The sequence below is a fragment of the Jaculus jaculus genome, chromosome 4 (assembly GCF_020740685.1).
Source record: "Jaculus jaculus isolate mJacJac1 chromosome 4, mJacJac1.mat.Y.cur, whole genome shotgun sequence".
Taxonomy (NCBI): domain Eukaryota; kingdom Metazoa; phylum Chordata; class Mammalia; order Rodentia; family Dipodidae; genus Jaculus; species Jaculus jaculus.
In genome coordinates, this window is record NC_059105.1 from 15,141,971 (window position 1) to 15,424,571 (window position 282,601).

The following is a 282,601-nucleotide window of genomic DNA, read 5'->3' on the forward strand; positions in this document are numbered from 1 at the left end:
CCCTAGGCCTTTCTACCCCTCCGATGCTCTCACTGCTCCAGTTTATTTATTTATGTTTTAGTTTTTAGTTTTTTTTCGAGGTAGGGTCTTCCTCTAGCCCAGGCTGACCTGAAATTCACTACATAGTCTCAGGCTGGTCTCGACCTCATGACGATCCTCCTACCTCTGCCTCCCAAGTGCTGAGATTAAAGGTGTGCACCACCAGTTTGTTTATTTTATTTATTTAAGAAGAAAGAAAGAAAGGGGGGGGGGGAGAATGGGTGTGCCAGGGCCTCTAGCCATTGCAAATGAATTCCAGATGCATATACCACCTTGTATATCTGGCTTACTAGGGAATCAAACCCTGGGTCCTCAGGTTTCACAGGCAAGTGCTTTTATTATTATTTTATCATTATTTATTATTATTATTATTATTTGCTTTTTCGAGGTAGGATCTCATCTCTAGCTCAGACTGACCTGGAATTCACTATGTAGTCTCAGGGTGGCCTTGAACTCATGGTGATCCTCCTACCTCTGCCTCCCGAGTACTGGGATTAAAGGCATGTGACACCACACCTGGCTTATTTTTTTTTGTTGTCATATATATATATATATATATATATATATATATATATATGTATATGTATATGTATATATATGTAAATGAATTATTTTGTTGCCATATATATATGTATGTATATATATATATGTAAATGAATTATTTGAGACGCTTCTTAGCTTCTTCCCTTTCCCATCTTGGGTCTCTCTAAGGGGCCATTTCCTCCCTCTTGTCCTCCTGCCTGCCTTGCAGCCAACTGAGTTCTGTCTAGATGACCCGGCTTCCCTGTCCACTGTTCCCAAACTTTTGCAGAGCTCATATACTAAGGCAGAAGGGGGAGCAGGGGGTCCCTGAGGTCCTACTTCCAAGACCCCCTTCCTCACACTGCAGGAACATGGTCTGGAAGTGATGAGGTGAGCGGGCTGCAGACGTGTGAGCAGGGAAGTGGGGCAGGAGAGGGGTCGTGGGTGGCTGGACTCAAAGTCCTCTGTGTCTGCACTCGTCTGTGCCTCCTGGTACATCAACCCTCGGCCAGTGCTTCCTGCTGCCTTTGCCTTTCTGGGTTCCTGGGCTGGTTGGGGGGCCAAGCTGCCAGCTGCCGGTTTCCCAGGAGGGGAGCGGCTGTGGAGGTGGAGTGGGGTGCACTTCGATTGAAGCAGCTTTCCCAGATGGATTCTCCCTGGCCTTCCTCTGCCTCCCATCCTTTCTCTCCTCTGCACCCTCCTTTCATCTCCCTCCCTCTCCCAGTTCCATCAGAATCAATGGGCAGCCCCCATTGCAATCTCATTTTAGGGCTCCCACTCCCGCCAGCCAGCTGGGCTTGTAGGCATGTCGTCTCCATGCTGAGCCCTGCCGGGCTAACCCCATGGGCAGAGGGGTGACCAGGGTGACCTCAGAGCTCTTCGTCCTCCCTTCCCCACCCCTGGGGTCCCCGGTAGATCGATAGCCACCATCCTGCTAGGCCTGTCCCCACTCCTCCCCCACCCAACATTTGTCAGGCCCCTGGCAGCCGAGTGGTGATGGAAATCACTTGGAAAGGGGCCCAGAGGACCTGGATTCTCAGCCTAGAGAACAGAGAGGAATGGGGGTAGGGAGAAGAGGGGGCTTGAATAACATGCCGCCGGCGTCTGAAGGCATTTGATTGTGCAGGCGAGTGTGGCAGGTCTCTTCTTCCCCAGTAAGGCAGGCCAGGAGGAAACAGTCTGGAATTTGAGAGTAGGAATGGAGGTTAGCTATCAAGACGAACTTCCTGCCCAGCAGAGAACAGAAACCTGGGTTCGTGGTGAAGGGAGAAAGGGATGCACCAGCCTCCTTGAGTTACCCCTAGGGGGACAGACATTGTCCTCTCCGTTCTGTTGTGCAGTGTGAAAGTAAGGGACAGGAACAGAGGCCTCTGCCACTTACCGGCTGATGAGCCCCAGCAAGTCATTTTACTGCTGAAGGCCTCGTGTTCCATGGAAAGCAGGGATAAAGGAGAAGTTTTTATTCTTTTCATGTTTAACTGAAAATCAGTATTGGGCTGTTTCAAAACAGGGTCATGGGGTCCCTGTCAGGGTAGATGGAGTGGAGACGAGACATATAGGGATCTTCTTGGGCTGATTGCAGTAGAGGCAGAATCCTGAACATGACAGAAGCCAAGCAATGGAGGGATCTAGTAGATCTGGAAACAGGAAAGAAAAAACAGGAAAAAACAAAACAGACAAACTGGAAACAGGTCCCGTTCCCTTTCTCACTACAATTAACCAGACAATTTACCAAGGAGTTCATCTGCCCACATGCCAGACCCTGTGCTGGGTACTAGCGAGCGGCCTGGGCGCCTCTGGCAGGCCCCTAGAGCTGCCCGTGTGGCAGGACAGATGGTGAGACTGTGAAGAAGTGAGCTAATATATCAACCAGGGGTGGTGAAATGGGCATGCTAGTGACACATGGGAGGGCCGGGGGGAATGGGAAGACTTCAGAGGGGTGGGCAGAGGAGACTCCGCTGACAGCCATCACCATTGGAACGCACCTGGGGTCAGGCCAGCTCTATGAGGTCGCCCTCTTCTGTAGAGGGCACAGTGCCCCTGCCGAGTGTGGGCGCTGTACCTTGGCCCTTTTTACTGGGTAGTTCACCTTTTCAGAATGGCTGGGAAGACTCATCCTGGTGTGGAGAGCCCAGTCTGTGATGTGGCACTCAAGGGGGAGCCGCCAGGATGCCGAGGGACCACAGCTAGCTCTCTGGGTGCGAGCGGGTGGCAGGTGGGGACAGAGGGGGGCTCGCAGGTCCCAGGGGAGCTGTGTCTGCGCATCTTTCTCTGGGTGTGAAAGTGAGACCTGGAGCCTGGGATCAGGTGCCCTGGGGATTCTCCCCTAACAGGAGCTGCCTTTGTCCCTGCAGACAAAACCAGCCAAGGGCGCTGCAGCCCTGATGTTGCTGGCACAGAGGAGGCTCTGTCCTTCACTGGCCTGCGGCCCCTCCTCCCGCCGCTGGCCCCGGGGTGCCTGGGCCCTGACCCGCTCTCTTGTTTCCCAACACCTGTGCTGGCCCCTATGGGAAACGTCTCCTTTGCTTGCTACTCTGTGGGAAAAAGGGGGACTTTCCTGGCCCTGACCCTGGAAATATGTGCGGGAGGGCAGGACACACATGGCCCTCAGCCCACCTGGCTTAGAACTGGGTCCTGTTCCCTGACCTGGGGCCAGAACCCAGGCCTCAGCCACACAGACATGAGTAGGGAGTGCGGGCATATGAGGTGCTTTTGTTGTTGTTGCTATGATCAAATACCTGACCCAAACACCTTGTGGTAGGAAGGGGCTGATTCTGACTCCAGTTCAAGGGGATACAGTCCCATCATGGTGGGGAAAGTGAGGCCAGCAGATGGGTGAGGCAGCTTGCGTGTGGCATTACATCCACAGTCAGGAAGCAAGGTAGAGCTGCCCATTCTCCTTTTCTTCAGGCCAGAACCCCAACTGATGGAATGGTGCTGCCCTTGCTCAGGGTGTGTCTTTCCACCCCAACCAAATCTAGAAACTCCCTGTCAGACATGCCAGAGATTCGTATATATTCTGGGTGATTCTTTCAAGTTAGCAATATTAACCATCACAGTGGGCGAAGAAGTTTCTGTCCATTCCAGTCCCAGCTGGACCCATGGCGTGGTGCCCCATCCTGTGTCTGTAGGTTGGGGAGATGGAGAGGAGAAGCAGAGGGTGTTCGAGCTGGAAGATGGTGTCCTGGGTGTACAGGAGCCTGAGGAAGGTCATATCACTTGCACAGTGGAACGAGGAATCTTCAGTCACTCTCTGTATGGTGACTAGTTCTTTGAAAGTATCACTGGGCAGGGAGAGGTGAGGAACTGGTGAGTGTGTGTTGGGGGAACGGTTGAGTCCCCAGATGGGGCAATAGAGAGACCTTGATATGAGGGTTGATGTGAGGTCCCTCTGACAGACAGGACCTACCCCGGAAACTCCAGGCCCTCCCTAACATCATGCTTTGACCTCTAATCCTGGGTCTGTACATCTAGTCCTTTAATGAGGAAGCTAATCTGTGAGGCTCAGAGACCTGGAAGGAAAGTGGGAGGGATGAACAGAGTGAGGACAGGAGGGAGGAGAGAAGGAGGGAAGGAGGAGAGAAGAAAGGAGGGAGGAGAGAAGGAGGGAGGGAGGGAGGAAGGGAGGAAAGTGTACCATATAGCTTTGGTGGACTGGATGCAGTTTATGGTACACTGTCCTGAGGGAACAAGGGAATTCTGACTGGGAGGAAATCTTTAAGAATGGGAAGCCCCCCAGTTTCCCTCCACAACTTTTGGCAAAAGAAGAGGGTCCTTGCTAGAACCTTTCAGGAGGTTCTGGAATGGCTTCCAGAGGGTGTGGACAGTTTATAGCTATTATCCTTAGGATTCTGTCTCTCCCTAGAGGTGGAATTACAACACAGATATTTTATTTTATTTTTTATTGACAACTTCCATAATTGTAGACAATATCTCATGCTAATTCCCCCCCCTTCCCCACTTTCCCCTTTGAAATTCTACTCTCCCTCATATTGCCCCACCATTTTGAGAACACAAAAATTTTTTAAATTTATTTATTTATTTGAGAGAGGAACAGAGAGAGGGAGGGAGGGAGGGAGGGAGGGAAGAAGGGAGAAAGAGAGGGAGGGAGGGAGAGAGAAAGAAACAGGCACACCAGAGCCTCTAGCCACTGTAAGCAAACTCCAGCTGCATGCACCACCTTGTGCATCTGCCCATGGAACCAAACCTGGGTCCTTAGGCTCTGCAGGCAAGTGCCTTAACCACTATGCCATCTCTGCAGCCCTAGAATGGAGGTTTTGCAGAGGATTTTCTTGACCTCCAGGAGTTGAGGCACCTGGCATGAACCTCCTTGAGGCATTACAGTGGCAGGAGGGACGACTGTCCAGGCAGCAACAGGCCTTGCTTTGCATCCGGTGGGCCACACTCTTCTCTCTTGGGATGGTCACTGGCCTAAGGCGCCTTCTGCTGGTACAGGCTGGAAATGAAGGGCTGTCCAGCAGGGTCCCAAACTCCAGAGGGCTGGGTTCCGCCATCCCTCCTGGAGTGTTTCATCCTGTTAAGTGCTGAGATCCTTTGAAGAAAAAGACACTTTGCTTGGGCTAGACAGGGCCACATGTTAGCCAGTCCCAACTGAGGAACCCCCATCTTTAAGAATTCAACAAGTGGGCTGGAGAGATGGCTTGGCCGTTTTGCATTTGCCTGCAAAGCCTAAGGATCCCGGTTTTACTGCCCAGGACCCATGTAAGCCAGGTGCACAAGTGGGTACATGTATCTGGAGTTCGTTTGCAGTAGCAGGAGGCCCTGGCGTGCTCATTCTCTCTCTTTTTCCCTCTCAAATAAATAAAAATAAAAAAGAAAACAATCCTTAAAAAAAAAAACGAATTGAGGAAGTGATTCCTTTCATCCCATTCACAATGGATTAAGCTCCATTCCCTCCCTTCTCATGCCAGATCTGCTTCCTGTGGTTTCCAGGGGCTGAGGCTGTGGAGGGTGAGGGCTTCCCACCAGGCCTGTCTGAAATGGGATGAGACACCTCACTGGGAACAGTGGAACCGAAAAGGCTAGCCAGCTCTTTTCTCTCTGGCCGTATTTCGTGAGGTCACATCACGTCTCCCTCCAGGTTTCATCATATGTGTGGGGGATCCCTCTTTTCTTTTGAATTGTACGGGCTGAGGGTCTGTAACGTCTGCCTATCCATACACCAATAGTGTCTTCTCCGTTCTCTCTGGCCAGCCTCCTGTGGTTCTTCCCTCTTGGCCCCCTGCCTTGTCTGGTGTGGGCAGCACCCCTCCCCAGAAGTCTGCAGTGGGTGGGTGGGGGGCGACTAGGAATCTGGGGTTAGGGCTCGCTAGCAAGATGCTCTCAGGCCCTCAGCCCCCAAGTTGGGGAAAGAGAGACCTCGGGTGGATCAGGGAAGGAGGAAGACAGGGGAACGCATCACCAGGAAAGATGGCCCTGAGGTGGGGCTAGGGGAAGCCCGGGATTGCGGCAGCGGGAGTGGGGGCAGGGGTCTGGCCGGGCCCCTGTGGCCTGTTGCTGCGGAAGCCGCCGCAGCTCCCGCCCCTTTTCTCTCCAGGCCTGGCCGCCTGCCCTGCGGGCTTCTCAGCAGACGCAGGCTCGGGTGAAGCTCGCGGAGGGCTGCGGCCACTCCCCCGCTCTGCTTGCGGGATCTCCGCCTGGCGCGCTGCCTTTGTCTGCCTGTCCCTCTGCCCCTCTCCTGGGAGCTCAGTGCCTCCGCGTCCCCGCCCGCTCCCCTCTCTTTTCCTCCTTTCCCCCACTCCATGGTCCTAGTGTGGCAACCCCAAGCACTCTTTCCAGAGGACCCCTACACATGGATGTCTTGCGTCGGGCCGAGGCAGGGAAGGTCTCTGAATCCGGCGGCGACTAGTGCACCCGGGGAGGAGAGGCGCGCTGCGTCCCAGCCGGAGGGAAGCGCGCGGTCCTTCCAACCTGTTGGGATGCTTGGCATCCTCCGGGCGCGCTCACCGCCCGCGTGCGTTGGAGAGAGATCCCCGCCGAGGAGGGTGTGGCCGGGCCCCGGGGGTAGCGCTCGGGAAGGGACCGTGGCTCCGGCGTCCCCGTGTGCACGCCCGGCGGCGCGAGGACGTTTCCGTGGGACGGTGGGAGCCGGCGGCCATCCGTTGAAGAGAATTGCATTACGCTCCGGGCAGCGACGTGGGGGAATCGGAGAGAGGACCGGAGGGCGTCCGCGCGCGCACACACCCGCGAGCTCCCCCGCAGCGCCGAGCCCGGGGTCCGCGCCTGTCCTCCGCGTCGGCGGACGGAGAAGCCAGGCAGCGCCGAGGAAGTCCCCCCCTCTCCCGCTCCGGGGGTGCAGCCGCTCCGCCCGCACGGGGTCCCGGGGACTTGCAGCCAGACTAGCGCCGAGCTGAAGGGTCCGTCGTCCGGTTCCTCACGCTAGAGGGGGCTGGACACTCCTCCGGCTGCTTCTTTGGGGCCGGAGGCGAGGTGGGGGGGGGGGGTTTGGAATCAAAACCCCGGGAGACCTCAGGTTCCCCCAACTGCACGCCCAGACGCAGCCAGTCCTCTCGCGACTCGTGTGCTCTGGGTGGCCCCGGGGGTTTGGCATCAACTGTCCCGGGCAAACATGACTCGGCTGAGCTGGTGCTTCTCGTGCGTGATCCGCTGGGGCAAGTACCTCTTCTCGTGCCTCCTGCCCCTGCGCCTCTGCCTCCGCAGCCAGGTAATGCCACCCGCCACCCCTGGCCCCCGGTAGCCCTCTCGCCGACTCCTCCTCTCTCCTCCCTCTCCCTCCACCCCAGCTCCCCTAGGTTTGTTTGATCATCTCCCTTCCTCGGGGACACGCAGTCTTGGCCGTCTTCAGTTAGGCTCGCACCCGGCTGGGGACTCCCTGGAAGCCATGGCCCATGGCTGGCGACTCCAGGAGGGGGCGGCGGGGGGCGGGAGAGTAGCTGTGATCCACACGCTCAACGTCGTGGATTTGGGGCAGAAGTCAGAAGGGATAACGTGGAATCTTTAAGAGTGACGGGGAGATTTGGGAGTTTAAACACCCCTCTCAGATTTCTGTGGAAAGGGAATTTCCGTTCCTGGAAATGCACACCCACTCGGATCCCAGAGGCCCCTGGAGTCAAGGCTGGGTGGTAACGAAGTGAGCTGCGCACAGGCATCGGGAATGGCATCAGATGGCTTTCAGGGAGGACTTCCCACCTGTGCAGGGGGGTTGAGGGACCTGGCAACTGGATGCGGGAAAGGATGGGGTTCCAGGGAGGGTGCAACAGCCGGGTTCTTGGGGAGGGGGTCTGGCAGACTTGCTGTGCGGAAGGTGGGTGTTCTGGTGGAGCGTCTAGTCTCTGAAATGCCCCCAGAGACTCTTGCCAGTGGCGTCAAAATGGGTGAGGATGGGACGTGGTCCAAGTAGGGAGTGTGCAACAGTGCCAGCAGCCACAATGTCTTTTCTGGAGGGGCAGAAGGACCCCACAGCCTGACTAGACCCTCTAGTGAGCCGACAGCTTCCAGGGGCTCAGGGTCCTGGCTTTCTGAGTCACTTCCTTGGGGTGTCAGATCAACCCTCAAATGGTGGGCACGGTAGACCATTCCGGTTAAGGGTGCCAGTGATGGAGCCAGCCTGCCTGGCCTTGAATTCTGTCTCTCCCTGTTACCAGTTAAAGATCTAGGCCAGTTCTATAACCTTGCCTGTATTAGTTTTCTCATCTGTAAAATGGGGTTAATAAAAATAATCGCATTATTAGATCACTGTGTTAAGTAAGGTAATTTATGTAAGGTGTTTAACAATGTGCCCACTCCATATGAGGTGTTCAATGAAATGTAGGGATGTTTTCATTGTTATTAACTGTCCCTTTTTCAGTAGGACTTTCCTCTTGCCTTCTTAAGGCAGGCTAAACATGGAAAGATGTCTCCCAGTATCAATTTTTCCCTTCTTCCTCCTCCCTTGGGAACTTGAACTTCCTCTCGCAGGTGCTGCCTCTGAGCCTCAGTTTCCCTCTCTGCCATTCTGCAGTGAGGAAAGGTGCCAGCAGGCTTCTGCTCCAGTCACCCGAGATATGCTTTGAAATCTTCCAGCAAAATGCATCCTCCTCAGGGATTGGCTGGGAGGCAGGCGCTGCAGCTGGGAGTGCAGGCTGGAGTCCCAGCCGCTTTCCCGTGGGCTCTGAGTTCAGATGCTACGGAGACTGGATTTCAGATTTGGAAACAGGCACTCCGCAGTGAGAAATGGCCAGCCAGGACAAGGTCAGTGCTCCCCAGGTTGCCCAGCCATTTCCCAATTCTGAGCTGCGGAGTAGGAAAGGATCCATCCACCTTGTCCCACTCACCACCTCTTCCTGGGCTGGTACTGAGCTGGGGGCTAGGGATGAGGCTAGATAAGCAGCCGCAGCTGTCTCCTGCAGCCTTTGAGGGCTCGAGTCAGGCAGGAAATTAGAACTGGGGAAGAGATCAAGATCGCCGAGCTGAGCTCCAGGAAGGAGCTTATTAAAAATGACCAGGATTGGGCCCAGACACTGTCCTCACCCAGGGCACCGGTGGAGGGGAGGTGGGGGAAGGGCAGTGAGGGATGATTTGTGTTCCTTCCTGTGTCAGCTGGGGAAACTGAGGCTTCGACAAAGCTGGGTTGTAACTCTTCCTTCCCTTCCAGGGAGCATCTAGATTTTTGCAGTGCAAGGCAGCAACCTTCATCTCAGAAGGGTGGTGGATAGAGGGGCATGACAGGGCCTCTCCTAGTGCACGAAGAGCATGGGTGGGCATCAGGATGGGGTGCCCGATGCTCCAGGCTGGTGCCTCAAGCCGGAGTTTCATGAATGGGACATGGGGACGTGGGTGGGACTTGAGCCCCCATTGCCCGCGCATGCACTTTTGTGCCACGCATGCTCTGTATGACGGTGTGTGGCGGCTCTGCCTGAGGTTCCAGCGCCTCAGACTTCAAAGACTGAAGATATGTGGGTGAGGGAAGCACAGCTTGGCTGAAAGGGAGAGCCTAGGAGCGGCAGGGCCCAGACTCTATCTGCACCCAGCTCTCTTCTCTTCAGCAGCCCGCCTATGTGGTAGGAGCACTGGCATAGGCTTTCTTCTATATGCCCACTGAGTCCGACTTGAAGCTGAACTGCTGAGCCCCTTCCTGGAGCTGCAAGCAGCCCTTGGATGAGGAGTGGAGAGGACAGCTAACATCACCATGATATGGGAACATGACTCCCATCCCTTGGTGACTGACTGCAAGGCTACAAGACAACTCTCCATCCCCAGAGATGGGGAATCAGGCACCTGGGGCTCCATCATAGCTGACATCCTTGGCTCACACCCTACAGTCATGTGACTCCTTTAGCTTCTTACCCACGTAAGGCAAGCATTGTTGGGAGGCTTCAAGAGGACACACAGGCGCTGTTGGTTACTGCTGATCTTTCCGGGGGCAGAGGGCAAGTGGCAGACAGAGAGTGTGGATCCGGCAGCTGAGGGCGTGGTGTGCCATGGGAATCCACATCTGGGTGACCCTCAACATCTTCCCCCAGCTAGGAGAGAGGTGGCAGAGTGTGTGGCTCCAGAGGGAAAGGCATGGGCCGAGGTCCTCAGAAGTCTTAGGGTCACCTTTGGCCTATTGTGTCTGTTGAGCATGGTATTAGGATAACCTGGAGACGGGGAGTTATCCGCCTAATGTGGCCCCTGAGAAGCTGCACCACCCTCCTGGAGCTCAGTGTAGTTATATCTGTCCAATAGGGGCTGGGATGAGGTGAGAGGTGTTATAAAAACCAGGCTCTCCTGACAGATGCTTACGTTGTTCTTGAGAGTTAAAGACAAAAAGCCAACCCTTTAAAATGAGCAATTCCCATACTTTGTAAACAGTTTTTATGTCAGAGTGTAGACCTGGAGCGTCTCTCTATCCAAAGAGCTGATGATGGGTGCACATCAGGGTGGCTGGAGCTCAGGTCTACCTGTCCAGGTCCCCGAAGTCCCTTCCTTGCTTTTCCGTCTCACATCCTGAAGGCTCTTGCTGTGACTCTCAGACAAGCGCTGTCTTTGTGACCTTCAGACTCTTTGATGAGTGAGTGGGGGCAGGGATGGCTCAGTGCCGTAATGAGAACTGGGCGAGACACCGGCAAAGACCTAATGGATGTGTTTCGGGGCGGGGGGGGGGGGGACTTGAGGATGGGTTGGGTGAAGCTCTTTTGCCCTGGGAAGCTCAGCAGAAGGTGGAGATGGGAGAGACCTTGGAGGTTATCTACCTGGCCATTTTACAGGTGAGGAAACTGAGGAGTAGAGAGAAGGAGAGCCGAGACAGTCTACCAAGGCCGTTAGCTCCCCCTTGCACTTGTGGACCCTCCTTGGGTCTCAGGCACCTTTTGCTGGCCCAGTGCCTGCACAGATGGAGGCGCTGCAGAGAGGGGCTGAGAGATCTCTATTGCAGAAGGGAGGCCGAAATGAAGCCTGCTGCCCAGCTGTAAGGAAGGGGACTGGGGGGTTGGCGCAGGGTGGCCACTGGACTCCCACGCTCCCGCAGTCACCCTCAGGACACTTGGCCAACGCACCAGTGTGTACTCGGTGCCTGCTGTGCGTACTCCACACAGGGCCCAGGCAGAGGATGACGCTCCCAAGGTGAGCAAAATCTCTGGGGCGCCTGCTCCCCAGTAGAGCAGAGGCTGGGGCTGGCAGCAGTGAGAGTCAGGTAGCTGCAGATGGGTGGAAATTTCAGGCTTGGGCAAAGGTTGCAGGCAGGGCTGCTCAGGCCTCGTGGAAGAGACAGAAGAAAGGTCTGGGAGACAATGGTAGATGCTAACCGTAGAAACAAATATGTTAGGACCTGTTGACTGATTGGCTGATTCATCCATTTTTCAATTGGGCCCTGGCACCTGCTATCTACCAGGTTCAGGTGAAACAAACCCAGGGCACGTTCCTGTCCAAGGAGCTCTCCTATGTGTGAGTCACGGAGCAGATATCTGACTGGGAAGGAGGAATCATGAGCACCAAGCCAGGAGTAAGGGCATCACATAGAGCGTGTCCTGCAGAGTTTAACGCATTCAATAAAGATGAGGGTTAGGTAGCAGGAGGGACTTCCTGACAGGGAGGGGTTAAATATAGGAGAGACCCCCCATGGGGTCTTGAAAAAGTGGGATGGGGATATTTGGAAGTAGGGTTCTTCAAAGTGGTCCCCCAGCACTAGAGTTCTCGGTTTGCATTTTCGGTCCCAGGGGAAGGGATGGTGTAGGGCCCCTCAGGGTGCATGGAAGGTCAGACAAGTTGGTGTCTCTGTGACCAGGTGCTTGGCTTGATTTTTTTCCAGCCTTTCTGAGAGGCTCCAAGGTGATTTCTCAGAACTCCTAAGATCACAGCTGGGAGGATCCTCTTGGGTGAAGGCAGCGGTTGTGGGCTGCTTCCATGGGTCCAGCTCCCATGGGTGCGGTATACAGTACACCTGAGCATCTGCATGCGTTCACCATCTCTCTTCCTTTTTGGAGAGAGTGTCTTTCTCTGGACTGTGGGTTGGATATCAGCACACCTGGCTGGCCAGGTCCCCGTGACGGGAGAGCTGAGGCGTGCATTCACCCCAGGGTGCTGCTGTATGTAGGGCTGACAGAAGGGAGCGAGGGATGGGCCTGGGTGGGTGGGAGGCAGCAGGGGCCCTGGGACCCTCTGTCTGTGGAGCTCAGGCATGCGGCGCACTCATATGCGTCCAGAGGAACCCAGGCCAGAGGACTTTCTCGCTGAGTGACTCAGTCCAGACAAATGGCCTCCAAGTGCCTACCCTGGGCGGGGCCCTGCCCTTGGCCTGTGTGTGTTTGTGAGTTGGGCTGTGTTCTGCTGTAGTTGTGTCCACAGAGGGTGTGGGCTAAGCCCCTGTCCTTCTCTGGACAGCTCCAAGGCAGAGCGGTGATTCACAGCCCCCACCCACCCTGACTTGGTCTAGCCAGGCCAGAGCTCAGGGGGAAAAGAGGTTTATTATTTTTGGGGGGAAGGGAGGTGGGTCTAGTCAGTGGGGGGCTGGGAGAGATTTTTGCTGGATTCTTGTGCGGGGCTCCAGGGGAATACATTTGGATTCTGTGCCCTGTCTTTTCCCCACCTCTTTGCCCCCCTCCCTTCCTCCTGGGCAGAGGTGGGGGAGCAGGAAGGGATAGGGTGGGGGGCAGTGTGGGGAATGGTGGGAAGGCGAGAGAGTTGGGCCCAGGAGGGGTGGAGGGAGGAGGAGGAAGTGGGGAAATGCAAACCAAATGTTGGCCCAGCGTACAGTCAAGAAAAACAGACTCTAGCGGGAGCCTACAGCGCGCTCCCTTTCAGAAGGGCAGGAAGGGCTGGGACAGATGTTTGGAGGAAAGAAAGAAAGAGGAAAAAAACTGGGATGAAATCCACAGCCTGGGGGCAGGGCCATGCCTGCCCATCACCAGTTTCTTTGGTGTCAAGGCCTGTCCTGTCCTGGGCCTGGAGCTTGCCCGTGGCAAGGGGTCTGTCCTAGCTGTGTGCATGCAAATGAGTGTGTATTACAAGGCCAGCCTGCTCAGAGCCAGGAGAGGAGCACCCGGTGTGCAGACTGAGCTCCTCTGGATGGGTCTGTCTGCCCAGTGATGTTCAGAAAGGTCCCGAAGCGGTGGCCCTGCAGTGATCTGCAATGTACAGTGAAGACCCAGGATCAGGAGGAGGCCAAAGGGCTACAGAGGCTCCCAGAGGTGCCTATGTCTGGGGAGGGTGTGGCTTTGCAGGGTCCTTTCTCGGGGACACACTCCTTGGCCCTGTCTTCTTCATACCCCCTGCCAAGCTGAGCTTCTGACCCCCGGGCCACCAGTGGAGCCTGGGAGGAGAGAAGAGCGGGGAGGCCGGGACGAGGGGGAGGAGTGGGGGGGAAGAGGAGGAGGAACGGAGGCGGAGGCTCTGATGCTGGCTGAGCCAGCCACAGAGGACTTCGCTGAGCTCCCTTCTGCCTGCTTGGTGGGCACGGGCGAGCTCAAGGGGGCCCTTGGCAGGCCCCCTCCCATCCCGCATAGCCCGAGGCTCAGGACCCTCCGAAGATGACGTGGGTCTGTCTGTCCTGCATGCTCTGGGTAGGTTCTAGAGCTCCTGGCTCTGAGCTCGGCACCCCTGTACTTCATCTGAGAGCCTGCAGTTTGGGGGTGGGCTGGGGTGGAGGGAGTACTCACAGAAGGACAGACTGACTGAGCAGCAGGACCCAGGCTCTTGTTCTAGGGGTCCCTCAGGTCCCCATTCTTCCAGGCCTCCGTGGAGTCCAGGGCTGTGTGAGGAGAGGAAGCCGTGGCGAAGTTTGTTTTCTTTCTAGAGCCTCTCCTGTCCCCCGCTCCGAGGTGATCGTCTTCACTCTCCTCAGTGACAGGAGCATGAGGAGAGGTCAGCCATGGTGGCCTGGTGGACACAGAATAGTCACCTGGAATATTAAACCCGGAGAAGCTGCGCGGGGGTGGGTGGGGGGAAGGGAACCTCTATTTCTGTCACTTTTGTCCCTTCTGGATTTATCTTCCGTTCTGCCTTCCATCCCTTCCTTTTTCCATAGTCTCCCATCCTCACGGAGACTTCCCTGTCCCAGGGGACAAGACTGTGGCCTGCTCTTGCCCTGGCTCTCTTTTGGGAAGGCGTGTGCAGGGCCAGGGGCTCCTGAGGTCTGCCGACGGATGGATCTGGGGACCACGTGGACAGGGCTAAGGCTCGAGGTGGCCATGGGCTGAGGCTCCTCAGGAAGGGGGATGGGAGAGGGCCCGCTGCTGCAGAGGCTGCGGGTGGAGGCGGGAAGGGACCCTTCCTCAGAGGGGCTCTGTCGGGGCTGCCGAAGGCTCGCACAGGGGTCAGGAGGGTGAAGAAGTCATCCCTGGCTGGGGGTTCTCTGGCCTCAGAGAGCCGTGGTTGGCATGGGGGAGGGGGCTTTAGGCTAGCATCCAGATGTGGCCCTGCCTGCCCCCTCAATCTTCCAGCCAGGCTGTCTTTGGGAGGCTCTGCAAGCCAGGGCTGAGGACAACTGCAGGAGGGACTGGATGGCCAAGGGCACTCGGTGGAAAAGGGCTGAAGTCAAGGGGTTTGGGTGGCCTGTGGCTAGCTAGGCACAGTGAGGGCCCTGAGTTTTAGACTGGGGAGGTTGGAGTATCCCATAAGGATTGGCTGGGCTGCTGCCATCTGTACTATAGGACCCTTGGCCAAGTTCATGTCTAGGCTGAGGGTGCTGATAGGTAAGGAAGGAGTTCTGAAGTAAGGGCGCAGTTTGGTTCCCAGATATGACATGGAGAGGACTTATAGACACTTCCGCCGAGGTTTGGGAGAAAGGACCTATCCCAGCAGGCCTCAGTTTCTCCATGGGCAGAGAAAGGGACTTGCAGAGAGGGCAGCAGGAGATGGTGGCCCGGGGCTCCAGGTAGCACCTGGCACATGGCTAGGCCCAGTGAGTGTGGGTGCCCTCCTTGGGAGTGGGGCCTGATAACCAGGGCAGGAGTGGATGATGCTCCTTGGATTTTTTTAATTTATAGTTTTGGTTTTTCGAGGTAGTGTTTCACTCTTGCTCAGGCTGACCTGGAATTCACTACAGAGTAGTCTCAGGGTGGCCTTGAACTCACTGCGATCCTCCTACCTCTACCTCCCGAGTGCTGGGATTAAAGGTGTGCACTACCGTGCCCGGCTTTCCTTGGACATTTTTTGAGATGAGCTGAGCCTTTGTCTTTTCCTCCATCTCTTTCCTCAGGATCCCAGCACCCCCCCCCCCCCCCCCCCGTCTCCACTGCTGGCCCGTGTGCCCTTCACCAGGGGAGGGCGCGCTCAGGCAGAGGAAACATTCTGGCATGTTGAGGTTCTGCCTGAGGCAGCTGTCCTGGCACCCTTACTTGTCCTGGCTGGGACTTGGCCAGGCTGAGGTGTGTTGGTAGCAAGGGATGAAGGATTTAGTGGCACCCGTCATAGAGGAGAGGCCTGGAGGTCATGGAGCCCTTCCAATGACTCTGCTTGGTGGTGGGAAGTGCATGGATGCCAGGCCAGGCCGGCTCACATCCTAGCTCTGTCGTTTACCGGATGGGCACTGTGAGGTAAGGCAACTCTGACCCCAAGCCTCAGTTTCCTTATTGGTGAAGTGGGGGAGAATAACACCCATTTTTTTTTTTTTCATGAGAGATGAGAGAATGCCATCAAAGGGTTGTGGGACCTGGCAACTCTGTAGGTATTGACTTAAATGATGGCCCCTCCTTGACTTCACACCTCCTGCCTGGCTCAGGGGATTCTGTAAACTAGTCATGATGAGGCTGGATATCCCTGGGAAGGGCATGGTGGGACAAGACTGTGTTGGCGGTGTCTCTCTTGACTGTCCAGGGACTCCACCCAGCTCTTCTGGGGCCAACAACTGGCTGGCTCTGTAGCCTCGGGGAGGCCAGTCGAGGCAGGGTCCTGAGGAGACAGGTCTTGTGCGTGCGGGCGTGTACGTTCCCATGTTCCCTTTTGGGAGAGCTGCAGATGTTGTGTCCGCGAAGCTGCGCATCTGCAGCACGGCATTCTAGCAAGCCCTAGGACTCAGCATCGCTTTATTTGCTGAGGAGCATAGCTATGTATTATGCATAAGTGGATTTTCTCATCAAATGCTTCCACTTGCTCTTACATAGTCAAGTAGGGTTTATTTAGCCAATAGTTACATGACTATTAATTGAACATGTAGGTGTGGGGTGGTGGAGGTAGACTGCAGCCTTTCCTTCTAGATGCCCACTGTCTCTCAGCATGGAGAGGGGCGCAGGCTCCGGGCAAGGATTGGGAGTTAGCACTGGCCTGGCCTTGCCCTGAGAAGGCTGTGTGGTTGAGGACTGATCTCTTGCCTTTTCTGGACCTCAAAGAAACTTGGACACCATTCTCGTTCCCTAAGGCCACCTTCAGTCATAGACAGTGATGGGTCATGCTTTCCGGAGCTGGTGTCCTGCCCGGTGCTAAACATACGTTTTGGTCAGAAGGCTCCCTGTGAACCCCGGAGTCCCTTGAGCAATTCCAGCAAGCATCTCCTAAGCCGACCTTCTGCTCCAAGCACTCTTTCTTTACTGTGCCTCCTTTGCCTGACGGAGAGGGTGGGACCAGGCTGCAGGACCCTAACCAGTGCCTAGAAGTGAATGCTCTCCTCTTGTAAAAGTTCTTAAAAATGGCATGTGAGGCACACAGCTGGGGAGAAATAATACGCTGTCTTTCTGAGGGGCCAAGTAGAAGAAAGTGCTGCATGCTGGCTGAGAGGAGTCGCCAGGTTTAATCGTGATCCTATCATGTGGCCACGCTTAAGTGAAATACATCTTTATGCCTTGGGGTTTTTTTTTCTTTTCATTTTACTTATTATTATTATTATTATTGGTTTTCTTGAGGTATGGTTTCACTCTAGCCCAGGCTGACCTAGAATTCACTATGTAGTCTCAGGCTGGTCTTGAACTCATGGTGATCTTCCTACCTCTGCCTCCAAGTGCTGGGATTAAAGGTGTGTGCCACCATTCTTTTTGTTTGTTTTTATTTATTTATTTGAGAGTGACAGATAGACACAGAGAGAAAGAGGCAGATAAATAGAGAGAGAATGGGCACTCCAGGGCCTCTAGCCACTGCAGACAAATTCCTGATGCATGCGCCCCTTTGTGCCTCTGGCTTATGTGGGCCCTGGGGAATCGAGCCTCGAACCGGGGTCCTTAGGCTTCACAGGCAAGTGCTTAACTGCTAAGCCATCTCTTCAGCCTCCATTCTTTTCTTTTTAAATATTTTATTTATTTACTTGAGAGAAATGGAAAGGCACAAATTTTATATATATATATACATATATATGTGTATATATATATATATATATAATATATGTGTGCATATACATATATACATGTATATATATAAGGTAGAGAGAGTCAGAGACAGAGATAGATGGATAATGGGTATGTCAGGACCTCCAGCCACTGTAAATGAACTCCAGACACATGTGCCACCTTGTGCAGCTGGCTTACATGAGTACTGGGGAATTGAACCTGGGTTCTTAGGCTTTACAGGCAAGTGCCTTAGCCGCTAAGCCATCTCTCCAGCCCTGCCTTTGGTTTTTCTACCTTACCTATAGGGCTGTCAATTAAAAAAAAAATATTTTGTACCGCTGATGATAGAACTCAGGGCCTCATACAAGCCAGGCCAGAGTTCTGAGCCATGGCCCCCAGCCCTGATGGCTGGGGCACAGTACATCGTCAAAGGCATCTAGAAAGTGAGTTGGGATTGAATCTGATCTCATGTCTCTATCCAGGGCTCTTGATGATCTGGGAGTTCTTCTGGGTAGAACCTTCAAGGTCAATGTGAACAGGGTCATACGAAAGATACAAAGGCTCCCAAACGTGCAGGCCTTCTGCAGTGGTCACAGTATGACCTGCCTGGGCGCAAGTGTGGGCCCTGCTGCTGACTAGCCTGGGACGCGGGGAAGAGCGTCTCAGTAGCCCTCTTGGCCTCTCTGGACCTCACCATGTATGTTTCCTTGAGTGGCCCAATTTCCTTTGAGCCTCACTGTGATTCTGTGAGGTAGAAAGGGATGACAAGTCTAGAGTGGGGAGAGAGGGACTTGTCCAAGAACACCTGGCCAGTGGGCCCAGTGTCCCTGAAAAGCAGAGGGGTGGAATGGGGAAGGGGATCTTGAGCTCCTGTCCATCCACTGCTCCATAGTTAGGGGAGACTTACTTGCTACTTGCAGCTTGTAGCTAGTGACCAGCTGGTAACACACGTGATGGAGAATGGGGGGGCGGGGGTAACCTGAACCAGGGAGGGGAGGGACTAAGAAAGACCTCTAGGAGATATGTTTTTGCATTATTTTTTGTTTTTGTGAGGTAAGGTCTCACTCTAGCCCTGGCTGACCTGGAATTCACTATGCAGTCTCAGGGTGACCTTGAACTCATGGTGATCCTCCTATGTCTGCCTCCCAAGTTCTGGGATTAAAGGTGTGTGCCACCATGCCCAGTAAGTTTTTGCTTTTTAAAAAATTCTAGTTATTTATTCTTTTGTGCATGCAGACATGTGTGTGGATGTCAGGGTCTCTAGCCATTGCAAACAAATGTCATATTCATGCACAGCTTTTTGCATCTGTCTTTACATGGGTACTGGGGGGATTGAATCTGGGCTAGTGGGCTTTGCAAGCAAGTGCCTTTAACTGCTGAGCCATCTCCTCAGCTCCTAGATGATGTCTTTCCATGTAGCCCAGGCTACCCTCTCTAACTGACTGTGTAGCCCAGGTTTGCCTTGACCATGCTGTCGCCTTTTGCCTCTTCCTGCTTCCTGAACCCTGGAATTGCAGGTGTATATCACCACACCTCAGAGATGAAGCTGATCTCTCAGAATCCACATGAAAAGACTGGAGGATAGGAAAGACCAGGTGATGGGCCAGTAGGTAGGTAACTCTTGAGCCAGGGCTGCTGGCATGATGGAATGCCAGGTCCCCCTGTGATTCTCACCACAGGCAGTTGGAGATTCCAAGGTCAGAGGTCATGTTGAGTGTAGGGCTTGGGGACTTCAGACCTGCCTTCAACAGACTTGGAATCCAGTCTTTGTTGCTATTTGCCCCACTGGCATAGCCTAGGGCCGGTTCCTCAGCATGTCCCTTTGAGGGTTAAAGGAGGACACTGTGCCAACCCTGCCCCCCCACATTCCTGGCTCTGTTTGTGGGCCTCAGACTGTCCACATCACTGTGCTTCGTTCAGGTCCAGCAACTGAGTTCACTCAGGGCAGAAGAGGGTTTTGTTGCAGAAATGCCAGGGACCGAGTTATGAAAAACTCGACGGGGGAGGGTAGAGAGCACAGGAAACCAGGAGAAGAGAGAGAAGAGAGGAAGAGGATGGAGACGGGAGACAAGAGATTGGAGGGAGGAGGAGGAAAGGAGGGGCAGAGGAAGAGAAAGAGAAAAGGAAAGAGAAAAGAGAAGGGGAGAGGAGAATGAGAAAGATGAGGGAGAATCAAGAAAGGGAAGGGGAGAGCGGAAAAAGGGAAGAGAGGGAAAGAGAGAGAGGGAAGGGACATGAGAGAAAGAAGAGAGGAGGAGAGGCAGGAAGAGCAAAAGAAAACAGGAAGGAGAAAGAGGCTGATGGAAAGATATCAGTGGCAGAGGGCCTCCAGCTTGGGTCTTGAGCCTCACACTGCTCTTCTGTGAAAAGGAGGGATCTCAGGAAATGCCAGTGCCTGCCCTCCACTTCTGTGGAGATCCAGGGCTATTGGCAGTCAGAGGGTTCCTCTTCAATGATGCCAGCACCTGCTGTGTGAGGCTGGTAAGGAAAGGGACCCATGTTCTGTCCCCTCAAGACGGCCCTGGAAATGGTATGTGGGGCGTATGGATGCTTGCAGGGACTCTTGAAAGCCACTTGGGGCTCATACTGCCCTGGTTAGAGGACCGAGCAGGAGACAGGCAGGCTCCGCTTCCCCAGACTACTTACTTTGTGCGGGGACAGTTGTGTCACTTGCTCCTTACTGCCACCTATGGGCCGTTCCTGTTACTAGCTCACCGAACAGATGACCGGGGCTGAGCAGCTCGTGGGACGCATCCGGCTAGTGGCAGAAGAGCAGTTAGATTGTACAAGCACCACACTGGGGAATCTTTTAAATTTAGGGTCTTAAATACCAAAAGCATCCCTTCAGTGATTGGGAGAGACATAAGAGGGCAATAAACGTGTTGATTACTTTTGGGGCCGAAGGGACTTAGGATGCACTCAGGGCCACACAGAAGCGATATCTTTCCATCAGGAGCACAGGCAAGGAGGGGAACAGTGGGCCTGTGGGCAAGGCTTTTGCTGGGACCCTGGCCCTGTCCAAACAGGCTCCCCGGGGAGGGTTCTAGTTAGAGAGTTTAAAGCAAGCAGGTATGGGTTACAGGAGGTCATAGTCTGGTGGCTTGGTGGCTCCTGGGCATGTCTGTCAGGCCCATGTGGGACCACATGGGAGGGTCAGCAGGGTCAGTCGCATGGAAGAGTGTCGCTGTCTCACAGGGAGGTGGCTATCAGGAGGATGCTGGACAGGACGGTCATCTGGGTAGACCACACTGAGGAACTAGGGTTGGCGGTTGGACCGGAACTAGTGTCCCAGGGCACTGAACTTTGCTATGGTATGAGAAAGCTAAACTTGTGCTTAAATTGACGCTAAGGAGAATGTAGCTTCGTGGTAGGGCACTTGGTTAGAATGCACAAGGGTGCGGGTCGTTAGGAAAAGGACAGGCGGCTGTTCAGGGCTAGTCTGCAAAACTGCCGTCTTGGAACCTTTCAAGCTCTCGATGTTAGGAAAGGCAAAAGCCAAGCACAAGTCTACAGTCTGTAATCCCAGCACCTGGGAGGTTGAGGCAGGAGTATCATCAGTTCTAGACTAACCTGGGCTCTATAGCGAAACCTTGCCTCAGATAACAAAGCTAACCAAAAGACAAATAAAAATATGGGCGATGGGGCTGGGGAAATGGCTTAGCGGTTAAAGCGTTTGCCTGTGAAGCCAAAGGACCCAGGTTCGATTCCCCAGGACCCACGTTAGCCAGCTGCACGAGGGGGCGCATGCATCTGGAGTTCGTTTGCAGTGGCTGGAGGCCCTGGTGCACTCATTCTCTCTCTCTCTGTCTGTCTGTCTCTCAAATAAATAAAATATTTTTAAAATATGGATGATGTATTCAGGTTAGAGGGTGACGGAGAACCAGTCGCTGAGCATGGTGCAGCTGCCCTCGGTGGACAGCAGCGAAGGGATTGTATGAGTTGAGCTGTGTACTGGACATTAGGTTGTGCCCATGCTGGACTTCTCACAGTGGGCCGTGGTCATGTGCTATGTGGTGGTGGGCATGGGAGAGGGGTGGGGGAGGGCAGCACGCCATGTGGCTGGTTGGGCATTTCAGGACAAGGGCATATGCAAGGCAGTGGGGGACTCAAGGGGAAGACTAAATCTGAAAGTGGTCCAGGAAGGGGGTCTAGGAGAAACCTCCGAGGGAAAGAGCTTTAAAAACTGCCTAGCCATGGGACGGGCAGAGAAGGAGGAAGGGTGTTTCAGGAGGAGCAAAGAGCCTGACAGGGACAATGGGTGGGCTGTGTCTGGGGTGTGTGTGTGTGTGTGACAATTGGCATGCATTTAGGGCAGGAATTTGGGAGTGGGTCTGGGACATGGAGCTGGCCAGGAGAGATGGGTAGGGATGAAAACTGCTGCTTCTGCTGCTTCTAGCAAGCACACAGTTTAACCAGTCAAGGGGTGAGTGGGCTGGCATGGACCCCGCAGAGCTAACGTGTTGCTCCCGAGGCTATTGCAATAGCCCTAGGAAGAAGTGACAAGGACAGGAATGGGCACAGACGGTGGGATTAAAGAGTACAGGAGGGACATGGAGAGAATTAGGAGGCAAAAGTCACAGGATCTGGCGACTTGCTGCTGGGAGGCGCCGAGAGTGACTCAGAGTTTTCCAGCAGGGATGACCAAGAACACGGGCAGGCCGAGGGCCCGGAGGGCAGGGATTCTGTGCCGCGCAGGCGAGAGGCGCCTGGTGGGACTCTCAGCCTAAGGGCAAGGGACCTCGAGGACTGGGTGGCCAGGAAGCAGAGGGAGGGAGGCAATAGTCTTACGTTTTAGTCACTCCTCCCTCCCACGCTCCTTGATTGGCAGCTTTCTACCCTCTCCCCATCAACCAGGGGCTGCTCGGCCACAAGGAGTCTGCCCCCCCGGGGCAGAGATGGGGGAGTTTCTTGTGAGGAGCTCATGGGTCCAGGAATCCCAGACTCCTTTCACACACCATGCTCTGACACACTGTCCCGTGGGACAGGGAGGAACCCACAAGCAACTTTTCCCACCCAGGGCCAGAGCTGCTCGGCCAGCCTTGCCACACCCCTCTAGCTGGCTGCATGGGATGACCTGGGCCCCTGAGAGCTCCCTGCTGCTGGGGTCTCACCAGCTTCTGGCTGGGCCTCTTCCCCTCCCCTGGCTCTGGTTCATGAGGGAGATAGGACTGGAGCCACCAGGTCCTGCTGCCTTATCCAGCCCCTGAGTTTACCCACTGATCCGGGGAGGGAAGGGCCTGGACGTGCTCCATGTGGCTGTTTGCCACCAGTCAGGAAAACAGTGATCTTTGTCGTAACAAGCCATTGCCCTTGGATGGCATTGTGCATTTCATTGACTTTGTGGGGTTCACTTTCCTCTGTCTGCACCCAAAGAACAGCCCTGAATAGGGGGAGTAAGGCAGGGTGGCAGCCACACTCGAATATAGGAGAGCTGAGATGGCCTTTGTCTTGGCAACCAGCTCTGCCTCTACCCTGATGGTCAGCATAGGTCGTATTGGGTTCTTTCTCCAGTGACAGCTCCTTTAGGTGTCCTAGACAGGGGGCTAACCCACCGTGGAATATCTCCTTTATCCAAGCACCCGTTTCCTCACGAGGAAAGCTGAGCTTAGTAAAGTTGTCTGTTCTTCCCACAGGCTTTTCAGGCCGTCCTCAGAGGCCTGATGTGTCTGTCCTTAGACATTCTGCTCCCTGCCACTATCAGCATGCCCTTTCATCCCAGGGGAACTGTCCTGTTCTTTCCCCTCTGTGTACATCAAAGTGTCTGGGACTTTGAGGCCCAGAGAATGCAATGGATGCTGTCAAGGCCACACAATTAGGAAACAGGTCTGCAGATCCCTGACTCAGTGCAGAGCCTGGCAGGGAGGAGATATGCAGGGGGTGGGGTGCCCAGAGCTGCTTAGATTCCCCCTGAGGAAGGTCACAGTGTTGGGACCGGCAGGGCCAGAGTGGAGAGTTTATACACTCAGGTTTCATGAGGCTGGGCAGGCCAGATGGGCAAAGCCTGGTGCTAACTTAACAGTCCAGAAGGCCCCACCCATTCCTGTCTGCTCCCTGGTTTAGCAAGGACTCTTTTGGGGGATGCTACTGCCTAACTGTTTCCTTGGGTGAAGACTTTTTTCCCTGGACTTTGGGTGAAGCATTGGCTTGGGGTCGCGGAGAGCTAGAATGAGAAGATCTATCACTGAATGGGATGAGAGAGAGGAAGGCGTTGGGGCTCTTTTGGGTTTCTTTTCTGTTTTCCCTGGATGGCTGGCTCGGAGTTCTATTTCTGATCCACCCCAGGCTAGGGTTGAGGTCCCTCCCTGGAATGTCTGTGACAGAAATTGCCTAGGAAGTATCAAAGATGGGAAAATAGGGGCGGGGAAACAGCAGAAGGAGGGACTTGTCTTCTCCTCTGTGTGGGGTGGAGGACTCTGAGACAGTCCCAGAAATTGGGCAGTGAGCTGCCCTCACCAGATGACAGCTATCTGGAACAACAGATTGTGTGTGTGTGTGTGGGGGGGGGGTGGGGAGGGCAGTGAAGGAGGGGATACCAGGTTCTTCTGCTCATCCTGACCACCAGGTGGTGTTGCTGGGCTCTGGATCAAAGTCGTGGCTTACAATACCTCTTTAGACTTCTCGTCTCTGCTTCCCCTTTTCAGTCTTTAAAAAAATATGTATTTTATTTGTTTGAGGGAAAGAGGGAGAGAAAGAAAGAGAGATAGAGATAGAGAGAGAGAGAGAGAGAGAGAGAGAGAGAGAGAGAGAGGATGGGCACGCCAGAGCCTCTAGTTACTGCACATGAACTCCAAACACATATGCCACCTTGTACAGCTGGCTTATGTGAGTACTGGGGAATCTAACCTGGGACCTTAGGCTTTTCAGGCAAGAGATATAACCACTAAGCTGTCTCTCCAGCCCCAGGATGACCTGGAATTCACTATGTAGTCTTAGGGGGGCTTCAAACTCATGGTGATCCTCCTACCTCTGTCTCCCAAGTGCTGCAATTAAGAGCATGCACCACCACTTGCAGCCCATTTCGGTCTTTTTGAGCTTTCTTTGTGTGTGTGTGTATCTCTCTCTCTCTTCTTCCTCTCTCCCTCCTCTCTTACTTCCTTCTTTCTTTTCTTTTTCCTTCCCTCCCTCTCTTCCTTAGTTCCTGTGTATGTGTGTGTTCAGTGTACATGGATGCAAGGCTAGAGGAAGAAACGGAGTGTCTGCTTCTGCTCTTTCACCCTATTTTATTGACAGCTTTTGTGCATATAGACAATATATCGTGATCATCGTCTCCTTCTACCACCCTCCTTTTTCTTCCTCCTGAGTCCCTCCTCCACAGAATCCCTTCTTTCCAACAAGTTTCTCTTCTATTTCGATATCATAATTTTTTCCCCTCCTATTATGCAGCTCTGGTGAAGGTAGTGCCAGTCACCGGGAGTCCATGAGTACCATGGCCACTTTGTGTCTGGAAGACAGTATTGTAAGCGCTCCTGTCCTTCCTTTGGCCCTTACATTGTGTGGCGGTTTGATTCCAGTGTCCCCCATAAACTTATGTGTTTGGAAAGCTAGGTCCCCAGTTGGTGGCACTTTGGGAATTGGAGCCTCCTGGAGGCAGTGTATTATTGTTGGGGGAGGGCTTATGGATGTTAAAGCCAGCTTCCCCTTGCCAGTGTTTGGCACACTCTCCTGCTGCTGTTGTCCACCTGATGCTGGCCCAGGAGGTGATGTCCACCCTCTGCTCATGCCATTGTTTTCCCTGCCATTGTGGAGCTTCCCCTTGAGCCTGTAAGCCAAAATACCCCCCCCCCCCCCAACAAGCTGCTCTTGGTTGAGTGTTTTCTGCCAGCAATATGAAGCTGATTGTAACACATTCCTTCTGTCACGGTCTCTGAGACCCGGAGAGTATGATAGAGGCACCGAGATAGAGTCTCTTACTAAACTTGGAGCTCATAGTTTTTCAGTTAGGTTGACTGGCCAGTGAGTCCCACAATCTTGTCTCCATCCCCTCCCCCAGCACTGGGGTTACAGGCTTGCACAGCCATGCTTGGCTTTTTCCATGGGTGCTGGGTATCAATCTTCAGTAGTCTTGCACAGCCCTCAGAGCCATCTCCTCCAGCTCTGTCTTTTTGTATTTCTGAAACTTTAGAAAGGTTGCAAATACATACTGCCTGAATTTTATGAAAGCTCCTGGCATGATGGTCCACCCCAAATACTTTCCTGGCCGTCCCACAAACATTTACCTCATAGGAGACAAACATCAACATCAGAAATTGGCATTATTCTCTAATACTCAGAGCCATGGAGTCTCATTGGGAGTCCCCACGAGTACCAAAACGATCCAGTTCAAAATCAGCCAGCGTGTTTATCTGCCATGTCTTCAGCCTGGAAATCTCCATCTTCCCTTAACTTTCATGACCTTGTCACTTGTGAAGAAGATTCCAGGCCATTTAATTTTTAGACTGTGCCTCAGTTTGGGTGGACTTGATGTTTCCTCTTGATTAGATTCAGGTTGTGGCTCTTGTCAGGAATACCACAAAGTTACATTTTGTCCTCAGTCACCGCCTCCCAGGTGCGCGACCTCCACTCATCCCAGTGCGGGTGCTGGAAACTTTGATCGCTTGATTGAAGTGGAGCCCGTCAGGAAAGGCCACTCCCCGCACTTGGGACAGCCACCCCTGCTGCATGTTCAGTTTGGGACAGTGTCCTTCTCTGTAGCCCAGGCTGGCCTTGAACTTGAGGCAGTTTTCCTGCCTCAGCTTCCCGAGTGCTGAGACGACAGATGTGAGCCAGCACGGCTCTCTTCGTCCTTTGTCACTCCTAAGCATGGTGTGGGGAGGTGCTTTGAGGTTGTGAATATTCTATTTTCATCCACCTTTCAGTTTGTACTTGTTATCTCTCCCACAGGAGACTCTCAGAAGCCATTGCTATCACACCGTATTCTGATGTTTGGATCTTCCCCAGTGTGGCCTTTGGGAGCCCCTGGTCCTAATGTCTCTCTGTTCCTCTTGGGTCTTGGGTCTCCTTTTGCTCTGCCCGTCTCTCTTCTCACGCTCGTTCTCTGCGTGTTTGCGCCTTGCTGTTCCCTCCTTGCCGTCACCTGTTCTTCCCTTCCACTCTGCCTACCTCGCTGTGCCTTTTCTTCTTCTGTTTACTTCCTTTCCCTCTCCTCTGCCTTTCTGTCGCTCCTTGCCTCTTCCTCTCTATGGCTTGCTGTCTCTGACCCAGGTGTCTGCATCTCTCAGTGTTTTGTGGTGGCTGCTCCACCTATAATCAGAAGTACATCCCCGACTTGCCCTCTCTGTGGCCACTCTCCCTCCTCAAAACACATAAAATCATCCCCTGTGGCTCTATCTCAGAGCTGGGAGGCTTTGGGAAAAGATGCATGGTGGTGGTGGTTGGGGGGGGGATCCTTGAGAAACCAGACACTTCCAGTACCGCAGGGTCTCTGACCCTGTCTCCGTGAGTGTTTACATGTGCTCAGAAGGGGCATCAGCCACAGCTGTGCCCGGGACAGGGAAAAGTCCGGCTACTGGGTCATTGGTCTGGTTGTGGAGAGACCAGAGTAGAAGGGAGCAGGGAACGCCTCCTATGAGAGATCCCAGTGTGTTTCTTGGCTGGGCTGTGTCTGTGAAGCTTCTAGTATGTTCCCACGTGTGGTTACCAAGGACACACTGTGGGGCTGGGAGAAGGCTCCGTGGTTAAAGGCGCTTGTTTGTAAAGCCTGTGGGCCTGGATTTCATTCCTGAATGCCATGTATTCTAGACACAAAAGTTGTGCACACATCTGGTTTTCAATAGCAGGAAACCCTGACATATGCATATATGCCCACACACACAAATAAATAAATGAAATTTTAAAAAAGGACAAAATGTCAGAGCTGCAGGATTGTAGTGCTTTGCAGAGGGTAAACTGAGGCCTGTGTAAGAGTGGAGCTGTGACTGTCCCTGGGGCTACCAGCAAGTAAGACACAAAGGATGGCTTGGAGGGCTGCAGCTTGCTTCTCATGGGCAAGGATGTACCATTTAAAATAGGGATTTTGGCTGGGTGTGGTAGCACATGCTTTTAATCCCAGCACTTGGGAGACAGAGGTAGGAGGATTACCATGAGTTCAAGGCCACCCTGAGACTACATAGTGAATTCCAGGTCAACCTGGGCTAGAGCAAGACCCTACCTCAAAAAAACCAAAATAAATAAATAAATAAATAAATAAAAATAAAATAGGAATTTTGCTGCAGAGTGGTGGCATAATTCTTATAGTCCCAGCACTTGTGAGGTGGATACATGAAGATCATGAATTCCAGGCCATTTTGGGCTATATAGTAAGATCCTGGCTCAAAGAAATAAAATCAAAAAGGACATTTTTACCATACCTTATTTCCACAGGATAGCAGGTAGCTTTTTGACAGAGCACAAGCTTAGTGTGCACAGGCCCTGGGTTTGACTGCCGGCATATATTTTATAATGTAAAAAATAGAAAACAGGGGCTGGGGAGGTGGCTCAGCAGTTTCAGGCACTTGCTCGCAAAGCTGGCCAGCCTGGGTTTGATTCCCCAGCAGTGATGTAAAGCCAGACACAGAAAGTGGAGCAAGCGTCTGGCATTCAGTTGCAGTGGCCAGAGATCTTGGTGTGCATACATATGCGCGTGCACACATGCAAATAAATAAAAATGTATTTTAAAAATCATTCCGTGTCTATGCAGCTTAAGAGCCTGGCAGAATTCCTTTGCGAGAGAAATCCCGGTCGTGCTTCCCTGAGGCCGGTGTTGACTGGGAAGGGTCTGGGAGGGCCTTTGGGTTATGGTTACATGGGGTTAGGCTGTACTGAGCTTGCTGGAACCTGGGGCCTTTCACATGCTAGACAGGTGTTCCATCCTGGCCCAGTAAAGCCACACATTTGAACTTTGTGTGCTGACTGCATTTTTTGACACCCTTAAAATGAAGCAAACAGAAAGAAAATGATGGATGGAAGCTATACAAGGGCCCGTAATCCCTTGGTGTTGGGAAATGCAGTCACTCTTTTGGGTTCTATCCAGTGGCGCTGCTTGCCTTGGAGTTTGGCATGGGTTCTGTCTCCCCCTGCACCGTTTTCAGACCCTGGGTCCTCTTCCCTTTTCAGCCTCATGAAGAGATCTTCCCTCTGTGCGTCCTGCCTACTCCCCCTCTGCCCTACCTGGTCTGACCTCTGCGCCTTTCTTCCCACAGCCAGAGGATCTGGAGGCCCCAAAGACCCACCACTTCAAGGTGAAGACCTTCAAGAAGGTGAAACCCTGTGGCATCTGCCGCCAGGCCATCACCCGGGAGGGCTGCACCTGCAAAGGTGAGGAACCCACGAACTACGGCCAAGGGAAGGGGCGAGTTGGGCCCAGGGCAAGTGGGACCCCCGTGGGGCACATCCTCGGTCTTCTGACCTGCGTCTGGCTCTCTCATCTATTGGATGATGCTGAGCACCCTGGATGGCAATGTGTGGTGGCATGAGATGGCATGTGGCAGGTGGTGGATGGCAGGGAAACGGGGGAGATTGCAAAGGGGGCGAGGGGCCCAAGGTGTGGATGACGTGCAGGTAGCTTGTGGAGAGCGTGTGGAAGATAGGTGCATGGGATGGGGTGGCATGTAGAAGGCATGCGGTTGGTGTGTGGCAGCCGTGAGGAGCCTTTGTGACAGGTGGGTGAGGGTCACATGGGTGCCGTGGAGATTGTGTGGCGGGGGAAGCATGACAACGTGTGGAAGGTACATGGTTGGTGTCGCAGGGGTACTCGCTGGGACAAAACCCCCAGCCAGAAAAAGCGTGTAGAAGGAAAGGGTTTATTTTGGCTTATGGTATCAAGGGGACACTTACTCAGGCCGGGGAAAGCATGGCAGGAGAAGACAGCTGGGCGTCGCTTCTCCTCATCAGCAGGAGGGAAAGTAAACCAGCTGGGACTGGGGAGTGGGGCTCGGTCATAAAACCAACAAAGCCCCACCCCAGTGACGCAGCCCCTCCAGCAAAGGCTCCATGAGCTGGGGAATCCGGTCTAAGGCTTGATCACCAGCGCGTGAAGCTCCCGAGGACATTTCACATTCAGATCACCACAGTGGGTGTGGAGAAGGCATGTGAAAGACATGTGGAAGTCACATAGTTAACGTGTGGAAGGTGTGTAGTAGCATGTGGAAGGCATGCAGGTAGCATGTGCCTGGTAGCACTTGGGACTACTGCCAAGAAGCCAGGCGCTCCTCTTGGGGTAATCTGAGGTACTTTGAGAGTCCCCACATTGGCTGGCTGCTCAGCTTTTCCAGTCAGTCTCGTCATGTGCTTTGGAAGGGCCTGAGGTCTGGCCCTCCCTGTACCAGAGACCCAGCTGAGCTGTCACAGGTCACGGGGGGGGGGGGGGAACCGGCTCTGTAGCAGTCATGGTGACCCCACTGAATGTGGAGGTGGGAGTGTTTGGCTGGAAGTGGTCAGTGAAGTTTGTTCCAGGTGAGGCCTGAGTGGTGAAGGTCAGGTCTGTACAGTCTGCGGGTGTTTGCAATACCAAAATCAGCCACGTGGTGTCAGCCTCCTCCCAAAAGGTTCCTGGTGGGCATCAGGGAAGCTAAGGACTAGGATTGCTGAAGGCAATGGTTCGCAGTTTTAAAATTTTTATTTATTTATTTGCAAGGAGAGAGTGAGGGAGAAAGAGAGAGAATGGGCATGCCAGGGTCTCTTGCTTCTGAAAATGAACGCCAGACAAGTGCAAGCCACTCTGTGCGTCTGGCTTTACGTGGGTGCTGGGGGATCGGAGCCTTTGCAAGCAAGCGCCTTAACCACTGAGCTGTCTTTCCAGCCCGGTTTGCATTTTGGTAATATAATAAATAGCGTCCATCCTGCCCTGTACCTCCAGGTCTCATAATTTAGTTTCTGTCTCCCTCCATCTCCAGTTCCTTCCTTCTGGTGTCTGTGTCTTCCCTCACTCAGCAAGCATCCAGAGGTTCTGTGATCGGAGGACGCGGGAGGCAGGGGTCAAGGGAGTCCTGGGATTCCTTGTGTGACCTTGGGAACATCTCTGACTTGACTTAACTTGAGTGTTCTGATTGACAAGACACCAGGTTTCTACGAGCAAGCTTCTAGGTTCACCCGGATTCCAGGCTAGCCCTGCCAGTGTGCGGTGGAGGCAGTGGGAGGCGTCTGTGAGAGGAAGGCTATGGCTATGCTCTAGCAACACCACTAGGTGTCAGCACTGGGCCATGGAAGGCCAGCGAGCAGGCCTAGCAAGGGAGGAGGGAAAAGCACTCCTGCCTCTGAGGCCCCAGGTCCACCTCCAGCAGGAGGACTGGGCTCAGGCCTGGGGCCATTGGGCTCACTGGTTGGAGATGCAGGAAAGAACAGACTCACAGACTCTGTGTGGAAGCAGGAGGTTGTGGTGGCTTGAGGAAGGTAGACCTTTTACCCATCGCATTCTTCCTTCATTTACCCATCCCATACCTCTATTCATCCATCCATCTATCCACCCACCCACCCATTCACTCTCAGCTCCCACCAGCTCCAAGCTTCTATCAATCCATTCCCCTATCCCGACCATCGCCCATCCATTCACCGCTCTCCCGTCACTCTCATATATCCATTCATTCTCCCCACACACTCATTCAGCCACCTAGCCACCATCTGTCTCAAGCACCTATCCATCCACCCACCCATGCCATCTGTCCATCCACCCGACCACTCACACTATCCGTCGCATCCATCTAGGTCACTAGATATGGCTGTACAAGTTGTCCCCTGGTAGAGGGGCTGTGGTGGAATAAACTCCAGCCTACATCTTATTCACCGAGCTCAACACAGAAGGTTCCCTGGGCTGCCTGTTTCCTACCGGTCTTTGAGTCTTGCCTCTTAACATAGTGAGCACTTGGATCAGTGGCTGGGCAGCTGTCTGTGGACTGGGGCGTGGAACAGCAAGGCCCAGAACTCATTCTCCACAGGGCACTTCTGCCATAGGCAGCCGCCGCGAGGAACCTTGGGTTTGAACACAGGGCATTAGCCATCTGCTTCCCTGGGCCTTAGGATCCACTGTCTCTCTCCCCCCTTCTTCCTCTGTTTCCTACTTGTCAGACAGCTGCATGAGCTGGAAAGGAGTCATAGGGGACACAGAGTGGAACCCTGGTTGTAAGAGACTCAAAGATGGACGAGGGGGTTGGGGAGCCACAACAGACATCTTTGTGGCACTTCCCAGCTTTAGCCTTAGTTTCCCGTTCTGCAAATCTGGAGGCTGGCTAAGGGCGCCCTGGGGAGGGCCTGCAAGATTTGCTCTTTGGGAGTCTAGTCTGTGCAGGCTGGTGTGTCAACCTCTGTGTGCCCATGTGTCTTCCGGTGCTCTGTAGGCCTGACCTGGTGCTGAGTGCTGGCGCTGACCCCTCGCTGCCCTGGGAGGACACAGTCAGGTGGTCACGGAACCTGGGACGAAGCAGGATCTCTTTGGCTCAGCAAAGATCTTGTTAGGCTTCAGCAGCGAGGGAAGGGGTGTGCTGGAGAGGTCTGGAGGGATGTACAGGGTTTCCCACGGGTCCTGGGAGCAGTGCTGTAGGGGAGACCCATGAATATTGGGGGCAGGTGGCTTAGAGGGAGGCAGGATAGACTCGGAGCTCTGTTCAAGAGTTCTCTCAACTGGAGCAGAATGCCCACGTAGGAGCCCAAAGGCTTCCACGTGGGTCTGGTATGGGGTTCAGCCTTAGGCTACTTCCTCTCTCATGCCTTCTGCTCAGCTTGGAAGCAGGAAGCAGTCACGTCACCTGTGGATGCTCGGTCAAGCCTGTCTAGAAGCCCTCACTGGCTGGATTTGGGGAACCTTGTTCCAGGGAACCCTTCCCCATGACCTTCCTGGGGACCCCAGCTTCCTTCTTGTACCCGAGGACCTCTTAGAGTCATCATGGGCTTCCTGTTACAAGGCTGGAAGACCCAGCTTGTCCCTGTCCGGCTGTGTGACCTTGGTGGAAATACTTCACCTCTCTGGGTCTGATGTTCCCTCTCTATGTGAGAGGTTGGAGTAGATCTGAAGCTCCGAACAGGTCTCCCAACAAACTATGCTGTTGCTGGGGGTGCTTTAGGGACCCAGAAGGGCAGGAGAGAAGTGAAATCTAAGGGAAGGCTAAGGGCCACGGTGGTGGAGCCCCATCCTCTTCAATCAGACCAGCTCTTGCTTTAGGAGTTAGATGCAAGTCAGTAGACGGGTGTAATATTATTTTAAAAAATATATTTTTTAAAATTTTTTATTTATTTGAGAGCGACAGACACAGAGAGAAAGACAGATAGAGGGAGAGAGAGAGAATGGGTGCGCCAGGGCTTCCAGCCTCTGCAAACGAACTCCAGACGCGTGCGCCCCCTTGTGCATCTGGCTAACGTGGGACCTGGGGAACCGAGCCTTGAACTGGGGTCCTTAGGCTTCACAGGCAAGCGCTTAACCGCTAAGCCATCTCTCCAGCCCAAAAATATTTTTATTATTTGCAAGGAGAGAGATAGAAGAGAGAGAGGGAGAATATGAGCATACCAGGGCTTCCAGCCATTGCAAATGAACTCCAGATGCATGCTCCACTTTGTGCATCTGGCTTTATATGGGTACATTGAACTTGGGTCATTATAGTTTGCAGGCAAGTGCCCTAACTGCAAGGCCAGTTCTCCAGCCCAGTGTAACATGTTCTGCTCTTGGTGGGGTGTCATGCATTCAAACCCCAGCTGAGCCTGGCTGGCAAGAACTTGGGCAGCTGCTTTATTTCTCTGAGCCTTAGCTTTCCCACCTTTAAAAATCTTTAAAATGAGCCAAACAGCAAGACACTAGGGTGCTGGGGGATGAAAGGAGGTACTATATAGAACCCTCAGATCAGAGCCTGCCCATACTGTCAGCCTGTCCACACCTGCCTCACACAAGCCCATGGCAAGCACTTGAGCAGTTCAGCTGTAACAAAGAGTTTGGGAGCTGTCTATGGTAGTGCACGCCTGTAATTCCAGCACTCGGGAGGCTGAAACAGGAGGATTGCCATGAGTTTGAGGCCGGTCTGTATCATAGAGTGTTACCTATCTCAAATAGTCAAAAATCCAAACCAAAACAAGAAAAAGGAAACTTCTGGGAGCAAGCCCAGTACCTGGTGCTCAGTGCCAGTAATCTTAGCCCTTGGCCAAGTCAGTAAGAAGGAGCTTTCGTGTGTGTGTGTGTGTGTGTGTGTGTGTGTGTGTGTGTGTAGACTTTGTTTAAAAAAAATAAAATCAACTGGATTATCTGGAAAGATTCTTCTTTTTAAAATAGTTTATTTATTTAAGAGAGAGTGACAGAAAGAGAGTGAGAGAGAGAGAATGAATGGGCATGCCAGAGCCTCCAGCCATTGCAAACGAACTCCAGACGCATGCGCCACCCTGTGAATTTGGCTTTATGTGGATACTGGGGAATCAAACTCGGGTCCCTAGACTTCACAGACAAGCGCCTTAACTGCTGAGCCATCTCTCCGGCCCCATAGAAGGCTTCTTCTTGCTGATTCTTTGGAGGCACGGTGTCCTAAGAACTTTCCTGCCCCGAGATAGCTGTACTCTTCAGTGGTCCCAGAGAAACAGGACCAGAGGGATGTGTGTAATTAGAGATGGAAGGAACGGAAGGGAAGGTGGATGGATCGGTGGCAGGAAGGATAGAAGGGTGAGTGGAAGGGTAGATAGAAGGATGAATAGTTGGATGGAAGGATAAAAGAAAGTATAGATGAAAGGGTGGATGAATGGTCAAAAGAAAGGAGGGAGAGATGGAAGGAAGGAAGGATGGATGGTGGGTGGATGGATAGGTAGGTAGATTGATTCGATTTTAGGGACTAGCTCATGTGGCTGGCGGCATGGCAAGTTGTGACTGGCGGGTGGGCTGCAGAGAAGTCCAGACACAGTGACCGGGCAGCATTCTCTCAGCCTTAAGCTGACTGGGCGAGGCTCACCCACACTGTGGAGGTTGCCCGCTTCTGTTCAGAGTACACTGATTTGTACTTCAAAAACATGTACCTTGGCGGGCTGGAGAGATGGCTTAGCGGTTAAGCTCTTGCCTGTGAAGCCTAAGCACCCTGGTTCGAGGCTCAATTCTCCAGGACCCACGTTAGCCAGATGCACAAGACGGCGCACACGTTCGTTTTCAGTGGCTGGGGGCCCTGGCACACCCATTCGCTCTCTTTCTATCTGCCCCTTTCTCTCTCTGTCGGTCGCTCTCAAGTAAATACATAAAAATAAAAATAAAATCATGTACCTTTAACTGTTGAGACATTTAACCGCTGAGACATCTCTCCAGGTCATTGAGGTCATCTTAAAAAAATACATTTGAGGGCTGGAGAGATGGCTTAGCGGTTAAAGCGCTTGCCTGTGGAGTCTAAGGACCCTGGTTCGAGGCTCGTTTCCCCAGGACCCACGTTAGCCAGATGCACAAGGGGGCGCCCGCATCTGGAGTTCGTTTGCAGTGGCTGGAAGCCCTGGCGCGCCCATTCCCTCTCTATCTGTCTCTTTCTCTCCCTCTCTCTGTCACTTTCAAATAAATAAATAAAAATGAACAAAAAAAAACTAAAAAAAAATACATTTGTGCTTAACCACTAACAAAAAAATTTGAAAAAAAAAAAAAACATTTGCAAGCCGGGCGTGGTAGCGCACACCTTTAATCCCAGTACTCGGGAGGATCGACGTGAATTCGAGGCCACCCTGAGACTACATAGTGAATACCAGGTCAGCCTGGGCTAAAGTGAGACCCTACCTTGAAAAACAAAAAACAAAAAACAAAACAAAAAAAAAATTGCAGAAACTTCTAGAATAAAGTTTGACTAAATAATTTGGGTAACAGGATCTAGCCAGGCTGACACACAACACTAGCCATTGCATACCTGCCGCCCAGGCTGTGAGCAGGGCCCACTGAAGTCTGCAGCAGACAAGGGATCTAGGAGGCGCTGAGGCCTGGCCAGGCCTGGGGATGATGGCTGGGTCAGGTGCATACACTGAGGCTCTGCGCTCATTTTCTGCCCAGGAGGAAAAGGCCATTTAGATCCCAACAATGTGGGCTTCCTGTGTTCCCGGGGCCAGAAGCCACCCCAGCCCAGAGCCCTACAGCCCAGCTGAGGATGGAGTGAGCCAAGGGTGGGGTTGGGACTAGCTCGCCATCCTGCTGGTCACTAATGGCCCTCCCACAGAGGCTCCATAGGGCCACACTGGCCCTGCTGGGCAGAGAAGGGTGACCACCTGTGGGCACAGTCTGCCTGTCCAGGGCCTCACCTCACAGGAGGGTGCTGTGGGTGGTTTTGTGCTTTCAGAGCCCTCCAAGGAGTGGGGAGGCCATAGTCTGCCCAGGTGGGGTGGACCTTGACATGTGCTGTGTCTGTGGTTTCCAGGCAGTGGAAAGGACCTCAGGAGACAGATGTCAGGGTCCTGTTTCTCCCTGCACCTCTAAGCCTGCAAAGAGAATGTGTCTTAGAAGAGAAAGTTTCCACCAGCCCCAGGCCAGCTTTTCCACAGCTGGAATGAGTCTTCCGCTCTTCCATGGGAGGGAGAGGGCGGCGGTGACTGAGGGGTGCTTTGTCTGTCCGTGCTGCAGTAACAGTTGCTCAGGCTGGTAATTTACAAACTACAGACATCTGTACCCACAGCTCTGGAGGCCCGAGATCAAGTCACTAGCGGACTTGATAGATAATCCTGAGGGAGGGCTTGCTCCCAGGTGCTGTGTGCACCTGAGGGGACAGTAAGGGACTGGCTTCCTCCGTGTGGCGAGAGTGGAAGGGCCTGGGACCTCTTAGCAGTTACAGAGAGCTTAGGTCCCAGCACAGGGTTCAGGAAGGAGACACATTCCAATCACAGCAGGGAGGAGGGGGTGTGTGGTGCAGGCTCTCCTGCCTGTGAGATCGCTGGGACCCCTCTGATCCAGGTGTCTAGAACCCTGAGGCGAGGCAGACAGATGGGTGATACCACAGGGCATGGCTGTGGTGGGGGTCAGGCCACTGGAGTGATCCAGCCACAGCTGCTGGGGCCAGAGCGAGCGTTCCAAGAATTTCTTCATGTTTGTAAACATTATGCCATCTCATGACTGCAAGGATGCCAAGTCAGAGCAGGAATCTGACCAGAGAGGAGGAGTTGACTTGCTCTAGGTCACACAGCAACAGCATCGTGTCAGCATGGGAACTCAGGTCTTCTGAGTAATAACTGTGGCCACCGGTAACGGACACACTGCTGACCATAGTTAGCCAGCAAGCAGAGAACTCCTATTTACTTCCATCTCACCACCCAAGGTTCCCGTTAGCCACAACCAACAGCGGATCCAAAAATGTTAGATGAACGTCCCAGGAACTAGCGTTTGAACTAGCTAGTGAAATAGTGTTTGGGGATGACGTATTGTTTCGATTGCTCTGTTACTGTTACCCAGGATGCCCAGGGGACTACGCTACCGCGCCCCACTCTATAGTAACCGACCCCTGTGAGGTAGATGCTAATATCAGTCCCACTGTGCAGGTGAGGAAGCAGAAGGTCACAGCGGGGAGGTCACTTGTCTCAGATCACATAGCTGGGCGAGCCAGCTCGGCTGCAGAAAGGACCAAGTCACTGCTACTCTGGGACCCTGCTCGTCCACCCATAGGCTTGGTTGCTGCTGATGGTATGGGCGCTGACCAGCTCCCAGTGTCCTGACTGTCCCCTCAGCAGGACCTGGAGCCCAGGGAGGGCTTGTCTCACCCACGGTGTCTTCTCTGCAGCCCCAGAACTCCAACTTTGTCTAGGAGTTTCAGCTGGGCACAATCCTGACAGTTTAAAGGACACTGTGCCACATTGACTAAGGTTGTACTTCTGGCGGGGGGCGGGGGGACAGGCAGGGGATAATAAGTTGCCACGGGGAAGCATATGGGAGTTGGGGGGGGCGGAGGTGGGAGCAAGCCATAAAGAAATTCCAAGGAGCTGAGGATTCTGGGAGTGCAGGGAAGGAGGGACCATCTCTGAATGCCTGATTAGATAGGGAGGGACGATTTGAACTGGACCACAAAGGACATATTTGAGTCCTCCATTGCAGACTCGAAAAGCCTATCTGGGGACGTTGATGTGGCAGGAGCACGGGCTGGGGATAAGAGTGAGACCAGGCTGTGCTGAGAAACTGAAGGGCGTTATAAGCAAGGGTGTGGTGTGCTGTGCTTGGCAGTGGCCTGTAGATGGATGGGGCAGGAGGCTAACAGGGAGAATGGGCACAAAAAAGGGTGTTGGCATGAACTGGTGTATGGTGGGACCTGGCATTCCATAATGTCTTTGGAGTTTCTTTCTGAGACAAGACGATGGAGTGCTTGACAAGATGAGAAAAGGAAAGGAGTTAGGAGAGGCACATGTGGAGGTGGGACCCAGGAGATGGCTAGTGGTATTGGGTCCCAGCACCAGCCAGCACTGGCCCTGCTTTCTGAAGGATCCTGGGCTCTAGCTTGTATTCTATTCATCTTACTGCTACTGGACCTGGAGGTTTAAATTCAATACAGAATGGCTCTTCCACAGTATGAGGGCCAGGAGTGTGTGAGTGACTTGGTGGGGTGCTTCTGGCTCAGGGTCCCTAGGGGCTAAATCAAGGTGGCTGCATGATCTTGTAGACCCGACGGGGGCACGGCCCACCAGCCTGGCTCCCTCATAGACCAGGGGAGCTGGCTGGCTGCTAGAGTGTCCTTAGGATAGAGCGATTGGCTTCCTTCAGTGACTGGGACTTGAAGTCACACTGTCTATTATGGCTTTACCTCAGAAGTCACACGCCATCAATAGAACTCTATTGGATCATGCTGAATTTCCATCATTGTGACAGAAAACCTGAGATAACCAACTTACAGGCAGATAAGCTAATTTTGGCTCAATTTCAGTCTCTGATGGCTCGGGATTGTGGTTACACAGACATGGCAGCAGCTCATGCTGGAGGAGGCCTGCTCACCTGTAGTCAGAAGCAAAGAGAATCAGGAAGGGGCCAGGCTCCCAGTATCCCCCTCTGGTGACCTAACTTCCTCCTTATGCCTGGGTTCATCCAACTTTCTTCCCTATGTCAAACAAAATACAGCAGAAAAGCACACACTTATCTTGCTCACACTGCAGGGGCATCCGTCATTCATGGCGGGAGGGCGTGGCTGGATAGGGTGGACCACCATAAGGTGACCAGAAGCAGAGGAGAATGCCTGTGGTGTGTGGTTTTCTCTTTCTCCTCTTATTCTACCTGGTCCCCAGTCTCTGGGATGGACTGCCCACATAACCCCTTGGTTAATCCTCTCTGGAAATACAGACAGACCTACCCAGAGGTGTGCTTGATTAATCTCCAGGGGCTTCTCCAGCCAATCAAATTGACATCAGCCCTAACTCCTAAAGGGTCCACCACCTCCCCATCGCATGGGGAGAGGAAGGGTTTGATGATCTGCTGATCCACCGAACCTGAACACACTGACCTGCTTTTGGTCATCAGCCCTAGGCATGAGTTCTCGGAGGCTGGCTGCCGCAGTTTCCCTTCTTGTCCCATCCTCAATCTTGCATTGGTCCGGCACACCCGCCTGGCTGTGGGTCACAGGCCAGTCTGCACAGGCAGTGGGCCTTCCTCTGAACTGCACGGATGATGTCAGGCTCTGGGGTCTGCGGATGCGGCCCTAGCTGAAGAGGCGATGGTGTGAGTGAGACAGGCAAGCTCCACTCTTGAAGTCCGGAGAGTCTAGCGTGGGCAGGTAACGTGGCTGGAAGCTACCCAAAATGACTTCAGACTGTGAACTGCGCAGACAAGGAGCTGGTGAGGGTGCTGAGAAAGACTAATGGATGGATACCCACTTTGATGTGGGTGGTCAGAAAAAGCCTTATGAATAGGAGCCAGCCTTGAGTGGATTCCTGGGGGATAAGAGGAGCTCAGTCCAGTGCCGAGTGAAGGTGAGGATGGAGGTCCCAGGGGTGGGAAATGTAAAGGCCCCGTGGTAGAAAAGAGCTTGTGTTCTGGGAACCATCAGCAGTGTGGAGGGCAGACCCTGGAGCAGGACACGTTTCTGATGATTCTCATTGGGCCCTAGTGTCTAGACTGAGGTGGGAGGTCTGCAGTGGACAGTTAGGGAGTTCTTTTGGTTGAATATGAGGTGAGGTGGTGGTGGGGGGAGGGGACTGAATTAAGAATGGCTGAGAGAGAGTGAGGTGGGGGTGGTTAAATGGTGGGGTGCACATAAGGCTCCAGGGGAGACAGTTGGGTCCAATTCAGTGACTATTTTTTAAAAACATTTATTTATTTGAGAGAGAGAGGGAGAGGGAGGGAGGGAGGCAGGCAGGCAAACACAGAGATGCTATGGGTGCACTAGGGCCTCTTGCCATTGCAAATGCATGGGCATCTGGCTTTATATGGGTACTGGAGAATTGAACCCAGGCTGTCAGGTTTGGCAAGCAAGCACTTTTAACAGCTGAGCCTTCGCTCCAGCCCTCAGTGCATACTTTTAAGTCCCTACTCAGAAAGAGAGATGTACAGAGGGAGTGAGAGACAGGTCCCCCACGCCTTGAAAAAGCTCCCAGAAGACAGTGGGAGTCAGGGCTTTCCCAGTTCTCTCTTCAGAGATCCATGACCCCAAAGAGGACATGGGGGCGGGGCAGGAAGGCTCTGATGTGATAGGAACACCTGGAAGGGAGGGAGCTCTCACCTGGATGGGGGTGAGTAAGCGGTCTGTGGGGGTGCCTGTCATGTGTGGCAGGGGGTGAGGTGGTATTCTGTCCCTGAGCTGTGCTGGGGGCAGCCAGGGTCAGCTCAGCCTTGCTAGGACCTGGTTGAGTCACAGGCCTGAGCTGGGGCCAGGACCAGTTGTGAAATGGTGAGACCAAGGTGACATCCCAAGCTTCACTGGCTGGCTTGTGGGGCGCCCTGGAGCCTCTAGATGGGCTGGGGTTTCTGGACCTCAGACCCCCTGTGGAGACCCGTGGCTGGAAGCCGGACCAGGTGAAGTATGGTAGATCAAATAGCAGGGGTACTGGAGGTAGGGGCTGGTGAGGATTTGGGGTGCAGCCTCTTTCCTCTACCTGTCTTTAACAAGGGTTATGCAGCAGGACCAGGGTTAGGGAAGGGAGTTTGAGGGGGTCGGACAGGAGCGCTCGAGTCAGTGCAGAACCCAGCTGGAAGAACCTCACCCACCCGTGGGACCGGCTCCTGAACCCTCCAAGGAGTGCCAAGGCCCTGGGGGGTGGGGCGGCATGGCTGGGGACATTCCAGGCTTTGGGAACCTGATAGGAAATTTGATTCCAGCTTCTGGTGGTGGGAGGAGAGCAAGTTCTGTGTGTGTGTGTGTGTGTGTGTGTGTGTGTGTGTGTGTGTGTACTTTTACTTACACGCAGGAACTTTTTGAGTGTCTACCCACGTGTCTGTGTCACCGATCCGGGGGGGCTCCGTGGCCTCAGTGTGAGTGAGGCTGTTTGCACGCGGGTCCTGGGCCCTGGGGAGCGTGCGTGGGGGCCGAGACTGGCGGTGCCCTCGGCCCCGCTTGCTCGCCGCCGGGTGTAAGGCGAGAGGCAACCCCCCCCCCCTCCGCCCCGCTAGCTCCAAGGCGGGCCTGGCACAGGGCCTGGGTCCCGGGCCACCTCGGCCCTGGCGGGGCTCCAGCGGGGTCCGCGCACGCCCCCACCCCCGGCTCCCGCCGCGCACCCCTCCCCCTCGCCGCTCCCCCTCCGCGCGCGCGGGGGGCCGGGGTGGGAGGAGATTGCGCCCGAGTTTCCATTTCATACCTCGCGGCTAAAACTTTCTTTCTGTCTCCCTCCCGCAGTCTGCAGCTTCTCCTGTCATCGGAAATGCCAGGCCAAGGTAAGGGGCGGCCGCGGAGGACCGGGGTCGGCGGCGGCGGGGGGTGGGGTGGGGGGGCTCGGGAAGAGGGGGGGGGTGAACGGGCGGCGCCCCTTCTTTGTTTATGCAAAGCGCCCGGCGGCGGGGGGCAAGGTGAAGGCGCAGGCCCGGCGGGCGGGGCGGGGCGGGCTCGGCGACCGTGACCGCGGCCGGGGGCGGGGCGAGGGCACTGCGCTCCCGCCGGCCGCCGCGCGGGGCCCCGGCTCGGAAGGAGCTCGCGTCCGCGGGGCGGGGTGCGTGCCTGCGGGGCCCGGGAGCCGTCGGGCCAATGCCCTACCCCTTCTTAATCGGCCAGGGCCATCTTTTGGCTGCTCCAGTGTTTCTTAGATGCTCTTGCTTAGAGTGCGGGGGGGAGGGGGGGAGAAGGGAAACTGAGGCAAGAAGAGTGGAGCAGTTGCTGGCGGAGTTCCAGCTAAGAGCCCTCGTAGGCCTGGGCAGACAGGGTGATGGGTCAGATTCGGGGGGAGGATCTGGGGCGTTTGGCCAATGGGGGTGGTTGTGGTGCCGTGAGTTTGGAAGAAGGTGTGTGCTGGAGGAGTGGCTCAGCTATGCTCTAGGACATCTCCCCTCTCCTGTAGGGCACTGCCTTGCCCTCCCCTTCCTTGTCTTCGCTTCTCTCTCCTCTTTCTTCTCGCACCATCTCCACCAGGCGACCCGCTCCCTGCCCTTTCACCTGCTCCGGGTGTTCACACTTGATCTGGGCAGTGGCTCAGGGGTGGAGCAGGAAGGGGGCGGAGCCTTCAGCGTTGGAGGTTTAGGGTTAGGAAGTGCCCATTACCTGGGTGGCCTTGGGCGAGTCCTGGACCTCACTGAGTCTGCTTCATCCAATAAGAAAGCCACCTCCTAAAGGCGGATTGAGCTAATGCTGCGGATGTCCAGCAAAGTGCTGGCGCGGGATAGGTGCTGGAAACCTATTTGATGAATATCACCTGTTTCCAGTGAGGGTCGGCGGTGGTAACTTTGGAGAAAGGGTACTGATGGAGGGGCAGGTTTGGGAGGGGTTCCCTCCTGAGAGATCTTGTATACAAGCCGCAAACACTTCTTCCTGGGGGGTGGGTGTCTCCCTGCATGTTAGCTTCAGGTGCAAAGGGCCTGTGGCATGCAGTAGGAATGTGGCCAGGATGGCTTCTGCTGTTATATCCGGTCCTTTTGGCTCCCTGGGCTTTATAAAGGCCTTGCCATTGGTAGGGAGTTTTGTGTTTCTCTCCAACACCCACCAACTTGAGTACATCTATCTAGGTGGGATTTTTCTGCCCCTAATCCCCAAAGTCCCAGATCTCTCTCTCATCTGTCCCTTTCCCACCCCTTTCCTGTCCCAGAGTCTCTTAGTAACTGTGAACATTTGTGCTTTAGGTCTTAGAAAGATGTGTTATCTGATTTTATTCTTGTCATCTCCGAGGCTGGAAGATCAGGTTGTCTCTCAGGTGGGGAAATTGAGGTACCAGAAGGTTGACTATGGTTTCAAAGCCCCTTGTTCCTGAGGACATTTGCCTACCCTTATCTGCCCCTTCCTTAATGTTTTATCTCTTGCAAGCAGCAGGAGATAGTAAAGAAGATAAGGCTCTGAGCTTCCATGGGAAAAAGACTGAGTTGAAGGACTAGGTGGCCCAGAGAGACCCAGGGAGGTGGTAGCCCTTGTTGCACGTGGAGCCAGAGGGACATCAACGGTGACTCTTGGGGTGTGGCCTGTCTGGCGATTCTCATCTGTGCTGGGGGCTTGGAAGCACCAGAGGGCAAGCCATTTTTTCCTGCCCAGCCGGGAGGCCAAGCAGGAGGGGAGTAAAGGGGAGTGGGCCGGGCAGGGCAGTGCCATACAGATGAGGCTCTTTACAGGGTTTTCCTCCATAGGAAGTGTGATCTCCTGGTGGTGTGTGCTCCACCCAGCTGGCAAGACTCTCCCTGAAACCACAGCTCGCACTGCAGCCCTGCCTTTTCCTCCTGCCAGGAAGGGCGGGAAAGGGAGCCTAGCCCCAGAGACAGTTGAGCTCTGTGCTCTGGGTTTAGAACCGTATCCACTCAGTGGTCATTCCGACTTGCCCCTACTTCTTTTTAATTTTAATTTTTAATTTTTTGTTTGTTTGTTTTTCAAGGTAGGGTCTCACTGTAGCCCAGGCTGACCTGGTATTCACTATGTAGTCTTAGGGTGGCCTCGAACTCACGGCGATCCTCCTACCTCTTCCTCCCGAGTGCTGGGATTAAAGGCGTGCGCCACCACGCCCGGCTTGCCCCTACTTCTTGATGGATTCACCGAGCAACTTTCGAGCTCTCTCCCTGGGACGGGTGCTGTTTTGAGGCAACCAGGCAGATAAGAGGGTTAGGCTGGGGTAGCCCAGGGGACTTTATGGAGGAGGTGTGGTGTGAAGTGGGACCTAAATGATGTCACTGTTGATGAGAGGAATGGAAAGAGCAAGGGCAAAGGTCCTGAGGGGAGACAAGCTAGGAAGGTAGGTGTCTAGAATGCAGTGCTTACTGAAGAGTCTTAAGCATGAGACACACGGTCCGATTTCCATCCTGCCAGGCTGTGCTGGCCTTGAGCAAGGACAGGGGCCCAAGAAGCTGGAGCCCACGTGACACTGGATAGTGGCTTAGCCTGGAGTGCTTGCGGAAAGGCGGTAAGAAGGGATAGATCTGGGGTACATCCCCAAGCAAACCCCAGAGCTCTGCTGGTAGGTGGGATGTTGGACTCAGGATGACTCTTCAGACTTTGGTCAGAGTGACAGGGGACAGGAGTCCTTCACTGAGGTGGAGAACTGGAAGACCACTCCAGGGGTTCCTGCATGGATTCTTTCCCCAGCTCTTCCTCTCCCTCATCTGGGAGTCTCTCTTTTTCTCTGATACTGACCATCCCAAATGCAGTGCCACCTTCTTCTGCAGTTTGGCTGGAGGCTTGAGTTCTGCAGCCACCAGGGATCGCTGGATGGAGGGGACTTCTGGGCCAGGACCATCGGTGACTGCAAACGCAGCACGGTGTTCCATTCTTTGGCATGGGAGACAGACTTTTGAGTTGAAATACTGATGGCGCCAGTAACCCACTCTGTGACTTTTGCCAAGTCACTAAATCCGTTTCCGCATCTGAAACACAGTGGTTATGGTGGGGTCTACATCGAGAATAGTGACCCAACTTAAGGAGCTAAGTTGAAACTTCTGTGCTCAACATAATGGCCCGGATACCCATGACCTTGCAGTGCCTGGCGCTACCTACACAAGACCATTATAATCGGAGGAAAAGATGATGACATCAAAATAAAAGAGAGACTGATTGAGAGGGAGAGGGGACATGATGGAGCGTGCAGTTGTGAAAGGGAAAGTGAGGGAGGAGGGAGTTATAATCGTTTATTGTCTATAATTATATGGAAGTTGCCAATAATAAAAAATAAAACTTAAAAAAACCCCAAATTCTGTGCTCAAAAAGTTACTAATCTGGGGAGCTGGGGATGTAGTTCCGTTGGTAGGTGCAGTGCTTGCCTAGAGTACGTGAAGTCCCGGGGTTTGATGACCAGCTCTGCATATATCAGATGATGTGACACATGCCAGTAAATTATCAATCAGGAAGATCAGAAGTTCAAGGTCATTCTCAGCTACCAGTCAGTTTGAGGCCAGCTTGACAGCCTCTCTAAGAAAGAAAAAGGCACTAAATATTGACGTACTCTAGTTTATTTTCTTTTTAATTAATTAATTTATTTATGACAGAGAGAGAGGGGGGAGGGAGGGAGAGAGGGAGAGAGGGAGAGAATGAGCATGCCAGGGCCTCCAGCCACTGCAAACAAACTCTAGACACATGTACCACCATGTGCATGTGGCTTACGTAGGACCTGGAGAATGGAACCTGGGTCCTTTGGCTTTGCAGGCATGTGTCTTAACTGCTAAGCCATCTCTTCAGCTCTAGCTTATTTGTCTCACTGTCCCTTACTGCATGAAAGGTGGGGAGAACCTGGGCTGGCTGTCATGGGGACATCAATGGGAGGTTCCTGGGTCATCAGAGAAGCGTGTCCAGAAGTCTGTTCCCTGCACATGACACCTGAAAGACAGCTGTGGCTGGAGATCTTGTCCGTAGGTTGGAACTACCCGGATGCTTTAAGATGGGCACGCCTCTGCAAGGTTTAGACTAGGCACTGGGATTTGTCAAGTGGCAGGGCCATTTCTTCTTACACAGTTTGTAGACCCTAGCCCTGGACTAGAACTTCCACTGCAAGGAAATGGAAACTTGTTCTCAAGATGACTGGTACACAAATATTCATGGCAGCTAAATTCACAAGAGCCCCAGACTGGAAAGGACCCAAACATTTCACACCGGGTGGACAGGTAAACAAACGGTGATGCAATTGGATAAAGCAATGCTCCCGGGTCATGGAGAGCACGTACTTACTCTTACGCACAGTGGGGTGGATGCGGCTCTGAAATGTGGTGATGACGAGAGAAGCCAAGAACAGAAAAGACACACCTTGGACCATCTGTTTAAATGAATGGACAAAATTCTGGTGGCAAGGGCCAAACTAGTGTATACTAGGATTGAGGGAGGGAGGGCAGTGGAAAGAGGAGCTGTAGACAGGTATGGACAAGTGTTTTTGAGGAGCAGAACTGATAGTTGTCCAGGTATGCTTATATACTTGTCAAAATTTTGGGCTCCTCCCAACACCTTGAAGGCTGAGGCAGGAGGATAACAATTTTGAGGACAACCTGGGCTACATAGACTAAATCAAACAAGCAGACTACTTACTAAAAATTCCCCTCCAAATTCATTCTCTTAAAAGAGATGTAACACCACACCTGTAATCCTAGCTCCTGAGAGGCTGAGGCAGAAAGATTGGGCGCTTGAGGCTAGCCTGGGCTATATAGGGAGATCCTGTTTCCAAAAAAACCAAACCAAATAGACAAGCTATCAGAAAACAATACCTCCCCCTAAGGTCCATCCAGCTGTACTCTTTAAAGTGATATATTCTCACCACTCCATCACACCTATTAATCCCTGTGCTTGGGAAGGTGAGGCAGAAGGCTTGTCATGTGATCTAGGATAGTCTGGACTACAGTGTGAGACCTTGTGTCAAAAAATAAAAAAAAAAAACAAAAAAATAGAGCCGGGAGTGGTGCCACACGCCTTGAATCCCAGCACTCCTCAGGAGGCAGTGGTAGGAGGATCGCCCGTGAGTTTGAGGCCATAGTGAATTCCAGGTCAGCCTGAACTAGGGTGAAACTCTACCTTGAAAATCCAAAAATCCAAACCAAACCAAATACATAAATAAATATTTTTTAAATGGGCTGGAGAGATGGCTCAGTGGTTAAGGTGCTTACCTGCAAAGTGTTAAGGACTGGGGTTTGATTTCCCAGTAACCAGGTGGCACATACATCTGGAGTTCATTTGTAGTGGCTGGATGTCCCGATGTCCTCATTCTTTCCTTCTCTCTCCCTTTCCTTGCAAATAAATAAAAAATATTAAAAAACAAACAAGCCACAGACACAAAGGGATTCATTTTATTGCATATAAATGACATCTTAATAAAATTTATTTAAAGAAAATTTCTCACATGAGTTTCTTTTTCAGACCCTCCCCCACTTTTGAGACAGGGTTCTGAGTGCCGGGATTCCAGGCCTGAGCCACCATGCCCAGCTGCAGCCCCCTTGAGGCTCATGCTTCTGAGATCTGCTTTCCTGGGAGCACCCAGCCACTGGCATGTCCCTCACAGTCCTTCTGGGTTCTGAGACTCTTGCTTTTTCTTTCCTTTTGTTTTCGGGGGGGGTGGGTGTCATGTTCTTAAGGTATAAATCACATAGTTTACCACCCACCTATTTGCAATGTAACATTCAGTAACTTTGTGTGTGTGCCCAGAGTTGTACAAATTACCATGGTCAATTTGGGCATGTTTTCATCATCTCAAAGATCAACCCCAAGCCTGGTATGATGGTTCACACCAGCAGTCCCAGAGTTTAGAGGGCTGACACAGGAAGGCTGCCTTGAGGTCCGGGCTAGTCTGAGCTGCCGAGTGAGAACCTGTCTAAAAAACCAAATCAGAATCAATATAACAACCAAAGCAAAGCCATCAACCCTCCAACCTCCCAGCCCCTTCCCAGCCCTAAGCAGCCTTGAATCTACTTCCTGTCTCTGCGTGTTTGCCTCCTCTGGAGGCTTCCTGTGAGCAGAGTTATGGAGCATGCGGTCTTCCTAGCGTCAGTGTTTCAAAGGACTTCCATGTTATTGCTGCATTTTTTCCCCTTGATGGCAGAAAAGTCTTCCTTTCTATGAGTACACCGTATTTCACTCTTCCATTCCTCAGTTTTGGATAGTCGGGTTATTTTTATCTTGGTTGTTAGGAAGAATGCTGTCATGAGCAGTCATGTTCATTTTTTTTTTTTTTCATGGATATATGATTTCAGTTCTCTGGGGTGTGCATACCTGTGAGTGGAAATGTGGGGGTCAACAATCGCTCTTTGTTGTTTTTTAAATTCATTTTATTTGCAAGCAGAGAGAGGGAGAGAGAGAAAAGTGGGCACTCCAGTCACTGCAAACCAACTCTAGATGCATGTGCCACTTTGTGCACCTGGCTTTACAATGGTACTGGGGAATTGAACCCAGGTTGTTAGGGTTTGCAGACAAGTGCCTTAACCATTGAGCTATCTCTCCAGTCCTAGCTCAAAAAATTAGGGCTGGAGGGATGGCAAGTGCCTTAACCGCTGAGCCATTTCTCCAGCCTTATGTTTAACTTTTAGAGAATTTAGAAATTGTTTTCCAGGGTAACTTGTATTTGTTCAAGAGGGCTATATTAGTTACTTGGCACATTACTGTGACATACTGCCTGGCAGAAGCAGCTTAAGGGAGGAAGGACTTGTTTTGGCACACAGTTTGAGGGCATGTAGTCCTTCATAGTGGGGAAGGCATGGTGGCTGGGTCCGTTGGCATAAGTCACCTGCTCTTCACATCTTGGTGGCTGGGAAAGCAGAGAGCTTGGGCAGGAAGGAAGTGGGCTTAGAATCCTCGAAGGTCCACCCTAGGCAGCCACCAATGTTTTGCAACATTCAAAACAGTGCCACCAGCTGGGGACCAGGTGTTCAAGCACATGAGCATGTGGTGGTGGGGAGGAGGGGATTTTTACATAAAAGAACGCTGTAACAGCCTATCCAAAAACTGGGTGACTTAAACCAATAAAGTCTTATTGTCTCACTGTTCCCGAGGCTGTAAGTCCAACTCCAGGTCTTGTCAGGGCCGTGATGCTTTGAAAATGACGGGGGACAGACACTTCCTTGCCTCTGCTCAGCTCCTGTTTGTTTCCGCACCAACGGGCTTGTCGATGCGTCATTCTGACCCTCCGTCTTCGAGGGCCCTTCTTCCTGTGTCGTCACGTCATCTTCTGTCCACGTCTGTTTCTGGGTCATCTTGCAGTGAAGCCCACTCATGTGATTGCATTTTACTCAGTCACCTTTGTGAAGACGCCATTTCCATATGAACTGGCAGACAGAGGCAGAGGTGGAGGCAGGAGGATCCGAAAGTCAAGACCAGCCTAAGCTACATTGTGAGACCTGTCTCAGAATAACAACAACGAACAAAACCAAACCCCACACAGACCATGTATGTGTGCGTGATTGGAATTAGAATCTCTTTCTATTTTGTTAGTTGTCTTTACCCTTTTTTGAGGCACAAAAGTTTCCTTCTTTATTTACTTATTTTGAGGTAGTCTCACTATGTAACCCTGTATGACCTCAAACTTGCTGTTTTATCTTTCTGCTTTCTACTGATATTATTGGTATCTAACACCAATCCAAGCTAAAAGTTTTGAATTTTTCTTTTTCTTTTATGGCCTGTGCTACTGATGATACCTACAAATCCATTGTCAAATCCAGGGTTATGAAAATTGGGCCTTATGTTTTTCTAAGGGATTTTAGTTTGGGATTTTATTATCTCTGTTTTTAAATTGGAGTGTTTCTTAAATCAAGGCTTTAGGATCTTCTGCACATGGTCATGTTGTTTGTGCACTGAGATAGCTTTGTTTCTTCCTTTTCAGTTTGGGTGCTTTTTAATTTAAATTTGTTATTCATTATTATTATTATTTTTTTTTTTTTGAGGTAGGGTCTCATTCTAGCCCAAGTCGACCTGGAACTCACTCTGTAGCCCCTGGCTGCCCTCAAATTCAATCTTTCTACCTCAGCCTCTTGAGTACTGGGATTCAAGGGGCATGCCTGGCAAAATTATTAGTTTTAATTAATTAATTTACTTTTTGTTCGAGTCTCTTGGATGCATCTACTAATACAGCATTGGCTAATTATGGCAAGGGCAAGTGTCTAGCCTCGTTCCTGATCTTAGGGAGAAGCACTCTGGTATGTGACCGTGATGCATGTAGTGTTAGCTGAAGGTTTCAGAGATGCCCTTTATTAGGGGAGGGCATTTCCTTCTATTTCTTGTTGGTGAATGTTTTTAGTTTGTGCATTGGCCCTGGGTTTTGTCAAATGCATTTGGAGATGATCATGTGCTTTTTATTATTTATTTATTTTTCTTTTCTTTTCATCTCTTTCTTTCTTTCTTTTCCTTTTTTTTTTTTTTTGTCTTTCTAGGTAGGGTTTTCCTTTAACCCAGGCTGTCCTGGAATTCACTATATAGTGTCAGGGTAGCCTTGAACTCATGGTGATCCTCTGCCTCCCAAGTGCTGGGATTAAAGGCGTGTGCCACCATGCTCAGCAATCGTGTGCTTTTGAAATTCTATCAGTAGAGTTGGAGAGATGGCTTAGTGGTTAAGGTGCTTGGCTGCAAAGCCAAAGTACCTCTGTTCGATTCCCCAGGACCCACATAAGCCAGATGCACAAGTTGGTGCATGCTTCTGGAGTTCATTTGCAGTGCCTGGAGGGCCTGGTGCACCTATTCTTCCCCCCCTTTCTTGCAAATAAATAAATAAAATTTAAATTCTATCAATAAATATTTCATGAGTCTATCTCAGATGTTGGGACAACTTTGAATTTCTGGGAGAACTCTCATTTAGTCATGGTATATAATTGTTTGTAGATGTTTTGGATGAAATCTGCTACTATTTTTGTGAGGATTTTTGCATCTATAAGAGAGATTGATATGTAGCTTTATTTTTATTGTAATGTCTTTGTCTGATTTGGGTAACAAGATATATTGACTGAAGAGTGGAGTGACAGGCATTTTCCACTTTTTGTAGCTGCTTTTTAAAAATTTTCTTAATTTTTTCATTTTGTTTTGCTTTTGAGACAGCATCTCACTATGTGCCCAGACTGTCCTGAACCCTTGTACTCAAAAGACCCTCCTGTCTCATCCTTCCATGTGGCTGGGATTGTCGGTATATGCTACCATGCCTGTTCCTTTTTTCTTTTTGAAGAGTTTGTGGACAATTGATGATGATAGTTCTTTAAGCCATTCAGGTCTAGGCTCACTCAATCTTTCTTTTTGTTTTTTTGAGGTAGGGTCTCACTCTAGCCCAGGTTGACCTGGAATTCACTGTGTAGTCTCAGGTTGGCCTCGAACTCATGGCGATCCTCCTGCCTCTGCCTCCCAAGTGCTGGGATTAAAGGCATGCGCCACCACGCCCGGCTCATCACTCAATCTTTTTACTTGTTTTAGATCTGATCAACTTTTTTATTTCTTCTTGGGTCAGACTGGGTAGTTTGTGTCTTTCTGGTTTTTTTTTTTTGTTGTTGTTGTTGTTTGTTTGTTTTTCAAGGTAGGGTCTCACTCCAGCCCTAACTGACCTTGAATTCACTATGGAGTCTCAGGGTAGACTTGAACTCTTACCTCTGCTTCCTGAGTGCTGGGATTAAAGGCATGCATGACTATGCCTGGAAGTTTGTGTCTTTCTAGGAAACTTGTAAATTCATTATAGTTACCTAGTCATCTTTTGCATGAGGTTGTTCATGGTGTTCCTTCCTTCATCTTTTTATTTCTGTAGGGTCCGTCGTGATGTTACCTTTTTCACTTTCAATTCTGGTCATTTGAGTCTTCTGTTTTTCTTGGCCCCTCTAGCTGAAGATTTTTCAATTTTGTCCATCAATTCAAAACCCCACCTTTCTTCCCTCCCTCCCTCCCTCCCTCCCTCCCTCCCTCCCTCCCTCCCTTCCTTTCTTTCTTTTGAAGTGGAGTTTTACTCTAGCTAAGGTTGATCTGGAATTTACTATGTAGTCTCAGGGTGGCCTCAAAGTCATGGTGATCCTCCTACCTCTGCCTCCCCAGTGCTGGGATTAAAGGCATATGCCGCCACCCCTAGCTTTATTTTTCCTTTTTCATTCAACACCACTTATTGAGGGGCCTGTGCACAGTGGCTCCCCGAGTCCTGGAAGCGCCCCACATGAAGCAGGCGTGAAACCACACTGCGAGATGGGAGCACTGGGGTGAAGCGCCTCTCCTGGCGTGCTGGGGCTGTACCAGTGCAGGTCCCAGCACTTGCTCCAGCGCCCGATGGCCCTCATGTGGGGGATCATTCTGCTGAACGCAGGGCCTGTGACCTCGGTGAGTCCACTCCATCGGTAAGAGAAGAGCCTTGGGTCAGGGCTCCCTGCCAGTGAGCATCAGTAGCCCCAGGCTGGCCTCTGAAGTGTGCTCCCTCATCCCGGTACGGATTGGGCCTGCTGGAGGAGTATTCCATCACTTCAGGTATCCCCGTGACTCTGAGACTGTCCCTCACAGCACCTGAGCAACCTATGTTGCCCTTGGAAAGCTCCTGATTCCTCTGCAGGTGGCCCCAGGAAGTGTTAGCACTACAGGGATCTTATTCTCCTCCTGTCTGCTTTGTCTGGGGCTGGGGTCCACGGTGAGGTGGACCCTAGATACTATTTTCTTTCCTATATGGGAAAATATACCCCCCCCCATCTACCTACTTCCTCAAGGTATTTTTCTTTTTTTTTTTCTTTTCTCATTTTTATTAACATTTCCCATGATTATAAAAAATACCCCATGGTAATACCCTCCCTCACCCCCCCCCCATTTTCCCCTTTGAAATTCCATTCTCCATCATATCCCCTCCCCATCACAATCATTCTACTTACATATATATAATACCAAGCTCCTAAGTACCCTCCTCCCTTCCTTTCTCTTCCCTTTATATCTCCTTTTTAACTTACTGGCCTCTGCTACTGAGTTTCTTTTCCTTCTTACACAGAAGCCCAATCATCTGCAGCTAGGATCCACATATGAGAAAGAACATGTGGCGCTTGGCTTTCTGGGCCTGGGTTACCTCTCTTAGTATAATCCTTTCCAGATCCATCCATTTTTCTGCAAATTTCATAACTTCATTTTTCTTTACTGCTGAGTAGAACTCCATTGTATAAATGTGCCACATCTTCATTATCCACTCATCAGTTGAGGGACATCTAGGCTTGTTCCATTTCCCAGCTATTATAAATTGAGCAGCAATAAACATGGTTGAACATGTACTTCTAAGGAAATGAGATAAGTCCTTAGGATATATGCCTAGGAGTACTATACCTGGGTCATATGGTAGATCAATCTTTAGCTGTTTTAGGAACCTCCACACTGATTTCCACAGTGGCTGGACCAGATTGCATTCCCACCAGCAGTGTAGAAGGGTTCCTCTTTTTCCACATCCCTGCCAACATTTATGATCATTTGTTTTCATGATGGTAGCCAATCTGACAGGAGTGAGATGGAATCTTAATGTAGTTTTAATCTGCATTTCCCTGATGACTAGTGACATAGAACATTTTTTTAGATGCTTATATGCCATTCGTATTTCTTCCTTTGAGAACTCTGTATTTAGTTCCATAGCCCATTTTTTGATTGGCTTGTTTGATTTCTTATTAGTTAACTTTTTAAGTTCTTTGTATATCCTAGATATTAATCCTCTATCAGATGTATAGCTGGCAAAGATTTTTTCCCATTCTGTAGGTTGCCTCTTTGCTTTATTCACTGTGTCCTTTGCAATGCAAAATCCTTGTAATTTCATGAGGTCCCAGTGATTAATCTGTGGTTTTATTGCCTGAGCAATTGGGGTTGTATTCAGAAAGTCTTTGCCAAGACCAATATGTTGAAGGGTTTCCCCTACTTTTTCCTCTAGCAGTTTTAGAGTTGCTGGTCTGATGTTAAGGTCTTTAATCCATATGGACTTAATTCTTGTGCATGGAGAGAGAGAAGAATCTATTTTCATCCTTCTACAGATACATATTCAGTTTTCCCAGCACCATTTGCTGAAGAGGCTGTCTTTTCTCCAATGAGTATTTTTGGCATTTTTATCGAATATCAGGTGGCTATAGCTACCTGGACTTACATCTGGGTCCTCTATTCTGTTCTATTGATCTACATGTCTGCTTTTGTGCCAGTACCACACTGTTTTTGTTACTGTGGCTCTGTAGTATAGGTTAAAATCAGGTATGGTGATACCACCAGCCTTATTTTTGTTGCTCAGTATTATTTTAGATATTCGAGTTTTTTTGTGATTCCAAATGAATTTTTGGATTGTTTTTTCTATTTCCATGAAGAATGCCTTTGGAATTTTGATGGGGATTACATTAAATGTGTAGATTGCTTTTGGTAAGATTGCCATTTTCACAATATTGATTCTTCCAATCCAAGAACAAGGGATGTTTTTCCACTTCCTAGTGTCTTCTGCAATTTCTGGCTTAAGTGTTTTAAAGTTCTCATTGTAGAGATTCTTTATTTCCTTTGTTAGGTTTATTCCAAGGTACTTTATTTATTTATTTATTTTTGATGCAATTGTGAATGGGAGTGATTCTCTGATTTCATCCTCTGTGTGTTTGTTGTTAGCATATATGAAGGCTACTGATTTCTGTGTATTTATTTTGTATCCTGCTACATTGCTGTAGGTTTTGATCAGCTCTAACAGTTTGCTGGTAGAGTCTTTAGGGTCCTTTATATATAGAATCATGTCATCTGCAAATGATGATAACTTGATCTCTTCCTTTCCAATTTGTATCCCTTTTATGTGTGTCTCTTGCCTTATTGCTATGGCTAAGACTTCCAGAACTATATTAAATAAAAGTGGGGACAGTGGACACCCTTGTCTTGTTCCTGATTTTAGTTGAAAAGCTTCCAGTTTTTCCCCATTTAGTAATATGTTGGCTGTAGGCTTGTCATAAATAGCCTTTATTATATTGAGATATGTTCCTTCTATTCCCAGTCTCTGTAGGACTTTTATCATGAAGGGATGTTGGATTTTGTCAAACGCTTTCTCTGCGTCTAATGAGATGATCATGTGGTTTTTGTCCTTCAATCCATTTATATGATGTATTACATTTATAGATTTGCGTATATTGAACCATCCCTGCATCTCTGGGATAAAGCCTACTTGGTCTCAAGGTATTTTTGTGTGTGTGTGATGGGATCTCATACAGCCCAGGGGGGCCTCAAACTCTGTATATATGTCTCCAGTGGAGGATGACTTTGGACCTTGTATTCTTCTGCCTCCTCCTACTCGCAAACCTGAGATTACAGGCATGTACTACCACGTTCAGTTTTATGCTGTGCTGGGGATTGAACCCTGGGCTTCATGCATGGTAGGCAGGCACTCTACCAACTGAGCTACATCCTTAACCCCCTCAAATTCCTTCTGATGTAACAGTATGGGACACACATGCAGGAGTCTTGTAGTCTTAGAGTATGTTGTGTGCTCACACACGTCTCCTCTCCTCTGTCCCATTGATGGTGGTGACTGGCTTCTCATGTTCCTGGACTGTGGTTCCCAAAAGCTCTCTTGTTTTTGGATATTTCTGATTCTGGGTTATGTAGACATCACTTAAAGGTTTGTTGTCTCTGAGAGGGCTTAGAAGTTTGGAAGGGAGAGGGTGGGGACCCAGAACAGAGAGAAGCACTGGGAAGACTGGCCTGGGGCTCACCAAGTAAGGTTGCCAGCAAGTCTGGAGATCTACCTATCTACGCTTTCCCTGGGCTGGGACTACAAGTGAGTGCTATTAGACTCAACATTTTTTTTTTTTTTTTCCCCTGTGGGTTTCAGAGATTGAACTCAGGTTCTCATGCTTGACAGGAAAGCTACTTTGGTGACTGAACCATCTCCCTAGCTGAACGTGGTGACATTGATATCTTACTGGTTATGCAGACCTCGAGAGGCTGGTATGAGGATTAGAAAGTATGCAGGTGAAATCCTGGTATATGATATGGGCCCTTGCTCAACAGATGATTCTTGCTGTATTATTCTGAGACCCTAGGATAACAAAGTGCTGAGTGCCCCCAAACAACCTAGTGCTCAGGGCCCCACGAGGCCCACAGTAGCAGGCCAGGGCACCTTCCGCTGACTGCAGCTGCCTGCGGGCCCGCAGCCTCCCCCCTGGTGTGTCTTCCTTTTTGCTCCACCCTCTGAGTGTGTAGAGGCCCCTGCCCCCACTTTCAGGGGGGTTGCTGCTGTCCGGCTTGATGAGTGACTAGGCTAGATGTCCCCTGCAGCGGACAGGTGGGTGGATTTTAGTGGGGGGCCATTAGGAGGAGAGGAGGGTATTATGTGCTGGGCACAGAGTGAGTCACCGATTAACATCCTGGCTTGTTTCTACTGGCACTTGACTGGGGCACCCAAGCGAGGGTGCCAGAGGTGCCTAGGTTCAAACCAGGTTCTGTTCGACCCAGCGGTTAGAAGGTGGGGAGGTCACTTCTGGGTCAAGCATGAAGGGAGGGGCAGCAGAAAGCTCCAGTGCCCCTTGCTATTCATGGAAATTCATCAGGCTTGGATTCCACCCTTGGGACACAGCTTGCGAAGATCCTGTGTCTTTGAACACCCAGTCCGATGCTCACAACTGCAAGGTAGCAGGTAGGAAAGGCAGAAATGTGATCACTGGGGCTCGGAGTGGAAGGAGCCTGGGATAGTCGCATGGCCAGTAAGGCAGCACGGAACAAGGACCCCAGACTTGAAGAGCGCCTGCGCAGACGCTTGGCTTGGCTCGCTTTCTTCCACGCTCACTAGCGGAGACACTGGACAAGTTGCATAGTCTCTTTGTGACTTGAGTTTTTGATCTGTGAGAGGTCTGGACTCACAGATTATTGTCCGGATTAAATGAGTTAATGCATATAAAAATGCTTCGAAGAAAAGAAAAATGCTAATCAACTGTTGCTGACATTCTGCTGTGTCCCGGGGTGGAGGCTGCAGCGGGGTTGGGTGAAGAAGGGCAGTACTGGGAGTGCCAGAGAGATGGCTTAGCGGTTAAGCACTTGCCTGTGAAGTGTAAGGACCCCGGTTCGAGGCTCGATTCCCCAGGACCCACGTTAGCCACATGCACAAGGGGCTGCACGCGTCTGGAGTTTGTTTGCAGTGGCTAGAAGCCCTGGGCTGCCCATTCTCTCTCTTTCTCTCTATCTGCCTCTTTCTCTCTCAAATAAATACATAAAAATAAACACAAAAAAATTGAAAAAAAAAAAAAGAGCAGTTCTGGCTGGCTTCTGGTGCTCGGGGCTAGACGAATGCTACCGAAAGGTCCTCGCTGAGCTGGCCTGTCTTGGGAGGTGGTGAGATCTCAGCAGCCGTCTTGTGTCTTGAGGAAGGCTGGCCTGGAGGCAATCAAGGTCTCTGGTTTTAAGATACAGAGAGGATGACAGTCAAAGTTGATTTCTTTCCTGCCCCCTTAGCTTACACCAGAGTGCCTGGGGCCATTTTCTGCAGTGAGTGACTTTTCGCTGATAGGCTGGGGTCTTACCCACAAGACTGGCAGGACTGTGCGGAGGATGAAGTTGGTCAGGCATTGAGACTGCTTTGCCCGGCACGGACGGTGGCCAGTGACTTGTGACAGGGTGACTATGCTCATAGGATGCTGGGTCTGGCTGTCCGATGATCCCAGAACAGAAACACCCGTGTCCCCGACGCCTGGGCCAGGTGTGTTTGCTACTCTCCCTGGGGGGGGGGGGGCTGTGCCCTCTTAGTCCAGGCAAGCTTGCTGGGTACCTGGGGACTCCTGGGGGGACCTTCTTGGATTGAGCTCTTTCTACCTAAGGACTTAATCTTTTACTGTCTTTTGGTTATGAGGGCCCTAATCTGTGTCTTCTTACCTCTAAGGTATTTTTTCTTTCACCTTTTTAAAAATGTTTTTTTCTGATTTTATTTATTTATTTATTAGAGACAGAGAGAAGGCGAGGGGGGGGGGGGGAATGGGCACGCCAGGGCCTCTAGCCTCTGCAAACAAACTCCAGATGCATGCGCCGCCATGTGCATCTGGTTTATATAGGACCTGGAGAATTGAACCTGGGTCCTTAGGCTTCACAGGCAAGTGCCTTAACTGCTAAACCATCTCTCTAGCCCTTCTTTCACCTTAAAAAAACTATTTTTTTAAATTTTTTTATTTTTGAGGTAGGGTCTCACTCTAGCCCAGGCTGACCTAGAATTCACTATGTGTAGTCTCAGGGTGGTCTTGAACTTGTAGCAATCCTCCTACCTCTGCCTCCCCAGTGCTGGGATTAAAGGCGTGCACCACCACACCTGGCTTTTTTTCTTTTCTTTCTTTTTTTTTGGTTTTTCGAGGTAGGGTCTCACTCTGTCTCAAGCTGACCTGGAATTCACTATGTAGTCTCAGGGTGGCCTCGAACTCTCGGCGATCCTCCTACCTCTGCCTCCCAGGTGCTGGGATTAAAGGCGTGCACTACCATGCCCGGCTTTTTTTCTTTTTTTAAAAAATATTTTATTTGCTGGCCGTGGTGGCACACGCCTTTAATCCCAACACTCAGGAGGCAGAGGTAGGAAGATTGCTGTGAGTTTGAGGTCACCCTGAGACTATATGACTACATAGTTAATTGCAGGTCAGACTGAGCTAGAGCAAACCCCTACCTTGAACGCCCCTTCAAGAAAAACCCAAACCAAATAAATAAAAAATTAATTAATTAATTAACTTATGAGTGTGAGGCAGAGAGCAAGAGAGAGAACGGGCATGCCAGGACCTCTAGCCACTGCAAACAAACTCCAGATGCATGCACTACCTTGTGTATCTGGCTTATGTGGGTACTGGAGAATTGAACCTGGGTCCTTTGGCTTCACAGGCAAGCACCTTAACCACTAAACCATCTCTCCATTCCCCCCTTCTTCCCCTTTCTAGAAACAATGTTATTTTCAGGTGAAATTTGCAGAAGTGGGAAGTGGTACAGAATTTCCACTCACCCTTCACCGCATCGTATTGACGTCTTGCACGGGCTCAGTCAGGTTGTCAAGATGGCGAGGCTCACGTGGGCCTGATCCTACCAGCACATCGGCCAGTGTTTCCCCTGCTGCCCTGTGGTGCAGAACACATGCCATGCAGTGCCAGGGCCTCACGTCTCCTTAGCCTCCAGCTCCTGACAGCTCCTCTTGCGTAGCTTTGGCCATGTTGAAGGAAGGCTAGAAGAAGTTCCTCTTCGGTTTGCTTGATTTTCTATTTCTACCAATGGTGAGGACCTGCCGCTTGTTCCCCATCTGTTTATGTCCTCCACCCTCAATCTGTGCCCACGTGATCTTCACCCTGTAGGTGACCCTGTAGGCTTGTGTGCTTTTCCCTCAGTCACACTGACCCAGCCGTGGCGAGGGAGCTCCTTGAGGTTGTAGGAGGCTCTGTTCTTGTCTCTGTAGTACCAGCCAGTGGGCACCCAAGAAAGATCCATGTACGTGTCTATTGAGGAACTTCTTTTCAGGGGGGTGTTGGGCTGGCCAGCAGTCTACAGACTCTGGCATGGTCGAGGCCTGTTCTTGAGGAGGAATTTCTTGTTGTCTGAGAAACCTCAATGCTTGCTCTTGATGGTTGAAAAGATTGGCAGGAGGTGCAGCCACCTGATGGAAGGTCCTCTGGAGACTCATGTAAGGTCGCTGGTTGTAGATGCCATCCACTTCTTTAACACGCTGTCACAGGCAGCACCTCCCAGACTGTGTTTGATTCAGACACCGAGCTCACCAGCATATTGACTGACTCTTGCTGTAGCAGGTGTGTCCAACCCATGGCCTGCAGGCTGCTGGCGGCCCAGGGTGGCTATGAATGCAGCGCAACACAACATTGTCAGCTCACTTAAGAAATTAGGAGTTTGTTTTTTTTTTTAAACATTTTTCTTTCCTTGGCAACTTGATTGTGTGATTCTCGAGTGTGAACTGTGTAGATGACAATGTTGTGTGGCAATATCAAAAGGTTGTACCTTCGGGGCCGGAGAGATGGCTTAGCGGTTAAGGTGTCTGACTGCAAAGCCAAAGGATCACGGTTCAATTCTCCGGGACTCACGTAAGCCAGATGCACAAGGGGGCGCATGCATCTGGAGTTTGTTTGCAGTGGCTGGAGGCCCTGGCGCTCCCGTTCTTTCCCTCTTTCTCTGTCTCTCTCTCCCTCTTTCTTTCAAATAAATAAGTAAATAACAAATATATTTTAAAAAAGGTTGCACCTTTGAGGAAGTGTGAGAGCCATTTCACTGTGACCATGTGTAGAGGTGGAGGGGTGGGGTCCAGGATTGACTTGGGGGAGAAGTATGAAATTCTGGTCTAGTCCACGATGGCATCAGGACGGGGCTTGTGAATCTCGCTTTGAGCTTGGACCAGTTCCCTTGCGTCCACAGAATGGGATGAGTCCTATTGATTTTAAGTGCGTGTGGAGTCAGCAGGCTCACAAGCGAAGGAAGAGTGAGAATGCCCTTCCATCGGGCACATCTTTAGCTACTTTTAGTCCTGGGGAGGGACTGTTACTCTTTCTGGGGATACAGCTGGGATCCCCTTCCTTTCCGAGGGGGCTGAGGTGCTCTCTCAGTTCCTCTCTGTGGTCTGATCAGCCTGGGAGAGGGAACTAGAAGAGACCAAGGTGGTTAGCCACTGAGCCCAGGCAGGAATTGCGGCCACAGGGTAGGTGTGTGCAAATGTGCCCATATGCAAGCATGAGCAAGATCCCAAGGTGACAGTGGGTAAGGTAGCTGCAGAGACAAAGGGTCTGCTGGGATATGACCCAGTGGGAGGGCCACCCCTGCAGTTCTTTGGGCTCCTGGGAGAGGAAGAGGTGGGCTGGGAAGGTGGTGTGGGAGTGGGATGCAAGGAGTCTCGTAGGGGTTGGGGAAATGGCTCAGTGGTTACAGGCACTTGCTTGCAAAGTCTGCTGGTCCTGATTTGATTCCCAAGCATCCATGTAAAGACATTCATGGCAGCTGGAGACCCTGGCGTACTCCTCTCCCCACACATGTGCAAGAAAACAAAAGATACCTTTTGAGGACTGAAGATATGGCTTAGTGGTTAAGGCACTTGCCTGCAAAGTCTTAAGGAGCCAGGTTTGATTCCCCAGGGCCCACATAAGCCAGATGGACAAGGTGGCACATGTGTCTGGAGTTCATTTGCAGCAGCTAGCGACCCTGGTGAGCCAACTCTGTCCCTCTCTCTCTGTATCTGCCTCTTTTTCTCTAAATAAATAAATGATACTTTTTGAAAAGGGGGGGGGGCTTCATGTGAAGGGGAAAACCCTAAATAGATCGTAAATACTCCACCACATAGCGCTCTGACATCGGTATTAGTTACTTTCATGTTGCTGTGACCAGCATTCCTGAGCCTGTGACAGCAGCTGTCACACATGGCAGACCAGGAAGCTGGGAGTGGGGCAGGAACCAGCAGCCGCTCAGCCTTCAAAGGTCAGCTCCTGGGGTCTACTTCTCCCAGTCAGACCCCACCTTCCAAAGGCTCCTCACAGCCTCTCACAACGCCTCCAGCAGCGGAACACACCTCAAGCCACTTCCTGCCCCTTCTCTGAGTGTCAGCGGTCCTCCTGCAAGGCGAACCTAATGCTTAGGTAGTTGGAGTTTCAGAGGAGGGATGGGCAGCAGTCATGAAGGGCAGCCAGGTGGTTCTCTTGGTTTCCAGTGTTAGCGTATGTGCAGCTGAAGTGGACACGGTTTTCTTGGTTTCCACAGAGGACCTTCTATGAAGACAGGAGGGAGCTGAGTTAGCTCTGAGATGGGTCTCCCAGTGGGAGAGTCTGAGAGAGACTGCGCTTCCCTTCACTGGGATTCTCAGAGAAGAAGGGGTCGTGTGTGGCCATGTGTGGCTGACTCTGCCCCTTAACAGCATGTCATTCTCTGCCTGCTTCCCCTGTCCTCCCCATGAGTTCGGGCTTGGAGGTGGCTGACAGGGAGACGGGGTCAGTTTCCATGAGCATCTTCAGACAGTGGGTTTGGCCACTGCTGCCTCAGTTTCCTTGTCCGTGAGACAATGATGGCGGGAATTGTATCTGGCATGCTGGGCTGCTGGGAAGAGCTGGGTGCATGGTGCTTGTGTGGGTTGGGGCCCACTCCTTGCTGGGTGACCAGTGGCCTCTGTGTGCAGCCGCTTTCCTAACCCCTCACGAGGGAGGTCACAGACGACCAGCGTGGGGTGCTGCAGTGGCTGAGGGCTGGGCAGAGTGGCCCTGTCGAATGTTCCTTGCAGCTACTTGGGCCAACTTTCCCCCTCCCCCCTCACACGTGAGGATGACAACATAAAAACACTGCCAGCTCCAAATAGGGGCTGACCTCAGCGGCGAGGCATGTCCCCCACCCCTCCGCCAGCAGCCTTGCATTCCTGCCGAGGAGGCCTCCTGGCCCCTCTCTCCACAGGCCTCAGGCCTCAGGGCCACCATAGTCCTGCCACCGCTGCCCATCTTGCTATGGCCTCCTAGCCCACCTCTGCAGAGGACTGACCGCTACAGGGCCCCGGGGTGCTGATAGTAGCGACGATAGAGCACTTTTTATTTACTAAGCTGTTATACACCAGGTTTCACATTAAGCGCTTTCTATGGATTATGTCAACAAATTCTCAATGCAGTCCCACGAAGAAGTTACTGTTGCTGTTATTAATCCAGTCTTAGTAGGGACAGAGGAGGGGGAAGGGAGTGGGGGGATGGGGAGGATGGAGGATGGGGAGGATGGGGAAGATGGGGGATGGGGGATGGGGAGGATAAAGAGGATAGGGGATGGAAGATGGGGAGGATGGGGATGGGGGATAGGGAGGATGTGGGATGGAGGATGGGGGAGGGGGGATGGGGAGGATGAGGGATGGAAAGGATAGAGGGGATGGAGGATGGGGTGGGGAATGGAAGGAATGGGAGGATAGAGAGGATGGGGGATGGGCAGGATGGGGGATGGAGGATGGGCAGGATGGGGGATGGAGGATGGGGGAGGGGGATGGGGAGGATGGGGGATGGAGGATGGGGGAGGGGGGATGGGGAGGATGGGGGATGGAAAGGATAGAGGGGATGGAGGATGGGGTGGGGAATGGAAGGAATGGGAGGATAGAGAGGATGGGGGATGGGGAGGATGGGGGATGGAGATGGGGGATGGGGAGGATTGAGAGGATGGGGTGGGGGGTGGAAGGGATGGGGAGGATAGAGAGGATGGGGGATGGGAGGATAGAGAAGATGGGGGATGGGCGGTGGGGAGAATGGGGGGAGAGGTAATTGAAGCTCTGAGAGATGAAGCTGCTTTCCCAGGGTCACACAGCTGACAAATGGATGGATGGCAGAAGGACCTTGGTGATGCTAATGTCCCGATTTTATCACCACCCCCTCCATCCCCCGTACCACCCCATGCCCCACCACTTCCAGCCCTAGTGGCTAGGTCCACTTCAGCCTGTCTCTACCCAGGGCTGAGCGCCGCAGTGCTGAGGCTCGATGCCAGAGCGGGAGGTAGGACGTGGTTACCGCCTGTGTGCCTGGAGCCCGAGAGCTTTGGAAACCGACGCTCTCGTTATTCCACCCCCAGTCTCCGAGAAGGATGAAGTTAGGAACCTGAGACCTTAGAATGCAACAACCAACCCTTTTTTTTTAAAAAAAAAAATTTATTTATGAGAGAGAGAGAGAGACAGAGGGAGGAAGGGAGGGAGGGAGGGAGGGAGGGACGGACGAAGAGAGAATGAGTGCGCCAGGATCTCTAGCCACTGCAAATGAACTCCAGACTCATACGCCTCCTTGTGCATCTGGCTTACGTGGGTCCTGGGGAATTGAACCGGGTTCCCCACCTTCCTCCTTTCTTTGTGTTCCACAGGGTACTACCTTCTTGCCTTTTTCCTATAACTACCATTACTTCAGTCCTGCCTGAATCTCAGGCTCCTGCTATACCTGTTTTTTGGCTTGCCTAAGGAGTTCCTTGAATGTGGTATCGTTGCACGTTCAAATCCTGGCTTGGCCTTGGGTCCTCTCTGCCACATTTTCCCTTGTGTGGAATGGGTGTGATGATTCTTCATTTTTATTTTTTTTAATTTTTATTTATTTATTAGAGCCAGAGAGAGGGAGGGAGGGAGAGAGAGAGAGAGAGAGAGCGAGAGGGAGGGAGGGAGGGAGAGAAACGAGAGTGAGAATGGTCGTGCCAGGTTTTCCAGCCACTGCAAATGAACTCCAGACTTGTGCACCCCTTATGCATCTGGTTAATGTGCATCCTGGAGAATTGATTCTGGGTCCTCTGGCTTTGCAGGCAAGCGCTTTAACTGCTAAGCCATCCCTCCAGCCCCTTCTTTGTTTTTCTTCTTTTTTTAAAAAAATATATTTTGTTTATTTATTTGAGAGAGGTAGAAAAAGAGGTAGAGAGAGAGAGAGAGAGAGAATGAATGGGTGCACCAGGGCCTTCAGCCACTGCAAATGAACTCCAGACGTATGCACCTCCTTGTGCATCTGGCTTATGTGGGTCCTGGGGCATTGAACTGGGTTCCTTTGGCTTTGCAGGCAAACACCTTAACGGCTAAGCCATCTTCTCCAGCACCCCCCCTTTTTTTGAGGTAGGGTTTTGTTCTAGGGCAGGCTGACATGGAATTCACTATGTATTCTCAGGGTGGCCTTGAACCCACAGCAATCTTCCTACCTCTGCCTCCTGAGTGCTGTGATTAAAGGTGTGCACCACCATGCCTGGCGACATCATCTTTTGAGGGCAGTGTGATTGGAGGTGATAGAAGGAGAGTCTGGCCAGGAGCACCCTGGATGAACGGCTGTCGGTTATCATTACCTCATCACTGTCCATGCTGCTGCCCACCCCACCACCAACTTGGTCTCTCCTGTGTAGCTCACGTTTTGGGTACAGCCATACACCTGTGTGTTCAGGACACAAAAAGGAGGGCTTGGGCAGAGGGGCCTGGCTTTCTCTGTGTGTGGGCTTCCCCTGTGGGGAGCTGTCAGGAACTGTTAGATATGTTAGCGCTGAAGCCATCCGATGCTACTATTGCTTCGAGTGGTAAAAACCAATGGGCATTTTGACCTGTACTCATTCTGAGTGATAGGATTCATGGACTTGAATTTATGTTTTGTGTTTTCAGATAGGGTCTCACTATATATAACCCAGGCTGGCCTTGAACTTTCGACCCTCTTGTCTCAGCCTCTGGAGTGCTAGGATTACAAGTGTGTGCTATCATGCCCTGCAATATATTTTTCTTTCTTTTTTTCAATAGATTTTTTTGTTGTTTTTGTTCTTTGTTTGTTTATTTTTATTTATTTGAGAGCAACAGAGAGAGAGAGAGAGAGAGAGAGAGAGAGAAGGAGGGAGAGAGAATGGGTGCGCCAGGGCCTCCAGCCACTGCAAACGAACTCCAGACTTGTGCTCCTCCTTGTGCATCTGGCTAACGTGGGTCCTGGGGATTTGAGCCTCGAACTGGGGTCCTTAGGCTTCACAGGCAAGCACTTAACCGCTAAGCCATCTCTCCAGCTCTATTTTTCTTTTTTTAAAGACTTCTTTTTACTTATTAGAGACAGAGAGGGAGAGTGAGTGAGAATGGGTCTCCGGCCACTGCAAACAAACTCTAGATGCATGCGCCACCATGTGCATCCGGCAAACATGGGACTTGGAGAACTGAACTTGGGTCCTTAGGCTTTGCAGACATGCACTTTAATTGCTAAGCCATTTCTCCAGGTCTCTTTTTAAAAAAATATTTAATTTTTTACATGAATGTGTGTGTGTGTGTGTGTGTGTGTGTGCGCGCGTGTGTGTGCATGTGTGTGTGCATGCATGCATGCACATGCCAGGGGTTTTTGTCTGTTGCAAGTGAATACCTCTCTGGCTTTACATGGATGGCTGGGGAATTGAACCCAGGATGGCAGGCTTTTCAAACTAGTACAGTTAACAATTGAGCCTCTCCCCAACCCCTCTATTTTCTTTTGAACACATAAATTTTTTTTATAAAATATTCTTTTATTTTTAAAAATGAGAACTTCAGTATATGAACATATAGTAATTTGATCATGTTCCCATCCCTTTATCCTTTATTTTCCCTGCTTCCCCATCCCCTATTCCCTGAGGACCCTCCTCTTTCAAGATGGTCCTTCCTCTGTTTTGTTATCTCCTTTCTTTTTGAACACATAAATTTTAAACTAAGATTATTGAGCATGTTTCCCTTTAAGATCACCTTTCATATTATACTTTAGTAAATATGGGATTTAGCATGGGACCCAGTGAAATTCGTCTGTTATCTTTTTTGGGATGTGTACTTGCCAACTTTTATTTTGCAACAGGGTCTCAGGGAGCCCAGGTTGGCCTTGAATTTGCTATGTAGCTGAGGATAACCTTGAATTCTGGTCCTTTCACCTCCACCTTCTGAATGCTGGGGTTACAAGCATGCATTACCACACGCAGTTTACATAGTGCTGGGATTGGATCCAGTGCCTGCTAAGCAAGCACTCTGCCAATTGAGCTACATCCTCAGCCCATTTTTTAAATTAGGTTTTTCTTTTTCTTTTTCTTTTTGCAGGGCTGGAAATTGAACCCATGGCTTCATATATGCTAGGCAGTCACTCTACCACTGAACTACATTCCCATCGCCATTTCTCTCTCTTTCTCTTTTTGAGATACGATCTCCCTCAATCCCAGGCTGACCTGGAATTCACTGTGTAGTCTCAGGCTAGCCTGGAACTCAGGGCAATCCTCCTACCTCTGCCTCCTGGATGCTGGGATGAAGGGTGTGTGCCAGCACACCTGGTTCATTTCTCTTTTTAAAAAAGTTTTTGTTTTATTTATGGGTTTGAGAGCGACAGACAGAGAGAGAAAAAGGGAGGAGGGAGAGAGAGAGAGAGAGAGAATGGGCACACCAGGGCCTCCAGCTATTGTAAATAAACTTCAGATACATGCGCCACTTTTTGCATCTGGCTAACGTGGGTCCTGGGGAATCAAGCCTTGAACCGGGGTCCTTAGGCTTCACAGGCAAGCGCTTAACCACTAAACCATCTCTCCAGCCCCTCATTTCTCTTTTTATGGGAGATTTAAAACATATATAGTAGTAGCAAGAATAGTATAATGACCTTCCACCCCATTGCTTCAACTACTGTTGATTTTTGTGTTGTTTTCATTTCATCTTTTTCATCCACTTTCTCCTCCGCATGTCTGTTATTTTCTGTGGAGTGTTTTTATTTACTTATTTATTTATGGGAGGGAGGGAGAGAAGGAGGGAGAAAGAGAGACAGAGACAGAGAGAGCATGGACACATTAGTCATTGCATACGAACTCCAGATGCATATACCACTTTTTGCATCTGGCTTTACATGAGTACATGGGAATTGAACCTGGGTCCTTAGGCTTAACTGTTGAGCCATCTCTTGGGCCCTGGAGTGTTTTTAAAGCAGACCCCAGACATGATGTCATTGGACTTTAAATACTTCAGCTTATATCACTAACAGATAAGGACCTTTTTATTTCAACATTGTTGCAATACCATTATCCCAGTTAGCACAATTAATAATATTTTCTTGAGTTCAGCTACTGCCCCGTCTGTGTTCAGCTTTCCCCGATGATCTCAAAAGCGTCATGTTTCGGTCTGTTCATCTGGATCAGGCAGAAGGACTTGGCAAAGATGCCCTTTGCATCTGCTCGACTCTGTCTCCTGTGACAACCATCATGTGCTGTCCTGAATCATCACCAGGCAGCTGATCCAATGCGACCACATTCTCCTCTGGGCCTCAGTTTCCTGCTCTCTCGCCTTCTTCTCCTGCCCCTTTCCCTCCAGGCTTCCAAGTGGCGAAATCAAGAGACCAGGTCTGGCCCCCTCCTGTCCCCAGCCACCAGCTCTGGCCTTGGGGCAGTGGGAGGGGAGCAGCACCTTGGGGCGAGTCTGCAGGGAGTGGGAAGGGGGAAGGATTGCACTGCGTCCAGGGTTCCTTGGATGCTAATGAGATGAACATCTGTCCCTGAGATGCCCATGTAAGGCTGATGGCTTGCTCAGAGCCGGGACAGCATGCGGCACTGGGTATGGGTCACTCTGTTCTGGGAAGCACAGCAGCTTTTCGGGGTGGCTTTGTATTCCTACTGTGGCCCTGTCCCCCCCCGCCTCCCCCCCCCCCCCGTGCCTGTACTTTCACCACCAGCCCTGGACCTGTCCCCCCAGCCTGGCTCACTCACGCTTGAAAGCAGTTCTGACCTTCCCTATCTCATGGGTTACCTTGCGGCTGGGAAAATCATGTCCCAGCATCTGCAACCCTGCGTCCTTCCTGGCCTTCTTTTGCTTAGGACATCTCACCCCTTGGGTCATTTGGCTGGCATGGTTGCTTTTGGGGAAACTGAGGCTATGGGGATGCACAGTGTTCCTTATGTGAGAAGCGTCAAAACAGCTGTAGACCTCACTGACTCAGTTGCTTGATGGGGCACTAGAGATTTAGAGGTGTGTGTGTGTGTGCGCGCGTGTGTGTGTGTGTGTACACATGGCACGTGAACATGCACACTGACTTTAGAACCGCAGCCTGGGAACAGGAGAGTAAAGAGACCTGAGCGAAGCCCAGTTCCCTTGGGGTTCTGGACATCTTTTCCAGCTCTGGCCCTGTGGTAGGGCCCGGCTCCATTCTCTCTCCCTGCCTCTCCTTTCCTGAGATCCGCAGATTCCGTTCTCATCCGCAGATGTTCTTTCCCTTCCTCACTGATCTCTGGCGTCCCTGTCCCGCTGCTCCCTTGGTACCCTTGGGATGCTGTGTGTTCATGGCATCCCCTGCGCCCTGCCTGACTTGTTTATCAGGCCCCAGCCTATCTGGACTCCGCCCTCTTGATCTCATGGATGGAGAAGCTCTTTTTGCTGTCTTCATATCTTTGAGCGTTCTTCAGATCCCTCTGCGAGTAAGAGGGCGTATTGCGTGTGTGTCTCCAAGTCATGTTCCTGAAGGTGCTGTCCCTCCTGTACCAAGGACACGAAGAACATGCAATCCAAGAGTAGCCGGGAGGGACGGAAGTTGGTGGTCATGAAAGAGCCCTGGCTTAGGAGTTGGAAGACCTACATTTAGCTGCTGGGACTCTTCCTTCCTGGCCCCGCCAGCTTGGCGAGCTTCAGAGCTGTCACCTGTGGGATGGCCACAACAATGACATCGTCAGGGCTATGCTGAAGAAGCCGGGCATAAATGCCCAAACTCCCTATTGGGAGTGGCTCTCACAGTCTGCTATTGCTGGGCTCTGCTCAGCCTGCCGGTGTGTGGGGCAGAATCGACCGCAGCTGGCTGGTAGAGGAGACGGGGACTTGCTTGCCAGGGTGGCTCCTCAGGGGGAACGTGGGCCTCCTTCCTCCCCCCTCCCCTGTGTGTGCCTCTGAGGGGGCCGTGGCGAGGGAGAGTGGCAAGCCCCTGCCAAGGCGTCTGTGTCGGAGGCGCCGGCTTCTGCGCTCCCCCAGGACGGCGCTGCGGGTGGGTGGAATCCACAGGGGTGAAAACACCCAGGCGGGAACGTGCCGGAGATGTTTGGGGCCGCTTATCTCGGCCAAGAATGCACCGTGGTATTATTAGCTGCAGCCTTTCTCGCCTTGGAATAACCCCCTGGGGGCATGTTGGACACCTGTCCAGCTCTGCCTGCCCAGACAGCCTGTGGGTGCCTGTACCCAGCCAGCCAGCTGCGTGGATGAAGCTACCAGGCATGCCTGTGGAACCAGTGTGCATGCGTGTGCAGCCATGGAGAGTGGGGCTGGGGCTGTGTGTGTCTGTGGATCCTGTGTGTGTGTGTGTGTGTGTGTGTGTGTGTGTGTGTGTGTCTGCCACTGTGACACTTCAGGGCCTTTATGCATGGGAACATCCACACAGAGTGTGTACATGTCAGCACACCAGTGTGTGTGCAGAGGCATGCGAGATTAAGTGCGTGTGCTGTGTGGGACACGTGAGTGCCTGTGATTTAGTTACTTTTTTCTGCTGTCACCAAATACCTGACAAGAAGCAACTTAAGGGAGGAAGAATTTATTTTGGCTTACCGTTGGAGGGGATGCAACATGTTACTATAGGAAAGACCAGGTGGCAAGAGCATGAAACAGCTAGTCAAAAAGCAGAGAGAGGGGCTGGAGAGATGGCCTAATGGTTAAGGCACTTGCCTGCAAAGCCAAAGGACCCAGGTTCTGTTCCCCAGGACCCATGTAAGCCAGATGCACAAAGGTGGCACATGCATCTGGAGTTCGTTTGCAGCAGCTAGAGGCCCTGGTGCACCCATTCTCTCTATCTATCTGCCTCCTTCTCTCTCAAAGAAATAAATAAAATGAAATATTACAAAAGGAAGCAGAGAGAGATGAGTACAGGACTCCAGCCCATGAAATGGTGCCACCCATAATAAAGTGGGTCTTCTGACTTTAATTAGCCTAGTCTAGAAACTTCCTCACAAACACGCTCAGAGGGTTGGCTCCTAGATCCTACCAAGTTGCCAATCCATGTTAACCATCACAATGTGTGTGTTTATTTGGGTGTATAGTATATGGCTGTGTCCATGTGCGCCTTGCTTGAGGGTGGGAAGGATCAATGCCTCACGTAGCTGATGGATAAGAGGCTGCGAGGTAAGTGGTGACCATGAGCAGAGGTGCAGGTGGGGGAGGTGGGCTATGACATTGGGATCTGGCCTCTGCCTTGCCTAGAATGTCCGAGGCTGTGTTGTAAAGAGCCCTGAGGTCAACTGGGATTCAGGGATGCAGACCAGTAATCCCAGCGTTTGAGAGATAGAGGTAGGGGAATCAAGAATTCAAAGCCAGTCTTGGCTACATAATAGGTTTGGGGATAGCCTGGGCTACATGAGACCCTGTCAGAAACCAACCAACCAACGAAGTCTCTGATGCCAGACAGCCCGAGTCTAAGTTCTCTGTCTCCATCCCTCATTCCCCAGTGTTATTAGTAACTGCATTCACTTGCCTAGAGTCAGTTTCCTCACGCACGTCATGTGATTGCCACAGTGCCTGGAACTCAAGAAGAACTGCAGAAATGATCTCCATCACCACCATGATTCTGGAACCCTGGCTGCTCTGCGTCTGGTCCTGGCAGCCCCTTGGTGGGGTTCCTGGGCAAAGTGGGGTGTCCTCAGCTCATAGCAAGAAGATGGAGGCTCAGAAAGGATGTGAAACTGACTGTGGGTCACAGGGGCTCCAGAGTATAGGAGTTATAAGACCTGGGCTTGGCTCCTGGCCATACTGAACACACTGGTCCCTACTTTTCCCTGGTCAGGTTTCCGGGTGATAGTGGCTTGTCAGGCTGGAGCCCCAAGAAGAGAGTGTAGCAGGCTTTCTCCCAGACCAGCTACTGCGCCAGCCCAGTGCATGTCTTCCCACCGGAGCTTCTGCTCACCTCTAACATTGTCCTGGGGCTTCTGAGCTCACTGTGGACCCTGACCATGGAGAACAGAGCTGAAGTCCAGACCAGTACTCAAGGGGCACGGCTCAGTGTTGCCGCTCCTTTGCCTAGACTTGACCTCCTTCCGCTCCTGACTCTAGCCAGATAGGGCTGGAATTCTCCAAAGTACTGCACACCGCCCCCCGCCCCCCACAAGAGTGAGGCTCCTCTGTCCTATGCCCTGCCAGCACTTTCCAAGTCTCCCCCCCCCCCCCCGCCAGCAGGCCACGGTGTCTCCGGCACTGTGGAGGTGGAGTGGGGTGCTTTGGCGCCAGGGCACAGGGGTGTTGGGGTGGAGGAGGGCAGAGGCAGGTGAGTGGGATCTGTGATTTCTCTGGAGGTCAGCTTGGCTGGGTGACTTGTTTTACATAACCTGCTAACTACCCGGAAGGAACAAAACAAAAAACCGCTAACAACAAAAACAACCACTGATTTTGTGTGTGTGTGTGGGGTGTGTGTGTGTGTGTGTGTGTGTGTGTGTGTGTGAAATCTGCAGTTAATGGCTGGTTGGCTGTACATTATTAAACAGGCAGCTGGAGACTTGCCAAGGGAGACTGCTTGAGCCAAGACTCGCAGCCTGAACATAGTGTTCCAAGAAGCAGTCACCCGAGGGGTCCCTGAGGAGGAGCACCCAGAGGGCGGGACTTCAGCGGCTGCCCCTCACTGCTGCCCAGCTAAGGTCCTCTTTCAGAGGCAGGACAGTGCTGAGGCCGAAGCTGAGGCTGCCCCTGGAGCCATGCCATTGTTTATCCAAGCCTTGTGGGTCCCTCACCACCCCAGGGCCTTGAGCCACAAGGTCCCTTTGTATATGTGAAGCTCATTCTTCCATCACAGGTACTCAGGCTAATGCCTCCTCTCCTGGGGACCAGGGGGAGGCAGGGGTCTGAGCTTAGGTCTTGGCTCCATAGGGCATATTGGGGCTCCTTACTTGTCCCCCATGGGCATCACTTCCCACCCTCTCTGAGGGGTTGGGCTGGTCTGATCCCTGATTGGATGGCCATGGGTGAGAGTTGGGTCTGTTCGTGACATCAAGAGGTGTGTCCCAAGCAAGCCTTTCTGGGAGGGGTAGCCACCAGTGCACTCTCAGGTTCAGGGTTCTCTGATTCTCCCTGGCACCCTACTTCAAGGCATAGCAAAGAGATTATTATTTGTAAAGTGGCACCAAAGGCCCCAGGAGGGGTATCTCTAGCTCTGTCCAGCCATACTGTCCAGTTCAAACCCATGGCCTAGCACTTGGGAGGCAGAGGTAGGAGGGTCACTGTGAATTCGAGGCCAGCCTGGCTATCGAATGAGTTCCAGGTCAACCTGGGCTAGAGTGAGACTCTGCCTCAAAAATACCAAAAAATAAAAATAATGGAATCCTGTGGGCAGGGGGAGCACTGGACAAAGAGGTGATTCTAAGTAGCCCCCTGGAGGGACATGGGTCATGTCAGGACGTGACAGGTTTCTTGAGGGGAAAGCCGTGTAGGTGACCAGAGAGGAAGGAGGCAGGGGACAACAGAAGGAAGAGAGTGGCAAGGAAAGCCATCAAACGATTGGTCTTAGGCCAGTGGGCAGCTCAGGACTTTGGACAAGGGCACCCAGTGGGGGCCAGTCCCCCAGGACAACTGAGAAGGGGACTGGGGAGCCCTAGGGGCGAGAGACCAGCTGGCCAGCGTGAGGGCTTGCCTGGGACAGCATGTGCCAGCCAAGTGCCTGGCCACCTGACTCCCAACCCCCTAGCAGTCGGCGTGGTGGCTAAAGGTCAATTCTTGTGGTATGGCTAGCACGCTCCCCAGTGGCCACTGCCCACAGGCCTGGCCCCATCACAAGGCTGTCCCTTCTCTAGCAGCTGCTTCTGGCTATGACCGTCTCTTGGGCAGTCAACAAAGGCTGGGAATGGTCCCAGGCTGTCAGGAGTTCACAGACCCGGGGGCAGAGATGGAAGGTGGCTGTGAGCCATGGGACCAGCCCTTGCTCCTTTCTTGAGTATTTGATCATGCCACTGCATCTTTTCTTTGTCATCTGAAATAGAAGTGGGGTCCTTGTGCTTTTGTTTAGCGGATATTTATTAAGTGCCTCTGATGTCCTCCTGTGCTTGTGGCTGATCATCATGGAGTAGCGTGGAACCTTTCTCTCCTTGGTTTAGACCCTATTTTCCTCCTCCTCCTCCTTCTTTCTTTCTTTCTTTTTTTTTTTTTTGGAGGTAGGGTCTTGTTCTATTAGAGTGACCTGCCTGCAATTCACTCTGTAGTCTCAGGGTGGCCTCTGGCTCATGGTGATCCTCCTACTTCTGCCTCTGGAGTGCTGGGATTAAAAGTGTGCGCCACCACACCTGGCCCTCTCTACTCATTGAGGATATTAGCCGGAGAGAAGTAATCTTATCCCTGCTAATTTGTAAAGTGGGCTCTGCATTTTAATTCAGTCTTAAGTCTTTCTTTTGCCACCTCTCCCCTTTCGTACTTACGCTTGGTAAGCTTCTCTTCGGCATCTGACGCTAGTTTCTGATAAGTATGTTGAACAAGCCAGGGCAGAGGACAGAGCCCTTTGGCAAGTCAGGAAGTTGACATTGATCTATTAATCAACCCTGCTTTGCTTGCTGGCTAGGAATCCACTCCACTTTCTATCTCGCCTCCAAGAATGTCATTGCGATTCTGCCAAAGCCTTCTTGAGAGCCAGATCTGCTGGGCCGGGGGTCCCCGTCACTGAGCAGCCTAGGTTTTTCAGACTATTGGACTGGTGGAGTGGATGATGCTAGGTGAGGGAGAGGCCTTAAGCTTTCTGGAAAGATCCTGGCTGAGGCCTTTAGAATTTGTGGGAAAAGCAGGGAGGGAGTTGGGAAGGGGATACCCACACAGGATCCTACCCTGGATAGCAAAGCCCCAGGGTCCTCCCAGATGTGAAGCTGGGCTTCTGGGCGGGGGGGGGGAGGGGGGGAAGGATGGGGGAGTCCAGGGGTTTTGCACAGTGACATCTGCCAGGGACTGACGTCTGCATAGAAATGTGTTCTCGCACCAGTGGGGGCCATCACCATTGCCAGGTGAAGAGATGGCAGCTAAGAGGGACAGTGACAGTGACTCAGCTTAGGTCCAGAAGGTGCTGGATTCAAGTACCTCTCCTGGCTTGAAACTGAGGCAGGCTAAAGGGAGGTTTACACCCCGGGCCCCACTCCGCCATGCCCGTCTTGAGGAAGGGTTGCTGGCCTGCTTTTTCCGAGCGTTTCTGCACTTCTGACCCTGCCCTCAGACTAGGTTAGCTGGCAAGGTCCCTGTTTCTCCCTCCCTAGGGGAATGCGCCCTTCTTTTTAGGGATGCCTAAAATGCAGCCCTGAAGTCATATGCAGCCCAGAAAGGTGATTAATGTGGCTCAATACTAAATTGTAAAGTTACTTAAAATAGGAGATTTGTTTTTGCAGGTTTTTAAAAAAATTATTTATGAGAGAGGGAGAGAGAGAGAGAGAGGGAGAGAATGGGCATGGCATGGCCTGCAGCCACTGCAAACGAACTCCAGATGCATGCACCACCTGATGCATCTGGCTTATGTGTACACTGGGGAATCAAACCTGGGTGAGAGAGAACGGGCATGCCAGGGCCTCCAGCCACTGCGTGTACCACCTTGTGCATTTGGCTTACATGGGTACTAGGAACTTGAACCTGGGTGAGAGAGAATGGGCATGCCAGGGCCTCCAGCCACTGTCTCCTCCACCTTGTGCATCTGACTTACATGGGTACTGGGGAGTCAAACCTGGGTCCTTAGGCTTCGCAGGCAAGTGCCTTACCTGCTAAACCATCACTGCAGTCCTAGTTAGTTCTTTTTTTTTTTTTTCAACCTGATTGTGTGGTTCTTAAGTGTGAACTTTGTCAACGACAATGTGCCAAGGCCGTCTGGTAGGTGATTTCTATACATAAGATGCAAAGGCAGAGTGGGACCTTAGGTTCTGTAAGGCGAGAAGCCAGCATCTGGAAGGGAGGAAGAGAAGGGTCTTTGGGGAGAGAGAGCTATGTGAAAGTGACTTCAGGGTCACCTCTGGAAGAGGTGCCCAGCAAGGATGTGTTTAATTGGTCACACTGAGATGAAAGTGTCCTGGAGGCAGCTCACACCCATCCCTAGCTGCAGGCAGAGGGCGTGCCTCTCAAGTGTAGACAGTGGTCGGGACCTAGAGTGACCCTGGAACCAGGCTCCCAGCCACTGTGTGGGTGCTAGCAGGATTCAGAGCCTAGAACAGCCCTTCTTCCTCCCAGCACCCCTTGGAGGGAAGGAGAACCACACTCCAATGGGCCCTTTCTTTGGGCTCCATGTATGGGCTCTGCTCCTCTCAGAGTTGGAGAAGGAAGGAGAAAGTAGGGCCCAGGTGCTAGAAGGGGGTGGCTCCCCCAGGTTTGAAAGACTGGGGAGGTGGACCCGCCCTGCAGAAGGATTCTGTCTGACTCTGTGAGTTTGGAGCTCACAGGCCACGTGCCCTCCAGAGGAGCTCTGGGACCAGAGTGCCCAGTTGTGCCCTCTGATGACGGCGTTTGAGTGGGATGTTGGATGCCCTGTCCTCCACTGTGTGGTCTAAGGTCAGTGGCCACTTCCTGAGTTTCCATGGAAATTTCCCGCAGGAAGAAGGTTCCCTGCAGACAGACACGAGATGCAGGGGAAGGACAAGTGAAGGCGGCTCTAGGCTGACTTGCTTCTTTCTTGCTGCCAGCCACAGAGGGGTGTTGGGTGGAGTTGGGCTAAGCCAGGGGATGGGATTCAACTCTTAGGTATTGACTGGTCTTTCCCTCTCTCTCTCTTTTTAATTTTTAAAAATTTATTTGAAAAGCAGGGGGAGAGAATGAACATGAATATGGGGGAGGGGAGCACCAGGACCTCCAGCCACTGCAAATGAACCCCAGATGCACGTTCCACCCTATGCATCTGGCTTTAAGTAGGTCCTGCGGAATTGAACCTGGGTCATTAGGCTTGGCAGGCAGGTACCTTAACCACTGAACCATCTCTCCAGCCCTGTCTCTCTCTTTTGAAAAAGTATTTTTATTTATTTATTTGACAGAGAAAGAGGGTGAGGGCGAGAGAGAGAGAGAGAGAGAGAGAGAGAGAGAGAGAGAGAGAGAGAGGGAGAATGAATGAATGTGGGTGTACCAGGGCCTCCAATCGCTGCAAACGAACTTCAGATGCACGTGCCCCTTGTGCATTTGGCTAACTGGGTCCTGGGGAATCAAACCTGGGTACTTTGACTTTGCAGGCAAACGCCTTAACTGCTAAGCCATCCCTCCAGCCCACCATCTCACTTTTTAAAAATTATTTACTTGCAGGCTGGAGAGATGGCTAAGTGGCTAAGGCATTGGCCTGCAAAGCCAAAGGATCCTGGTTCGATTCTCCAGGACCCATGTAAGCCAGATGCACAAGGGGGCGCATGCATCTGGGGTTCGTTTGCAGTGGCTGGAGGCCCGACACACCCATTCTCTCCCTCTCTCTCTCTCTGCCTCCTTCTCTCTCTCAAATAAATAGATAAAATATTTTAAAAAATAAAAATAAAATTATTTACTTGCACATGCACCCATGTGCACACACACGTGGTTATAGATGCTCCGGGGCCTCTTGCTGTTAGCAAGGAATACTAGGTGTAGGCAAGCGCCCTTAACTGTTGAGCTTACCAGCCCTCCATCAGTCTCTGGTTTTATCCTATAGCCCCATCATTGCTTCTTGTGTCTTTTGTCTCCTTTTCTATCGTGTTGTCCCCTCCTCTTCCAATGGAAGTGCCTGTCTCAGCACCTGGCCTCACACACACCATTCACTTTTCCCTGCCCTTCTCAATGGCCCCTCTGTTATTCCTAAGCACTGTCTTGCCACCCCCAGCTCCCTGCTTTCCTTCTCTGGTTCTCTGTGACCCCTTCTTTGTCTCCCTCTCTTGGTTCTCCTGCCGTCTATCCCCATAGCCTCTGTCTTCGGCTAATAAGCGTGCAGTGAGCCTCAGTAAGTGCCAGGCCCTGCTGTCTCCTTTGTGGGGTCTGAGCCCCCTTACCTCTCACTGTCACCCTCTCTCCCAGCCATCCTTGCCCTAGGCCTGCGGTTCTCCCTTCCCCCAGCTCCACGGGGCTCCAACACTGGTTATTATTCAGTTTTATGAGAAACCTCCAGGCCTGCCCCTGAATGGACCAACCACAACTGGAACCAGATGTGCAATCCTGGCTTGGAGATGGGAGGGAGGGAGGAGAGAAATGGCAGGGCTGGCTGAAGGAGGGGCCGGGGACCAGGAAACCCTGGGAACCTGGTCTTGGGTTCCTGGAGAGGAAGAGGAAGAGAAAAAGGGAGGAGAGCGACAAAGATGGGGAGAAGAGTGACAAGGGACAATGGCTTCTTCAGAAAGGACCCTCGCTCTGTGTGTGTGCCCGAGTGTGTCAGTGTGCAGAGTGTGTGTCTATGTGTGTGTGACAGCCCTGCTAGGTGATGGGCTGTGGCGTGGCTCTGGGAAATTCAGGGAAGGCCTGTATTTTTTTTTTTTTTCCCCCTCAGAAGCCTCTAACTCCTTGAGTCTTTTGGTTGGATTCTAGTAACTTGCTGAGTTCAGGGACTGTGCCCAAATGTGGGAGCAGGCAGGCTGGGGAGAGGGGATGCTGTTGGTTGGAGGAGTAGAGGGAACCTTCTAAAGACTCTGAGGGCAGCTGAAGGTGGGTGGACATCTCACGGGGCCCCCTGGAGCTGCTGCAGACCTGGGGGGTGGGGGGAGGATGAGATGTGTCTGGGATAGTGGTGTAACAGCGTGATGGTTCCCATGTCCCTGCAAAGTCACTTTATCTGCAATTGTACAGCTTCAAAGAGAAGCGTCTGCCTCCAATTATCTTGCTAAAGCCCTGTGCAACACTTAGCTGTTTCAAATGCCCTTTTACTCAGTTATTAACCATCCATCCATCCATCCATCCATCATTCCTTCATTTATCCCACACTGACTGAGACTTTCTTTGTGTGCCAACCTTGTGCTGGGCACTGGATAAAGTAGGCAGAGGGTGGAGGATTTGCCTTCTCTCTGCCCTTCCCATGTAATTTCCTAAGAAGGTGCCCCTTCCCATTCATTACCAAGAGATTTTATTGCCACTAGAATGCAGAGAAGTCTTCCAAAGTGCTGACCATCTCCTATGCTTCTTTTTTTTAAAAAAAATTATTTATTTATTAGAGAGAAAGAGGGGTAGACAGAGAAAGAGAGAGAGAATGGGCATGCCAGGGCCACTAGCCACTGCAAATGAACTCCAGATGCAAGGCCATCTTGTGTATCTGGCTTACATGGGCATGTACTAAGGAATCAAACCTGGGTCCTTAGGCTTTGCAGGTACGCACATTAACCACTAAGCCACTCTCCAGTCCCCCTCCTGTGCTTCTTGTCTCTCCTCTATACCCCTGTGGTGCTTTGAATCCTATGTCTCCTATAAATTCATGTGCTTTGAATGCTTGGTCCCTAGCTGGTGGCATTTTGGGATGTGGAGCCTTGCTGGAGGAGGTGTGTTGATGGGGAGGGCTTAGGGCTACTGTAACCAGCTCCCCCCTTAGAACTTGGCTCCCTCTCTTGCTTCTATTTTCCACCTGCTTTGGCCAAGGTGATGCCCATCCTTTGCTCATGCCACTCTTTCCCCTGCCATCACAAAGCTTCCCCCGACCCCCAAGATTGGCCATTGAAAGAAAACCCTCCCTCCCACCAGCTGCTCTTGATGGGGTGCTTTGTCCCAGTAACAAGATGGTGACTACAACAGCCCTCTTGTCATTTTACTTCCAGGGGGATACTGAAGTTCGGGGGGAGGATTTGGCTGAACTAATGTAAGATCTTAAATGTCTTTGGATCTAAACTTGGCATATGGCAGGGCAACCAGGCTGAGGGATATAGGTCCCTGGCCCGGATGGAGAAGATAGAGCCTTTGCAACCCTGGAGAGCTCCATTGTAGAGCTAGCTGTAGGTTCAGCATCCTCTGTCACCCTGACACTGTCCTGTCTGGCCTCTAGCAGGTCACAGGTCGCTTCACCGTTCTCAGTCTTCAGCTGTGATAAAAAGGTGGCAGGGAGAAGAGGTGAGAAGTGTTCAGTAAGTGCCCGGTGTGCGGTAAGTGTGCAGACAGCGAGGGTCCCTCCTTTCAAGAGACTGCGACTTTGGCTTTGTCATTCAGACAGTGACCTGAACTTTCCCCTCTGTTATTTTAGCTTTTATATATATATATATTTTACATACAGAAAGTTGAATGGCTGTATGGTGAACTCCCTAGATTAACAGACACTTGGGTATGCATTCAGTCCGCCCTCTGAATTGATGGGTTCTGTTCATCAGTCAACCAAGTGCTGATGAAAAATGCTTGGGAAAACCCCCAGTGACTTACTGAACATGGGCAGGATTTACCCCCGTGCTGTCCTTCCCTAAACACAACACTTTGCATAATCTTCACCCTGTATTAACGATCACAAGTATTCTACAGGGGATTTCGAGCATACAGGAGGATGTGGATGAGTTGTATGCAAATGTTCTGCCAATTCATATGGGGGACTTGAGCATTGCAGTTTGGGTCCTTGGGATACTCAGGGTGGTGGTATTGCTGCATGGCATTTCTGTTAGTCCGCCTTGGCTTTTAATTTTTATTCATTTATCTGAGAGTGACAGACAGAGAAAGAGGCAGAGAGAGAGAGAGAGAGAGAGAGAGAGAGAGAGAGAGAGAGAGAGACAGAGAGAGAGACAGAGAGAGAGACAGAGAGAGAGAGAGAATGAGAATGAGAATATGGGTGGATGCACCAGGGCCTCTAGCCACTTCAAATGAACTTCAGATGCATGCGCCACCTTGTGCATCTAGCTTACATGGGTCCTGGGGAATCAAGCCTCGAAACGGGGTCCTTGGGTGTCACAGGCAAGCGCTTAACTAGTAAGCCATCTCTTCAGCCCCCCACCTTAGTTTCTGATGCATTTCAAAGAGTGGAAGCATTTCATGGTGTATAGCTCTGCTCAAACGACTTAAAAATTATTATTTTATTTTACTTTATTGGATTTTCAAGGTAGGGTCTCGCTCTAGGCCAGGCTGACATGGAATTCACTATGTAGTCTCAAGGTGGCCTCAAACTCATGGCGATCCACCTACCTCTGCCTCCCTCCCGAGGAGTGCTGGGATTAAAGGCGTGCGCCACCACGCCCGGCCTCAAATGACTTTTGAATATACAGTCGCCAATATCACTCAGTAGGGAACTCCACTCCAAAATAGGGATTATTACCCCACACTCAACAGCCAAGGAAATAAAAAGGCTTAGAAGGGAGGAGCCTGGCAGCCAGTCTCAAAGTGCACTGTAAATGCAGCAAAGCAGAGCGTCCTCTGAGAGTTGAAGCCTGGTCTCGCATCTGCCTTCCAGCCACCAGCCCCTGTGGCCGCGTCTCCACGGCTATGGCTTTCCCATGGGGTTCTGGACCCCTTAGCATCCTGATTCCTTCGGGTCCCTTTCCACCCCTGTTTCCAGACCATCTGGCTGTGGCCCCAAGGAAGCTGCTGTGCCAATTTTGCCCAGGTGCCCGCCTGGCCCCAGCTAAGGGAGCGTGTTAGAGCGCTGCAGGGGTTAAAGGAGGCGGCCGGGGTTGGGGGGGGGGGTGCCCGCGAAGCGCTGACTCCGGGAAGGAGGCGGTGCTGGCGGCTGCCGCCCTCGGTGTTCTCACTGGCTCTTCGCAGTGGCTGTGGGACCAGCCCTTCTCCTGCTCGGTTCCCGCTTAGGCACAGAGCTCACTCATTGCCTTCCCTGAGGCCACCAGCTTCCTGCCGGGCCCCAGCCGCCACCCCTGCCACTGCCCCATTGCCCCGGTCCTGCCACCCAGTGGCTCCTCCGCTGGAAAGGTAAGTGGATGCTGTGTGTGTGTGTGTGTGTGTGTGTGTGTGTGTGTGCGCACGCACGCACGCATGCACCCACGCACGCGTGCAAGGGTATAGGCAGGTCCGAGAGGGATATGGGCTGAGGTCAAGCCCACTGCTCAGGGCTCAGGGGATGAACTTGGGGAAGGCGGGGTCAGCCCCGCCCTTCTCACATGCCTCTGGGTTTGGTTAGCCCTTGGGGCCAACCTGTCGGGGTCCCCTGGCTGTCAGAAGTCCCCCCCACCCCCTGAGGTCGGGCCGGGTTGTCTGGGGCTGTCCTGGCTTACCTGGGCGCTGCCAGTCAGAGGAGTTTTGTAGCTGCTGGAGGCTGAAGCCAGCCAGGGAGCGGGGAGGGAGTCGAAGGGACAGTTGACCCCTGGAGGCCAGAGGTTGAGGATCTCTTCTGCTTGTCAACTGTCCATCTCAGAGCCCTGGGAGGGAGGGAAGTATGTGTAGGGGGGATGGTAAGCTGACCATTTTTTTTTTCCTTTTTCTTTTTGAGTCTTGTTAACTGCAGCTGCTTTAGGGTTCCTTCTCCTTTGAGGTCTCTCGGCTCCCTGAGGGCTGACTAAGGCTTCAGGGGAGGGGCTGGCCACAGAGGGCTCCATTTCAAAGCTCCCCCTGACTCCCTCCCTTGCTCACAGGGGAGAGGGGTAGAGACTGGCATGTGTGCCCCCACCCTTCCCCCAGCCATCTAGCTGGTTCTTTTCTCACCCCTCTGGGCAGAAATGGCTAATCCAGGTGGTTAATGAACAGACATGGCCAGCTCCCCCTTCCTTCCCCCACCAGCCTCTCTTCCTCTGATCCCGACCCCCTTGCCCACCACCCCTTAGCAGGTCAGAGACGCCACCCAGAGCTAACCTCAGGCTCGGGGCCAGGACTGCCTGGCCAGATGTTTTTAGGCTGGCCTCTGTCCTAGTAGAGGAAATTGGGAGGGGATGCCTGGGGGGGACCCAGAGAAGCCTGCTGGGCTCCTGGGCTGGGCTCCCAGCAGGGGCGTGGGACAGGGTTTGGGGACAGGATGGGTGCCGGGAGGGGAGGAGCCCAGGCCTCCTGAGGGCAGGAAGGCATTGTGGTGGGAACAGGATGGGGAGCTAGAGACTGGGGCTTCAATCTTTGGAGACAGGGTGTCTCTCCTGGAACCCCTTTCTGTGTGGCGCTGCAGAGGTAGGATGGTTAGCGGCGAAGGAGGGTTTCCCCCTTTCCTGAAGTCTCCTGGGAGTGGTGGCTACAGTGGCTCAGACTTGGCCTCCAGTAACTCTTGCTCTTGCCGACTGGTGGCTCCCTCTTTCTCTGGTCTCTGCTACCCCAGTTCTCCCCAGGACTCAAAGCTCACTATAGCTGAGGGTCCCTCGGTCACAACCGCTGTGGCCCACAGTTGGGTGAGAGAGCCCTACAAGGGACCAGAAATGGGGATCCCAGTGTGGGGGCTGGCCCATTGAGGGAGAGCAGGAGAGAGGAAGGAATGAGGTAAGGGTGTGAGGGGACCACCTGTTGCGGGGGGGGGGGAGGATGGGTGAGTAGGAACTTTGATCTGGAGTTGAGGGGTCTTGAGCGGGGCAGGCTGGGAACCTCTGATTCTACAGCTCTAGCCTTGAACACTCTTGGGTCTTCCTTTCCCATCCCTCATCCCGTGCTTCCTCTCAGAGTCCTGGAGCAGAAGCTGCTGGCCAGGAAGGGCAGGTTGACCTGGGATGCCTGGGAGACCAGGCTAGGGGCTGCTGTGCTGAGAGCCCTCTGCAGATACAAACTATTAGGAAGCCACGGGGCGGACAGTGTTTTGGATGGTTGAAGGAAGGGGCTTTAAGAAAGTTTCCAGTAGCTTTTGCAGGTCAGTGCGAGGGTGGCCTCTGTCCCAGGGGGCAATTCGGAGGACAGGCTGGATACTGTGGAAGGATTCCTGAGCTGGGATGTGGTGAGAGGGCTGACCTTAAGGTCTCTGGGGATGCTGAGGGCCTGGGATTCTTAGAGTTGGGGAATTCTCTGACACTGGAATGAGGGGGTTGAAAGTGGTGGCCTCTGGTCTGGGGCGTGGGCTGTGATGGAACTTGCACGGTTGCCCTCCCTGTCAGCGTGGGGGAACCGAGGACCTGACGCTTTGCCTCGTCCACGCCCCTCCCTGGCACTCTGCACTGCCTGCCCACCAGCTCTGCCCCAGCTGCTTCCTGTACTCTTCTGAGGTCCTTCCTCTTGGCCACTCTTGGTTAACACCTTACGGGCTGGAAAGGACCTGTGGCAGTGTGACACAGGGTGCTTGGAGGGGACAGCAGTCACCCCAGGTCTTCAGTGGCAGAGAACAAGGGGCAGGGGCTTCCATGCTGGGCATCTTGAGCCCTTGGCCAGTGTGGCCAAGTTGCTGGAGATGGCAGCAGAGGAGTGGTGCCAGGATCAGAGACGCAGCATAACCCAAGGGCAGGTCTTCCCGGAGCCTCAGTTTCTACCTTGGCAAATACTGCAGGGTTGTCAGGGCACCTGGGAGTGACTTGTGTAATAACGTGCATGGTGGGTATAAGCCAAGGGCATTTGTTCCTTGTTCTCAAGGGCCTCTCAGGAGGGTGGGGTAGGGTGGGGGGAGGAACAGATGACCTCCCTCTGGCCTCTCCAAACCTGTTTGCCCCGGAGAGGAGGGGAGGGGGGGAAGCATGGTAGGGTTACTTCTCTAAACACAGTATGGGGGGCTGGGCTTCCCACAGTGCAACAAATATCTAGGTGGGCTTTCCTGGGGCTTAGGACCATCCTTCCTAACTCAGCCCACCTCTCCACACAGCCAATTCTGTGGCTGCCACATGTGGCCCCTTTCCTCCTGAGCCGGGTGACTGGAGGAACCAGAGTCTGAAGTCACCATAGATAGTCCCCTGCTTCCGATCAGAGTGGCACCTCTCACCCTCCTGGCCCCCTTTAAAGAGAAAGTTCTTTATTGCCTTGTCTCCAGCCAGAGGCTAGAGGAGGCTGCTTAATCAAAGTGCCCTTCTCTGGGGTTGAAAGGATGGAGGAAGAGGTGGGAGGGAATGTGAGGCCCAGGTGGGACTCCTTAATCTCAGGAAGGGAAACTGAGGCCCAGTTGGGGAATGAGACTGACAGACAGGAAGCCACCCCCCCACACACCTTTATCAACTGAAGAAATCGAAAGGGAGTGTGACCGGGGAAGAAAGAAGGTAGTTTTCAGAGACTGGGGAGGGACTGGCCTCCACTTTGTCCCCTGCATTGTCCCCTGAGGCTTCTGGCTCCCTGGTTGGTCAGCTGGCTTTTAGCTTTCCAGAGCTATTAGGCATGTGGAGATATGGGCATAAGCCAGCTGGAACGAAGTGGTGGGGTGCAGGCTGCTGCCAAGGCTACCTTGCTGGGTGCCTTGCTCATCTTTGCAAGGTCTTACTTTAGCCTGACCTCTTCCCTCCTGCCCAGAGTTACTGTCCTATCCTGAGGGGACAGGCTGGAGACCCCAGAACATCTGATTCCTGGGCCCACTTTCACTCAGGTCAGCAACCTCGGCTATCTCCTGCTTATTCTGCTCCCCCCCCCCGCCCTTGATGTCCCTGGGGACATTGGAGCTGGGGGTGGGGAGGGGCTGAGCCAGTCCCTGGCACTACCTCTTGCAGGGATTTCGGGCCCTGTGTGATCCCTGCCTTTTAGGGCTGCAAGCGGTGCAGAAGGGCGGGCAGGCGCAGGGAGTTAACCAAGCAGCCGGGTGGATGACTGCCACTGGAGGGCTTGTCTCCCCTCTGCCCCTGGAAGCATCCCAGGCCTGGCTCTGCTCCCCTCAAGCACCTTCCTCATCAGCTCTGTCCCCTGGCTGTATTGAGCGGCTGGCTACCCACCGAGGCAGGCTGTGGGGGAGTCTTTAGCCTCTCTGGTAGCGCTCGCTCGCTTGCAGTGCCTGACAGGGTGAGGCCAGAGGGCTGAGAAGTCACTGGTTTCTCTGAAGCTCTGTGAGCCTGCAAACAGCTGCGTTTCTTCGGGGTATAGGGAAGGGTAGAGGGTGGAGTCTAGAGCTGGTCTGTGGGGGTCCTAATCCTGACGACTGCTTTTCTTAGCTGGGTGGTCTTAGCAAGTGACTAGACCTCTCTGAGCCTCGGTCTCCAGCCTTTAGAATGGGGCAGTAGAATCTTCTTCGCCGTGCACAGTGAATGCTCAGTTGACGTCGGTAGCTAAGTCTTAGTGGCGGCCATGTTTTTCCTCCCAGAAACTTTCACTTGGCTGACCCTTTTCTCTTTTCTTTTTTTTTTTTTTTAAATACTTCACATATTTATTTAAAGAGAGAAAGAGGGACAGAGAAAGAGAGTGAGAGAGAATAGACGTGCCAGGGCCTCCTGACACTGCAAACAAACCCCAGACACACGTGCCGCTTTGTGTGTTTGGTTTTACGTGGATACTGCGGAGTTGAACCCAGGCTGTTAGGCTTTGCAAGCAAGTGCCTTTCACCGCTGAGCTATCCGTCTCTCCAGCCCTGGTTGGCCCTTTTCTGTCTCACTAGGTTTGTTCCCTTTCTACAGTGGGGAGTTATGGGACGAGGCAGGGAGAAACAGGGTCCCGTGCAGTTTTGCTAAGGAGTTTTAGCGGTAGAGCAGTCTTCCTTCCCCAACTCTGTCTCTCTCTGCTGTAAGGAGGAAGGAGGGACCCTGAGGGGACTTCCCCAGGCCGCCTAGTCTCCCTGAGGAGTGAGTGCAAATCTGTGTTTATGGAGGACAGAGAAAGATGCACTCATTGTAAACAAGGCATTATTGTAAGCCAGTCTGAGTCCCCTCCACCCCCAGGGTCCCTTCCTGTTGCCTCAAAGCCCCCAGGCTTGGAAAGGACCTAGCCTGCCCCCAGGGAGGCGACCCTTGACTGTGGGCTTCATCCACACACAGGGCATCCATGTTTTAGAGCGAGATTCACAAGGAACTGCTGTACGTATGCGACTTAGCACCCTCTAGGCCTCCCTGAAGTCTAACCTGCAGTTCCTCTTGCTGTAGTCTAGTTCAGGGGCTGGAGAGATTGCTTAGCTGTTAAAGGCACTTGCTTGCAAAGTCTGAAGGCCTGGATTCTATTCCCAGGGCCCACGTAATGCCAGATGCACAAAGTGGTACATGTGTCTGGAGATCGTTTACGGTGGCAAGAGTCCCTGGCATGCCCATTCTCTCCCTCCCTCTCCCCACTTACAAGTAAATAAATAAAATAGGTGTAGTTCAGTCCCCTGTTGACAGCGGGTGGGGACAGCCGTGGCCAGCCCTTCCTGTGTGCCTGTAGGAGCTGAGAAGTTTGATGCCTGGTGGGTAGAGTTCCTGGCCACAGTCCACTTCCCTCCAGGCCTTTGAGCTTCTGGGGTCCTTAGCTTTCCTGCGCCCCTGAGTAATGCCTTAGGAGTAGCAATCAGCCCTTCAGGCTGGCCTGGCTGTGTTCTCCACCCAGCAGAGTCCCACCCAGGAGGCTGAGGTTGCTTGGGGTGGGGTGGGGTGAGGGGTGATAGCTGCTTCCGGACTCCTGGCTGCCCAGTTGTCCGCCCAGCTGCAGCTGCAAAAAGCATTAAGGAATTTTTCTTTTCTCTTTTTGTTTTGTTTTGAGGAATAATGGTCTTTAGTTAATGATGATGGCAGTCAGGAGGACCCTGCCTTGCTGGTCTTTTCAGCCCCGCTCCTCTCTGTCCCAGTTTTTTTTTTTTTTGCATGTGTATGTAGTGTGTGTGTGTGTGTGTGCGCGTGCGCGTGCGTGCGCGCAGGTCAGAGGTTGCCATTGGGTGTTCTCATCAATCTTTCTTCACCTTATTCTTTGAGACTGGGTCTCTCACTGATCCTAGAAGTCACCTAGTCTAGCCAGTGAGCCCCAGAGAGTCCCTGTCTCTCTGCCTCCCCCGGTGCTGTGATTATAGGCTCACCCCACCCATCATTGACTTGGGTTCTCTGGATCTGAATTCAGGGCCTTGAGCTTGTGCAGCAAGTATTTTACCCACTGAGCCATCTCCCCAGCCCACCATCAATGCCTATTACTCTTACAAAGCCAGCCTTGGGACTGGAGAAATGGCTCAGTGGTTAAGGCGTTTGCCTGCAAAGTCCAATGACCTGGGTTCGGTTCCCCAGCATCCATGTAAGCCATTGTGCATCTGGAATTCACTTGCAGTGGCTAGAGGCCTCAGCGCACTCATATCTTCTCTCTCTCTCTCTCTCTGTCTTTATCTCTCTTTGCAAGTAAATAAAATATTTTTTAAAAGAGCTACCCTTACCTTTGACCCTTGACCTTCACGATCCTGGGCAATTAGTACACAAGGACCCTTTTTGGGAGTGGGTTGAGGTTCTGTCAAACCTGGGTTTGGAGTGGGCAGAGGGTAAGGGTGTAGTTAAAGATCCCCATCTTAGGGTTCCATCTCCCACCCTGGGGTCTCTTCACCCCTCCTAGATGGTGTTGCTGCCTTCACCCAGACAGTGGAGCAGCTCAGGGCTGGAGGGATCCAAGTCCATTTGCCTGCAGTGAGGGAGTCGGGGGGGGGGGGGGCCCTTTCAGGGTCTCAGGCGGTGGAAATTCACCTTGGGTTGACCTTGCTTGCCTCCCGCCCCGCCCCCACCTCTGGCAGTGGCTGGCAGGAAGTCCTGCTGATTAGGGCCCTAATCACTGGCTGAGACTCCCAGAGCTGCTGGAGCAGAGAGGGGCTGCGTCAGGGAGGGGGGCCACCAGACTGGGGCACTGGCTGCCTGCCTGCGGTAGGGGCTGGAGGCGATGGACTGCTGGGTGGTGGTTTCTTGGGCCGGGCAGTGCCCCCACTGGTGACTGAGGCTGGGCCAGCTGGACCTACAGGCCATCCTGACTATTCATGCTTAACCGCCTTTTAGGGCAGCCACTCTGTGCCAGGCAGGATGCCAGGTGTGGGGCTGGAAAGGCCAGGGAGATTGAGTCTAGTGGGAGACAAAGTGGCGTAGACAGAGCTTTTGCAAAATATAGCGGGAATGCGAAGCAGGAAGAGGTTGACATGGCGTGGGGGAGGTGGGGGGTGAGGCTTCAGAGCGAAGTGGAAGAGGCTCTAAGAAGGGCCGAGATGGGCTTTGAAGGCTGAGAAGGAGTTTTACTGGGGGATTTCTTTGGGTGCTGCGAGGACGGGTAACGTGATGGCTGTAGCCCTGCGTTAGAGCCAGGCAAGCTCTGTGTCCCTTCCAGCTTGGCAACTCTTACTCCCTGTGTGACAGTGGCCAGGGCTGTAAAGTGGGGCTCATACTCTGCTTGCCAAAGTGCCTGGCGAGGTAGATGCGACTTGAAAGGGCGCACATGACAAGCGCCTTTGTGGGGGAGTCTAGTGGTGTTGCTGGGGGCCCAGGGTAGAAGATTTCCTGGGCCAGGTTGAGAGGAGGGACAGCAGAGGGTTTTAATCCACAAGAAACACGATGGGACTGTGGTTTAGGAAGAGGTTGGACAAGGGGAGATTTTGGGGATGGGCCACCAGCCAGGGCTTGGATCCCCACAGTCATGTGTCCAGGTGCCTTAGACCTGGGCTTGGGAACTCCTCTGTGTGTCACTGCGTCTCTGGGCTTCCTTCTCATGCATGGAGAAACTAGACCTCCTTTCCTGGAGACCTGGCTGCCTATGGGAGGCCTCCCCTTTCGAGGCTTCTAGCATGAGTCTGGATGCAGCATGCTGGAATGAGGGTAGACTGCAGGCAGGTCATAGATCTAAGGCACCGAGAGGCTCCTTTTGAGAGCATCTTTTACGTGAGGCCTGGCACACAGTAAGCCCACTGCTCATTGAATGAATGACTGATCAGAAGCACCGTCTAGCCTGGTGGAGGAGCCCGTCTGCTGGCAGCCGAGGATGTCTACCATGATTTGAAGTGGCTGATGTGGGGACAGAGGCTGCCTGTCCAGAGCCAAGAAGGATGTTGAATGTCCCAAAGGCGAGGCGCCAACTCATCACAGGTACTTAGCGGGGTGTGTGGACCTGTGGGTTGCAGAAAGCATGAGGGTCTTTCACTTCGGGGAGTGAGGACCTGTCATGATGCAATGTGTGGCGCGGGGTCGAGGTCACAGGTTCTGTAACCCCACTATCTGGATTTGAATCCCAACGACACCCCTGGCTGGCTCTGCGACCACAGAACCAGGCTTCTTCACCCAAGCAGCTCTCTCCTTGAGTCGTCTGTGGAACGTGGGAAACCAAGAGAAGAGGGCCCAGCCTGTGACAGTGGGGGTCACAGTAATGGCTGGTGTCATTTATTGCTGGTCTTGTTGCTGGGCGAGAGAGAGAGAGAGCAAGCAGGCATAGGGCAGAGAGGCCTCTACCTGGGGTGGAATGCAGCTTCCTGAAGGCAGATGGCCGGCCCAAGAGATAGCTGGGTTCTTCTGAGGCTTAGGAGCTCCTGGGCCACCACACTACTGGTGGCTGATCTGAGTGTGGGAGCAGAGGCCCAGTCAGGCCTGGATTCCAGACTGGAACCCGGGTGTGTGTGGGGGGGAGCAGAGGAGTGGGGATGAGGGAGGAGAGGTGAGCCTGGAGGAAGCCAGGACTCTAGTGCAAATCCCCAGCTGGGACCCTAGGAATTCCTTTCCTCCATCTTGTGCCAGAGGGCTGCGTCTCAGGCTGTGGAGCCTCTGGTCCAGGGCTTTGTCTGTCTGCCTCTGCTGCTGGGGGCCTTAGCCCTCACTTTCTTTGTCAGAAAACAACTCCCCATCAGTCACACAGTCTGGCTGCAGCCCCTCCCTACCTCTTCCTCTTGTCTTCCTCAGGGTCCCCATCCACAGATGATAGCCACTCTGCAGCTGGAGGAGGGTAGATTTGGGGAGCCTACCTCTACTTGAGGCTGTGAGGCATCTGCATAGTGTCCTCAGGGCCGGGGAGTCAGGCGGCCACTGGCCCCTTCTGGTGCAGCGCAACTCTGGGCAAATGGATTCCCCACTTGGGAATGAGAGAGACTTAAGAGGCCTGCATCTGCAGTGGCCATGGAGCTGTGGAACTTTCTGAACCACAGGTTCCTTCTCCTGCCCCCTTGGAAAAGCTCTCTGGTGAAGATGGGGTTCCTGAGTGTCTTGGGGCATCTGCTGGGATGTTCCTTCCCAGCCCTGGGATGGAACACTCATCTGTCTGGACATGGTGATCTCTCCTCCAAGGCATCTGTTTCTTGGAACCAAGCAGAGGGCAGCAGCTGTGTGAATGCGTGGGCCAGGGCGTGGTGTGCCCCTGTGACTCAGGTGGGGGATGTGCTGGTAGCCCTGGCGGGAATCCAGTATGGAAAGAAGGAGACCCAAGTGAATGTCCTGCCTTTTCCTGGCTACCCTTTGGGAACAGCGGGAGGAATGATGTGTTGGGGGTTGGTGGTGGGGGTCAAATGCAGATGCCAAGTGAAGTGAGTAACCCCTGAGTAATGGCTTGGGGCCTCTGGGCCAGGTGGCCCTAGACTACACAGATCTGGAAGTGCTCTCCAGAGACCCAGCCGCTGAATCACCACAGCCTGAACTCCTCAGTCTCCGAGGTCCTCAGGAGTGGCAGGAGGGTCCGGCCCCAGTTCCTTGCCTCCTGGGTCCCTCTGCGTTAGCCCCACCCACCGTCTGTGCCTCCGCACGCAGCCTCTTGTCCCTTAGTTTCTTCTTCCAAGCTGGTGACTTGCCTGAAGGGGTCTAGAATTCTCAGACTGGCACTTCCAGACTCCAATCCAGCTCAGCTACTCCCAGAGGTGTGGCTGGTCAAGGGAGTCCTTCTGGCTGGAGCGTCACTTGTAAACACTGATAGGAGGATTAAATGGGATAGCACGTCCAGGGGGTCTCGATACTCACATTCCTTCTCTCCTTGTAAAATTCCTGCTCCCTCTGCTTCCATGGGAGGCTGTTTCCCCTCCAGCAGCTTTGCCCTATTCGTGGACCTCACCCCCCCCCCAGTGTGTGTGTATGCGTGCGTGCGTGCGTGCGTGTGTGTGTGTGTGTGTGTGTGTGTGTGGCTTCCTTCTCTTCAGGAAAACCTGCTGGCAAGTCCAAGGGCAATCTCCCACTAGCCCAGGCTGCAATAGAGAGAAATGTACCCGGAGTCTTGCCTGAGCCCCAGCTCCCTTGGACTCTGTTCCTCTGTTCCCCTCATTCACTTCCATTCTCTCCTTTCCCGCCGCTGGTTTCCCCAGCCCCACTGTGCTGGGGATCACACACACAGCCGGCAGTGCTGCTGGAAAGCCTGCCCCCCACCCCGCCCCCGTGACTGTGCCCGAGGCAGGGCTGGGCATCAGGGAGTGACTGTTCATGTGGCGGAGTGGTCTGGTGTGCGCACTGGGTGTAAGGTGCCTCGGGCTGTCGGGAGCCTGGTGTATGTACACTGCTACTGCTGTGGTGTGTCGGGGTCACCCACTGAGTCCGAGGGGAGCTTTCTCTCCTGCTCTGCTCAAACCTTGCCTGTGTTTTCTGAGCCAACAAGAGCCAGGTCTTCTGCCGCCTTCCTTCCCTGCCTTCCCTTCACGCCAGTTCCAGCTGCACGCATCTCTGAGGTCCTCCCAGGAACAAGGAAACATCACAGGGAGGTGGATATGCGTCAGATGGAGCTGAACAATGCTGGTGACAGCCAGGCCTGCTCTGGCCCTTTGGAGCTGGCCTCGCTTCAAGTCTCTGTTGCTGGCTAATTGGGAGCGAGAGGGGCTTCCTGTCTCTCCCTGCAGATGGACTTGAAGGAGCAGCATGTGCCTGGGCTGCCCTGCCCTGGAGACCTCCTGCTTCCAGGGGGCTCTGGAGTAGCATTGCCCGTTAGGACAGATGGGGTTAACGTGTGCCCCCTGTGCAGGACGGTTACTCTCACCCCTGTCACTGCCACCTGCGGGCCAGGAGTTTTCTGCAGAAGTGACTTTCAGATAAGTGAGGCGAGTCACGGGCTCAGAAGAAAGGGCGGATGGATTGGATGGTTCTCATCTGTCACTGGCTGCTGCTCCCAGCTGTCGATTGTCGGTAGACGGACTCGCCTCCCTTCTAGCGTCCTACTGTTTCTCAGCTTCTTCTTCTGTAAAATGGGGTCAAGAATAGAACTGCCATCACACGCCTGGGCTGAGGATTCAGTGAATGGAAGTGTGTGCAATGCCGAGAACTGACTCTGGCGTCTAATAGGCTGGCGGTGCGTCATGGCTGTGTGAGCAGCACGCAAGGCCCAGAGCGGGGGTGTCAGGGAGGGGGCGTCATCGCACCCGAGCTAAAGTAGCTAAAAGCGGCTGGGGCTGCAGACGTTCTTACTGATGGGAGCGCAGTCAGCCGCAGCTTACTTCATTTTCTTGTTGTATGTGTGCGTGCTGTGTACGCGTGTATTATGTGTGTGTGTGCTGTGTATGTGTGCATTGTGTGGGAGCATGTTGTATGTGTGTGCTGTGTAGGCGTGTATTGTGTGTGTGTGTGCTGTGTATGTGTACATTGTGTGGGAGCATGTTGTATGTGTGTGCTGTGTAGGCATGTATTGTGTGCGTGGGAATGTGTTGTGTGTGTGTGCTGTGTATGTGTACATTGTGTGGGAGCATGTTGTATGTGTGTGCTGTGTAGGCATGTATTGTGTGCGTGGGAATGTGTTGTGTGTGTGTGCTGTGTATGTGTGTATTGTATTGCGTGGGGACATATTGTACGTGTGTGCTATGTATGTGTGTATTGTATGTGTGGGTACATGTACATGTGTGCTGTGTATGCATGTGGGCAAATGTATGTGTGCTGTGCATACGTGTGTTGTATGTGTGGGTACATGTATGTGTGTGTGCTGTGCATGCATGTATTGTATGCATGTGGGTACATGTATGTGTGCTGTGCATGCGTGTATTGTATGTGTGGGCACATGTATGTGTGTATGCTGTGTATGTGTGTATTGCATGTGTGGGTACATGTATGTGTGCTGTGCATGCGTGTATTGTGTGTGTGGGTACATATATGTGTGTGTGCTGTGCATGCGTGTATTGTATTGTGTGGGAACATATTGCACGTGTGTGATGTGCATTTATGTATTGTACGTGTGGGTACATGCATGTGTGTATGCTGTGTATGCATGTATTGTATGCGTGAGCACATGTATGTGTGTGCTGTGCATGCGTGTATTGTTTGTGTGTGGGTACATGGGTACAGGCCAGAGAGTCCTATTGGATCTTTTTCAACCACTCTCCTCTTCATTTGTATTTAACTTGTGTGTGTTGTGTGTGTGTTTGTGTTTGTATGTGTGTACACGTGTGTGGGTGCATGATGCTGACATCATGTGTCCTTCTTGATGGCTTGTCACCTCCTTTAGTGAGGCAGGGTCTCTCACTTGAACCCAGAGTTAGCCCATTTGGTTAGTCTGGTTTACAGGCTTGTCTTGGGATCTCATCTCTGCCTCCTAAGTGCTGGGATTATAGGTGGGCCACCATACCTGCTTTTACATGCTTACATGGGTGCTGAGGGTCCAGATTCAGGTCCATACACCTACGCGGCATGTGCTTTGCTAATCGAGCCATCTGCTCAGCCCCTCTACACCTTATTTTTTAAATTTTCTTTTCTTTTCTTTTCCTTTCAAGGTAGGGTCTCACTCTAGCCCAGGGTGACTTGGAATTCATTCTGTAGTTCTAGGCTGGCCTCAAACTCCAGCAATCCTCCTATCTGTGCCTCCCAAGTGCTGGGATGAAAGGCATACACCACTATACGTGGCTCACCTTAGTTTTTGGAATAAATGGAATTATATTTATTTATTTGCAAGCAGAGAGGGATAGAAGAGAGAATGCAGGGCCTCAGCCACTGCAAGTGGATTCAGATGCAAGTGCCATTTTGTACATCTGGCTTCACATGGGTACTGGGGAATTGAACCCAGGTTGTTAGGCATTGCAGGCAAGTGTCTTAACCACGGAGCCATCTCTCCAGCCCTCACCCCAGTGTTTTAAACAAGATCTCCCACTGAAGTTGGAGCTCCCTGATTTGTCTAGACTAACTATCCAGAAGGCCTCAGAGAGCCTCCTGTGGGTGCCTGCCTCCCCAGCACTGGGACTACAGGGGCACCCCATCACATTCAGCATTTTTGTGGATTCTGGGGATCTGAACTCAGGTCCTTATGCTTGCATGGCAAGTACTTTACCCACTGGGATATCTCCCTAAACCCTTTATTTATTTTTTTCCCCTTGAGGATTAAGCCCAGGGCCTCCTGCATATTCCTTACAATGGAGCTGAGCTCCATTATAATCCTGATCGGTTCATTAGGCATTCCCTTCCAGCTTGCAGACCAGGTCTTCTTTTATAGTGAGGGAACCCCTGAGGAAATAAAATGGGGTCTAGTGTCTGAGCCCGTGTTTGACTCTCAGGACAACCAGACCCTTGTCCTGGAGCAGTTGTGGCCTCCCGGAGCATTCAGGAATTTGGACAGAAGGTCTCTGGAACGGAACCTACTCCTAATGCGGGGTTGTGGCTTCATGCTAAGCTGTCTAGTGTCAGGACAAGATGCCCCTCGCAGGATCTGGGGACTGTGAAGGTTAGAGATGGACTTTGAGGCTGTGGAATTTTGCCCTGATTAAGACGTGACCGGGTTTGCTTCCATTCTGCTTTAAATCCTTTGAAAGAGAAGTAGCTGAGCCCCAGGAAGGACTTCCGGTCGGTCCTACAGGACACTGAAATGGGAATCCTGAGAATCAACAAAAATTTAAGGCATTTCTGTAGATCTGAGCTCTCTTGCTTTTCATTGCTGCTGCTGAGATGGAAGGCTTCTGAGGCCTGGTGTGTGTGGACCGCGTCTCGCCCTCTCCAGCTGTCACCCTGGTGGTGGAATCAAGGGTGCCCTCAGAGCCAGGAACTAGAGCTTGCCCTTCGCATGTGTGAAAGGGAAGAGTTCACCCAGCTGTCAGCCTGGCCTTCAGTCTGCTTTAAGAAGGCAGGGGGCTAATGTCCCTGCGGTCCTGTGTATGTGTGTGCATGGGACCTCGCTGCAGGCCCTGACTCAACTCCACGCCCTAGCCTTCCCCAGTGCACCTCGGCACTTCCCGAGACCTTTGGCTCAGTGGGTTCCTCATTGCTCTGAGATTTTCTTTTCCCCCTTAGGTATACTTCCAATGTCCCACTTCTAGCACAGCTTAGGGGCAGAGACACCTGCCCCTTCATGTTTTTGAGGGACAGAAACCATGAGTGGGGAGGGAGGAGATGGGAAGGCAGTCGCGCTGTGGATGTGACTTCAGGAAGAATGGACTTCAGTCCTAGGGCGAGACGGGCCTCTTAGACCCTCCATGGTAGCCAGCTGTTCCCTGTGGATTTGTGTCTGTTTACACGTCTGTCTCCTCCTCCCGGGGCCACAGTTTCCGTCTGTGGTGGGGGACATTCTCCCGTATTCCTGTGTTTTCAGCCGGGGGCTTAGCACTGATGGGCTCAGTCGCCACGGCTGGCTGAGCGACTGCTTGGTCCCACTTCCCAGGCCTGTCACCTCCTCTGGCCCCTGTTCCACCAGAACTTTTGACCACAGACCACACAGTCCTTCCCTTGTTCAACTACTTCTAGGAACTTTCTAGAAAGTGTTGGTGTGCCGAGGGCCATGCCATGCAGCCCCTGCTTCGGACAGCTGCAGAAGGGGTGGGTTGGCTTGCTCTTTGGACCTCAGAGGCTGCTCATGCCTGCATTCGCCCGGCCCGTGCGCCCGGTGTCTCGGCACTGCATGTCTTCCCCGTTGCTCATTTAGGCATCTCTCTCTCCTTACATTTATGGCACTGAGAATTAAACACAGGGCCGTGTGCACACAAGGTAAGCACTCTATCGTGGAGCTGTATCCCTACCCCCCTCTTGCTTCTTATCCCGAGACAGAACCTCACAGAGTTGTTCAGGCTGATGGTCTTGAGGTCGTTTTGTAATTCAGGCAGGCCTTGATCTTGTCATCCTCCTGTCCGGGGTTCCAAGCCCAGCTACCACCGGCTTCTTGTGTCTCCTTTAAACCAGTCACTCTGTCCTCTGTCCCTGTTCACAGGAGGCATCAGGCACTTCTGGGTCCTGGACGTTTGCCTTAGCTGAGCCCTGGAGGCCACTTGCTGCTGCTTAGCTCTGCTTTGCTGAGTGACTTGGGCCGGGCCATGCAGTCTCCTTTTGACACTCCCTTATCTCAGAGCTAGAGCCTCTATAGAAGGTGCTCCACGGCCCTCAGGTCCTGGGCAGAGCCACCACCTCGTGTTCTTCCAGAGTAGACTCTAGTTCCACAGCCATTTTTTTTTTTTTAAATGAGAGAGCGTGGGAGGGGTGGTTGGGAGGGAGGGGGGAGGGAATTGGCACACTAGGGCAGCGCCACCTTGTGCGCATGTGTGACCTTGTGTGCATGTGTCTCCTTGTGCGTCTGACTTATGTGGGTTCTGGGGAGTTATCCAGTGATCCTCCAGACACACAGGTGGATGCCACCACATCTGCCATTTTTATGTGGGTTCTAGGGAATAATCTCAAGTGCTCATGCTTGAGAGGCAACTGAATTATTTTCCCAGCCCCTCTGTTCTCATTCTTCACTGGCTACAGGACCTTAGGCAGAGGATGTGGTTTCTTGGTGCCATATTTCCTCATTTATAAACTGGGCTGAGAGGGCTGGAGGGATGGCTTAGCAGTTAAAGCATTTGCCTGCAAAGCCAAAGGACCCAGGTCTGATTCCCCAGGACCCATGTTAGTCAGATGCACAAGGTGGCACATGCATCTGGAGTTTGTTTGCAGTGGTTGGAGACCCTGGTGCACCCATTCTTTCTCTCTGTCAAATAAATAAATAAAAATAAAAAAATATTAGAATGGGCTGAGAATCTCTTCTCTAGAGACTATAGGATGGAATGAAAGTGGAGAGAGGGCTTTGAGGAGGAGAGGTGAGAAGTGTGCCTGGAGGTGAGATCCCATGGGTCCCTGAGGTCTGTGATAGCCATAGTGGGCCATTCAGATTTGATCCCTTACCTCTGAGCCTGAGCCTCAGCCAGGACCTGTGCAAGGCCTTTAAGCCAGGGAGTGACCCAGCTGAGAGTGCCTTTCAGAAATAGCTGCCTGGATGCCAAGGAGAGAAGGGACTGGAGGGATGAGACCAAGGCTGAGGAGATCCAGGGAGGAACTGCCCTGGTCATGTCTGTGTCTCAGGGCACTGCAGTGGTAGCTTGATATTTAGAAGGGGACTGTCCTGGCTTACTGGAAAGGAACAGAAGGAGGAGGCAAGGAAGATATTCTGGATTTTGGCTTGAAAACTCTGGGCATCCCAGAGGCTGGTGAATGGGTATGACGTTAAGTGTCTAAGATGCTGGCTGGTGTCATCAGGCTCTGGGCTGGGCCATACCCTCTGGCTACGCCCTCTCCTTCTCCATCTCACCCCATCCCTTGGCTGCTGCCTGTCCCTTGCTGTCATGCCTTTGGCTGGATCTCCTGAGCTCCAGGAGAGAATCCTGGAGGCTCAGCTCCTCTGCTTTTCCTGCTCACCTAGTCAAGCCCAATGTGCCATTTCCCTCCTCTCCCAGCACCTCGAACTTCGAGGTGAATGCATATGATACGTGTGGGTTCCCTGGGCAGCCCATCTTTGGGCTGCTGGGGGAGACACAGGTCCTGTGGCTATGGTGCCAGGATAGGAGCCATCTTCTCTCAGATGATTTTTTTTTTTTTTTGCCCAGGACCTAAGGCTCAGCCTGAGAGGCCAGTTACTTTGAACTCTGTTGGGGGCCCTTAAAGCAGGTCTTATTCTTTGTCTGGGCCTGGTCCCCAGACCCAGATTTTGGCATCCGTGAGCACTAGTAGGTCCCGAGGGACACCCCTTACAGAGCAATACCTGAACGGAAGTTCTCGATCGGGTCCGGTACACTCTTGCTATGAACCCACAGCTGAGGGTCATCTGTTTCCTCAGGCATGGGTATGGAAACTAGACTCTTCTGGGACCCCCATGTGGCATCCCCAGTGCTTAGAGATGGGCTGCCTTGGCCACGGGTTTTCAGGAAAGGCCAGAGGTAGTAGCAGGTACAGTGGCTGGCATGGTGGCATGCTCGGGAGTGGGGAGGGGACTCTGGTGGGGTGATGCCAAGAGGTCACGGGACCAGTGTGCTTTTCAGGAGCCCCCAGATCCTGAGGTGCTTGATAGCCCCTTGTACCTGGGGCATTGGGATCCTCTTCTCCCTCCCCCTTCTCCTCCCCCGTTTCCATTCCCGTTCCCGTTCCTGTTGGACTTGCTACCGAACCTCCCTGCTTGTCCTCAGTTCTTCACTCCTCCCTTCCTGCTGGTCCCTCCCCTGCTCAGGCATCTTTGTGCCGCAGCCAAGAATAGGAGCTTCTTTGCTGGGCATTCGTAGCTACCTATGACGAAGTGTGGAAAGAGAGTCGCAGCCAGGCTTCTTCTATGCCCATCCCCAGCGCCCCTCCCCCTTCCCTTCGCCCAGCCTGGGGACTTCTTGTAGGTGACCTGCCAGGCATCCCTGATGCCAGGACTTGCTCACGTGTGCACCTAAGTTACTCTTCTTCTCATTTCCTCTCTCAAAACAGTCTCTACTGCCCAAGTTGTCCATGAGGATATCTTCTTGGAACTGAGCTCCCAGAGGGGCGTGGCACACGGCAGATGGACAGACGCGATCCCTCCATCGTGCCTGGCTTGTTCTCTTTCCGTGGGTTGTCCACACTTGCTCTGCACCTCCAGCCCTGGCACTTCCAGCACAGCATGTAATTTGTCCATAAGTCGGGCAGGGAAGGCAGGTCTGTGAGGCTGGTTGGTACAGGCCAGAGTTCCCACACCGTGCCTGGGTAGCTGTGCCTTCTCAGGGCTGAAGGGTTTGTTGAGAGGGGCTCCCTGAGCTCCTTGGAGATGAGTGTGAGGTGTGAGAGATCGTATGTTAGGCCAGGGCCTGGTGTTCTGGAACCTGAGCAGCTCCCGTGGCCACTGCTGCCTGGCTACCGCTACTGGCCGTTTGACTTTCGTTAAGTGGCTTAATTCCTCTCAGCCTATTTGCTTCATCAACTTGCCTGGAAGCTTAAGTAAGCCCATAAAGTAGCTTGCTCAGTGGCACCCAGGAAGTGCTTTGTAAACCCCAGTGTCCCTGTGTTCCTCATACCCTTCCGGGTTGTTGAGGTGGGTGCGTGGGCTTGTTGGGCTTGGGCGCGAATGGCTCTCAGCTCTTCTCTGACATGAGCCACGTGTCCGTAGGTGGCGGATGGGTATACAGTGGTGCGGCGTCAGCATACGACAGGGCAGGTTGAAAGGGAAGGGGGTTCTGATGTATTCCATGACCCGAGTGGCATTTGGAAACGTGGGTTCGGGGTCACCATGGGCTTGGGCTGGCCTTTGAACATAAGAGCTCAGTACTTACAGTTGCAGTGCTGGGTTCTGCGATCAGGTGGTGAAGAGCTGGTGGTGCCTGTCGCCTGGCTCCTCGATTCCTGGATGCCCCCATCTGTGTGTCTGTGTTCGTGATCTCCCCCCTGAGGACAGTAGCTTGTACTGATTTGGACTTATCTGAGAGACCTCACTAACTTAACCACCTCTTTCTTTGTGTGTGTGGTGCATGTGTGTTGTGTGCGTGTGAGTATGCGTTTGTGTGTGTGTGTACACATGTGAAGGCCAGAAGCCAACGTCAGGGGTCTTCCTGAGTTACTTTCCACCTTATTCTTTGAGATGTGGTCTCTCCCTTGAACCTAGAGCTCACTGATTTGGCTCGACTAGCTTGCCAGCAAGCCCCAGGGGTTCCCCATCTCTATCTCCCCAGCGCTGGGATTACGGTGCATGCTGCCGCATTCTGTATTTGTCATGGGCGCTGGTGATCTCAACACAGGCCATCTTCCTTGCGTAGCAGGCCCTTTACTCACTGAGCCGTCTGTCCTTCCACTCAGCCACCTTTGAAAAGAACTTGTCTCCAAGTACAGGCACATTCTGAGGGGCTAGAGTTTGGGACTTTGACACATTGTTCAGTTATAACAAACAGTGAAATCAGTCAGACATAAGAACGCGAGTTCATAATTTGTCTCATGCGACTATGTCAGGGGAAAAAAAATCAGGTACCCTGCTTTCGCTGCCCGCGCGTAGCCAGCACCGAGCACTCTTACGAGGCGCGCAGAGGGGTCCCTCCTTCCGCCAGCCGGCAGTTTGGCCGTGGTGACATCACTGGTTGGCCTCCAGCTGAGTTCGGCTCAGACACTCCACCAGTCACAGCTAACACATCTGCAGGTTGGGAGCTTGGTCCCCAGGACATCCCCCTCCCCACAGATGCAGCTGCAAACCCCAGCCAGCCGTCATTCAGGTTTCCCACACCCCCACTTTGGGTCCCATTAATGTGCTCTCGTGGCTCATAGGACTTGGGGAGGTGTGGTTGGTGGTTCTCATGAAGGATTTGATAAAGGACACAGATGATGAGATGGGCAGGCCAAGCAGTGTGGGAGCAGCAGGGCTCACCACCTCCAGATGCTGCCACACGAGCAGCTTTCTAGAAGCTTCCAGGAGTTCTTCATGAGGGGTTTGGATGAAACTTTGTTGCATAGTCCTGACTGCTCATAGGAAACCCAGCAAGGGTCTCTGTCCAGACTCTTCTTGACTCCCTGGACACCATGCCTCCCATGAGGTGGGGAGGAGGTGTTCTGTAACGCAAGGGACAAGTGCAGAGTACGTCTCATGGCTAGTTCCACAGGGGGAGAGAGATGGCCAGTTCCATAGAAGGACAGAGTGACGTTAGCATTTCTGGAATATGCCTAGGGGCTTAGAGAAACTGTGCTTTCTAGAGTTTGCCTTGGAGAGGGAGTTTTGAGTTTTGAGGAGAATTCCCCAATATATATCCATCATCACGTGGCAGAGCTTTCTGGGATAGGCAAATTCACAGAGCAGAAGTTCAGAGGTTATCAGGTTAGGAATGTGATGACGCTTCCCCTTGACAGTGCAAGCTGAAATAAATCCTTTCCTCTCATAAACTGCTTCTGGTTGGGTGTTTTGTCCCAGCAATTAGAAGGTAGCTGCACAGAAGGGAAACTGGGCACTCATTGTTCCATGGACATGATGTTTGGGATGATGAAAGCATCCTGGAAATGCGTAGTGGCCTGGCTTACATTCCACTGTGGATACACTTCATGCCACCGAAGTGTATACTTAAAAGTGATTAAAGTGGTACTGAATTTTTAAAAATTGCTTTGGTCTGGGATGATGGCTCAGTGAGTAAAGTGCTTGCAGTGTAAGCACGAGGACAGGAGCCTGGATCCCCAGCACGTAACATCACACGTTGGACACGGCACAGGCCTATAATCCCAGCCCTCAGGAGGCAGATACAGAGAGATCCCTGAAACTTGCTGGCTAGCTACCCTAGCTAAATGGGCGAATCCCTGGTTCAATGAGAGACCTTCTCTCTCTTCTCTCTCACACACACCCAAAGATTTAATTGAGGAAGATACCTGATAGGCATCTCTAACCTCCACATGCACATACATACATGTGCACTCACATGCATACAGATATGCACCTACAAACATAAAACACACATACACACACCACATACAAATATGTATGTAAATGAAAACATCAATATATTTTCGCATTGTTGGGGATTGGTCTTACATATACTAGCCAGGCGCTATACCACGGAGCCACATCCCTAGCCCCTAAAATGGAACGATTTATGTTGTGTCCGTTTTTAAAAATTTATTTTTATTTATTTATTTTGAGAGCGACAGACAGACAGAGAGAAAGAGGCAGGGGGGGGGGGGGAGAGAGACAGACAGAGAGAGAGAGAATAGGCGCCACAGGGCCTCCAGCCACTGTAAATGAACTCCAGATGCGTGCACTACCTTGTGCATCTGGCTTATTACGTGGATCCTGGGGAATTGAGCCTTGACCCGGAGTCCTTAGGCTTCACAAGCAAATGCTTAGCCGCTAAGCCATCTCTCCAGCCCCCTGTTGTATACATTTTTCCACAAGTTAAAAAAAAAAAAAAAAAAGGAGAGGGGACCTGAGCCAGGTGTGGAGATGCACGCCTATGATCCCAACAGTGGGGAGGGCTGAGACAGGAGTTCTAGGCCAGACTGGGCTGCATCGTGAGTGTAGCCTCCCATGCCTGCACTTAGTGGGTGCTTAGCAGACAGCAGCGAGGTTTACACAAACAGCCCCGGCTTCGTCAGTTCTTCATCCCTTTTCTCACACCTACTATGTGTACCTACTGCGTTGGCCCTGGGGCCAGGCTTCTGGGATGAACCAGAGCTGCTTCCTGCCTTGTGGCTTGCAGCTCTTGTTTTGCAGGGGGGTGGAGACAGACTGTGCACAAGAAAGCACATGAGAGGAACTGTGCATCAGGTTTAGGTCTGCGATGGGAGGGGTACAGGAGAGACACCATGTGTGTGCATGCATGTGTGTGTGAGATTTAAGGAGTGACAGAGGGCCCTTCTGGGATGGCGACGTGAAGCCAAAATACAGAGGAAAGAAGGTCACAGACAGCTGGAGTCAGAGCCCTCCAGCCAAAGGGAACGGCGTACGCAGAGGCTCCGAGGAGGAACGGAGTTGGGTGTTTGGGGGACTAAGAGGAACCACTGTTTGAGCGTGGCTTTGGGTCGTGCATCATGGTAGAGGAGCTGAAGGAAGGCTGAGGAGACGGCCTCGTCATGCAGGGGTTTCTTGTGCTTTTATACTCCTCCTTCGAACACCTTTGTGGGGGTACCTGTTGTTGGTTTATGCCAGGGACCTGTGAAGTTGAGAGCACATGAGTGGGCGAGGACTGAAGCACGCCAGCGTGGCCCTTCCACCGTGCTGTAGCCAAGGGTCGAACGCTGTGCTGCAGAGCCGGGCAACTTGTCAACCTTCCGATGCTGCGGTTTCTCCCTCTGCGAAATAGGATCAGTGTTAGCAGATAAGCTGAGCTCATGGCTGGGTACTGAATCAGGGAGAGGAGGGAGCCAGCACAGGGCTGGGTACTGGGTAAAGGAGGAACTCAGTACTGAGTAAAGGAGGAACTCAGCACAGGACTGGGTACTGAGTAAAGGAGGAGCTCAGCACAAGGCTGGGTACTGAGTAAAGGAGGAACTCAGCACAGGGCTGGGTACTGAGTAAAGGAGGAACTCAGCACAGGGCTGGGTACTGAGTTTGAAGCACCCAGCTCAGGGATGGGCATGAGTAGAGAGCAGCTTGGCTATAGTGAATCTGCACTCGGGGAAGTACACACGGTGCCCTCCTGAGCAGCCTGTAGCATGAGTCCTTGGCTGTCCTGCAGTGAGTGTTTCAGGAGAAGCCAGCATGGGAAGTGGAGGGGACATGGCTACCCCTGAGGTCAGCAGATGAGCTTTCGTGTACCCTGGCCCCTCTTGCCCCTCCCATGGCCCCTGTCTCCCCAACTGCAATGTTGGGGGTATTAAGCATGGGGTTTACGACCTTGTGAACAGTGGACATGTTTGTGACCAGAAGTGGCTGGCGGATAGCAAGCACAATGGTGCTGGCTGCCACTGTGACTCTATTATCCTCTGTCCTTCAGAGTGGCATCTGTCTCACATCCAGAGGACCACTTAAGGCAGAAAGGGGGTGTCGGCTCACCCCGCATGCCAGCCCTGGCTGCCTGCTTGCATCTTACCCTGGAATTTTGGGTTCTTGCCCTGGAGGTAAAAGCATGATAGGGCTGGCATGCAGAGCCCCTGCAGATACCCCGGGGCTGCCTTGTACCCCCACAGGGTCAGCAGGAACAGCCACTCTGCTGTCAGCAGTATGGGGCTATTGGGCACAGGCCACAGGCTGGTAGGGACCTGAGTGCTTCTGGCATGTTTTGGGCTCCTGAGAGGATGGCCAGTGGCCAGGGTGCTGGAGGGAAGGAGAGACAGCCTTTTAAGGAAGCATTTTGGTGCCTTCAGAAACAGAACAAGGGCCAGATCGGAATCACTGGGGCACACAACAAGTCAGTGGGCCCTCAGCCTCCGCTGGAGTGAGTAGCTGTGGGCAGAGGGGGGAAGGCCTCTGGGGGAGGCTGCATTAAGTATGACCACACCCCTCAGTGCGTACCTCTGCCTTAGGGGCAGGTAGAGAAGGGTCCAAGGGTCCAGACACGTGGGACACATTCTTGCCTCTGACTCTCCATCTGTCTCTGAGATGCTGCGCTGCAGAGGCTCCAGTGGGCTCCGGGAGCTGAGCAGCACTGACTGTCCTCAAAGAGCGTTTCTTGATGCGCGACCGGGCATCCAGCTGCAGCTCTGAGGACAGAAGCCTGCGCCCATCCCCCACGGCGCTGGGATGAGTCAGGAAGGGTCCCTGGGCACCTGGCACAGGGCATGAAACCCTACAGCCCCCATAAGTGGGGTCAGCTCGGGGCTGAGATCTGGCTGGTGAAGAGAGCTGGTCACAGGCAGCTGTGGAGACCTTCTCTCCCCTTCCTGTCCCTCTCCGCTTTGCTCTGAGCCCTGTCCCCCCACACCTCTTATAAAGCACTTACTTAGTCCTAGCTCTGTGCTTATGTGTAGCCCTGGACTTGGGCAGCAGCGCCCCTCCCCTCTTCACCCCGCATTCCCTCACCCTCCTGCAGGTGGGGTCTCAGGTTATCAGGCATCTTCACATCTTGTCTTGGGAATCTGACCGCTTGGATTCAGATCCCAGCCTTCCACTTCCTGTGTGACCTTGGGAAAAATTCCTCACCCCAGCTGTGCTCCCCACACCTCCTTGGGGGTCGGGGTAACAGCAGTGCCCGCCTTGCTGGTTGTTGCAAGAACAGAGCATTTGGCACCATCTTTGCCGGGCAGTACCTGCTCAGTAAGTGTTGGTATTGTGTGGGGGGCAGGCTTGCCTACTGTCTGCGGATGCAGCTGCCTCCTCTTTGTTCCCCCGGGTTTGTGTCCAGACATTCTCACTGCACTGCCCCTCTATCCCTCTGTTTCTCTGCGGGTGCCTGGCCTGGTGCGTGGGTTGAGAATCAGAGCCAAGGTTGAGCACTGAGCTCTAAGGAACACAGGGCCTAGGACATGCCCCCTGCTAACTGTTAGGGTGGCACAGGCACCACGACCTCCTCCCCCACCCCGTCCTCTGGAGATACAAGTTGTCAGGGACTCCGATCAGAGGATGAACCGTCAATGAGTCAGTGACATCCCCCCCAACGGGGGATGCTGTCCCCGCCACCCCAAGAACCCTCCACCCTTTCTAGAAAGCACTAAGCTCTTCTCGGTTACAGGTTACAGGTAGCCTCTCGTAACTCTGACTTGGAGTGAACCACTTGGCATTGCGGCGCCGGGGGTGGTGGCGAGATCTCACCACCTTGTAGAACTATTAGAAAACACAGCAAGGAAAAGAAAATCTTTATGTTATAGCTGGAACCTGTGGTACTGAATACAGGGCAGGTGTGTTGACCTTGAGGCTTTTATGGGGTTTGACCCTTGAGGAACATTCTATGTTCGCTGTCTGGCCTAAGCATTGCTCTTGAGGGTGGTCTTCGGGGGGGGGGGAGCGTCCTCAACTGTGCCTGTCCTGTGGAGCTGGGGTGGGAGTGGGCTTAGGAAGCCTGGGGCCACAGGGTTAGCTGCTAACCTGTACCCCTCTGTTCATCCCACAGGTGGCTGCCCCCTGCGTGCCTCCATCCAGCCATGAATCGGTGGTGAGTGAGGGATGGCCTGTCCTCTCAGAGGCTAGCCTCTCTTGCATTGGTAGGGGGTATGGTTTGGTGAGGTGGAGGAGGGTCTCCGCATTGGGCTAAGACAGAGGGAGGAAATGAGTCATGAAGCCCGTCCTGATGAGACACAGGGCTTGCTCTGCACTGCCTGGAGACTTGGAGTCCTCCAAAAACCCCATAAAAGGCCATCTTGGGCATCTCCAGGCCTGGCCAGGTGCCTGCTGTCCCAGGGCTTAGAGGACCGGGGCGTGCTGTGGCATCTTCCACCTGCCTGGCCCTGGGTCCCACGCTGTTTGGCCTGATGCTGGAGGACTGGCTGGGGTGATCCAGAGTCCACAGCCAGGTGGCCTCTGCTGTGCCTCTCGGCTCTGCGCTGTCCCACCCTACCCTGTCAGGCTCCCAGGACAGGGGCAGACAGGGGCCGGAGCCCTGTGAGCCGTGGGCTATGGAGCCGGCCCTGCTGCAGACCTGTGTTGGCCGCGCTTCTTGCCCACCACCCACCGCTCAGCCTCCTGGGATCGTGTTGGGGCAGGCAGGCCCTCCGCAGGAGGGGAATGCGTGAGGGGGGGCCCCAGATAGGCCCAAACTAGTGCAGGGTGCCTGTGCTGGCACAACGCTGGTGGGGGGGGAGACCCCGGGAGAGCAGGGACAGTTGAAGGCGTGCTTCGCACAGGAGTGGTCACTTGCTACCCACAGACACAGAGCGCACAGCCCCCGGGTCACCTGGTCTCCTTTGCCGTGACTGCAGTTTGCCCTGTGATGGTGGGCTGGTCCCCTTCGGTCTCTTGGGACTCCGGTTTCCTGCCCGTATGTGATGGGTGTGGGCTCTCCCAACTCCTGGAGGGTCCCAGGGAGGTATCAGGGCTCCCCAGCTTAGCTCCTCCTGGGCCTCAACTGGGTCCTCCAGATGTGGAGCATTGATCACACAGAGGCCCAGTGGGGGTTCTTGTGGTAACAGCTCGGTGGGGGTGGGGGTGGGGCTGTGGATGGGGCCCAAGCAGCTTGGCTTGGACACGGCTCCAGGGCCATGGAGGGACGCCACCGCGTGAGTGTCTGAGGAGGGTGGTGGAGGATGGTGATAGATGTCTCCGGTCACCCTAACTTGAACTACCACCTTCTGGCTTAGAACCGAATGTCCTTGGCTGGCCCAGCAGGCGGAGGGTCCAGGGTTCAGAGACCACCAAGCGGGGGTCAGCTGTCTGACTTTGGGGTCACATGAGCTTTGTTTACTGAGGCAAAGTCAGAGGTCAGGACAGAAGGGCATAGGTTGGCATTCCTGCTGGAGGGCTGCTGGGAGGAACGGAAAAGACCGTCCGCCTGTGTGGGGCGTGGAATCTTGTTTTCTCTGCGTTGTGCCCCACCCACATAGCAGGTCTGGGCCTTGCAAGGAGGGTGGCTGAGTCCCCTGTTGGTATAGCTCCCACCTGAGTCAGAGCCCACCTCCCCAGCAGTAGGGAAGAGCCAGAGAATTGCACTCTCTCCCATACTCCCCACTCGAAGCTCCCTGTTTCTCCCCCCCCCCTCCGTTTCAGTTCTTTCACTCCATAGGTCTAGCTGTGTGACCCTGAACATTACACTTAACCTATCTGATCCTTAATTTTCCTTCTTTACAATGGGAGCTGGTAATAGTATCTACTTTGCAAGGGTGTCGAAAGTTATCAGCTTATCCACTTATCCTACATACCAGAGCCTCTGAAGTCGGCCCACTTCACTTGGAACGAAAGCCTAGGTTTTCCCTCCATGGAGGGGAGCTTATGTCAGCTTATGTCTTGATCCCTCACTCTGTTTTAGCCACCGGGCCTTGCTGATCCTTGAACTTGGGGCCTTTGCACCTGCTCTCCCCTCTGCCTAGAATGCTCTTCCTACTGACCCCTGCCAGGCTCTTCCCCTCGTGCGCCAGTATTTCCCATCCCCCCAGGAACTCAGTTTCTGCCCCCTCTTTCCTTGTCCCTTATCACCTCTTGTGCACTGTGCTCTTGACTTTATTTTTTTAATCTTGCCCGAGGGGTTCCACCCACACCAGCGTGTTAGCTCCTTCACGACAGGGACTTTCCTGTGCTTGGTTTGTGGCTGTTCCAGTGCCTTGCACACAGTAGGTGCTTATGCTCATGGAGATGTCTAGCCCAGACAGGAAATGCAGCGGTGAGGTTGCTTTGGGGTGTGCATGTTCCCTGCCGCAGGTGGGATTCTGCTGGGGGCGTGGTCTGTGGCAGGCAGCTGCTGGGGGGCAGTGCTGCTGCCGCCCCCCTCCCCCAGTGGGAAAGTGGCCCAGGTGGGAAACCGGGAGAAAGTCTGGCTCCCCAGGGTACTTAGCACCTGCTTTGAGCAGGCTCGGAACTGGGAAGAAGGGCGTGTTTGGGCTTTTCTTTCCTTTTCCCTCCCTGCCTGCCCTTCAGCCTCCCTTCTCCCCCAGCTCCCTGCTCCTTCGCTTGGTCTGTCTGTCCCTCTGTCTGTACAGTCTTCACTTGTTTCTGCTCTGGCCTTCTCACTGACCTTGGATGAATCTTGTCCCCTCCCCCCGCCCCTGCCAATCCCCACCAGCCCCTGCTGGGATTCGGACCCAGGATTGGTGCCCAGCCTCAGGCCCTGCTGGCCAAACACTTTTTCCAGCCTGTGCCCAGGGCCACTCAGGGCCAAGTGGCTTAATCTTCAACTCATGTTTTCATCTTACTCAAAAGCTGCTTCTCAGGGGGCTAGGTAGAAGGGTCTAGGGTTGCCCCCTCTTGGGAGACTGGAGGACAGGATGGAGTCGGGATGCCTGCCGTGGACGCCCCGGTCCTTGCAGAGCTGAGGTAGCTCTCTCTGAGCAGTTTCCCAATGGTGATGACCACACGGATCAGCCACAAGGGCACCTGGATGCCAGCCCTTACGCACACATGGCCTGGCACATAGAACATCGAACCTGAGGGAGAAACGGTGTCCAGGCTGCTTTGCCAGCTCCTGCCAGGCCCACAGCAGGGACTCAGAATGCTCGATGCAGACTTGGAGGTCCAGGTGGGAGTCCGGAAGGAGGGGTGTGGGGGATTGCACAGGTTGCTTCATTATCTGTAGTAACACAGCGGCTCCCCCCCGCCATCCAAGGGTTCACTTTGCTTGGTTTCACTTACCCAAAGTCACCTGAGGTCTGAAAACATTAACTGGAAAATTCCAGAAATAAACAGCTCATCCATTTTAAGTTTAAGGGTGCCATTCTGAGTAGTGTGGGGAAATCTCTCAGTCTGTCCACCTTGTGTCTAGTGCGTCCACCCTGGGAGAGCTGCCCGTCTGTGACTCAGCAGCCTCAGGCTATCAGATCAATGGTCACGGGGTCAGCGCTGGGTTCAGGTAACCCTAATTTTACTGAATAGTGTCCCCAGAGCATAAAAGTAGCAATCCTGCCAGTTTGGACATGGCCGAAGAAAGGCACGGGTTGCTTCCTGCCCATAAGAATGCACACTTCTCGGCGTGTGCACAGAGTTCACTGCTAATCACCATTTCAGGTGTGTGCTTGTGTTTTGCAGCTGACCCAGGTAAGATGGATGAGGGTCCGCTGTAATGACAATAAAACGCTGACACTTATTGTATGTGCTCCAATAGCTTGACAAAAATGGACACTTTGTGGGCTGGAGAGATGGCTTAGCAGGTAAGGCACTTGCCTATGTAGACTAAGGACCCAGGTTCGATTCCTTCGAACCCATGTAAGCCAGATATACATGGTGGCACATGCGTCTGGAGTACGTTTGCAATGGTTAGAGGCCCTGGTATGCCCATTCTTTCTCTCTCTAATAAATAAAAATCAAATATTTAGAAAAAAACGAACACTTCCCTGGGCGTGGTGGCGCACGCCTTTAATCCCAGCACTTGGGAGGCAGAGGTAGGAGGATTGCCATGAGTTCGAGGCCACTCTGAGAATACATAGTGAATTCCAGGTCAGCTCTGAGCTACGGCGAGACCATACCTCGGAAAACCAAAAAAAAAGAACACTTCAAATCTGGATCCTAGCCCCAGGAGGCACTGTTCCTTGTCCCAATGTCATTGTTGAGGAACTGAGCCACAGGTCCAGGGCTGGTCATAGGAGGAGCATGCCTCTATTCAGTCTGGCACTAGAGTCCACATTCCTGGCCATCCATCGCACCACCTAATGTCTGCTGAGCTGTGCCGTGCTGGCCATCCACAGTTCTGTGCTGAGGCGCTGGTATTGTATGCAGTGTTTTTTTTAAAAATTGGTTTGTCTTTTTATTTATTTATTTCTTTATTGTTTTGAAGCAGGGTCCCACTGTAGTACAAACTGACCTGGAATTCACTATGTAGTCTCAGGGTGGCCTCAAACTCATAGAGATCCTCCTACCTCTGCCTCCTGTTATTTATTTATTTATTTATTTTTTATTTCTCATTCTAAGGATGGAATCCAAGCCCGTGTGTATGCCAGGCTAGTGCTTTAACACTGAGTCAAAGTCTAAGTCCTGTAGAATTCTTTTTTTTTTTTTCTGCTAGAGTTCCATTTTATTTTATTTTTTATTTTTTGGTTTTCCAAGGTAGGGTCTCACTCTAGCTCAGGCTGACCTGGAATTCACTATGGAGTCTCAGGGTGGCTCATGGTGATCCTCCTACCTCTGCCTCCTGAGTGCTGGGATTAAAGGTGTGCACCACCACACCCAGCTCTAGAGTTCCATTTTAAAGAAACAGTTACTAAGATTTTTTCTGTTTATTTGAAGGGGGGAGGGAAGAAAAGAGAAAGAGAGAGAGAGAGACAGAAAGAGGGAGAGAGAAAGAGAGAGAATGGCTATGCCTGGGTCTCCAGCTCTACAAATGAACTCCAGTTGTATGCGCCACCTTGTGTGTCTGGCTTATGTGAGTTTTGGGGAATGGAACCTGGGTCCTTAGGCTTCACAGGCAAGTGCCTTAATTGCTAAGCCATCACTCCAGCCTGAGGTCCTAAGATTTTAAAACGGCTTTCTCAAGGACCCCCATTCTTCTGTCTGGGTTATGTTAGAAGTGAAAGATGTGAGGCAAGCTGGTCCCAGAGAACTTGTGGGTCGCTCTGCACATGACAGCTTGCTGTCCCCTGAGGATGGCAGTGGGTGATACTTTAATAGCTTTGACAGATTTCATCCCTCCTGAAAGGTAGAGTCATGCCAAGAGGCAAGTGTGATGTGAAGCAGACTTCCTGAAGGAGGCTGCCTATGGGCTCTGTGTTCCCAGAGGATGCCAGTCCAATGGACTGCTTAGTCCTCAGGTGACAGGCCCAGGATGGCAGGATGGCACGGAAGACCTGTGGACTCTGCACTGTGTGGCACTGAGTAGGCAGGGGTGGTCATAAGGAAGAGGAAGTTTGGGTGTCAGGAAGAACTTCTGGGGCTGGAGAGATGGCTTAGTGGATAAGACGCTTGCCTGCGAAACCTAAGGACCCTTGTTTGGCTCTCCAGATCCCACGTTAGCCGGATGCACAAAGGTGAGGCAAGTGCAAGGTCGCACATGCCCACTTGGTGGCGCAAACACCTGGAGTTCTACTACAGTGGCTGAGGCCCTGGCACAGCAATTTTCTCTCTCTCTCTCTCTGTCTGTCTCTCTAAGCAATAAAAGTAGTAAAAAAAGAACCCTTGGGCATCAAAACTGGTCTGTTGGTGTTATCTGGGACTTATGTTTGGTGTTTGTAGTCACTGACACCTGTTGGGTATGGGGGGCCATGCTGATGGTCTGGGGGACTGTTCAGCTCACTTAGATCCTGCCCGTCGGCCAGGCAGGTAACAGACCTTCCCTGGGGGCCAGAAGACAGGGCCAAAATGTGCTTAGACCCTCCCCCTTGACCACCTCTGGGAGAGGCTTTGACCCGGAGGAACCTTGGAGTTTCTGAGAAGAAGTGTGCTACTTGGCATCTTGTTGCAGAGCCGGTTTGAGATGTGAGCAAACAGAAGAGAGGGTGGAAGGTGGGGGGTGGCTCCTCACTCCGGCGGCGCAGGGTGCACATATGTGGTACAAACGTTGGCCAGCCTAAGGGACCTGATGACTTCGTATATTACCTGAGCGCGAACCTCACCAGCTGGCGGGTGGGGAGCACTGTGAGATGGAAGAGGGGATCAGTTCAGGAGGGAAGAGGGCTCTTGGGGACAGGGGAGCAGAAAGCACAATGGGAGCGGCCGGTCTCAGGAACTAGAACTTGAGGGCTAAGCACTGAGGGCCATTATGGATGCTTGAGTGGTGAAGTGATCCAGTGCAGACTTTTAGAGCTGGGATTTTGCCTCCAGCTTTGGGAGGCTTGGTGGGGCTGGGTGGCCACAGAAAGGCAGGGCAGGTGGAGGGGGCTGGAGAGGCCCTTGGGCCAGAGTGAGTGGCCAGCGGCGTGGAGGAAGCGCTCTGTGTTGCTGCCTGGCTCTTGTTATAGCCAGAGGGGCTGCCCAATATTCCAGCCTGGCCTTGGGCAGGGGGGCAAGCAAGGGTGTCCTCGGTGGTCCAGCTTCAGCCAGGGTTTGGGTGCTGGGCCCCTCAGGGAGAGCCAGGGGGCGGGGCTGAGGGCAGGAGTGGGCTTGCCTAGCGCTCCCCTGGGGAGTGTGGAAGTCAGGCATAACATTCCACGCAGTCACTTAAAGCCCGTTCTCTCCCTGTGGTGGCCTCCGACGCAGCGGTCTAACCTGTGTCCTCAGGTCCACAGCTCCGCCACTAGCTGGCCTCGCCCCACCTGCCCAGCTTTGCTGTGCCCACCCCCACCGGCTCCCCGTGCTTCAGGGTGGAGCTAAGCAAGGGCATGGGTTTTCAGGGCAGACCTGGGCTCCCGTGAAACTGCTCACTCTCCCAGAAGTTGCCGGAAGAGGAGCCAAGTGCTCCTCTTTTGTGGCCACCAGGTAGGATGGTGGCTCAAGAGCGTGGGACTTTGAGAAGTGTCCACGTCCATTTCCTCAGTTGCTACTGCTGTGCTAGATGTTGTTATTACTATTACTCTGGGAGCCAGCCTTCCTGGAGAGGACTGAGTGAAGCTATGCCTCCAAATGCACAGCCCAGGGCCACTTGCTACCCAATGCTCGGTGCCCCACAAGAGTCTCCATCCTCTGCTTCCCTCTGGGTTCCCCCTCTGTCTGCTTATGGTTCTGTTCTGGGAAGACATGAGCCTGGAATACTTCCAGTGGGTCCTGGGTCTGAGCCACTTCAGCTCCCATCTGCTGGTCCCACTGGTCCCCACTGGTCCCCCTCCTGATAGACAGCGCTGGGTGATCTCACGGATCATCAGCAGCTGTGATGTCACGGGGTCTTTTTGGCCCCCAGTCTGCCTAGATTCCAGGCGTCCCAGGGGTAGGAGTAGGGTGAGCTGGCAGCCTGGAGCAGAGGGTGTGAGGAATTCTGAACAGAATGTTCCTCTGGAGGCTGAGACTGCATTCTGTCTCCCCTGCCCTGGGTTTGGGCTCAGGCACTAATCCTCGCCGCCCCCCCAACCCCGCCGCCCCACCTTAGACTTTTCTTTCTCTGAACAACAGCCCACAGATATGTCTTCTTCCCAGCCTGGCCTCCCTGCAGGCCACCAGTGTGTCTTATTTCATGATCCCCAGACAGTCATGACAGCCCCACCTAGTTTTCCAGGACATGTGCACAGTGGAGAGGGGCGATGCATGTATGGAGAGTGCATGGGCGTCTGTTTTTTTTTTTTTTTTTTTTGTTGTTTTGGAAAATACACTGAAGAAAGGATTTATAGTTCCCTTACCCACTCTTCGGTTCACAGCTCCCAGGCTTCAGGAAGTTCTGTCTGTTGTCTGCTCACAGGCTCTCCTGCTGCAGCCTGTTTCCTGCTCTTACGGAGAGATGGCTTAGGGAGCGCGGGAAGGAGTCCTTGCCCGCTGCCCACTGCAGGCAGAGGGTGAGCTGCGCTGGCCTTTAGGACTCAGAAAGTGGAGGCTGGTGACGAGTAAGAGGGACAGAGGCAGCCTTGCAGGGGACATATGAGGCAAAGTTCACGTGCTAACTCTCCACTTCCTGATGGAGCGCTCCTGAGCATGTGGAAGAGTCTCAGGGTCATTGCTTGTGGCCCTGAACTATGAGCGATGCGAGGCTCTTTTCCCAGGGCGCTGTGAGGGTTGGGGGTCAGGAAAGCCGAGCCTGTTGTGGCCGTAGCGCACGGCGAACAGTGCTTGTCGCTTAGCTTTAGGAAAAGGCATCTCTGTACTGGACTGACACTGGTGGGCCAGGAGGTTAACAGGGGCAGCTGGGGTGCCAGCGACAAGGAGGCGTGGCTCTTGGGGTTGGAGGGTACCCCCAGGACCCAGGTGCAAGAGGAGTAGCTCCAACAGTTTCATGCTTAAGCCTCTCACCTAGTCCCACCTGCTCCAGACTAGAGGGTTGAGACCCTAGAGCAGAGCTGTCCGCGAAGGGCTTGGCCTGGCTGTGGCTCTAGGTCCAAATCCTGCCGCCTGTTCCCCATGGGCTTGATCCCCAGCACCACCTGGATGTGGTGCTGCATACCCATCCTCCCAACTCTTGGGAGGTAGAGGCAGGACCATCAGAAGTTCATGAGCATCTTGGGCTGGAGGGATGGTTTAGCAGTCAAGGCATTTGTCTGCAAAGCTAAAGAACCAAGGATCCATTCCCTAGGACCCACGTAAGCCAGATGCTGGCGCACGCGTCTGGAGTTTGTTTGCAGTGGCTGGTGGCCATGGCACGCCCATTCTCTCTCTGTCTGTCCTCACCCCCCCATAAGCAAATATGTTAATTTGTTTTTGTTTTTTTGGTTTTTCGAGGTAGGTTCTCGCTTTAGCCCAGGCTGACCTGGATGTCACTATGTAGTCTCAGGGTGGCCTCAAACTCATGACAATCCTCCTACCTCTGCCTTCCAAGTGCTGGATTAAAGCCGTGCGCCACAATGCCCGGCTTTAATTGAAATGTTTTTTAAAAAAGAAGCTCATGAGCATCTTTATCTACATACTGAGTTTGAGGTCCACCTGAGCTACATGAAAACTGTCTGAAACATAGACTAGGGACATCACTTCGTATGGTCATGTGGATCTGCATTTGGTCCTTAGAGCCCACATAAGAGTGTCAGGCAGAGTGGCATGCACGTGAAATCCCAGCGTGAGGGAGGTGGAGACGGGTGGATCCTTGGCCAGCCGTTCTAGCCTAGTTGGTGAGCTTTGAGCCAATGCTAGACCCTCTCTCAAAAAGAAGTGAACAATAAACACAGGTGAACTTGGGGGCTGGAGAGATAGCTCAGCAGTTAAAGGCACTGGCTTGCAAAGCCTGACGGCCTGGGTTCAACTCCAGAGTTCCCACATAAAGCCAGATGCACAAAGTAGAGCATATCTGGAGTTTGTTTGCAGTTGCAAGAGACCTTGAAGTGACAGACAGACAGACAGACACACACACACACACAGAGCTCAAGAGATGGCTCAGTAGGTCACCACAGTGCTGGTCCCCTGGCAGGCCCTGGGCCAGGACAGCCTGGGCAGATGCTGCCCCGCTCTGCCAGTCTCCTGCACTTTTCTGGGACCAGCGATGGTCGCTCTGGAGGACTAGGGCGGAGGGGGTGCAAGCACGCAGGGTTGGGGTTGTGAACTCTGCAAGGCAGCTTGGAGGATTTGGAAATTTTTAGCTCCCCAGAAAGCATGTGGGCCAGTTGTGTTGAAGGCATCTGACCACTGGCAAGACACCAGAGGCTGGCCTCCAGCTGGCGAGGGAAGGGGCCGGGGCAGAGGGGTGCTCAGATGATCGCTGGCAGGAAGGATGCACTGTTCCTCTTCTCAGCCGAGGGCTGGGCGGGGATCTGACTGGGGCAGGGTCAGCCTCGGGGTGTGTGTGGTTCCTCGGGGCAAGAGGAAAACACTAGAGCTCTCCTGTGCTGGGCAGCATGCACTCTTCCTACGGGAGCTTTATTTTGTTGGTGTGCCACACTCAGGGGCAGCCTGCCAGGAGAAGCAAGGATGGGTGACCTTATTGGGGTCTCCCCCATAGGTAGCAGTAGTCAGGGTATGGACCAAGCTGTCTATGGGTTGGAGGCTCTACGAGTCATCCAATCTCTGTGGGGGATGCTCATTGCTGGGTTCTAGGTGGGTTGGGCACCCAGTATTAACCACCCTCCAGGTGGCCACAAGCTCCTTCTGCTGGATGCTGGGCCAGTTCCCCCCAGAGGTGGTGGCCAGGCCTTTGGAGGACTAAACAGGTTTGGGCACATCCTGTGTCTCAGTCTGCCTCGATCTGTCCATTCTAGGAGGTCTGGTTGCCAAGTGGTCACTGAGGACTGGAGAAGCAGGGCCCGCAGCTCCATGCCCATCCCGAGGGAGGTCCCTGTTGACGTGCGGGACCCCTACCCCCCAAACCCCCAGAAGAGCCGAGCAGTGCAGAGGAAGGAAGGCCATTTGGCGATGGGCTCCGCCTGCGCGTGGCAGAGCTTGGGCGAGAAGAGGAAGGTTGGGAGCTAGGAGCGAGCCGATACTACAGGAGGAAGGGCTCGCGTGGGGGCCGGAGGCTGGTCCCCACCACTGGGAGTTTGAGGAGCTAGCCTGGGCAGGAAGAGCAGGGGCCTTGAGAGCTCAGGGGTTCCTGCACGGCCAGGCAGTGAGCCAAAGGGGTTCCCCTCGAGGTTCATTAGCTCTGGCCCAGTGGCCTGTGGCTCAGGATTCAGTATACAGGGTTTCGGGTTAGCCCCGAGCGGGGACGAGCAGAGGGTGGCATCTTTACTCCTAGGGGTAGGCCTGTGTACTGCTCCCCCAATGTGTCCCTGAGGCTGATGTCCCTTCTCCCAAGCTGCCTGTCTACACAGGAGGGGACCTGAACAAGACATATAGTGCCAGGCTAGGCCATTCTATGGGAAGGACCGGGTGGTGGCAAGACTAGGAAGTCAAAAGAGGCTCACATCCCCACTTGGGGGCTGTCAGGGACAGCTTCTTGGAGGAAGGAGCCCATCACAGACGAGGAGAGGTGACACCTTTCCATAGTCAGGCCGGAGTAGAATGAGTATGGGGCAGACGGTTTAGATTGTAGGCGGGAGTGAGGGCAGGGCCAGAAAGTCCACCGGAGAAGAGGGACCGGACAGGCTCTAACCGCAGAGCCCACGCTTGCAGGCCACTCTCTTAATTTCTACCTATATGGTAGAGCTGACAAGCCAGGGTGGTCCCTGTCTCCCTGGGTTCTTGCCCCGGATAAACATGGAGATGCAAAGACCTGGCTTGTTCCCGTTCTATTCTGAGGAGCCCAACGCCTTCTGGGGACACCTGCCCCAGGACCTCCATGAGGGGTGAGGGGGTAAGGGAGTGAGGGGCGGAGCTGGATGGCTTGGGTGCTAACAGAATCATGCGGCACTTTGCAAAGGCCACATTCACAGCTTGGGGCCAGCCAGGAGACATCTGAGTCTTGGGTTTGTGATACGATCCCAGCTCAGTTACCAGCCATGGGAGACAGCTGTGCCAGGACCTTTGTGTTACTCACGCTGTTGTTTTTTTTTTCTTTGTCCCCAGCCCATCACCGCAGAGAGCACACCCAAGAATGTAGTGGATGTGGTAAGTGACGATGCAGAGTCTGGGTCAGGGACACCCTGGGCCAAATAAGGAGGCTGTAAGGTGGAGGGGAGCCTCGGGGAAAGTGGCCCATATTGCGGGGCCATTTTTCTGCAGTAGATCTGGGGAGCTTGGTGAGTGCGGGGGTGCAAGGGTGCTGGTGACCTTGCAGCCCGTGTCCAGCGATGGGATGCTGGGGGCTGGGGTGGGGGAGGCCAGTGGAGAAGGGGCAGGGGGCGCTTTGAGGAGAGGCCTGCATTATTTGGAGGAAATATGCAGAATGGCCCTGCCTTATAATCCAAGCACTTGGAAGGCTGAGGCAGGAGGATGGTCTTGAGTTCCAGGCCAACCTGGGCTACATAGTAAGACCCTGTCTCAAAAATATAAACAAGGGCTGGAGAGACGGCTCAGCAGTTAAGGCACTTGCTTGCAAAGCCTGACAGCCTTGGTTCAGTTCCCCGGTACCCATGTAAAGCCAGATGCACAAAGTGGCACATGGGTATGGAGTGCATTTGCAGGGAGTAGCAGGAGGTCCTGGAGTACCCACTTCCCCCCCCCCAATTTCTCTCTCTCTCTCTGTTTGCAAATAAGTAAATATTTTAAAAAAACACAAACAGGGGCCAGAGAGATGGCTTAGCCATTAAGGTGCTTGCCTGAGAAACCCAAGAGCTCATGTTCGACTCTCCAGGTCCTATGTAGCCAGACGCAGTGACGCAAGTGCAAATTGTCAAACATGTGCCACAAGGGGGCGCCTGTGTCTGGAGTTTGTTTGCAGTGGCTGAAGGCCCTGGTGCACCCATTCTCTCTCTCTCTCTCTCTTTCTGCCTCTTTTACTCTCTCTTTAAAAAACAAGCAAACAAACAAAATTAAAAAAAAAAAAACAACCCACAAACAGAAAGGCCAAAAGGAAGAAAAAAAGAAAGCCAGATGTAGAGATGCACAGAATGGAAGCAAGCAGTGCAGACCTTCCCAAGAGATCTTTTGGGCTGAGCAGTGAGGAAGCGAGGAAGAGCCCGAGGCTGGCTGCAGGAGAAGTGTCTCCCAGGAAAGGCTGACTAGCTTGGATCTGTGGGCCGGGAGGTGAGGTCTTGGGAGCAAACTGGCCTCTGGAAATATAACCACAGGCAGGGTGGGAGCCTCGCTCAGTTTTTGCATCTTCCAGATGGAAATGATGGTGAGGGGCCTTGAGTGGACAAAGAGATGTTCATGTAACGCAGGTTCCTTCCTGGACCCTCTGCCACCCCTTAACCCCCACCCCTGCCAACCCTGACCTCAGCATGTGGTACCCTCCATCCATCAGCTTCCCCTTTGCCTACAGGGGGAAGGAGCGTGCCGGGGTGGAACCTCTCGGAAGAGCCTGGAGGAGGACGTGAGTGTGCCCAAGCTGGGAGAACGGCGTGGCCCCAGGCTTGTACGGGGATGGGCAGGAAGTGGGTGCCCGCGGCTTGTTCCCGAGCCTCCCGGAGTGGCTTTCCGGAGGAGAGGGCCCAAGGCACCACGTGCGGGGCTTGCTGGGGAGAGCGCAGGCGCACTGAGGGCCAGCAGCTGGGCTCTGGCTTGACGCTGCCTTCAGCTAGGCTGGTCCAGAGCTGTCTGGGTCAAGACAGGTCCTGGTGAAAGGAACAGGAGCCCATGGCTGAGCCCAGCTGGGAGGTCTTGGCAGGGGTGAAAGAAAACAGGCAAGCCGTAGCATCAGGGACGAGGAATGAGCTGCAAAAGCACCGCTGGGCTCTTAGGATGTCTCTAAACCCTGGGGATCTTGTCCAGGCTATTCCCTGGAGATAGGAGTCTTTGGAAATAGTGTCATATACTGGATGGCCTAACTATTTCCCATTAAGGACCCTGGAAGAAGGGTTCCGTGGTTGTGGTCCCAGCTCCTTATGTTTTGGGCATGGAGTGGGCAAGGGACAGGTTCTTTAAAACGGAAGGAGCCCAGACGAGGGCACCCGGGGGCCTCTAGGCCCTGTTCTGAGTTCTGTGGTGGCTGGCTTGTCTCCATGCCTTTGGCAGACCCCACAAGAGGGGCTCTTCTCCTCCTTTGGGCCCCATCTGGGATGTACCCCAATGTGCCCCATGCTGGCCCCTCCGTCCTGTTGCCGGCCCACAGAGGAACAGGGAGTGGTTTTGGCGGTTGGCATGGGGGAGCTGTTGATGGCACGAGGCCCTATCATCTGACAGCTGCCCGGCCCGCGGGAGGGCCCTGTAGGGAGGGGCTGCAGCCGCACCAGCTCCCGAGGGCGACCCATCTTTACCGCCAATACTACCGGGGCTGCCGTAGGCCCGGCCCTAAGGAGCGGAGCTGGCGAAGCGCTGCCCAGGTTGGCAGGAAGGCTCTGTGGAGGTACGCGTGGGCTCCTGTGGGTGCAGGCGCTCAGGCTGGGGTCCAGGGTCGGATGTTTCTGGGCTGGGCAGGAAATGTAGGGAAACTAGGTGTGTGTGTTTGGTGGGGGGTGGGTGTCTGTGTCTACTGAGGCTGTGCCAGCTCAAGGCACCGTGGGCTATAATATGTGCTCAATAAATGCTCACCATTCTCATTGCTGTTTCCATTCCATTAAGGGCCAGGAGCTGGGGCTGAGGGCTCTCAGATCCTCCCGACACATGTGTGGCAAATGCTGTGTGACCTTGTAGATGAGGAAACAGTGGCTTGAGTGACTGCATGCCACCAGATCAGGTGTCACCTCGGGGCTCTTAACCCTGGCCAGGGGACAGGGTGGTGGTGTGTGAACTAAGCCTTTTTAGCCGACGTTCTTCTGGGCGTGCGTAGAAACCACTTCCTAGACCTGTTGACTCCCGTGTCTGCAGCGAAGGCCGCATGCAGCCTACCCCTGAAGCTCTGGGAGGAGGGAGCGGGGTCGGACATCATGCAGCCCCGTTGGCTGTGAGGACACGTATGGCTTTGGCCTTAGGGAAGAGAGAGATGTGGCTTTCTAGTTGTGTTTGAAAGCTTCTTGTTTTAGTTTTTAAGAGAAAGTGTTGTTGCTGTGGGATAAACCTGTCTGCGTGTGGTGACGTGCGTGTGTGTGCATGGGGGGGGGTGCCTTATCTGGAAAAGGGAGGAAGGTGAAAGTGAGCAGTGTGGAAGGTAAGCAAGACAGCAGATTCTAGAAGGGTCTGCTCACCCCAGAAGCCAACGGGGAGGCTCTCAGACACCTGTCCCAGGCTGAATGACCCAGGGCCATGACATCAATCACCTAGTGGATCTCAGGGCAGCCTGGTCTCTGCTGGCTGCGTGCTGGCCTGTTTGTGGAGTGTTTTCCTGCCCTGGCCACGGCCCAGGCCCAAGGCACAGGAATGGCCATTTCCTCCAGCAGAGCTGGTGTGGCGTGGAAGCTGTGGACTCGGTGAGCTATGTCGCACTTTGTTTTGGAAAAATCCAGGCTGGGGGCAGGAAGGGGGGAGGAAGGGGTGTGGCTCCAGGAGCTGGCATGGGGCGGGGATGGGGGGCTGCTCAGCCCAGGCAGATACAAGTTTCCTGAGGCGACCTCTGGTGTTGGCTTGTAGACCCTCCTCCCAGCCAGACCTCTGGAGACCTGGGCTCAGGAAACAGCTCCCCTCCCATCCCGAGATGGTTTGTTTGCTCTGTGGACCTAAAAGGAAGGCAGGACTTCTCACAGGCATGTTGCTGCAAACAAGCTTCACCTCAGGCCCGAGGATCCCGGTCTTGCTGCCTGCTTGTAGAGCCTGGCGGGGGTGGGGTCACAGACCTTGAGCTACCCAGAAGTCATGGTCAGCTGTCGCCTGTATGGAGGCTCCACCGAGGAACAGAAAGAGTTGGTGGTGTCTGCAACAGGAAGAGTGAGGATTAGATATGAGGAGGAACTTCCTGGCCAGTGAGAAAAGTAAGGCACTGTTTGGAGGAGACCATGGACTCTTTCCTTTCACGGCACCCTTTGAGCGCAGGAGAGATGTGTTTTGGAGAGGAGGATAAGGGAGGCTTCTGTTTGGTGTCTAGGGAGTGGAATCAAAAGTTCTATTATTGCCGGGCGTGGTGGCGCACGCCTTTAATCCCAGCACTCGGGAGGCAGAGGTAGGAGGATCACCGTGAGTTCAAGGCCACCCTGAGACTCCATGGTGAATTCCAGGTCAGTCTGTGCTAGAGTGAGATCCTGCCTTGAAAAACAAACAACAACAACAACACAAAGTTCTATTATTGTTCTGTCTTGGGAAGAGCCAGGAGGGAGTTCAAAGCCACGTGGGATAAAGGTTTTGAGCTCCCAAGAGAGGAAAAGGATGGGATTACAGGCAGGCAGAGAGCTTGTTTTTCTTTTTAGGAATAGGTAGGAGATCATGTGACCCCTGTGCTATACCCATTTTATAGATGGGTAAATGAGACTGCGTGGGTTTCTGCGTATCTTACTGAGAACATTGGCTCTCTCAGCCCAGGACTCCCATCCTGAGTGCAGGCTGGGGTTGAGCTGGCGAGGGAAAGCCCATCCGTGGTGGTGGCACGGAGCTGACTTTCCCCACCATCCCGCAGGGGCGGGCGTGCTTGGGTTCGGCTCCAGCTCCGGTCTGTGCCTGTGCACAGGCCACCTGGGTTGGCAGGCGCGCTGGGGTGCGTCCGCGCTCATGCCGCCCCCACCCAGCCCCTTTGCTGCTCTCAGCATTCTCCCTGACTCCCAGACATCCCCGTGCGAGGTTGCTCTCTGCCAGCAAGGGTCACGTGCACCCAAACTTTACAGAAAACAGGAAGCCCCGTCGGGGGCAAGGGCAGCCTGGCCGGGTCCAGTGATTCATCAGGAGGTGACAGTCCAGCTGTTGGTCCCCATCCTCGTCCAGGGCAGCTTCCTCCCTGCGCCCCCGCCCTGGCCGCCCCGTAGCGGGGCAGCAAGCAGGCTTGGACTTCTCCTTATCACCTCGGGTGGTGGCATGGCCAGACTCTGTTTGGGCCAAGTCTTTATTTATCTTCCCAGCCTTTGGGGTGAGAGTTAGGAATGTGGAGTGTTGTAATGTTGGAGGAGGGCTTGGGGAACCAGGGCCCTATACATCCCTTACCCTGTGCCGTTGGAGGCTCCCAGCTCTCCTTGCCCCCTTCCCCCCAGTTCCTTAGCCAAGCCCTCTTCAATCAACCCATTGTCTGCCTCCAGCTCCTTGTGCTGGGATCCACGTCCTTGGCCACACTGCAAGCCCTGGCTGACTTGTGGCTTCCAGTTGTTCACGACAGCTGTGGTGGCTTCCTTCAAGAGTGGCTGTGGATCTGCAGCAGATGAAACTCGAGGGACTATTTATAGCAGGGTGGCCCAGAGGCTTGGAGTTGGGCCCAGGGCCTGGGGAAAGTCAGGGACTCCTCATCAGAGACCAGTAGGATGGGATGGATGAAGTGTTGGGTTTCTTGCCTGCCCTCGCCTGGGTAGTTTTGGAATGGTCTGGTTTGGGGTTTGAAAACCAACCCCCCTCCCTGTGCCCCGCTGTCCCCACCTTCCCTGCTCTGGCCTGACTCATCCAACCCCGAGTCCTCAGGGCCAGAAAGCTGCAAGGCTGAGGGACGTTCCTCCCATTCCTCCACAGCCGGGCCTGGCTCCTCTCTCAGCAAGCTGTGCAGAGCTCTGGGCATATTGGTGTAGCTCTGGGTGGCCTTGCCTCGTAGACACTGCACCCTCTGCTTGTGCCTTGTGGTCAGGTCCAGGTTGGAGTGCGAATCCTGCCTGGTTATTGTCTTCTCAGGGACTTGGGGGTGAGTCGCTCTGTTGTCTTATCAGTGCCTCCCCTTCCTCTCTCTTCCTGCCTCCAGAAGGCAGTTGCCACTTGGTGCTTGGAGAAGGTGGGCGACACGTGGAGTTCAGAGGCTGTGGATGGCTCTAGAACCAGGGCGTTTTGCTTCTGTATCGTGCAGGGACGTGGAGAGGGTGGCAGCCGCTGGGGGAAAGGGAAGCGGGGCTTGAGTTTCCGTGGGGATGGTTGTGGCTTCCCTCTCGGGGACACCCCTCTCGGGCATGCTTTCTAGAAGAAACGGCAGCCGTCACTGGCACTATGCGCAGCCTCATGTGCGCAGTTCCTATGCATCCCCACGCAGGCCGTGAGGGATGCCCCACCTTGTGGTGACATTTTACAAGGCTGAGTGGGTCAAGTCCGTGGCCACGCTGTGCAGTGAGGTGGTGGAGCCCAGCATGGGCTGTGGGGCCCTGACTGCGTTTTCACGGGTGTGCCATCCTGCTGTCGTGGGAGGTTTGGGCCACCAACTTGGGTTCGCTTGCTTCACTTTGTATAGTCAACATCCCCGGGCAGGGGACTAGGTGAGGCAGGTTAACAGATACGGGTTCTGCGGAACACAGAGCCTGAGATGCCGTACATGCACGACAGGCCGGCTGTCCTGTCTGAAAACCTTCTGATTGAATGACTGGATGTTGTGGCTCTGCAGGAAGCGGAGCTAGGCATAGGGGTGTTAGAAGACACGGCGTCAGAGCTGACCCGAGGCTGGGCATTCTCGGTGTTCCTACGGCATTGGTCATTTCTCCTTGGTGTGTGTGGGGGATCACTTCAATGATGGCCAGCAAGGCAGGATAAGGTGGGTTTCCACTGATCCAGTGACTGTTGTTGAGCAAGTCCTCAGAGGGACATCAGCCAGGTGGCGGAGTGTCTCCGTGTCTTCTTTCCGTCGCCCTGGGCCTGGTACACTGCAGGGGCCCCTGCCCTTGGCTTTCTGAGTGTGCAGGAGGGAGTGTTGGCGAGGAGAGAGATGGGGACCTGTGTGTGGCCCCAGCCTAGTCCACTCCCCGCTAGCTCCCTCCTGAGGTCTGCTCATGCCGTGTCTCTTCTCCTTCCCAGGGCTCCGTGAGAATCCCCCCGAGCATCCAGCCACAGCCGCAGCCCATCAGGTATGCCCGTCCTGTGGGGGGCGGGCGGGCTTGGGCAGTGGAAGGAATACTGTGGGTGTTATTTTTCTCAAGTCCCACCCTCGGGTCCTGACTGAGACCGAAGCCATAAGGCTCCATCCAGTGAGGGGACATGGATGGTTGGCGCTTGGCCGTTGTCATTGTGAGTTCCAGAGCTAAGTCAGACCTTGAGGAGGATTCTTTTATTTACCTCACTGAGCTCATCAGTCCTTGTAACGGCCCCAGGGGTCTGTGTGTTGGCAGAAGACTTGATGAGTGTCCCTGGTGACTCGTCCAAGGTCACCCACTGCCCACAGGCTGTACTTGGTGTTGACTGCCATCAAGGCCCATGCGAGGTCTCATTCTTTGCAGATGAGGTTTTCAATGATGGCATTTGTAGAGAGAATCTTTTCCACATGGGGAAGGGGAGACCCAGGCCCCAAACCTTGCCTGTTTTTTTCCCTACCCACTTCCCGGGATGTCTAATGATGCTAGACCTGGTGGATGGCTGGAGCCCTTGGTAGCGGTCGCCCAGCTATCACCTGCCCAGGGGGCCCAAGGCGGCTCTTGCGAGGAACTCCTAGCAAGGCTCAGGGCAGGTGGCTGCAGAGTGCAATGATGCTCTCGTCCAGATGGTGGCGCTGTTCTGCCTTCACGTCCTTGATGGGAAGCAGGTCGGCCCCCAGCAGGGGCAGTCTCTCACTCCCTGGCCCAGAGGGAGCCGCAGGAAAGATAGGGGCTGGGTTTTTAAGACTTTTCTGATAATGCTACGTCCTTTCCCCAGGGCTGGTAACGGGGGGGGGGGGGGGGGGGGGGGGGGGGGGGAGGAGTGGCACCTAGTAGGGTGGGAGGAGGGTACCTCCGGTTGCCCTGGCTCCCTTCCCTCCTGGTGTACCCACATTCAGGGGACATGTGCAGCTGGCTTCTTCCTTGCTGCTGGGCAGGCAGTGGCTTAAGCCCCACTCTAGTGGCTGACAAGAGGACCTGATCCTGGGCGTAAGGAGTGGCTGTGGATCATGTCTAGTTCTGTCTGGGTTCCTCCTTCTGGGCCCTGGTGCCCCCTCCCCCCCACCGCTGTGCCATCCCACAAGGAAGTGGCTGTAGGCACTCTTGTCCTCAGCTGCTCTGTCGCCACACCCATCGATCAACTGGGCCCATGCCCACCCTGAAGTCGGATTCTTCCAGGCTGCTTGGTGTCCTGGCTCTTTTCTTCCTCGGGGCCAGAGGCCCCCCCCATCACTTCCACCCATCCAGCCTCAGCTTCATGCTGCTGTAATGAAAGGCTACCTTGGGCAGATAGGAAGACCAGGAGGGGGTGCTCCCAGATGTCCAGGTGGGATTTCTCAGTGGGCATCCTGGATCCCTCCCCAGGGAGAAAATAAATGTGCAGAAATGTGAGTCCCATTCTCCACTCTCCCAGCGTTCTGGGGAGGGCTGTGTGCCTGGCCCAGCTGTCCCAACTGCTCTGAGGCTGTCTGCCCCCACTTGCAAAGGCCCACCTCCACTTCATGGCCTTTAGGAAGCAGGGACCCCCTTCACCGCCAAGAAGCAACTCTGGGGAGGTGGGAGGAGCCAGAGGTTGGGGAGGATCAGAGGGGGGGCAAAGGGCAGGAGTCAGCCTGTCTGGCCTGCCTGCCTCCCAGAGGGAGGTGGCTGGAATGCGGCGTGGCCTCAGGTGAAAATGTCACTGGAGCTACCCCCTTCCCCAGGGAGGCCTCTGGTCCTGTCAGCTTGAAAGCAGGGACGTGGCCAGGGCTCTGCTGCAGGATGCTGAGACACACTCCTTCCCACTCTGGATCCTTTTGGAAACGTCTGTTTAGCCAGGGGTCCATGATGTGCTGAAGTCAAGACTGGGCACCTGGCTGGGCAGACCCGGGCTGTGACATCCAGAACCACGGGTTGATGGGAGCTGACACTTGGCGGCCTCGCTGGTTCTGACGCAGGCCCAGCACTTTGCCAGCCCCTGCTCAGCCTGCTCTGTCCGTCTGGCGCCCTCAGTTGCTGCCTTGACCCCTCGTTGCAGCCCCTGGCCTCGGCCTTTGGGGCTGGGCTTCAGCTGAGCTCCCTGGATGTGAGGACCCAGGATGGGCTGTTAGGTACCAATACGTGGGCCCACTTTGTGGGCTGGATTCTAATCCGGACCCTGACCTCCAGTCTCCCTAGAAACATGAGCGTGAGCCGGGCCATGGAGGACAGCTGTGAGCTGGACCTGGTGTACGTCACCGAGCGGATCATCGCTGTGTCCTTCCCCAGCACAGCCAATGAGGAGAACTTCCGCAGCAACCTGCGCGAGGTGGCCCAGATGCTCAAGTCCAAGCACGGAGGCAGCTACCTGGTGAGACAGACCCCTCGCGCTTCCTCCTGCTCACCGCCCCATCCTGGGACTCTGCTCGCCCCCCCCCGCACCAGCCTGTCCCTTGCCCTTGCTCTCCTCAGGAACGCGGCATGGCCCGAGTCTTCACTTCCTCTTTTGCTTAGCTTGGAGTTAACTTAGTGGAGTCTTCACTTCCTCTTTTCACTTAACTTGGAGTGAAGTGTAGCCTCCGGAACCCAGTACATGTGAGTGTAAGTGTGCAAGTGTGAGCATGCAGGGATAAGTGCATGAGTGTGTGTGTGTGTGTGTGAGAGTGAGTGTACGGGAGTGCCTGCGCAGATGCCGGTGCGCGAGTGTGTGTGTGTGTTTGTGAACGTGCGAGTGAGTGAGACTGCGTGCACGTGTGCGCATGCATGAAAATGTGTGCGTGAGTATGCCAGTGTGTCGACAAGGAGAGAGAATAAGGACATAAGTTCTCCGTGCTGAGACCGTGGGGTTTGAGTGGCAGAGCTGCTATGGGCATCTCTGAGATGCCAGGTTCAGGGTAGACTGTGGCCACGTCCAGTTTCAGGAACCATATGGCTGGCCCAGAGGAGTCACTGGGCACAGGAGGGAGGTGGCAGGTGGAGGTCATCTGTCCTGCAGGAAGGCCAGCCAGCCTGGGGGCCGGAGGAGTGCTGGCGTCCATGCCAAGGGGAGGCGTATGACTGCCGCCCATGGCATTTGGCAGAGCTGGCCTGGGGGAGGCTGCACAAGGGCCCGGGGGCTGGTGGGGTAAATGACCACACACCGAGAGGCTTAACATGATAGCAGTGTGTTGTGTTACACGTTCTGGAGGGCCTGGAGTCTAGGTGTCAGCCAGGCCGTGCTCCCGTGATGCCCAGAGGGGACGCCCCTTACTTGTCTCTGCTGAGCATGCAGCCATGGCTGGCGCACCCAGGCACTTCCATCTTCGCATGGCTTCCGTGTGTCTGTCTGTCTGTTTCCTCCTCTCATTGTAAGGACCTCAGTTGTCGGACTTGGGTCCACTCTGAGCCTGGGATGGCCTCCTGTTGAGATCCTTAACTACTCACAAAAGTTCTGTTCCAAGTTGGGTTGTCTTCTGAAGTTCTGAGTGGGTATAGATTTGGGGGAGACACCGTTCAACTCACTATAGGAACCCACCTGTCAGTTGTTTATTTGAGACAGAGAAGGGGAGAGAAAGAGAGAGAGAGAGAGAATGTGGGTGCACCAGAGTCTGTAACCACTGCCAACTAACTCCAGATGCGTGAGCCACCTTGTGCATCTGGCTTACATGGGACCCGGGGAATCAAACCTGGGTCCTTAGGCTTTGCAGGCAAGTGCCTTAACTGCTAAGCCATCCCTCCAGCCCGGTAGCTATCATTTATGTCACAGGCTGTGCTGTTCCTTAATGGGACTGGGAGTCCTCGGGGTCCTTGGACTTTAGGAGTGAGAGTTCTGTGGCTGTCTGTCATGGTCCCATCCGTCTCGCCGTTCCAGAAGAGTACACGGTGGCCGTCATGCTTCCAGGCAGTGGGGCAGAGGTGGCAGTTCTCTGTACCCCTTCGAGGGCTCGGGGAAGGCTGGAGACAGGCCAGCCCGCACGCTGGGGTTGGGTGCGGAATGTCTGAAAGGCCTCCCGGGGTGCTCCGTGGAGGGGTCAGGACGCAGAAGAGGCAGGCACGCTTGTGGTTCAAATGCCAGAGATGGCCAGCTCTCCAGTGCTACTTCACACCACTGGGTTGGAGTCTGCCCCCTCTCATCCCCAGCTCAGGACGTCCACTTGTGAGGGTCTGCCTCAATACCTGCAGCTCCCACCTGTCTTGAGAACCTGTGGCAGACAAAATTTCCATCAGGGGACTGAGCGCTGGGTACAGAAGGCCAGCAGTGCATGGCCGGCCTGAGGCCGCACCCCTGGCTACAGGGGCTTGTGATGATAGTACACTGCCTTCCCGGCTTTGCAGGGACCTCTTCAGAGGAGAGGACACGGCCTGTGACGCCTGGGCTGCTCGTCTTCCCTCCCCGCCCTGCCTCCGTTTGCTCTTCATCGTCTTTCCTTTGTCTCCTTCTAGCTGTTCAACCTCTCCGAGCGGAGGCCGGACATCACAAAGCTCCATGCCAAGGTGAGCCCACGGCTGTCTGGTGTGACTTGGCCCGATCTCGAACAGGAGAGTGAACGTGCTTTCCTCTCGTGTGGTGCCCACGCCGGCATCTGGGGGGCAGTACCATGATCATTTGGAAATCTGTTCCAAGTTCAAGTGCTGTCTCAGAGCTGCAGAACACACCAACACAGTGAAGGTTTCCACAGGAAAAGTTAACAGAAAACCCAGCATGACCCAGTGACTTCTGGCCCATGTCTGCTCCTGGGGAAGGAGCACTGGGGTCTCGGGGGTAGGGGCTGAGGGGGGGGGCAGAGTCACGTCCCTCCTATAGAGTCCTGCCCCCTGGTATCTGTTCTGAATGCTAGATGGGTCTTGGGGGCTTTGCTGTGGATCTTGGCTTCCAGTGCCTATTGGCTGTGTGACTTTGGGCAGGCGACAGACTTGCCGGAGACTGCGTTTCTGAAAGTGCACAGCTGACTTGGGCATGGTCCATGGGCTGTGCCAATCAGGGGCTTCTTTTATTTAACAGCCCACGAGGTTAGAGTGGCTGGAGGAGCCCAGGCGCTGATGGTTAGTTCCACTTCTGTGCCCTTCGGGCTTCTCTGGTTGGCTCAACAATGGGTGATCTGTATATCAGGGCCCAGACAGGAGCCGGGCGTTCCACGGAACCCTTGCTCTTTCTGGCAACCTGATCAAGCCTAAGGCTCTCTGCGGAGGGGAGCAGGGGAGCTAGGCCTGGGCTCCTCGGTGAGGTCTGAGGTCAGAGTCCTGTGCTGTGCTCACTGGGGTCTTTGGTATTCACTCGTGAGGAAGCCAGGGCCAGGAGAGAGGGGGAAAATAGCTTGCAGAGGCCCCTACTGTGAGCCTGGGCCTAGGATCTCTAGCCTTGGCAGTGGCCTTTGCTTTCCACGTCCTGCCTACCAGCAGGGCTCACAAACAAGAAGGCTGGCTATTGGTGGCAGTGCCCAAACTACTCTGGCTGATTTTCTCTTCTCACTCGTGTCTCGGACCACAGGTTTTGGAATTCGGCTGGCCTGACCTGCACACCCCGGCCCTGGAGAAGATCTGTAGTGTCTGCAAGGCCATGGACACCTGGCTCAATGCAGACCCCCACAATGTCGTCGTCCTTCACAACAAGGTCAGAGCGGGGACTGTGTGTGTAAATGCGTGTGCCCGTGTGTACGTGTGTGTGTGTGTGTGTGTGTGTGTGTGTGTATTCCTGAGTGTGTATAGCTACCTGGGTCTTTGGATCATGTGAGTACTCACATGTATATGTTGGCTAATTCTGTTCTTTTATTCTATTTTATTTATTTATTAGAGAGAGAGATGGAGAGAGGGAGAGAGAGAGAGGGGAGGAGAATGGGTGCACTAGGGCCTCTAGCCACTGCAAACTAACTCCATGCACACCTGTGTGCCTTGTGCATCTCGCTTTACATGGCTGCTGGGGAATTGAGCCTGGGTCCTTTGACTTTGCAGGCAGGAACCTTAACTGCTAAGCCATCTCTCCAGCTTTGTATTCCATTATTTAACATAGGATGTACCTCCAAGAAGGGGGGGCCATGGTGTGTCTTCCTAGCAGTGGAGGGTTGGCTAGTTTTTTTTCTGACTCAGTTCTCCCCAGGTCCTTTCTCTTATCCCCTCCACCTCCGCCGCCTCCTCTAGTGGGAAACTTACTTACTCTTCTCTCTTGCCCTGACTCCTAGGCTTCTGGGTGGGGTTGTGGACAGCACGGTCTGCCTAAGAAGTGAATATGTTCTTTCCTCTTTCAGGGAAACCGGGGTAGGATCGGCGTCGTCATTGCTGCCTACATGCACTACAGCAACATTTCTGCCAGGTAAGAAAGCCATCCCTCGTCCTCTGAACACTGGCACCCGTTCCCCACCCTCGGTGGCCTCTTGTCTTTCCTGGGTGAGAGGATTGGGTGGTCGGGAAGGATGAGGAGTATAGGAACCCCTAGAGCCAGAGGAGGGTCCACAGCCGCGAGGTGGAGGGTGACTGTTGGCAGCAGAAGAGCCGTCACCCTGTCTGGGAGGGACCCACTCGGCAGCTTCTGGGGCGCTCGTCCTTGTCCAGTTGCGCTCTGCTTCCCCAAGTGAGCTGGGAGGGAGTGGGCCCTGTGGGAACGTCTGGAAGTTACCTCCTCCGCCCCTTTGCCTTGGACTGCCTGGGTCTTTGCCTGATGGTTCTGGAGAAGATTAGGAACCAACCATTGGATGGATCCCTCTCTGATCCAGTCATTAGGGAGGCTGCTTGGTTGGTTCATTCAGCCATGGTTGTCCAGAGACTGCTGTGCCCAGGGCACCACACTGGTGCTGGCAAGGCTCTTGAAGGCAAAGCCATAGTCCTGCCCTGGTGGACATTAAATCTATAAACAAATACACCAGCAACCTCTGTGGAAAGACAGGGCTCTAGAAGAGGGCATTGGTGGGGACAGTGGCAGGAGGAGATTTGGGGGAAGGAGTTATGGGCTGATTGCAGGGGAAGAACTGAAGGGATGCGGATGCAGGGCCTGGTGTATTTGCAGCCACAGAAGGTGTGGGGAAGGGAGATTGGGTGGAAGAGGCCATTGGCCCTGGGGGCAATGCTGAGGACCTTGAAGTTTATTGTAAGCATGATGGGGAGTCACTGAAGCATCAAGAATGGAGGAAGGCTGGAGAGATGGCTTAGTGGTTAAGGCGCTTGCCTGCGAAGCCTAGGAATGCATATTCAAATCTCCAGGTCCCACATAGCCAGACACACAGAGACACAAACATGAGATATCACACAGGTGCCATAAGGGGGCGCATGTGCCTGGAGTTTGTTCACAGTAGCTGAAAGGCCCCGGCACACCCATTTTCTCTCTCTCTCTCAGAGAAAAAGAACAGGGGAGGCTGTGATCTGTGTCAAGTGCTCAGAGGATAGCTACTGTTCCTTATGATGTGGAGAACCAGCCCAGCCTTTGTCACTGTTAGGTGGGGGACCCTCACCATACGCTCACTATGTGCCTGAGGGCGCCAAGTTCTTAAAGGGGGTTACCTCATGTAGTCACCACAAAACTTTGGCAGAAGGGGCAGTTGTCACCTTTATTTGACCTATAAGGAAAATGAGGTTTTGTGGGAAGGATTGGCAAGTGCTAGCCTGGCCACCTGGCTCCAGAGACCCCAGGACGAATGAGGGCTGCACCATCCAGGTCTGGGACGCAGCCGCACGCTCACCCTCAAGGCTTCTCAGCACAGCGCAGCTAAAGGAAGGGGTTTGTTCGTCCTCACACCAGGACCAGGGCTGCCTGGTGGGCTCTGCAGGTAGCTGTGGGAGTGGGCTCCTCTGACCACCTGTGTCTCCCCACAGTGAAGACCAGGCTCTGGACCGATTTGCAATGAAGCGGTTCTATGAAGACAAAATTGTGCCTGTGGGCCAGCCATCCCAGAGAAGGTGCGTCCCCTGGGCTCCTGGCCCTGTGTGTGTGTGTGTGTGTGTGTGTGTGTGTGTGTGTACTCCCTGTGCATGGGGGCCTGGTGAACTCCCAGGGGGTGGACCAGCTGCTTAGCTGGAGGTGTACCATGCACGGGTGTTCAGCTTGGAGCGATACGAGCCTGGGGACACAGGGGAGCCCTTGTGCCTGCAGGCTGGCAAGTCAGTTGTCTTCTGCCTCTGCTAGGAGGCCAGCCATTGTCGAGGAAGAGTAGCTTAGAGGAGAGCAAACCCTCCCGTAAGAAGGCGTGTGCTGCTCTTAGCTCTGGCCCTAGAGGCAGAATGGCTTTAGCATGTGATGAACCCACAGGACGCTGATGTCACTGATGCCTATCGTTGGGCCATCACAGAGACCCTTGACAAACGTTACCTTCTCTTGAGAGAATGTATAGTATTTTGCTAAGCACTCTGACCACATAGGCTCATTGGAATGTCGTAACAGCCTGGGAGGAAGCAGAGTGGAGATGGATGTATTCATTTATTTGGCAAAATGGAGGTGTTCTGCTATAGCTGTAAGTATCTGGGCACCTAGGTGAACAGGATAAGGTCCCTTCCCCAAAGTGGTTTGTGAGGAGGCATGGGCACTACACAAGTGACCATAGACATAACAAGACAGTGCCAGCTTGGGAAAGGAGGGAGCGAGGGAAGGAAGGAGAGGAGTGAGGGAGTGGAGAAAGAGAGAAAAGGAGGAGAGAGGAGAAGGAGGAGGAGGAGGAGAAAGAGAGAGGGGGGGCGCTATTTTCCTGGACAGCGGGAACCTCTCAGCAGAGGTGACTAAGAGCCCTAGTGGGGACAATTATGATCGCCTGGGACATCCTTTCACGGATGAGAAACCTGATCCTGGGGTACAGATGTGCTCAGTGTCTAGAGCCAAGCTAGGACACAGGAACCCGCAGGGCAGGGCAGAGCTGCCCCCTGACCTGCGGGCTCTGCTCCAAGAGCAGCGTGTGGTTCCGCGGTGTCTGACCTGTGGGAGGCCAGAGGCAGTGTCAGGATCATCTGGTTCTCAGGAGGCTGCAGCCGTGGAAGCCTGCCAGGTCCTCCTGATGAGGTGGGGCGTCATGGACTGTCACCTGCTTGTGCTGTGTCATGCTGTTCTTCACGCTGAAGGCTGGGCACCGAATCTGCCCCACAAGGGCTCCTGGGGATGATCTTCCTGTGGACAGTTGCATGTTCAGCAATGAAACAGAAGAACATTCCCGATGGCAATGAATGCTTTAAAGAAAGTTCAAACCAGGGTGGTAGAGAGTGGTTCGTGGGCACGAGGCTGATTCAAAATGTCATGTGACATGAGGGAGATCTGGGCAAAGGTAGGGGATGAGTTTTTTGTTTGTTTTCTCGAGGTAGGGTTTCACTCTAGCCCAGGCTGACCAGGAATTAACTATGTAGTTTCAGGCTGGCCTTGAACTTACTGTGATCCTCTTACCTCTGCCTCCCAAGTGCTGGGATTAAAGGCCCACACCTGGCACTTAAAAATATATTTTAAATTATTTATTTGCAAGGGGAAAGAGGGAGGGAGGGAAGGGGAGAGAGAGAGAGAGAAAGGCGGGGTGTGCAGAGCAGACTGCAGTTGCATGTGCTATTTTGTGCATCTGGCTTTATGTGGGTACTGGGAAGTGGCACTCAGGTCGTTAGGTTTTGCAAAGAAGCACCTTAACTGCTGAGCCATCTCTACAGCCCCATCCCTGGCCTCTTGTTTATTTTTATTTATTTATTTGTTTATTTGAGAGAGAGAGAGAGGGAGGGAGAGAGAGAGAATGGGTGTGCCAGGGCCTCCAGCCACTGCAAAGGAACTCCAGATGCGTGCACCACCTTGTGCATCTGGTTTACGTGGATCCTGGGGAATCACGCTTTGAACTAGAATCCTTAGCCTTCACAGGCCAGCGCTTAACTGCTGGGCCATCTCTCCAGCCCCATTCCTGGCCTTTCGATGTGGCTTCTAGAGATGGATCTCAGGCCCTCACGCTTGTGATACACGCCCTGTATCAGCTGGGCTGTCTCCCCAGCCCTGAGATAGGATGTCTTTATGTGAGCAAACCCTGGCTCAGCCCGAAGACCTACCTAGAAGCCGTGGGTCTGAGAATCTTTCAGAGGAGGTCATGCTGGAGCCCCTCAGGCCTGGCCCCGTGCGTGGCTGCCGGTGTTGGTGGCGGTGCAGCCCCTGACCTTGAAGTGTGCAGGACGTCCCTACAGCGGCCCAGTGTGGTTTGGAGAGGGTCAGTGAGCGGTCACTAGGACTCTGAGCAGATGAGCTGTGTAGAGCATGGCTTCTTAATGGTCCCTGACAGGAAGACAGCCAATTCCAAGGGGTCCCACACGTGCCTGCATACCATGAAGTCGGCACGCGTGCTCGTGTGTGTGTGTGTGTGTGTGTGTGTGTGTGTGTGTGTGTATTATCCACCACCGCATCTACCCAGGGTGGGGCGTCCTCCCTGCCCAGATGTGGAAGCTTAGCTGTGAGTTTCAGAAACATCTGCCACCACTCTCCCGGGCCTCCTTGCCAGTGTTGCTCGCAGAGAATGGGCTGTCAGAGGAGAGGAGGGCGGGAGAGGTAGGGAGGGGCGGCGCATGCCTGTGGCCCCGCCACTCATTGTCGCTGGCGGTTGGACTCAATGTCCCTGCACACAGACACATCCTGTCGGCACCCTCGAGAGATCTGATGGGAACCCGCCATTTCAGGCTTCCGCTCTGAGAACTGGGGCTGGTGGCTGGGCCGGGCCTGAATAGGAGCTGGAGCTGCCCATCAGATTATCCCGCTAGGGGAGTCTGAAGTGGCCCCACCCAGGCTCCCTGAGACAGAGGCCCACAGGCCTGGAGGAGGGCCAGGGAGCCAAGAAATGGGTGTTGGAGGGTGGGGGTGAGGGTTTCATGGTCCCACAGATGTAGTCCCTCCCTCCTCCTCAGGGAGCTGTTGGCTCCCATGGAGGGTCAGGCTGCATTTGATTGGCCCATCTGTCTTAGCCCGGTGTGCTCTAGCCAATCAGAAAGGAGCAAGTGCCAACTGAGCAGCAGTAAGGGATTGCCCTGAGGTTCAGGCCCATGCCTGGGAGCCCACGCTTTCCCTCCCCCTTGTGTGTCTGGGAGGGCAGCCATCCTCTCTGGACCTGATTTTTCCTCTGCCCAGGAGAAAGGGAGACATATCCATCTTTCTAGTCTACCAACAGGATCTTGTTGAAAGGCACGAGGAAGGCTGGTAGCTGCTTGTGCAGCATTCATGAAACCCTGGGTTTGATCCCCCAGAGCCACAGAAACAGCCCCCCACCCCCAAGCTAACCCAGAGATAGGATAATTATTTGAAATTAATCATCTCAAGTCCCAAATGAAGAGATTAATAGAAGACTGTGTCCACTTTAGCTACATACGAAGCGATGTAGTTACCAAGTTCTTACTGCTTGCGGGACTGCCTTGTGGCTGGGGGGCGTGAAGTGTCAGCTTGGGGTGACTTTGGCTTGGTGAGGCTGTCAGCTCTCTTTGGTTGGGGTCGTGCACTTGGGAGCAGCTGAATGATGTTTGTCAGGGATGTGGGAGGTCCTTTGGTCCAGCTGAAATTCCCCGGGCGAGAAGGAAGTAGGAAGGAGATGCTCATGCTTACCACCAGGGGGCGACAGAGCATGCCAAGTGGACCACATCCAGGTTTTCACTACTTGCTCTGTTCTTCCTGGGTCCGGAGGCCTGGGAGGAAGGACACGTGGTGGCGGGGCAGGAGCGTGTTTGTGGCAGGGAGTAGGCAGTGGTCTGTGACAGTGTTGTGGCAGAAAGGACAGCAGGGATGGCTGTGCCCTTCCTTGAAACTACGCCCTCCATGTGGCAGGTATGTGCAATACTTCAGTGGCTTGCTGTCTGGCTCCATCAAAATGAACAACAAGCCCTTGTTTCTGCACCACGTGATCATGCACGGCATCCCCAACTTTGAGTCTAAAGGAGGTATTTGCCTTGCACCCCTCCCCTCCAGCCCCCTTCCTGCTTCTGTCTCCTCTTAGAAGGCAGACTTGGGTGGTAAGGGGGCCCTCAGAAACTGTGGAGTCCCTAGCGTTGTGTGGGGATCCATAGCTGAGCTCTGTCTTTTCCTCAGCAACATGGCGATGACACTGGGCAGGGCCTAGGGGCAGATGATGTTGGAGAGGATCATTTATTTATTTTTTTGTCAACTTAAAGCACTTGAGAAATGAGAAGTTAGTAACCCTTCCCTCTGCTGCCTACACCTAGTTCTGCTTCTTCGCCCACACCTGCCCCTCTCCGACAGGGTGCCGGCCGTTTCTCCGCATCTACCAGGCCATGCAACCTGTGTACACGTCTGGCATCTAGTAAGGAGGCTTTGGGGGCCGGGACGAGGCTGGGGTGGGGGAGCCTGGCCGTGTCTCTTCTCAAGCGGGTGGAGGGGAGAAGGGCGCGCCCCTCTCCAGCGGACCCTTCAGTCTGTCTCCTTTTGCCTTCAGCAACATCCCAGGTGACAGCCAGACCAGCATTTGCATCACCATTGAGCCGGGGTTGCTCCTGAAGGGAGACATCTTGGTAAGCATGGCCCTCCGCCTTGAGTCCCTCTTATGTCACCCTGCCCCTGTCCTGCCCTCAGGACATGGTGGCTGCTCCTAGAGCACTGTTGGGCTTGCAGCCCTGGGTCCCCATGACTCCTGCGGCCTTCCCCCCAGCTTTCCACAGTCCTTGTCCCTACCCCTGCCTTGGAGTGGCTACTCCTTCCTGGCCTCATCTTTTGTTCAGGGACATCTGCGGGGGACTGCAACCTCGTGTGTGAACTCCTGGATTCTTACTGGTGGTGACGACACTGCAGTTCACACCCCAGTCCTGTCTGCTTCAGTTAAAATTTTTAAAAAATATTTTATTTTTATTTATTTATTTGAGAGAGAGTTACAGAAATAGGCAGGGAGAGAGATAAACAGAGAGAGAGAGAGAGAGAGTGAGGGCATGCCAGGGCCTCCAGCCACTGCAAACGAACTCCAGATGTGTGCACCCCCTTATGTATCATGCTTACGTGGGTCCTAGAGAGTCAAACCTGGGTCCTTTGGCTTTGCAGGCAAGTGCCTTAACTGCTAAGCCATCTCTCCAGCCCAGTTAATTTTTCCATTCCCACCTGTCTGCAGGAACTTCTGGGAGGACATTTTTGTTCCCATAAGTCAAGGTAGAATCTTTGTCCACTGTTCTAGAAGTTTCCCCAGAGAGCTCTGGAATCCTGTTTGGTGTTGGCAACCCGTCATTCATAGGGTGGGGTGAACCTTGGTGCTCAGTCAGGAGGCTCGGTGGGACCCCTCACCTCCCACGCTCTGTTCCTTTCCCACCCAGCTCAAGTGTTACCACAAGAAGTTCCGGAGCCCGGCCCGAGATGTCATCTTCCGTGTGCAGTTCCACACCTGTGCCATCCACGACCTGGGGGTTGTCTTTGGGAAGGAGGACCTTGATGATGCCTTCAAAGGTAGGCTCTCTGGGCATGGAAGACTCTCTTGGCAGAGGAAGAGCCCATGGTAGGAGGATGTAGTGGGTGTGAGGCCATCTTTTCTGAGCTACAGGGTGGGCCAAGTCTGAGGGTTTTTATTGTTTTATTTATTTATTTTTTTGAGACAGTGGGAAGGAACTGAGGAGAATTGGTACAGGGCTGAAAGTGGAGGGATCTAGAAATTCACAGTCCTCTCTGGTCCCAGTCCTGAGCCCCTAGGCTTCCTGGAACTGTGCCGTGATACCTTCTCCCAGAACTTGCCGTCCATCTGCTCCTTCTTGTCCCACTTTGTCCCACTGGCAATCAGTTTTTCGTCCCTCGCTGAGCCCAGGACTAAGTGCTGGCCGTCACAGGAAAGCCTGTCAGGATCTCTGCATTAGTGGAGGTCCCATGTGACTCTTGGAGAGGCAACAGTGGTGGGGAGGGAGCAAGCATCTTCTAGGGAGAAGATCCTCTGGGGGAGGGTGCTGTGTGAGGAGCTCTCCTTGCATACGAGCCAGGAGGGCCACGTCAGAAGATGCTGTGGGACTTACAGGGTACACTGATACCAGTATGAAGAGGAGAAATGAAGGGTTAGCTAGCAAAATCAAGAAGAGGCTGAGGAGATGCAGAGGGAAGGGGCTTCTCAGTTTCTACCTCTTGCCTAGTGTTAGTCTAGAGACACCACCAAAATTAGATGGACCGTGGGCTGGAGAGATGGCTTAGTGGCTAAAGCACTTGCCTGATGGCCCAGTACACACATAAAGCCAGATGCACGAAGTGGCACATGCATCTGGGGTTCGTTTGCAGCTGCTGGAGGCCCCTGGTGCGCCTATTCATTCTCTCTCGTTTCCCTCATTTCTCTCCCTGCTTGCAAATAATAATAAATAAACTTAGAGAAAAACAGATGGACCTGGAAGTGAAAGGTAAACTTTGCAGTTTCAAAGGCAATAAGTAGAATAAACAGAAATAGTCACCAGACTTAAGACAGGAGGCTGGGCATGGCATGGTGGTGCACGCCTGTCATTCAGTACTTGAGAGGCCAGAACAGGAGGATTTTGAGATAAAAGTCAGCTTGACCTTTTCTCCAAAGGAAAAAGGAAAAAGGAAAAAAGAAAAAAAAAAAAAAAAAGGACTTCATAGTAGTAAGGCCATGAAGACTACATGGAACTGATTTCCAGGTATAGTGGCACAAAATAGTGCCTGTTACTTAGTCTTCGAGGTGAACTGGCTGTAGAACCAGAAATAAAACTGGTTAGAAGTCGTTTCCTCAGCAAAGTAAAACAAGGACCTACACTGGGCAGGAGAGGCAATTTCACTGTAATTGTATCATATTTTGTGTATAAACACATAAATGTAGATTTTTTAGTTATTGTGTTTCAATCACATACACATGAGTGAATGTCTGTAGAAAATTTAAAAAAATTATTGTTTATTTGCAAGCAGTTGTGTGGGGGGAGAGGCAGAGGAGAAAGAAAGGGGGAGAGGGGCTGGAATGCGTCTCTTGCCACTGCAAATGAACTGCAGATCCATGCGCCACTTTGTGAATCTGGCTTCACATGGGTACTGGGGAATCAAACGTGGGCCCTGTAAGCAAGTGCGTTTAACCACTGAGCCATCTCTTTAGCCCTAAAAGGAAACTTTTTATGGAATGCTTTTTGGGAACTCATGGCCCATTTTTATTTTTCCTTCTCTCACTTTATTTATTTATTTTTTTCTTCAGATGATCGATTTCCAGAATACGGCAAAGTGGAGTTTGTATTTTCCTATGGGCCAGAGAAAATTCAAGGTACAAGCCACGTTCGGATTTATTCCCTGCGTTCCCTCTGCCCCCACCTGTCCCTGCCTCATGTTCCACCATCTTCCAGGTGGTCTTCTCTGCAAATGGAAGTTGTCTGTAATTGACAAGCAGAAGGGCAGTAAATCTGTAATCAGTACATCTGGGAGCCAGAGTGGATCCCTATCTAGACACCAACTAGGGATTTCACTTCTGGATAATAAAAGTAACAAAGCAGACAGAGAGGCGCTGGGTTGGGTTAAGCTTTTCTAGTCCTATTCCGTCACCATCTTATTATAATCGAAGACGGGGGCCTTGGGGATGGGTGGAGTAGCTGGTGGTGGTGGTGGGGAGGGTCAGGGGTCACTTGAAGGGGCTGGGTGACTTGCCGGGTATCTAGGAGAATTGAGGTGACTCAACCTGCAGGCCACTTTAATAATAATCTTTCTGCCTCTCTACTCTAAAAATGGAGACCAGTTGCTCTTCGTCTTATTTGAGAATAGAATGGGAGGAGGTGAACTTAGGTTATGGGTGGAGGAACTCTGGAGAGACTAAAGGGAGGCCTTGCCAGGTCAGGAACATTGCTCGTCTTGGACAGTGTGACCTGTCGCCGCGCTGTCCCTGAGCTGGCTTTCTGAGGACAAGGCAGAGGCTCAGCCTGTCCTTACAGGAGCGTGTCTGGAGTGGAGCACATTTAAGTCGGGGCAGGGGCAGGCCTAGATGACGTTTGCCAAGTTCTTATCATTGAGGCTGTGATTTCTTTCTTCTTTTTTTTAAAAAAAGATTTATTTTTATGTATTTATCTATTAGAGTCAGAAAGAGGGAAAGAGATAGAGAGTGAGGATAGGTGCGCCAGGACCTCTAGCCATGTGCATCTGGCTTACGTGGGACCTAGAGAATCGAACCTGGGTCCTTAGGTTCCGCAGCTTCCAGAGCACTGTCTGGTCTTTTGTTCCTGCCCTAGGAGCCCAGGGCCCTAGCAAGGAAAAAGACAGCCCCCACCCCCCAGCCCCGTGGCTGGGAGAGTGACTTTTTCCTTGCAGGGCGCAGGGAGGGGGTGGGGGTGGTCTTCATTCTTAAGTGCCCTGTCCCTGTGATCTGGTCTGAGACTCTTGGGCGCTCCACACAACTCAAGCCATCATCCGCCCTGGCCCCCTCAACTGAAGGAGCAGTCCCTCAGAGAGCATCCTGAGGGCGCTCAGTGTGTTCTGTTTTTTCAGCTCCTGGTCTCTTTCCCCCAGTCTTACTGGTTCTGCCCCTTCCCCTCCCCAGGCATGGAACACCTGGAGAACGGGCCCAGCGTGTCTGTGGACTACAACACCTCCGACCCCCTCATCCGCTGGGACTCCTATGACAACGTCAACGGGCACCGCGAAGACGGCATGGAGGGTAGGTGGCGACCCGTGGCTGCCAGGTCCTCTCTGAGCGGGGCAGCGCTGGCTGGCGCGGCCCGGGCGCTGTTGGAGAGGTCTGGCAATCGACCCTGTCTGCTCCATCGCTTGGGCACCGGCCCTTGGTCATCTCTGGGCCGCTGTTCAGTGCGCGGGGAGCACAGCCGGGGCATCGGGGGCCCACCAGGCTTTCATCGAGAGCCAACACAAACGGTGGAGAGCCGGAACCCGACCCAGGGCTCCGAACCACTCGAAAAGAAAGCCCCAGTGTGGCAACCAACGTGTGCTTAATTTGGCTCCGACCCTAGTGTGATGTCACGTCTTGAGCTGTTGTCAGGGCAGCTCCGGAGAATTACGTGGACAGTCTACTTATTTATTTATTTATTTATTTTTTGAGGTAAGGTCTCACTCTAGCTCAGGCTGTCCTGGAATTAACTATGGAGTCTCAGGGTGGCCTCGAACTCACAGTGATCCTCCTACCTCTGCCTCCCGAGTGCTGGGATTAAAGGCGTGCGCCACCACGCCTGGCTTAGTCTGCTTATTTTTGTGGCTCACGAATATGTCTGATGGGATGGGGTTGAGCGTCTGAAAATGAGCATGCTCAGACTGAACATGCCCACAGCCCAGGCACTGTAAAGACACCCTTCTGGGCTTGTTTTCTTGGTTTGGTCACAGCATGGCAGAATGTTGGAGCAGGCTGGATAGTCCCCTTCTCTGCTTTTAGCTGGGGTCATGTAGACCCACTGAAAGTCAGGACGCTGACTCACCACCCAGACCGAGGCTGGCTGTGCCCTCCCAAGGACACCTCTGGGTTTCGCTCCCTGCAGACGTCATGTGGCCTCAGCACTGGCGAGCTTGAACCCAGCCTTAGGGGCTCCTAAACTTAATCCCATCCAGCCCCCTCACCCCGACTTCCTCCTGCATGCCTCCTCTCTGGATGCTTTGCCAACAGGCCCCTAGAAGTGGCAGATTCCAGAAAGGCAGGTGAAGAAAGGAAGGTTGGACTAGAATCCAGAGGTTCAGTAAGGATGTGTTCTTCATGGGAAGCGAGCGGTGTGAGGGGGGTGGCTGGCTCCTGCTGCTCCTGGGGTTCATCTCCCACACCCCAGTCCCTTGCTGCAAGTGGCCACGGATAGGGCGGCGGATGGGATGCTTCAACCCTAATGTCTGGTGCTGCCAGCCTCATTGTTACTGGTTTCAGGGATGTTTGCATTTTTAACAAGAACATTTGGCAATTGGGAGGAATTTTTAATGCCTTGCCATCTCTCCCTGGCATAGACTCCATGCAGTGATAAATATAAAAACATTTAGTGAGCGCTGAAGTGCCAAACGAATCAAAGGTAAAATAATTAGGGTCCAGAAGGAGTGGATGTGGGAACACAGGCTGCAGGAAGGAAGGGAACCTCCCAGCTAAGGGTCAGTGCAGGGGTGTCCAGGGCAAACAGGCTGGCCCAGAGGAGAAGCGAGGCTGGCATGGGCGGACCCTGGCATGGCTCTCAGACCCCCAACCTTCCTCCTTTCTCCTCTGAGCCACTCTCCCAGCAGGGGGATGGAGCCAGCGGGACCTCAGGCCAGTTAAAGGTCAGCTGGTCCTCCCAATACAGAGGGTCCCCTGTCTGCAGGCCCAGAAGCTGGCCCTCTGCCTAGAGGGGGAGGAGCAGCTCAGGACGTTGCTGTCCCCTTCCCTGGCCTGGCTTGATGAGGGCTAGGCTGGGACAGTGTCCAGAGGATAGCCCACCCTGTGCTCTCAGCCACCTGCCCTGGGCTAAAGCCCCACTGGGGCCAGAGAGGCCGCTGTCTGCCTGAGGCTCTAGCATGGACTGTGTTGGGCAGAAACTATGTCCCATTCATGCCCTTGGCTGGTGTCCCTTCTGGAAGGTTCTCCATCCTGAGGCTCAGAGGCAAAACCGTTGTTCTGTGACTAACAGTCAAAAGAAGAAAGTGAGAGACTGGTGTGTGTGTGTGTGTGTGTGTGTGTGTGTGTGTGTACCACATTGTGTGCAGGACTCATTTCCCTCACGTGTGAGCTGGGTGAGGGTACTTAAACTCCCAAACTCCAGGGTGCTCAGGAGGTGATGACAGAAGCTGGTGCCTGGGAGGGGGTGTGGCTGTGCACTGGGGAGGTGCCCATGCCAGGTAGATTGCCTCAGACAGACATGGAGGCCCAGGTGGCTTGTTCTGCTCTCATCAGTGGTCCTGGGCACTTTGGCGGGTGGGTATATCAGTTCCTTTCTAGATCAGAAACAACTTATGAAAGGAAAAGGGTTTCATTCAGCTCACGGTTCCAGAGGGCCGAGTCCTACATGGTGGGGAGAGTGTGGCCCAGGCACACACATTACATGAGCAGGGAAAAAGGAGAGAGAGAGCGAGACAGAGAGAGAGACAGACAGAGAGAGAGAGAGAGAGAGAGGGAGGGAGGGAGAGAGAGAAAAAGGGAGGAGGCTGAACCATACAGGAAGGCCCACCCTCAGTGACACACTTCCTCCAGTAAGGTGCCACCTCCTTAAGGTTCCACAACCCTTTTAATTTGTTTTTTGTTCATTTATTTATTTGAGAGCAACAGACACAGAGTGAAAGAGGGAAGGAGGGAGGGAGGGAGGGGGAGAGGGAGAGGGAGAGGGAGAATGGGCGCGCCAGGGCCTCCATGCACTGCAAACGAACTCCAGACACGTGCACCCCCTTGTGTATCTGGCTAACGTGGGTCCTGGGGAATTGAGCCTCAAACTGGAGCCCTTAGGCTTCACAGGCAAGTGCTTAACCGCTAAGCCATCTCTCCAGCCCATCCATAACCCTTTTAAACACCACCAACAACAGGGGATTAAGTATTCAAACACATGGGGGCTATTTTACCTTTAGACCATCACAGTGGGTGAGCACCTGGGTTTTGGGGCTGGCTTGTGGGGTTCAAGCCCCAGGCCTGAATGAGGTGTGGATTATTGCCTCAACATTTACGAGAGGCAGTTTGATTCAGAGGTTGAGGGCACTGCCACTGGAGTGGAGGCTGCGGTGGTGATGGGAGTTTGGGGACCTTGTGGCTCATCCACACTTAGGTTGGGACGAGGGGACAATGAAGAAGGAGAGGAAAGAGATGGAGTTTCAGGAATAGTGGCTGGGTGGAGAGGTACCATCTTGCCATCTTGGGATCCTCCCTTTGGGTCTGGGCTCTTAATCAGCTCTTTGGCCGTACTGAGGCACCATAGGTGGGGCTTAGATGACAGACATTGGCTGCTGCCGCTCTGAGGGCTGTGGCTTTCTGAGGCCTGGCTCTTTGGAGAGCTCAGCATGCCACCTTTCATGGTTGTGTCCTTACGGGCCTCCCTCGGCGTGACTGTGTCCTCCATACTGGAGTGGGACCCTCCTGTGTGACCTCCCTCACCTTAGCTGTCTCTTCATGCAGTTGCTGTGTTCTGCAGCATGTGAATCTGAAGGAACGGTTCAGCCCATTATACCTAGGAAGGGGCTTCCTGGGTTCCATGGAGCCAGGCACCCTGGGCCTGGGGTCCTGATTGGAGAGGGAGTGAGGGTCCATGGAGGTGGTGGGGGCGGTCTGCACCCACCCCCCAGCTTCTTCCTTGCCATTGCTCAGGTCCCTCTGGGTTGATGTGGAGCCAGCCAGCTTGGCTCTGGCTGACACTAAGGTTCGAGCCTCCAGGAGTCCCATTAGCTCCTTGGCCTGAGATCTGAGCCCATGCCCAGGTCCCACTGCTCCTGGGGTGAAAGCAGGACTGTGTTTTTGTCTATGCTGCACAGAGCGGGCTCCAAATTCCTCCAGAAAGTTCCAGGGCAGCATTCTGAGAAACAACCTCAGAGAGCTGGGTGGGGGTGGCCTTGGCCTCCGAAACACCTGGATGCTGACCCAGGCCCGAGTTGCCTCAGCGTCCACCCACTTGTTACCCCCTTGGCCTTCTCGGCCTGGAACCGTTGAGAGCCTCCCATAGCTTAAAGGCAGCAAAGGTGGGGCATGGGGGCTGGGACTGAGTAACGAGAGCGGGGGACCCAGTGAAGGGTGAAGATGGTATGTCCTGCTCCTGACAGAGTTGGCGAGGATGCTGGCTTGTACCCCTTCTGGGACCAAGGCTGGTGGTAGGCTGCTGGCTTGTGCCCAGGCTTAGCCCAGTGAGGAGAGGCATTTGTTTCCTCCATGATCTTTCCTGCTCTTGTGCCCCCATTTCTACTGTCTGTTGGGAAGAACCCCTTGTCCAGAGCCAGGAGTTGCTGTGCTGGGCGATTATGGAAGTGGGCTTGTTCAAGGACTAGCAACATCTCCTCTTCCTCTTTTCTTTCTTTCTTTTTTTTTTTTGGAGCAAAAGAGGAAGGAAAAACTATAGCAAACAAGGAGTGAGTGAGAAGGAGAGAGATACAGGAAAGACATGGACAGATAAAAACCCAGATGTTGGGTTCTGGGTGTCTATTGTAGTTCCCTTTGCATTGCTGGCACAAAACATCTGACCAAAAGCAGCTGATGGGAGGAAGGGATTTTATTTTGATTTACGGTCTCAAGGGGAAGCTTTATGATGGCACACACAGGACGGTAGAGCAGAGGCTGGACATCACCTCCTTGCCAACCTCAGGAGGACAACAACAGCAGACAGAGAGCAAGCCGATCTCTGGCAAGGGGGAGCTAGCTACAATACCCCTATGCTTGCCTTTAATAACCCACTCCCTCCAGCAAGACTCATCCTTTAAAATTGCCACCAGCTAGGGACCACATATTTAAAACACATGAGTTTATGGGGGACATCTATTTCAAACCACCACAGTGTCTTTGGTAACCCCTTTTCTGCGGCTCTCCTTTATTCTTTCCTCATAGAACAATGAGACAGGAATAAATGACATTTCATCTCATTTCTCTGTGCATAACCCGAGTTTTCTTTTGGGGTGGTCCTGCCTTGTGGACTTCTTAGCTCTGGAGCTCCAGGGGGAAGCTAATGATTGAGTGGTTGTATCAGTTAGCAGAGGTTCAGAGATGCTGCAGTAACAAACAGCCCTATTTTCATGGCTTCCCACAGCCAAGCATACTGCCTGCCCATGGAACCTGGTGACTGAGGGTGGCTACATCTCATGGATATATCTGTTATTGCTGCCACCATGGGAAGAGGACTCTGATGTTCAATGTTCCTGCCAGAAAATGACATATGTTCTTTCCTCTCCCATTTCATTGGCCAAAACAAGCTGAAGTCCATGCCCAACTTCAAAAGGGGAAGGGGCACTGTCCATGGAAGATGGAAGACTAGAAATAAGGCAGAACAGATCACTAACCAGTAGGGTTTATGCGTATGGGGTCTAGAGCCTGAGAGCTCTATCCTTACAGCTGTGTTCCTTGGTGTGTTGTTTGGCCTCTCTGATGCCTTATTTGTAAAGCAGATACCTTCCTCCTAGGAGTGGCATTTCAGATTCAGTGACATCCAGTGCCCCAAGTATGGGGCTTGGCGAAAGCTCTGCTGGCAGACATCTGCGTCTGTTATTACTGTGCTGGGGGTGTGGGGAGAGGACCTTCGTATGATTTGATGAGTTCTCTCTTCCCTCCTTTCCATTTCTGGGAACCATCTGTAGCTGACTGTTCAGGAAGCTCCATTCTTTGGAGTCAGGAGAGTTGCTTCTGACATCAGCTTATAAGGTGACCTTGGAGGATAAGTTACCGCCCCTTTCTGGCTTTCATTTCCTTTATCAGTGAGTTAAGGGGAATGGATTCCTAAAGGAGTTTGTTTCAGTTAGGTTCGCACTGCTGGCAGAAAACACCAGCCCAAGAGCAGGAGAAAAGGATTTATTCTGGTTTACAGACTCGAGGGGAAGCTCCATTGTGGCAGGAGAAAATGATGGCATAAGCAGAGGATGGACATCACCTCCTGGCCAACATCAGATGGACAACAGCACCAGGAGAGTGTGCCAAACACTGGCAAGGGGACACTGGCTGTAATGCCCATAAGTCTGCCCTCAACAATACACTGCCTCCAGGAGGCGTTAATTCCCAAATCTCCATCAGCTGGGAACCTGGCATTCAGAACACCTAAGTTTACAGGGGACACCTGAATCAAACCACCACAGAGTTTCGGTCTCTAAAACCCCAATGGTGGTGGTGGTAATGGCAATGTTGGCCACTATGGAGTGGGTATTCTCTTGGTTAATTCCTCCAGACACCGTTGGTTGGGCATTGTTTTGTTACTTGCAGGCTGGGGTGGAATGTGTGAGATACTCAGAAATCCACTGCCCTTTAGACCCTCTCTGTGCTTCCCCTGACTCCAGATGACGTCAGGGCAAGCCCCAGCTCTTCCCTGGTCACTCTCAAGTGATGAAAGATTTCAAGTGCCTGTCAACCTAGGCTTTCATTTGGAGCTGGTTCCCCACCCCTTGTTGACTCCTGTCTGCTGCAGGAGTGTGTGTGTGTGTGTGTGTGTGCACATGCACGCAGGTCGTGTGTGTCCATGTCTGCACACATGTACAACTGTTGGTGCATATGTGTTAAGGGGGCTCAAGGTGAATTACTTTTTTTTCTTGCTGTGACAAAATACCTGACAAGCACAACTTAAGGCAGGAAGGGTTCATTTTGGACTGTGACTTACGGGTACAATCCATCGTGGTGGGAAGGCGTGGGGCAGGAGCTTGGGCTGGCCGGTCACGTGACTCTACACTTAGAAGGGGAGAGTGAAGGATGCTAGTACTCAGCTCGCTGTTTGTTTTATTTTATTTATTTATTTTAGTTTTTATTTATTAGAGAGAGGGGGGCAGATAGAAAGAGAATGGGCACGCCAGGGCTTCCAGCCACTGCAAACGAACTATAGACTCATGTGCCCCCTTGTGCATCTGGCTTATGTGGGTCCTGGGGAGTCATTAGGCTTCTCAGGCAAGTGCCTTAGCTGCTAAGCCATTTCCCCTGCCCTTTATTTTTATTTTTATTATTCAATCTGAGACTTGAGTCTATGGAATCTGGAAACTCCCTCCAGACATATACTGAAATTTTTCTCTAAGAGATTCTATTATCCTGTCAAGTTGACATTCATTATTGGCCATCACAGTAGGTTCCCTCTGTCTTCCTAACCTGGTTTATTGAGGGGCTGGAAAGGGAGGGAGAAAGGAGCGTTCTGGAGGTTTTCTGCTTGCCTAGCTCCCTTGAGAGGTCGCATAAGCACATCTGTGTGGAGAGAGGCTTGAATGTGTGGCTCCTGAACTTCTTGCTAGTGGAAGATTTGGGGAGGAGTCTCCTGCAGCCTGGCTAACTCCTGCAGCACTTTGTTCTAAAGAATATTTATTTATTTGCAAACACAGACAGACACAGAGAGAATGGGCACACCAGGGCCTCTTGCCACTGCAAACGGACTCCAGATGCGTGTGGCACTTTGCGCATGTGGGTACTTGGGACTCGAACTCCTGGTCGTCAGGCATTGCAAGCAAGTGTCTTAACTGCTGAGCCATCTCCCCAGCCTTCCTGAAGCACTTTTGTGGGTGTTTTGGAGTCCCCCACTCCTTGGAACTCCTTCACCATTACTCCTGGTGGGACCCCAGAGCTCGGCTCAGAAGCTCATGGCTCCGTTTCCTCCTAGGCATCCCTTGCTCCAATTTCCAGCCTCTCTTGCTGGAGTCCCCTGCCCTCAGGTGGCCTTCTGGGATAGGATCTGAGGCAGCCCACGCCACTTCCTGCCCTGGCCCACCACAGACCTTTGAATTGCCTGGCCTCGGTGGCTGGTACTCAGGGGACAGTATAGTGTCCTTGCCCCCCATGAGTCATCCGGCTCTCACCTGTCCTGTCCACTGGCAGCTCGCTGTCTTGGAGAAGCTTCACCAAGCTGAAGGAGACATACCCTCCCCCTTGCCTCTTGTGTTCTCTGTTTCCTGCTCTTCCTGCACCCTGACAGGTGTGGAGGGCAGGGAGGCCCACAGGACCATGCTGGACCCTCTGTCTTCTAAAGCAGTTGACATAGTTTCACCCGGGAACTTCGCCTGTTTAAGTGGCCCATGCCATTCGATGGGTTTAGCAGAGTGAGGCTTGTACAGTCATCAGCACAACTGAACAGCTTCACCCGCCCAAGCGGTCACTCCCCGCTCCTGCCTCCCACCTCTGGACCTAGTGTACTTCCTGTCTGTATAGATCTTTCTATTTTGGACATTTCTTGGAAATGCTTATGCAATATGTGGTCTTTTGTGTCTGGCTTCTTTCTCTCACTGGATTGTCCCCAGGCTCATCCACATTGTGGCATCCGCCAGTTCCTCATCCATTTTCCTTGCTGGATAGTCTTCCTTTGCACATACATGTTCTTTGTCCGTACCACAGCAGCGGTCGACGAACATTCTGGGTTGTTTCCACCTGCTGCTTGGAAACATTCATGTGCAAGGTTGTGTGACCAAGTGGCCGTGTAGCTAGGAGTCCCTTTTCTCATTGCTGTGGTCAAGTACCTGGTAAGAAGCGACTTAAGGAAGGGGATTATTTTGGCTCACACTTGGAGGGATCAGTTCACGGCTGGGGGAAGGCAGGGCGGCAGGAGCCGGAGGCAGCTGATCGCATCTGTCTGCAGTCAGGAAGCGGGGGGTGGGGTTGGGTTGGTGCTCCATTTTCTTTCTCTTTTTCCCATCCTATTCAGTGTGGGACCCCAGCCTATGCCACCCACATTCCTCTGTGGAGTCTCCCCCACCACACACATGCCCAGAGGTGTCTCTTTGAAGTGATTCCAAATCACTCCAGTTGACAATCCAGGTGAACCACCACAGAGTGGGTTTCTGGGCCCTACGGTAGCCCTGTGTTTAATCACTTGCGGAGCTCACGGGCTGCTGCTTTTCAAAGTGGCAGCTCCGTATGACACCTGTGTCTCAGTGTCGCTACATCCCACCAATATGGGCTGTTTTCGGTCTTTGGGATACTTTTTCTTTTCAAATTTTTATTAATAACTTCCATGATTATTAAAAATATCCCAATACCCTCCCCCCCACTTTCCCCTTTGAAATTCCTTGCTCCATCATATCCCCTCCCCAGGGGTCTTTGGAATTCTTGCTGCCCAGGTAAGGTGGTAACTCACTGTGGCTTTGATCCGCGTTTCTGTGGTCATCTATGGTGTTGAACACCTTGTCCTGGGTTAATAGCTCAATATACGTCTTCTTTAGAAATATGTCTATTCAACCCCTTTGTCCATTCAGGACAGTCAGTTGTCTTTTTATTATCGTGTTGCAAGTGTGCTTTGCACTGTGGTGACAAGTCTCTGTCAGTTATGTGATTCTGTGGAGGTCTCCTCACTTCTTGATGCCTGTCGCCTCTTGCAAGCCCTGCACGGTGGTCTTTGGCTTTGCTTTTGGAATGGGACACCCCTTATCTTGGGGCTTCTTTTCTAACCGAGACTCACACCTTTCCATAGTGATAGTCACAAGGAGTGTTCCCAATTCATAGATGAGGAAACTGAGGCAAGCAATAGAAGGCTAAGGGTTTTGTCTAGAGAAGTATACTGAACAAACAGGAAGGCAGGTATCCCGGGGGGGTGGGCAGGGGTGTGTGCTGTTGCTATCGCCTTTTGATCTCTGTCCAGAGGGTTACTCATCCATGGCCTGCCTTGCTGTTGGCTGCTGGCCTCATCCTCTCTTACTGACCTCAAGCTGGAGCCTGGACTAGTCCGGAGAGCCTACTTGTTACCTACAAGGGAGACCAAGTTCTCACCCCTGGGACCGAGCTGGTCCGGCTGTGCACGAGTCCTGCCTCCCTTCATCTCCAGGTCCCATGCAGGATGGTGGGAGGCCATGGGTGATGCTTCCCTGGGCTCAGGAGTTCGGTGGCTACTCAGGGTAGACGGGTAGACCTGCCCTGGATGAGGTGGTGGGAGAGATGTGCATCTCGAGTCAAGGGGCTCTGAACATGTTTTCACAGCATTTGTGGAGTCAGGTACAGGTGAAACTGGCAAGATTGTGTAGGCGGCCCCAGAAAATGTAGGGAAAGGGCCCCAGGGCTCTGCGTCCTGCTTCTGCCCCTTGTATGAGCAGAAGAGTTAGGCTGTGGATTTTTAAGTGTGTGTGCTGAAAGCCTAGGGTCAGCCTTAAATTGACTTTTTTTTTCAGTTAAGGTCTCTCTAGGCAGCCCAGCTATCCTGACACTCACTGTGTATCCCAGGCTACCCTGAAACTTACTGTGTGGCTCCGATAGCCTCATACTCACTATGTAGCCCAGGCTAACCTGAAACTCATTATGTGGTCAGGTTAGCCTTACATTGACTCCACAGCCCAGGATACCCTGAAACTCACTTTGGCCAGGAGAGAGCCTCACACTTACTGTGAGGCCAAGGCTAGTCCGAAACTCACTGCGTGGACCAAGTTAGGCTCACCCTCACAGGGCAGCCCAGGCTGGACTGAAACTTACCACGTAGACCAGTGCATTCATTACTTTTTGTCACTGTGACCAATACACCTGGCAGAAACAGCACAAGACAGGAAAGATTTGTTTTGACTCGTGGTTTTGGGGGAGATTTTAGCCCATCAGTGGCAGAAGGCTTGGTGGCAGGGGACGGTGTCAGACCGAACCTTGTTCACATGGTGGCGGACCTGGAGGCTGAGAACACAGCCGGAGACAGGGCCAGAATCACCTTCAGTGGCTTGTCCTGGTGACCTACTTTCACCAGCCTGGCGCCGCCCCTTAACGGTGGCACCGCCTTAAAAAATAGTGCCACCAGCTGGGGACCCAGTGTTCAAAAGGTGAGTTTGTGAGATCCCACTCACAGCCCCCAGGCTGGTGTTGAACTTGAGCTCCCCCTGCCTTAGCCTCTCTGGTGCTGGGATTTTTAGGCAGGCATGCATCACCAAGCCTATAATCCTGAATTCTGTTGGGAAAACCCGAGTCCTGAAGTCTGTGACTTCAAGGTGAGTGGAAGGGAAGGGCAGGCGGGGAGAAATTCAGGCCTCTGTCCCTGACCCGTCAGATCCTATCAGATGGGCTTAGGTTGCAGCCGGACTTGCAATGAGCCACCTGCTGGAACTTCCGATGAGCTGTGACTGGGAGACTGGCCTTCTTGTCCTCCTGGATGATGTTGAGACGTGAGCTCTGGACCTGTGTAGAAACAGTGACAGGTGACAGGTGCGTGGACGGAGTGACTGTCTGGAAGATTCTGGGTTTCTCCCCCCCCCCCCCGCTCCCCCTGCATGAGAGCAGTCTTCTCCAATATTCTGGACCAATCACAGTCCTGAGATTCCAGCACAAGGTCAGTCTGACCTTGTGGGTGGAGGACACAGAGCCTCTGACCCCGTATCTGCCGGTCACCTGCCTCCCACAGTTCTCCATGGGCTGGATGCCCTCGGACCCTCACTTGGCCTGCCCTGCGAGGTGGCTGGCAGGCTCGGGCAGCAGTCTGTGCCCCAGAGCGTGGGGTAAGCTGATCCCCTCCTAGCTGAATGTGCCTTTGGTCTCCTAATCTCTGCCATCGAGCGGAGGTAGGAGGCCGGAGCCACACTCAGCACGGTGCCAAGCTTGCAGCTAGCTGCCCAGTACCCAGAGGGGACAGAGAACATGCACTCCATCCCCTTGGCCTCCATTCGTCTCTCTTTCCCACCAGACCTGGAGACAAGTGGAAGCTAGCTGAGCCTGTTCTGTCCCCAGATTACTCACTCCAGCCATATGCAAGGAGGGGATTTTTTGCATCCAGCGCTTTTCTTACCACTAGGAGCTGCTTTCCATCTACCCGCCCTTCCCTCGATTTTCTCTCCTCTCCACTCCCTAGTACTCCAGAGATCACCTGCTGTGAGTGGTGAGTTAGTCCTGAGAGCCACGTGGGGTGTTCAGCCGCTCGGACTCACAGCCAAGCGGGAAGGGACCCTGGCCAAGCGCAGGACTTCCGACGCAGAGTGGATGGCTTTGGAGAGGGGTTGCTATAGTGATTAGGCCTTGGCAGATAGATGACTATGAATACACAATTGTGTGTGTGTGTGTGTTCATGTGTACCATTGAACGTGTGGGTGTGAGAAGACAACCTGGGGTCTTCTCCTTCCATCTTGTTTGAGACAGGCTCCCCCCCCACCCCCCCCCGCTTAAACTTTTGGATTGCACATTCATTTAGAAAAACAACACTAGTAGTTCCGCCCCTGCCATCACCCCCCCCCCCCAACCCCAGGACCTATGACCTTCCCAGCCATAGGCTTTCGATTAGGTTTTCAGCACCAGGCCTGAATTCTTTCCCATGGAGCAGGTCTCAGATCCAATCAGAGAGCAGCTGGATTACGTCGTAAGTCACACCACTGTTGCACCAGCTCGCTTGGCTGGTCAGTTGCATAGCTTTCAGGGTCCGCTGATAGTTAAGACACTGGTGACTTTTGTCCCCCGGCAGCCTCCATAGCACTTTCCAGCGATATGACAGCTAGCTAGTAGGCAGGAGGCGTCCAGCTTAGCTCCAGCTTGATTTCTCAGTGTCTCGCAACTGAGTTGCAAGTGGTGTCTTTAGCAAGAGGGTCTTGCCATCTAATTCATTTTTTAAAAAGGTTTATTTGTTTATTAGAGATGGGCAGGGGGAGAGAAAGAGAGAATGGGTGTGCCAGGGCCTCCAGCCACTGCAAATGAACTCCAGACTCATGGGCCACCCTGCGCAAAACTGGCTTACACGGGACCTGGAGAATCGAACCTGTGTCCTTAGGCTTTGCAGGCATGCACCCTAACCGCTAAACTATCTCTCCAGCCCTTGCCATCTAATTCTGATGGGCAACCAAAATCATCAGTCATAGCCTGTATTGTTTTTGGGGGTCCCAGAGGCCTCTCTGACCAACAGCTCACTGGGAAAGATCCCACTTGAAACAATTGTCTCTTATTGTTGGCTGCTGGGAGAGCCAGACTGGCTGACTGGTGAGCTCTTTCATTCTCCTTCCTCTAGTTTAGGGTGTTGTGGTTGCAGACCTGACTGTCACTTTGCATCTGGCTTTGTGTGTGTGGCTGTGTGTGGAGGGGGTTCTGAGCTACGGTTGGAAGGTTTGCAGAGCACCTTAATTGCTGAGCCATCTCCCCAGTTTTACAGATTTAAGAGTCTCTCTTTTTTAATATTTTATTTTTATTTATTTATTTGAAAGAGAAATGGGGGGGGAGAGAAGAGAGGAGAGAATGGGTGTGTCAGGGCCTTCAGCCACTGCAGACGAACTCCAGATACGTGTGCATCTATCTGGCTAACGTGGGTCCTAGGGAATTGAACCGGGGTCCTTTGGCTTTTGCAGGCAAACACCTTAACTGCTGCTCAAAGTCTAGAAAGTAGAGGCCAAGAAAAGCCTTCAAGGCCATGTGTGATGCCTCACCTAGCATTCAGGGGAGTTGGGGCAGGAGGCCATGCATTTTTTAGAAAGGAAAGAAAAGCAATGAAGTCAGTTTGGCTTTCTGAGCGCACCCACGCTGACTGCTGTGCGGGCTGGAGAGGGTTTTGGCGGGATGCTAGAGATGGCGGAGTCGGATGAGCATCTGAGCATCAGGCAAAGCAGTGAGTGAGGCCAGATGCAGTGTGTGGCCCAGGGTAGGATCTTCATCTCCTGAGGTCCTCAGCCCTCACTGGGCCCTTGAGCTCCGTGGGCTCCCTGCTGTTGAAGGGGTGCAGGGCCTCTTCCCTCATTTTTATGTCAGTTTTTCACAGAACCTCTCCAGGAGACTGAGAGCAAAGAGACATAGGACCCCACCACAGCAGAAGCAGAGCCCTGGTCTTGCCCTGGAGACCTTGTCTGACAGGTGATCAGCACAGTTGTGGGCCCTGAGCTGCCACCGTGGGCACTCCACCAGGTCTCGGGTGGTTGTGTGCCCCTCCTCCTGAGGGTCTTCTGCCCTACAGCCTCCCTGTTTAGCCTCCCTCAGAATCCAGCATCTGCGCACTCCCCCCCAACTATGGTAGGGAAGATTTTCTTTCTGGTTATTCTAGAGCAATTTTCTCTGGACCTGGTCACACACGACGGGGGAGGATAGGGTGCAGGGAGGGGAGGAGAGGTGTCCCTCACTCTGACTTTGTAGTTCCTGGGCTTGTCTCTGTTGTCTGAATGGCACATAGGGCTAGCTCAGAAGGGTCTACTTATCACTGTCCTGGCCTTTCTTTGGGGCCCATATCTCCACCAACCTTGGAGAGAGAGCTTACTGTCTGCTGGAGTCTCTTCCGCTGCAGAGCCACGCCCTCCTGGTGGCAGAACCCCCCCCCCCCCCCGCCCTCCGGGCCCCCAAGTCCTGTTTTCCGTCCCACTGACAGTTCTCAGGCTGTTACAGGAAAACCGTTTCAATGGATCTTGGGTTTGGCAAAGGATTAGCCGTCATCCTTTGATGTCATCCCTCCCTCTGCTTCCCTAGCTGCCCATGGATGCTTGATCCCCCATAAATCCCTTTCTTTCTTCTCTGTGCCCCTCTGCCTGGCAGGAGACCTCCTCAAGCCATGCCAAAGTCTAGGAACTTCCAAGAGAAAGGCAGGCCTTGGAGTGGCCTGGGGAGGGCGGAAACCATCTGTGGTAGTTTGAATGGATAGCCGCCGATATATTCAGTTTATTAAAGATTGTAATACAGATCTGCAAGCTGCTGGCTGGAGGAGGAGTCACTGTGGGTAGATCTTAGAGTCCAGCCCTAAGGCGGATCTGAATTCCAACCTAAGCTTATGCAAAGTGCTTGAGTTCTACCTGGGATTCCTAAGCGTGATTGCTTGTACTGGTGTTGGTGGCTTTTTTTTTTTTTTTTTTTTTTAAATCTCTCTCTGCCTGTAAAAGTGGACCAACGTGTGCCATTAGGGAACTTCCTCTGGGTCTGTAATTTTCAAGTAAATCCTTTCTTCCCTAACTGTGCCTGGTTTGGAAGTTCATTTCAGAGGATGTGAGGCTTCTGCCACACCATCCCTGTGTAGGACGTCGTCAGAGCCCTGGTGGGCAGTGCCAGCAAGATTGATAGCCTGAGTCCAAGGAGTCAGGCTGCTTGGGGCCAAGTCCTAGCTCTGCCTTGGGTGTTCGGTTGGCCTTGTGTAAGTTGTCTCGCCTTCCTGAGCCTCAGTATTTGCACCTGCATGATGGGGGAAAATAGCACTTCCTCTGTGGTTCTGAGAACTTAAGATGCTACGTTGACATTCCCACCCTGTGTGAGACGCTGCGCCAAGACCCTCACGGGCCAGTGGCAGGGCAGGGGCGGTCAGCTTTGGGGAAATGGAGCCAGAACGGCTGTCTCTTGTGTCCCCTCCCATGGCCGGTCCTTGAGGGGTGACTTGGGAGTCTGGGGGGGCTGTCCAATTCTGCTCTGGGTGGGGAGTTGCTTGCTGTCTGCCGTCTGCTGGGTCAGCTTGCTGAGGGATTAAGTTTCGCGGAAACAAATTAGACTCTTTATTGGTCTGCATGGCCCTCGGGACCATCGCAGGTTGGCTGTATTTACAGACTTCCTGTAAGTCACCGCTCTTGTCCTAGCCCCAGGGCGGAAAATAGCCTTGCATGCATGCATTTAGAGTCTGGCGCTGGTGGCAGGACCCATGGGAGAAGAGGTACAGGTGCCCAGAGCCCAAACCATGCCTGGCCTCGAACCTTCCCCTAGCTCGTCTGGAGCTCCCATTGCTCAGAGGAGCAAAGCCAAGACCAGCCACGGTCTCCCCTTAGCACTCTGGCTCTTGACTCTCAGTTTACTGCTGCTGTTGCCTGATCTCCCTTTCCTAAGAGCCCCTTACTGTGCTGTTAGAGATGGGAGGGCTGAGGTGGGCCAGGAGGGAGAGGCGGAGGCATGGATGTCTGGAAGAACTGTCTTGCTTTCAGGACACGTGACAAACAAGAGTGGCTGATAGGAGTAGCTTTGCTTGAAGTTGAGGAGGCTTCTTGCAATTCTCTCCCCTGTCCAGGTGAGATGATTGACTGGGTATGGGGGAACAAGGCGACGCCTATGTGCCGAGAATGTCTTCATCCCAGGCTCCACGCTCACTGTCTCTCGTCTCCCTTTCCGGGCACTACCTGCATCCAAACACTTTAGCAGGAACTCAGGGTTCTCGGGACAGAGTGGGGTCCTGGCTCTGGGCACTGGGTGCTGGCCTGGTTTCTCTCTGCATGGGAACCAGTGGTGGGTGGGGCTCGAAATTCTCACTGCACATTCTTTTTGTTTTTTGTTTTTCGAGGTAGAGTCTCGCTGTAGTCCAGGCTGACCTGAAATTCATCATGTATTCTCAGGGTGGCCTTGAACTCATGGCAATCCTCCTACCTCCGCCTCTGGGGTGCTGGGATTAAAGGCGTGCACCACCACGCCTGGCTCAGTGCACACTTTTACATCTTGACCTCAGTCAGTGCCGACCACTTGTCTTGCCTCGTGTTGCTTTGATTCTTTGGAAAACAAGAAAAAAAAAAACCCAACAAAAACAAACTTGTCAGCATTGAGTGTTGTTTGACGTGTATTCTGTTCCCCTCCAGGGGCTCTGAGGTCAGACTTTGATATGAAAGTGCCAAGTGTCTTAGATCTTCCCTTTCCCTTCCTCTCTTGCAGCCCGAGCTCTCCCAGCAGGGCTCAAGAACCACTGGCTCCCCTGGTGGGCATTCCTCAAGGGACAGCACGGCCGGAAGGGCCAAGCCTGGTGCCCAAAGCCTGGCTTCCATCTGGCATGGTGCTTTATGGGGTGGAGGTCTCTGGGGGTTGGAGGTGGTCACTTCTACCTGTCCCTGGAGGGAACTCTTTGGGAAAGACACAGGCCACCCAGATCGACTAGTGAACCACGTGCAGTCATGCACAGCCTTCCCTGCCCACTGCTGTCTCGGCAGGGGACCCCACAGACTGCTCTTCACATTGTTCTTTTGCAGACCTCTGCTGCACTGGACCCCAGACACCCCTAGTCCCCTCCCCCTCCCTTATCCATGGGACCTGTAGTTTAATGGTACATAGTCCCTTTGGTCCCCAGCAGTTCTGTGATGCTGAGAGGGCCTCTGCCCCACTGATACCTCCTTTCTATTGCCCCTTCTCCTTGGGGAGAAGAAAGAATATGCACATGACAGTCACCTTGAGCCAGCCTTGGCCACCACACGTGAAGGATGGTTGTGGAGGCCAGTGGGAAACCCAAGTTCAAGCTCAGGCACTGGGTGATGAGCTTGTATCTGTTGTTCCGTTCTCTTCCTATTCCTCCTTGTTCCCCAAGTCCTTCTGTCTCTCACTGCCTTCTCTCGCTACCGTCCTGTGTAAGGATACTTCTGACATGTGTCCATGCTGGGAGCGATGGAGAGAGGGCGGGGAATGTCCCCCTGTCCCTCATCCAAAGCAGGCATGTGCCTGTGAGTTGACATTCCTCTTCCCTGGATAATCTTATCCAGCTCTCTGGGATCATGCTCCTTAGCTGGCCCTGTCCCCTGCCTCCTCTGGAATAGGTTTTATGGAATCTTAGAAGGCTGGATGAGGATGCCCACAGTCTGCCTACCCTACTCCTGCAAACCCAGGCTTCTTCAGGTCCTCTGGGTTAGGAGTGAGGTGCGTGTGTGTGTGTGTGTGTGTGTGTGTGTGTGTGTGTGTATCCTGGGGCATTATGAGAACATATTTTTCTCTCCTTCCCCCCCCCCACATATACCCAGGCCTCAGCCAACCCAGGTAAAGTCAAGTGCTGAGGAAGTGACCAGCTGGAAGTGGTATCTAGGACTCAAAGAGTCTGCTCAGAGGGCTGGAGAGATGGCACAGTCATTAAAGGCAATTGCTTGCCAAGGCTGATGGCCCAGGTTCTATTCTGTAGTACCCACATCAAGTGAGACACACAACTGACACGTGTTTGGAGTTCGTTTGCACTGGCAAGAGGCCCCGGTGTGCCCATATTTTCTTTCTCTTTCTCTGTCTCTGCTTGCAAATAAGTAAATTTTTTAAAAAAGTCTGCTCAGAGCTCGGTCCTCACCCCTCCATACCCTCCGCCCTCTGTGTAGCTCAGGGCTTCTCGGAATGTGGCACTGTTGGCATTTTGGAGCAAAGAATAGCTTCTCGTGGGGGGCTGCTCTGAATTGTAGGCAGCTTGCCCTCCTCCACCCCAGCCTCTACCTGCTAGCTTCCAGTGGCATTTCTTCCAAATATGATAAGCCCAGATGCCTCTGAGCATGGCCACATGTTCCCTGGGTAAGTACCACCAGCTCCCTGGTACTGCTCTGCACCCTTCTGTCTCTGGCACCCTTGCTTCTCCTTTTACATACTGTGGTGGTTTGAATGTAAATGTATGTCCCCCATGGCCCGAGGTATTTTTGAAAATATTTTTTATTTATTTACTTGCAAGCAAAGAGAGATGGAGAGAAGAGAGACAGACAGACAGAATGGGCACACCAGGACCTCTAGCTGCTGAAGATGACTTCCAGACACATGTGCAACTGGTTTTACTTGGGTACTTTGGGACCAAAGTCAGGTCATTAGGGTTTGTAGGCAAGCACCTTAACTGCTATGCCATCTCTCTAGCCCAACCTGAGGTAGTTTTGATCAAGCTTCTTGCTTAGTCTTCAGTAGGTGGTCCCCTGCTGGATGAGGTGTGTCACAGATGGCGTCTCCAGTTGAAAGCTACTAGGTTTGTAGAGAACCAGCTCGAGCTCTGGCTGGTCCTTCTTGCTGGTGCTGGCTGTTAATCTCTCTGCTGCAGATGTATGGTGAAGTGAGCTAGCTTTTTCCACCATGATGGAGCCTCCCCTGGAAACTGTAAGCCTGAAATAAACCCTTTCCTCCCATAAGCTGCTTCTGGTCGGATGTTTGTCCCAGCCATGAATTGGTAACGGCAGCATATGCCACGATGTGACCTTTCCCTGAGGACTCTGTTCTGTACTTACTTCAGTTCTAGCCCCAGGGCTGTTAGAAGCTAAGGCATCCAGCCCTTTTGTCCCTTAAGAACAAGGGGCTAGGGAGACATCTCAGTTAGTAAAGTGGTTTTTGCCTAAGCACAAGGACTTGAGTTCAGATCCCATGTAAAAGCTGGGTATGGTGTGTGCCTGTAATCCTGGTGCTGGGGAGATGGACATAGGAGATGCCGTGGGGGTTTTGGTCATCCATTGTAGCCAAATCTGTAAGCTCCAGGTTCACTAAGATAGCCTGTCTCAACAAGGTGGAGAGAGACTAAGGAAGACGCATATACTTATGCATACCTATACACATACACTGAGTACTCAGCCCATCCACACACATACAGTGCACATGAAAAAAATAACCCAGAGATTAAAAAATTGAAGAGCTAGGCCTGGGAAGATGCTCTTAAAGAGAGAACTTGACAGGAAGGGCCAGTTTCCCAGGGTGATGGCCAAGGCCTGCTGGTTCCCCTTCCTCCCAGCTGGGGGTGGGTGCTGGACAGAGGATGTCCTAGGAAGGATGGAGAAGTCATTTGACTTGCAGGTGGGAGACACTTCTCTGTTGTGGCATTGCCTTTCAGTATTCCACCTTGTCTGTACTGTTAGCCCAAGAGATGTTTGTGGTTCTTTTTTTTTTTCTTTTTTTAATAAGGACATTATCTGTTGTTTTATAGATATTTTTATTTATTTATTTATTAGAGACAGAGAAAGGGAGAGAGAGAGCTAGAGAGCGAGTGAGAATGGGTGCACCAGGGTCTCTAGCCACTGCAAACAAACTCCAGATGCATGTGCTATCTTGTGCATTTGGCTTACGAGGGCCCTGGGGGATCGAACCTGGGTCCTTAGGCTTCGCAGGCAGGTGCCTTAACCCGTACGCCATTTCTCTAGCCCTGTTTGTGGTTCTTAGGTGCTGGGTCTCCCAGGGCCCTTCCAGCCACCTCCCTCTGGGCATCTGACCCGGATCTGGCCATGGGGATGACTTCCTTCCTGGAGCCTTGGGTTGTGATTTTGGCTCCAGCACTGACCATCTGTGGGAAACACTCTCTGCTTCCCAGAGTTGGATGGGTGGAATTGGGTGGGCCAGTGGATGAGTTCAGGATGTCCCCTGGGCTGACAGTGCTGTGATTCTAGGAAATGGCCTGGGCTGGCTGCCCACAGTGGCAGTAAATCTGGGGACTTGAATCCTGGGCACCTGAGGTGGATCCAGCCACAAGGTCTGTTGGTAGATCCACCTCCCTGCGTCTAAATTGTTCATGAAACTGTGGAGCTCAGGCTATCTCACAGCTGTAGGAGAGCCCCCCCCCCCCCCCAGCTGCTTTGGGAGACAGAGCAGAAATAGTACTGGGACAGTCTCAGGATGTGTTTATTCAATGTTAGATTCTCTGATCTTAGGTCATTTCATAAGTTTCTTCCCTTTGCTGGAATTTGATGCCATGATTTAAAAATAATTTTATTTTATCATATATATTATAGCAGATTATACTCTGATCATCTTGCCCCAGCTCCCATTTCCCTGGGGCTTTCCTCAGTGGGGCTATGGTATTCCTTGTGGGATCATGAAGCCTTCAGTCAGTCCCTGTGGGGTAGTGGGGGAAATGTGCCTCAGGGCATTCCTACTCACTCTGTGGCTCTTAGGATGTTTTTGCTCCCTCTTCTGCAATGTTGCCTGAGCCATGGCAGTCCTCTTGGCAGTCTAGTTTAGTGTTGATTTCTCTGTAGCCTCTGTATTTCTGTTTTATTTGGTTTTGATTGATTACTGTGTCTGTCACCATTGCTCTGGAGCTGGTTGTCAGTCTAGCAGTAAGAGCAGTGTTCATGTCACCGTTTCTTTGTGATGCCATGATTTTTGGGTATAGAAAGGGCAGGTCAAATTATATGTCCTGGAGTGAGCATTGGTGTGGTGTATATGTGCTCAGAGAGGCAGAGCCATATGTTCTTGGGTACTGCACCCTTGCCCGATGCTGGACTGGCATGGACAGTAGGGGTTAGTCATAGTTGGAGACTATGTTCTCACAAGTGTGCTCTCCAGAAAGCCCACATAGGCTGTTATGGATCCCCCACCTCGATGATTTAGAATTCCTAGAAGTAAGTGCTCAGGTGGTGGGGAGAAGCAAGAGAAGGTGTATGAAGCTTTGGGAGCTGCGGGGAGAGTGGACTATCAGAGGGGCCTTGGAGGATCTCATACCACCTTCGGTACCAATAGGTCTGGCCTGTTTCAGTCACTTAGAGATGACCTGGGTTCTTTGGGGAGATAGTAAGGTCCCACAAGGGGAAGTATTTAGATTCAGTTGAGACCAGTTTTTGCCAAATGTTACTGTCTCGGGATTGCTTAAAATTCAGAGTCCCAGGTGTGATAGGTTTTTCTCTGTTGGTAGGAAGTAGGGCCAGAAGGGGAGAGGGTTTTTAATTGTTGTTGTTGTTTATTTTTATTTATTTATTTATTTGAGAGTGACAGACAGAGAGAGAAAGAGGCAAAGAGAGAGAGAGAGGGAGACAGAGAATGGGTGCACCAGGGCCTCCAGCCACTGTAAACGAACTCCAAATGCATGCCCCACCTTGTGCATTTGGCTTAACGTGGGACCTGGAGAATCGAACCTGGGTCCTTACGCTTCGCAGGCATTAGCCTTAACTGCTAAGCCATCTCTCTGACCCTTGATCTCATTTTTTGGGACAGGGTCTCATTAGCTTTAGTTTAGTAGTTTAGCTGGCTAGATTGTTAGGCTCCAGGGAATCTCCTTTCCCCCTTCCTCAGTGCTGGGATTACAGGCACACACACCACCACACCTGGCAGTTTTACCTGGGTTCTAGGGATCAAACTGAGGTGGTCATGGTTATGAGGCACACAGTTTCCTGACTGAGTCATCTCCCCAGTTCTTTCCCTACCCCACTTTTTTTTTTTTTACTTACATGTCCTGAATGCTAGTTTCCCAGCTGATGGAGATTTGGGAATTAAAGCCTCCTGGAGGCAGTGTTTTGTTTTTGTTTTTTATTTATTTATTTTTTATTGTTTTTTAAATTTTTATTAGCATTTTCCATGATTATATAAAAATATCCCATGGTAATTCCCTCCCTCCCCCCCCATACTTTCCCCTTTGAAATTCCATTCTCCATCATATTACCTCCCCATCACAATCATTGTACTTACGTATATACAATATCAACCTATTAAGTACCCTCCTCCCTTCCTTTCTCTTCCCTTTATGTCTCCTTTTTAACTTACTGGCCTCTGCTACCAAGTATTTTCATTCTCACGCAGAAGCCCAGTCATCTGTAGCTAGGATCCACATATGAGAGAGAACATGTGGCGCTTGGCTTTCTGGGCCTGGGTTACCTCACTTAGTATAATACTTTCCAGGTCCATCCATTTTCCTGCAAATTTCATAACTTCATTTTTCTTTACCACTGAGTAGAACTCCATTGTATAAATGTGCCACATCTTCATTATCCACTCATCAGTTGAGGGACATCTACCCACTTTTTTTTAAGCGGAGCATCGCTCCTCATTCTGTTGCCCAGGCTGGCCCCTAGTTTTTGATCCTCCTGTCTCAAACTCCTACATGCTAGGATTACAAGCAAGTGCCACCACAACTGGTATAACTCAGGGCTTCTGAAGGCTCCCCGGGGGCTTCCAAAGCAGCGCGAACCTGGACAGTAGTGGGGAGTCAAGAGACGGGGTTATCACTCACTCAAGCTATTCCATGGTGCTGTTTCCACATGCAGTCCGCCGGACAGGCCGCCAGTTATATACGAACTGCTTTCAGGAGTAACTGTGCGTATGCACGGTAGACAGTGACGTGCACTTGGAATCCCAGAACCTTGGGAGGTAGTGAGGCTGGAGGGTCAGTAATAGTTCAAGATCGTCCTTGGTTGTATAACTAGTTTAAAGTTTTTGTCTCAAAAAAAAAAAAAACCAAAAAACAAAAAATGAAGATAGGGAAAGGAAGAGAGAGAGAGAGAGAGAGAGAGAGAGAGAGAGATTGAAAGAAGAAGAAGGAAGAGGAGGAAGGAGAGGAGAGGAGAAGAGAGAGAAGAGAGAGAAATGTATATACTTTGCACACAGCAAGTTTGTGATATCTTGGATATTGATGTTTAGAACTGGTTTCAGTTGAATTTATTTTAAAAACTCACAAAGTACTACAGATGGTATTCAGATGGGCACATAAAATCTCGCCGGGCTGACGCACTGTGCTCTGGGAGCCCGGGGACGGGCGGCCTTAACTCTTTCAGAGCCTGTGCTTTCTGCGGAGGGTTTTGTTCAGATCGTGGCCTCCTCCAGTTTGGAGCCTGAGGCACAGGACCCTTCTCTTGCCCTTGCTCCCCGCCCCATCCACCCTTCATGGTTTCTTTAAAGTCTGAGGGTGGGGCTCGGGGTGCAGCTCAGGGGCAGAGTGCTTTGGGTTTGATTCCCAGCACTGCAGAAGCCAGCCATGGAGTTGCTGGCCCTGGCCCCAACTCTTGCTACCGCGTCATCGGTAAAAGCTGGGCGGCGACCCTCGCACGGGGCACCAAGTCACATTCCCTTTGAAGTCTTTGCATTTTATTTATGTATTTATTGTGTGTGGGGGGGCACATGGCAGTCGTAGGACCACCTGGAGGTGTCTGTGCTCCACCTTCTAAGATGAGGTCTCTTGTGCCCCTACCATGAGCTTGCCACCAGCTCGACGTGGGGCTGGGGAATTGAACCTACATCAGCAGGCTTTGCAAGCAAGCATCGTGAGCTACTAAGCCATCTACTCAGCTCTGCAGCCTTTTAAAATATATATCTTATTTATTTATTTGAGAGCAATAAAGAGGCTGAGAGAAAGAGAGAGAGAGAGGGAGAGAATGGGTGCACCAGGGCCTCCAACCACTGCAAACAAACTCCAGATGCGTGCGCCCCCTTGTGCATCTGGCTTACATAGGTCTTGGAGAGTCGAACCGGGATCCTTTGGCTTTGCAGGCAAATGCCGTAACTGCTAAGCCACTCTCCAGCCCTCTGTAGTCTTTTTTAAAAAAATTATTTATTTATTTGAGAGTGAGTGTGTGTGTGTGTGTATGTGTGTGTGTGTGTGTGTGAGAGAGAGAGAGAGAGAGAGAGAGAATGGTGCGCCAGGACCTCCAGCCTCTGCAAACAAACTCCAGACGTGTGCGCCCCCTTGTGCATCTGGCTGACGTGGGTCCTGGGGAATCGAGCCTTGAACCGGGGTCCTTAGGCTTCACAGGGGAGTATTTAACCACTAAGCAATCTCTCTAGCCCCTCTTTTTTGTTTTAAAATGCAGGTGTGTGTTCATGTTTGCACACGTGTGGGGAGGCCAGAGGACAAGCTCAGGTGTCATGTTCAGGTCTGCCAGTGCACCTCTTTTGAGACAAGGTCTCTGACTCTCACCAGTCTGGACCTCACCCATTAGGCTAGATGGGTTATCCAGTGACCCCCAAGGATCTCCGTATGTCTGTCTTCCCCAGCGCCACATTTGCAGACGCATGCCAGCAGGCCCAGCATTTTACCTGAACTCCAAGAGTCGAATTCAGGTCCTCATGCTTGGCGGGGTGGGGTGGGGGGGGAAGCGCCTTTCCAAGCTCCCCCTTTTTACTCTTATGAAGCAGCAGAGAAGCTGGCAGTGGCAGGGAGGAAGGAGGTGTGTGGTGGCCGGTGGGCAGCGCGGCTGGAGATGCAGGGAGTGTGCCCATGCAGGCGCTCCCTCCTGAGCTGTGGTGACGGGCCTGCAGGCCTGAGCGCTGACGTCGGTGGGTGCAGCCCTTGTGCTGCAGAAGCACTTTGGGGTCAAAGGTCATCAGAGCCCCCCCCCTGCCAGGAGAGAACCAAAGTCGTCGAGGACCCTACTGGCCTGGCTGTCAACATTGTTCCACCTCTTGTCAAGCCTGGGAGCTGGACTGAGAGTTTGAAACAACACCTGAGTAAGAGTGGGTACCTGTGCCCCCCTCTGCACTGGGTATGCCTGCTGCTTTTGTAGGGCACCCTAGGCTTGTGGTGGGAACTTGGAGGTGCACCTGTCTGTGTACGGAGGGGTCGGTTCCACATGTCACTGGCCGGGGATGAGGGTGGGCATCCAGACCCTCTGATATTCTGCCACTCGTGACAGCCACAAAGGGGAACAAACAGAACACCGATGGCCAGTCAGCTGTAAAATTTCATTGGCTGGGAGATCATTGTCCCCAGCCAGATACCCACTGGCATTCAGAGCAGGTCCCGGACTGTGTCAAGTATCCAAGGCCAGGAAGCAAAGCCTTTGGGGCTCCTGCCCACTCTCAGGCCTGCCCAAGTGACAACGCAGGCCCTCTCTGGGAAGTGAAGGGGCTTAAAAAAATTTTTTTTAAATTTATTTTTCCTCTCCTAAGCCAATGAAGTGTCCTGGCTCCTAGATTCTGCCTGAGGGTAGGGGAAAAAAAGATTTCCACCTTATTGTTCATCAGCTGGAAAATTGTTGTCATCTGTTCTGACTTCCATTTGCTGAGAGTGGGAAAAAAAAATGTGGAAAATTTGGGGAAATAAATCTCGGTCCCTCATAGGGACGCTCCCTTCTCTGAAGGTCTGGTAGCCCTGCCTGTGGCTCCAAGGTCAAGGTCATTGTCTTCTCTCCTGACTCCCTTCTCTCCTTGTCCTCTGAGGGGAGAGGGGGGATATGGAGTTGCCCTGGATTTGGGACTGGCCCTGAGCCGGGTGGCTGGTGTCTCGTTCCCGTGCTGGGGAAGGGTGAGCTGGGACAGAGGTTCGGGCTGGGTTGGAGTTGGAGCAGGGCTGGGCCGGAGGGCTCGGGAAGCCACTGTGATGTCATTCAAGGGCTACATAGCTGCAGCATGATAAGTGAAGCCCAGGGGACGCAGCTGGCTGAAATCACAGACAGAGTTTGATCCCACTGGCTTCCTACAAGCCAGAGTGAGCCGAGAGGGGGAGAGAGCGAGCAGGAGCGAGGGGAGGAGGGAGTGGTGTGTGTGTGTGTGTGTGTGTGTGTGTGTGTGTGTGTGTGTGTGTGCGCCTTCACAGGGCCAGGCCAGCACCAGCTCCTCCCACCCCTGACAGTCCCAGGGAGTCTGAGGAGGACACACAGCCTGAGAGCTGCGGCCGGATAGGAATTATTTGAAACTTGAGGCACCAGGGACAAATCAGCGTGGTTCTCGCCACCTATCCGGCTCTGTCCAGAGGGTAAGTGCATGAGGCCGGGCCGCCTCTGCTTTAGGTGATCTGGGCGTTCCCCGGCTGGATCTGGTGTGGGGGCTTTCTGCCTGGGACGCAGGGTCCCTCAGACCGGATCCTGGAAGGGTATGAGGCCAAGCACACAGCTTTGGGGGACATGTGGGCTGACCTTGCTGTTCCCATCCTGGTGGTGTGTGTGTGTGTGTGAGCGCGCGTGTCGCTGTAGCCTTCTATAGAATGGCAGCGGGGTGGTAGGTTTGCTGGGCCTGATTTGTCCTGGCTCTGTGTGTAGTTGTTCACCTTGGGGTGGGAATGGGGTGGGCAGAGGGAGAGGGGAAGGAGCCTCATGAAACACGGTTCAGGGTACACCCCCTCCCCCATTTTGTAGCCCGGGCTTTGGGTCCTCCAGGGCTGACTGTCCTGCTGCGCTCCTGTGAGCTCGCCATTCACAGTTTTCTCCTTACCTTCATTGGCAGGGTTCTGGGCAACTCCGCCATCCCCCTGGCCAGGGCTCCCCAAGTGCCCAGGCAGCGTCCTAGCCTGGCAGAGAAGGACTTGGGTTGTTGTGGCTCAGGAGCTATTTTTACCATTCTGAGTGTGCCTCTGCACTATCTGGTGCCCGGATAGGCGAGGGCAGGGAGTGGGCATGCCGTACTCCAGTTAGAACACCAGGCTCTGAAGTCCAGGTGCCAGGACAGGCTGGAGTCTGGCCAGGGAATTGGCGTGTGTTCTATAGGTATGGGCTTTTGTGTGACCAGGACAAGTCACTCACCCTGCAGACTCCTGACCACAATCAGGGTTTTTTTTTTTTTTCACCCCATTCCCTCTGCCTGGAGGGCATGGTATGAATTTAAGTAAGATGGTATCTGGGAATAGTGCCCAGGTCCTACCTAATGAGGGCCTGGGGCCACACGCATTACCATCACTGGACCCCGAGCCCCGTGTATCTTATTGTCTTGAGGTTCTTGGCCTAGAGTCATAGCTGGAGAGTCATATTCCCTCCTTCCTTGCCAGTACCACTCCTCCAGCTGTCTTCACCCTGACATGCCATGGAGACAGGAACGCTGCGCGAGGAGGCAGGTGTCCATTTGGCATGTCTTTACTGAACGACCTTGGACTCCTAAGCCTGCTGCGCATCACTACCAGCCTATTAAATGGGAGGACGGGCCCCTGTAGTCCTTTCACCCCCAAACCCTGAAGCTTTTACAATGTGTCCTTTCTCAGCTGACCTTAGGTCCCTCCCAGGGTCCAAATTATGCTCTGCGGAGGATCTGAAGTGACAAGGAGGTCTGTCCCAGTGTGAGGCTGGATAAGGGGCTATGGTTTTCTGGTCCACGGAAGCTGACTTGCCCGACCTTCAAGGCCTTGGGCTAAAATTCAGATGATGCAGTATGTGGGGGGGTGGGCCTCGTGTCTCCTTTTTTCTTTTTTTCTTTTTTTCTTTTTTTGAGGTAGGGTCTCACTCTAGCTCAGGCTGACCTGGAATTCACTATGGAGTCTCAGGGTGGCCTCGAACTCACGACGATTCTCCTACCTCTGCCTCCCGAGTGCTGGGATTAAAGGCGTGCGCCACCACGCCCGGCTGTGTCTCCTTTTTTGTTCCTTTCTTGGCCTCAGTGGGATGGGATGAGACCCCACCATTCTGGGATCCACAGAGGGAGGTTTATGGGTGACTCTGGTGATGTCACCTGTGCAGGGGACAGAGCTACTTGTATAAAGACCCATAGTGGCCAGAGAAATCTCTTATTCTCTTCTGCTCATTCTGTAAGCATGGTGGACCTCTTCCAATGTGTGCTGTTAAGTTTGGGGGGAGACTGAGGTCTCTTGTCATGTGGGCTCATCTGTCCTCTGCTCACAGGGACCCAAGGCTCCATGTGTATCTGTGTTACACCAGTGGACATCTTTTGGCATATAATTAAATACCCTGGGTGGCCCCTATTTCTTGCCCCCTTGTCTGTTTCAGAGGCTGTGTCCCCTCCATGGGGGTTGAGCAATGGCTCTTGGACCCCTAATTCTGTTTATCCAGAGGACGCTTACTCCCCTGTAGAAACTTCCAGAGATTTCTACAGCCTGTGCTGAACCAAGGCTAACTCCCTCGTAGGGGCTGTGGATGGAAGGTTGGCCCAGGTGGAGGAAAAGACAGTTACAGAGTGAGCCCAGGAAGTCTGTGCCACCTAGGCCAGACCATCCCTGGGGGCCTGGGTCATGGTGGGACCACAGGATGTACTTTTCCCGGCCGTGCCTCTCCTTCATACCTGCTCACATCGACTTCCGGGAGGGTGGTCAAGGCTCTGGGGTATTCTGGGCCTGGTGACTCTTGGTTCCCCAAAGGCTTCTGTCCTTTCTGTGTGTTCTCCTGCATCTCCTTTATGGAGTCTAGATTCTTTACACAAATCCTGAGTGACGGGGGGGGGTACCCCAGAAATAGTACCCAGAATTATAGATGAGCATGTCTTAACTTAGGCTCTACAAGGGACTTTAGGGACCTGTCAACTCTTTGATTTGTTTGCAGAGTGTATCTGGATTAACAGAATGTTTTCTGGGCTTTCATTAGAAACTCTAAGAGGTCATGGATCTAAGAAGGCTTAATGTCTCCTGGACTGTTGTGTGACTGGGCAGGTCAAGGAGGCAGGCTTAACTTTAATCAGTTTGTAAGGATCTGTTCTTTCCTGACCTCATGGGTGCTTTTGGCCTCTAGTACATTCACGGAGGTCTCTTTGAGGTGCTTGGAGTGTACCAAGAACATCTGATTTTGCAGTGGGTTCTAGTGGAAGGAGATCCTCGGTATCTGACAGGGCTGTCAAGACCAGCTTTGGGGGCTACTTAATGCAATGCAAGAAGCGTTATGGGACACCGAATATGGCCAGGCTGTGTCCTGTTCAGATACATGACGTAAAGTTCTAACAGACTCCGTTCATGTAGACCACGCTGTGCCCAGCACCATCTGGGAACCAGGTCTAGGGCGAAAATGAGGACTTGAGGCCTTTCCCAAGAAGCGCTTGGCAAATTGGGGAAGAAAGACATAGATATCAGTAACATCCACGCAGTGTGGGGATGTGCGTATGTTGTGGCGAGGGAGAGGGGACAGGAGAGACAGTCCCGGGGTGGTGGGGGTCATGGTGGAACTTGATGTGAGTTTAGAGGACAGTGGGAAAGGGAGACTCCCAGGAAGTCGAAGCTGAGTCTGAAGGAGGAGGCTAGGGGTCGGGGAGTCCCAGGGGCAGGGCAAGGAAGGGCGTTTTGGGAGAGGAGCAGCATGAGCCTAGCGGCACTGGGAGGAAATAGCCTAGGAAGAACAGAGCGGAGGCTGTCTGGGGCGTTGAGGGCAGGGGAGCGGAGGCTTCGAAAGGCAGGCAGGGCCCAGGAGAAAGGTCTGGAGTGTCCAGCAAGGGGGCTGGGCTTTACCCTGCGGTGATGAGAGCTGTTGGGACATGGAAAGCCAAGAGCGGGGGGAGAAAGGTGTGGTGTGCTTGTGGGGTGTCAGGTTTGCTCCCGAGATTTAGCTCCCAAATACCAGCACCCCGCAAGCTCGAGTGAGCACCCGGAACCTTCAGGGGCAGCGCAGCGGGGAGGTGGGTAGAAGGCATGCTTCCCCTCAGCCTCCTCTTAGAAGCACATCCTCGTGACATGTTTGGTACCCAGTCCCATGTACTGGCTCCCACGTGTGTCCTTTTTTCCACTGGGTCCTAGTCCCGACCAACCTCATGGCTGGCCCAGAGTCCGTGTAGAAAAGTGTAGCAAGTCTTGAGTTTGCTTTCCTAACTGCGTCTTGCCCTAGCTTCACTGCTTTCCACTACTCAGTGCCCCTTTCCCCCAGATGTAGCCTTTGATCCTTTAGACCTTTAGGGTTTTTTTTGGGGGGTGGGGGGCAGGAGAACCTTGCTATCCTTAAACTCCTCTTACTTTATCTTCCTGAGTGCCAGGATTATAGGCTTGTGCCATCACACTCCATCTCCAGTGCTGCCATAAAAAAATAATATATATATATTTTTTGCTTTTGCAAACCAACTACAGACCCGTGCGGCACGTAGTGCACCGGACTTACGTGATATGTAGTACTGGGGGATCGAACTCTGTCCAGCAGGCTTTGCAAGCAAGCACCATCAACCGTTAAGCCATCTCCCCAGTCCTAATTTTTTAAAAAATAATTTTATTTTCTTTATTTACTTGCAAAGAGAGAGAGAGAGAGATAAAGAGGAGACAGACAGAGAGATAGTGGGCACACCAGGGCCTTCAACCACTGCAGACAAACTCCAGATGCATGCGCCCCCTTGTGCATTTGGCTTACATGGGCACCGGGGAATCAAACCCGGGTCCCTTTGGCTTTGCAGGCAAGTGCCTTAACTGTTAAGCCATCTTTCCAGCCCCAGTCCTGCTTAAAAAAATTATTTTGGGCAGAAGATATGGCTTGGCGGTTAAGGCGCTTGCTTGCAATGACAATGGACCCAAGTTCGATTCCCCAGGAACCATGTAAGCCAGATGCACAAGGTGGTACATGTGTCTGGAGTTCATTTGCAGCAGCTGGAGGCCTTGGCGAGCCCATTCCCCCTCTCTCTGTCTCTCAAATAAATAAATAAATATTTTATTTTTTTCACCAGGGCCGCCAGCCTCTGCAAACGAACTCCAGACACATGTGCCACCTTGTGCATCTGGTTTACATGGGTCCTGGAGAATCGAACCTGGGTCCTTTGGCTTTGCAGGCAAGCGCCTTAACCACTAAGCTATCTCTCAAGCCATCCCTCAGTCCTACTTCAAAACAGTGTAGGTCTCCTACCACTGGGGACCCCATCTGCCTCCAAAATGCCAGGGTGTCCAGGGTGGACAGCATGCCTCTTTCTCCTGGTGCTGCATTGCTTTTCTCCGTCATTTGGTCATTGCTGCTGTGGATAATGTAGTTCATTGAATTGGGACACAAAGGACTTTTTATCACAAGGGGTCCCCTCCTGAAACACTTCATAAATCATTCACTTCCAGACACACCTGCTGGTTTCTCAGGGGAGGGTCTGTCACGAAGGGGCTGCCTTCATGCAGGGAGCCTGGCTGATGTCTCTCATCCTTCATGGTTGGGCTGTATGTCCTGATGTCGAAACAAGTGCCATCTCCTGGTTCCGTGTTAGGATCTAATGTCAGATTCCAAACCCCAGGACAGTGATAAAATACTGAGTCTCAACCCCAGCCCAGTCCTCAGAGTGGAAATGTCTGGGTATTGGGCACTTCTTTTTCTGCACGTGTATGTGATTATGCACATGTGTGTATGAGTGTATGGGTGCATGCAGGTGTGCATGTGTGTCTGTGTGCATGCACACCTGCATACACCCATATGAGCATGCATACACACGTGCATACACACATACACGTGCAGGCAGGGTCTCTCGTTGATCCCAGAGCTCACCAATTTGGCTATACTAACTGGTCAACAAGCCTCGGAGATCCCCTTTCTCTGCCCCTTGAGTGCAGGGATTAAGGGAATGTGCCATCATAGTTACAAGGATTCTGCAGATCTGAGCTCAGATCCTTATGCGTGCATGACAAGGGCTTTAATCCACTGAGCCATCTCCCTAGCCCTAGGAATCTGCATTCTAAATCTCCAGGTGAAGTCCTTGTGAACATCAGAATTAGAAAACAACTGCCCAAAGACTGTGTGACCTTAGCACCCTCCACTTCTCTCTTTCTATTCTGACTGCATCCGATGGACAGGCCTCGCCCTGTCTGCATGCTGGCCTGCCGTCAGCCGACGCACACACCTCCGCACAGGGCGCTGCTGCTGCCTGGAGGGAGCCTCAGTAAGTGGGGCCACATCCAAGTCAGCTGGGGATTTTCCTCAGATCTTTCCAAAAGCATGACTCGCACATCTGGATCCTCGCCACAGTGGAGTGAGGGCCCCTTGGTGCATGCAACCAAGCGCAATGTCAAGGGCTGAGTTCTGCCCCCAGCAGCTGCTGAGGTGAGTAGAGAAGACATAGACAAAGCAAGTGGGGCCTGAAGCCCACGGTGGGCATTTCCATCTTCCTTGGACAGGCGTACGAGACCAGGCTTATGATGCAGGAGGAGGCCAGGTGAGCCTAGTTTGATGGCATCCTGGCTGTCTGGAGCTGCTAGTTCCTTTACTCCATTGTCACCTGGCCAGGATTCTGACTCCCTGCTATCAAACACCTTTCCTTCTGAGCCGCAGACACCTTCCTGTCTCAGATGGCTTTATCTCAACTGCTCAGAACTGGGATGAGGCGGGTCTGGTGGCTCCTTAGCTTATGAGCCTTGAAGCCAAGTCCCAAGTCCTCTCCTCTTCCCACCACTGATTCCCACTCCCGTCCTCATGTTCAGCCTTCCTCTTTTGCCCTTCCTGCCAGGATGGATTGAAAGCCAGCATTGTGTTCCGGCTTCTTGTGGTCACAGTAAATAGGTTCTAATGTGGCTGTGGCAGATGGGGAGGAGGGAGTAAGAGAATATGTGCTCCTCTGGGGTACAGGGTGCTGCAAGCACTTACCTGTATGTCCCTAAGAGGAAGAGGGTACCTATCTCACAGTATGCACCTCAAGCTGAACAGCTGGTCAGTGGAGCCCTGCTGGGGGCCAGGCAGGTCTGGGTATCCTTGATTTTGCCCTTGGTACATGATCGGGTTCAGCTGAATGAAATTGCCCCATGGCTTTGAAGCCTGTACCCAGCACTGGGCAGCTGGCAGCAACTGCCCCCCTTCTTTGAGGGTAGCAAGAGATGTTCTCACTTGAATTTAGCCAACAGGATCTAATTAAATAATTTACACATATTCGATTTTCTCCCTGAGCCTCAGTGACTAGCAGTTGTTGTTCCGGATGTTTCTGCAAACAGGAGCCCACGGGGGGATAGGTTACAGGGCTGAACAAGTTTCTTATTGACATTTTCAAAATCGATGAAGAGCGAAGCCTGGCCAGGACAAAGAGAGTAGGTCAGGTGGGGAATCAGTGTCCACCCTGCCTCCTGCCTAGAGGCTGTTCTTTTGAGCCATTGGGCAGATGCTGGTGTGGTCTGGATACCCTCAATTGTGCTGCACCCAGTGGCTCTCATGGCCCCTGTGTCTAAGTGTGAGAGGGGAAGCCACAAGGCATAGCAGTCTGGGCTGCAGTCTTCAGGGGTGCCCTGGCCTGAGGGGTGCACTGGCATCTGTCCGTGTAGTCCGCACAGTTTGCACCTTCTGAGCCCAGAGGGAGGAAAGCCAGCTCTTCCTTTTCACTGAGGCGCCATCCTCCAGGGGACTACCTCAGGAATCCTAGTGGACGGCAGCCTTCTTTTTAGTATGTGTCCCCTATGTAGGCAGGGTGTGTGTGTGTGTGTGTGTGTGTGTGTGTGTGTGTGTGTGTGTGTGTGTTTCTTTTCGGTATAACAAGGAACCAGTTCTCAGAGGGATAGGGAGTGAGGACAGCCACCTATCCTGTAGCTTGGGCTTTCTGGAAACAATGACTGGGGAGATAGGCAGCAATGCCTGGACCCTCTTCTCAACCTCTTTAGGGGTCTGACCCGGGGTGGAGACTCAGAGCGTCTCATCCCACGGCTTTTGCAGGTCAGAGCAGCCCTCATTCCCGGGAGTCTGAGCCCCATGGAAGACTGCAGCTGCTTGACTTGGGGCTGGCTGTGAGTGGAGGGCTTGAGGCCTTGGGGCGTGGGAGCGAGCTGTGACTATGCAGGGCTCAGTAAAAGGTCCCGGTGTGTATAGGTAGAAGGCGGGCGTCTCTGTGTGAGCACCTAGCTGGCCTGTGGTGAGTGTGTGTGCACGTGTGTGTGTGTGTGTGTGTGTGTATGCACATGCACACATGCCTTGATTGGGAGGTTCCTATTTTGTGGTCGTCTAATCACTTGATTTTGGCCACAGGCTTCTGCACGAGGGTTTATTTTTGGTGGCTGTCCCTTCTGGCCCAAGGGCTGATTCTTGAGTATGGAAGGAACATTTGTATTTCTTGAAATGTTTGTGGCTTCAAATTCAAATATTTATTTTGGGCTATCTCTGCCTTTTATGTGTTTATTTTACTGTGTGAGTGTGTGTGCACACACACTCTCTCACATACACGCCTGTAAGTAATGTAAGAGAAAAGTAGCAGAATACAAATTTCACGGTCTTTAAAGTAAATTAGTCTGATCTAAGGCCTGGCTTTACCAGGTCCCGTGTATTGCAAGGCAGCTATTTTGCCTCCCAGGGCTCCTGCTTCTCCGTCTTCCCATGCCTGTCTGAATGACTAGACGAAACTGCGTGAACAAAGTGCTCGGCATGGCACTGGCAGCTGCTCCCACACACTAGCAGTGGCTTGCGTTTACACACTCGCGCTGCCTTCCTGCCGAGCTTCCTGGCTCCGAGTGGCACCCACTGAGCGCAGGTCTGCTAGCCTTCTCCTTGGCGCCTGTGTCTCTGGCGGCCCTAGAGTCCAGCTGTGTGGGGCTCCCGGGATCCTGGCTGGAGTTGCCGTGGTCTTGGGGAGGCGCTTTTTCCCTGCCACCTGGGGCCTGGGTTGGAGAGAGGGTATCGGAGATAAAAGAGCATGTCTGTATGAGGTTGGGGGGGCTAGAGGCTGGGCTGGTGACTGTTTAGTGTGTGAAATCATTGAGCTGCTGGGGCGGGGTGGGGCAGTCCTTGCTCCTGAGTCAGCCCTCTGGCCCTCAGCCACTTAGCACTCACTTTTTCCTTGAAAAGAAAGTGTTGCTCCCAGGGTCCCCAGAGCCGTCTGGACTCAAAAAGGGCGCCTCTCCCCGATGTTCATGCTGAAGCCCTTGGTTCTCAGCTTGGTCCCATGCTGTAACAGCCCACCTGCACCCCTTCCCTGGGGGCCACACTTGCCCCCTGTGTCATGGGGTCTGCTGCTGGCTGTGCTGAAGTCTGCCCTGCCTGCTCCCTTCAGGGGTTGGAGTTGGCTGGGAGCAGTGAGGTTCTGGAAGCTCATCTTTGTGGGCCTGCTGTGGTCCTGCCCGACTGCCTTCCCTTTCCTGGAGGCCTGGGTGGTCTGGGATGAGCCTGTTAGTGGTGGTGGTGGTGGGGTCTTGAGGATAATGCATTGCTGGGGGAGGAATTGGGAGACCTTTGGAGCTATGGTGCAGAAAAAAATAGATAGTATTGTCCAGGAGTCCTAGAAAATGCTTGGTGAATTTATTTTGGAGAGCCTCAGCTTTGCTTTCAGCCTCCTTCTCCCAGAGCCCCTCACCTTGAGCAGACCCCACACAGCTCCCCACCATCCTTCAGGCCTCCCTCTAGCTCCTCCATATGGTGGGGAGGCCTCGGTCTCTGTCCCTATATCTCCTCATGCGTTTGAGATAAGACTACCTCCTCTGGCCTGTTGACTTTAAGCCAGAGCAAGACTCCAAGGAATTGGAGTAGAGGAAGCTTGCTGTAATGTGAAATGGTTCCTGAAGGGACTAAATGAGCTCAGGATGTCACTCTTTGGGAATTAATGATGCTCATAGCAACATGCTTCATAGCTCTCAGTCACTGATGAATAACTGCATCCTGGGCGCTGGTCTTAGCACGACATATGTCAGGTCATTTTAACTTGAAGCACTGCTTGGTAAATACTGGCTAATATGATTCAACCTTGTTCTGTCGTGGGTCCATCTTATAGAGAAGGGCACAGAGGCCCAGGGACTAATTCATGTCCCTGTGGTCAGGAAGTTGGTAGCCTCCCACAGCTGAACCCGGGTCAGTTTGCTCAATCATGGACTCTACTACCTGGTCATGAAGCTGGGTGTGGGGAGGGGTCTGCCCAGAAGCCTGGGTTGGGGAGGCCTGCATCTGTCCTCTTTGGTCAGGAAGTTTGGGGTGGAAGGAGTGGAATCCTAACTCCTTTCCTGGAGGGATCACTCACGGGTGCCTCCCCGCCACTGATATCTCCTACCTGTTGTCTCCCTTGCTGTCCTTGCAGAGGCAGTGGGACACACTCAGGGTCCACTGGACGGGAGCTTGTATGCCAAAGTGAAGAAGAAGGACTCCTTGAACGGCAGCTCCGGTCCTGTCACTGCGGCCCATCCTGTCCTGTCGGCCACCCCCAACCATGTGGAGCACACCCTGTCCGTGAGCAGCGACTCGGGCAACTCCACAGCCTCCACGAAGACAGACAAGACCGATGAGCCTGTCTCGGGGGCCCCCGCCGTCCCTGCTGCCCTGAGTCCCCAGGAGAAGCAGGAGCTTGATCGCCTGCTCAGCGGCTTTGGCGTAGACAGAGGAAAGCAAGACGCCATGTACCGTGCACAGCACCTCAGGTCCCACCCGCTGGGGGGCCCTGCTGTGCCCTCCTCTGGTCGCCATGTTGTCCCAGCCCAGGTCCATGTCAACGGTGGTGGGGCTCTCGTGTCGGAGCGGGAGACGGACATCCTAGATGACGAGCTGCCCATTCAGGATGGGCAGAGTGCGGGCAGCGTGGGCACACTGTCTTCCCTAGATGGGGTCACCAACGCCAGTGAAGGGGGTTATCCGGAAGCCCTGTCCCCGCTGACCAATGGTCTGGACAAGCCCTACTCCACGGAACCTCTGGTCAATGGTGGGGCCTACCCTTATGAGTCTGCCAGCCGAGTGGTGCCCGCCCATGCTGGCCACATGGCCCCTATGCGACCCTCCTACTCTGCTCAGGAAGGTTTAACTGGCTATCAGCGAGAGGGACCCCACCCCGCCTGGCCACAGTCAGTGACCACCTCCCACTATGGCCACGACCTCAGCGGTCTGTTCCGCTCACAGTCTTTTCCGGATGCTGAGCCCCAGTTGCCCCCAGCTCCAGCCCGTGGGGGCAGCAGCCGGGAGGCTGTGCAGAGGGGTTTGAATTCATGGCAGCAGCAGCAGCAGCAGCAGCAGCAGCAGCAGCAGCAGCCTCGCCCACCTCCCCGCCAGCAGGAGAGAACCCCTCTGGAGAGCCTCGCCAGCCGCAGACCCGGCCCCCAGCCGTCGGCAGAGCCGCACGTGCCGGCTCTCCCTGAGTTTCCAAGGGCGGCCTCCCAGCAGGAGATTGAACAGTCCATTGAAGCCCTCAACATGCTGATGCTGGACCTGGAGCCAGCCTCGGCAGCTGCCCCTCTACACAAGTCCCAGAGTGTCCCCGGGGCCTGGCCAGGGGCTTCCCCACTGTCCTCGCCACCCCTCTCGGGCTCTTCCCGCCAGTCTCACCCACTGACTCAGTCCAGATCCGGGTACATCCCCAGTGGGCGTTCCCTGGGAACCCCAGAGCTGGTCTCTCCTGGCAGGTCTTACTTACCTTATGATCACCAACTGCATCCCTCTGGAACCAATCAGAGTTTCCATCCAAAGAGTCCGTCCTCTTCCTCCTTGCCTACCTTCCTTCCAACCTCCCAGGGCCCTCCAGGGCCTCAGCAGCCCCCAGCCTCTCTCCCTGGCCTCGTGGCTCAGCCTCAGCTCCCACCAAAGGAAGTGACTTCTGAGCCCTCCAGAACTCCGGAGGAGGAGCCACTGAACCTGGAAGGTCTGGTGGCCCATAGGGTAGCAGGTAAGAATCTTGGGGACCGTGGCAGCTGGGCATCCCCTTCCCACTCCCCTCCCACTTCCTTCTTTGGTCTCAGAGGTCGTGATGGGGGAGATGGAGAGGCAGGCTTGTAGAATGTAGGAGCCCTCTGCAGCTTTGGCCTGGGGAGGTCTTGGAAGATGCACGCAGACATCTTTTTTCATTCATCATCTGTCAGGCACCAAGCCAAGCACTGAGACTCAGAGATCAATGTCAGCCTGTGCTTGCCTTCAGGGAATTTGCAAATCTATTTAGGGAACAGGTACATAGACAAGTCTGAGTGCTAACTGCTATGCCAGAAGTGGGACCATGTTCCTAGATCAAAGCTTACTGCCTAAGGCAGTCAAGAACACTTCCTATAGGCAGTCACACTGCCTATAAGCAGAGACTCTGTGACTGCCTCTGTGTTCATTGTTGGTCAGACTTCAGGGCCTTAGGACAAGCCTAGAGAACGCTGGGGAGGGGCTTTTAGGACTTGGTTTCCCTCTCTTGGGCTTTTTCCAGAGATAAGAAGGACGACTGCAAGGAGAAGGGTGTCCTGAAGCCCTGGTTCTCAGTCTGATGCTCACTGTGTGGTGGAGTCTTTGGGAATTTTGTTCTGGGGAAGCCAGGCTCTCCCTTCTTGTTCAGCTGTCCCATTCGTCCTTGTTAGGATTAGCTCCATATGAGAAACAAAGCTCTCTTTCCCACCAGATACACACACACACACACACACACACACACACACACACACTAGCTCACATGCACGCACACACGCACGTGCACACACTCACCTGCAGAAGGGGGGTGGGGTGAGCAGAAGCATCTTCTGGGGCTGACATGCTAAGAAAGAGCCAATGTCTGTCGCCCCACTGATAGGGAAAACCATGGCATGTGCCCCCTCTTGCCAGCCACAGTCTGAGACTGCTTCATTGACAGCCAAAGTGGGCAGAAAAGTCTGTATGTTGGTTTGGTTGTGGGGCGGAGCTCAAGGAGAGATGGGCCAGAGACTGAGATAAGGTGGATCTTGTCCCCAGACCCTGGGCTGACAAGATGGGGGGTGGGGGGGCTCGAGGAGAAGAGGCCAAGCAGCTGGCTGTGCCCTCCACCCTTCTTCCTAAATTTAGGGTCAGCTGAGTCACCATGCCAGCTGCAGGGCAGGAGGGAGACTCCCTTCCTGAGATGGATGTAGATTTGGGGAAGCAGCCCAGAGGCCAGCTGGCTTTCTTGGATTGGGCCCAGGGCTGGGTGTGTTTCACACTCTGCATTTCAGAGCAGGGGACCCCAATTTCACTCTTAGCAGCTTGCAGTGAGCTATAGCAAGAGCATTCGCACCGTGGAAGGGGGCAGTTGGTGCCTCACCTCTCTGGAGAGCTGGTCTTATAGCCCTGTGTTGTTCCACTGGAGCCTCAAGGCCCAGGATGTGCAGCTCTGTGACCTCGGGGGTGAAATGCTCTGTGGATGGTCCCGGTGGGGCTCTCATATCTGCTTCCTCCCACATCTGGGTGCCGGACTGTCAGCCGAAGCCTGTTCCCTCTTGGTTTGTTGATGGTAGAAGAGTGAGGCCACGTAAATGGCCTTCCCAGTGCTTCAGAGTGGAGGTAGGGTGCTGAGGAACAATAACACCCTAGTGTAATGATGGACAGGATCCAGGGAACGTGTAGGGGTGGGTGCAGGGTGAATTCTTTTCCCTTCAGGAACCCTTCCTGGGAGATTGCTAGAGAGAAAGCTCTGCGCTAATGAGTAATGAGCCTGGGGGGCGGGGGAGACCATCTTGTAGTGGGTCTCCCCTTCAGCCTTTTTTTCCTCCAAGATTCCAAGGTCTTCATTGCCAACTTCAGGATTCTGTAGCCTCTTAGGTGTTGGCTACATTGAAGTCACAGGGAGGAAGGATTTTGTTGGCACCCTGTGCCCATGTCCTAACCCTGTTACTATCCTCCACCAATGGCGACTCACCCTGAAGGGATGAGCTGCCCAGAGGGAACAGATGTGTCCGATCCCCAGGGCTATGCAGTTGCCTCTTTGGTCCGGGTGCTGCCATGAATGAAATGTCTTGTGTTACAGTCCGTTGGTAGCTCTTCATTTTTGTGGGTGAAGGCACCCCGGCAGGATGGATGTGTAGAGCATGCTGGGAGCCAGGGAGAACAGACTTTGAGCACCAGCTCTCTCTGCTCAGTAGATAGTTCACTGCAGGAAGCTTGGATGTGAGCATCTGTGTGAGTTGCTTGGGAAGCGTAGCTCTGAGGGAGAGGCTCCTCACTCACGGCTGTGAACTTGACATGGTTTTCCCTAGATTTCACCCCTCGTGTCTTCTCCAATCCGCCTAGGCTAACTTCTGTGCCTTTGTACTACTGAGTTTCTGGTGCATTTTACTTGGATCCATCCACTCCTCGTGCCTTACTTCAGCTTAAATCACAGAGAATGTAGTAGCAGTTTTCTTAACAGGAACAATAACAAAGCAGGTACTAGAAACCTCTAGTGCACATCGTATTTAGAGATGGAACAAAATGAAAATGTCTAGTATCACCACTGCAATCTAACAAGAAAAGCTAGCGGGTCAGAGTTGGGGTTTGTCCAGCTGAGGTACCTTATGCTGCTGATTCCATGATTGGATTGCTACTGGATGCCTCTAGAAGTGGGGATATCAAGGCAGATGCACATCTTATCCTTAAGCAGTTTAGAATTTATGAGAGAGCAAAGATCGGGAGCTTTAGATGAAGTTACTTGTAACAAGAGGAGGTGTGGAGAAGGTGCCATGGAGGCAGAGTTGGGGTCTGTCCAGCTGAGGTATCTAATGCTACTGATCCTCTGATTAGATTGACATTGGATGCCATGTCAAGGAGGATGCATGTCCTTGAGGCGTCTAGAGTATATGAGAGAGGGAAGAGTTGGAACTTGAAGACGAAGTCATTTGTAACATGAGGAAGTATGGAGAAGGTGCCACGGGGGAGAAGTGGAAAGATCGTTGAGGGCATGTCTGGTAGAATGTGGCATGTATTCTGATAGTGGGTGAGCTCCGTTGACAGCATTTCTGCAGTGGGAAAGGAAGCCTGGGTCATGTTTGCAGAATAGTGAGTGGATCAGTAGCAGTGTAGACTTGTGTGAGCGAGAGAGACTCAGGAAGGGAAGTCAAGAGTCCGGTGTCAGGATAGTCTCAAGTTCCCGACTGTGAGCCTGGGCATACCTAGCAGTGATGTACAGAGTCATGAGGTGGCTTAGTCTGAAGACTGTGCCACAGGCAGAGCCCTTGCTTGGGACACGAGTCTTCTGGGTCTTGGAAAGAAGCCAGCAAAATAGGAAGCTGCTAGAAGCGTCTCGGATAGTTTTGGTGATGAGCCCTTGATTATAGTGGTTACCCTGAGCATGGAAAAGAGCTGAGGCCTTGGGTCCTGAGGGAGAAGAACCATAGTGCTCACAAGTGGACTGGCTGTGGCTGGCGAGGGGGAGGGAGACATTAGGATGGACGGGAGAGCGAGCGTTCCATTAACCCTCAGCGTGAAGAGGAGGGGCAGCTGTGGTACAAGATGGAGCTGCATGGTTCAGTCTACCTTGAGTCTGAGGGTGATGGGTGTCCTCCAGGCATGGATGCATGAGAAAGCGTGGAGATCCTGGAATCTTCTCCAAGGGTAGAGGTCAGTGCCGTGGTCATGGATGTGAGCTCTGTGTGAGAGGTATGGAGAGAGTCACCTTAGGGGAGAATGGCTGTGAGACAAGTTGAGGCATTGCGATATCTGAGTTCTCGAGTTCTCGGGGAGGTGACAAGAAGTCTGGCGGAGCGTGTCATCATCCAAAGTCAAGATGGTAAGGATGGATATCAAGGAGAAGGAGGGATTATGGTGGGGGATGGGCGGAGACCTGGGGATTTTCAAAGGCATATTTTCAGTTGAGTGTTAGTGACAGAAACCAGACCATGAGGGATTGGGGCGGGAGTGGAGACAGCTTGCCAGTTAACTCTGTGGAGTGGCTTTATGAGAGAAGAGGGCAGGATGGCCATTAGGGGGTGGGGTGCAAGATGTTGACAACTGTTTGTAATGATAAGAATTGTGAGAATGTTTTTAGGTAGAGGATGGGGTGGGCACTTGAAGATAGAGGAGGAAGGAGAAGGAAAAGATATGAGAGAAAGAAAATGACAGACAGAGCCGGGGAGAGGGCTCAATGGAGAAAGCGCTCACCACTCAAGTTGGAGAACCCGAGTTCAATCTCAGACCCCCAAAAGGTGGAAGCCACGGCAGGCTAAAGTAATCTTAGCACACTGATGCTAATGGGAAGATGGAAGGTGGAGACACGCGAATTTCCCAGAAGCTCTTGGCAAGCTCAGCAAAGAGTAGCAGAGCAAGAATCCTGAGAGAGAAAACCTCCTGAAATGAGATGGACAGGCCAGGATCAACCTGATCCTGGATCAAGCAGGATCAACATGTGCCATGGCATGCGTACCTCCCCTTGCACACATTAGAATATGCACACACATGTGTGAATATGCATATATACAAACACATGAATAAATAATAAATAAGAAAGATAGAAGGAAGTCTCTGAGGAGGTAAGAGGATCGGGTTGCAGATCCTTTAGGCTCACCAACAGCACAGATAGGGATCCATGGGATTAGAAAGGTTCGACGGAGATGGGTAGGAGCCAAACTTTAGGAGCTTGAATCAAGAATATGTTTATCACTGTTCATTCTCCATACAGGCCTGGCCTTAAAGCCTGCTCCATCATTCATTTATTCAACATAAACTTTCATCAAGGCTGTTCGGAGTCCAGGATCTGAGAAAATGGTGGCAGGCAGCAAATCAAACCTGTTACCCTCATGGCATAAGCAAACAGACATAATGCATTTCATGTGACTGGGAAGGGGTGACACAGAGATAAAGCAGTGATGTGTTGGTGAGGGGAGCAGGGAAGGTGGGTGCTTAGGCTTTATGAGACAGTCAGGGAAGACTTCGCTGGGCAGTGAGGGAGCATACCACCCCGAGAAGTATGTGCAGATACCCTGAGGCAGGAATGTGCTTGATGTGGCCGGAGCAGAGTGACCAACACGAGATCACAGAGGTAATGGGAGTGAAGCCAGCTGTGTGTTTGTGAGAGGCCTCGGCAAAGATTTGGTCCAAAGAGTGACATCATCTGGCTTGTTCTAAAAGGATCCATGCGGCTAGGATGAAAGTGGGGAGACACATTCAGAGGCTGCTGCTGCTATTGATCTGGGCGGAAGTATGGAGATGGGAGGAAGATGGTAGATGTATTTTGGAGGTGCAGCCAGCAGGATGGACAGATCAACTAGACGTGAAATGAAAGAATAAAAGACCAAGATAGAGGCAAAAGTGCATGGTCTGAACAATTAAACAACAGTTGCTCCTGAGCAAGATGCGGAGACATTTGGGAGGAGCTGGCTGAGAGGGAGAAGTGTGGTTTGTAATGTCCAGGAGGCATCTGAGAGGGTCTGACTGTACAGGAAATTGAAGGAAGAGGCTGGAGCTTGGGTGGTGGAAATAGACAGCGGGTGCGGGCCGGCTGGGGCACGGATGGGGAGAGCCGCCCCCCCGCTGCAGCTCCTCGGGCTGCTTGGCAGCTAGGATGACAGTAGGATGCGGCAGGCCCTGTGCATAGCATCCTGCCAGCTTTACCTCAGAGCCTTGGCTGGTGGTACCTAGCGCCTTTGGGCAGGAACAGAAAGGGTTCCTAGGGTTGCTCAGGTTTGAGTGTCTGTAGACCAAGGGGCTTAAGGGTGATAGAGAGTGATCCTGGGGCTCAGAACCGTAGATCTGCCTAGGTTCAAAGGAGGTGGGTGACTAGGGGACAGAGGAGACTGAGCAGCCCCAGTGAGGTGTGGGATGGGGAAAAAGAGACTCCCTGTTACCATTTCCCCCACACTGGGGTTAGAAAGGAGGCCCGTAGCCCTTGGTGGCCAGCAGGACAGTTTCTTGCCCTTCAGAGGTACGAAGCCCTAGCCCACCCACCCCTTCTTTCATCCTCTTCCCTTCCCACCCACCTCCCCTCCAGTGTGTAGCCAGATCGTGGGACAAGAACCCTGATTAATTCTGGTTTTCTCTTTGTTTTTGTTTTGTCCCGTGTTGTTCAATGCCTTGTCCCCTGCATTCTCCGTGTGTCCTGTGTTCATCTGTCCCCTTGTGCCATTGGTGGGATGCTTTCTACGCCCGGTGCCTCCCCTCTCTGCCGGCTCCCCTTGGGTGTGGGTGGGTAGCATACAATGCCAGGCTACAGGGTCTGGGGCGGAGTGGCAGCTTCCGGCCCTCTCCTCTCCACCGGCTCCGATCCGCCTCCCTCTCTAGTGGGTCCTTCTCCTTTCCCTTCTCCCTGAGGCTTTGGTCCCTTGCTTTAACCCCAGCTTTTCTCTTCTTCTCTTTCCAAGCTTTATCTGCCTCCTTCCTTCTCTCTGTTGCCCCCTGCCCTCTCCCCTCCTCTTCTTTCCTTTCTCTCTCTTTCTCATTCCCCTCTGCCTTCCCACCTTTTCTCATCTCCTCCTTCTCTGGTCTCCTCTCCTTCCCCTCTGCATGAGCCGTGCACCTGTCCTGCATGGCCGCCAGCCCAATGCTTGCAGCGTGGCCTGGCCTGCTGGGCTGAGGATCTGAGGTAGCTAGATGAACTTCCAGGCTTCCCCATGGAGATGTGAACCTTTGCAGTGAGGCACTCAGTGAGGGCCCTTGGCTGTCCCAGGTGGACCATCTGGGCTGCAGGGGCCATGCTTCGGAAAGAACTAGGCCTTGCATCTCCTGGGACCACAAGGTACAAGACACGGATTGGTGGCTCAGGCCCTGCTGCTCTGACTGTCCTTGAGTGGGCCACACCCTGGGAACACGGTACCCCTCTCGTCCTACTCCGATGCCAGGGTCCTTGGCCAAGAGTCCTGGGTTATGGTCCTGCGCTGCCTGTGTCTGTCTGTAATCTTGGACTAGTCTCTTGACTGTTCAAGTTCCCTTCGCAGTCTGCGAGCCCAGCCTTGCCTACTGTGCCCTTGTTAGGATCCCGTTAGCTTGTTTGAGGATGATGTCCTGATGTCCAGTAGTACCTGTCCACAACCTCTTGGACATCACCGGGCCCTCAGCTCTTGTCCTTGTCCTGCTTCTCCACTGTTGGGAAAGAGGCATTGTACCAAAGCTTGCCTGATACCATGACCTTGAGCAGCACTGCGGTCATTCAACCCCTGATGGCAATGCTAGTGTCCTGTGAACCCCCTGACCTCAGCCCATGAGACACTGGGGGTGGCTCTTGCAGCAGGCTCTCCCTTCCCATCTCTTTCCCCTTTGCCTTTTCCTCAGCCCAGTGGTGGGGAGTGCAGTGTTCAGCTGGGCCTGGGATTTAGGCAGATTTGGGGTGGTGGCCTGAGGGGAGCTGGCATGGCTTGCCCTGGGGCTGCTAGTGTGGTCGCATGTGGCTTTCTGGTGCCCTGGCCCAGCAGGTGGCCTCCGTCCCGGATGTCCTTACTTCTGGAGCCGCGGGTATGCAGCCGGACACCTGGAGCTGAGCAACCCAGTCTTTTGCAGATTGGAAGTCTGGGAGAAGAGCTGGGTCTGTGGGGCTGGGGGGGGCCAGTCTAGAGGGCATGAGTGAGGCTTGTAGTGACGCCCCTGTTGACGCCAGAGCACTTGTCCAGGTGACTCAGACAGGGTGGCAGTACTTTGCCAAGGTGCAGAGGGTGTGTGTGTGTGTGCGCGCGTGCGTGCGTGTGCGCGTGTGTGTCCATGTGTTGGTGTTGGGTCTGGCTGACCTTAGGGAGCAGTTCTCCTGGGCACAGTGCCATCTTGCTAACAGTAATGGCTGGGGCGCTGACTGAACTGCTCCTAGGTCTGGACCTTGCCTGGCTGGGAGAACTTGGCCTGGAATCCCTTGATGACTTCCTTCTTTGTTTTTCTCAGATTTCCCTGGCCTTAAGGTATTCTATAAGGCTATGCCAGGGCTGACTGTCCTACTAAGACCCCACTGAAGTGCCCTGACCGCTTTCTAGTCAGACCATGGCTGTTGTACACCTGCATGTATGTATGTGTGTGCGTGTGTGTGTGCATACACGTGAGCGTGTGCCTTCCTCTGCCTGTGTGTTTGTAGGAGACAAAGACTCTGAGATGGGGGTGGCGGGGAATAGGCCAGAAGGCTGAGGAAAACCTAGGCAGAGGCTGTGGTGGGGAACAGGCCCATTTTGGTGTCCACTCACTCTGTGGGACGTGAGAGGGTGTTTGCTCTCTCTGACCCTAGCGGTCAGCATGTGTCCAGACAGTCCAGCTTAGCTGAGGAACAATGGAGCTCTCTTCTGTCCTCTCTGTCATACCCAGCTCTGCTCCTATAGAGAGAGAGGAGAGACGGACCATGGCTCTCTAGGCATTCTGGGACAGCTCTGGGCTTGCCAAGCGGGGGGGGGGGGACAACAGTGGGACACTGTGTTCCAAGAATGTGAGTGGCCTTGACTGGGCTCTGGTGCCACGAGGCACTCTGTGAGGGGAGCAGCTTGTCCTGTGGGAATGGAATGTGGGGTCTTCCCCTTTCGGCAGGAGGAGTCTATGACCCACGGCTCCTTTGCTCTTTGAAGGTCATTCAGTCCATCCCCTGGCTTCTACATCAGAGCATAACTCCACTTGCCAGTCTCATGGTGACAGAGAGGAGAGCTGAGGGGACCTGACCAGCTTTTTCTTAGGCGGTTGCATGGCGTGGGCGGGTTCATAGCCTCCACTCATGGTCTCGCCCCCGGCTGCTGTCACCTTCTAGGGCGCTGGGTCTGGAGGCAGCGCTAGACAGGACAGAGCAAGGGCCTCCGCTCCTCCTGGAGACCCAGTGCCTCCTATGGGAACAGACCTGTTTTCCAAGAGCCAACGTTGCCAGAGTTGGCCACCCTCTGAAAAGGCAGGAAGGCTTCGGGGTGGGTATTCCTGGAGCAGAGGACACCAGCTGAATGTGCTCCTTGGGGCTAACCTGAGCTCCACGCTCCAGCGCCTTCCCCCATGGCCCTCTTTGTCACACATTATTAGAAAATCAATGGCTGTGTTGGTTCCTGTCTAATGTTTCCACCAGGAAGGAACCCAGCCGAGGTGGGGCAGGGGCCAGCTGGTCCACGCTTCCCACAGGCCAGAGTAGGCCAGGGGTTCTCTGAGTCCTGAGAGACTGGAGTCACTGAGGGAGTCTGGTGGCGAGCAACAACCCAGAGCCTCCCTCTCCTGGCAGATGCCCCCAGCAGCCCCTGCTTGGGACTGAAGTGCCCCTGAGTTTTCTCTGAGAACCAGGGCATTCTGGGGCTAGGGGCTTACTCGCTTTAAGCAGAACAGAGCGTGAGCAGCGGCGGGGTGAGGTCTGCTCCCATCTTGGGTTGCACTGGCTGGAAGGGTCACATTTTTAGTAGCCCCAAGCGGGGACTCCAGCACCCCGCACCTTCTGAATTTGACATGCTCTGAGTGTCCCCTGGCGGGCTTGCAGAACCCCATCACGGGAGTGCATATGTGAGCGTCAACACAGTGACTGTTGAGTGCGGAAGGGGGTGCTGGACGTGGCAGCCAGCACCCTGCTGCTCGGGACAAGCAGGGAGGCTTCGGGGTCAGTGCTGGTCATGCAACCCTTTGTGACTGTGCCAGGTTGGGGGTTCTGGGGGCCACCTGGGGCTTGTAGAGCCCACTGCAGATAGCAGAAGGGGACTCAAGCTGTGTGAGAGTGAACCCTGACTGGCTGCCCAGGCACATTCCCAAGGCTGGATGGTGGGCGTGTGTGTATATATACACGCATGCGCATACACGCGGCCCCTCCCACCTGTGCCTGGTGGGTGCTTATGACCCAAGCCCACCCAACCTAGGTCCCTTAGTTCTCAAAATGGCAAAGGCAGGGTCAAGAAGATAATCAGGTCTAGGATCCCACCCTTAGGGCTGGGCCATGACCCCTGGGTCCCTGGAAGTGAGTATTTTAGGATTGTGGGAGCCAGCACAATGAGGCAATGGATTCCACGCGTTGGCCAGCTGTGGGAAGAGGGAGTGGGCAGAAGGGAGGGCTAGGTTACGGTGGCCGGCCTGCACTGTAGGGCTGAACATGACGTGTGGACAGGGAGGCGGAGTACAAGGCTCCTCCACGCCTGCCCTTCCCTAGGAGGGGCGGCATGGGGTGATGAGAAGGATGGGCCACTAAAGGGTTGGTAACAGGGTTCAGAGGTGCACTGGATGAAGGCCAGAGTACCCCCAAGAAGGCTAGAAACATGGCAGGGGCCAGTTGTAGCAGGGGACGCCCAAGCACAACTTGGTCTCATTTCTTTGTTTCTCCTTTGGAGAGCCATATGCGAGATGATGCAATTTAGCCCTTTCCAAAAACCCTTCCCCAAGGCTCCATGTTGCTTGTTGGTTGATGCAGTTGCCTTGGAGACCCTTTCTCCCCCCCACCCCCCAACCTCCCCTCCCTTGTCTGGAAGCTCTGGCCCTCTGCCTCCAGGGGCTGGAAGGAGCTGACATCTGTTTCTTGTATCAATCCTTTGTGTTCATGGTCCCAACCCTGTGCAGAGTAGAGATGCCTCTTCAAGGCAGAGCCCAGTAAAAGCAGATCTCCCACCCTGCACTGAAACTTAGGGTGTGAGCTGAATTGGGCCCAGGAAGGCTGGGTGAGATGCTGAGGGGAGAGGCCCACCGTGGCTCGGCTGCTGTGTTAGAGGAACCGCCTTGGCTGTGGGAATTATTAGGTTGTTCATTCCTCACGTAATTCGCTTTTTACCTCCCATGCCCTGTCCTTCCTACCAGGGGTGCAGGCTCGGGAAAGGCAGCCTGCAGAGCCTCCAGCCCCCCTCAGGAGGCGGGCAGCCAGCGACGGACAGTATGAACAACAGTCTCCTGAAGCCACCTCTCCCCGTAGCCCTGGGGTCTGCTCCCCAGTCCAGTGTGTTTCCCCCGAGCTGGCTCTTACCATCGCCCTCAATCCTGGAGGGCGGCCGAAAGAGGTGAGCCCTTGAACTGCATCGTGAACTGCGGGCTGCAGTGGGTCGTTGAGCTCACGTTCTCTAGGAATCTGACAGTCGTTGGCCTATGAGTAAATGCGGTGATTTCTCCGGCCCTGAATCCTCACCCAGAGTCTCCTCTCTGCAGTGTGGAATCTGCCACTCATTTTCTTCCTTCCTGGTGTTTACTTTTCTGATTTCTTGCTTTAACACTGAGACTGGATGTTCCCCTACTGATTCCTAATGAAAGTCCTTAGAAGGCTGATCACCACCCTTAACGACCCAAACCAGGTCAGGCTGACTGGTAAAACTGTTTAGAGCCCTTGTAGAAATAAAGGTTTCTTGGGAGGTTTAATTTTCATGCCAAAATCTTTCCAGTTCTGAGATGACTCAGTAGTTGGAGGCAGCGGCTCTGGAACTACAGTTTATGAAAGAACCACCAGGGAGTTGGTTCACATTCTAGATTTCTTAATCCCCTGCAAACACTCCAGCTTAGCAGCTCTTGCACGGGACCCTAGAATATGCCTTTATAAACACCCTGATGCAAGCTGTCCATTGGGCAATGTTGTGCCAACCTATAACGCCCTGGGTAGGGAGTCATTCTGGAGAGCCAAGGCCCTCTTTCCTGTCTTGCCTTTGGGTGGGATCCAAGGCCCCTCTCCTCAGCCCCTTCTCTATGGCCCTGTTCTGGAATATTTCCAAGGCAGGACCTGAATTCCATCTGCTCTTGAGCATGGCCTTGTAGATGGTCACGCCCCTACTCTCCCAGCCCCAAGGAGTTGGGGTGGTGGGTGGCTGGCATCTGAGCTTACCTGAGTTTTAGTGGAGAGCCTGGCCCAGGGAGGGAGTGTGGGGCTGCCAAATTTGCTGTACCAATGCCCAGGGTCATCTGAAGGGGAACCTTTCCTTAGGGCTCCCCCCTCTGCACCCCTTTGTTTTCCTGCAGCCCCATCTGCACAGCTACAAAGAGGCCTTCGAGGAGATGGAAGGGGCCTGCCCGAGCAGCCCACCGCCCAGTGGGGGTAAGAGCTCCTGCTCAGCCTGTCTTCCTCAAAGTCCCCTCCGCCCTGTTTCTGTATTGGCTTGTGTGGTTGTTTAAAAGTGTGGGATTGGATCTGGGAGAGAGCCAGCAAAAGTAGGCAGGGCAGAATTTACTGCGTCTCACTCCCTGGTTCACCGGCCCGCCCTCCATACCTCTTTTCTCCCATCTTCTCCACTTTCCACTCTCCTTGACCACAGGCTCTGGCCTCTCTCTCGTACTCTGATTCTTTCTTGAATGGTTTGAGTCCTTTTTGCGTGCTGCATTCAAAAGATCCGTCACCCCAGTGTGGCTCTTGTGACTTCCCTTTGCATTTATTTCTGATCCCCCATCTAATCTGTTTCCTGGCACCACCTTTCACTTCAGACACCCCCTGTCATCCCACTGGGGCAGGTAGAGCCCCCATCTTGCCAGCCTTGTTTGCAGGTGGCACAGTTATTCTGCAGCCCTCAGTGGATTCACTGGAGAAAAAGTTCCCCAAAGGACAGCCACAGAGAAGACCTGAATAAGCTTTGGGAAGGTGGGGGGGGTGGTGGGGAGCAATGTTCCTTTCTGTATGCGAAGTGCCCTAAAGGACATTGTGAGGAACACAGTGATGGAACCATAAGCCATACCAGGCAGTGAAGGACTCAGGGTATCTTAGAGAGGCCGGATATGGCAGAGAAAGTAAAAGACTGGTAGTGCCCAAGACACAGGTGGGCTAGCCCTGGCCCTTGTGTTCCTCTCACCCCTGAGAAGAGGGAGGCACGTGAGGCAGGGCAACGGAGCTGGCTGTGCATGCCCTGGGGCGTGGCTGCCCCACACAGGAGCAGAATGTGGCCCTTGTGCCAGCCAAAGTTGAGTGGCTTGCCATCTCAGGCACGCAGGAGGTTGACCGCAGTGGCCCTGAAAGCCATGGCTCTTGCTGCCCAGTGCACATAGGATACACGCACCTCCGTGATTTCCAATTCTCTTCATGGCAGAAAGGCAGTGGAATAATCTGTAGTGATTTTTCATTAAATCTAAAAACTCATTCCAATAGGAAAATCAATATGACACTATCAATATTTTACGGATATAGTTCATGCTATTCAAAAATGTAAAAAGGAAGCCGGGCGTGGTGGCACACACCTTTAATCCCAGCACTCGGGAGGCAGAAGTAGGAGGATCACCAAGAGTTTGAGACCATCCTGAGACTACATAGTTATTTTCAGGTCAGCCTGGACCAGAGTGACACCCTACCTCAAAAAACAAAACAAAACAAAACAAAACAAAAAAACAAAAAAATGTAAAGAGATATCAGTGACATCAATTTTGGTTTTTTTTGTTTGTTTGTTTTTGAGGTAGGGTCTCACCCTGGCCCAGGTTGACCTGGAATTCACTATGGAGTCTCAGGGTGGCCTTGAACTCATGGCAGTCCTCCTACTTCTGCCTCCCGAATGCTGTGATTAAAGGTGTGCACCACCACACCTGGCAATTTTAGTAATATTTTTATCTCACTCTAGTTGAGATGATATTAAAGTGAACTGAGTGTGATGGTACACACTTATAATCTTAGCACTCAGGATGGTGAGGCAGAAAGATTGCAAGTTTGAAGCCACAACCCTATCTTGGAAAACCAAACAACATCAAAAGGAGAGTTATTTTGTGTCCTTTTGACACACATTTTGAAATCCAGTGTGTGTGTTTTACACTTCCAGCACAGACTGGCTCAGCTTGGCCAACAGTAAGTGTCCAGGAGCCACACAGGGCTGCTGGCCGCCATCTTGGGCCAGCCATGTATTAGCGATTTCCTCCATTGCCAAAGCAAAATGCCCGGCCAGAGCAGCTTAAGGAGGGAAGTGCTTATTTTGGCTGGGCATTAGGAGGTCACCTTCCGTCGCAATGGGGAAGGCATGGCGGCAGGAGCTGTAAGGCAGCTGGCCACTTTGCATCCCCATTTCCAAAGAAGCGAGTGTTGGAAAGCTGGCTCACTTTCTCCTTTGCGTTGAGTCTGGGACATCAGCCCAGGGAGCAGTGCTGCCCACCGCTGGCTTGGGTCTTCTCACCTCAGTGATCTTAACTAGAAAAAGCCCCTCACAGATATGCCCAGAGATCTGTCTCCTAAGTGACTCCAAATCCAATCACGTTGATCACCCAGATCACGGGAAGCCTGCTCACGGCCTGCTCAGTAGCCTCTGGGACTTGATGGCATCCTTCCCTCAGATCCTGTCCTTCTACCTTTACAATTGCTTCCTTTTGCTATTCAGACCCTTCACCCCAGCCAAGGGTGTCCCCCCAGTTGGGACTGGAAGCCATGCTGCCCAAGCTAGATTTGGGTTCTGCCCTTTTCTCTCCTCTCCCTGAGTGCCCCCGGGGACTCGGGTAAGTCCGAGGTTTCATAAATGCCCAGGCTGGAAGGCGGAGAAATGTCAGGAATTTTTCTCTCAGGAAGCAGAGAGCTGCCTTGCTTTGGTGCCTCCCACTCCCTTGCCTCAGCAGAAAGGCCTCAGACCAAGGTCTGGAGGCTGCAGGCAGGGATGGTGGGGGAGGGGAGAAGACCAAGAGACGTCTATCTGTGGTCCTCCTGTATCCCTCCCCTTCTCTCCTGGGTCGCCCGCCCCGCAGCTGCACCTGCTAGGCCAACGCTTGCCTAAGCCGGTCCGTGGTTCTCCCACAAACACTGCTCTCAGAGGCCAGGCTCATTCTTCCATAGTGATGCCAATTAAGCGGGCATTCGTGGGATAAACACTCCTAAGTGCTCCAGAAGTGCCCATGAGCAAGACAGCATGTTAGCAGTGTAGGCGTGGAGATGGTGTGGAGAGAGAGGAGAGCCCTCGCTGACCCCTGCACCTGAGGGTGTATGTTTGCTCACACTGGACCCCTAGGATAGCCTGGGGGTAGAGCGCCCACACTTCTGTGTTGTTGTGGCGCTCCTGCTTTTTAAAAAAAATTTTAAAAAATATTTTTTTAAATATTTTTTATCTATTTGAGAGAGAGAGAGAGAGAGAGAATGGGCTTGCCAGGGCCTCCAGCTACTGCGAACGAACTCCAGATGCATGCGCCCCCTTGTGCGTCTGGATTACGACATATGTGAGTCCTGGGGTATCAAGCTGGGGTCCTTTGGCTTTGCAGACAAATGCCTTAACCGCTAAGCCATGTTTTCCAGCCTGAGAATACTTTTTGTTGTTTGTTTTTCTTTGGGGAGGTCTTGGAGCTGAGTTTGGGTCCTGGGCATCTGAGGGCCACTTCGGGTGGCCGTGAGTGTTGACAGGGGCCGCAGCCTCTGCAAGCTCCTGAAATTCCTCCTGGGAGACACAGAGCCCATTTCTTTACTCCCCAGAGAGCTGTGTTGGGCGATGTAGCAGCTGCCACTGAGACATCTCGTGACTGGGCATAATACCACCCCACGGCTCGGCTCAGAGCCTCGGCTGTTGGGAAAAAGACCGACCGGCAGCCCTTTCTGACCTTGTGTGTTACATGACCCTTGTAACCCAGATGAGTGGCCGGGAGGAACCTGGCTTCGTGCAGGAAGCTATGCTCTTGACTGGAGAGTGATGTTCAGGGTACTGAGGCCTAGAGTTACTGAAACCTACACGGACAAAGCCTCTTCTGCTAGGCAGGATAGGCAGGGCCTATCCTTGCATCTCAGGGCTGATTAGGTCCCTGACTTGGAGCTCCTTCTCTCTTTCTCTCCTGTAGGATGTATTCTCCTGAAAGTCCATTTATTTTTTATTTTTTTATTTTTGTTTGGTTTTTCAAGGTAAAGTCTCATTCTAGCTCAGGCTGACCTAGCTTTCACTGTGTAGCCTCGAACTCACGGCAATCCTCCTACCTCTGCCTCTGAGTGCTGAGATTAAAGGCGTGTGCCAGCATGCCTGGCCTGAAAGTCCCATTTTTTTTTTTTTACAAAAAGTATTTTATTTCTATTTATTAATTAGAGAGAAAGAGAGATACAGAAACAGGCAGGTACAGAGAGAGGGAGAGAGAGAGAGAGAGAGAGAGAGAGAGAGAGGGGGGGGAGAGAGAATGGGCACGTCAGGGCCTCCAGCTACTGCAAACGTGTGCCCTCTTGTGCATCTAGCTAATGTGGGTCCTGGAGAATTGGACCTGAGTCCTTAGACTGTGCAGACAAACACCTTGACCACTCAGCTGTCTCTTCAGCCCTGAAACTCATTTTTGCTTGTTGTCCTCTTAAGTCCATCCACGTACATGGCTTACAAAGACTGTGTGTGTGTGTGTGTGTGTGTGTGTGTGTGTGTGTTTGTACATGCACACATGCATGTGTTGGGGGAGTCTAAGACAAGAGGAAGAGGGAAGAGAATCTTCTAGGGAAAGGCAGAGATAACTGAGAAAAGCCTGCACATATTATACTATACACGTATTATAGATACATGTATTATAACTATAAAGAGGTTGAGGTGAGCATCCAAGAGCCTAAGTGAGGAAATGATTCTCTCAAGGTTGGGGCCAGGGTCAGGACAGGGTTGTCCTTTTCTGACTTATCCTTTGTCCTTTAAGCGCTGGACTCCAGGGAAGCACAGAGACAGGGAAGGGGCCGGGGCGGGGCTGGGGGTGGGGGGCAGCAGGGCTTCAGTGCCAGTTCCCAGCTGTCTGGCTGTCACCGGCACATGCCCTCTCCCTGGAGGGTCCTCACTCCAGGTTTCTGCCCTCTTTTGCACAGTGCGCTCCCCTCCAGGTCTGGCCAAGACACCCTTGTCTGCTCTGGGCCTGAAACCCCACAACCCAGCGGATATTCTCTTGCACCCGACCGGTGGTAAGTAACCAGAATGGAGGGAGGGACGGAGGAAGGGTAGCGACATTACTCCCAGAGTGGAGGTTCTTGGGACCCTCCTGGGGACAAAGAGCTTGCAGTTTTGTCCCACACTGGGGTCAGGCCTCTGCAGAAGTTGGGCTGCAGAAGTTGGGGTGTTCTTCCTGCCTGTTCTTGCTTTCTGGGTCTTGATTGGAGGCCTGTGTGTATTTTCCTTAGAGTTGATCAGCTCTTATAGAATCCTGATTCCCTGTTTCTAATGTCCTGGCACTGTGTGTGCATGTGTGCGTGTGCGCGTGTGCACGCACAAGCAGCCCTGTAGCGTCTGCACCGAGCATGCCTATGACGTCAAGGCTCCTGACATTCAGAGTGTCTACCCATAGGATCCTGCCTGAGAAATCAGCCTGTCACAGTGGCTTCAGTGTGTCTCACGTCCCCAGCCCTCCCGCCCATGGGCCCTGGGCCTCTTCTACTTATCAAGGCCCATGAAGTTCAACCCCAGGAGGGCCTCCTCAGAAAAGGGTCAGGGAGGAGGGAAAGGATGGTACCAACATGTGATGTTTACATACAAAATATATCCATATCTAATAATAACAAAAAAGAAGAAAAGAAAGGCCTGTGCTCTCCTCGGGTGGAATCTGCTGGGGCCCTTGACCAGGTGTCCTATATCGGTAGTCTTTGACCCTACTGGTGAGGACAAGTGCTTGGTTCTGGCAACTTCCTGTGCTGCTCCTGGGGTCACAGCCCATGCTGGCTATAGAGTGGAGGACAGTGACCAGAAGGTCAATGTCCAGAGTTATACAGGTCCAGAGTTATACTGTCCAGAGTTATACAGGTCCCCCGTTTCACACCCTCACTTCCTCTTCCCATTTTCTAGTCCCTCTCCTTCTTGTGGGGAGCAAAGAGGATTCTGGGGAGGAGGGGGCTGGTCTCTTAGTGATGAGTGGAAGTCTGCTGAGCCTGGAAGACACCAGGTTTTAGGGCTGAGCTGGATCTCTTGGGATCAACTTTTGCCTCCTTTCCATAGTCACCAGAAGATGGATCCAGCCAGGTAGGAGGGCAATGGCATGCTTTTGTGACTCATGCAGACACTGGGTGGGCACAGCCTCTGCTCGGATGTGTCAGCATGGCCAGGGACACCGACCGTGGAGATGGAGGGCGAGAGCTGCCTCTCACCAGCCAGCACACCACTGCCTGGCGTTTGGCTTACATGAGCCCTGGCCATAGAGACTACGAGGTGCTGGGCTCACACCGAGGCTGAACCTCTGGGGTCCTGTGCAGAGTGGACTCTAGCCTCGCTTGAGACTCTTGCCTGTTTCAAACTCCTGCCTCTCTGTCCTTAGTAATTTTCTTTTCTGTAGAAATAATCCCTGATAACCTCTCTCTCTCTCTTTCTTTCTTCCTGTCTCATTTCATCACCTGCCCCCTGCTTCTCACCTCTCCTCCTCCTGTCACTCTTCTCCTCCTTCAGAGGAAGATGAGGTGACTAAGCTTCCAGAAGGTAAGTGCAGTTTGCTGGGCAGCACCTTCTGCGCTCTGAGACTGGGAACGGCCTTCCACACGGAGCTTGACAAGGCTGGCTCGGGGCAGCTCTCTTTTCTAACCTACTCTCAAGTGACCAGGCACATGGCCTTCCTTTCCCCACCCCTGGCAATGAGATGTCACCCTGGGCAGCGCCTGAATGCTGTCTGGAGAACTTGCAGCCAGTGGCCACTGGTTCAGGCACAGCCAGTGTCCAGGCGCCAGCGTGGTGCCACCTTGTTGACAAAAATGCCCGTCCTGCCACTTCTACTCCCAGGGGTATTTGCGCCATCTGCTTAGTATGCAGTTGCCCAAGAGGGCAGACAGGGAGGGGCAGATGAAACAGGGATTCTTGCCTTGAGCCCTGCGGACATTTCAGCCTTGGTGGTTCTATTCGTGACATGTCTCATGGTTATGACAAAAACTCCTGACAAGCAGCAGCTTAAGGGGGAGAAGGATTTATTTCTGCTTACAGTCCCAGAGGTCCTACTTGGCGAGGAAGGAACGGCGGGTGGTGGATCATCACATCGCATCTGCAGGCAGGCGGCGGAGAGTAACCAAGCCGGCCCTCAGCTGGCTCTCTCCTTTTACTCAGTCCGGGAAAACAGCCCCTGGCATGGGTGCTGCCCACAGAATGGGTCTTCTCACCTCCGTTAGCCCAGTCTAAGAACTCCCTCATGGGCATGCTTAGGGGTTTGTCTCCGGGGTGATTCCACGTCAAGGTTAACCAGCACAGTGGTCCTTTGAGAGGTGGCCGTGCACCGAGGGTGCAGCAGTGTCTCTGTGCTCCATTTGCCGGCTCTTCGCGCCACCCCCAGCCAACGTGCCTTCAGTATGGCCGGTGTCTGGTGGGGTGTGGATCACTGTTGGATGGCTGTGACCAAATTACCTGACAAAAACGATGTAAGGCTTATTTTGAGTCATGATTGTGGAAAGACTTCAGTCCATGATGGGGAAGGCAAGGTGGTTCAGTGGGAGTGTGTGGTGGACCAGAAAGTGTAGCGTTAGGTCGAACCGGGGTGAACATCCCCTTCAAGGTCTGCTCCGGTGGCCAACTTCTGCCAGCCAGGGCCTGCCTCCTAAAGTTCTGCAGCCTCCCCAGATGGCTCCATGAGCTGGGCCATTTATTTAAAGCACCAACCTGTGGGAATATTTCTGACTCAGACCCTTAAAGGAGAAAATTGCCTCCAATTCTGAACCACTCTCCTAAGGCCATCACTTGGCTTCTGGAAGGTCCTGACTGGTCTCCTGTCGACATGGAGAACAGGACAGACAGTGTTTGCTGAGATCACAGACACCATGGAGATTACAGGATGGTTGTGGGCCCATCCACACAAGCGTCTCAGGACACCCCTGCATATAGTTCTGAGAGTCACTTGTAAGGGAGTTAGCCTGATTATGGGTCCCAGCCTAACCCCTGGATAGGGGTTGTAATCTGGTAAGAGGCTTCTAATTCACGAAGGATGGAAGTTCAGCAAGGACTCAGAGCCTTAGCAAAAGGAAGGGGACCCAACCTACATGGCTTCTGTGTGCCTCTGGTCACAGGCGTCCCCATCTCCAGCAGGGTTAGACAGGTTTGCACCTCCAGCTGAGGTCTTCCTGCCTGGCTCCCGGTTCTACTTGGCCATTTCTCTAGAAACTTGGTCTGTTTTTTTTTTTTTTTTTTTTTTTTTTTTTTAAGGCCCACTTTCTTTTATACTCAGGGCCTTGATTTCTGTCCCAAGGCTGGCATATGCTGATGTCCCATTCCAGATGAGATGGATAGCCTTCCCAGTAGCCATGAACTCATTTCTCCCCAGCCCGAATGGGACTGCAGAGCAAGACAGCACCAGCCATCAGTCTTGGAATGAGGGGTTAGGACTGTGTCTCCCAGCCTCATATGGGGAAGGGGTTTCCAAGCCCACCTTTTCCAGGCCTCAGGACCTGAGCCCGGGAGGCCAGTGCAGCCCACGGGTGGGCTATCAGACACACTTGTGAAGACGTTCCTGGGCAGGCATACAAGCCCTGGCACTTGAGTCTCTGCTTCCAGGTGACAGGGGAGTGAATATTAACAGCTGAAGTGAGTCCAGCCAAGTGTATCTCACAAAGGACTCAGTTTACAAGGCCCTGGAGTCTCAACCTTCTATCTGTCCTGATACCAGAGCAGAAGAACTCCGAGGTGAGGGGAAGTTTCCTTGGGATCCATCAGCCCAAAGACTTGGAACTGAGGCCTAGGGTATGGCGTGGCAGGGGCCCCTCCAGAGGTCACAGTTGGGCGACAGCAGAATCAGATTCCACTTTGGGGTCACCTCTTTCTTGGTTGAGGGGCCAGGTGAAGTCTGCTGCCTGCCTCTGGGCCCCCCAGCCTGGGATTCTAGTGTGGGAGTGGGCTGTGAGGTCAGGGAGCCAGGCCTGGATAGCCAGCTCCATGTTTCCTGACTCAGGCGCCACCTCTGGGTCAGCCCGGGCCACATTCTTCACTGACCCTTGGAAGCTGTGCTTGATGTCTCTGTGGATACTTTGATGGGAAATTCAGAAAAAGAGACTGTGAGGAAAAATGATCAGTGGAAGAATTCTTCAGCTGGGGAAAAGAAGAATTTGAGGGATGTTTGGTCTGTTCAAGCCACTGTGCTAAATATATTCATGCTTTCTTTTATCCATTGATGGATTGAGTCAATAACTATTTTGTGTGCCTGTTTTGTGGCAGGCACTGAGCCAGGCACTGGGGATATAATAGGCCATATGTGATATGGTTCTCAATCTCGTAGAACATTTTCAAGAACAGGAACCAGAATTATTCATGAAGTGTTCTGTAGGGAAGGCATACGGCTTTATGAGGCCTTACCGCAAAGAACATGCCCTGGGTTCAAGAGCTAAGACGTGAAGGGAAGCCATGTTGACCTGGTGAAGTTGGGTGGAAGAAGAGCAGATGGAAATGGCTTGTTCAAAGGCACTGGGGTGACATGTCACTGCTCACTTACTTTCAAGGAACTGAAAAGTCAGACTGGTGTGCAAAATAAGCTCGTGTGCATGTGTGTGTGTGCATGTGTGTACTATGATTGAACAGGCTCAAGCAGTCCACATGGGACCATTGCCACATCATCTGTTGATAGCAGAACAGAAGGAAGGAGTTAGGAACCCCACTGTACCAACATGGAGGGGTTAAATGACTTGAACAGGCCCACACATTCAGTCAGGGACCCACCCAAGAGCCTATGTCAGGTCAGCAGATGAGGCCACCCTTTCCATTGCTGGGCACAAGGGGCACTTTCAGCATCTGAACAGGACACCCTGGGCCGTGGGCACCTCATGCCCTTCTCCCACAGGGAAGGAGAAGAAGAAAGCCTGCCATGGTGAGGAGGGTGGGGGCCATGGCAGTTGTTGTTCGCCTCGGTGATTCCACGTGGATATGTTGAACAAGGAAGACTAGACTAGACATGGCATCTCTGAGGACTGTCCCTCCTCTAAGATGCTCACTGATGTTTGTTCTGAGAGGTCAGGGCAGGGCAACATGGTACAGTCCTATCGAGAGTCTGTCATGTCCCAGGCTCTGTGCTAGGCACCGAGGGTCTCCGGATGAGTGAGGTACCCGAGGAGGGGAGAGAAGAGACTTCACCGTGAGACAGGGGGCTCTGCTGGTGTAGGAAGGAAGGACTGGGCCTCGGAGAGGAGCGTGTGAACAGCTCATGGGTCCATCTGAGTTACCTTTCTCTCTCCTCTACTGCCTAAATCTCCATTATTTAATGTTTGTGGACTGGGTCAAATCCAAGGCTTTTCCATGCTAGACAAGTGTTCCAGCATTTAGTCCCCCGCAACCCCACCCCGTGTGTCATTACTTATACAGGACTCGGGGGCTTTCCTCCAGCCAAGACTTTTTTTTTTTTTGCAAGGAGGGCGAAATGCACTTGAGTTGTGGGTAAAGAGCTGACAGTGCCCCAACTGAGGAGCCAAGTCCTCTAGTGCCTCCAGCTGCTCTCTTTCAGCCGCCAACAGCCACTTGGAACGGGTTTGAGCTTCTGGAATGTTCTCCATGCAGCACCCTCCCTGGCCCCACCTCTCCGACCCCTCCCTGGCTCTATGACCTGTGGGTCAGCTGCTCCCTGGGGAACTGGAGGAGGAAGACCTCATCAGGAGGGAACATGTGAGGGTGAGGGGAGGCCAAGGGTCACAGATGAGCACAGAACCCACCAGAACTAGCAAGAGCTGGAGGGATCTGGCCCTTCTGAGATCACTCTGTGCTGGCTGCGCAGGTGGGGCCTGAACCCCAGGGAGGCTCTGATGGGAAGAGGAAGTGCAGATCTCTTGTCCTTAGCTGGGAAGTGGACAGACAGCCAAGGCATAGACAGAAAGGGGGAAGCATTTTCTCCATGGAGCTTTGAGTCTGGAAGCTTGTGGAAAGTGATGTTTGGCCCCTGGGCAGTGAAGCAGCCTAGTTGTGAACTCAGGAAACAGGGGCCTTCCCTGAGGGGCGCAGGTGGCCTGTCAGGTCTGATTTGGGGTTGGAGTGGTAGGAAAAGTTGACTGGCCATGATGGATACTGTAGGAGGAAGTCCGTCATGATGAGCAGGGCACGTGACTGTGGAGTAGGGGCTGGTCTCTGAGGGGCCTTGGTCCCCTCAGCTTCCTGGACTACAGGGCTGTCTGCGACACTGTGGTGGGCACCAGGCTACTGCTTCTGTCCAGGAAGTGGACCATTCCCTAGGCTTAGACCCCCAGACCTTTGAGGTTGCGCATGGCTTTCTGTGTTTGAGGAGCCATAGGGGTTGAGGAAGGGGGTGTCAGTGGGACCTTGGCCAGCTCAGGGTTTCTGACCCCTTAGGACTTCTAGTGCCCCGCCTCCCGGTCCTGTGTCACCTACCCTCCCACTGTGTCTTGATCGGGGCGAGGACGGGAAGCACAGTGGCTAGCTACTCTGTTTGGGCAAGCAGAGTCAGCGGTGGCCAGGCTGCCTGGAAGCGGTTCTGCGCCCAACTACAGGCCTGCGTTTCGCTTCCTGCTGGTGGAACACGGAGGGTCCGGTGTAAGGCGCGGTGCTAGCCAGCCAGCTGTGTGGGTCAAGATCTTGGCAGAACCTGGTGGCGCTTTCCACCAGCAACTGAAGCGAATTTAATGGATGATTGAAAAACTTGGGTACATACCAGTGAGGGCGTGAAGGCCTGTGGCTCCCTGGCGGGAATGGGAGCGGCCTCCACCCAGCCAGAAGGAGCCAGGAAATCTGGGAATGAAAGGGATTAAGCTGTGGCCCTGGGTGGACCATGAGCCACCATCCCGTCCCCCATCTTCTCCTCTACCTCCTGCTAGTCCTCCCTCTGCCCCCCAGGCAAAGGCCAAAGCTATCTGAAGCTATAGAGCAAGGGGCTTAGGGGCTGTGGTACTAAGACTAAAGACGCCAAGAACATAAGCGTCCTGATTTTGGATGGTCACATGGACTATGGTTAAGCGAGGGCTTGAACGGGGTTCGCAGGCCCCCTCTGCCCCATGCTGGCTATGTGGCCAGCTCGAGGTGCTTACATTCTCTGACTCTTACTTTCCTCATACAACTGCTGGCTGTTTTTGTCATTAAGGGTGGCCCTATGAAATTGGCATTTCTTTGGCTCATGGCCTGATGTCTGTGTAAGACTGTAGGGCCCCCTAGGATGCCCAGAACTTAGGTCGTGAGCTTAGAGACTGTCTGCTGCTGTCCATTGCCCTGGCTGGCCGTGTATCCCCAGCAAATTGCTCTCCCTGTCTGGGCGGAGGAGACAGGGTCAGGACACAGCAGCCGGTCACATCTGCCTGCCACCTCGTTTTAGTTTGTTACGACACAGCTGAGCCGTGCATCTAGGAACATCTGCAGGGCTGCATAGGTACGACAGAGTCCTCCTCACCCACACGGCCACTTGAGCCATGTGCTTGCTACCTGTCCTGACAAAGCAATAGGTCAGCAAGGTCACGAGACCTCACAGCCGCTCAAGCTCCACAGCGCTGGGCCCTAGTGGCCAGAGTCCAGGCTTTCCATATCCGCTTGGCCTGAGGTTTCCATGAGGTGAGTTGAGGGGCTGCTTGAGGGAAGCCTTGTGGGCTCTGCCAACAACCTGTACTTGAGCTTAGGGGTACCCCAGATGGCTGATCCTATGGTACCTGGAATAGACCTCTGGACCTGCTCTTTCCAGATACCCTGCCCTGCCCCCTACGACAGGCCACCAGGAGCGCTGTGCAAAGGGCCTGGCCTATAGAACATCTTCTCACTGTGTTCAGGGAGGCCTTTGTATAGAATGTTGGGGACACAGTCTCCTGTGGAGTGTGGTCCCGTAATACTCCGGGTGACACCCCTCCTTCCCAAGACAGCTTTCCTTTGGATTAAGGGAGCCATCCTTCATTGCTATTGCCTTCAACCCTAGGCTCATGCTTCTGATGGACCTAGGCAAGGACTCAGACCATTTTCCACCTGACCCCCAAGGGCTGCCACACCTGGCCACCTCAGGAGAGCACCTTTTCCCAGGCTGGCTTTAGGATGTGCCCTAGGTGTGCCAACAGGGGTGTGTGCTCAGGCCTTGTTCCTGTGAGGTGACGGTGGTGCCAGGATCACAGGGTACAGGAAAGGTGTCCATCTCTGATCATGTTCCTGGAGAAAGCCAGTGCCCTGCTTCCTCTTGTCTGTCAGGCTGGTTTCAGGGATGGCCTCAGCATCTGGGGTGGGGGCATGGCCAGGCACCGGACTGGGCATCAGGTGGCCTGGGTCCAGCCATGCTTGTGTCATTTCACTCTCTAGGCCTTAGTCTCCTCATCTGTCACTTTGCCTTTCTGCCTCCCCCAATATTACTTTGAACACCAGGTGGAATGCCACATGAATGCCCCTTGCATAGGGCCCAGTGCTTCAGAATAGCCAGAGTGGGCACAGAATGTCTAGCTCCGCCTGGGCACGTGGTTGGTTCTCCGGGTCAGTCTCCTGAGGAATTCTAAGTGCGAGGCAGAAGTGGGTAGGGTGTGAGTGAGTCTACAGCAGCTGACACTGGGCATTGCTAGGTGAGGGAGCTGGGCATAGAGAGGACTGGGCACTTTTCCTGAGATGTAGGTAAGGTCAGACAGGGGCTCTGGCTCCACGCTGGAGCCACCGGCTTCTGATGTACTTGGGGACCCTGGAAGGACCTGGGACCAGGCAGCAAGGCCGCACAAATGACATGCCTCAGAGGAGGTGCCAGCCATGGGCGGTGTCCGGGTTTTGAGGGAAAGATGCTGGTGGGCATGTGGAGGCTGAGCCCAGGGGGCCAGGAAGGTCTGGGAGCTAGCCCTCGTTGAGACGTGCCTCGGGTGGAGAGAGTATGGAAGGCAGGAGCACCAGGTGTGGGGCACTGTTGCTGCACCACCGCACCCCTCGGCTGGACTCTGGGAGCTGCGTTTTTGGTAAGTTGGGTGGGCACCCAGGGGACTCTGCACTCAGTCTTTGTCCCCTTGTTCTTTCAGAGCCCCGGAGCTATGTAGAATCCGTGGCACGGACTGCAGTGGCTGGTCCCCGAGCTCAGGATGCTGAGCCCAAGAGTTTTGGTGCCCCAGCTGCCCAGGCCTACAGCCACGAGACTCCCCTGAGGAATGGGACCCTGGGTGGCTCCTTTGTCTCCCCCAGCCCTCTGTCCACCAGCAGTCCCATCCTCAGTGCTGACAGGTAAGCCAGGAGGGAGTGCCCGGGATGAAAATGCAGGGGCTGGGGCACAGGATGAGGCCCCATGGGATCTGCCCTGCATGGTGGACTGATGCCCCACGCCTTGCAAACTACTTCTTTAAGGTGCAGGGAGAGCGCCCCTGAGGTCATATTTAGGTCAAGCCAGAAATAAATGATTTGCAATTCCTAGACCGTGTTCAGTTCTACTAAGTGATGGGCACTAGCGCGAGCAGGTGCAGTCTGTCTCCCAGTTGCAGCTTCTCAGTGGTGACCGCTGGCGTGCATGGTGCTGGGCGCTCTGCTCAAAGCTTCGCGCAGGTCTCTGCTCCGCTCTGCAGTGTCGAGAGCCAGGCTTCTGCTTCTCCCGGAGGAAGCTGAAGCTCAAAGGGTCGCTAGCTGAGCAGTGGCAGAAAATGGCTTCAGCTCCCAGCTGTGAGTGCGGAGCTCACGTGGCTCCCTGCTCCCTCACCCGAGTGTCTCCTTCATGACAGGAGAGCCGTGTGAGCCCAGAGCTGGATGGGAAGCCGAGCGCTTGGGCCTCAGAGCAGGAGCCGTTGCTTCTGCCCAGGGAAACACAGGATTCTGAAGGCTGGAGCTGTGCTGGGGAGCCCAGAGGATGGCAGGATGTCCTGGGAGTGATGAAGGAGGGAGAGCATTCTGGAAGGCTAGCAGGACAGACTAGGGTGTGAGGCGGAGGGAGAACGCAGGGCTTGCAACCTCTGAGGGAGGGCCATCTTGGCAGAGAGACATTGACATCCCTCTGAGAGCTCCAGAGCCCTGGGAGGGAAGCCTGGCTTTGGGTAGGGAGCTGGGAACTGCCCCTCCCATGGGCTCAGTAGAGGGAGGCCCCATATTTAGGGTACCTTGAGTAGCTGTGAGGGCGGGTGGGAGTGAGATTTCATGCCATGGATGGGAAAAGCAACGACCAGAAGTCAAGAGAGGCTCCGTGAAGGCCTGGAGGCAGAGTCCCGGGCCTGGGGGAGGTGGGAGGGAATAGGACCAGACCACACTTACCGGAAGTAGCCCAGGAGGGGAGACCGCTCCGCATCCCTTCTGCAGCCCACACGCCCCTTGCTGGGGTCCCCAGAACCTACAGGCTCTCCAGCCCTCCTCCTTTACTGGGGCTAGTCTGCCAGTCTGCTGTGCATCCTTACTCACTGGTGCAACCCTGAGTCCTGCCCAGTCTGGAGGGGGGGTGCCAGGCAGGCAGATGAGCAGAAATGTTTCCTCTGCCTTCAGATTCTAAAACCTCAAGACAGGTATGAGCCCCTTGCCTTTTCCACCTTGCCCTCTTTCTAGCACCAGTGCAGGAGACAGGCCGCACTATTTCTAAGGCGTGGTGCCGGCAGAGGGGGTGGTCCCTGAGAGAAAGCACAGGCAGCCCTTCATTTGCCCTGGCCATGCTTACCATGGCCACCATGGGCTCGAGACACTGGGAGTGTTGCCGTGGCTTCTCACCCAAATTGCCCCTGTGCAGGGCTGGTTTTATTTTTATTCTATTTTTTTCAGACTCCGGAAACTGCATTTTCCCTCTGGGATTAATCTTTCAGAACTTTGCCTTAGCAGCCAGCCCTCCCTGCCCAGTCTTCCCCCTCAGAATGGTTTTATTCCCTCTGGGAGTGGCGTTCCACCCTGGCCCCGTTCGGGTGTGTGTCCTGACCTTCTTCCTGTCTGGCTTCTTGCCTGGCCCTAGAACACTGCCTACCCAGCCTTCTGTCCCCGGGGACCCTGTGTCAGGACCCTCCCCGCCCCGGGGCTCCTGTGCGCCACCAGGTGCCTCATCTCAGTCGAGGTGATGCCGAGGGCCTTGCTGGGACAACCACCTGGAGCTTCCATTGTGACTGCGTTGCTCTGGCTAATGGTCAGGAGTCGCCATGGTGTAGTGGAGAAATGTGGGCTCTGGAAGCAGACATAGCTGAGTTGAGACCTGGTGTCTAGAGGCTCTGTGGTCCTGCGCTGACTGCTTAACCCCTGCGAGCCTCGGTCTCATTTCTAAGGGTTCTATGTGGTAATGTATAAAGGCCCCAAGCTTTCTCCATACTGGGAGTGGAGCTTTTTTTTTTTTTTTTTTAATCACTATTACTGGTTGAAGGAAGGCTGAGTACTCAAGCGACAGTCCACCCGTCACTGACCTCTCTACCGGCCATTCTCTCCATCTCTCTCTAGCACTTCTGTGGGCAGTTTCCCATCCGGGGAGAGCAGCGACCAGGGTCCCCGGACACCGACCCAGCCCTTGCTGGATTCCAGCTTCCATTCCGGCAGCCTGGGGCAGCCTAGCCCTGCCGTGCAGAGAAGTTACCAGAACTCTTCACCCCTTCCAACCGGAGGCAGCAGCTATAGCAGCCCCGATTACTCCCTTCAGCAGCTCAACTCCTCTCCGGAAAGCCAGGCCCGTCCTCAGTTCAGTGCCGCCAGCGTCCACACGTTGCCTGGGAGTCCCCAAGCACGCCACAGGACAGTGGGCACCAACACTCCCCCTAGTCCTGGCTTCGGCCGGAGGGCCATCAACCCCAGCATGGCAGCCCCTGGCAGCCCCGGCTTGAGTCACCGCCAGGTGATGGGCCCTCCAGGCCCTGGTTTCCATGGCAACGCGGTTTCCGGCCACCCGAGCAGTTCAGCGGCCACACCTGGGAGCCCCAGCCTGGGCCGCCACCCAGCAGGGACCCACCAGGTCCCAGGTCTCCATGGCAACGTGGCCACCACTCCAGGGAGCCCCAGTCTGGGTCGGCACCCTGGGGCCCATCAAGGCAGCCTGGTCTCCAGTCTCCACGGCAATGCAGTCGTCAGTCCCGGGAGCCCCAGCCTGGGCCGACACCTGGGTGGATCCGGATCCGTGGCTCCCGGCAGCCCTAGTTTGGACAGGCACGCAGCCTATGGTGGCTACTCGACTCCAGAGGACCGGCGACCCACGTTGTCCCGACAGAGCAGTGCCTCCGGCTACCAGGCTCCTTCCACACCCTCCTTCCCTGTCTCCCCTGCCTACTACCCGGGCCTGAGCAGCCCTGCCACCTCACCCTCGCCTGACTCAGCGGCCTTCCGGCAAGGGAGCCCCACGCCAGCCTTGCCAGAGAAGCGGAGGATGTCAGTGGGGGACCGGGCGGGCAGCCTCCCCAACTATGCCACCCTCAACGGGAAGGTGTCCTCCTCTCCGGTCACCAGTGGGGGCAGCACTGTCTCCTTCTCTCACACCTTGCCTGACTTCTCCAAGTACTCAATGCCAGGTGTGTCTTTTCCTGTCCATTTCTACCTGTCCCGCTGACAAATTGAGCCCAAGAGTTAGGGTGTCTGTCCCAGCCACTCCTCGACAGACAGCCTTGGCTGGATAACTGACTCTCGAGCTCTGGGTTCCTTGTACATTTCCAACACATGGCTAGGGGTGGCAGCTGTGGCGAAGGGGATGAAGTAAGGATAGAAATTTGCCATTAGGATCACCAGCACCATGATCACTACGGGTTGAGCACATGTCGGGTGCCAGCCTGAGCTACTGACTATCTCATTTAGGGTCCCTAGGTCCCCGCCCCCCCCCCCCCCCCCCGGTGAAGTGAGTGCCATTAACCCCGTTTTCTTCAGGAGCACACTTAAGACCTGTAGAGCTCTGTCGTTTGGCCAGCGTCATGCAGCTCCTAGGTAGCAGAGCTGGCTTCCCGGCCAGGTCCATACTAACCCCGAACAGGTGCCCTGCGAGCACGGTGGAAGTATCTTTAGCAGGCGTCCATATCTGGAAGGTTACTGTGATGTAGCAGAACTTTGAGAGCATTCCTTCCAAACCGAAGCTCTGGCTTTCCTCAGTGCTGCGTGCATCAGTAATGGTGGGGTCTGGTGGGCAGACACGACCTGGCGGGGGGGGGGGGGGGTTTGGCAGAGCCTGGTGTGATATCCTGGCTTCCCAGAAGTCTGTGCAGGGTTGCATGGTGAATTCCTCACCTGCCTCCAGACCTTGGCTTCTCCTCTGCCTCCACAGAGATGGGCTCCTGAACATAAAGATCAAGGCCTCCAGAGACCCACAACTTCTCAACAAGACCTTGGCTTTGGGTGTAGTGGTCCCAAGGCCCTGTGTGTCCAAGGCGAATGCAGTCTAGGCAGGACTTAAGGTGCCCAGTCGCTCCGTGTGTTGAGCGTTACTTCCAGGTCCTGCCAAGCTAAGACATGGAGAGTGACCCTGCACACCCCCCCCCAGCTTCCTGCCACCCACCAGGGACATCTGGTTCCCAGTCTCTCTCCTTGAAAGATGCAGAGCTTCTAGGAGCATTTCCTGTTTCCCACCATCTTCCCTGCCTAAAATAGCCCGTGGAGCCAACACAGGAAGGCACGTGGGACAGCAGCCGTCTCTAACAGCTCCTTAGACAGTGTGGTTGGGACGTAGAGCAGGGAGGGGCGCTAACGCCGTTGTGGGACCCAGCACCCAGGTGGGGAAAGAGCTGAGCCCCCTCTGCCCTTTGGAGACACGGCCCAAGTGCCCACCGTGGAAACAGACCTCATCCTGCCATAGCTACGACGGCTCCCTTCTGCACCCTTGACTGTGCGTCACCTTCCGCGTAGGGTCTCTGGCTTCAGTATGCCAGCGAGGACAGGAGAGGGCAAGTGGAACTGGGATTTTTCTCTTCTCCTCTTCCTCCAGCTCCCTTCCTTTAGTTCTCTGGAGCCTAAGATGAATGGCGGTGGAGAGGGAGAACAAATTCTAGCATTCTGCAATGGGGTGCAATGATTGTCATCCCCAGAGCCGTTTCAGCGTTTTAAGAAGAACTAGGATTAAAGAGCTCAGAAACTCGGAGCGCAAAGAAATAATGACTAAGAGCTAGCCACTTGTAGTCCTAGCAGTGGGAGGAGGCTGCGAGAGGACGGCCAATTCTGGGGAAATTCTGAAGTTGAATTCGATTTTATCCAAGCTCCCCCGACCCCATGTAATGCTCTGTGACAAGAGCCCATAGTCTGCAGAGGGAATGGTCACGAGTGCTTCTGCCATCTAGAGTCTAGGTCTATCTGTCAGAAGGTAAGAGTGGCTTTTGGCCCTTCTGGTGCAGAACACTGCTTTCCATGTGGGCAAAGAGGGGAATGGGCTTCAGGGGACAGACATGGATCTTCCTGCCCGCAACCCCTCCACTGGGCCGAGGCTAGGAGCCTATGGAGAAAATATTAGATGGGTGTCAACCTGTGGGAAGGAAGTGGGAAAGATGTCCCAGGATATTCTAGGCATGAAGAGGACGGAGCTTTTCACTGGCTCTGAGGAGGCCCTGCCCACTGAAGAGGTGCTGGACCACCTTGGTGGCTGGCAGGAGGCAGGGCCTTGGTGAGAAGTCTGTTGGATGCCTCCTACCGTGTTCTGATATTTGGCGGTCTAGCTTGTTGTGTTACTTTCCAGAAGTACAGAGATGTATTCTATCATGTCTAAGGCCCATGTCCCAGATGCTAGGAGTCAGCAGGGTTGCTGCTCCTCCTGGTGCTCCAAAGGGGTGCCTATTTCCATGAGTCTTCACGCATCTCCCCACGCTGGTGGTTTCCTGTGTCCCTTGCTTTGCAGATGCTGTAGTTACTGTCTTTGTTGCTGTGATCAAATACCTGACAAATGCAGTGTGATGCAGGAAGGGTTTGTTACGGCTTACAGATCTAGGAGATACAGTTCATCATTGTGGGGTAGACACGGTGGTAGTGATGGTAGCAGCTGTTCTCATTACATCTGTAGTCGCAGGAAGGAGAGAGAGAGAGAGAGAGAGAGAGAGAGAGAGAGAGAGAGAGAGAGAGAGAGAATGGTGTTCACTCTGTCTTTTTTCCTCAGCCCAGTACCTCAGCCCATGGGATGGTACTGCCCTTAGTTCATCTGGCCTTCCTACTTCAACTAACCTAATCTAGAACTCCCTTGCAGACATACCTGGGCAGTATCTCCTAGGTGATCTCAGATCCTGTCAAGTTGGCAGTATGAGTCATCACAGATGTGTCACCCCAACTTTTGCCTTCATCATTCATCTTTTAAAATATTTTATTTTTATTTATTTGACAGAGAAAGCGGAGAGGGAGAGAATGGGCATGCCAAGGCCTCCAACCACTGCATATAAAGTCCAGATGAGTGCACCCCCTTGTGCATCTGGCTAACGTGGGTCCTGGGGCATTGAACCTGGGTCCTTTGTGTTTGTAGGCAAACGCCTTAACTGCTAGGCCATCCCTGTAGCCCCATCAGTTATATTTTGAAGACACTGGTCAGATCCAGCCTTCATCTCAATTTGATTACATATGCAAGAATCTGCTTTATCAGTAAGGCCATGCTCATCGCTTTAGGGGGCTAGGACTTCCATATATCTTTTTTGGGAAGGACACAGTTCAATCCATAAGGCTTCTTTTTTTAAAAAAATATTTATATATTCATTTAGAGATAATGAGTGTGCCAGAGCCTCTTGCCACTGCAAGCAAACTCCAGATACAGGCACCACTTTGCGTATCTGGCATTACATGGGTACTGGCGACTCAAACCAGGGATGCCAGGCTTTGTAAGAAAGCACCTTTAACAGCTGAACCATCTCTCCAGGCCAACACTTCCTTTTTTTTTTTTTTTTTTTTAAGGGGAGGGATTGTGATTCATTCTGTAATACTTTCCTCTCTTCTTTCAGACAACAGCCCCGAGACGCGGGCTAAAGTGAAGTTTGTGCAGGACACTTCTAAGTATTGGTACAAGCCTGAGATCTCCAGGGAGCAGGGTGAGTACAGGGGGACACTGTGCTTGGGTGGTCCTTCAGAGGACACAGTGGACTGCTGCCTACCGTGTCTGTCTTGGTCCAGGAATAGAAGTAGTGGTCACAGCAAGGGTGTTGGGGTCCAAGTGAGAGAGTAAAAAGCACTTGCCACATAAAGGGAGGAGGCCAGAGCAGCTGCTTGGAAGGTTCCAGCAAACCCTTGGGTTTTCTGAACCAAGTCAAAGGCCTGCCAAGAGTATAAGAAACTTTATAGACCTCTAACTATATAAGGTGGGAGCGTTTTGTAGTTTACAATAAAAAACTTGGGAACATGAACCTGGAGATGAGGCTTTCTTCAGGTTTTCAAGGAAGGTCTGTGAGTCATGCGGGGTCCGGGGATGATTGATGAGCAAGGTCAGCTTGCAAGCCTACTGTGTGCTTACAAATAAAGTTTCATTGGCATTCAGCCCTACCTGTTAAACGCACACTATCTGCTTTTTGCAGTGGGGCTCAGCTGAGTAGTTGCTGCAGATTGCACAGCTGGCAGAGCATCCAACATTCTCTGGCCACCTAAAGGAATTTGTTCCCCTCTCAGTCCAGGAGGGCCCTGGGAGTGCTTACATTTTGAATTCATATCTTCTGTCTCCTTCCAACTCAGCCATCGCACTCCTTAAGGATCAGGAGCCCGGGGCCTTCATCATCCGTGACAGCCACTCCTTCCGAGGGGCCTATGGGCTGGCCATGAAGGTGTCTTCGCCCCCTCCAACCATCACACAGCAGAGTAAGAAAGGTAGAGTCCTCTCCTAGCTGGGCCCCAGGCTTGGGACTTCCTGGTCCCTTCAGACCCCGGGTGCTGAGCAGGATCCTGACTCCCATAAGAGCGGAACCCCCCCCCAGAAGCCCATGGAGAGGGGATTTGGGTTTTTGACAACAGAGCCAAGGAGCACTCTCCAGATGACTCAGTGGGGAGGGAAAGGAGCGAGGGTGAGCTTTAGCCTCCTTGTCTCTCCTACTCCTTGGAGAAGTTATGACGAAACATTGCTGGGGGGCGGGGGAGCAGTGGAGGGGAAGCACCACAACAATAAAGTGACCAATTCCTTTTCTTCCTTTTGGGCCCAGGAGACATGACCCATGAACTGGTGCGACACTTTCTGATAGAGACGGGCCCCAGAGGAGTCAAGCTCAAGGGCTGCCCCAATGAACCAAACTTCGGTGAGTGTCCAGGCCCCACTGTATGGTCTAAACCCTATCCCAGGCGCTCTTTCTCTCTCTCTCTCTCTCTCTCTCTCTCTCTCTCTCTCTCAGTGCATGCACGCATGTGCACACGCGCGTGCACACACACACACACACACACACCAGGGTCTGACCCCCTGACTCCCTTCTGTCCAGCCTCTGCCAGTTCTCCGTGTCACGGCTTTAGCAGAGGAAAGGAACAACTGCCACGCTTGCAACTCCAGCTTTATTGGGGCATTCCGGTTGTTATGCACTGTGTACCGTGGGGCCTTCATTCTACCAGGTTCCTTTTTCTACTTGTCCCGCCCCTCCAAACTGATTATCAGCACGTTACAGTGACGGCTATCAGGACAGCTGTCCTTCTTGGCCATCCACAATGTAAAAGTCACTGTCTAGGTGCCTCAAGTTATTTTGGATGTCACAGTAGTCCAGTATGACAGATGGTCTTCTCTCCATTTTTTTACACATCAGGAAACGCGTACATGTCACTTAGCTGAGGTGACATAGATGAGAAGCAACGGAAGTGGGGTTGATGTGACCGTTCTAATACACCTATTGCATTGCTCTGAGCAATGCTCTCCCCCACCCCCACCCCCACTGGAGGGACGCAGGAGAGGTGGCAGGAAGAACTGTCTATCCAGGAGAGTTATTAAGTCCCCTTATAACTAGCAGATTAGCCTCGAGCAGCTTCTCCCTTCGGTCTTGCTAAGAGGGGCGGGGCCGAGCTTCAGCTCTACTGCTGAGAGAGAGAACAGGAACTGCAGATGCTGACGGCTGCCTTGGAGTTCGGTGCTACAGCGCTCAGGTCCTAGCACTGACAAATAAATAAACAGAAAGAAAGAAAGAAAGAAAGAAAGAAAGAAAGAGAAGGAATCTAGAGAGGATGTGGGGTTCCTCACCACCCTTTGCCTGTCCACCCCCCAGTCATGCTACCCCTTTGTCCCGTCTTGCCCCACAGGCTCCCTGTCAGCCCTGGTCTACCAGCACTCTGTCATCCCACTGGCCCTGCCCTGCAAGCTGGTCATTCCAAGTCGAGGTAAGCATGCATTCCTGCTGGCCATTCCTGAGCTCAAAACCCCATTTCTCCTCTCTTCTGTCTTCTCTCCCCTTACCCTTCCCTCCTCCCCTTCCTGCATCCTTCTTCCTCTCCCTCCTGTCTCTTTCTTCTCCCCACTCTTTTCTAATTTTAATTTAATTCAATTAATTTATTTGAGAGAGAGAGAGAGAGAGAAAGAGAATGGGCTCATCAGGGCCTCTAGCCATTGCAAATGAACTCCAGACACATGCGCCATAGTATGCATCTGGCTGACGTGGGTCTTGGGGAATTGAACTGGGATCCTTAGGCTTCACAGGCAAATGCTTTAACTACTAAGCCGTTTCCCCAGTCTTCTTTTTTTTTTTTAAGTATTAGTTTTTAAAATGTTTTATTTATTTATTTGAAACACACACACATACACACACATATAGAAAGAGGGATAGAAAGAGAGAGAGAGAGAGAGAGAGAAAGAATGGGCATGCCAGGGCTTCTAGCCACTGCAAACAAAGTCCAGACACATGTGCTCCTTGTGCATCTGGCTTATGTGGGTACTGGGAAATTGAACCTGGGTCCTTAGGCTTCACAGGCAAGCACCTTAACTGCTAAGCCATCTCCTAGCCATCCTCTGCTCTTTCTTCCCACCTCTTCCCTCTCTTCTTCCCATCTCCTTCCTCTTCCCCCATTGTCTTTTGCTTCCCCCTCCCCCATTTCCCCACCCTCTTCCCTCTCCCTTTTCCTCTCTTTGTTTATAAAAGAAGTTTTAGGGTGGCGAGATTGCTTGGTGGTTAAGCGCTTGCCTGTGAAGCCTAAGGACCCCGGTTCGAGGCTCGGTTCCCCAGGACCCACGTTAGCCAGATGCACAAGGGGGCGCACACATCTGGAGTTCATTTTCAGTGTCTGGAGGCCCTGGCATGCCCATTCTCTCTCTCTCTCTCTGTCACTCTCAAATAAATAAATAAATAAAATGTAAAAAAAAAAAATAAAAAAGTTTTAGTTCATTAAGAAGGTTAAGTCCAGCAGCATCAATTGGCTTTCCAGATTGTTTTAGGAAATACTCTGGAGGCTTTAAGAAATGCACTCTGAGTTCTCAGAATAAGCCTCATCCTGGGGCAGGCCCAAGAAGCAGGAGATAGTCACAGGAGGACTATGTCCTGGTAGATGAGAAAACTTCCAGTATCTGTTAACAGTTTCTATTTATCCAACTCAGCTCATTGAATTATTAATAATAATTGGTCAGTGTTATTTAAGTTCAAATGCAACTTCAATAACATTAGTAACCACACAATTTCGACATTGATTAATTTGTACAGAATTTGTTGTAAGAGTTTGGCAGTTACAAAACTGTTTGAAATTTAAATCATATAAACCACAGGTTCTCACAGTGTGGTCCTGGAGCTGCCGCAGCACCCAGAGAACTTGTTCAAATGCAGATATTCTCATGTCCTACCTCATCAGAAACTGAATCCGAGCCCTGTCCTTGTGATGCAGGTCTGGCCCCAGCCACTCAGCGGGCTGAGGCAAGCAGATCACAGGTTCAAGATCCTGCTTGTGCTAGAGAATGAATTCAAGGCCAGCCTGGGCAATATAGGGAGACCTTGTCTAACAATAAAAAGGTAGATAAGCCAGGTGTGGTGGCACACACCTCTAATCCCAGCACTTGGGATGCAGAGGTAGGATTGCCATGAGTTTGAGGCAACCCTGAGATTACATAGTGAATTCCAGGTCAGCCTGGGCTAGCGTGAAACCCTACCTTGGGATGGGGGGAAGGTGGATAGAAAGCTGGGAAATTTAACTCAGTGGTAGAGTGCTTGCATTTCATGTCTGGGTCCCTAGATTCAATCCCCAACACAACGAAACAAAACGACTCTTGCTTAGACCCAGCAATCAGTGTCCTAACATGCCTGCGTGCCAGAGTTTGAGAAGCACTGGGACAAACCACACTGAATTCTCCTCCCCATCTGCCTTCTTCTCTTCTGGTTTTACTTATTTTATTTTTAATTTTATCTTGGGTTTTTCAAAGTAGGGTCATGTTCCAGGCCAGGCTGACCCGGAATTCACTATGTGGTCTCAGGTTAGCCTTAAACTCACAGCCATTGTCCTACCTCTGCCTCCCCGAGTGCTGGGATTAAAGGCGTGCGCCACCATGCCCGCCTTGACTTTATTTCTAAAAGCTTTTCTTAAAAAAAAAAAAAAAATATATATATATATATATATATATGGCTTGTCGCCAAGATGGGGCTGAAAGCGCACAAGGAAGCTCCTGCCCCTCCCAAAGCTGAAGCCAAAGCAAAGGCCCTGAAAGCCAAGAAGGCCGAGCTGAAAGGCGTCCACAGCCACAAAAAGAAAAAGATCTGCACGTCACCCACCTTTCCGCGACCCAAGACACTGCGCTTCCGGAGGCAGCCTAAATACCCTCGGAAGAGCGCCCCCAGGAGAAACGAGCTTGACCACTGTGCCATCATCAAGTTCCCCCTGACCACCGAGTCGGCCATGAAGAAGATAGAAGACACCACCCTGGTGTTCATTGTAGACATCAAGGCTAACAAGCACCAGATCAAACAGGCTGTGAAGAAACCCTATGACACTGATGTGGCCAAAGTCAACACCCTGATCAGGCCTGATGGAGAGAAGAAGGCCTATGCCCGGCTGGCTTCCGATTATGATGCTTTGGATGTTGCCAACAAAATTGGGATCATCTAAACTGGATCCAGCTGGTTAATTCTAAATACACCTTTTTTTTTTTTTTTTTACTATAAAAAATATATGTAGACCAGACTGCCCTTCATTTCACAATCCCCCTGTCTCCTGATCATGCCAAGATTTATAGGCATGCACATCCACCGTATATGACATTCAAATTTTTTAAATAATTTATTTATTTATTTGAGAGAGAGAGAACACGAGGCAGATAGAAAGGGAGAGAGAGACTGAGCACACCAGGGTCTTCAGCCACTACGGATGAACTCTAGACACATGTGCCGCTTTGTTGTGCATCTGGCTTATGTGGGTCCTGGGGAAGCCATCTCTCCAGCCCCCGCCCCCCATTTTTCTTGTTAAGGAATAGTTGAAATAAAAATGGTGCTACATGGGCATAAAGACCATCATAAGAGGAGGGAAAGATCACGACATCAAAATAAAAGTGAGACTTATTGAGATAGGGAGGGGATATGATGGAGAATGGAATTTCAAAGGGGAAAAGGGGGGGAGGGAGGGTATTACCATGGGATATTTTTTATAATCATGGAAAATGTTTTAAAAAATTGAGCAAAAGGGCTGGAGAGATGGCTTAGCAGTTAAGCACTTGCCTGTGAAGCATAAGGACCCCAGTTCGAGGCTCGATTCCCCAGGACCCACGTTAGCCAGATGCACAAGGGGTCGCACGTGTCTGGAGTTTGCAGTGGCTGAAGGCCCTGGCACGCCCATTCTCTCTCTCTCTCTCTTTCTCTCTCTACCTACCTCTTCCTGTCTCTGTCTGTCACTCTCAAATAAATAAAAATGAACAAAAATTTTTTTAAAAATTGAGAAAAAAATAAAATAAGATTAAAAAAAAGAAACGTGTTGTTATAGATACGCATTATGTACTGGTGAAGTCAAGCTACTAGTGTGTTCATTACTCTGTTCTTTTTTTTTTTTTGTATTTTACTTTTGGACAAATTTATACAAGTATATAATGTATTTTGATCCTATTACTTTCTCTTGTCCCTCTCCCACTCCCATTGAGCCCCTTATTCCCAGCTAGCGCAACTTCCATACTTTGAGATCCTTTTGAGGTGACCCACTGGTTTTCATGAGGGTGGCTTGCATGACCATAAGGGTCAGGGGACCATTTTCTAGAGCACAGACAACTTACGACTGGCTATACCACACTGCTCTTAGCCAACTTTAAATGATGGTTGTGCCACATCCTGTGTTAATGAACTTACAGGCGTGTACAAAGACAGGTCAATGCAAAATACCAGCAGTGCCAATTGCCGTGTGAAGCCTTGCTGCTTGCCGGGTGCTGGGCTAAAATGAGTGGATGGGACATCTCAAAGACCCAGTGATGTGTGGGTGTCACCACCCCATCCTCATCCTCATCCTCAATTTTCTTAGAAACTTAGCCAGTGCTGCAGGGAGGGCCGGGTTCTGGCTCTGCTGGGCTTCCAAGCTCTCCAGCTGCATGCTGTGCACCCCAAGTCACTATATACAACCTGGTGCCAACTCCAGGACCCACTGTGCAAGAGTATCTATTACCCGAAGCAAGTGCAGAGCTCATGTTAGGCCCAGCCACACTTGGGCCTCTTTCCAGCTCTAGAGTTTTAATTACCAACTGAATTTTTGTCTCAGATCCAACAGATGAATCGAAAGATAGCTCCGGCGCTGCCAATTCAACCGCTGACCTGCTGAAGCAAGGAGCTGGTGAGTGTCACCCGGGTCTGGGCCCCTGCCAGGTCCTTCTTCTATCTTCTTGCCTTGGCCCATTCTCCAAGGACAGGTTGGAAGTCTCTCCCACATCCAGGTGTCTCTGGGTAGTTCACACGTCTGTGTACAGCTGCTTTGACCCACGGCTGGCCTGAAGTTCCCTTGTTACCTGTCCCCACAAAGTAGACCTGCGGGTTGGTTCCTACCCATGCTAGCCCCGGTGAGTCCTCCTCGGATCCATTTCTTCCAGCCTGCAATGTGCTCTTCGTCAACTCTGTGGACATGGAGTCACTCACTGGGCCACAGGCCATCTCCAAAGCCACGTCTGAAACACTGGCTGCTGATCCCACGCCAGCCGCCACCATTGTTCACTTCAAGGTCTCTGCCCAGGGAATCACACTGACTGACAACCAGAGAAAGTAAGTCTTATCTACCTCCTCCAACCCACCTATCCAAGTACTTATGGCTGTTACCCATTCACTTAGCACTGATCCACCCTAATCCCATTTGTCTGCCTGCCCACCTATCCATCCATCCATCCACCCACCCACCCACCCACCCACACATCTATCCATCCACCCACCCATGCATCCACCCATCCACACATCCATTGATTTAACCCATGTTTTCTCCCTCCCCTCCCCTCTCTTCTTTTCCTCTCCCCTCTCCTTTATTCCCCTCCTCCCTCCCTCCCTTTCTTCTTCCTTCCATTAGCGTGCATTGAGCATGTAGTTATAAATGCACCTTAAGAGAAGCCTTTGCTTTAGGAGCAGAGGCCTTCACATGGTGCTCTTTCCTACTTATACCCCCCCCCCCGCCCATTTCTTTCCTCCTTCAGTGTCCCCCATCTCTCATTTACCAGTGCTGGTTTCTTCCCAGCCCCTAGCATGTGGGTCACATTTCAGTGGCTTATCTGTCTACCCCTGTATGGGGCTCAGGCCCAGTGTGAGTATCTCAGACCAATTAGCTAGCGAAGAGAGGCTGTGCGGGTCTGCGGTCGGCCCAGATGGAAGGGAAGGGAGCAGGCAGTTAACACGGCAACTCCAGAACTCACTTTGGCTCCGTTATGTCTGTCCTCTAGACTCTTCTTTAGACGACACTACCCTCTCAACACCGTCACCTTCTGTGACCTGGATCCACAGGAAAGGAAGTAAGTGTCTTGTAGGCCCCTTTGCTCTCGACTCCGAAGTGTGTGCATGCGCAGGCCTGTGTGGTTTGGGCCCAGCCAAAAGCTCTCCTGTGTCCAGGGGGGTTTAAGCCATTGTTCTGGGAATCCTGTCAAGTCTCCCCACAAGGAATAGATAGAGACCCTTTTAGGGACTAAATGCCCTCTCCCATCCCTCCTGTCCCATCCTTGAGCTGGGATATGTGTCTTCTCTACATGAGAGGCAAGCCACAACATTCTATTTGGAGTGTCCTCTGTGGCCTTGGAAGCTTTATCTCCTGAAAGTGGGGGCTCCTCTGTCTTCCCCCAGAAGGGCTGAGCTAGGGTGGGTAGGGTTCCTGGGGAGAAGCGTGCTGGTGAACTCTAAGCATCTTTCTGTCCACAGGTGGATGAAGACAGAGGGTGGTGTCCCTGCTAAGTAAGTGTGGCTTTTCCCTCCCCTCCCCGGCTCTTGTGGGAGGGAAGCATGCGTCTAGGCCAGGGGTACAGAAAGGGCAGTGAGGAATCTGTGTGCCAAGATCACTGAAAGGAAATACAGTCCGCATCTGGGTACTAACAAAGGAGTGTTTAGGCAACGGAGAGGATTGGAACAGTTAATGGACAGAAGGAACGTTTGAAAATGGATCTTAAATGAGAGGTACAGTTTTAGCAAGAGGAAATGGGTATGGAGGGAGGAGAGAGATTGATTTGGGAGAGGGAGAGGGTGACCCTCCCCCCCCGAGATTACAGGCTCCCAGGGGCAGGGCTGAACCCATCAGCCAGTAATGGTTGTTGAATGAAGCAAGGAGTGAGCACTTCAGGAGAAGTGCTAAGAGTGGCCTGCAGCGAGGCTGCCTTGCTTGAGAATACACGGCCCGAAATCTGGCCCTGACCGATGGTGGGAGCTCCGAAGGGGCCGTGAGGGGCGGAGGGCACCGGAGCCTTCCATGGCCCTCATGTCACTGCACTTCCCCATGCCCCTGCCTCTCTTCATGCCTGTGCCAGCCTGTCAGCCAGCCAGGCAAGCAGGCCAGAGCTTGCCCACAGGGCAGGGAGCCATGCTCAGGACAGGTGTGGCTAGGCGACTCCTTGCAGAAGCCAGTAGCTAGAGCCGACATGCCTTCACTCTGGGTGCTCAGAGCTGCTCCTTTAACCTGCCTGGATCGTCCTGCCATGCCGCAGCCGTAGCCGTAGCCAACCTTGAGAGGGAAGTGCTGAGGATTGCCCGAGGTCCCCGGGCTTCGCTTCCCGGCTATTACTGAAGGGTTTCCGCCTCTGAAACAGGACTCAGAGAGCAAAGCTGTTTGAGGCACAGGACCCTCTCTCTCTCTCTCTCTCTCTCCCTGTGTGTGTGTGTGTGTGTGTGTGTGTGCGCGCGCGCACCCGCGCACACCCAAGTGTTTGTGGTTGTGTGTGTGTACGTACGTGCATGAATACACACTGGCAGGCCGAAGCCAACCTGACTAATTTTAGCCGTGGGCGCCGTACATCCCGGGCTGCGGGGGTTTCCATCGCTGTCTCCAGCTGTCCTGATTTCCCCATCTCGCTCTAATTAGCAACAAGCTGACTGGGAGGGGCCCCGAGCTCACATTCTGTTCTCTATCTACCCTCATATTTTTAACTCTGTTTTGCAGAGAGATAATTCCAGATCCCTCCCATTGGTGGCACAGGATGGAGCTGGGGACAGGTGTGGGGTCCCTTACCCCCCTCCTATTCTCTGGGCATTTTAGCCAGGAGCGTGTGTGTGTGTGAGAGTGTGTGTGTGTGTGTGTGTGTGAGAGTGTGTATGTGTGTGAGTGTGCAGCTGGGGGATCTGCTTGTGCCTTGTCTCCTGACAGGTTATGATCCCGTAGGAACCCTTGGTTTGGGGTGGGCCTGGGAAGGAGCTAGAAAATGCTCAGCTAGGAATGATCATACACTTTTGGTCTCCTCGTACCCTCACTGTCCTGTTTTGTCACGCACACCCATCCCCCACACAAAGGGGAGTCACCTGCCCTGAAACAAAGCGAGGCCCTGCCTCTCGCACGGGGCCCTGTGGTGAAGACGCTCTGTGCCGCCCAGTCCCCGCTGTGTGGTGGACGGCGGGGGGCGGGTGGGGGGGGGCGGCTGGGACAGACAGTTGGCTGGAGGCAAGCTTGCCCGCCCAGACCGTCCTCTCAGGCCTGGGATCCTCACCCGTGCCCCCCCTCTCCTACCCCCGCAGGCTCTTTGGCTTTGTGGCCCGGAAGCAGGGCAGCACCACGGACAACGCCTGCCACCTCTTCGCAGAGCTTGACCCCAACCAGCCTGCATCTGCCATTGTCAACTTTGTCTCCAAGGTCATGCTGAATGCTGGCCAGAAGAGATGAACCCTAGACCCCGTGCCCAGGGCCAGGGCAGTGGGCACAGGGAATGCAGGGAGGGCATCCATGCATCTTGACCACCTGAAATCCAGAAAGACGACTTTGGGCCGATTTTGGAGAAGGAGAAGAAAGTGCGACATGGGCAGAGGGAAGTGAATTGCAGAGGGTAGGGGAAAGGGAGAAAGAAAGCAAGAGATGTGTGGATGGAATCGCAAACCCAGAAGCCTCATCAACTAGCCAGAGGTCCTGGCTCCCCTGGCTCCCTCTAAGAGGATCGAGCTCCTCAAAGGGAACGAACGGGCTGTTTGGGGGCTAAATTTGGGGACAACAGAAAAGCTATCTCCCTAACCCACCTGCTTTGCAAGGAGAAGCCACGCTGAGAGTAATTTTGCGGCCATTTGGAGGGCAGGCTGCTGAGCCAGATGCCCAGGGTGCCACATGAAGTGGCAGAGCGGTTTCTGGTTTCACAGACCCCAGCCTGTGCTTGCTCCTGTGTATTGTCGGTATATGTGTGTCTCACCGTCATCTCCACACACTGATACCTGCCTCTGTTGCCGGAATTACAAAGAGCTCTGCTTGTCTGTGTCTCGTGTCACAAATACACTGTTCAAAGAAAGGTAGGCTAGGGGTGACAGGATGGCCGGGGGTGACAAACCGTCTGTTATAAGGCACTCAAGCATTATGGATAGTGGAGCCTTGTCTCCCAGGCCCCTGCAGCTGCCCTTTAGCATTCCTGGGGGGATCTTCAGGCCATTTTTCTATAGAGAGGCCCTGGCAGGGGAGGGAATGCCCACCCTTGCATCATTAAGCTAGGTTGGAAGAAGTCAAGATCAATATGCCCGTAGTCTTGGGGAAGAGATCTATCAAGAAAGATGGCATCTTCCCTGTGGCTCACAGTGAGCTGGACAAGCACCCTGCCAGCACTTGGAACTCTGCCTTACTCCCTCCTCTCAGCCTCCTTCCTTGGCCAGGACACCAGCACTAGCCTTATCTGAGACTCGCTCATAGCTGCATGATGCCTTCTAGGTGCTGGAGTCTGCGCCTTCCTGCCCTGCCCTGTCCTCCTGTTGACTCATCCCAGGAGCCTGCTTCCCCCAGGGCCCCAAGGCAGATCCTTAAACTCTCTGTAAACGTTTCAGGGATTGACTCTTGCAGTCACTCTACTGGTTGGGCTTCCCAGGGTGACGTCAGAGCATCTGAGGGGCTGTTGCAGGAGTTTCACTCAGCCCTCTCACCATGCCAAAGCCTCACCGTTCCCCCTTCTGCCTTGGTTTCCCCACATTGTCTGTGGAGCAGCGGGCAGAAGGGTGCACTTAGGCAAAGGGCCTAGGGTCCTTTTGGACCATGGAAAGGCCTCTACCACCACCCAAGGACTCTAAGCCAGGTGGAAAACTCACCAGGCCTCCATTTTTAAGCCCCATGGGGGTTCCTAGAGAGGCATTGTAATGATATATAAATATATATAATATATACATAAGACATACTGAAAGAATCTGTAAGCTAATAAAAAAAATATAAGAAAAAGTTAAAAAAAGAATAGGTAAATTGACAAGAAATATTTATTATTTTCCCATATTGCTTTATTGTGCCCAGCTGTAGACTGTCCCCATTCTCCCCTTTAATGTGTCAGTAGAGCCTGAGGTACAGGGGCCTTTATCCTTGGAGTAGCCTGGGTCCTGGCCTTGGCCTTCCTAGGCTAGGCTTAAGGTGTAAGGAGGGTGTACACAGGTCCCATCCCTTTAGCCGTTGATTTTCCATCGAGTGGAGCCCAGCATCCAGGGTCCTGGATTTGTGAGGCCGGTGCCCCCATCTCTGGAGGCCTGAGCGAGTGTGTAAGCGCATGGGAACACGGGTGGGTGGGTGCATCTCTTGGGGTTTTCTCCTCCAGGAGCCATGTCTGTGTGGATGTGTTTCAGGAGCTGGAAAGGAGAGTGTCTGGGTTAGGTGGGAAGAAGAGACAGAGGCTCCCCCGGCCTTCCTCTTCCCAAACGTTGAAAGCGTGTGCTAAGTGAGTGAGGTCCTTTCAAAATGTCCTTCTTTCTGAGGTATTCAAGTCAAATGCCTGGATTTCCCCCTCTCCCTTTCCCTTTGAACCCCAATTCTCTCCCAAGATAGAAGGCGATATTTCTCATCCCTTCTTTGTAAATACCCACATTGCTGCCACACGACCCCGGAGAGTCTCCTCCTGGCTGGAATGCTCAGTGAGGCTGCCAGACCAGACTGGAGTCAGCCTTCCTGCACTGGTCCACCTAACCATACCTACCACAGCCCCTTTCCAGGCATGGCCAGTCCTCTTCTCCAGGCCCAAGTCATCTGTGAACCACACAAAGGAGCCACAGGGTGGATACTGGAAAGTGGATCTGTCACTCCCAGCATGCTTCCAGAAGGAGTGGGCACCTGAGAGTTCAGCTTTCCTGATAGAATGATGTGCAAGGGGCTCCGGTCTTCACGGGGACCACACTGCCATCTCTGCCACCCTGGGTCTCACACGTGGGCCTCACACGTGGGCCTGTGCACATTAATGCACATGGGCACGCGTGCACGCACACACACACATACCCACCATATGCATGCACACAAGTCCATATTGCAATCTGTTCTTGCCAAAGATTTCCTTTAAAAAGAAAGCACTTTCACTCGTTATTTTGTAAGTGATCTGGTTTACTGTTGTTTATTGTTGAGTCTGAGTGTCAGCAGAGAGAATGCTGTTTGGTCTTGAACATGAGTTGGGGCCAGATAGGGAGCCAGACACATGGCCACCCAGCAATGCTGGACCAAAAAGAGGCGCCAGCCCCAGCCTAGGCCCGCGCCCCCTCTGACTGTTCAGAGGAAAGCCCAGGGATTTGTTCTTGCTGGTATCTGGAGGCAAGAGGACAGGAAGACATTGATTCAACCAGGAGTGAGGCTCAGTGAGGAGCAAGAGGGGAGGGGAAGGGCCTGAGCACAATAGAAAGGTGACCTCAGAGGAAAAAACCACAAAAATGAGCAGTTCTGCCTCTGGGGAGACTAAAATCCCTGCTCTGCTGCTATGGGGTCCTGGACTCCTCATCTAGCTAGGATTTGAGGGACAGAATCATGTCCTGGGCTTGGGAAAGGCCAACTGACCCCTCTCACTTGAGCCTCTCCCCAGCAACTTGGAAAGCTATGGATGTGAATGCTAGCATTCTGGTCCTGCTGGCCTTGGAGAATCTCAGAGAGGTCAGGGTGGGGTGGGGCCCTGTGGCCGTGTGTGTCTCTAGCAAGGGGCTCTGAGGAGGGAGAAGCCTTATGGAGTTGGCCCCAAGTGGAAGCAGAGCTGGTTCCTTGTGGTATCTTGGAGAAGGCACAGAGGTTTCTCCCCACCACCATCCTGCCTCCTGGGACATTTGCTTATTTGGCTTTTGATGCTGCTATCTAAGGGAAGCAGCCTTTTTCTGTTCCCACCCTTGGGATCCATAAAGAGCCCAGGGATGGAAAGCTAGGTCCACCCCTCAACCCAGGACCCAGGCCTAAGCTCCTAAGACTATTGGTTCTATGGTCTGTGGTGTGTGTGTGTGTGTGTGTGTTTTGTTAGTCTGTTTTGGAAACTTGGAGGTAGGGGTCAGAAGCAGGAGGTAAGGGATAAAGGGCCACTATCAGTGGAGTCCTGGCATTGGTGATAGAGGAAACCAGCTGCATGGGATGAGATTTGACAGACCTCTTCCTTCGTGTCTCTTCTCCCTTCAAATGGCTGAATGGTCAGAGGGTCTCAGTTGATTTCTATGCAGGAGCCCTTCTCAGCCATGAGGCCACAGAAGAGCTATGTCCCAAGCATGCTTTTTCATCAGTGCTGACAGCATGACCCTCATGTGGGCCCACGTTTGGCCGGTGTGCATGTGTGTGTGAGCACGTTGGAGTGTGAGTGCCTTGTCTCTCCATCTTCTCTTTTCCCTTCTGACTTCTCACTCAAAACAAATGTAATTATGCCACAGCCACTCCAACCTGCCACCCAGGCCCACTGTGTAGGAAAACTGTTCCCAGCATCCTCTGGTCCCCAAGCTGTGTATTTATAGATGGAAATATACTTTATATTTTGTATCATTGTGCCTGTAACCTCTGCCACCTTGTATAAATCCTGATGTATGCTCCATGTCCCAGATATGAATGTATGTACGCTGATGCTGCCCCCTCTCCTCTGTGGCCGCATGGCCTCTCACCATCCATTGTATGGCTTTATAAATGATAAAGTTAGACACAAACTCAGGCTGTGATCTAACTGTGTTGTTTGGGCAGGGTTCCGCTCAATGTGCAGTGGGCAAGAGTGGAGTCTTCGGTAACATTTCGGTGGGCCAAGCACCACCCTGGTTCTGGTCACCTTAGCTTGACTCTCAGCTGGAATAGACATTCGAGCAGTTGAAGAACAGAAAAGGATTTGATTGGTCCAAGTGGCTGAGGAGCACGCATGGAGTTGGATCCAAGAGCTCACATGGTCGAAGCAGGAGCATGTCCCGATGCCAGGGTCCTCAGGCAGGCTCTGTCCCAAGTTTGGGATCATCCATTGCTCCACGTGTCATCTCATGGGTATGACAGTTCCTGTGGAGAAAGGGCCGCTTTCTCCCCATGCTCCCAGAAGGAACCCGTGATTGGAGGCTCATCAGCCCTCAGAGAGCCCGCTTGGTGTGCATCTGGACCCAGAACAGAGCCACGCAGTGCCCCTAGTTTCCTCTAAAACCACGGGGTATGTACATGGGGTTTATGAGAGGAAAGAGGAGCAGAGTTTGTCAGGGTGGGCATGTCTAGCTAGAGCTCACACCCAGGGCCTGGGAGTCCTGGGTGAGTTTCTTAAACTTCAGAAAAGTTGGGTGGTGCTCCTGAGGCCTGCTTAGGATAGCATAGGGGCCTCTGGGAAACCTAAAATCCTCACTTGTGGAGCTGGATAAATGGCTTAGCAGTTTAGGAGCTTGCATGTGAAGCCTAAGTAGCCAGGTTCAATTCCCCAGAACCCACGTAAGCCAGATGCATATGGTGGTACCTGCATCTAGAGTTCATTTGCAGTGGCTAGAGGCCCCGGCATGCACGTTCTCTCTCACTCTGTCTCATAAATAAACAAATTCTATAACAAAATCCTCACTTGAGGGGCTGGGGTTATAGCTCAGTTGGCAGAGTGCTTGCCTGGCAGGCATGAAACCCTGGATTCCAGCCCCAGTATCGAATAAACTGGGTGCAGTGGCACACTTCTGAGATCTCAGCACTGGGGAGGTAGAGGCAGGAGGACCAGAAATTCAGTCATCCTCAGATACAGAGCAAGTTCAAGGTCAGCCTGAGCTACATGAGAGTTGGTCACAAACACAGAGCAAAATCCCCACAGGTCACTTTATGGAGCTCAACATGGGCTTAGGAAGGGACTCAGCCACTGACCAGCCACCCTGAGGCAGTGAGAGAGCCCCACCCTGTACACAGCCCAGCAGTGGGGTTTTGAGGTAGCTCTCTTCACTTATTTTTAAATTTATTTATTTATTTATTTTTAAAATTATTTATTTATTTATTTATTTGAGAGCGACAGGCACAGAGAGAAAGACAGATAAAGGGAGAGAGAGAGAATGGGCGTGCCAGGGCTTCCAGCCTCTGCAAACGAATTCCAGACGCGTGCGCCCCCTTGTGCATCTGGCTAACGTGGGACCTGAGGAGCCGAGCCTTGAACCGGGGTCCTTATGCTTCACAGGCAAGCGCTTAACCGCTAAGCCATCTCTCCAGCCCTATTTTTTTTTATTAGATATGGACATTTTTAGTATGTAAACAACACATCTCGGTACCATCCTTTCCCTCATCCTGCCCCTTTTCTGAAGAGGCCTTCCTCTTTGGGGATGCAGGTCAACCCCATGGGGATTGTGGGCCATGCATTATGGGGGCTGCAGTCAGTAATGGGGGAGATGCAATGTCTCTGTGCAAAATGTCCCATCTTGTGGCTCTAACAATCTTTCCGGCCCCTCTTCCACAACATTCCCTGAGCCATGTTGGGAGCATTTTAAGTCTACTTCAGTGATTGGCTCTCAGGAGCCTCTGGATCTCTGCTTTGGTAGGTGTTGAGTGTCCTCAGTGTCTATCTCCTTCACCCTTGTGCTGATATCAGATTCACTAAGAAAGTAGCACTCTTGCTCATTTCCCCAGTTCCTCTGTGGTCTCAGCAGGGGCCGGGGTGGAGTACACTGGGTCGTTTATCTCCTCAGGTCCAGCTCCCAACTGAGAAAGAGAAGCAGATTCTCCAACAGAGAGCGAAGTCAGCACCAGTTAAATGGGATAACCTTTATTAATGTAAAGAGAACTTAAAGGGTGTAGACCCTCTTATAGCCCAAGGTTGACAATGGAAAGCAGAATTATTATCTGGACATGATTCTGACTTATTTCCCAGTTCCAGATATGGTTTCGTTTACACTGAGAAGATCTGTTAGCCAATCCAAGAACAGTTGGTTCCCCACCATGGCTGCATGCCACTGTAGCACTTGTGTGAGCATCACATCAGGTTGTTTGCTTCTGAGTAGCTTAGACTTAGAGTTGCTTGGACAGATGTTGGCCACTTTCCCCCAGTAGCTCATGAAGCGCTTTCCAGCACTAGATGGGCTAACTGTCTGGGGAATGGCTCTCTTCCAGATTCCAACCAGGTCTTTCTATGGTCTGTGCTGACAGCATATAGTGTCTTCAGAAGTAGGGTCTTACCATTAACTTCTGGTGGGTAATCAAATGCTCTGACAGCAGTCTGTCTTGTTTGTTTTGAGAGAACTAGTAGGTCTGTCTGATCAACAGCTCATTGTGGATGTAGACCACATCCTGGTACAAGGAAAAATAAAAAGAAAGAAAGAGAAACAGGAGAAATTTAAGGTTAGGCTTCATCTCACCCTCTCCGAGCCCTTCTATTCAGGTGCTCCCCTTAAGGTCCTGTGGAGAGTTCCTCCTTTTAGTCTAACTTCCAGGATACAGGAATCTATGCTACCAGTTCAATTTGGGTTCAGTTTTGTGTTCCCCCCCACCACCCTCCCCCCATGCCCTACTGCCCCTATTGTCCAAGCCTCGAGATGCCATTCAGGTACGTCAGCAATGTGGGCTGATCCAGGTTAGGAACTGCAGATGAGTGAGATCATGCATCGGTCTTTCTGTGATTATGTGAGTTTGCTTAGAGTGTTCTGTTCCAAGTTTGACCATTTTTCTACGAATTTCATTGTGTCATTTTTTTTTCTTACTGCTGAGTTGAATTCCATTGTGTAGATATACCACATCTTGGTTATCCATTCATCCAATGATGGGCACCTGGGTTGATTCCAGTTTTTAGCTGTTATGAATTGAGCAGCTGTAAACATGTTTGAGCAAATATCTCTGAATTGAGATGTGGAGCTTTTAGGGTAAATGCCCAGTAAGGGAATAACAGGGTCTGTTGGTAACTCTATATTCATTCTTTTCAGGATTATCCATATTGATTTCCACAGTGGTTGTACCAACTTACATTCCCACCAACAGTGAATGAGGGTTCCTATCTCTTCACATCCTCACTAGCTAACATTTGTTTTCATTTGATTTCATTTTTATGTTTGCTATCCTTACTGGGGTAAAGTGGAATCTAATAGTAGTTTTAATTTGCATTTTCCTATTGGTTAGGGATGTTCAACATTTTGTTAAGTGTGTGTTAGCCATTTGTAATTCTTTCTTTGAGACCTCCCTATTCAGTTCTGTGCCTCACTTTTGGAGTGGGTTGTTTGATTTTTTTATTGTTTTGTTTTCTGGGTTCCTTTGTAGATCCCAGGGTAGAAAGTTCTGTAGATATCTGTTAGTCTAGTTGATCTATGGTGTTGTTGAGCTCTATTATTTCTCTGTTGATTTTCTGCTTGGATGATCTGTCTATTGATGAGAGTGGAGTATTGAAGTCTCCAACTATGATGGTGTTGGTTTTTATTTCTGTTTTATTGTCGAGTAGATTTTGTTTTATAAACTGTGGTGCACCTGTGTTTGGCACATACATACTTCTGATTGTGATGTGCTCTTGTCAGATCATTCCCTTAATAAGAAGTGGCCTTCTTTGTCCTTTTTGATTGCTTTTGGTTTGAAGCCTATTTTATCAGATATTAATATAGCAAAACCCACTTGTTTTTTATTTCCATTTGTTTGGAATATCATTTTCCACCCTTTCACCCTGAGGAGGTGTCTATCTTTAGTGGAGAGGTGAGTTTCTTGAAGACAGCAGATAGAATGGTCCAGTTTTTTGATCCACCCCGATAACATGTGTCTTTTGGTGGTTAAGGCCACTAATATTTAAGGTTACTACTGTGAGGTTTGAATTAATCCCTGCCATGATGAAGTGTTTTATGGCGTTTGGTGCTTTCTTATGTTTTGTACCTTTTTGAGCCTGGTCTATTTTGGTTATTGTGATCTTCTTCTTGTAGGCTCTTGAGATTAGTTGTTTGACTGTTCTTTGTGGAGTATTCCCTCGAGTATTTTCTGTAGGTTTGGCTTTGTGTTCATGTAATCATAGAGTTGACTTTTTTCATGGAAAGTTTTTCTTTCACCATCTATTCTGAGGGATACTTTTGCTGGGTAGAGTGGCTTGGGTTGGAGGCCATAGTTTTTCAGACTTTGAAGTGTTCCATTCCAGGCCCTTCTGGCTTTCAGGGTGTTGTAGTCAGGTTTGATTTGCTGGCAGAAATCATCTGACCAAGACCAGCTTTTGGGAAAAACGGTATTATTTTGACTTGAGGGGATGTTTTATCATGGCAGGGGAAAATGATGGCATGATCAGAGGGTGGATACCACCTCCTGGCCAACATCAGGTGGACAACAGGAACAGGAAAGTGTGCCAAACACTGCCAAGGGGAAGCAGGCTTCAAACCCATTAGCCTGCCTCCAACAATACACTGCCTCCAAGAGACTTTATTTTCTAATTGCCATCAGATGGGAACCTAGCATTCAGAACACTTAAGTTTATGGGAGACACCTGAATCAAACCACCACATTACATCCCTGGCCCCCATAAACTGATAATCATACATGATGTAAAATTCAATGCATTTACCCAACTTTAAAAGTCCTCATAGTTTTTTATCAATTCCAACAATGCTCATACATCCCCATAGTCCAAGATCTTTTAACTGAGCTATAATACCAAAATATCCCCCCCAAAACCCATAATGGCACAGAATAAACATTCACACTGCAAAAGATGGCATTGGGCATAGCAAAGAAATACTCAACCAATACAAGACTTAAAACAATCAGGACAAACATCAAACTCCATGGGTCCAAGACAAACAACTCTAGCCAGTGATAAATCTCCAAGTCTGATAGTTCTAACCATCAACAATTCCCTGGAGTTCCAATTTTGCCCCTCCAACTAGGCTACTCACAGTCCTGGAAAACTTCACTGGGGCTGGCAGCTTTCCTTAGCAGCCATCTTGTGGTCCTGGAATCTCAGCTGGGTCTCTACTGCAACCCATGGTTCATTCTCACAGCTCCATGGTGTCTTCATGCAGGCACCCGGCAAACCTGCTTCACACTGCCCATAGCCATTTCCAAAACACAAGACCATGTTGCAAACTCAGTGACCCTTTCTTTCCTGCATTTCTTATACTCCAAAATATCAGGTAGGGTGCCAATTTGTTAATCCAGGGAGGAATAAAGCAGACTTTGAAGAATAGGACAGTTCTTGAGCATTTAGGCCTCTTCAAAAAAGTCTATATTTTTCCTATTGCCCCAATGCAGTTCAGCTGGCCCAATCTCAAGGTTGTAATCTCTTAATTGCAGCTGAGTGGGCAAGCAGTTCATCCAAAATTTCTTTTCTGTTCCATATCCCTCTGTTCACACCAGTTCATTTCTATGCAAAGCAACTCTGCACAAGTCCTCAGGATACAGGTATAACAGCAAGCCTCTCATACAAACTGCTTCTAGCCCAGTCCAAGCAGAGCTCTTTCCCACCTTCATCATAAACCAAACCTCACAGTCCATAGTTCTTAACTGAATTCAGGTCTTTCAACCCTGACCACAATAATCCATCAAGCTGTGCTTATACCACTGCAAGGCATCTCTTAGGCTGAGCTTTCAAATCCTCCCACATTCCTCTTGAAAATCAGCTCCAAAAGGCCAAAGCCACACAGTCAGGTGTCTAGCAGCAACCCCACTCTTGGTACCACTTTACTGTTGCAGTCAGGTTTGCATTGCTGGCAGAAATCACCTAACCAAGAGCAGCTTTAGGGGAAAAAGGATTTATTTTGGCTTACAGACTCAAGGGGAAGCTCCATCATGGCAGAGGAAAATGAGCATGAACAGAGGGTGGACATCACCTGCTGACCAACATCAGTGGACAGCATCATCAGGAGAATGTGCCAAACACTGGAAAGGAGGAGCTGGCTTTGACACCCATAAGCCTGCCCCCAGCAATATACTGCCTCCAGGAGCCTTTAATTTCCAATTGCCATCAGCTGGGAATCCAGCATTCGGAACACCTGAGATTATGAGGGGCACCTGAATCAAACCACCAAACAGGGTTTCCACTGAGAAATCTGACCTAATTCTGATGTAATTGCCTTTGTATGTTGTGAGTTGTTTCTCTCTTGCTGCTTTTAACACTCTTTGTTTTCATTCTTAAGACTTTTAACCATGATGTGTCTTGGAGAGTTTCTTCTTTGGTCTTGTCTGTTTGGTGCTCTCTGGGCCTTTCATTTGAGAGATTCTGATAATTTTCTTCAATAATTTTGTTGAATATGTTCTCTCTGCTTCTGGCCTGGATTTCCTTTCCTTCTGGTATACCAATGATCTAGATGTTTGGCTGTTTTAGTGTCCCACAGTTTCCTCATATTCTGTTCACTTGATTTTTTGAACTTAGCAAAGTTTTTGGCCTCCTGATCAATTTCTTCTGTCTTGTCCTCCAGGTCAAAGGTTCTGTCTTCCAGATGAGTAACTCTGTTGGTGAGGGGTTCTAGAGAGGTTTTTATAATTTCTATTTGATTTTTGTTTTCTGTTGTGTTATTTTATATCATGTCCATCCCTTTTTTGAGGTACAATTTCAATTCAAGTTCTGAGTTTCTTGATACTTCCTGGAATTCATTCTTGCATTTGATCAAGGCTTCATTAAACTTAATCAACTGGTTGTTGAAATCTTCCATTTCTTGACTCACCTTCAATTCATTCATATCTCTTTGGAGGGTTCTAATGTTTTCTTCAATCAAGTTAAGCCTACTGTCAAAAGCTGAATACTCTAGGAGATGATTCTGTTCAATTTCATTGATACAATTGTTGGCTCTTTGATGGTTTGCTTCCAGTTCCAGATTTTTTTGATCAGGGTCTTAGTGATTGTTATGTTTTCATTTTGGGAATGAATTTCTGTTGATTCCTCTATGATTTCAGTGGAAGCTTTCATTGTTGTCTCTCCCTTATTGCCCTTTTCTAGCTGACTCTCCATTTCTAACAGTTCACAACACAGGATGTGACCCATTCATAACATGGGTGAGATTTGGGACCCAATGTGCTATGTGCACCCCTCTCCAGGTAAAACTCTTGCCCACCCAGACATGAGCACACATAGATACATGCAGATATGTGTGTACACACATAAACGTGCATGCACAGACAGGCACGTGCACACAGCAAAGCATAAATATGAGTGCACAGACAGGCACACAATACCAACACATACAGAGACACATTAGAACATATGTGCCCACAAACACATGCACACACACATATGCTGGTCTTTTATGTGTGCACACAAAGATGCACATGCACACAGAGGCACACAGGCACACAGGTACCCAGACATGGACAGAGACACACTCATGTGTGGACTCACACACGAACATGCTGGAACATATAAGTGCATGCACACACACATACACACACACACACACACACACACACACACACACACATGCAGATGCAGATATACTCATAGGCATGCAGATACTCACGCAGACACAGAGCACACAGATCCACGTGGAGATTTCTAGACTTACACGGGCATGTAGCCCTTCATGCGTGCTTTGGATCCACACAGGCACCTCCTTCCCATCCCCTTCCCATCAGGCATTCGGGGAGTGGTGTTACGGACAGGACTGTGGGTTCTGAGGGCCAGACTGAAGGAGGAGTCTGGCACACAGTGACAGGGGAATGGACAGGCTGGGGTGCAGTGGGAAGAGTCGGAGCCCAAAGGAACATCTGAAAGCGTGGGGTGGGGGAGCTTGGCTTGCGGAGGAAGGACTTAGTGGACAAGGTTGTCTGCTAGAGTTCAAAATGCACTGGGCTCCACACAGGCTGTGAGGGATGTAAGACGGCCAAAGATGGGGAGCAGCTTGGAAAGAAAAAGAGTTCTTTGAGGGAAAGCTGTGCCCCCCGGTGCTGGGCTGGAGACTGGGAGAGTCTTTCTGAGGTGCTATCCGGATGTGGCTTCAGACAGGCTGATCGAGTTGCGTGCGGACTGGCTGGGCCCCGTACCTCAGCAGAGCCCGCTGAAGGGTGACCTTCTTTGAAAAGTGCTGGTCTGGGCTAAGCCTGCTCAGCTTGTATCTGGCTTTGCTGGGCTGTCAGGAAGGTGTTTCTCCTCTTGAGCCTCAGCTTCCTCATTTGCAAGATGGGCAAGCCCTGCCATCAAGGGCTGGCCTGAAGGCTGAGGCCACATGGTCTGACTATGGTACTGTAGGCCCCAAGAAATATGTGCCTCCTGTCCTTCCCAGACCTCAGACATCTCCACCAGCTTTATGGGGCCCCTAGGGGGTCTTGGCAGCAGCAGGGGCTGCAGCAGACAGCTTCTTAATGAACATATCGATCTGCATGGGCTCCCAGACTCCAGACCACAGCGTCGGGGGTGGGGTGCAGCCGCCTCTGTGTCTCCAGCTTTTATGGGGCCTGGAAGACCATCTCTGGCCATGAGGATATAAGGAGGAGGGCAAAAGACTACCAGAGAGGGATGGAGGAAGGCTGAACCATGGAGCTTCTGAAGAGGAGGAGGCTACCCTAGGGCAAGCGAATGAGTCACTCCACTAGTTCAGTGAGCACCTACTGTGTGCAAGCACTGCACTTGGCACCAAACAGCATCACCTCATCTCTGGTGAGACTCCAGAGGTGTCTAAAGCATCAGCAAGTAAGTGCTGGCAATGCGACGGCGCAGTAGAGGAAGGACACAGGAGCAGCAGGAATCAGCAGGGTCAGGCAGGTCTAGTGGCAGTGACAGCAGAGGGGTCCCCAAGGATGGAGCACACGCCCACTGTTAGGGTGCAAAGGTGGCCAGGAGTGGGCTGGGTGAAGAGGGAGAACGCTCTTTTAGGCAGATGGAACGGCACATGCCAGGAGTGGCTTACAGTGTCTGACTGAATGCACCTTCTTTAGGTAGTTCCCACTGGAACTTGGCATTCACTTGAAAACATGAAAGACCAGTGGGTGAATGCACAAAGCCGTAGGTTCAAATTCTCGCTCCATCCCTACTAACTATGCAACCTGTAGCGTGTTTCTTGGCCTTGCCACGTTTCCATTTTCACATCGGTAGTCATGGGACATGCTACCTACGAAGGATGGCTGCTGGGATTGAGTGCTTATACTTAAAAATCATAATTATTATGTTGATTCTTTCTTCATTTTCCTTTCTCCTCACTGGTACCAAAAGTTCAAGGCTTTCCGGGAATACAGAGTGAGCTCAAGGCCACCCTGGGGAGCATAACGAGAGTGTCCCAAAATAAAATGTAAAGATGGGATATAGCTCAGAGGTTGATCACTTGCCAAACATGCCCAAGGCTCTAGGTTGTATCCCTAGCACTGAAAAACAAAACAAAACAACCCAGAAATCTCAAAACCAAACCCCTCAGGATTTCTTGAGCTCTGTATAATTAGAATATCAGTTCACCTCCTAAAACTAAGATATTAAATTACCAAAAGCTGAAATGTAAGAGCTTGTTTCTGTCTCTAACACACCGTGGCGGCTTTTGTGCCTAGCATGACAGGTGCGTTCCTGGCTGCGTGAGGGAGGCAGACAGAATCACGCACTTCTCTGGAAGGACGTGCGGCATTGTTATTTTCTGCCCAGACTGCGGTGGCCAGCACGGCTGCACGTCTTCAGCTAGGTGCAGGGAAATGTCCCTTTTGTTTTAAGCATCTGCGGGTGCACCTGTCCTTTGGGCGCTACTGACAGAAGAATGTGGGTGTCAGTAACTTTTCTCATCGTGGTGACAAAGTATCTGACCCAAGCTGCTCAGGGAAGGAAGGGTTTCAGTTAGCTTACACTCACAGGGGGACACGTAGTCCGTCATTCCAGGAAAGGCAAGGGCAGAGGGCATGGGAGGTGACAGGCCACGCTGCATGCGGCCCGGAAGCAGAGAGGGGTGAAGCTGGTGCTCAGCTAGCTGGCCTCCTTTCATTCCACCTGATACCCAAGCCCACAGAATGGGGGTGCCCGCAGCTAGGATGGGCCTTCCCACCTCTATTTACCTAATCAAGAAACTCCCTCACAGACCAGCCCAGACGTCTGTTTCCATTGTGATCCTAAATCCCATCTAGTTGACAGGATTATCCATTGCAAGTCTGCCCCTTGTCAACGTGACGCTCAGACACATCACTTTTACATGCCCACACTTGCCCACCCTGGCGCAGTTATCGTCACGTGACTGGAATAAAACACCCGACCAAACACAGCATGTGGGAGGTAAGGGCTTATTTTATAAGCCCTGATGGTGGACAACAGCAGAAAGAGAGTATGCCAACTAACCCTGGCAGGCTAGGGCTGATAAACCCTCAAGGTCCACCCCCAGTGTCACACCTCCTCCATTGAGGCTCCACTTCCAAAACTGCCATCAGCTAGGGCTCAAACATTCAGAACACATGAGTTTACGGGGGACACCTTGACTCAAGCCACCGCACTGCTTGTCCTCGTGGCTGATGACCATCTCATATGTAAAATGCACCTAGTTCAACTTTAAAAGTCCCCATAGTATTTAACAGTCTCAACACTGTTCAAAAGTGTCAGTGCAGGGCTGGAGAGATGGCTTAGCGGTTAAGCGCTTGCCTATGAAGCCTAAGGATCCAGGTTCGAGGCTCGATTCCCCAGGTCCCACATTAGCGAGATGCACAAGGGGGCGCACGCGTCTGGAGTTCGTTTGCAGAGGCTGGAAGCCCTGGCGCGCCCATTCTCTCTCTCTCTCTCTCTCTCTCTCTCTGCTTCTTTCTCTCTCTGTCACTCTCAAATAAGTAAATAAAAATAAACAAAACAAAAAAGTGTCAGTGAAAAAATCTTTTCTGAGACTCAGGCAATTTCTTAACTGTAAGCTCCTAAAATATCACAAACACAAAAAAACTTCATAAAATCACATACTTCCAACAAAGAATGAAACAGCATAAACATTCCCGTTCCAAAAAGGCAAAATGAGCCAGGCGTGGTGGCACACGCCTTTAATCCCAGCACTGGGGAGGCAGGGGTAGGAGGATCACCATGAGTTCAAGGCCACCCTGAGACTACAGAGTTAATTCCAGGTCAGCCTGAATTAGAGTGAGACCTTACCTCAAAAAAACAAAACTAAACTAAACAAAACAAAACAAAAGCGCAAAATGAGGGTCTAGCAAAGAAAGATCAGACTAAAGCAAAAACCCAGCAGGGCCAATACCAAACCCTGCTGGGCCATGCTGGATACCTGGGGCTTATTGTGGAACCATCCCACCCCAAAGGGCTCCCATAGTTCCATCCCCCCAGCTCTGCTACACATAGCACATGCAGCCCCGGTCTTGGGCACCTCGACTCTGCGCCTGCATCTTCCCTTTGCAGATGGCCCACGATTCCGACCTCCACCCCATCCCAGGGTCTCCTCTGCAGTTAACCGTTACCTTCATAGCTTCACACAATGGCCTCTCAGGCTCTCTGACCTCGAGACCCACTGCCTGGCCCCAGCAGACCTCTGGAACTACTGTGGCCCAGGCTGTCGTGATCATCTCAATCCTACATCTTCCATGCTTGTACAAATAGTACCATGTGGATGGCACTGCCAAGTTCTGCTGCTGGTTTGAGATGTAGCCCTGGTCCCCTTGCATTGGCCTCTGTGTGCCTTTCGGGGTGAGCCTGGGGAACACTTCCTCGGGTGGCTGTATTTGATCAGGGCTGTCTCTCAGCTGCATTCTCAGTTTGGGCTCTCTTCTTTTAGATGAATTTACGCTCATAATTTAGAGCCTTTAGTGAGTGGGGTCTTGCCTTCAGGGCAAGTAAAAAGAATAAGGTTTTTCTCAATAATGTTAACCTCCAATAATCACAGATAGTTTATTGGATGTACTCTCCTTCTCTTGAACATCAAACTTGCTTGCATACCTATCCTTGCCAAACTTCACATTTTTAAATAGCTTTTTGCTCTCTCTCACTGTAGCTTTGAAAAATTTCAGGAAGCAGTAGCCATTCCACAGCCTGAGTGGTATGCTGTCCCGAAATTTTGTCCACCAAAGAAAGGTGCCTGTTACTTTTGCATTCAGCCTCATTCAAGTTCTTGAGACGTAGACTGAATATCACATGATGAAAAACACACACACACACACACACACACACACCAGGATAAAATGAAGGAATGAAAACAAGAAAGCTTTTATGCATTTATGTTGTTGTCATGCTTCTAACATTTGAATGTCATAGAGGGGAGAGTGGTGGACAGGCCAGGGTACATCCTGCATGAGGAGGAGAGGGAGGGACCTCAGGAAGGGGGTGGGGGTGTAGGCAAGGGCAGAGAAGTGAGGAAGTTTCTTTTTTTTAATTTTTTTTTTTGGTTTTTAAAATTTATTTATTTGAGAGCTACAGACACAGAGAGAAAGAGGCAGAGAGAGAGAGAGAGAGAGAGGGAGGGAGAGAGAGAATGGGCACGCCAGGGCTCCCAGCCACTGCAAATGAACTCCAGACGCGTGCGCCCCCTTGTGCATCTGGCTAACATGGGTCCTGGGGAATCGAGCCTAGAACTGGGGTCCTTAGGCTTCACAGGCAAGCGCTTAACCGCTAAGCCATCTCTCCAGCCCTGAGGGAGTTTCTTGAAGGCAAAGTCCAGCCAGACCCTTTGATGGCGCTGAATGCACTCTGGGAGAGTGTCCTTGCATCTGACCTCATGGAAGTGTCTTTGTCCTTCCTAGGAGACAGGGCAGCATTGCAGTGGAGGGCTGGGGGCTGAGGAAGCAGCCAGATGTGTGTGGTTCAGGGAAACCTTCCCGTATTCGCAGGGTCAGGGAACTAGGCCGGGAGGAGGCAGAGACCAAGACAGCAGATGGCTCTCCAACCTGTGGCCCAGATCAGCCTCTGTTCCAGAGCGGCGTCCTTCCCTTCCAGCTGGCCACCATGGCCAGGTTTCTTTGCGTAGCACAGAGGAAGGGGGCAGAGACCAGAGATGGCATGAGAGGCTTTGCCCTGGATGGCTTGCAGGAGCCCTGACCTTAATCTTTCCTGCTGCCGTGGCATCAGCAGGTGCCGCTGGGGAAGGATGGGCTGTGTCTCTCAGTGACAGTCCTCAGAGGTCAGGAACAGGAGAATTCTATCCCTGGGGCGATAAGGCTGGTGACTAGCAGGCAGAGTGGCTGAGACAGTGAGCTCCAGTGAGCCGTGTAACTCCAGGCAGCCCTGGCTGTGTGCGATTTGTCACTGCCACCCGATGCCCTCCCTGCTCCCTGCTCTTCCAGTCCCCTGCCGCCTCTCCTCCCCTACTCCGGTTCTCCTATTGCCCTCCCTGTAACAGGGTGCTAGGGGTTTAAAATCCTTAAACCCTACACTCTAGGTCCGTGTCTACTTTTTAATCAAAACATTCCATAAAATAAGACTGAGAGGGATAGGTATTAAATTATTATGTTTACCGAGGGAAATACAGAGCCAAGGAAAGACTAGAAATCCCACGTGGAGGTCCTGGGAAACTGTGGGGAGAAAAGAAAATCCAAAGAGCTCCTGCCATGTGGGGAGCTGGAGGGGGTAAAGAGCCCACGTGGAGAGTAAGGGCTTGGGGTCTCCCCTTGGCTCCCCTCACCTGCGCCTGGGAGCTCAGGAGAGGTCAGGCAGCGCGGGGAACGCGCCCTCTTCTGGCAAATGTATTTATAACCTTAGGGTGCACTGGGCCCCACTTTTCTGACTCCCGTGAACCAGAGTGCCAGCTGGTTGGTTAGGGCTAAGGGGCTGTCTCAGGAAGAGGCTAGCCATGACACCAAGTTCTGGGGGCTGAACTTGACTAACCGCAATGATAAATCCTAGGAAAGGCCTCCCTCCCAGGAGGGTCCCAGACTATTGGTAGCAAAACAGACCTACGTAAGAGAGAAGAATCCAGATCATCCTTTGATCTGCAGCAAGTACAGACTGAAAGGATACTTTCAGGGGCTCAGTCACCCTAACTGCTTAAAAGAGCTGCCAGACTCCCTCTCATCCCCACCTCTCTTCTCCTATTCTTGTTCCTCCATCACCCTCCCCTCCCCTTCCCCCCTCCCCTCCCCCCCTCCCCTCCCCTCCCCTCCTCCCTCCCTTCCCCTCCCCTCCCCTCCCCTCCCCTCCCCTCCCCTCCCCTCCCCTCCCCTCCCCTCCCCTCCCCTCCCCTCCTCTTCCTGATCTTCTGTTGCTCTTCCCAGCTGTCCTAACCTGGAATCCCAGCTTGGATTTGGGGGCTGGTGGCTAGTCCAGGCAAACAAGGCGGGCCTGGAGCACAGCAGAACTCGAGTGAGGCTCCTGGTCCACCTCTGGCAGAGGCTTGGGACTTGCCGGAATGGCAGGTAGGCTTGGCCTACTTCCCAGTGTCTTCCTTTCCCCCTCCTCCGTTTCCCTGTTAACGCCTCCGTCTTTCCCTTCCCGTTTGTCTTCCTCCTTCTTTGCTCCCAGATTCCTTCCCCTTTCCCATCCAGTAGATGGGGCTCATCCTCAGCTGTTGTGAGGGACGGATAGAGACCATGGGGTCCTTCCTTCCTAGGGACTTCTGGGAACACGAGAGGTTGACGCTTGAGATGTTGGGGAACTAGGGGACTTGGGAATGTCTGCGGCTCAAGTCTGTGGTTCCTTAATTTTCTCATCTAGCCTCTAAGTTCATGTCAGGGACACTTTCCAGCATTGTCACCATCTTAAGGCACCCTCCAGAGGCCACATGATGAGTTTCAGCCCCCCCTCCAAAAAAAAAAAAAAAAAAGAGCCAAGGAAAGACTAGAGCCAGCTTTCTTTTCCAGGGCCTGAGATAAGATTCGTTGTGAGCTGGAAGCTGAGGGTAACTGGCACTAAGATGCAGGCTGCTTATGAAGATCTAGCGGGGACTAGCAAAGACAAGGACTTGACAACTTCTCTTCCCCAAACCCGTCGCACTGGAGCGGGTCCAGAGTGCCTCTGTGGCCAAACGCCAGGGGCTGGCCTGCAGACTGCTGGGCGGGAGGGAGGGGTGCCCGATGGGTAGTTAGTAGGATGGTTAACGTCTGTCTCCGATATCTTCTCTTGCTGGGCTCGTCCTGTGCCCATGAGCTTCAAGCTCAGATCCTGAGTCAGCCATTGCCCATCTGTGGCCTTCAAAGCTAGTCATTTACAGCTTCCTTTAGGAAAGGGGAGTGGGCCTTCCTGCTGCCTTCCCACCTGGGCTTCAGCCAGCGTTCAGAAGGGTGGCCATAGAGGCATTGGAATGGGGATGTCGCCCCCGTGTGACTGTGCATTGCTACTGCAAAGCCGAGTCCAGACGACCTGAGGCTGTTTCACAGATGTTTTTTCCCAAAGCAGGGATCTGCCTTCCTCCCTTTTAACCTGTCTCCAGGTAGAACATTACATTGACGTTACCAAGTGCCCCTCCCCGAGGCCACAGGGAAAGTAAGGGGTCAAGAATGACTGATGCTGTGAGGAGCCAAGACTAATCAGTACTCATTTATCACATATAGATGTAGTTTCTGCTCACATCTAACATATGTTTACACATACATTTCAAATCAATCAAAAAAGCTCCTGCTAAGACAGACGTGGTGGCGCAGGCCTTTAATCCCAGCACTAAGGAGGCAGAGGTAGGAGGATCGCTATAAGTTCGAGGCCACCCTGAGACTACATAGTGAATTTCAGGTCAGTCTGGGCTAAAGTGAGACCCTACCTCAAAAAACAAACAAACAAACAAAAGCCCCAAAACGTTCCTGTTAATATTTAAAAATTTTAATTTTAATTGCATTTGTCTTTTCAAAGATTTAAAGATCATAGGCTATCCCAGTTAACTGAACACTGGAGCTCCGAGTCAGCTTCCCTTTTGTGAACAATGTTCAGGAACAGTGGGCAAGAACCATGAAGGGGAAGCTTTTAAGATTCATTACAGGGGCTGGAGAGATGGCTCAGTCATTGAAGCACATGCCTGCAAGGCATAGGGACCGGGTTTGACTCCCCAGGACCCACGTAAAGCCAGATGCACAGAGTGGCATATGCATCTGGAGTTGGTTTGTTGTGGCTAGAAGCCCTGACGTGCCCGTGTACTCTCTTGTTCTTTCCCCCTCCCTCCTTCTCACTCCACCCCCCCCCCGTCCCTTTCTCTCTCTCCTTGAAAATAAACAAATAAATAAAGAAAAAATTTAAAAAATATTTTGGATTTATTTGAGAGTGACAGACAGGCAGAGAAAGAAGCAGAGATAGAGAGAGAATGGGCGCGCCGGGGCCTCCAGCCACTGCAGACGAACTCCAGACGCGTGCGCCCCCTTGTGCATCTGGCTAACGTGGGTCCTGGGGAATAGGGCCTTGAACTGGGGTCCTTAGGCTTCACAGGTAAGCGCCTAACCACTGAGCCATCTCTTCAGCCAAAGAAAAATGTTTAAAAAGAAAAGATGCACTACAGTGAATGAGATTTTCTCTGGCGATGCTCAGGGTCTCAGGCACATAACAATACAGCAGCAAAGGGCCTGTGCTGGCTCCTGGCATAATCCAGTCTCTTCCTTTCTGTCCGTGTCAGCCTCTGAGGATGCAGGGTTGAACAGAACATGGTCCACGGCCTCCCATTGATGGAGACGCCAGACAAGAGGCCAAGAAAAAAACATGTTCCTTGCCACAATGGAGGTTTGAAGGGCTAGAGCCATCACTTTTTTGTTTGTTTGTTTGTTTGTTTTTTTCCTTAGGAAGGATTCCTGAGCAACCCTGGCATCTCTTTTTTCCCTGTCTTAAGTATTTTTCTTGTCAGGAAGAGCGACTTATTGGGTGTGGAATTTGGGAGGCGAAATGGAGCAAGTGGTCCAGCCCCTTCTGCTGGCTCTGCTCCCCTTGCCCCCCATCCCAGAGCTCCCATTTACAGAGGACAAAGCATCCCAGTCTGCTGCTGCCTAGCCAAGTGTGTCCCATGCCGAGGTCTTCATTCAGTCGGCGTGCTGCTTGTCTCTGGGGTGGGAGGATCTAACTCTGAGTGACGTATGAGCAAGTTTTGGTGGCCGCAGATGCAAAGTTACACCTCTGGACAGCTCAACCAGTAATGTTTGTCATCTCTCAATAAAATCCTTGCAAACCAAATCCAAGAACACATCAAAAGCGTCATCCACCTTGATCAAGTAGGCTTCACCCAGGGCTGCAGGCTTGGTTCAACATATGGACATTTAGAAATGTTAATGCATCACATAAACAGACTCAAAGTCAGAATCCACACGGTTCTTCTCAATAGATGCAGAAAGAGTCCTCGACAAAATTAAACATCCTTTCATGATCAACACACTGGAGAAGATAGGAATGGAGGAACCATATTTCAACATAGAAAAAGCGATAGCAACAGACCTAAAGCCTATATCATACTAAGTGGGGGACAACTCAAAGCATTTCCATTAAGATCTGGAACTAGGCAGGGGAGCATACTGTCACCATTATTTTTCATCAAAGAACTTGACGTTTTAGCACATTTAATTTTTTTTTAAGTGGGTTTGTTTATTTATATTTGAGACAGAGAGAAAGGGGAAGACAGAGAAGGACAGAGAAAATGAGTGCCCCAGGGCTTCCAGCCACTGCAAACAAACTCCAGATGCATGCGCCCCTTGTGCATCTGGCTTACCTGGGACCTGGGGTATCGAACCTGGGCCTTATGTTTCACAGGCAAGCACCTTAAACCACTAAGCGATCTTTCCAGCCCAGCACATTTAATTTTTAAAGACAACGCCAAACTGTTTTCTAGAGTGTCCTAACCTTCTGCATGATCCAGGGTCTCCACATTGTCACTCACCTTTGGTGTTGTCACAGGTTTTAACATTAGCCATTCTGAGAGACATATAGTGGCATCTCATTTTGGTTTTACTTTGTATTTTCTCATTGGCTAGTGATGGCCAACATTTTTTTTCATGAATTTGTTTGCCATCTGTGTGTCTTCTTTAGGGAAATGGTTCTTCATGCCCAGTTGCTACTTGGTTTGTTTCTAATTGCTGATATTTGAGAGTTCTTTTTTTTTTTAATTATTTATTTATTTATTTGAGAGCGACAGAAACAGAGAGAAAGACAGATAGAGGGAGAGAGAGAGAATGGGCGCACCAGGGCTTCCAGCCTCTGCAAACGAACTCCAGATGCGTGCGCCCCCTTGTGCATCTGGCTAACGTGGGACCTGGGGAACCGAGCCTCAAACCGGGGTCCTTAGGCTTCACAGGCAAGCGCTTAACCGCTAAGCCATCTCTCCAGCCCTTGAGAGTTCTTTATGTATTCAAATACTAGTCCTATGTCAGGTATGTGGTTTGCCAAGAGTTTCTCTTAATTGATATCTTGTATTTTCATCTTCTTAATAAGGTATGTCACAGAGCAAAAACCTCCAGTTTCCTTGAAGTTCAGTGTACCCCTTTCTCCCGTTACAGATCATGCTTTTAGTGTCAGTTCTAAGTGGTCTTTGTCTAGCCCTGTATCCTGAAGATTTTCTCCTACAAGTTTTATAAGTGCTGTGCTCTTACATGATGCCTATTATCTATTTTGAATTAGTTTTTATAAGGTAAGAGGCTTAGATGGAAGTTCATTTGCTTAATTTTTGCCTGTTGATGTCCACCTGTGCCGGTGCTATTTGTTAAAAAGGACATCGTTCTTCCGTTGCATTACAGTTGCACCTCTGAGACATCAGTTGGGTATACATAGGTGCGTGTTTGTTTGTTTCATGGAGTTTTACACATAGGCTCATGTTATCTGAAAATAGGGATCGTTTTATTTCATCCTTTTATTTCTCTCTTTGCCTTTTGTTTCCTTTTCTTGCTTTTTGCTCTCGCTGAAACTTAGGGCAGTTAGTTTAGAACAGTAATGGCAATGAACATTGCTTTGTTCCTGACCTTAGGTAGAAAGCCTTGACCCTTCACCATTAGGTATAAAGATAATGCTATTTATATATCTAGACATATTTATATACTTTCTGAGTTTTTATATTTATCACTAATGACTATTGAACTTTGTCCAGTGTTTTGTGCTCATTGATAGATTAGAGATTTCCTCTTTGGTTTATTTATTTTAATAATTTTTTTCTGGTTTATTTTTATTTACTTATTTATTAGAGACAGAGACAAGGAGAAGGAGAGAGGGTGAGAATGGGTACGCAAGCACCTTAACCACTAAGCCATCTCTCCAGCCCATCCTCTTTAGTTTATTAACATAGTTTGTTAATACAACCACTGTGGTCGCGTGCTATCCTCTGAGCATAACAACCATCACCGTCTTCTTCTGAATCATCTGTGACCACTAGAAAGAAACCTTCAACAATGGGCTTGGGCTATAAAGTTGGCTCAGTGGTTAAAGGCATTTGTTTGCTTGCAAAGCATGATGGCCTGGGTTTGATTCCTCAGTACCCACATAAAGCCAGCTTCACAAAACAGCACATGTGTCTGAAGTTGGATTGCAGTGGCAGGAGGGCCTCATGTGCCACACTCTCTGTCTCTCTCAAATACACAAACAGGGCTGGAGAGATGGCTTAGCGGTTAAGCGCTTGCCTGTGAAGCCTAAGGACCCCGGTTCAAGGCTCGATTCCCCAGGACCCACGTTAGCCAGATGCACAAGGGGGCGCATGCGTCTGGAGTTTGTTCTCAGTGGCTGGAGGCCCTGGTGCGCCCATTCTCTATTTATCTGCCTCTTTCTCTATCTGTCACTCTCAAATAAATAAAATGAACAAAAAAAAATTTTTAAAAATTCACAAACAAATCCAGATCATTTGACTAGAAAATTCTGCCAAACTCCAATTCCACACAATCTCAGCTGGGAAACGCCATAATGGAAAACAGTATTTTCCAATTCATTTGCATGAAGCTAGCTAGCTACCAGATTACCTATGACGGAAAACAAATAAAAATATACTTCACAAAGAATGGGGTTGTAGGTATTGCCTCATAGAAAGGGGTAGGGAGGGTTATCAGAACATCATCTGAGGTCTCAGCCACTTTCTCCTGCTCCTCGCTGCCAGCTGTGGATAACTCTGCCCCCACTGAATATGCCCTTGTGGTCATGGGAGGGGCTAGCGTATACAGGTTAACCGAAGGGGGGACTGTATCTGTGCAGCTGTGGGGGCATCATCGTCCACGCTGAGGTGAAGGTTTCTGGTAATGCGGCTGCTTTGAGTCACAATGTTCCTGTAAGTCACCCTCTGCCTAGGCGCCATATGCCCGCTGCTCACCAAGTCGGACTTTGGCTACTGCTGCTGCCCTCCTGCAGGGAGCAGAGTTTGCTTATAGCATCGCAGGCAAAGCGCCTACACTGACTTATTGGTGAATATTTACTCTCTTGTGTAGATCTGGAAAACCCCCTTTGGCAGGCTGTTTAGTTCTTTTATTGTATTGCTGAATTCTATTTGGTAATATTGTTTTAAGGATTTAATTTTTTAAAAAAATATTAGTTAGTAAATAAATGTAATAAATAATACATTTTTATGTATGGTGCACACAACATGTGTGCATCTGTGTTTGCTCGTGTGTGGGTATGTGCATGTATATGTGTGTGCGGAGGCTAGAGGTAGATGCTAGATGCCTTCCTCCATTCTTCCACCTTTCTTTCTTTTTTGTTGTTGTTATTTTTATTTATTTATTTGAGAGCGACAGACAGAGAGAGAAAGAGGCAGACAGAAACAGAATGGGCGCGCCTGGGCTTCCAGCCACTGCAGATGAACTCCAGACACGTGTGCCCCCTTGTGCATCTGGCTAACGTGGGACCTGAGTTGAACCTTGAACTGGCTTCACAGGCAAGCACTTAACCACTAAGCCATCTCTCCAGCTCTTTTTGCATTTTTTCTTTTTCTTTTTATTTCTCCACCTTATTTCTTGACAGAGGGTCTCTTGCTTGAAACCAGAGTTCACTGATTTGGTTCTCCTATTTCTTTTTTTAAAAAATATTTTATTTATTTATTTGAGAAAGAGATAGATAGATAGATATATATATAGAGAGAGAGGGAGGGAGGGAGGGAGAGAGAGAGAGAGAGAGAGAGAGAGAGAGAGAGAGAGAGAGAGAGAAAGAGAGAGAGAGAGAGAGAGCACACCACGGCCTTCAAACGAAGTGTGGATGCATGCACCACCTTGTGCATCTGGTTTAATGTGGGTCCTAGAGAATCGAACCGGTATCTTTTGGCTTTGCAGGCAAATGCCTTAACTGCTAAGTCACCTCTCCAACCCATGGTTCTCCTGTTTCTTTCTCCTGAGCTCTGGGATTATAGGTGACCACCATGCCTGCCCACAATTTCCGTGGGTTCTGTGGTTCCAAATGCAGGCCCTCAGGCTTGCATGGCAAGCCTTTTACCACTTGAGCCATTTCCCGACGCTCTGTCTTACTGATGGGTGCATATGTGCTCATGAAGGGTGTGGGTTTGGCTGTTTCTTGGGACACGTTTATATGGCTCAGGTGCCCTGGTACCTAGCCAGCTTCATGCAAATGAATCGGAAAGCACTCTTTTCCATCATGACGTTTTCCAGCTGAGATTGTGTGGAATTGGAGTTTGGCAGAACTTTCTAGTCAAATAATCTGGATTTAGGCATTTCTTTTGGGTGAATTAAATTATAAGTTAAATTTTCTTAATGGCTTTAGAGGCCTTCAAATGACCTGCTTCTTATTCGAAGTGAATCTTGGCATTTTGTGTTTTCCAAGAAATTGCCCATTTCACCTAGGTTGTCAAATTTGCACGTGTGGTGTTTTCATGATATTTTCATTTTCTCCTTCCCATATGTGCAGGGTCTGTGGCCACAGTCACTGCTTCACTTCTGATGCAGGTAGTCCGTGCTTTCTCTCTCTCTCTCTCTGTCAGCCTGCTGGGGCTTTGTCCCATTTAGTTGACCTTTTCAGATAACTAAGGAGCTGCTTCATAGACTTTCTGTTTTCTTCAATCTTTGTAGGTTTAGTTGACTTCTGCTGTTATAACTGACTTCTCTCCTTTGGGTTTATTCCCCCTTTTCCTTTCCTAGAGGTGGGTGCTTAGATTATGATTTGTAGTGTGCCTTTTAGTGCTTTAAATTTTCCTCCACACACTGCTCTAGCTGTGTCCCACAAATTCTGACATGATACATTTTGCTTTTTTCACACGTGTATATTGTGTACATGTGTATGCACATTCGTGTGTGTGTGTGTGTGTGTGTGTGTATGTGTGTGTGTAGGCAAGAGGTTAAGATTGGGAGTCTTTCTTAATTTCTCCTCCTCCTTATTCTTTGGGGCAGGGGCCCTTGCTGAATCTAGAGCTCACTGATTCTGCTAGACTGGCTAGTCAGTGAGCCTAAGGCTCTCCTGTCTCTGCTTCCCTGGACACACACCACCATGCCTGACATCTTTATGTGGGGTCTGGGGATCTGAACTCAGATTCTCATGCTGTGGAGCAGACACTCTACCAACTGAGCCATCTCCCCAGCCCAATGCATTTTATTTTAACATAGTTTAATATATTTTTAAAGATTTTAGTTTTATTTATTTATTTAAGAGAGGGAGAAGGGAGACGAGAGAGAGAGAATGAATGGGCATGCCAGGACCTCTAGGCATTGCAAGTGAATTACAATTGCATGTGCCACCTTGTACATCTGGTTTATGTGGGTACTGGGGACTTGAACTTGGGTCCTTAAGCTTCACATGCAAGCACATGAGTCATTAAGCCATCTCTCCATTCCAGTTTAATAATTTTTAAATTGTCCTGGAGGCTCATTTTTTGACTTATGGACTATTTAAAAGTATGCTATTGGGCTGGAGAGATGGCTTAGCGGTTAAGCACTTGCCTGTGAAGCCTAAGGACCCCGGTTCGAGGCTCGGTTCCCCAGGTCCCACGTTAGCCAGATGCACAAGGGGGCGCACGCGTCTGGAGTTCGTTTGCAGAGGCTGGAAGCCTTGGCGCGCCCATTCTCTCTCTCTTCCTCTATCTGTCTTTCTTTCTGTGTCTGTCACTCTCAAATAAATAAATAAATTTAAAAATTTTAAAAAAAAAGTATGCTATTTAGTTTGCAACTATCTAAAGTTTTTCCTCTTGTCTTTATGCCATTGGCTCCATGTGGCTGGCGAACACACTGTATATTTTCATTTCTTTTAAATTTGTTGAGATTTTATTTATTTCCATGTGCATGCATGTATGGGTGTGCCAGGTGCCAGGGCCACCTTGTCACTGCAAACAAACACCAGACATTTGTGCCTCTTTTTGCCTCTGGCTTATGTGGGTGGATTAGAAATTGAATCTGCGCCAGCAGACTTTGCAAGCAAGCACCTGTAAGCACCAAGCCATCTTCCCAGCCCCTGCTCAGACTTGTTAATGATTCAGAATCTGGTCCGCACTGCTCTGTGCTCCGAGGACACTTAAAATAAGTATTCTACTTTCTGGGTATAGAATTCTATAAATGTTGATTATATCTTGTTGATAGATATATGTTGAATTCCTCTATATTCTTATTTATTTTCTGTTTTTTTTTTTTTAATCAGTTGTTGAGAAAGTAGCATTAAAGTCTCAAAATTTAGTTGTGGGTTTTTCTGTTTCCATGTTCAATTCTGTATGTTTTTCCTTTATACATTCCGCAGGTGTCTTGCTTGATTCGTCTTGTGTTCTGTTTATCTGGTGTAGTAGGACGGTACACGTGCTTCTTGCACTCAGGATGGCTGTTTGCTTGGTGCGTGGACTTGTCATTACGCAACGGCTTTCTGAATGTATAGCTGGGCAGTTTGCTTTATCTGTTAGTAATATAGCACGTCTTTCTTCTGTCCGTGTTCGTCTGATATGTATTTCTCCACCCGTCACTGCATTTCAGGAGAGCTTCCTGTGGCGTGTGCTGCCTTGGGTCACAGCTTACCTGCCTTTCTGCAGTCTCTCTTTCTCTCTTATTTAGACCACTTGCCTTTTATGCAATTTTTAATGTGATAGGGCTGGTCTACCATGCAAGTTTTTGTTTGTTTTCTTGTGCTTCTTCCTTCATCTGTTTTTAATTCTCTGTCTTCTTGTGTGCAACCTGAACACCTTTCCAAAATACAGCTTTATTTACCTGTAGTGTTTCTGGGTCCACCTGTTTGTATAGCGTTTTTTTTTCCCTTTAAGTAGCTATCTAGTTGTGTCTTCATCTTACCAGCACTCTGAGTGAAATTTGGAATTTTCCCCTTTTTTATGTCCATTTATCTTCTCCTACCTAGAATATAATTTTTAAAATTTAGTGTGCTTACTTTCTTGCCATCCATCTATCTGTATGGGAGTCTTGGGTCTCTCCCAGTACTCACTGCCACTGTAAAAAGTGGATCCTCTGGCCATGAGGGAGAGCACCATGGATCCAAGGGGGTAAACACAGACATTTAGAAGACTTTTTTTTTTAAATTTTTTTTTATTTTAATTTTTTTTTGTTCATTTTTTTTATTTAGTTATTTGAGAGCGACAGACAGAGAGAGAGAAAGACAGATAGAGGGAGAGAGGGAGAATGGGCGCGCCAGGGCTTCCAGCCTCTGCAAACGAACTCCAGACGCGTGCGCCCCTTGTGCATCTGGCTAATGTGGGACCTGGGGAACCGAGCCTCGAACCGGGGTCCTTAGGCTTCACAGGCAAGTGCTTAACCGCTAAGCCATCTCTCCAGCCCTTAGAAGACTTTTTGATGGCCGTATACTCTCTTTTATTCAAATAATAGTGGGGTCTATGACTTTCCAAGCCATAGGCTTCTGACTTGGTTCTCAGTACCACGTATGAATTCCCTCCCACGGAGTGGGCTGCATATCCAATTAGAGAGCAGTGGATTACCTCCATAGCCTGTGTGCGGCTGGTGCATCAGGGCAGAGGCTGGCTACCTTGGGGATGAGTGTGCCACCTCTTTCTTTGGCCCTTTCTCACAGCATCCCTGTGGGATGGTTTCGGGTGGGGAGGCTCCCTGCTCAATCTTAGATGGCAAATGGGATGGCAGGGCCACAGTCTTTTCTGTGTGTCAGGCTGAAGTGATGCAGGCATTGTGTGGAATTTTCTGTTCTTCTCAGTTACCCCCTTTTTGGTCTGTTGGTTGAGTAAGCAGGTGTATGCTGAACTTTTGTCCAAGCCTGGCGGCATTTCTGGGGTGCCACCTTCTTCAGTTCCAAGTCTGGAATCGAGGAAAAACTGAAGTTCAAGGACATTACACTATGTCATTCCCAGGACCCTGAGGTCCCTACCTGTTCTACTGCCTTTTCTTCAACTTTTAGAGATCCTGATTCCAAGGTGGTTTCATTTTCTTTTTCTTTTTTATTTTTATTTTTTTTGCTGTGATGAATAGGCAGACTGGGGGAAATACCTCCCATTTTTCTGGAACAGAAGTAACTTTATTTTTTTTTAAATGTGTGTATACAGGGCTGGAGAGAGAGCTCAGTGGGCAAGGTACTTGCTGTGCAAGCACGAGAACATGAGTTTTGGACCCCCAGGCACATGTAAAATGCTGGGCATAGAGGTGCATGCCTGTAATCCTAGCACTGGGGAGGCAGAAACAGGAGGATAACTGGTGCTTGGTGGCCAGCTAGTCTAGATGAATCAGTGAGCTCCAGGTTCAGCAACAGACTGTCTCAATAAAAAAAAAAAAAACAAAAAAAAAAAAAACAAAAAAAAAACTAAGGTGGTGGGCTGGAGGGATGGCGTAGCAGTTAAGGCATTTGCCTGCAAAGCCAAAGGACCCAGGTTCGATTCCCCAGGACCCACGTTAACCAGATGCACAAGGGGGTGCATGCATCTGGAGTTCGTTTGCAGTGGCTGGAGACCCTGGCGTGCCCATTCTGATAGCTGGGACCTGTGAATGTGTTTATATGACACAGCACAGTACAAGGTGTAGCTAAGGATCTTAAGACATGGGGCTTAATGTGGGTTGTTGAATCGGGCTCAGTGTGACAGCCAGTGTCTTCACAGGAAGGAGACAGGAGAGATAGTTAATAGGAGATGTGGTGTTTGAAAACAGATCAAAGCAAGGTAGTGGCTGCCTTTGAAGATGAGAGAGGGCCATGAGACAAGGAAAGCTGTCTCTAGGAGCTGAAAACGGCAAGAGCACAAATCTCTCCCAGTCTCCAGAAAGGAATGCGACCCTGTCCTGTCAGTAGCCTGCTTTAGCACACTGCCGTGCAACGCACACTTGTGACCAACGGAATTGAACTTGGATCCGCATGTTCATAACTTACCACATTGGGGGAGATTTCTAACATTCTCATGAGTTCTCTGCCCTGTTGTCTGTCTCTTTTCCTTCTGGAAGATGCAAATGTCTTCCGGGACCTGCTTATTCTTTTCCTCGCTTCCCTTTCCAGCTTCTGATTAGCTGATTTCTTCAAGAACGCTAGTTCTTTCTTCCATCATTTTGACAATCAGTGCAACCACTGAACTTTTAAAATTTCATATACTGAGCTTTTCAGATGAAATGTTTAAAATTAAAAAAATATTTACTTGAGAGAGAGGCAGAAAGAGAGAGAGAAAGAGAGAGAGAGACAGAGACAGAGAGACAGAGAAGAGAGAGAAAGAGGGAGAATGGACATGCCAGGGCCTCTAGTCACTGCAAACAAACTCCAGACACATGCGCCACCTTGTGCATCTGGCTCATGTGGATCCTGGGGAGTTGAACCTGGGTCCTTTGGCTTTGCAGGCAAGTACCTTAACCCCTAAGCCATCTCTTCAGCCCCAGATTAAATTTTTGGGGGGTCAGTTTTCTCCAGGTATTTCTGATCTTTTCATTTATTTTGGACAGATTTCCATCAATCTGAGTTTAGTGATAATGGCTTCTCTGAAGTTGTTCTCTGATTATTCTAATGTCTGGCTCTTCTCAGGACTGACTTCCCTTGGATGATGGTTCACATTTTTTCCTCATTCTGCATATGTCAATTATTTTTGAATTATATCCCAGGCATTTTGTTACATTGCATTCAGTGGGGCTGATGTTTTATTTTATGGAGCAATTAATGTGGAGGAGTCTTACTTCACAGTCTGTCTTGCCCTTGGGGAGAGGAAATTTCCATCTCAGTTAAAACAGCCTCTAGTCTGCCTTGTGCAAGCAAGCCTTTGGGAAGCTAGAGACTTGGGCAGAGAGAGTCCTTGCCCAGATTTTGAGATTCTTCCTCCCACCGCCTTTCTCCAGTGTCCTCTACACTCTTTGGCAATGCTGGGCTCTCTAGTCACCTTCTTTTAGTTCTTTCTGTGAGAACAATGGCATTATTTTGTGTTGGGAGTTTTTGTTGGTCAGCACCACAATGATGGGCTGGTATTCCCAGGGCAGAGCCACAGAACATGCATGCAACCTCTTCTGCAGCGTCCTCTGCCTGCCTTCATTCTCCAGAACCTCTGGGTAGTTTGTTTATGAAGTTATTTATTTTTTTTATTGCATGTGTGTGTGAGTGAAATGAGTTTCCATGTGAAAGCTCTTGGAGAACTGCATGACACCTAACCAAGCTGTTACTTCTCCATGATAGAATTATTACTGTTTACTCTTATTTTTGTTAAAAATACAAGTTTTGAAGTTATAACCTAAATTATGAATTCTATGGTATATGAATAGTGTCTCAATCACAACAGTACATGAGGTTATTTTTGATCCCACCCCCAGAGTTTATAGCTGTCATTTATTTATGGAAAGATGGTGTTGGTGGATGCTTTATTCCTTCATACCAGAAATGGGAATAATAATGGTTCATTTTTATTAATTTTTGTATTTATTTGCAAGGAGAGAGAGAGAGAGAAGAGAGGCAGAGAGAGAATGGGCATGCCAGGGCCTCTAGCCACTGCAAACGAACTCCAGATGCATGTGTCGCTTGTGTATCTGACTTTTGTGGGTCCTGGGGAATTGAACCTGGGTCCTTTGGCTTCATAGGCAAACACCTTAACCACTAAGCCATTTCTCCAGCCCTGATGGTTCATTTTTAATGTGCCCCAGATTCTTTTTCTTATTTTACATATGCCATGTATTCACAATTGGGAATGGCATTCATGTGATTGTATATGTAATTCTCCCTAGGTCTTGATGTGACTATGATACGTACTTTATATGAAGAATTGCTTCCTTTGTCCCTGGATGTTCTGAGCATTTAAAATAGTATTGTGATTCGTTACTCTTTAGAACCTTGCACATTATGTTTCTGTAGTGTTCTTTAGGCTGTGACTGTCTTTAGAAGGGAGGGATTTTAATAACATATTTATTTGTGAAAATTATTTAGTTTTGACTTAATTATGACAACATGAAATCTTCCAAAATGATTTGTTTCTCCTAGGATTGAAACCTGCATGCAGTGTTTTGTGAATAACTGATATTCAAGTTGTTCATGTAGTTCTTTCATCATTGTCATTCTCTAGGCCTGTGGAGAGGTCTTTAAGCCACATAGTTAATTTGTTTAACAAATGCATGGATATAAATTTAAGTTGTACTTGTTACTTCTCCAGTGAGACTTGGCAGATCATGTCTGTCAAAGAATTTATCCATTATTCCTATGCTGTTCAGTTCATCATTTTAGCATAATTTAAAGAATGCTTCTGTGTTCTTTCTGATGTCTGCAGAAGCCCCAGACATGCCCTGTTTCTCATTCCTGACACTGGGAATTCATGTCGTTGCTGCTTCTTGTTTGAACATAGGTCAAGTAGCATTTTATCATTTTATCAACCTTACTGATTGTATCAAAGAGCCAGCTTTGGTCTCATTTTTTTCTATTGCTTTTATGGCTTCTAGCTCATAAAAATTCTGTTTATTAATTCTGGTATTCTTCAAATTTATTTACTTGTGTGTGTTTGTGTTTATGTGTGTGCGTGTGTGTGTGCGTGTGTGTGTGCATGTGTGCACATATACTAGGGCCTCTTGCTACTGCAAACAAATGCCACATGCTTCTGCCATTTTTTAAATTAATTTTTTAATTAGCTTTTTTTTTAATTAGACATACTCAGTATGTAAACAGCAATTGTTGGTATCATTCTTACTCTCATCCCTGCCCCCCCAAAAGGATCCTCCTCTTTGTGGATGCCAGCTGTTCCCCATGGGGAACGTGGGTTGTGCATTGTGGGATGAGCCATCAGTTATGGGTAAGAGGCAATGTCTCTGTGTGGAATGTCCCAACTTTTGGCTCTAACAATCTCCCCCCCCCCCCCCGCCTTTCACAAATTTCCCTGAGCCATGTTGGGTTCATTTTAGGTCTACTTCAGTGATGGGCTCTTCGGACCCTCTGTATCTCTCTATCTCCAGTTTTGTAGGAGTTGAGTGTCCCTCTGTGTCTATCTCCTTCCCCCTCGTGCTGATATCAGACTCACCAAGAAAGCAGCTCTCTTGCTCATTACCCCAGTTACTCTGTCTTCCAGATTCCAGCCAGGTCTCTCCATATTCCATACTGACAGCATATGACATCTTCATCAGTAGGGTCTTACCATAAACCTTTGGTGGGTAATCAAGTGCTCTGACAGAAGTCTGTCTTCTTTTAGGAAACCTTGTGGTTCTCTCTTATCAACAGCTCATTGTGGGTGTATCCTGGTACTGGGAGTTATAGGCCAGCGCCAAGGTGGGGGGAAGAAGAAAAGAAAACATAAAAGAGAAAGGGAGAGAGGAGAAAATTAAGGTTAGGCTTCATGTCACCTTCTGTAGGGCCCTTTGATTCAGGTGTTCCCTCTAAGATCCTGATGAGGGTTCAACCTTTTAGTCTGTCTTTCAGGTGAGAGGATTTTATGGTACCAGTTCCATTCGGGTACAATTTTGTGTCCCTCCCACCACCACCCTTACCCTCCCCTCCAGCCCCACTCTCCCTATTGTCCAGTCCTCAAGATGCCTGTTAGGTATGTGAGCATCTCGGGCTGATCCACGTTAGGAGCCACAGATGAGTGAGACCATGCGACAATTGTCTTTCTGTGATTGGGTGAGCTCACTGAGCATGAACTGTTCCAAGCTCGACCATTTTTCTACAAGTTTCATTGTGTAAAAATATGGAACACTTCACACATTTGCATATTGTCCTTGCACAGGGGCCATGCTAATATTCCCTGTATCGTTACAATTTAGTATATGTGCTGCCTAAGCAAGTACACTGCTGCCATTTTTTATATCTGGCTTTATAGGAGTCACTTGGGCCAGGAAGCTTTGCTAGTAAGCACCTTTAACCATTGAGCAATCTTCTTAATCCCTCCTTTATTTTTCTTACACTGGTTTGAATTTAGTCTTCTAGTTTCTTTTTTTTTTTTTTTTTGGTTTTTCAAGGCAGGGTCTCACTCTGGCTCAGGCTGACCTGGAATTCACTATGTAGTCTCAGAGTGGCCTCGAACTCACGGTGATCCTCCTACCTCTGCCTCCCGAGTGCTGGGATTAAAGGCGTGTGCCACCACGCCCAGCTTTTCTAGTTTCTTTTCTAAAAGCAATTATTAAGAGAGTTGTGAATATGTATATTATGGGCATGCCAGCACCTTTTGCCCTACACAGGAGCTCCAGATGACAAGAGCTATGCTGTGCATCTGGCTTTATGTAGGTACTGGGGAAGCTTTGCAAGCAATTGCCTTTAACTTCTGATCCATCTCCCCAGCCCGAGTCCTCTAGTTTCCTGAAGTGGAAGATAAGGTCATTGACTTGAGAGATGCTGTCCTCTGATCCAGGCTTCTAGTGTTGTACATTTCCCTTAAGCAAGCAAGTGGCTATCTCTGAGCCGAGGAATAGTCGCACTACAATCTGCTGTGCTGAATTGTGACAAATGAGTTTCTATTGTTTAAGCCATCAATCTGTAAGGTTTTGTCATGGCAGCTGGCGTTGAGTAATACACACGATCAAGAGGTCACCTGGTGAAAAGCAGACATTGAAAGGGAAGCAGAAGAAAAATAACTTTTTGGAGACAGAGACTGGCGCCCAAGCAGAACAAAGAGATGTCACCCTGCCTGCCTTGGCAGAACTGGCAATCTCACGTATGATGGGTGCCGCACCCTCTGCCTCTTGCCCAATCTAGCATACCTGGCTGGGCTGGCCTCTTTGGCTCAGCCACCCGAATCCATAAACCTATCAGGTCTTCCCCTTACATACCTGAGTCTCACAACAAAAGGCTAACCTAATTAACAACAAAGGGCTTGCCCTGTGCTAACTGTTCCCGTCTTACCGTTTTGGTGACCTGACTTTCCTCTGAACGTTCGTGTGTGCCTGGCTGAGGGAGTGGAGGGCTCTTGTTACCTGTCTGGGTACTTTCCTGTTCATTCCTCACAGGGATTCCATTTCCAGATGCCCTTTTCACTTTGTTATATGTATGATTTTTAAAAAAAAATATTTTAATTATTTATTTACTTGAGAGCTACAGACAGGAAGAGAAAGAAGAGGCGCGGGGGGGGGGTGAATAGGTGCGCCAGGGCCTCCAGCCACTGAAAAACTCCAGATGCATGTGCCCCCTTGTGAATCTGGCTAACGTGGGTCCTAGGGAATCGAGCCTTGAACGGGGGTCCTTAGGCTTCACAGGCAAGTGCTTAACCACTGAGCCATCTCTCCAGCCCTATGTGTATGATTTTCCTCCATACTTTCCAGATGTCTAAATTTCCCAGGGCTGGCCTTTGGTATTTCCTTGCTCTGTTACATGTATGATCTCTGATCTCTTCAGTCCTTTGCTCTTTCCTTCTCCTCCTCCTTTTCCTTCTTCTCCTCTACATTCTCCTCCTCTTCCTCCTCCTTCTTCTTTTTGAGGTAAGGTTTCACTCTAGCCCAGACTGACCTGGAATTCACTATGTGGTCTCAGACTGACCTTGAACTCATGATGATCCTCCTACCTCTGCCTCCCGAGTGCTGGGGTTAAAAGTGTGTGCCACCGTGCCCAGCCCTCCTTTACTATTTCTCAATCCTTTCTGTCCTCTTATGTGAAGGGGCCCTTTGATTCTTGGGCTTTGCCTTCCACACACGGGTGTGCGCCTCTGTGAGAGATTCTACCTCCCTTCTTTCCAGCTCTGGCTTGAGGCAGGTAGCCTCTTCTCTGGATTCTCATTTTCCCTAAATAACCTCACAATTCATAATCTCTCCCTAAATAAATTCAACAATTCATGATTTATCCTTCTCAGTCTGATTTTCATTCAATTCTTTGTTAAAATAGACAAGGACCCCAAAGTTGGGGTTCATCAGCATCACTATCAAGTCTAAATGGACATATACTTAATAACAGCATTCATATACTAAATAACACACACAAAAGTGATAGACCAGAGGGGAGGAACAGGTACTCACAGCTGTGAAGAGTCTGGGAACTCTACCCATCACCACCCACACCTGGCCATGCTAACCCTGGCCCTCTGGGACTGCTTTCTAGTATGGTCATTGGGTGTATGTCTGGGCTAAGGGGAGGGAAGCTCACCTTCCCCCACCCCATACCCTGCACAGGACCTAAGGCCCTTCCCTCATAAAACAGTTTCTCTACTCTGTCCTTGGCCCTCTCTTTTCAGCTTTCTGCTTCAGGTGCATGCATCACCCCCTTTCTCCCCTTCTCTCTCCTTCCCCTTCTCTCTCTGCTTCTCTGACTCCTTTCTACCTCTCCCCTGTTATAATAAAGTCTTAGATCTAAGAACCTGTCCATCCTGCCTCTCCATTGTGATCCACAAAACCTAACAAAAGCTGGCTGTTTTAACACATGTTAAGCACTTCAGTACGCGTTTTTCTGCTCCGGGCTTAGAAGAAGCCATTTCCACAGAAGCTCTGGTTTCCTTCAGAACAGAACGGCACAGGTTGACTATTCCTAATCCCCAAATCCCAAATACTGCATGTTCAAACTTTTTCAGTATCAGCATGTTGCTCCAGATGGAAAATTCCACACTTCATAATCAAACTGCAGGCATGGTAAAAAAAAAATACTGTATGAAATTACCTTCAGGCTCTACGTGTAAAGTGTACATAGACACATATGAACACATGCATCACGGATGAGTTTCCTCTGTTTGCATCTACAGGATATCTTAAATCTGTGCGAATATTTCAAAATCTGAAAAAAAAATTCCAAATCTAAAATACTTCTGTTCCCAAGTATTTTGGATAACCAACCTTATTTAAAAACCAAAGTTTACGCTAATTGTTACAGGAATGTTGTATTCCTAAACCTTTGTGGAGGTGGGGAAAATATGTGCATATTCAAACAAACTAAACATACGCTGTAAAGTGTACTGTGTACCCTCGCTGTTTTAGCAAACTTGCGCTGCTATGTAGCAAAATACCATGGATTAGGTAGCTTCAGTAAGAGAAATCAGTGTCTTACCATGCTGGGGCACAGAAGTCAAGTTCAATGTGCAGATTCCATGTCTGAGGAGAGTTATCTTCCTGGCCTTTGGTTGGACACCTCCTATCCTCAAGTGATGGAGAGGACCAGCTCTATTCTCTTAGAAGGACACTAATGTCATTATGGGGACTCTACCCTCATAATTTTGTTAGGCCTAATTGTCTTCCAAAGGCCTGTCATCTAATCTCATTCTATTTCAATATATAAATTTTGGATGAACATAAACATGCAGGCCTCAATAACGATATACACGTTTATTCTACATTTTCATGTCTATATATTGAACACTGAGTTCACCCGGGTCTCTGTAATTACACAGGACTGTAAACCTACTTCCTTCTCCAGTGGTGCACAGTCGACTCACCTGTCTTAGTAGCTTACCCGTTTGTTCTGTTCCTCCCTCTGTCAAAATCTTCTTTAATGTAAGTTCCGCTCTGACCCTCTTGGTAGACACCCTCCTCATCTTGCACGGGTCATACTGCTCATGATTCTCTGTGTTTCCAAAATCCAAATTTAACTGGCGACCTGTATTTTTGTTTGTTAATGCTGGCAGCTCTGAGGGGGCACCCCAATTTCACTGCTCGGGGATGGCCAGCTGAGGCCTCAGGTATCTCTTCAGCCTCATTTTCCCCTTTGGCCAGGGGTTGATGTCTAGAAAGTCCCCCCTCCCCTTTGCTTCATTCTTTCTCCGTCCCTAAGTCCCCTTCCCAGGGCGGCCCTGGGTCATGTAGGTCCTTACTGCAACTGGGAGCTCAGGCTGCGGGACCTGCAGAGGGCTCCCGCGCCCACCAGGGGGCAGTGTCTACCCACGCGTGAGCGGCCCGCAAGCCCGCCGGGTGCCTACGTGAGCCAGGGCACGTGCGGGCGCAGGCCAGGCCTGCAGCTCGTGCCCAGGTGTGGACCCAGGTGCCTGTCACCCGGCCAGTCTGTCTGTCTTCCGAACCTCAGTTTTCGCTGCTGATTATGGCTTTGTGTGTGGCTGACAGTCCTTGATTGCCGTCCAGGACAGGAAGCTTAGCAAGCTGTCTTCCCCTTAGGAACTTGTTTAAGACAGTTAAGGGTCCTTGATTTGGGGTGGGGAGGGGACAGTGAGGCCTTTCCCAAAACATGGCTCTGACTTCTAAACTACCTTTGCATTTTTGTGCAAAATTTTATTATCTGCTTTTGTTGGAGATCTGCTATAATTGGACGCTGTGACCTTAACTCTCCTCCTGTGGACCCTCTGCTTCCTCATCAATAACAGACTAGCAGTATTTGTTCTGTAAATGACGGAGGCTGAATTGCCCGGAACAGGTGCGAGGTGCGTGAAACCACCTGGTACCTGGTGGGTTAAATAGGCTGCAGCTGCCTTTCTGAATCATTGGCGCCCCCTGCTGCCCTGGCCAGGACTTCTCCTTCCTGGGGAAAGAGTACCCAAGTAAGTCCTCAGGAAGATCTCAGGGGGATGGATGGGCTCCTGAAGGACGTTTGCTGGCCCCCGAAACAGTGCCTGGGGCCTGCAGCTCCCCTTAGCCATAGTAAAGTAAGAGGGGATGGAGATGACCCCGCCCGCCCTAGAAATCGTCTCTTTGTAGGTGGATCTGTAACATCCAGTGAGGGTTCATTTTTCTGCTCTCCCTCTATTTCTACCTTCACTGCCCCCAGTTTCCTCACAGGTACCCCCATCTTTTGGGAACCTTCTGGAGGCTGATGCTGTGAGGACGGAGGGCAGCAATGGCTTTCTTCTCGTACTTTCTTTGTCCTGCTGGTATCTAGGGAGGTCAGGACTGCGGAGGAGACGGTGGGATGTGGCTGGGACCAGCTTACGTTGTTGGCGTGGGGGCAGCAGAACCTTGGAAGGGTTGCTTGTCTCAGTGATAAACGGGGGGGGGGGCGGGGGGGGGGGCGGGGACGACAAGTGGCCCATGAATATGAGAGCTCTTTTCTCCTGTGAAATCGGGTGGGCGGGGGAGAGGGGAGAGGTGGGGCTGGGTGAGTAACCTGTTCATGCCGGAGACTGAAATCCCTGTTTCCAGATGGGGAGAGAAACTCAGAGACACATTTGATTTAAAGTCATTCATGCATACACACACACACACACACTCTTTTGTCTAGGATAGCAAGCTTAGCAATAAATACATGGAGGGAGGGGAGAGAGACAGATGGATTCTTTTGCACACCTAAAATTGTGAAATCGCATTTCTAGATTCTGCTTCTGAGTTTTCCATAGCACCCAGGGTGATGCGCAGCGCGTGTCCACTGAGCTCTCCTGCTCGCCCTGCCTGCCTTCCTATTCCCCTTCCTATGTCCAGGCTTGAAGCACCTGGGTTTTGACACCCATGGGGCTTCGAGATAGCACCAGCTTGCTGGAGTGAGTGATGGGAGCAGGAAGAGTGTCTCTAGCACGGGGCTTGGCTCTAAGCCTTGCGTATGTTACCTAAGCCTTCTCACACCAGCACTGTGGAGAGCGTCCTGTCTCCATTTTACAAGTGAGGAAACACTCTAGAGGTGTGGTAGGTACAGCCGGGTGGCTGGATTCCAGAGCTCAGCGCAGAAATAATCAGTCAAGTGAGGGGATGGCAAGGCGGTGTAAATGGAGTCATGCCTTTGACCCTTCTCCTTGGTCATCTTTCTTTCCCCAGTCTCCTTAGAATTTCTGCAGAGATGCTGGCTTCCAGCCTTTATGGTGGGGGGGTGAGGGAGGGTCCTTTGTGTCTACCAGACCCTCCGGGGGCTTTTGGTCCCTGGGCTGGGAGGCAAAGGCTTTGTTGTCTTTTCCACTAAGGGTAGCCAGAGATTTTTCTTTCCCTGTTGCCATTTTGTTAATGCAGAAAATTCTTTTAGGAGTGAAGTCACATTTTCCATGCCCCAAAAGCTGGGGAGAATCCACGAAGATTATTGTAACCAGAGGAGACTGGGGACAAAGGAAGCGTATAATTTTGTAAACAGAGGCCTGGGAGATCTCTGTGATGACTTTGTGTGTGTGCACGTGTGTGTACACACATGCGTGTAAGTGCTCCGTGGGGCAGAGTGCCACTCACTCGCAGTGGTCATGGGGGGAAGTTGAGTGTCCCAGAGTTACTTGAGCCCGTGTCTCTTACTGATCTGGATCTTGCCTTTTTTTTTTTTTAAAATCTGTGATTCTTTGTCCTCGGTCTCTGCTCCCCACAGGACTGGAGTTACAGATGTGCATGGCCAGCCCCACCCAGCTGTTTTCAGTGGGTCCTGGGGATTGAACGCAAGTGCTCTCTCAGGCTTCCTCAGGCCCTAATGCTTGCACAGGAAGTACGCTTAACCACAGAGCCGTCTCTCCATCTTGCCTGTGAAGACTTTTGAGGGGGAGAGGCAGAATGTGAAAAGTCTCAAAGCCGGGGCAATCAGGTGAGCCTGGCTCTCCTCAGACCAGTGTGCGTCTGAGGTTCCTTGTCCCTTTCTTCTGTTTTGGATCCAAAGCGTCTCTTGGGATGTCTGCTGAACCCTGAGTTGTTTTGCTGAGGAGGCGGGGCAGCCTCACTGTGCTTGGAGGTCAGGACCTGGGGTCCCAAAGCCAGTTCTTTACTTCAGTTTCCCCAGCTGCAACATGGAATGTGAGTCATTGACCCCCAAGAATCTTCCCTCAGCCTGGTGCTCGGATCAGATTCCATTCTTACCTGTTCGCAAATTCCACCATTCATTGCTGTCTTTCTGCTAGACCACAGAACTTGGGGATGTCTGCTCAGGGTTTTTTCTGGGGCCCCTCGATGCCACTCTTTGCTATGAATCTGAAGAGTAAATAAAGCTAATAGTGAGAGCTATACATACATTTTTATAGAGCTTCCCATATATCTTAATGCTCACAACAAATGTTCTGTGATCGACATGGCCTTTTTTTTTTTTTTTTCTTGTTAAGAAAGAAAGAGAGGGTTGGAGGAATGGCTTAAGCGGTTAAGTGTTTGCCTGCAAAGCCAAAGGACTCAGGTTCGATTCCCCAGGACCCACAATTAGACAGATGCACAAGGGGGTGCACACATCTGGAGTTTGTTTGCAGTGGCTAGAGGCCCTGGCGTGCCCATTCTCTCTCTCTCCATCTCCCTCTTTCTCTGTAAATAAAAATCAATCAATCAATCAATATTTTAAAAAAAGTAAGAGAGAGAGAGAGAGACAGACAGACAAAGAGGAAAGAGAGAGAATGGGCATGCCAAGGCCAACTCCAAATACTTGTGCCACCTAGTGGGCATGTGCTACCTTGTGCTTGCCTCATCTTTGTGTGCCTGGCTTATGTGGGATCTGGAGAGTAGAACATGGGTCCTTGGGCTTTGTGGGCAAGTGCCTTAACCACTAAGCCATCTTTCCAGCCATTTTGCTTTTAGAGAGAGTGAGAGATAGAGGACCTGTTCTTTTTACAAGAACACACTGGCCAAAAGGATGAAGGAGAGCCCAGCCTGTCAACCATTATCTGCAGAGCCTGCGTGCGCGACCGTGGCGTTCTGCTGGGCTCCTCTGGGCTCAGAGTTTCACAGATGTTCTGCTTGAGCCTGGACTGATTGTCATGAAACACCCAAGTCCTGGGATCCAGCTTTAGGCGTTGGGCAGGAAGATGGCTGGGACTAAATAGATGCTGTCTCACCATGAGACGGACTCCTTCACTTAGTGAGCAGTGGGGAAGATAGGCAGAAAGGAAGAAAGTTGAAAAATGTCAGGAGGAAAGGTGAATAGCAACATGGACAGTCTGAGGGAGAGAGAGAGGGAGAGAGGGAGAGCAAGCGAGCTCACAGCCGCTGTTACTGGTGTACCAGTGGGTGGGAGGAAAATTGTTTCAATCTGTGAGTTATGGCCATGCAGGTGCTGTGAGCGAGGGTCCTCAGGTCTGGCTAGGAAGGCCAGTGTCCCCTCTGCATGTGATTTGGGCCACCTACTGAGATGGCAATGCCTCCACCTAGGGAGAGAAGCCTTTGTGGAGCAGCAGCCAGGTGGATCCCACTTTCCATAGCCCAGCAGCCCGAAGCCTGCCCCTAGGTAGGCTGCAGAACTGTCCAAGCTTGAATGGGAGCCCGGAACTCTTTTACTACCGTTTACTCTTTGGAAAGTGAGAGGATTGAGGCCAGAATGTTGGAAGGGAGGGGGCCATGCTGTCCAGTGGGCACATTGGGACTGACTCCTCGGCCTGTGTTTATCCCTCACACTGCTCCCCCGCCTGCCCTGTGTCCCAGCAGGCCTGGCAGGTGCAGCATCCCAGACACTGAGGAGCAGGTATGCATGAAGTCCCTGCAAGTAGAATTTTTTTGTTTGTTTTTATTTATTTATTTGAGAGCAGCAGACAGAGAAAGAGGCAGAGAGAGAGAGAGAGAGAGAGAATGGGCACGCTAGGGCCTCCAGCAACTGCAAACGAACTCCAGACGCGTGCACCCCCTTGTGCATCTGGCTAATGTGGGTCCTGGGGAATCAAGCCTCAAACTGGGGTCCTTAGGCTTCACAGGCAAGCGCTTAACTGCTAAGCCATCTCTCCAGCCCTAGAATTTTTTTATTTTATCCTGCTTTAGATTCCAAGGCAGCATTCATTCTGAGTCTTCCTTCAAAGGAGTTTTATTTACTTATTTATTCATTTATTTATTTATCTGTCTTCAGACCATTTCTGCTCAGCCCTAGCACGAGACCTATGGTGAATGAGAGGAAGTAACCATTTCCCGCTTGGACCTAGTTTGAGAAGTGCCGAAATGAGCCACCTGTCTCTAAACTTTGCCACCATGCAGGCTTTTACAAAGCCTGACCACCAGGAGAAGATTTGGAATGTTAGGGTTTGGGGAGACATGCGAGTGAGTCTCCCCTTACAGCTGCAGCCCCTGTCCCCGGCCCCTCCCCTGAGGCACAGAGGGCTGGCACACAGTGCCACATTTGTCCTCTAGAGTGGGGTTAGGCGTTCTGCTCGCCTGTCAGACTGCTTGAGTTGAAATCCAAGCTCTGCCACTTACTATAAGAAGGACCCTTGCCTGTCTCCTCTGTAAGAAGGGGTTGAGTCTTCTGAAAAGAGGTTGAGGAAAAGCAGTCAGAACATAATGCGTGTGTAGACAGGGATAGAAAAGCGGCCCTCACCCTGGGCTAGGAGCAGAGCTCGGTGGAGGAGCTCTTGCCTAGGGAGGATAAGGTCCCAGGATCCTTTCCCAGCATCAAACAAAACAAAACACAAATATCACCCAAAATGAAACAGCTTTTTCTGGTCTCCTCATGTAAGATGTTCAAATCCTTTAAACTGCTAGTGGTGAAGGTGGGGTGCGATGGAGGTAGGCGGCAAGGAAGGGCCAGTCCAGGGACAGCATTTTCCAACGTAAATGCCATAGCAGTCTCCTTTCCTTGGGCAATCCCCACTGTTTTAACTCTAGCATTGCTCTTGCTGGCCTTGCTAGGGCCTGGGAGTCAGAGCTGATGAATTAAGCTCCTTCAGGATGAGGGCAAGGAGAAGAATGCCTCCAATCAGGTCCTGGGGAATATGATAATCTCAATCCCTCTTTTACCGTCCAAAGTCGACGCTCCCTCCCCTAGCCCGTGGGTCCAAATGGGGTATGGCGGCAAGAGACCTGTGCTCCAGCTGGGGGAACACACCAGGCTGGACCTCAGCATTGCCCCAGAGTGACTGGCAAGCTCCCAGGAGGCTCAGCAGCCAGTGTCCCTCCAGGTGAATATCAAAAGGCTTCAGGATGCATGGGGGTACACTTCCCTTGTAAAAATAAGCCTGCTGTGGGCACTGGGGGTCCCCACAGTTGCTTTCAGCCAACTGAGTGATAGATAGTAGAGGAGGGTTGTGTAGGTCCAGAGCAAAGAAAGACCATCCTGAAGGAGCTTAACTCATTCTCTGACTCCCAGGCCCTGGCGAGGCCAGTGAGAGCGATGTTAGAGTTAAGATGATGCACAACGGGGCCAGAAGGATGCCTGGGTATTGTCGGGTTTAGAGATATGCAATGGCTGTCTCGAGGTGGAAAACTGTGCATGGGGAGACGAGAGAATGTTTGCTCTATTCCACTCACCCTCGTACAGACAAAGAGGTCAAGGGGATTGCCGAGGCATGCTCTGACTTCCTTTCCACTTACTCTGGGATGGGTCTGGACCTGGAGGTACCTCGAGGGGGCAGCCCACCTAGCATTTTTTTAAAAAAATATATGTAATATTTATTTATTTATTTGAGACAGAGAGAGGGAAAGAGAGAAAGAATGGGAATGCCAGGGTGTCTAGTCACCGCAAATGAACTCCAGACACATGCGCCACCTTGTGCAGCTGGCTAACGCGGGAACTGGAGAATCGAACCTGTGTCCTTAGGTTTCGCAGGCATGCAGTTTAACCACTAAGCCATCTCTCCCGCCCTGTCCTCGCATTTCTGTACTAGAAGGTTCACTGCTGGAGAGGAGGGACAGGATTCGTGTGTCACGGATCTAGCCCTGAGCCCTGCTTCTCATTCAGACCCGTTCCCTCTGAGGCCTGCGCAACAATGTCTCTGGCACTGACCTCTAGAAAAGATGGTGACTGCTCACCAATTCCTCTTGTGACCCTCTGCTGCCTTTCCCCTTCAGGAGGTGCCTCTGGCTGCTGTCATTTGTCATTTCTTTTGTATCCTGACCTCCGTTGGCCCATCTCCTGGCAGCTTTGACCTAGTGAGGATTGTGGCAGAGTCTCAGTGCCAGCGGCATCATCTCTTGCAGTTTCGCTCTCTTTCTGCTCTGAGGGCAGCTTATTCCCCAACGCCATTCTCTCCCTACAGCCCTGGGCTGGTTCGGGCCGACGCTCACTCATGTCTCGTTGCAAACTCTTCTAACCAGGGGAGGAAGAGCCTGCGAGGGAAGTGCCACTCTGTCTTCCACAGGAGATCAAGGCCGCCCCTGAAGCAGAGGTCGTTCTGCAGGCTGTACTTCCTAGTCTTCGCCTAACTTCTACACCTGCAGGGTGTTTTCTGTGACTTCCCGGAAGACCTCTTGCGGACCTGGCTGGCCTCCCTGCTCCACACCCTCTGGAGAGGTGACCGGGTTTGGATTCTGATCTACAGCTAGCCAGGGCATCATGATGGGGCCTGGGCAGCCAGGGCAGATGGGTCCCAGTTATCCCCTCAGCTGAGGGCTGGTACCAGGCTGGTAGTTTCCCTGTGAGGAGGGATGGCTCTTTTCCAGTGCATGTTAGTGGGGGGAAAAAAGAGAGAGGCGAGCCGTTTCTTGTCTCTGCCAAGGCTATATGACCCTGAGTGGTCAGGCCCTACAGGATAATTTTCAGTAATGGAAGGAAGAGCCAGTGGAACATGGCATTTATGGCGTGCGGTTGTGTGGCGTGACGTGTCATTGCCATTGTCACCCCCTCAGAGTTACATTGTGATTCAAAGGTCCCAGGTTAGTTTTACACCAGGTTCACATGGGGATCGGAGCCACAGTGCGTGTGTTGGGCTTCCCCTGTGGAAAGGACCAGGCCTTGATGCTGTGGGCTCACAGGCTGCCAGCACCCACAAATCCTGTTTGCCATCCCATATGTCCTTTCCGGAGCGCATGCCAGCAGCTTGCGGAGGCTGTGGCTCTCACTGGAAAGTCAGGGCCCAGGGCCAGGAAAGTTGGTTCTTGTCTCCCAAGATGCTTGCATGGGCTCCAGGCCAAGCTCTGCTGAGACCTGGCGACCAACGGAGAAACCTTCAGCTTCCCCGCCACTGTGGGCTCCAGCAGGGGCCTCTGGGGAGGAGGCGAGCTGTGTGGAGGACAGGGCTGGCCGGCCGGATGGACGAGGCCAAACCAAAGTGAGGCTGGTTGCTGGAGGGGGCGCGGACAGATGGACGGATAGATTCTGACGCAGCCAAGTGCCGACTAGAGACTCCGATCCGATCCGGAAGGGGAAGGAGGTCCGGGAAGCGGAGTGAAAGCGATGACGGTGTAGGTGGAGCCTGGGACCGTGGCTGGAACAGGAGCTGAGCTTCCAAGACTCTAGTGAACTCGTGCTCTGAGGTTCAAGATGGCAGCCCCGGAAATGCTGGCTCCACTTTGTAAGAGGAAAGGCTTTAGGGAGGCACGGGAAGCTGCCTGTACCCCCACTCCACCGCTGGAGGGGAAGTGTGGGAGGCTTTCACCAGAGTGCATGCTCATGAGAACAAGGTTCCTGTCAATCCCAGCCCACAGAGTAGAAGCTGGCACAGACCGTCCTTCCTCCTTCCCTCCCTCACTTCCCCCCTCCCTCCCTTCCTTCCTCCCCTCCTCCCTTCCTTCCTTCCATCCTCCTTTTTTCCTCCCTCCCTCCCTCCCTCCCTTCTTTCTTTCTTTTGGTTTTTCAAGGTAAGGTCTCACTCTAGCCCAGGCTGACCTGGAATTCACTATGTAGTTTCAGGGTGGCCTCGAACTCATGGTGATCCTCCTACCTCTGCCTCCCAAGTGCTGGGATTAAAGGCGTGCACCACAATGCCTGGCAGATTGGACTTTCAAAAAAATGAACAAACAAAAAGCTTGATTAATTAATTTAGGCTCAGGCTAGGGCAATAGCTCAGTGGGTAAAGTGCTTACCTCATAAGCTTGAGGGCCAGAGTTTTATCCCCAGTATCCACATGAACATACTGGCCTTGGAGGTATGCATCTGTAATCCCAGTGCTGTGGAGGCAGAAATAGGAGAGAATTGATCGTCTGAAGTTGTCCTCTGCCCTTCACACGTGTGCCACAGTGTTCCATCCCCTATCACACTTTGCACACACATGCACACACAAAACAATTCAGGCCTATGGGTATAAGAAATAGAAAATCAGGGCTGGAGAAATAGATTAGCAGTTAAGGCACTTGCCTGCAGACTTGCCTAAGAGACACAGGTTTAATTCCCCAGTATCCATGTAAAGATGCACACGGTGGTGCATGTGTCTGGAGTTTGTTGGCAGTGGCTAGGGGCCCTGGTGTGCCCATTCTCTCCCTTTCCTTCTCTCTCCCTTTCTCTGCCTCATTGTTCTCTCACTTAAATAAATAAATAGATAGATAAAACTTAGAAAATCATAGCTTAGGGCAAGAGATAAAGGTCTTGTCTATATCTACTTGGGGTCCTGGAAATGCTTGACATGACATGTTTTGGGGAACACTTTGGGCCATCTAATTCAGGGAACAAAGTGAGAGAGGCTTCTACTTGGAGAAGGAGAAGGGTGAAGATTGAAGGTTTACTGTACTGGGATAATCCAGCCTAGAAGACCAAGGTCTCAAGGTCATGATTCAGGTGAATGGATGGAGGATCAGGCTTGGCCCAGTCCATATGGTGGGATTCCAGAAAAGGTGATCTTCAGAAATCTGGGTGGTCCATTCTCTCTCTCTCTCTCTTTCTCTCTCTGCCTCCTTCTCTGTCAAAATAAATAAGAAAGGGGAAAAAAAAGTGTCCAAATTCTTTCTTCTGCCCCAATACAGAACAACTGGCCTAATCTCAGTAGTTGTAATTCTAGCAGCTGAATGGACATCAGTTTCAGTCCAAAGATTTCATATTTATTTATTTATTTATTTATTTATTTGAGAGTGACAGACACAGAGAGAAAGACAGATAGAGGGAGAGAGAGAGAATGGGCGCGCCAGGGCTTCCAGCCTCTGCAAACGAACTCCAGACGCGTGCGCGCCCTGTGCATCTGGCTAACGTGGGACCTGGGGAACCGAGCCTCGAACCGGGGTCCTTAGGCTTCACAGGCAAGCGCTTATCCGCTAAGCCATCTCTCCAGCCCAAGATTTCATTTCTTTCTGTGCCATATTCCTCTGCTCACACCAGTCCATTGATATACAATGCAACCATGCACAAGTTTTCAGGGCACAGGCAGGCAGAATGAGGCAAGCCTCTCTCTCACACAAACTGCTTCTAGGCCAGTCCCTGACAAAGCTTTTTCTCACCCTCATAAGCTAGCTCTAAAGAGCCCATAGTTCTTACTGCATTCAGGTCTTTCAACTCCAACCAGATCCACCACGCTGTACTTATTGCACTGCAAGGGGCCTCTTAGGCCGAGGTTTCATGTCCTACCACATTCCTCCTCCAGATCAGTTCTGAACAATGAAAGCCACACAGTCAGGTTCCTAGCATCAATGGCCTACCTTCTTGGTCCCTATTTACTGTTGTAGTTATAACTTCTGCTTGGTGCTTCCTTCTCCGAACACGCCAGTCCATTACAGATTTACTTTGGCTCAAGTTCTCAGGATATGGGCAGAATGCAGCAATGACATCACATGAACTGCCTCTAGCCCGATCCTGACAAAGTCCTCTTTCTTCCCCCTCTGGGACCTCTCTGAGACCTAATAAGCTTGGCCTCCACAATTTACACTATTCTCTGCATGTAGGTCTTCCCAACATTCACCCAAATGGCCCGTCAAGCTCTGCTTATAGCATTGTACTGATTCTCTAGTCCAAAGGTCACATTCCATATTCCTCCTGTAAAAACAGCTCCAAAAGAGCAGAAACCACAGGGTCAGCTTCATCCCACCCATGGTCCCACTTCTTGGCATCCATTTCCCATTGCAATAACCTTGTTGCTGGGACGGAACATTTGACCCAAACCAGCTGATGGAAAGAAAGGGTTTACTTCAGCTCTAGTCTCAAGGGGAAGCTTCATCATGGCATGGCAGAACAGAAGCTGGGTGTCATGTCTTGCCGAGGCAGCTGGGAGGAAGCAGCAAGAGTGAGCTGGCTCTGACAAGGGGGGATTGAGCTATGATACCCCAAGACTGGCCCCTAAGCAACATACCTCCTATACCATATCAAGGCTCTCCCTCCCCAATTGCCACCAGCTGGGGATTGAGTAGGAGACTTGATCACAAATACATGAGGCTATGGGGAGCATTTCCCGTTCAGGTCACCACAATCACAGATGTCTCTAATGCCAGCACTCAGTAGATATAAGGAATATCACACATGAAAAGGCATTCTTTGGGTTACATAGAGAATTTGAATCAGCCTGGGCTATACAAAACCCCATTTTGAAAACTTTATTTATCTTTATTTATTTATTTGTGAGAGAGAGAGAGGAGAGAAAGAAGCAGAGAGGAGCTGGGCATGGTGGCGCATGCCTTTAATCCCAGCACTCAGGAGGCAGAGGTAGGAGGATCACCATGAGTTCGAGGCTAACCTGAGACTCCTTAGTGAATTCCAGGTCAGCCTGGGCTATAATGAGACCCTACCTCAAAAAAACAAAACAAAACAAAAAAGAAAGAAAGAAAGAAAGAAAGAAGCAGAGAGGGAGATAGAGAGAATGGGCACATCAAGGCCTCCAGCCACTGCAAACAAACTCCAGACACATGCACCACCTTGTGCATCTGGTACGTGGGTCCTGGGGAATTGAACCTGGGTCCTTTGGCTTTGCAGGCAAGGGCCTTAACCGCTAAGCCATTTTCCTAGCCCAAAACCCCATTAAAAATAAAATGAAACAACAACAAAAATGAAAAGTCAGACAAGGCATTTGGGAGGGTGAGATAGAAGGATGTTCATGAGTTCAAGGCCAGCCTGGACTCCAGAGTGAGAGTTCCAGATCAGTTTTGAGCTAGAGTGTGATCCTGCTTTAGAAGATGAAGTAGGCCTGCATTAGTCACTTTTCTCATCCCCATGGCAAAACCCTCTATGCACGACACTGAGGAGATGTGTATTTTGGCTCACCATTTTGGAGGGTACAGTCCACTGTGGGGGCTGCAGCATCAACTCTGTTCTGTCGCGGCGGCACAGGCAGCCCGAGTGTTTTCATGTGGGGTGGATTGGGAGGTCAAGAATGCAGGCTGGATCCTGGGGCATGCATATACTTCAAGGGCTTTCCCCTGGTGACACACTTCTGCAGCCACCTCCTAAAGGTGCCACAACTTCCCCAAACACCACCTCCATTGAAGAACCAAGGGTTCAAGCCCACGAGTCTGCATTTCACACTCAAACCATCCTAGATCCCATGCTTTGCTTTCCTTGATTCACGTGACATGAAAAGACCTGGTGTTCCCTTAGCTATGAGGGGGTGTTGGCATGGGACAGAGGCCGCCCCAGATTCTGCCTTGCTTAATAGGTGCCGTTTACATTGACAGATACCAGTAGAGTGGGCTAGGTTTGGGGAAAGGACTCATAATTCTGGCCTGGGAGAATGTAGTGGTTTTCAAATAGGTCCTCAAATTCTTGGGTATTCCTCTCCTCAGGCAGGGGAGCTCGAGTCATGCCCCTAGTTGTGGGGGTCGATTTAGTGACTTCTAAAATCTTCTGGTGACAGTAATTCTGTGCAACTCACAAGACTAGATGCTAGGAAGCCCCGTGACCATCTTGGTTCCAGTCCCTTGGCTCCCTCACTATGGGGCGGTCAGCTGTGTCACGAGAGGCCTGTGGCAAGAACTGAGCCTCACCTACCTTTCATCCTGTGAGTGAGACCACACGGGAAACGGATCTTCCAGCCCGCCAGGCCATCAGATGCCACAGCCCTGGACGACATCCAGACTCAACCTCATGGTAGACATGGAGCCTGCAGCATCCAGCCAAGCCTCCCCTGGGTTCCTGACTCTTAGAAACTGAGATGATGTCTGTTGTTCTAAGGGGCTCAGTTTTGGGGAGATTTGCTGTATAGCGACAACTAATAATGGCATTGGTTGTCACCCTTTTTTCCTGTGTGTGTGTAGCTGTGCACATGCCATGGTGCATGTGTGGGGCTCAGGGGACAACCTGAGATGTTGGGCCTCACCTTGCATCTTGTTTGAGACAGAACCTTTCTGGCTTTGTGGCTAGACTTGCTGGCCTGTGAGTTCCGGGATTCTCCTGACTCTGCCTCCAATGGCTGTGGGTGTGTTGAGATCGCAGGCACTTGGCAATACCACCTGTGGTTTTACGTGGGTTCTGGGGATCTGAGCACAAGTTCTTCTGGCTGGTGCAGCAAGCACTTCTAACCACTGAGCCATCTCCACCATCTGTGGCCATTTCTTGCGGCTGGAATTAAAATTGTGGCGTCGAGAGCGTGCAGATGGTGACCGAGCATGCAGGATGACATTAGGACAGGGAAGGGGCCATGCCAGGCTTTGTGCAGGTCTGTCTGTAGCCGAGGGGACTGTGAAACTTAGTGACTTTCAAACTGTCCCCTGCACTGTGTATGCACAGAGGTCCTGTACAGGAAGGACCTCAGGACATAGTGGCTCTATTGCGACCCAGTGGGAATGGCCTGTTGCTCTCCTGATGGCTAGGAGCTTAGGAAGGTTCTTTTGAGGAAAAATAAAGATCTAATCTAACCTCATTTCAATGTTCCAGATAAGGAAACAGGCTTAGGCAGGCACAGTGACTTGCCCAAGGTCACATAGCCTTAGACCAAAGTCTCCTAGGCTCCAGTATGGTGTTATTAGTACTGACTGGGTCTCTGCCTGCTCCATCTTCCCATGAATCTAGGGAAAGGAAAGCTGGGGGCACTATGTAGAACAAGCCCTCTGCCCCCCTTCATCCCCCATCAGGGATCCTGGCCCTGTTAGGTATATGGCTAATATGATCAGCTTCTCCAAGCCTCAATTTTCTCCTCTGTCAAATGGGTTCATTCTTATGGGGCTGGTGTGTGTAGAGGGCGAGGTTGTAGGCGTTGGAGGAGTCGTCCCCTGTGTGGACCTGTGCCAATGGAACTGAGAGGTGACTGCTGGGGAAGTGAGTGGGGGCGGGGATGGGCAGTCTACAAAGTCTTCAGGCTGCTCTGGCCAGAGAGGGGCCCTGGAGATCTGAAAACCCCCAGCATGAGAGATCTTCTGCTAGAGCAATTCCAAGACAGCTGCTCTGAACAGTAGTGCTGCCAAACTCACAATGGCCCAGGACCCCTGCCAATCAGGATGCCCCTGACCCCCACCGCCACCCCCATCCGATTTGCTGTGCAAATTGAAGCTTAGTGTCTAGCCTCCAGGCCCTCAGCTCCGCCCTCCATTACCTCCCTGTCCAAATACTTTTCTTTCTTTTTATTTATTTATTTATTAGAGACAAGAGAGAGGGATGGGGAGTGAGGGGTGGGGGAATGAATGGGCATGCCAGGACATCCAGCCATAGCAAATGAATTCTAGACACATGAGACACCTTGAACATCTGGCTTACGTGGGACCTGGAGAATCGAACCTAGGTCCTTGGGCTTTGCAGGCAAGTGCCTTAACAGCTAAGCCATCTTTCCAGCCCCCTGTCTGTGTAATTTAGAGATGCAAAGAAGTGATGTTGGGATTCAGGTAGCTGTATATGGGTGACTGAGCCCATCCAGGGAAGTGCAGTGTTTTATCTGTAATTGTACTGACTTTAGACCTCTTCTCCCCCGCCCCCCACAACCAGTTTCTCTGGAATGCTGCTTATGATCAGGGGGTCCCTGCTGAGCTGATCTGTGAGGCTGTTCTCTTATGACCATTCACCCTTCTGATGGCCCCCAGCATTGTTACTTTTTTCCTTGTCCCACCCCCACAGCCACTAGCTAGCTAATTTTCACAGTGTACTCTGTAGAAAGGAGCAGCAGTTCTGTGATTTTCCCCCTTCCAACTGGTAGATCCCTGCAATGTGCAGACCCCATCCTCAGGTCCCTGGAGGGTGGGCAGCGGCTCTGGCCACATCCACCCTCATGCCAGACACCCTGTCCAGCCTGCCCCGCCCCCAAGCCTTCAGGCTGTGTCTGAGGTTTGGAAGCCATTGAAAGTTTTCCCCTGACCCTGTGTTTTCTTCTCCCACTTCTCTTTACTTGAACTCATTTGTAAGGGAAAAACCATTTGGGGTGTTGTGTTTATTTTTTCCTTGTTCCACGGGAAATTACTCAGAATGTATAAGTATGTGTTTTCTTTAGAAAAATCGATTCCTTTACATTTTGGCTTTGTGGTTCCCTAGACAAGCGGGTCTGCAGAAACCGAGGTTTCAAAGAGAGCTCGCTTCCAGGAAGCCCATTTGGTTCAGATGACATCCTTTATCCTCAGGCACCAGCCACATGCTGTAGCACCCCCCTGCCTACTTTGCGGCCCCTTGGCTTTTCAAGACCCACAAGACTGAAGCCTAAGATGGCCAGAAGTCCCCAGCAGATTCTCCCTGGCTTCTCAGTTCAGGGGAGACACAGAGGCTCATAAGGGCAGGCCTGGGGGTGGGGCTGTCCAGAAGGGCCTGATACTTACTGTGTTTTAGCTTAACCTATCTCTTTCTCTCTCTCCTTGCCCTTCCCTCCCTCCTTGCCCTTCCCTCCTTCTCTCCCTCTGTATGGGTGTGTAGGGCATGCCAGGATCTCTTGCCACTGCAAATGAATATCAGATAAGTGTGACACTTTTTGTGTTTGCTAGGGTGCAGCAGCTGACTGAGGGAAAGGTTTTTATTTATTTTTATTTATTTTAATTTTGGCATATAGTCTCTGGCAGGGGAAAGCATGGCATAAGAAGAGGCTGGGCATCACCTCTGTCCCAGCAAGAGAGTGAACCAAGTTCTGGCAAGGGGGCGCTGGGTTATCATACCCGCCCCCCAAAAGCCACGCTCCTCCAGCAAGGCTCCATCTCTTAAATTGCTGTCAGCTGGGGACGAGGCATGCAGAACTCATAAGTTGAGAGGGGTCATCTGCCAATCCACCACAGTCAGTGAGCTGGGCAAACAGGTGCCTTGGATTGCTGAGCCACCTCCCCAGCCCTTCGCCTCTGCCTGCCTCGTGCTAGCTGGCGCATGGGCAGACTGTGTGAACTCTTGGTGCCTGGCCCTTTCTCCCTGCAGAGCTGGGCAGCTGGAAGCATTGGTGCAGAGGGCTGCTTTCATGGCTGAGGAGCCTAGGAGACTTACATATGCGAGAAATCAGTGCTGCTTAGCTTTCCCCTGCTAAGTGCTTATTTTAGCCCTTTCTTCCAGTGGGCAAGGGAGGATAAGAGAGGTAGGGGCTGGTGGCTTCTCATCACTGTCCCCTCTCCTCCCCGTCACGTGTGGCACATTCATATCCATGGCAACACTGGTTTCAGGAACATGAAAGCCACCCAAATGTTTATCCTGAACAAACGGCTGTCTCTCCACATGAGCGGAGCCTTCAGCCATAGAAAGGATGGCAAACTTGACATGAGATGTCACATGCATGAATCTTGATGACATTACGCCAAATGAAGTCAACTAGACTCACAAAGGCCAATGTAACATGATACCACCCCTAGAGTTGTCAATCCAGAGAGAGAAGGCAGGCCAATGAGTGCCAGGGGCTGAGGGCAGGGCCCGGGCATGCAGATCTGAGGTTGTTTCTCGGGTAGAGCGTTCCAGTTTTGGAAGGAGATGAGTGACGGCCGTGATGTTTGCTCAGCGGTGTGAACGTGCTCAGTGCCACTTAAAGTGGCGATAATGGTAAATTGCATGTTATATTTGCATTTTAACACTAGGAAAGGGCAGATAAAAATGAAAACACATGTTACCCTAGTGGGAGTCTGAGAGGCATGCTCATGGTAAAGTGTTCACCCCTGGGAGGAGCATAAAGGAGACTGGTTTCCCTTGGTATTTGGAGCAAGGAATAGTTAGCTAAACAGTAAGTTTCATTTTACCCTCAGCATTCATTCTACCCTGGGAGCCCTGTGGGAACCTAGAAAGCTCTCCTGCAGCAGAGTACTGACATCTGAGCTGGACTGTGAATGATGAGCCAAGCCGGAGTTTTCCAGTCACACCAGTGAGACCCAACTAGTCAAGACCTAGAGATGTAGCGTGAGGCAGAATGGAGTGGAGTGGTACCAGGTCCTCCTGGTTGGCTGGGCTTCTGGAAGCTGGGTGGAGCAGCTGGGAAGATTTGGGAAAGAAACACTGGGCTCAGAGTAAGAGGCTGCAGGCCCATGCCAACAGCTACATGGCAGAAGGTCTGTGGACAAGGTTGATGGCTGAAATACAAACATCTCCTCTCTCCTCAAATCCAAGGACACTGCCCTTGTGGGATCAAAGGAATGTGTTTCATTGTAGTGAGATGGACCAGGACCAGCTTGTGGGGTAACGTTTAGGGGCCATCTGAGTCCCCATTATTTGTATTCCTCAAGGTGGCCCCAGGGTCTTTCCGCAAAGCCTCTCCCCCTACTCAGTTCCCTCCATGATCTTCCACTTTCCCAGAGCCCCTCAGGCCCGTCTCCTCCAGGACTCGCCCTGGGCTCAGTCACTGGCAGAGAGCTGACTCATCCACCTCTCATCCAGGTAAGCCACGGGCCTGCATTCGGGAACCACAGCAGCAGGACCCCAGCTCTATGGGAACTTGGAAGTGCGATGTGTATCTACGCCTCAGTGACCGCATGTCCTCATATGGGAAGTGGAAAGAATGTGTCTGTGGCTGTATTGGTGACAACCCTTGCTCATCAAGGTGTGTTCTGTGCTGTGCGTGGAAGGGCCCTAGCTTAGGGAGAGCTCATGGGCATCTCTGACGTTGTCCAAGTGTAGGCTGAGGTGAGCGCGCGGCTGGCGCAGGAGCCCGTGACCCCTCCTTAGCTCTAGAACTCAGTGTGTTGGGGGACTCCTGACCTGCACCTTTATTGCTTTCACAGCTTGTGGGGTTCTCTTTCTGGTAGTCTTCCTGGGGGAACCCTGAATTCACATTCACAGGGGCTACAGCAGTCTTCTTGCCCCAGAGAAACACAATAGGCTTTCACCTTGGTGTATGTAAAGCCAAAAAAAAAAAAAAGAAAGAAAGAAAAAAAAGGTGGGCTGAACAGACCAGTCAATGATTAAAGGTGCTTGCTTGCAAAGCCTGATGGCTTGGGTTCGATTCCTCAATACCCGTGTAAAGCCTGATGCACAAGGTGGCGAATGTACCTGGACTTCATTTGCAGTGGCTACAGGCCCTGGAACACCCATTCTCATTCTCTCTCTGCTTGCAAATAAATAATCAATAAAAATATTTTTAAAAAAGGCAACGAAACAACAACAAAGCAAAGCCAAGAAGCTAAAAATACAAAGATTTGTGACTGCAGCAGGCGGAAGAACACAGGGATCACTTTCAGAGTCATGTCTTCCTTGAATGAAGGAAACACGAAGGTTTCTTTGGGGAGCTTTTGCGTGTCCCTACACACAAGCACTTTGAGGTCAAGCAGGATTCTGAACACGCTCCATTAAGGAGAACAGTCCTGAGCGTGGCAAGTTTAAGGTATTAGTTCTAGAAGAAAGAAGGAAGACATATTTTGTTATTTGCTTTTTGGGCAAATGTAGTTCAAGATGCACAAGTATCTTTTAAATAGAAGACTGGAGGCCAGGAGCACTTTTGGGCATGCTCAGTTTGTCTCACAAAGATGGTAGACAGGAAATTCTTTGGGCATGTTCAGTTGTCTCCTAAATGTTGTAGCTGATAAATACAAGGAAAGGAGAGGCTGGAGAAATGGTTCATCAGTCAAGACACTTGCCTGCAAAGTCTAACAATGTGGGTTCGACTCTCCAGTACCCACATCAAGCCGGACACACAAAGTGCTACATGTATCTGGCATCCATTCTATTCTATTGCAAATAAATAAATAAATAAATTTCTTTCTTTCTTTTTTTTTTTTTTTTTTACAAAAGGAAAGGGCATTTTGATAGCATGTCCATATAGGAGTTGTATCCTAAGGGGTCCTAGCCTTGCTTAGTGACTAACAGAAGCCTTGTCTCCTACTCTGTCCTAGAGGTGGCCTGGCTGCTACTGGGGTGTTGGGCCTTCTTGGGTCCCCCCGTGCTTCACTTGCTCCGGATGCATGAGTACACATTCATCTGGTAATAATTAGGCACCACTATGTGCCGGAATGATTGACAGGTCCTGGGGATCTAACCCCCAGCATTGTTTGGTCTCCAAGCGACTGAGGGCCGAGGGTCAGCAGAGTATGTTGAGTTTCAGGCTTGAGCTTGATACCACTGCTTGATTTAACTCTGGTAGGAGCCTTGAGGTGCTGCCGACCTTTCTTTAGAGACATGTTTTCTCTTGGGTCCTTTTGGGGATGCATATGTGTCAGTAATGAAAGGTTTTTCTTTAGTCTCCATCTTACCCATGAACACAGTGACTTTTTTGCCTGAAAGACTTTGGGTCACTTCGGTGCCTGCCATGGGGCCAGCAGACCTCTTCACACTCCTTCTTGTGGTCCCCAGTGGCCTCTACACCAAGCCAGACAGAGGAAGCCCTCCTCGGGGTCTTAGGGATAGATCCGAAAGCGATGAGTTGTTTAATTGCAGAATGAAAGACCAGAGTCTGGGTCACATCTCCAGAGCCTCAGCCGCTGAGGCCGCAGGGCGGGTGAGACTGAAGGCCGGGCTGGGCGCAGTGCCCTTCTCATTCCTAACTTCTCTCTTCTGTTTTTAGTTGCTTTACGTCCTGCTAAAATTTCCTTCCCAGGCAAAAAGTTTCCATCTCTGGGCTTGGCCCTAAAGTGAAATTCTTTGGAAACTTTCAGCTGAGTTTCACTTAGCTATTGTTGAGGGGAGAAGGTGGTTGGGGAGGAGGCCCTCCTGCATCTTTTTGATGATTTGAGCCCAGGGAGACTCAGAACTTTCTCTTCCGCTGCTCAAAAAGGGTTCAGCTGGGGTGAGGTAGCCCAGTGGTGTCATGGAAACAGCTGAGGGCTGGGAGTTGGTCCCCGTTCACATCCTAGTCTTCCCTGGGATGAGTCCTGCAGCCAAGTTGTTTTATCTCTCCGGAACCTTGCTTGCTGGATCTTTCCACCAAATTGTTTCCCAGGTTCTGTGTGCACAGCCTGAGGCGTGCTCACCAGATGCCTTCATCTCAGGATGTGATTTTTGTTTCAAACACGCTGAATTCCTATGCGAGTGGGCAGCCATTAGAAGGTTCTAGCTTCTGCAGATGCCTGTTTGACTTCAGCCTCCAAATCGTACTGGATCACATGGCTAGACCAGAGGCGTCTCAGCGCGCATGATGGAAAGCAGGCAGCTGGCCCGGGAGCATGAGCCTTGCCCCGCTCACCCTTCCTGTCTGGACTGCTTGGTTTTGCTTATGTTCTGCATCAGAGATCAGCTGGTTGGGAAAAGGGTCTGAAGCTTAATCCTCACATCCCGTTTGGTTTTGGAAATTAAAAACAAAACATTTTGTTGATTTCAGTCCAGTCAAGTAATTTTTTAGACAATCAAGTTATTGGTCTGAATTTAGCTGATTTTACTTTAAACCCATAACTTAAAAAAATGAGTTTTAAAAGATCTAGCCAGAAAGGGGGAGTTGGGGAATGTGGCTTTGTTGGTAGAGTGCTTGCTTAGCATACAGGAAGCTGGGTGTTCAATCTCTGGCACCAAATAAAAAAACAGTTCATGCTATCATACCCTACACTCCCGGCATTTTGACTAGAGAGGTAGGAGGTTCAGGAGTTCAAGGTCATCCTTGGCCACATATTAATATGGAGTGCACTTTAGGCTATATGAGGCCCTGTCTCAAAAGTCAATTTACAAAAAGAAAACAGGTTTGCAAGTTGATCCATGAATTAATTTCTTCTAGGAGTGTCTTCCGTAGGTAGTTTCTCAGAGGTACAGGTTAGATGACTCCGACGTGGGGTGACAAGAGAGCAGTGTGGAATTTTTAGGTACTCAGAAAGTTTCATGACTTTATTTGAAAGGGGGAGAATGACTGGGCAAGCCAGGACACTACAGCCACTGTAGACGAACTCCAGACACATGCGCCACCATGTGCACCTGGCTATCTGGCTTCCTTGGGTACTGGGGAATCGAACCTGGGTCTTTATGTTTCACAGACAAGTGCCTTGACCACTAAGCAGTCTCTCCAGCCCAAGTTCTATGACTTTGACAGTATTTCTGAGATATATTTGTAAACTGCTTAAGTGTGCAAGGAGAAAGGAAGGGGCTTCAAAGATCTTTCCCAGAGTCTGTCATGGCAGTAAGGTCCCCAGTATCCCTAGGGTCTCCTGGCAGTTGTGCCTGTGGGCAAAGAGGTGGATGAAATGCTTCTGGAAGGCATGCCAATGAATGCAGAGGGGAAGGGAGACTTTCTTATGTGGCAAGTGCAGGATTCTGCCCACCCACGTCCTCCCCAGGGAGGAACCTTTGCAGGCTGGCTGTCCCTGGAGGTGATCTAGCCCTTGACTCCTCACGGATTTTTTCTTGTCCAGGACTTTAAGGACTTTTTACCCCCAAAGTAGTTATGTTTTTTCAGAGGTAGAGATAGAGAGAGAGAGAGAGAATGAGAATGGGGGCCTCCAGCTACTGCAAACAAACTTCAGACACATGTGCCACCTTGTGCATGTGGCTCATGTGGGTCCTGGGTATCAAACCTGGGTCCTTTGGCTTTGCAGGCAATCACCTTACCTGCTAAGCCACGTCTCCAAGCCTTATCCAGGGCTTTTAATGTTTCCTGGCTGCCAAGCTAATGGGTCCTGGGAGGTTGGCTAAATTTCTGCTTTCTACTACTTTCTCCTCTCCTCCTTGTCTTACTTTGCCCTCGAGAGTCTTGTTTTCATCGTCACAGCCACAGGTTTAGGTGGCATATTTGCAGTTAGCGGGGCCAGGCTAGGGACGGCAGGTATTTTGCAGTGGCACGTGCCTCTCGTTTGCTGTAAGGGTACCTTTTGGCTGTTCTTGAAGTCATCAGGATTCCTCCTCACCGTTAGCTGTGTGACCACTGTGGGCAAGGCTCTGCGCTACCCTTCATTCGTCAGCTAGGGAAATGGAAGCTGTTGCTTCCAGGCCACCTTTGGGGAGACGTGAAGTGGCAGTTGAAATGTGTCTGACCTCAAAGCCTGTGTCTTGCCAAGCAGGCTAAGGCACGTCTTCATGGTCTGTGAACATGAGCCGTTCCAGTAGTTCCCAGCACCTAGTAGTGATAAATTCTGGATCTATGGTGCTAGACTCCCACTTTGCTGGATATGCTGGGTGCTGAGGAGGTCCTCAGAGCGGAGCCCCATTGGCTGTGTTCCCCAGAAAGCCTCTGGAGGCTAGGTTCTCATGGCGTTGTTGTCTATAGGCTTGGGGGTACTTTTCCCTAGTGAGCCCTTCCTCTGTAGGAAAGTGACAAGTTGTATTTTATGGCTATGTTGTTGTAGGCAAACACCATTCAGGTTGGATTCATGCTTAGCTATTCCTTTTTATTACACTGATTTCTTTTAATTTTAAAAATCACTAAAATGAAAGCATTTGGTTTCATTTTTGAGGTCCCTTAATGACAGTGTAGATCTTAGGCTGTGTACTGTACCTATTGACACAGTCACCCCTACCTACTAGAACAGTGGCCCCAAATCTCATCTTGAGTCTTCTGCACTCAGCTATCCCTCCTGTATCTGACTCAGGGCCAAACTCCACCCTTCATGCCCAGCTTCAAGGTCCAGGAAAATTTGGGCTCCCCACTGCCCTTATAATTCCCCCTTTTACCATCTCTCTAGCCCTCTAAGCCTGGCAGGGAATCGGCACTCCAAAGAAATACCCTGTCCAGGGCCGAAGTGATGGCTTAGTGGTTAAGGTGCTTGCCTGCAAAGCCTAAGGGCACCTGTTCAACTCTCCAGAGCCCACTTAAGCCTGTGTAAAAGGCGAGGCAAGCGCAAGGTCATACATACCCACCAGGTGGCACAAGCATCTGGAGTTCGACTGTAGTGGCTGAGGCCCTGGCGTGCCAATGCTCTCTAGCTTTCTCAAATAAAATATAAATAAAGAAATAGAGTAATTCCCTGTCCAGTTCCTTCTAATGTCACTTTAGACTCCCTTCTTACTCTCACCCAGGCTCTTTGACCTCATCTCCTTCTTTTATTTTTTGGGGAATGCTGACTTAGCACTCCAGGGACCTGGGCGGCTTGCTCTCTGGAGGGCGGTGAGCCTGCAGCAGTGGCCTCAGGGCCTTGATGGGGAGGGGTGTCTTCTCTCCCAAGCTCAGCTTTGACCTTGGTGGGTCTCCGGATGGTGGTATGGATGAGAGTTTCTGAAGTGTAGGACGAAGCCTTGGAGAGTTACCAGCCAAGCTGCAGGTTTGTCTGCACTCTTGTATTACAGCCAAGTGGAAGATGCCTTCTAACCTGGTCCTTCTGAGAGAGTTCTGCAGACGGGAGACTTTGTCTGGCCACCCTTCTGCCTCTTCCTATTCCCCATCTGCTCCCAGAACTTCCACGTGCACAGGTGAGTTGACATTAACTTACACAGCCCAGGTTGGCCACCCCTGAAGTCTTGATCTGCGTGTGTCTGTGTGTGTGTTTGTGGGGTGTTCACGCCAAACATGGGAGGAGGAACCACAACAAAGGCATTCATGGGTATGTAGGGTGTGGGGGTCTAGAAGGAAGAACGAGTGTTGAGCTGGCATCTTGCTGTGGTCTCAGGAAGTCTTGGCCCTGCGGAGAGTGCTGACTCCAAGAAATGGAGAACAGCCCAGAGCAAGGCCCCTCCTGCCGGGCACTCGGGGTGACGTGAGCCTCAGCTTTCAGCAGGGCCCTTGCTGTATAGCTACGTATTTTGATTTGTTGACTCTTTTTGTAAGGGGTTTGTTTATGTCTTAACAGAAGTGAGCAATTAAGACACGTGGCAATGGTGGCCCTTTGTCAAACAAAAGTCATAGATCGGAAAGAAATAGAAAACACGATTAAAACCATGTATGAGAAAATTGAAGTTATGAAAAGCAACTTGGAAAAGAAGCCAATGCCCGAAGAACAATAAGTTAGCATTGGAGTTGATTATACCCACAGTCCCATCAGGATGTTCCTTGTAACAAGCTCGCTGGAGTCAAACCCTGTTTGTAATAACTCAGCCACTTCCACACCAGCTCTTCTTACTCTGTAAATCGAGAACAACACCATAGATGCCAGTGGTGAAAGTCACTGCTTTTCAGTCCAGACTGGAATGATTCATGTTGGGGTTCCTTCTCAGTTTGTCATCCAGACACTCCCATGGTCAGTATGAGATTTAAGCTTTCCTGTGCTTCCTGTATGGATGCAAACTGGAGAGCAGGCCACCCTTCATGCTCACCCAGCACTCCCCTATTCCCAGAGGACTGGCTCCCAGGCTCCTCACCCGATGGGCCAACCCTGTGTACCATCATGTCTCCCACATGCCAGTCACCTGGCTGGCACTGAGGTGCGGTGGCAAGTCAGACCTGCGTGGCTCTTGCCATCGTGATGTTTGTAAAACACTTTTTGTTTGTAGTTTGAAGAGAAGAAAAATCCTCAGTGTATTGAAAAATCACTTTATTGCTTTGAATTTAAATACAACAAGAGGGTGTTTTTTTTTTTTTTTGTAGCCTGGTTTACTTAGTAGTTCTGGCAGGGAAATTTCTCAGAGTCTGCTATGTAAAAGGGCAAGTGTCCCTAGGGCCAAATCCCTTACTCTACCGAGTGGCTAAGAGTGTCTGACAATCACACATGGGAGCAGGGTTAGTCACCAACTCACTGTGCCTCTTGGACAAAAGTCTGTGGTGGGGTTTCTTGACCTGCTCAGCAGGGGAATTAGCCAGGGTGATTTCCCTACCCTGATGCTCTACGACATTTTTTTTAAATTTTTGTTTTGTTTTTCGAGGTAGGGTCTCACTCTAGCCCAGGCTGACCTGGAATTCACTATGTAGTTTCAAGGTGGCCTCAAACTCACAACGATCCTCCTACCTCTGCTTCCCGAGTGCTGGGATGAAAGGCGTGCACCACCACGCCCGGCTATCCACGACATGTTTAAAAACAACTCATAGAAGTTTAAGTCTAGGTCCTATGTAACTTCCCTGGGTTTACCTTGATGTTCACCTTCAGCTGTCCTGATCAGAGCAGGTCTGGCCGCTTTGCCAGTAGCTGTCTTGGTGTGATCAAAAACTCTTGTCATCCTCCCACTACTCTGGAAGCTGCAGCAGGATGGGACCCAGCTGCCGATGGCCACGGGGACTCTCCAGACCCTTTTGGCTGGAGAACCAAACCCCAGACTCAAGTTCCTCCGTCCATTTCAGCCCTCAGATGCCACAGGCATGGGTCTGGCCCCCACATGGATGTGTTCATTGTACAAATATGTATGAGAGCCTGGAGGTGCCACACCACCTCTGACTTCAG

At 51.9% G+C, this 282,601-nt stretch overlaps 1 protein-coding gene, 1 long non-coding RNA gene and 1 other non-coding gene across 12 annotated transcripts; 1 reads left to right on the plus strand and 2 right to left on the minus strand.

The window, feature by feature from the left end:
- Nucleotides 1-7,148: 7,148 nt before the first annotated feature.
- On the plus strand, nt 7,149-223,519 carry Tns1 (tensin 1). Of its 9 annotated transcripts, none has more exons than XM_045147168.1 (33): nt 7,149-7,246; nt 28,430-28,544; nt 40,940-40,977; nt 104,623-104,664; nt 116,088-116,129; nt 117,445-117,495; nt 122,892-122,941; nt 125,093-125,273; nt 127,325-127,375; nt 128,370-128,492; nt 129,124-129,188; nt 130,682-130,765; nt 134,616-134,728; nt 135,048-135,108; nt 135,241-135,316; nt 136,103-136,232; nt 137,956-138,021; nt 139,282-139,398; nt 175,105-176,673; nt 187,377-187,573; nt 188,517-188,592; nt 193,252-193,344; nt 202,285-202,483; nt 204,647-205,701; nt 209,080-209,166; nt 209,801-209,923; nt 210,262-210,354; nt 211,334-211,411; nt 215,738-215,809; nt 216,063-216,231; nt 216,894-216,962; nt 217,363-217,395; nt 219,160-223,519. In XM_045147168.1, the coding sequence occupies exons 1-33, from the start codon at nt 7,151-7,153 to the stop codon at nt 219,302-219,304; spliced, it is 5,559 nt and encodes a 1,852-aa protein (XP_045003103.1). In that variant the 5' UTR covers nt 7,149-7,150; the 3' UTR covers nt 219,305-223,519. The 9 variants fall into 9 exon arrangements, with proteins under 9 accessions (XP_045003103.1, XP_045003102.1, XP_045003101.1 ...); XM_045147167.1 differs by having other exon boundaries at nt 7,150-7,246; nt 209,801-209,932; nt 210,265-210,354; XM_045147166.1 differs by having other exon boundaries at nt 7,229-7,246; nt 209,801-209,932.
- Nucleotides 29,936-41,011, minus strand: LOC123460069. Of its 2 annotated transcripts, XR_006636776.1 has the most exons (7): nt 40,902-41,011; nt 38,615-38,813; nt 38,013-38,112; nt 35,448-35,624; nt 35,063-35,194; nt 31,566-31,755; nt 29,936-31,193 (listed from the first exon to the last, which is right to left on the minus strand). It is a non-coding gene; the product is annotated as an uncharacterized LOC123460069 (long non-coding RNA). The 2 variants fall into 2 exon arrangements; XR_006636777.1 differs by lacking the exon at nt 38,013-38,112.
- Nucleotides 223,520-253,485: 29,966 nt separating the features above from the next.
- Nucleotides 253,486-253,591, minus strand: LOC123460435. Its single transcript, XR_006636998.1, has one exon. It is a non-coding gene; the product is annotated as a U6 spliceosomal RNA (small nuclear RNA).
- Nucleotides 253,592-282,601: the final 29,010 nt, after the last annotated feature.

What these genes read in the sequence shown, in the direction of transcription:
- Tns1 (XM_045147167.1), top strand. Translation starts at nt 7,151, where the DNA reads ATGACTCGGCTGAGCTGGTGCTTCTCGTGCGTGATCCGCTGGGGCAAG. An exon ending in CCACAGCCGCAGCCCATCAG is followed by an intron (nt 122,942 to 125,092) that starts GTATGCCCGTCC and finishes CCTGACCTCCAG; the next exon opens with TCTCCCTAGAAACATGAGCG. An exon ending in TCACAAAGCTCCATGCCAAG is followed by an intron (nt 127,376 to 128,369) that starts GTGAGCCCACGG and finishes CTCGGACCACAG; the next exon opens with GTTTTGGAATTCGGCTGGCC.